General features: G+C 40.9%; 7 protein-coding genes, 1 long non-coding RNA gene, 3 other non-coding genes and 1 pseudogene across 26 annotated transcripts; 6 read left to right on the top strand and 6 right to left on the bottom strand.

Annotated features, from left to right (window-relative positions):
- Positions 1-5,051: 5,051 nt before the first annotated feature.
- On the top strand, positions 5,052-5,125 carry TRNAG-UCC. The gene has a single exon. It is a non-coding gene; the product is annotated as a tRNA-Gly (tRNA).
- A 78,427-nt stretch (positions 5,126-83,552) lies between these two features.
- On the bottom strand, positions 83,553-106,344 carry PPP1R36 (protein phosphatase 1 regulatory subunit 36). 5 transcript variants are annotated; one of them, XM_043472280.1, is made up of 11 exons: positions 106,245-106,344; positions 105,375-105,439; positions 97,693-97,779; positions 96,712-96,809; positions 96,546-96,612; positions 94,550-94,648; positions 89,505-89,639; positions 85,129-85,171; positions 84,622-84,800; positions 84,341-84,532; positions 83,553-83,795 (listed from the first exon to the last, which is right to left on the bottom strand). In XM_043472280.1, exons 1-11 carry the CDS (start codon positions 106,308-106,310, stop codon positions 83,612-83,614), a joined length of 1,215 nt encoding a protein of 404 aa, XP_043328215.1. In that variant the 5' UTR covers positions 106,311-106,344; the 3' UTR covers positions 83,553-83,611. The 5 variants fall into 5 exon arrangements, with proteins under 5 accessions (XP_043328215.1, XP_043328216.1, XP_043328217.1 ...); XM_043472281.1 differs by having other exon boundaries at positions 106,038-106,334; XM_043472282.1 differs by lacking the exon at positions 97,693-97,779.
- A 5,233-nt stretch (positions 106,345-111,577) lies between these two features.
- On the bottom strand, positions 111,578-114,177 carry HSPA2 (heat shock protein family A (Hsp70) member 2). Its single transcript, XM_043472272.1, has one exon. It carries the CDS (start codon positions 113,971-113,973, stop codon positions 112,060-112,062), a length of 1,914 nt encoding a protein of 637 aa, XP_043328207.1. The 5' UTR covers positions 113,974-114,177; the 3' UTR covers positions 111,578-112,059.
- A 219-nt stretch (positions 114,178-114,396) lies between these two features.
- LOC122443752 lies at positions 114,397-122,887 on the top strand. 4 transcript variants are annotated; one of them, XR_006270103.1, is made up of 5 exons: positions 114,397-114,567; positions 116,080-116,126; positions 117,316-117,406; positions 118,682-118,788; positions 121,687-122,887. It is a non-coding gene; the product is annotated as an uncharacterized LOC122443752 (long non-coding RNA). The 4 variants fall into 4 exon arrangements; XR_006270104.1 differs by lacking the exon at positions 114,397-114,567 and adding an exon at positions 114,786-114,859; XR_006270102.1 differs by lacking the exon at positions 114,397-114,567 and having other exon boundaries at positions 114,740-116,126.
- On the top strand, positions 118,654-118,722 carry LOC122444477. The gene has a single exon (XR_006270304.1). It is a non-coding gene; the product is annotated as a small nucleolar RNA SNORD2 (small nucleolar RNA).
- Positions 119,115-146,190, bottom strand: ZBTB1 (zinc finger and BTB domain containing 1). 5 transcript variants are annotated; one of them, XM_043472271.1, is made up of 3 exons: positions 143,985-144,271; positions 128,164-130,075; positions 119,115-121,012 (listed from the first exon to the last, which is right to left on the bottom strand). In XM_043472271.1, the coding sequence occupies exons 2-3, from the start codon at positions 130,059-130,061 to the stop codon at positions 120,976-120,978; spliced, it is 1,935 nt and encodes a 644-aa protein (XP_043328206.1). In that variant the 5' UTR covers positions 130,062-130,075; positions 143,985-144,271; the 3' UTR covers positions 119,115-120,975. The 5 variants fall into 5 exon arrangements, with proteins under 5 accessions (XP_043328206.1, XP_043328203.1, XP_043328204.1 ...); XM_043472268.1 differs by lacking the exon at positions 119,115-121,012 and adding an exon at positions 132,258-132,326 and having other exon boundaries at positions 126,868-130,075; XM_043472269.1 differs by lacking the exons at positions 119,115-121,012; positions 143,985-144,271 and adding exons at positions 132,258-132,326; positions 133,206-134,624 and having other exon boundaries at positions 126,868-130,075.
- ZBTB25 (zinc finger and BTB domain containing 25) lies at positions 144,920-167,522 on the top strand. 4 transcript variants are annotated; one of them, XM_043472275.1, is made up of 4 exons: positions 144,920-145,273; positions 157,056-157,235; positions 160,244-161,187; positions 166,112-167,522. In XM_043472275.1, exons 2-4 carry the CDS (start codon positions 157,063-157,065, stop codon positions 166,336-166,338), a joined length of 1,344 nt encoding a protein of 447 aa, XP_043328210.1. In that variant the 5' UTR covers positions 144,920-145,273; positions 157,056-157,062; the 3' UTR covers positions 166,339-167,522. The 4 variants fall into 4 exon arrangements, with proteins under 4 accessions (XP_043328210.1, XP_043328213.1, XP_043328212.1 ...); XM_043472277.1 differs by lacking the exon at positions 144,920-145,273 and adding an exon at positions 145,288-145,377; XM_043472276.1 differs by lacking the exon at positions 144,920-145,273 and adding an exon at positions 145,294-146,285.
- Positions 154,801-154,872, top strand: TRNAC-ACA. Its single transcript has one exon. It is a non-coding gene; the product is annotated as a tRNA-Cys (tRNA).
- Positions 167,523-172,394: 4,872 nt separating the features above from the next.
- Positions 172,395-181,401, bottom strand: AKAP5 (A-kinase anchoring protein 5). The gene is made up of 2 exons (XM_043472279.1): positions 181,140-181,401; positions 172,395-178,545 (listed from the first exon to the last, which is right to left on the bottom strand). Exon 2 carries the CDS (start codon positions 178,280-178,282, stop codon positions 176,996-176,998), a length of 1,287 nt encoding a protein of 428 aa, XP_043328214.1. The 5' UTR covers positions 178,283-178,545; positions 181,140-181,401; the 3' UTR covers positions 172,395-176,995.
- A 4,456-nt stretch (positions 181,402-185,857) lies between these two features.
- Positions 185,858-247,978, bottom strand: MTHFD1 (methylenetetrahydrofolate dehydrogenase, cyclohydrolase and formyltetrahydrofolate synthetase 1). 2 transcript variants are annotated; one of them, XM_043472265.1, is made up of 28 exons: positions 247,794-247,978; positions 232,778-232,862; positions 224,473-224,532; positions 223,990-224,043; positions 222,966-223,102; positions 222,744-222,844; positions 220,671-220,807; positions 219,715-219,826; positions 214,990-215,117; positions 214,389-214,486; positions 214,045-214,218; positions 213,267-213,403; positions 210,960-211,006; positions 210,236-210,343; positions 210,029-210,103; positions 205,235-205,337; positions 203,303-203,379; positions 202,548-202,688; positions 201,018-201,086; positions 200,655-200,766; positions 200,422-200,561; positions 197,902-197,943; positions 195,198-195,298; positions 194,152-194,329; positions 191,721-191,828; positions 191,024-191,176; positions 187,505-187,598; positions 185,858-186,131 (listed from the first exon to the last, which is right to left on the bottom strand). In XM_043472265.1, the coding sequence occupies exons 1-27, from the start codon at positions 247,832-247,834 to the stop codon at positions 187,509-187,511; spliced, it is 2,808 nt and encodes a 935-aa protein (XP_043328200.1). In that variant the 5' UTR covers positions 247,835-247,978; the 3' UTR covers positions 185,858-186,131; positions 187,505-187,508. The 2 variants fall into 2 exon arrangements, with proteins under 2 accessions (XP_043328200.1, XP_043328201.1); XM_043472266.1 differs by lacking the exons at positions 222,966-223,102; positions 223,990-224,043; positions 224,473-224,532; positions 232,778-232,862; positions 247,794-247,978 and adding an exon at positions 239,234-239,237 and having other exon boundaries at positions 222,744-222,869.
- On the bottom strand, positions 206,924-208,898 carry LOC122443748 (annotated as a pseudogene).
- A 36-nt stretch (positions 247,979-248,014) lies between the features above and the next one.
- LOC122443749 (coiled-coil domain-containing protein 170-like) lies at positions 248,015-287,884 on the top strand. The gene is made up of 9 exons (XM_043472274.1): positions 248,015-248,126; positions 263,478-263,606; positions 270,511-270,767; positions 275,455-275,590; positions 277,404-277,709; positions 279,471-279,671; positions 285,304-285,531; positions 286,159-286,374; positions 287,693-287,884. Exons 1-9 carry the CDS (start codon positions 248,076-248,078, stop codon positions 287,852-287,854), a joined length of 1,686 nt encoding a protein of 561 aa, XP_043328209.1. The 5' UTR covers positions 248,015-248,075; the 3' UTR covers positions 287,855-287,884.
- Positions 287,885-288,358: the final 474 nt, after the last annotated feature.

The raw sequence follows: 288,358 nt of genomic DNA, 5'->3' as shown, positions 1-288,358 counted from the left end.
CTGTGGTACATATACACAATGGAATATTACTCAGCCATTAAAAAGAATGCATTTGAATCAGTTCTAATGAGGTGGATGAAACCAGGGCCTGTTATACAGAGTGAAGTAAGTCAGGACGAAAAACACCAATACAGTATATTCATGCATATATATGGAATTTAGAAAGATGGTAATGATGACCCTATAGGCGAGACAGCAAAAGAGACACAGATGTAAAGAACAGACTTTTGAACTCTGTGGGAGAAGGCGAGGGTGGGATGATTTGAGAGAATAGCATTGAAACATGAATATTATCATATGTGAAACAGATCGCCAGTCCAGGTTCGATGCATGAGACAAGTGCTCAGGGCTGGTGCACTGGGATGACCCAGAGGGATGGGATGGGGAGGGAGGTGGGAGGGAGGGTCAGGATTGGGAACACATGTACCCCCATGGCTGATTCATGTGAAGGTATGGCAAAAACCACCACAATATTGTAAAGTAATTAGCCTCCAATTAAAATAAATTTAAAAAAAGAAAAAAAAAATAGCCAATACTCTTTATCTTAAAAAGAAAAAAAAAAGAGTTGGACAAGACTCAGGGACTAAACAATTGTGAACTCTAGTCACTGGACTGTACATTAGATCCATCAAATTTGAGGCTATTTGAATTCAGAGCCTGAGTTCCTACCAATATTCTCTCTTTTAGAGGATTCTAGATCACATTTTAATCAGTGAGAAAAGCATGTGTAAGATCTTTGGGTATTTCCTTTCTCCTTAAAGTTCTGGGACATCTCCAGGCTCAGCCCTTGTAGAACAAATGGCTCCTTTCTGCCGCCTAGAGGACACAGCCTACACCATGGAGAATTAAAGGCAAGAAGGTAGTGGGGAAAAAAGTGTGCTCAGATCCAGACAGGTCCAGGCCTGCAGAAAACAAATCTAAAAAACAAACACCATTTAGTCCATGCAAAGTGGGTGGTAATGGGTTGGGGACTTTCTGGATCAGCAGTGAGAACAGTGTATCAAGGGCAAGACCTGCAGTCAGATTGGAGTCATTTTTGACATTTGCCCAGATAATTCATATGCTTACAAAAATGCACATGATTCATTCATCCTAAAAGGGTTTGAAGATCACCTTCCATTCACAGTCCACTGTCATTTTAGCAGCTGGCAGACCCCAAGGGACTCAAGGCTGAGTTCCTTCCTGAGGGAGGAGATGAAGGAGCCCCAGGCTGAACAGATTCTCCGCTGTGGACAGAAACTCCATAAAAGCAGAAACTCATAAAAGCAAGTGGAGGAGGCTGAACCCTGCCCAGATAAGAGATAAAAGGCAATATATATTCCGCATTCTTGAAGTTAAGGAGAGCTTCCCAACTACACGTGTGCAGAAAGGCTACTTGGAGGTCAAAAGAGGGGGGGTGTCACTTCCTAGCAAGTGATGTCAGATACCCATAGACCTCTTCACTAGACTCCATCTTCACTAAGAGATGAACTCACACACATGGAAGGACTCTGAGGTAAATCAAATATGGATTCAGAATCAGGCAAAGCAAGATGATTGGTCCAAGGAAACCCAGCAGAAATGCCTCACATAAGTGATTCAAACTATCATGAGGGCACGACTCTCTCTGAGCCTGCCCATGTGTCTATCCACACATACTCTTTTCCTCCCAATAAACACCTTACTTGTTTCATGACTTTCCATCTCTATGTGGAAATTCATTTCTACACCACTGACAGGCTAGGGCCTTGCCACTAGCCACTGTCCCTGGTGGTCTAGTGACCAGGATTCAGCGCTCTCCCTGCCGCTACCTGACCTCAATCTTTGGCCAGGAAAACAAATACTGCTTCAAGCCGCTGCAGGCCGAGGCTACCTGAGATTGTTCCCATGGTCAATTGCATCACCTCTCAGGTTCTGGGCTTCCTAGTTGAGAGAATGGCTCATCTTCTAAATGGTGTAGGAGCCAGGAGACCCAGCTTGTGCTTGCAGACAGTAAAATTGTTCTCCTCCTAATCTCCCAGACCCGTTTCATTTTCAGAAACAGGAGAGGGTGAACGGTCAAGATTCCCTCCTGCTTCAAGATTTCCCGAGTCTCTTTCTGTCCCAGTTGAGAAGCTCCAGGGAAACCTTGGGTGACCTGCTCAGGAGGCTGGTCTCAACAGGGCGCAGACAGCTCCTCCTGCCTCCCTGTTCAAAACTCTCCTGTGGTCTGCCTCCTCCTGAGGTTCAGAGCTTTTCATGTCCTTGTTTGCATTCACAGCCATGCTGTAGGAGCCTCCCTTTCACTGCCCTGTGAGGTGGACAGTTGACTTTCTGTTCACAGAAAGACCCTGAATGTGAAGTTGGTTTGGAAAAGGAAAGTTCTCTACAAACCCAGAAATAGAGCTTCTGAGATCATGACCTCTGGAGTTACACCAGTCTTCAGATCCTGGCTCTCGCTACTCAGTAGTTGTGTGATTTGGGGCAAGTTGCTCAGCCATTCTACCCTTGGTTTCCTCATCTGTAAAATGGGCATGAGAATAATACCTATACCATTGGGTTGTGGTGAAGATGAAGTGAGAAGATACCATGACAATTGTTGGGTTCATACCTGGTACATGATAGTTATTCTGGAATGTGCCCTGACTGCTACAACTGGGCATGGCAAGGTAGTTCACAGCTGACACCTCACACAGAAATTTAGTATCCAAGCAACTCCTTGAGCTTGTCCTCTACAATGATCCAAAATGCTATTTGTCCCCCAACTCTTTTTTTTTTTTCATTTTGGCTGCACAGCTTGCAGGATCTTAGCTCCCCGACCAGGGATCAAACCCAGGCCCCAGCAGTAAAAGCACCAAGTCCTAACCACTAGACTGCCAGGGAATTCCACACCCTGCACTCTTGTTTAAAGATGTTCTTTTTTTTTTTTTTTAACTATTTATTTATTTTGGCTGCACTGGGTCAACATTGCTGTGAGCAAGCTTTCTCTAGTTGCGGTGCACAGATTTCTCATTGCAGTGGCTTCTCTTGTTTCAGAGCATGGGCTCTAGGCACGCAGGCTTCAGTAGTTGCTCCAGAGCCTGGGGGATCTTCCCCAACGGGAAATCGAACTGGTGTCCCCTGTGTTGCAAGGTGGATTCTTAATCACTGGACCACCAGGGAAGCCTTAAAGATCTTCTAATGAAGCTAAACTCCCTTTCCCAAATTCCTCCAGGTGAGTTCCCGTGGATCCTTGGACTCACAGTGCCACTACCAAGTCACTGGCTGGCATGGCCATCTGGGTTTGAGGCTTTGGGAAAAGTGATGCATGAGGGTCTAGAGTAGGCCAAGGCCTCAGAGGCGTCCTTCACAGGAGCCAGTTCAGCAAGCAAGAGCTAGGAGGGCTGAAGTGTGACCTTGCCTGACACTTGGTTGTTTGCAGTTGGAAAATGAATAATTACTGCCTTTGCCCTAGAAACAAGCTATGGCTTTTGACTAAAACAAAAATAAAATCCACAAAAACATCCAGCAAACAGGCATATGGAATTGACCAGAAAGAGTGCTAAGGTCTCAAGAACAAACTGCTTATTGACTGAAGCAAAAGGTCTTCATAAGAACTGGCTTCAGCAAAAACACAGCTTTTGAGTCTGCAGCATCTCACTCCAACCCAAGTGACCTGCAGTAGGTGGCGGGGCCCATGGGGCCTGTATAGAGATGATGGTCAGGTGTAGAAAGCACTGGGCTCTGGTCTTATGATTCACAAAGGGCCCCCTACTCTGGCTTTGCACATCATCTCTAGATGACAGGACTGAGAGATGTTGATGGCAGACGTTGATGGGTAGATCTCTAAGTCCAAGTTCCATCACTGCCTGTAGAGCACTTCATGTCATAGATTTAAAATGTCAGGGCATTATAGCACAAAAGCATAATTACCTTTACTCTATGTTTCTGTGGCAAAAGTATCAATCTGTCAAATATAAACTTTTAAAATATACCACAGTTCCCAGCAACCTTTTGAAGGGGGACATTTCTTCACATTTTAACATTTGTTGCTGTTCAGTCACTAAGTCCTGTCTGACTCTTTGCCACCCCATGGACTGCAACACTCTAGGCTTCCCTGTCCTTCACTATCTCTAGGGAGTTTGCTCAAACTCATGTCTGTTGAGTCAGTGATGCCATCCAACCATCTCATCCCCTGTTGTCCCCTTCTCCTCCTGCCCTCAATCTTTTCCAGCATCAGGGTCTTTGCCAATGAGTCGGCTACTAGGAACCTTAAAAAATGCACATAACTGCAGGTTACTCTCAACCTCTAAGTGGCCCTGGCCAAAACCTGCTGTTGAGAGCAAAGAATTCCTGCAAAAATGGTTTTTCCCTTTTACACATTGATTTTTCTCAGGACTTTTTTGCTTCTCGATAAGAGGAGACAACCTGGTAAAGTGTCCGTCTCCTCTTCTCATTTAGAGGAAATCCATCTGCAAGAACAAGCCCTGAAAATTCCCCTTGTTCAACCAAGCTGAAGGGCCTCTGAGCACATTCACACACGGAATGTCTGGCTCCCTCCCTACACCCACTCCACCAGGGTTTGAACTACAGACATAGCACATTTCTCTGTATTCCTGCCAGCTCTAAATCATGGCCTCACATAGTACCAACTGGTTTTCTTTACCTCTTATGTAAATCTCCAAAGCCTGCAATAAAACACATCCAAATTCTCACTGGAGTACTTGCCACCTGCCCCTGTCCCCCTAAGATGAAGCTGTGATACTTGGCCTTGAAGTCTGGGATGTTTTTGTTAATGTGACACACCTCAGAAATCAGTTTCAAGAAGAAAGGGTAGAAGCCTCCCTCTTGAAATTCCTCTCTTGAAGTTAATAAAAATGTCAGTGATGGACTATGTCCAGCAGGACTGCTGGCAACCAATACACAGTCACAGATAAACTGTAGCCACGCTGTTTTCTCACACAGAGTGCCAACGTCTCACCCTTTAGAGACCAGCTTTTCTTAGGAAACACAGCTAGCACTAAAATCTCAAAAATCTGAGAACTGATCCAGAGACCCCGGAGTTTCTGTTTCAGGGATGAACTGTTCACTCAATAAACGTGTATATCAGGAATTCCCTGGTGGTCCAGTGGTGAGGACTCCCACACTTCCAATACAGGAGGCCCAGGTTTGATCCCTGGTCAGGGAACTAAGGACACAAAAGTTTAGCATGCCCCCCAAAAGGAAAAAATATGTATATTTTAAGGCAGAAGTTTTAAAAGTTGGGGTACAATTCATATAATATAAACACCATCACCTTAAAGTTTACAGTTCAGTGTTTTTTAGTATATTTCCTGCATTGTGCAACTTCCATCTCTCTAATTCCAAAGGATTTCAATCATAACAGAAAGAAATCTCATATGAAGAGATTTTTTTCTTTTTTTATTATCTCCTCCCCCCACCAACCCCTAACAGCCACCAGGTATTTTATGGATTTGTCTATTCTGGACACTTAATATAAGTGGATTCATATAATACGCAGCCTTTCCCATCTGGCTTACTTCACTTAGCATGATGTTTTCAAGGTTGTAACAGTACGTCATTACTTTTTATGGTCGAATATTATTTCACTGTATGGATAGACCACATTCTACTCATGCATGCACAAGCTGATGGACTTTTGGGTATTTCTGCTTTTTGGTTATTATGAATATTGCTGCTATGAACGTTTGCATACAAGTTTCTGTGTGGACACACATCTGAAATTCTCTTGGGGTAAATACCTACAATAGAACTGCGCACACGATGGTGACTTTGTTTAACTTCCTGAGGAAGTGCCAGATTCTCTCACTTGCTGCGTGTTAACCAGCTCCCCTATCCTCTGTGCCAGGAACCAACAGCACAGTGGTGGACTGGCAGGCCTGGCCACGTGCCCTCTGGGGCATGCAACTCAGCAGAAGGAGACATTAAACAGATTATTAAAAATAATGATAAAAAACTTCACTAAAAAAAAGATCACTTGTACAAATTCCAAGAAGGGGAAGTTCATGCCACTATGAGACTATAATACAGGGAGGCCTGACCTGAGGATTGAACCAAGGTCACAGGACAAGAACACAGGCACTCTTGAAACAACAAATTTAGGACCTGTGATACCAGGAAAACATCCTTATTAACTAGAAATTGAAATGAACAAGTTCTTGTAATTAAGTGGGGTTTTGAAATTTCTCACCATTCAGAGGCAGAGAGGCTCCACCTGCCCCTGTGGAAGGTCTGAAGTGATTTATGGGAATATTTAGACATGGAAATGTGACAAGGGAACAGGCCAATAATATTTGAGGATAATGAATAAACTCCCAGGCTGCCTCCCTCCTCCTCTTTAAGGCCCAGGAGAATTTTCTCCCTTCATTTGTCCCTGCCTTCCTGACTCAGACCTTTGCAGGTTTCCCTTCCTGCAGATCTTCCCAACAGCCAATTACACAACATCAACCACCTATTGTTTAAAGTAGCAGTTCAAATTCAGCCTACACAGGAAGAAGGGAAGCTCTGGAAATGTCAGCAATTAATTCCCAGGAATGTGAAAGTTTAGTTTGACCTCAAGAGATTAATGTTGCCATATTTCAAGTGACAGAATTTTATGAAGTTTCGTTCCTGTTGAAAGAATCTAAACTATATGTACTGTGATCAAGGCACTGGGTTAGGTGCTCTAGGGAGATACAGAGAAACAGAGTTGTTGGCCTCAGTCCTGTCCTTAAGAAAGTGTCCAGTGAGAGGGAAGAGCCTGATGAAAGATATGCACTGCACATGTGAATCCCGCGAGGCTGATGGATCCATAAGAGACAGAGTTACATGGGGGAGGAAGAACAGTCTCCTTGGGTTGTGTTGGGAACCCCAGACTTCACAAAGGAAGTGAGGCTGAGGATAAACAAACAGACCTTACACAGGCACCCAGCAGGGGAGATGACTTTCCAACACAGCAGATGACAGGTGCAAAGGCCCAGCAGTAGGAATTTGAAAGATACGCTAGGTATAACATAGAGGTTCTTGAATGATGCTTTTTTAAAAAAAAAAAAAAAAATGAAGACACTTTGAAGTTTCTAGTTTTTATCGAATAGTCCCAGTAAGGTCTGAGGTTTCTCTTTCATCCCTAACCAAGGAGATCTCAAACTATCGGGGTGCAATGATCAGAAAGAGAACACTGCTGGCTATTCTGTTCCTTTTTCCCTTGTTTCACTCCAAGTGTAAGAAACATCCCATAAGCTTAGGGTCCCGTGATGCAGATGACAGTGAATATAAGCAAAAGGGCTCTCTTCTGGCTGATCCTGGCTGGTGATGGGTCATTGGAGGAGCAGGGTGGGATCTCTGGGATAGGTTGGGAACCCTCCACCCATCCACACATGCATAGGTCTTACCTATCAGATGTGGCATGGGGCTTTTTGCCTTCCATCCTCCATTTTGTCACTGGTTGGTTCATTTCTGTTATCGGACAGAGTGCCTGATGAACTACGGACAGAGGTTCATGACACTGTACGGGAGACAGGGATCAAGACCATCCCCAAGAAAAAGAAATGCAAAAAAGCAAAATGGTTGTCTGAGGAGGCCTTACAAATAGCTGTGAAAAGAAGAGAAGTGAAAAGCAAAGGAAAAAAGGAAAGATATATCCATTTGAATGCAGAGTTCCGAAGAATAGTGAGGCGAGATAAGAAAGCCTTCCTCAGTGATCAGTTCAGTTCAGTTCAGTTCAGTCACTCAGTCGTGTCCAACTCTTTGCAACCCCATGAACTGCAGCACGCCAGGCCTCCCTGTCCAACACCAACTCCCAGAATTTACCCAAACTCATGTCCATTGAGTCGGTGATGCCATCCAACCATCTCATTCTCTGTCGTCCCCTTCTCCTCCTGCCCTCAATCTTTCCTAGCATCAGGGTCTTTTCCAATGAGTCAGCTCTTCACATCGGGTGGCCAAAGTATTGGAGTTTCAGCTTCAACATCAGTCCTTCCAAAGAACACCCAGGACTGATCTCCTCTAGGATGGACTAGATGGATCTCCTTGCAGTCCAAAGGACTCTCAAGAGTCTTCTCCAACACCACAGTTCAAAAGCATCAATTCTTCAGTGCTCAGATTTCTTTATAGTCCAACTCTCACATCCATAATGACTACTGGAAAAACCATAGCCTTGACTAGACGGACCTTTGTTGACAAAGTAATGTCTCTGCTTTTTAATATGCTGTCTAGGTTGGTCATAACTTTCCTTCCAAGGAGTAAGCGTCTTTTAATTTCAAGGCTGCAATCACCATCTGCAATGATTTTGGAGCCCAAAAAAATAAAGTTAGCCCTCAGTGTAAAGAAATAGAGGGAAACAATAGAATGGGAAAGACTAGAGATCTCTTCAAGAAAATTAGAGATACCAGGGGAACATTTCATGCAAAGATGGGCTCAATAAAGGTCAGAAATGTTATGGACCTAACAGAAGCAGAAGATATTAAGAAGAGGTGGCAAGACTACACAGAAGAACTGTACAAAAAAGATCTTCACGACCCAGATAATCACGATAGTGTGATCACTCACCTAGAGTCAGACATCCTGGAATGTGATGTCAAGTGGGCCTTAGGAAGCATCACTATGAACAAAACTAGTGGAGGTGATGGAATTCCAGCTGAGCTATTTCAAGTCCTAAAAGATGATGCTGTGAAAGTGCTGCACTCAATATGCCAGCAAATTGGGAAAACTCAGCGGTGGCCACAGGACTGGAAAAGGTCAGTTTTCATCCCAATCCCAAAGAAAGGCAATGCCAAAGAATGCTCAAACAACTGCACAATTGCACTCACCTCACACACTAGCAAAATAATGCTCAAAATTTTCCAAGCCAAGCTTCAACATTACGTGAACCGTGAACTTCCAGATGTTCAAGCTGGTTTTAGAAAAGGCAAAGGAACCAGAGATCAAATAGCCAACATCTGCTGGATCATTGAAAAAGCAAGAGAGTTCCAGAAAAACATCTACTTCTGCTTTATTGACTATGCCAAAGCCTTTGACTGTGTGGATCACAATAAACTGTGGAAAATTCTGAAAGAGATGGGAATACCAGACCACCTGACCTGCCTCTTGAGAAATCTGTATGCAGGTCAGGAAGCAACAGTTAGAACTGGACACGGAACAACAGACTGGTTCCAAATAGGAAAAGGAGTACGTCAAGGCTGTATATTGTCACCCTGCTTATTTAACTTCTATGCAGAGTACATCATGAGAAACACTGGGCTGGATGAAGCACGAGCCGGGAGAAATATCAATAACCTCAGATATGCAGATGACACCACCCTTAGTGAAGAAGAACTAAAGAGCCTCTTGATGAAAGTGAAAGAGGAGAGTGAAAAAGTTGGCTTGAAGCTCAACATTCAGAAAACTAAGATCATGGCATCCAGTCCCATCACTTCATGGCAAGTAGATGGGGAAACAGTGGAAACAGTGGCAGACTTTATTTTTGGGGGCTCCAAAATCATGGCAGATGGTGACTGCAGCCATGAAATTAAAAGATGCTTACTTCTTGGAAGGAAAGTTATGACCAACCTATACAGCATATTAAAAAGCAGAGACATTACTTTACCAACAACAGTCCATCTAGTCAAAGCTATGGTTTTTCCAGTAGTCATGTATGGATTTGAGAGTTGGACTATAAAGAAAGCTGAGCACTGAAGAATTGATGCTTTAGAACTGTGATGTTGGAGAAGACTCTTGAGAGTCCTTTGGACTGCAAGGAGATCCAACTAGTCCATCCTAAAGGAGATCAGTCCTGAGTGGTCATTGGAAGGACTGATGTTGAAGCTGAAACTCCAATACTTTGGCCACCTGATGTGAAGAGCTGACTCATTTGAAAAGACCCTGATGCTGGGAAAGATTGAAGGCAGAAGAAGAAGGGGATGACAGAGGATGAGATGGTTGGATGGCATCACTGACTCAATGGACATGAGTTTGAGTAGACTCCGGGAGCTGGTGATGGACAGGGAGGCCTGGTGAGCTGTAGTCCATGGGGTCGCAAAGAGTCAGACACAACTGAGGGGCTGAACTGGACTGAACTGAACTGAATTGGTTCATTTCTATACTACCCCAGACTTCCTCCACAGGAATATTTGGAATTTCTCTGTTCCTTTCCTTTCCTTTATCTGGGGCTTCCCAGGGGGCACTAGCAGGAAAGAACCCACCTGCCAATGCAGGAGACATAAGAGATGCTGGTTTGATCCCAGGGGGTCGGGAAGATCCCCTGGAGAATGGCATGGTTTTTATTGAATAGTCCCAGTAAAGTCTAAGGTTTCTCTTCCATCCCTCCAGTATTCTTGCCTGGAAAATCCCATGGACAGAGGAACCTGGAAGACTACAGTCCATGGGGTTGCAAAGAGTTGGACATGACTGAAATGACTTAGCAGGTATGCACTTCCTCTACAGAACTGCTTCTCAATAGGGTTGCTGATGTCCTCCATAAGGAGTTTTAGAAAAGCATAGATGCTGTTTTTGGTGGTCTTAATGCTGGAGAGGGCACTATTGACTTTTTAAAAATATTTATTTATTTTTATTTACTTAATCTGGCTGTATCAGGTCTGAGTTGTGGCATGTGGAATCTAGTTCCTTGACCAGGGATTGAACCCAGGCTCCCTATATTGGGAGCACAGAGTTCTAGCCACTGGATCACCAGGGAAGTCCCCACTACTGTGTTTTAGTAGGGAGAGATCACAGAGGCCAGAAGTCCTTCTGTGATTGTTGGAAAGTTCTGTAGGAATTGCCTTATATCTCCCATGACATTCGAGTGTTCCCTGAGACATTCCTATTGGTAAAACAGCCTATTTATAGATTAACAATCTATAGGCTTCGAGCTTTGAAACCTATTAATAACTCCACTTTACACATAAACACAATGTGATTTTTGCAAACTTTTATATGCTCAGATTTCCCCCAAACCCCACCACCCTCCACCCCAACCCCAGGAATACAACTACCATGTAAACAGGGGAAATTGCGCTTTGTCTTGTGTAGAGTTTTACAGCATTCACCATTTTGGAAAATCACACTACCCACAGCATCTCCACTTGAGTTTTTGAGTTGTCCTTGGGACACACCTGTAGTAGTCTGCACCTGTGCTGCTCACATTCAAAGTGATGCTGTGAACAGATGCGGGAATCTGACTTCTCTACTGTCACTGTGGGAGCTGGAGAACTTGCTTTGAAAGACATAATATTTTATTATAAATTGGTTTCCTTTCCCCTTATATCACAGTTGGACATTTGTTACATCATATTTGCCAAAGATGCCACACCAATACATACCCCATGCCATAAGCATATGCTTCTTACAACATGGTATTTATATTACTCTATTGAATTGGCAGCAGCGGGCATTCTGTGGTCCCTTTGCTTGTATTTGACTAAACCTTTGTAACAGCCTTGACCAATAGAATGTGATGGAAGTACACTGTGTGAGTTCTGAAACTAGATGTAATGGTTAGTTTTATGTGTCAAATGGGCTGGGCCACAATGCCCAGATATTTGGTCAAACACTATTCTGGATGCTTCTGTGAGGATTTTTGGAGGATGAGATTAACATTTAAGTCTGCAGGCTTTGAGTTAAGCAGATTGCCCTCCATGATGTGGCTGAGCCTCATTCAATCAGTTGAAGGCTCGAATAGAACCAAAGACTGACCTCTCCCAACAAGACAGAATTCCATGGCAGACCGCTTTTGGCCTTGAACTGCAACATTGGCACCCCTCTCTGGATCTCCAGAATACTGGCCCACTTTGTAGATTTGGACTTGCAGCCTCCATAATCACATGAACCTATTCCTAACTATGTGTGTGTCTATATATTTATATATATATGTATGTATATGTATATTTATATACCCTGAACACTGCAGGGATTAGGGGTGATGATCCTCCACACAGTTGGAAATCTGCAGTTCCTCTGTACCCACAGTTCCACACCTAAGGACTCAATTAACTGAGGATGGTGTAGTACTATAATATTTACTCTTGAGAAAATATCCTTTTATAAATCCCTGGACCCATGCAGTTCAAATCCATATTGTTCAAGGGTCAGCTGTATGTATAGATAGATAGATATAGATATAGATATCTTCTAGTGTTTTCTCTATCTCAACTACTCTGACATACCAGGTCGTAAAAGGCAATGCAGCCTTCACCTTGCTCTCCCTGTTTCTCTGGGTACTTGCTTTTGGAAAGAAGCTGCCTTGTTGTGAGGAAGCCCAGACCATGTGTGGAAGCCACATGAGGATGTTCCCACCAGCAATGTCAATGAGGTTCCCAATTGAAAGCCAGGATCAATCACCAGACACATGAGTGAAGGCACATTTAAATGATTCCAACCCTTAGTCTTCGTCAACACCTGCCATCTGAAGCCCCAGATATCACAGGGCAGAGAATAGTCATTCTCACTGTGTTTAATCTGAATTCCTAACCAATAGAAATCTTGAGATAATAAATAATTTTGCTTCAAGACTGAGTTCAAAATTTTAATCTAAATGATTCAATACTTGAAAGACCAAGATGGATACGGTCTCTAAAGAGGGCGAAGATTAACTGCAAGGAAGGCTTTGCTCTCAAATCTGTGAAAACTAAATACTCCCTCCCTAATCTATGGACACCTCCACCCTCGGTGACTTCCTGAACAGGTGTTTTAAGTGATGAGGCCGAGTAGAGCCCAAACCACTCCCTCCAGTGTCCAGCTTAGAGAGATGCCACTTCCCCTCCCAGTGGCTACCCACCTGACCCTGAGGGTCTGGCCTCCCACATGTACTTTCAATCCCCACCTGCCTACATTTGAGACACTGATGGCCAGCCTTTAGGAATAAGCCACTGGCCAGGAATACCTGGCTGCCTTCCAGAACTTCTGAAATGAGGAGATTTAGATGGGCCCCCTCCGGATTCAGAGTGGAGCCCTCTGGACACCTAGAGGAAATTCAATCAAGCCCCAGGCTGTTCAGGAAGAGATAGATGCTTGCCCCAGCAAGGGACAGGAAACCTGGATTGTGAAGCAAGGGCTCCATCCCGGGGCTTTGCTTCAGACTTCAATGCTTTAGCCTGGGGATCTGAATTCAGGCCAAAGAAAATAATTCTGACTAGTGGCTGATCCTGAAGACAACAATGCCTATGATGACGGTGACACGGTCTCAAAGCAGAGCAGCCAGGAGGGAACCCAGGAGGGACCCAGCCACAAAGTTGGAAAGCTAATGTTTGTACAATGACAGTTCTTCATCCCTTTGAAACTTGTTCAGGCAATAAAGATAGCTTGAGGTTATGGAAGGCTTGCCATGTGCAAGTTATCAAGGTAAACTCTTTAGCAACATTGTCTTTTTTCTTTTTTTAATTTTTGGCCCTACCTGAATTTCTCTGGTGGCTCAGATGGTAAGAATCTTCCTGCAATGCAGGAGACCCGGGTTCCATCCCTGGGTCAGAAGACCTCCTGGAGAAGGGAGTGGCTACCCATTCCGGTATTCTTGCCTGGAGATTTCCACGGACAGTGGAGCCTGGCGGGCTACAGTCCATGGGGTTCCAAAAAGTCAGACATGACTAAGAGACTGACAGTCTCACTTCACTTCACTGTGGCATGGGGGACCTCAGTTCCCTGACCAGGGATAGACCCCGGGCTCCTTGCGTTGCAAGGTGGATTCTTAACCACTGGACTACTGGGAATTCCCTCATTGAATTCTTCAAATTCAATGAAGCAAGTAGAGTATTAGCTATACTTCATAGAAGAAGAACCTGAGACTTGGTTTGCAAAGGAAGTCAGGTGTGTTGAATTTTAAAGCCCATCTTCCCACCCACTTTTGCTGTTATCCTGCTTTTAAAGGCAGAGCAACTGTTCCCCACTTAATTACTTGAGTGTGTGTTTCCCAAGTTCAAGGACACGTGGCAACATAACCACAGTACAACCATGGCAATCAGGAAATTGACACAGATTCAAGGGTATCGTCTAATCCACAGACTCATTCAGATTCCACTGCTTGTCTCTGTCGCTGATTACAGGTCCAGCATTCAAACCTGGATCACAGGTGCATTCACTTGCCATGTCCCTTCAGTCTCTTTCAATCTAGGACAGTTCCTCAGTCTTTCCTCATCTTTCACGACCTTGATATTTTGAAGTGCACAGGCCAGTCCCACTATGGCGTGTTCCTCAGTTTGGGTTTGTCTGACGCTTCCTCATGATGTGTGTGTTTGAGGCAGGAATGCCACAGAAATATTGCTGTACTCTTTTCAGGGCATTGTATTAGGAGGCACATGACATCAATTTTTCCTGTTACTGATAAACACAGAGGGACTTTGAACCAAGAACTTGGAGTCCATATGAGAAGAAAGACTGCAAGAGCCTGGAATTCTGTCCCCCACAATGAACACTTCAATGTACTTTGACCAATGGGCCAACCAGACAGAGGCCAGACCTGGTCTATAAGGGGAGCAATAGAATCACTTTGAAGTTATTAGGAGAGAACAGGTTGTGTTGGCCAAGACTCCACTCCTCCTAGGGAGGGAACTTGAATGGTTGGGAAGGAATTCCCCAACAAGCCATTTGGAGAAGAGGGTAAGGCCCCACACGGTATTCTCACACAGCCGAAAGAGTCAAAAGCTACATGCTGGGTAAGAACAAGAATGAAGCTGATATAGGAAGGGAGGAGAAAACAAGAAGCAAGGGAGGAGAGTAATGGGAAGAAAACAACATCATCTAAAGGGCTCAGAGTGTTTGTTTCATGTACCTTCATGGGTGTTTAAAAAGCTGCAGGTACCTCAGAGTTTATGGCAGCCCTGTTTACAAAAACCAAAACATGGAAGCAACCAAAGTGTCCATCAATTGATGAATGGATAAAGAATGTATACACACAAACACCCAATGGAATACTACTCAGCCAAAAAGAACAAAATAATGCCATTTGCAGCAACATGAATGGATCTGGAGATTAGCATACTAAGTGAAGTAAGCTAGACAGGGAAGACAAATATCATATGATGTCACTTATATGTGGAATCTTAAAATAAATGATACAAATGAACTTATATATGAAACAGAAATAGACCTACAGACACAGAAAAAAACCTTATGGTTACCAAAAGGGGAAGCTGTGGGGAGGTATAAATCAGTCGTTTGAGATGAACAGACACAGACTACTATATATAAGATAGGTAACCAACAAGGACCTACCATTTGGTACAGGGAACTATACTCAGTGTTTTATAATAACTTGTAAGGGAAAAGAATTGGAGAAAAGATATATACATACAACTGAATCACTTTGCTATACACCTGAAACTAACACAGCATTGTAAAGCAAATATGCTTCAATTTAAAAAAGAAAAAGAAAAAAGAAGAACATACTTCATTTTGATGTACTTCTTATGCACTGGACATGAAGCCAAACAACCTGTGTTAATACAGATCATTGGGTCAATAACTCAGTCTGGCCGACTCAGTTTTCTCATTTGTAAAATGAAGAGAAAATACCTCCCAGGATCGCCCCGAAACCCCGCCTCGTCACATATTCAGGCACTATTGGTGGTGTGTCTGCTGTGTGACCCCATTGTTTCTTGGGCTGGGAATGCAACAGAGAACAAAACAGAAAAGAATGCTTTTTTTTTTTTTTGCCTCCACGGAGCTGACATTCTGGGGGCAGCCTTCAGAGTGTTCTCTAAACGGTCGGGCACTATGCACTGTTAAGGAATTCCTGCTCTTCAGGTTACAGTGAGTGTGACCTGTGTATTACAGATAGGAACTAAGTCACAGAGGCAGTGTGAGCAATGGCGGCCCTAAGAGGAGAGAGGTCTCCTCTCAATTCTGTTCAGACTGTGTCACCTGTGGAAGGAAATGTGCCCATCTGGAAATCTGACAGAGCCGTGAAGAGCAGAAGAGCTCTGGAAGAACAGTCACCAAATTTCCCTTTACTCAGCCATAGTCATTGAGTCAGGAGCAAACTGGGCCTGTATGTGATTTGGGGAGTCTGGAGCCAGCGATCCTGTTAGGGGAAATGTTCCTGCATTCAGTCTGTGGCTCCCTCTTGCCTTTCTCTCTCTGCTCCTTCCTTAAATCTGGGTCCTCGGGACTTCCCTGGTGTTCCAATGGTTAAACTTCACCTTCCTATGCAGGGGGTGCATGTTTGGTCCCTGGTCAGAGAGCTAAGATACCACATACGTCCTGGCCAAAAAAAACCAAACCGTAAAACAGAAACAATATTGTAACAAATTCAATAAAGATTTTTAAAATGGTCCATATTTTTAAGAATCTAAAAAAAATAAACTGGGTCCACCTTGTGTGAAAGTGAAAGTGTTAGTCACTCAGTCGTGACCAACTTTTTGTGATCCCCACGGACTATAGCCCGCTGGGGTCCTCTGTCCATGGGATTTCCCAGGCCAGAATACTGGAGTGGGTTGCCATTTCCTTCTCCAAAATATTTTTCTTCCAATTTTATTGAGATATAATTGACATGCTGTATTTAGTGGCTCAGTTGTGTCCGACTCTTTGTGACCCCATGGACTGTAGCCTGCCAGGTTCCTCTGTCCATGGGATTCTCCAGGCAAGAGTACTGGAGTGGGTTACCATGCCCTTCTCCAGTGGATATTTCTGGTGCAGGGATCGAGCCCCCGTCGTTTATGTCTCCTGCATTGGCAGACAGGTTCATTATCACTAGCTCCACCTAGCAAGCTGCCCTGTGCCACACCACCTCTCTTTTCCACAACTCTGCTTCCTTTTGCTTCAGCTGTGCAAACTCTCATCTGGGAAATCTTTATGTTCCCATCCTTTTTAAACTTCTCCAATAGTCATGTGGTTTCCAGTTCTGAAAGCTAAAAGTATTACATGGCACCAGAGGAGGCGGACATGAACCATGTAACATGGGAGAGGGAGAACACAAATCCCACGGCTGAAGCATAAACTTGTTTCTTATTTTATAAAACATTCCATTAGTTGGTTCCCCAAATAGGAGCGTTGCTTCCTGGTTTCTATGGTGATTTAAAAAATTTTCTCAAGCATTAATATCCATATGAGACTGAACACGAATTCAACAAACCAGAGCTCTGTGACAGCCAGAGCTATTACTGTTGGTGAGGGACACTGCATCAGCCAAATGCCCGCCCAGCTCTGGATCGCATCTGGCCAGGGGCACAGACCACAAGGCTCCTCTCCACCTGGGTTTCCGTTCTGATGTTAAATGAACCTAGCTACTTGGCTTTACTCATATTCACTGACTTTTTTCTGCTGAGGATGTTATTTTATTTTTAAGGGCAGTTTTAGATTCACAGCCAAATTCAAAGGAAGGTGCAGAGATGCCCCATATACCTTTGGCCCCACAAATGCATAGCCTCCTGTGTTATCCACATCTCCCACCAGAGTGGTATATTTATTACGACTGATGAACCCACATTGACACATCATAAGTACCCACAGTCCACTGCTGTTGCACATCCCATGGGTCTGGACAAATATATAATGACTTGTGTCCATCATCATAGTATCATGCAGAGTATCTTAGTTAGTTAAGTCGCTCAGTCGTGTCCAACTCTGCGACCCCGTGGACTGTAGCCCACCAGGCTCCTCCATCCATGGGATTCTCCAGGCAAGAATACTGGAGTGGGTTGCCATTTCCTTCTGCAGGGGATCTTCCCGACCCAGAGATCAAACCTAGGTCTCCTGCATTGCATGTAGACGCTTTAACCTCTGAGCCACCAGGGAAGCAGAGTATCTTAACCACCCTAAAAGTCCTCTTTGCATTCATTGATTTTTTTGGACATATTTCATCCTTCTCTAAACCAACCATCCTCAGAGGCATTGCAATTTCCCCTCTTCCATCCATGATCACCTTATAGTACACTAGTGGTTTCTAGAACTTTCTCAGAGTTTTTCTAGATGTGTCTGATGTAATGTACAGGCTTTTCTGGGGAAGATCTGACCAATCTCCTCACTGAACTTTAATTCAATTTTAAAAACTCTGAGGATGTGGTAGGGAGCATGGTCACAGATTCTAGAACAAGACAGCTCTGGTCCACATCCCAGCTCTTGCTTTTGTCCTCCAGCATGTTACCTAATTTCTTTGTATTTCATATTCCTCATCTGAAAAATGGGAATGATAATAATATAATCTATCTCAGTTACCCTGAGAATTAAGTGAGTTAATACATGTATTGGTTCTGGATAAATGTCTGGATATACATTGTAAGTGTTCAACAAGTAATTGGCAAAACTGCTTACCCCAAGTCAAGCATTACCAGGTTTGGGGGACATAAAAAGGAATAAAACAGATTCTGATTTCAACAGGATTTTTCAAGGGAGCACCCCAAAAATACATACATAGAAAAATAGTGACATTTTATTCCCTTATCATGAACATTTCTAAACAAGCTAATACTACATCATTTCTGTGTTCCATACGGAAATTTGTTGCTATAGCATTAGCTTTGAATACCACTAAATAAAATAATTTTTGTTTATAACTTTTAAATGCCACCATCCATTAATTCATCAACATACTGAGCATCTACTATGTTCTCAGCACTATAAAGCCACTTAGGATGTAAATGTGATAAAGACACAAAACGTTAACACATCGTTCTTCCCAGCCTCCCTCTTCATCTTCTCTCTGTGCCCCATCAAAAGTCCTTGTGGCTGATACCTGGTTCCTGGGGCTTCAGAGTAAAGGGGAGAGCTGAGAATTAAGAGAAGTTGACTTAATCTACATAGTTGAGATGGGGAGGGGGAGAGGTGTGAGGGTTTGAGTGAGTTTAGGAGAAGAGAGATTTTGGTGTGATGAGTGATAACTTTGAAGAAATATGTGAGTGAAGAGGAACTATAGAACTTTTGATGGACCCCGGGCAATATAATTCCTTCTACCTTGCCTCTCATTGAAATGTCAATAAACACTGCTTTTCAGTATTTTCAGAGCTTTTGAATGTGAAACTTGTGCCTCTTTTGAAAATGGCACCATGCCGAGACTGGCTGCACTAGCCAGCTTCCATGAAGGCCTCCAGTGAGCCTTGTCTCCTGGTATTCATGCTTTTGTGTCAATCCCTCCCACGTTGAGTAGAGATAAACTGTAACAACAGTGCATGCTTCCCATATGGCACTAGTGATAAAAAGACCGCCTGCCAATGTAGTAGACGTAAGAGTCATGGGTTCGATCCCTGGTTTGGGAATATCCCCTGGAGAAGAGTAGGGCAACCCACTCCAGTATTCTTGCCTTGAGAATCCCATGGACAAAGGAGACTGGTGGGCTACAGTCCATGGGGGTCTCAAAGAGTCAGACACAACAAAACGACTTAGCACACACATATAACAACAGGATATTGTAGAAAGGAAAGAGTGGATCACTTACAGTCAGGTAAGTCAGCTGCCATATTATGAGGATACTTAAGCACTACTATGGGGAAGTCCATGTGAGTAAGAACCACCTCCCACCCCCACCGAGAACCAACACTTGAGTGAGTCTTCCCACAGTGCATCCCCCAGCCACCATCAAGGAACGGATCTTCCAACCTTGGCCAACAGTTCGCTGCAAGCTCATGAGAGATCCACAAGTCAGAACCATTCAGCTAAGCCACTCCCAAATTTCTGACCTGTGCGAGATAATAAACATTTACTGTAAATTTTAAATTTCTAAGATCTGGGGTAATTTGCTCTGCAGCAACAGGTAACTTAGTGCTGATGGGGAGGTGGTCCAGCTTTATTAAGGTTACTCAAGTGTGCCTGCGTTTCCCAACTCAGTCCATGAGTAGACACAGAAAGAGCTATATCAGGATTTCACTGGTCTCTTGTCTCTTCTGCTGAGACCTGGACCTGCATTTCTCTAAATGAACCTTTCCCCTGCCCCTATAAAAAAATAAAGAGTATATTTGTGAATTGAGAGAAGAGGGATAATTCTCACAGGTGTTTATGAACCTTCTTGTAAAAGGTTGCTGCTATGAGAGCGTGAACAACGCTGGGATTCCTGGCCTCTGGAGGAGAGGAATTCAATCCAGGGCCAGAGATAAGGCTTGATCGCTCAACACTTTTGTGTGATAAATTTGAGAGTTGCACCAGGCCCCTCATCCACGATATGCATTTTGAGATAGCATTGGCACAGGGTGAGTCATCCTGGGCCATAAAACAATTGACATGAATCTTGAAGAAAGGCAAATTTCCAAGCAGATACATAGTTTCATTAACATAGCTTAAGAGAACATTTCCATGAGCAAAACATACTGGTTTGTTGAGCCATTATTGGTTCTGAGTCTTAGATGGAACCAACTTGAGGAAAGGAAGATTCTAAGGTAAGCACATAGTTCATTAACATAGCTTAAGAAAAATATTTCCATAAGAAAAACACACTGGTTAGCTTTGAGAAAAGTTAAGTTCAGGTGGAACCAGGTGTCATCATGGCAACACAGAATTTTAAAAGAAACCTTTTAATTTTGTATCAGTTCAGTTCAGTCGATCAATCATGTCCAACTCTTTGCGATCCCATGGACTGCAGCACGCCAGGCTTCCCTGTCCATCACCAACTCCCAGAGCCTACTCAAACTCAAGTCCCCAAGTATTGTTTCTGAAGAACTCACTGGACCAAGGCTGGGAGAAGCTCTGTGTTGAAGCAGCAGGAAGAACTCACTGGACCAAGGCTGGGAGAAGCTCTGTGTTGAAGAGCAGGAAGCTCTCCTCTTTGATGTTCTGCCCTTGCCCTGTAGTTTTATGAGGATTTTACTGACATAATTCCATTTTTACTCACAACCCTGTGTTCCCTTAGGTCTCAGCCATGTGCCATGCACTGGGTAGGGACATAATCAAGTGGCAGCTATTATTAGGATCTTCAGCATCCTTTAGTGATTCAAACTTTGTTACTCAGCTGGGCTAGGCAAGGCAGAGGAACCAGAGATCAAATTGCCAACATCCACTGGATAATAGAAAAAGCGAGAGAATTCCAGAAAAACATCTACTTCTGCTTCATTGACTACACTAAAGCCTTCATGTGGATCACAACAAACTGTGGAAAATTCTTAAAGAGATGAGAATACCAGATCCCCATACCTGCCTCCTGAGAAATATGTATGCAGGTCAAGAAGCAACAGTTAGAACTGGACATGGAAAAATGGACTGGTTCCAAATTGGGAAAGGAGTACGTCAAGGTTGTATATTGTCACCCTGCTTATTTAACATATGCAGAGCACATTTTTTTTTTTTTTTTTTTTGCAGAGCACATTTTGCGAAATGCCAGGCTGGATGAAGCACAAGCTGGAATCAAGATTGACAGGAGAAATAGCAATAATCTCAAATATGCAGATGACACCACCATTATGGCAGAAAGCAAAGAGGAACTAAAGAGCCTCTTGATGAAGGCTCTTTTCTTGGGCTCAGAAATCACAGCAGACAGTGACTGCAGCCATGAAGTTAAAAGACAGTTTCTCCTTGGAAGAAAAGCTATGACAAACCTAGACAGCATATTAAAAGGCAGAGATATTACTTTGCCAACAAAGATCCATATAGTCAAAGCTATGGCTTTTCCAGTAGTCATGTATGGATGTGAGAGCTAGACCATAAAGAAGGCTGAGCGCTGAAGAATTGATGCTTTTGAACTGTGGTGTTGGAGAAAACTCTTGAGAGCCCCTTGGACTGCAAGGAGATCAAACGAGTCGATCCTAAAGGAGATCAGTCCTGAGTGTTCTCTGGAAGGACGGATGCTGATGCTGAAGCTGAAGCTCCAATACTTGGCCACCTGAGGCAAAGAACTGACTCATTAGAAAAGACCATGATGCTGGGAAAGATTGAAGGCAGGAGAAGGGAATGACAGAGGACTAGATGGTTAGATGGCATCACCGACTCAATGGACATGAGGTTGAGCAAGCTCTGGGAGATGGTGAAGGACAGTGAAGCCCAGCATGCTGCAGTCCATGGGGTTGCAAAGAGTCAGACGCAACTGAGTGACTGAACAATAACAACAAAGGCATTGCTACGGGCTTCCCTGTAGCTCAGACTGAAGAATCTGCCTGCAATGCAGCAGACCCAGGTTCTATCCCTGGCTCAGGAAGATCCCCTGGAGAAGGGAATAGCTACACACTCCAATATTCTCGCCTGGAGAGTTCCATGGACAGAGGAGCCTAGCAGGCTGCGGTCCATGGGGTCCAAAAGAGTCAGACATAACTGAGTGACTAACACTTCAGTTTTCAGGCATGGCTACAGGCAGCTCTAGGTGAGATCATGCCAGTTTGGCAATGCTGTGGAAGAAAATAACTCCCCAGGGAAGAAGAGCTCTAATTAGTTGGGTGGGAGTCTCATGCTCACCTCTTGGGCTGTCATGAAGAGGAAGCCAGGGAGCTGTGATAGGCAGTGCTGTGATCTGAATGTTTGTGTCGCCTCAAAATTCATATGTTGCCATCCTAACCCCCAAAGATGACAGATTTAGGAGGTGGGGTCTTTGGGCGTGCTTCTACGGAGCTCTCAAGAAGGGGATTAGTGCCTTAGGAAAACTATCCCACTGGGAGCCCTTGCCTGCTTCCGCTAAGTGAGGGCACAGCTAGAAGGCAACACATGTGAACAAGGAAGTGGGCTCTCACCCAAACATAGCCGTGCTGGTGGCCTGATCTTGGACTTCTAACCTTCGGAAGTGTGAGAAACACATTTCTATTGCTTGTAATCCACCTTGTCTGTGATATTTTGTTATATAGCAACCCAAATGGATGGAAACAACAGCTTCACCAGGATCACAGGGAGTTCACCAAAGGAAGGAGGCATGCTCTCACCCTCAATGCAATGGGGCCACTGCTGGAGGTCACATGGCGCTGCCCAGGCAGGTCTGGAAACCTGGAGAAAGCCCAAAGCTCCACCACCTCATGTAGCCTGGCAGAAAAATGCACTGTGGTCATAGTACTGAGTCATAAAAAAGAATGAAATCATGCCATTTGCAGCAACATGGATGGACGTAGATATTATCTAACATACTGAAGTAAGTCAGATGGAGAAAGATAAATATCATACAATATCACTTAAAGGTGGAATCATAAAAAAATTATGCAAAGGAATTTATTTACAAAACAAAAACAGACTCACAGGCTTAGAAAACAAACATGGTTATCAAAGGGGGAAGGGTAGGGAGGGATAAATTAGGAGGCTGGGATTAATAGATACACACTGCCGCTAAGTCGCTTCAGTCGTGTGCGACCCCTGTGCGACCCCACAGAAGGCAGCCCACCAGGCTCCCCCGTCCCTGGGATTCTCCAGGCAAGAACACTGGAGTGGGTTGCCATTTCCTTCTCCAATGCATGAAAGTGAAAAGTGAAAGTGAAGTCGCTGAGTCGTGTCCAACTTTTAGCGACCCCATGGACTGCAGCCTACCAGGCTCCTCCGTCCATGGGATTTTCCAGGCAAGAGTACTGGAGTGGGGTGCCATTGCCTTCTCTGAGATACACACTACACACTACTAAATATAAAGCAGATAAACAATAAGGACTTACTATATAGCACAGGGAACCATATTCAATATCTTGAAAAAGTGTGTGTGTATATGTATATATATAACTGAAACACTTTGCTGTATACCCGAAACTAACACAACATCGTAATTCAACTGTACTCCAATTTTTTTTAAAAAAGGCCTACTCTAATTAAAAATAATGCATTGTGGTCATGTAAAATGATGCAATGAGGATATACCCAACTATATCCGAAATGTGGGGATTTTGTAGAACAAAGAGTCTGTTTTCTGCAACAAATAAATGTGAGTAAAAGAGACGGCTCAGACAGTAAAGAATCTGCCTGCAGTGCTGCAGACCTGGGTTTGATCCCTGGGTCGGAAAGGTCCCCTGGAGAAGGGCGTGCCCACCCACTCCAGTATCCTTGCCTAGAGAACCCACGGACAGAGAAATCTGTGGGCTACAGTCCCCGGGGCCACAGAGGGTAGGACACGACTGAGCAGCTTGCACATGCACAAGGTGGTGTGCATGTATAAATATTTTCCGTGAAAGACCAGACAACAAATATTTTAGGCATGTGGGTCACACGATTTCTGTCACAACTATTCACCTCTGCTGGTGTGATGTGAACACAGGTCTAGACAATAGAAACCACTGGGCATGGCTGTGTTCCAGTAAAACATTTTTTTTCCCCCACAAAAACAAGAGGCGGGTTGGTTTTGGTCATGGATTTGGCCAGTCCCAGCTCTAGTGCAAAAAAAGAAGAGGAGCAGGTAAGTGATAAAGATTGACAATGTTGATAATTGTTGAAGTGGGTTGAGGGGTACCCAGTGGTTCGTTCATTAGACAATTTTCTCTAGTTTTGAATGTTTTGAGTATTTCCATAATAAAAAATTCAAGCACTCTGAAGAGATCCTTTTAGAAGGAAAGAACTATTTGCCTTTGACCTCTCTCCTTATCTCCCCACTTTATTTTTGCCTGTCCTTTTTTCAAATATGTTTCACACGCCCACTCACACAAACACACTTCCACTCTGATATATTTTTAAATCAAAATGAACTTTCTAGACAGCCCTGTCCCACAGAGGAATGCAGCGAAATTCTACGGCAAATCCTCACTGTGGGGTCTCATATTCTTTCCCAGGAGACTCATAGGGCCTTTTCCTTTCAGAGGATTCATGCTCGTGGAAACATTTTTCCTAAAATGGAGATTGTGAGCTTCAGGGCTGAGGCACACTGCCCTTAGGGAAGCACTGTTGTTTTCTTACTTCTCGGCAGGAAATAGGAATGTCCCAGAGAGGATTAGAAAATTTACCCCGACAGCTCTGGTGAAGGGCTGGGAACAGGGACTAGAGGCTGGAATCTGGTCAGAACATCTGGGAGTTCAAAGAAAGAAACATTCAGCTATTCATCAGGCCCCATAAATTCTCTTTAAAAGCAGTTAATTATGAAACAGAGAGAACAGAGTGGAGCATGTTGTCAGAGCAAAGGAATTACATACATCTCACTTGAAACTGCCTTGAAAGTCTAGGGCTGAGCACATATGTCATTTCAAATCAGGGCCTGAAGAGCTACAGAGGATAGAGGAGGTCTTGACCCTTCTGTTCCCAAACCTTCAGCGAATGACAAAGTGAAAGTGAAAGTTAATGGCTCAGTCGTGTCCGACTCTTAGCGATCCCATGGACTGTAGCCTGTCAGGCTCCTCTGTCCATGGGATTCTCCAGGCAAGAATACTGGAGTGGGTAGTCATTCCCTTCTTCAGGGATCAGACCCGAGTTCCCAGCATTGCCGGCAGATTCTTTTTTTTTCTTGCAGGCAGATTCTTCATGGCCTGAGCCACCAGGGAAGCCCAATGGAGGTAACATAATCGTAGAATGAGATCATTTTGAAGGAGGAAACAGATAGAACAGGCTCCATCTTGAAAGCAGGACTCCATCTTGGGACGGACTGTGGACTTTGAGCTATATGCCCAGTATCGATGGAAACGATATACCAACTGGAAAACCAGGCCCCCTGGATGGAAGAGCCCCAGGGCTCATACCTAGACTGTCTGCTCTCTGTTGCCTAAAAGAATACCCTAATTATCTGTGTAACCGAATAGAATCATAAATTCTACTATGCTTATTGGGTATGACCATAGGCCTATTGATAATTGTCCACTGTTAACTACCTAGGCTTAAGGCATATGAATCACTTTGATTAACTTTGATTGTCTCTTTCTTTTCCTTTGTTCAGACTAGTTTCAGGGAATTTGGGGAGGTGGGTTTGGGCATGTACTCTTAGGGTATATAAGGTTTTCAGAAAAACTGGTCAGGGTCCTTGGCTAAGAGGAGTCTCAGTCTTGGGCCCGCTGGTGTAATAAACTGCGCTCCACTATCTGCATTGTCCTTCTGAGTGAGTTTGTTTCCCAGAACGCGTGGCTACAACAATTTCAGGAGGCAAGTACTGGAATTTAATACAGTCCTCTTAAAGGTTAAAAACAATGTCTAATTATGTCTATATTCTGGCCAGCCAACTAATCTCTCCCTCAAGCCACTGGCAGCCACAGGTCTTGGGTCCCGTGGACTCTGGTGGCTGAGTTGCTGACGCTGGCACCAACCAGTCAAGCTTGGGACTGGGTTTGAGGGGCAGGGCCTGCTGACATTCTCAAAGGGGCCAGCAGGTGGCAGTGTTTCCCACATCGCCACACCCGACCAGGGTCTCCACTGAGGGGCTCTGGAAGAGAACTGAAGGACAAATCCACCAACCTATATATATATATTTTTTAACTTACCATTTTTTACATTTTATTTTTGAAACATTTCATTAAAAATAAGCAAGGTAGGCTTTCATGAAGATGGTAGAAATAAGCAGATTGCCTCCCTTCTCATGTCATTGGATGTCCTTGCCCCCCCGAGCCCCTCACTGTGTTGTTCCCAGCGGATCTGTCCTTCTAGAGACATCCAGGAAGATGGTTTCCAACCCTTAACTTTCTCCACCTGTCCCACCGCCCCAGCACCTACCGTCAATCTGCTGCCCCACCTCTTTGAAAGCCAGGTCGGCACTATCCTTCTCAGCTGCAATTCTCCTGGGAGAACCAGGCACACTTCCTGGAGGAAGCTGTGAGGGAGACCGAGCCGTCCAAGAAGAATCCTGGGACCCCAAAGAGTAACGAATGGCCCACAGCTGTTAGCTGTAAGGAAAACCCATCAGGACCGATGGAGACTTGGCCAGGGCTGTGCCTGTGTGGCCCACTGGCAGCTACTGCAAGTTAAATTATTAGCAACAGTTGGGAAGTGTCTTCTCTCCCACCGACATCCTCCATATAAATATTTCTTTCTACCATTTGTCACACTGACTGAAGTCTCAGTACTTAGTACAGATTTTGACAATGGTCAGGTTTTCAAGAGCTTCCTATTAAAAATGTAAATGTGGCAGGGAGATCATCAAACTGGACTATGAATGGTATGGCCGTGGAGAGGGGCTGCTTCAGGGGGATTGGTAACTGACAAGCGTGTAGATAAATATGATAAGAAACTCCTTGGTAATTTTCCTAATGACAGTGGGAAACATCTTTTATATACAAAAGCAGAATTAACTTTAAAGTTAATTAGAAAGTTGAACAGCCCTAGAAATGCTTTTAAATAGCAGTCCACTTTAAATAATGCCCCAAAGGCCAAAGTTTTTTAAAAAATAATTGTACAAATTCTTGTTAAGTTAAACTATCTAAGCTTTGCTGTAATACTGATTTCTCTTCAATATGTGATGGTACAAGAACAAGGTTAAGTGAAGGGGTAGTATTAAAAAGCAGAGACATTACTTTGCCGACAAAGGTCCGTCTAGTCAAAGCTAAGATTTTGGCAGTAGTCATGTATGGATGTGAGAGTTGGACTATAAAGAAATCTGAGCACCAAAGAATTGATGCTTTTGAACTGTGGTGTTGGAGAAGACTGCAAGGAGAGCAAACCAGTCCATCCTAAAGGAGATCAGTCCTGAGTGTTCATTGGAAGGACTGATGCTGAAGCTGAAACTTCAATACTTTGGCCACCTGATGCAAGAACTGACTCATTGGAAAAGACCATGATGCTGGGAAAGATTGAAGGCAGGAAGAGAAGGGGACGACAGAGGATGAGATGGTTGGATGTCATCACTGACTCGATGGACATGAGTTTGAGCAAGCTCCGGGAGTTGATGATGGACAGGTAAACCTGACGTGCTGCAGTCCATGGGGTTGCAAAGAGTCAGACACTACTGAGCAACTGAACTGAACTGAGCTAATTGCTGGGGAGTATTTAAATCACAGAAGTAAAAATTAATATATTTATAATTATAGTAGGCTTAAGTTTATTTTTATGGGGAAGATTTTTCTTCCCAAAAATTGTTTCTGGAACAGCAAGCTGTTTCCATTATTAAAAATTGAAGTTGGCAAAGGAAAGAAGGCAACCTCAGAGATTTGGTTAGAGGGACAGACATCAGTGCTAGGAAATTTGGCAGAAGAAGCTAGGAAATTTGGGGGGGGACTTTTAATGTCTAGCCTTTACCTATTATCAGCTAACTTTTTTCTAGATTAATTTTTTCTAGACATTAATGTCTGCTGTATGCCATGTGGTATGATAGATACTTTGTATATATCATTTTGCTTAGTAATGGGTCATTTTATGGATAAGAATCTGAGGCTTCAAAGTTAAACTGTCCAAGGTCACCAAACTTAATGAGCACTGGCCAGGATTCACATCAGAATTCAAGCCCCAATTCAAGAGCATCCTGCCCTTTCTACTTGATCCCACTGCAGTCACACCAGAGTAACCCAACATCACAAACCATGGGAAAGTGACCGGTGACTAGAGATTTCCAAAGATTCCCATAATACTATTTGTCTCAGGTCTTTATTGAAATGCAAGGACATAATTCTTATAATCAATCCACTCTCCTAATTTCCTGGGCTATCAAATGCTCCCCTGTGAGAAATGCTATACTTGGAAGGATTCTATATTTCTGTCCCTACAATCAGGACTAGTATTCTGACTTGGAGAATTCCACACAATGCAACACATTATTTAAAAGCAGGATTGGGCCTCTAAGACACATGGTCATCACAGCTAAGCTCTGATTCAGATTCCACGCCCTGTTTTTGTTCTCAACACATAGAATTTAGTACTCCTGGCAGCTCCCACCACCTGACATACATATACAGGTTTGGGTGCCCACACACTTCTCTTGCTGACAGGCACCCTGGCTGTTCAGTAGCTCCAGGGAGGATAGGAGACATTAACCAGTCCATCTTCAAGTGATTACAAAGGGAATGTTGTTGTGTGCAACAAAGAGGCAGTTTGTTTTGCTCTCAGCCCTCAGTGATCAGGACCAGCCCACGGCATGGTTCCCATGTAATGGGGATGATATATATTAAACTGGTATGCTTTCTTTCCACTTAAGTCATGATGTTCTATGGCTCTCCACCCATTTAATCAACAGGTTTCTATGTTTCAGGGAGAGAGATCCAGTGAGAACATCCAGTTCATTGCTCAGCTTTGGCTGCCAAATTCTTGTTTGTTTTTTAAAGTAATTCCTCTGTCCATTTTAGGCAAGAATACTGGAGCAGGTTGCCATTTCCTACTCCAGGGGATCCTCTCAACCCAGAAATCCAGATTGCATCTCTTGCATCTCCTGCATTAACAGGCAGATTCTTTACCGCTGTGCCACCTGGGAAGGCCATGTAATATATTAGTACAGTATTACATATATATATTTCAAAGACATACACAAATGGTACACATGTATATCAGTGTATGATGACCTATGACCTCTGACCATCGACCTATGACTCGATTTATGAACTCTTACCTATGACCCTTGACATATGACTTCCAAACTTTGACTCCGACCCAAACCATCAACTCATGGCTTCTGACCCTTTGACCCTTTACCTATAACACCTGATCCCTTGACATATGCCTTCTGACTCTTGAACTATGACCCTTGACAATCATACCAAAAAAGTGAAATGACACAGCCATTGTGGAAGTCATTATAGCAGTTACTCAAAAACTTATGCATAGAATTAACATGATATGTTGATTCCTGACCTAAAACCTCTGAGGGTCAATCTATGACTTTTGACCTATGACCTTTTCATTCTCAACATGTGACCCCTGATCTCATGTGACCCTTGACCCATTTCATCTGCTCTGGCTCTATGTCAGACATCTCACCTGTGACCTGTAACCTAAGACTTCTGACCATTGAACTATGATCCTTGAAAGTGAAAGTGAAAGTGAAAGTTGCTCAGTTGTGTCCAACTCTTTGTGACCCCATGGAAGAGGAGAAGACCTCATAAATTGACCGTATACAGTCCATGGAATTCTCCAGGCCAGAATATTGGAGTGGGTAGCCTTTCCCTTCTCCAGGGGATTTTCCCAACCCAGGGATCGAACCCAGGTCTCCTGCACTGCAAGTGGATTCTTTACCAGCAGAGCCACAAGGGAAACCTTGACACCATACCAAAAAAAGTAAAATAGTCCACCCACTGTAGAAGTCATTATAGTCAGCTGATGAAAACTTACACATGGAATTACCATATGTCAATTCCTAACTTATGACCTCTGATCATTGAACATTGACCTATCACCCTTAAACTATGACCTATGGCCCTTGACCTATGACCTTGGTTCAAAGAAGGGCTACCACTCCTGAGGGCAGGGGTTCCTTGAAGTCTGTAGGCCCTAGTGCCCTGATGGGGTTCATCCCCAGAGGGGACAAAGGCTGAGCCTGCAGTGGTTCTGTTTTCCACCTAAGCCCCTTTAATGAAGCCACAGGAGTGCTGGGGTCAGAAGTCTCCTTCTGGGAGGCTTGTCTCAAACTCTGACACAGTGGTTTCACAAAGGAACAAGGGAATGAAGCTGAGCTCCTGACCGCCGCTCCCTTCTGGTTCTGTGTTGCTTCCAACAGCACCACCACCACCTGCACAGAGTCTGCTGTGACCCACCTGCCCCCACCTGGCCTTTCCTCTTCCTCCCTGCAATGATTCTGGTAATATTTCCAGCCTGGACCCCTCTCCCAGGCCAGATGCATCTGCCCAACCACTGCATCCCCATCTCCCTGTGGGGGCTAACAGGCCCCTCAGAGAACTGTGACCCTGCTGCTCCCCACACCCAGGAGGCAGCCAAACCTACCCTGGCTGTTGAAGCCGGACACCTGGTATAAGCAAGCAGGACTTTATGGGGCTTTCCCGGGACAGACCCTCTCCCCCATATCCTCTGCTGTAGCTCCTGTCTGAAGTATCTAGATAGTAGTAGCATCTGAAACACACTTCCTTAGTTGCTTTACAGATGCTAAGATCACCACTAAATGGAAGAAATTAACTACTTGATGATCATGAACACATGGCCCCAGAGCTACTAGTTCCTGAGAATCTGTAAGGTCAACTACCTGGGCCTTCCCTGGTGGCTCAGTGGTAAAAAAAATCCACCTGCCAATGCAGGAGATGCAAGAGATGTAGGTTGGATTCCCCGAGTCAGGTAGATCCCCTGGAGAAGTAAATGGCAACCCATTCCAGTATTCTTGCCCAGAAAATCCCATGGCCAGACGAGCCTGGCAGGCTATAGTCCATGGGGTTGCAAAGAGTTAGACACAACTTAGTGACTAAGCAACAACAAACTCCCTGTTACCTCACCACCAACCAGAGACTTGTGCACCAGCTGATCACATACCCTGTGACCCACATTCCTCATCTGGCCTTTAAAATTGCTTTGCTGAAACCCTTCAAGGATTTCAAGGTTTCAGAACACAAGCCACCTGTCCTCCTTGTATTGCTGCTTTTACAATTATTGCTTCAGTTTCCTTCACCACAACCTGGTATCATTAGGCTGGCTTTACCATGCATGGGCATGTGGACTCAATCCATATGTGACCTTGATATTCTCCTAAAATGAGGATTATTTTATGCACAGATAATGGATTGAATGGTGGCCCTAAAAGATGCTTCCCCCCAGAACACAACGGTGGCCCTAAATGATGCTTCCCCCCAGAACACATGAGCAGGACCATATTTGGGAAAAGGGTCTCTGTAGATGTAGTTAAGGATTTGGAGGTGAGGTTATCTTGGGTGAGAGTGGCCCTTGATCCAATTGGCAGGTTCCTTATAAGAGACAAAAAGGAGAGACACAGACACAGAGGGGAAGCCACGTGAAGATGAAAGCAGAGATGGCAGGAATGCAGCCGCAGGCCTGGGGGTGCCTGGACCCCCAGAAGCTGGAAAAGACAGGAAGAACCTTATTCTGGAGCCTCCAGAGGGACTTCAGCGCTGCAACAACTTGATCTCAAGCATCTGGTCTCCAGGACTGGGGGAGGATGAATTCCTGTTATTTTAAACCACCCAGCTTGTGGTCGATTGTTAGAAAAACCACAGAATAGTCACACAGACCCTGCTCTGTAGGATCCCAGAAGCATGGGTCTCACTAAGGACAGATAGAGGCCAGATTACAGAACCCTTAGAGTGAGCATTGGGTCCTTAGAAATGCTAAAGCAGTGGCTGGACACCAAAATGTTGAAGGGTCAAAGTCTGAAGCCTATCCTTAAGGGTGCCAGATATACATGGCCTCCCCAGATTCTTACAATGGTACATGTAGGGGGTAAAACAGATACAACACTGGAAATCAATTCTATCCCAATATAAAATAAAAATCAAATTGAAAGGCAAAAAAAGGGGGAATGAAGAAACACTGCTGCTTGTGGCTCTTTCCCCTAACAACAATTTTAAAACCTGACTTGATGGGCACTTAATATTCACAAGGCCTGTGGGGCTGTAAAAGACACCTGTCCTCAAGAAATGTCCTGGGGTAAATCATCGGGAAAAATTCAAAACAGGGCTGACTTTCAAGAAGCCAGTTTCAAGAAGTAAATTGTACTCACACTGTATAAGATTTTTTTAAAAAGCACATGGAAAGACACTCCACATTACTAATTATTAAATCAATGCAAATCAAAACTACAATGAGGTATCACTTCAAACAGGTTAAAATGGCCATCATCACAAAGATATACAAAGAATAAATTCTGAAGACAGCATAAGGAAAAGGGAATCTTCCTATGCTTCTGGTGGGGTTGTAAATGGAGTCTAGCCACTATGGAAAACAGTATGCAGGTTCCCTAATAAACTAAAGATAGAGGTATCATATGATCAGCAATCCCACTCCTGGGCTTAGATCTGGAGAAAATCGTAATTCAAAATGACACATGCATCCCTCTTTTCAGGGCAGCATCATTTATAAGAGCCGAGACAGAATCAACCAAAAATGAAAGTGAAAGTCTCTCAGTCAGTCATGTCCAACTCTGTGACCATGAATATACAGTCCATGGAATTCTCCAGGCCAGAATACTGGAGTGAATAGCCATTCCCTTCTCCAGGGGATCTTCCCAATCCAGGGATTGAACCCAGGTCTCCCACATTGCAGGATGATTCTTTACCAGCTGAGCCACAAGGGAAGCCCAAGAATACTGGAGTGGGTAGCCTATCCCTTCTCTAGTGGATCTTCCTGATCCAGGAATCAAACTGGGGTCTCCTGCATTGCAGGCGGATTTTTTTTTTTACCAACTAAGCTATTAGGGAAGCCCTAAAATGTCCTTCAACAGAAAAAGGAAATCCAAGTGGTACATATATACAGCGGAATACTACTCAGCCATAAAACAGAATGAAATAGTGCCATTGGCAGCAGCATGGATTGACCAAGATATTATTATACTAAGTCAGAGAGAGAACGATAAATATAAGATATCACTTACTGATGGAATCTATAAATTCATACAAGTGAACTAATTTACAAAACAGAAATAGACTCATGGACTTAGAAAATCAACTTGTGATTACCCAAAAAAAGTTAGTTGGGGGATGAATTAAGAGTTTGGGGTTGACATATACACTAATATATATCAAATAGATAATAAAAAAGAACTTACTGAATAGTGTAGGGAACTCTACTGAACACACTGTAATAGCCTATATGGGAAAAAAATCCTGAACAAGAATAAATAAATGTCTATGGATAACTGAATCAAGCTCCTGTACACCTAAAGCTAATACAACGTCAGAAATAAATAAAATAACAATTAAATTACCGGAAAAAGTGGGGGGGGGGGGGCATGAAGAAATGCTACCACCTTGTGGCCATTTTCCAAAACAACAACTTTAAAACCTGTGCTGATTGGGCACTTAACATTCACTAGGTCTGTCCGGCAGTAACTGAAAAACACCTACCCTCAGGAAATGTCCTAGAGATCTCATCGAAAAAGAGCTCATTGAAAGAGTTCAAAACAGGGCAGACGGTCAAGGAGCCAATTTCAAGAGGTAAGTTTAACTCACACCATTTTGAAAAAAATCACATGAAAAGATGTCAACATCGCTAAATATGAGAGAAATGAATATCAAAACTTCAACAAGGTATCACCTCACATGGGTCAGAATGGCCATAGACAGAAACTCTACAAGCAATAAATGCTGGAGAGGGTGTAGAGAAAAGGGAGCATTCCTATATGGATGCTGGGAATGAAAATTGGTAACAGCCACTGTGGAAGACAGTGTGGAGGTTCTTTGTACTATGAAAATGAGAATGAACTTAGAATACTTCCTGACAAAACACACAAAAACAACTCCAAATAGATTAAAGATATAAACAGAAAAACAAATCCCTCAAAACTCTTGAGGAAAATATAGGCAGAACACGCTTTGACAAAAATCACAGCAACTTCTTTTTTGATCCACCACTCAGAGGAATGAAAAATAAAACAAATATAAACAAATGGGACTTAATTAACCTTAAAAGCAGTTGTACAGCAAAGAAAACTATGAAATGAAAGAAAAAGGTAACCCTCAGAATGGGAAAAAATATATGCAAACAAAGATATCTACAAGAATTCATCTCCCAAACACACAAACAGCTAGTGCAGTTCATATATATACAAACTCAATTTTAAAAAATGAGTCTGAGGTATCAATGGACATGTCTCCAAAGAAGGCATACATATGACCATAAAACTTATGAAAAGATGCTAGGCATCACTAATTCTTGAAAGTGAAAGTGAAATTGAAGTTGCTCAGTCGTGTCCGACTCTTTGTGACCCTGTGGACTGTATGTAGCCTACTAGGCTCTTCTGTCCCTGGGATTTTCCAGGCAAGAGTACTGGAGTGGGTTGCTACTTCCTTCTCCAGAGGATCTTCCCGACCCAGGGATCGAACCTGGGTCTCCCGCATTGTAAGCAGATGCTTTACCGTCTGAGCCACCAGGGAAGTCCTAATTCTTAGAGGAAGGTAAATCAAACCTAGATGCCCATCAGCAGATAAATGGATAAGGAAGCTGTGGTACATATACACCATGGAATATTACTCAGCCGTTAAAAAGAATTCATTTGAACCAGTCCTAATGAGATGGATGAAACTGGAGCCCCTTATACAGAGTGAAGTAAGCCAGAAAGATAAAGAACATTACAGCATACTAACACATATATATGGAATTTAGAAAGATGGTAACGATAACCCTATACACAAAACAGAAAAAGAGACACAGAAATACAGAACAGACTTTTGAACTCTGTGGGAGAATGTGAGGGTGGGATATTTCAAAAGAATAGCATGTATACTATCTATGGTGAAACAGATCACCAGCCCAGGTGGGATGCATGAGACAAGTGCTCGGGCCTGGTGCACTGGGAAGACCCAGAGGAATCGGGTGGAGAGGGAGGTGGGAGGGGGGATCGGGATGGGGAATACGTGTAAATCTATGGCTGATTCATATCAATGTATGACAAAACCCACTGAAATGTTGTGAAGTAATTAGCCTCCAACTAATAAATAAATAAATAAATAAATAAAACAATGGGATAGGCTGGCTAGGTTCAGCTGTAGGAAGCAGGATATTTGCAAGTTTGTGTGTTTTGATAGTCGAGGGCACAGAAAAAAAAAGTCTATGCATAGTTACTGGAATTTTAAAGATCCAGTAATTTTACTTATTAAACTAATAAATTTCAAACCTTAAAAAAAAAAAAAGTACAATGAAATCTCATCTCACATTGGTCAGAAAGGCTATCTCAAAAAATCTACAACAATAAAAGCTGGAGAGGGTGTGGAGAGAAGGAAATCCTCTTGAACTGTTGCTAAGAATGAAAATCAGTACATCAATAAAGAGAACAGTATAGAACAAACATAAATAAATGGGACCTAATTCATCTTAAAAGCATTGGCACAGCAAAGGAAACCATAACTCAAAAAAAGAGAACCTTCAAAATGGAAACAAGTATTTATAAACAAATATACCAATGAGGAATTCATTTCCAAAACAGACAAACAGTTCATGCACCTCAGTATTACATAAATCATCAATCCAATAAAATAGGAATGAAAGATCTAAATGGACATTTCTCTAAAGAAATGATAGAGATGGCCATAAGGCACATGAAAAGATATTCAGTAAAGAACTGCAAATCAGAAGTACAATGAGTTATCATCTCACCCAGGTCAGGAAGACCATCACTAAAAAAATCTACAACAATAATTCTGGGGATGATGTGGAGAAAAGGGAACCCTCCTACACTGTAACTGGGAATAAAAATTGGTACATTTGCTAGGGAGAACAACACAGAGCTTTATTAAAAAAAAAAAAAAAAAAAACTAAACGGAGAAGTAACCTTGACCCAGAAACCTTGTATAACAGAAAAAATATTATATACTCCTACAACCCCTTCATGGATCACAGTCTTGTCATGGCATAGGGATTTGCAAAACTCAATGAAGTTATAAGCCATGCAGTGCAGGGTCACCCAAGATGGACGGGTCACAGTAAAGAACGTGCTCCACTGGAGGAGGGAATGGTGAACCACTCCAGTATTCTTGCCACAAGAATCCCATGGACAGTATGAAAAGGCAAAAAGATATGACACCAGATGAGCCCTCGAGGTTGGAAGGTATCCAATATGCTACTGGGGAAGAGTAGAGAAATAGCACAAGAAAGAGGGCTGGGCCAAAGTGGAAAGGACGCTTAGTTGTGGATGTGTCTGGTGGTGAAAGTAAAGTCTGATGCTGTAAAGAACACTATTGCATAGGAACCTGGGATGTTAGGTCCATGAATCAAGGTAAATCAGACGTGATCAAGCAGGAGATGACAAGATTGAACATCAACATCTTAGGAATCAGGGAACTAAAATGGATGAGAATGGGCCAATTAATTCAGATGACTATTATATCCACTACTCTGGGCAAGAAATGAAGTAGCCCTCATGGTCAACAAAACAATCCGAGATGTAGTACTCGGGTGCAACATGAAAACCAACAAAATGATCTTGGTTCATTTCCAAGGCAAACCATCTAACATCATAGTAATCCAAGACTATGCCCCAACCACTGATGCTGAAAAAGCTGAAGTTGACTGGTTCTATGAATACCTACAACACCTTCTAGAATGAACACCAAAAAAAGATGTCCTTTTCATCATAGGGGGTTGAAATGCAAAAGTAGAAAGTCAAGAGATACCTGGATTACCAGGCAAGTTTAACCTTGGAGTACAGAATAAAGCAGGGCAAAAGCTAATAGAGTTTTGTCAAGAGAGCACACTGGTCATAGCAAACACCCACTTCCAACAACATGAGACAACTCTAACAGGAACATCACTAGATGATCAATACTGAAGTCAGACTTACTACATTCTTTGCAGTCAAAGATGGAGAAGCTCTATATAGTCAACAAAAACAAGACCTGGAAATAACTGTAGCTCAGATCATGAGCTCCTTATTGCAAAATTCAGACTTGAACTGAAGAAAGTAGGGAAAACCACGAGGCCATTCAGGTATGACCTAAACTAAATCCCTTATGATTATACAGTGGTGGTGACAAATGGATTCAAGGGCTTAGATCTGGTAGACAGAGTGGCTGAAGAAGTACGGACAGAGGCATGTAACACTGTACAGGAGGCAGAGACCAAAACCATCCCAAAGAAAAAGAAATGCAAGTAGTCGAAGTGGCTGTCTCAGAAGGCCTTACAAATAGCTGAGGGAAGAAAAAAAAGCAAAAGACAAGAGAGAAAGAGAAAGATATACCCATCTGAATGCAGAGCTCCAGAAAATAGCAAGGAGAGATAAGAAGGTCTTCTTAAGTGAACAAAGCAAAGAAATAGAGGAAAACAATAGATTGGGAAAGACTAGAGATCTCTTCAAGAAAATTGGAGATATCAAGGGAACATTTCACGTGAGGATGGGCATGATAAAGGACAGAAACAGTAAGGATGTGACAGAAGCAGAAGAGATTAAGAAGAGGTGGCAAGAATACACAGAAGAACTATACAAAAAAGGTCTTAATGACCTGGATAATCACAATTGTGTGGTCACTCACCTAGAGCCAGACATCCAGGAGTGTGAAGTCAAGTGAGCTTTAGGAGGCATTACAATGAACAAAGCTAGTGGAGGAGATGGAATTCCAGCTAAGCTATTTAAAGTCCTAAAAGATGATGCTGTTAAAATGCTGCACTCAAAGTCAGCAAATTTGGAAAACTCAGCAGTGGCCACAGGACTAGAAAAAGTCAGTTTTCATTCCAATCCCAAAGAAGGGCAATGACAAAGAATATTCAAACTATTAATACCATACAGTTGTGTTCATTTCACATGCTAGCAAAGCTATGCTCAAAATCCTTCAAGCTAGGCTTCAGCAGTACATGAACCAAGAATTTTCAGATGTACAAGCTGGGTTTCAGAAAGGCAGAGGAACCAGAGACCAAATTGCCAGCATTCGTTAGATCATGAAGAAAGCAAGAGAGTTCCAGAAAAACATTTACTTCTGCTTCACTGACTAGGCTAAAGCCTTTGACTGTGTGGATCACAACAAACTGTGAAATTCTTAAAGAGATGGGAATACCAGACCACCTCACCTGTGTCATGAGAATCCTGTATGTGGATCAAGAGGCAATAATTAGAATTGGACATGGAACAATGCACTGGTTCAAAATTGGGAAAGGAGTATGTCAAGGCTATATATTGCCACCCTACTTACTTAATTTCTATGCAGAGTACATCATGCTAAATGCCAGACAGGATGAATCACAAACCGAAATCAAGATTGCCAGGAGAAATATCAATAGCCTCAGATATGCAGATGATATCACTCTAAATGGCAGAAAGTGAAGAGAAACTAAAAAGCCTCTTGAGGGTGAAAGAGGAGAGTGAAAAAGCTGGCTTGAAACTCAACATTCAAAAAACTAAGATCATAGCATCCAGTGCCAACACTTCAGGCAAATAGAAGGGGGAAAAGTGGAAACATTGACAGACCATATCGTCAAAGCTGTGGTTTTTCCAGTAGTCATGTATAGATGTGAGAGCTGAGTGCCAAAGAATTAATGCTTTTGAACTGTGGTGCTGGAGAAGACTCTTGAGAGTCCATTTGACTGCAAGAAAATCAAATCAGTCAATCCTAAAGGAAATCAACTCTGAATTCATTGGAAGGACTGATGCTGAAGTTGAAACCCCAATACTTTGGTCACCTGATGCGAAAAGCCGATTCATTGGAAAAGACTCTGATGGTGGGAAAGACTGAGAACAGGAGGAGAAGGGGGCGACAGAGGATGAGATGGTGAGATAGCATCACCAACTCAATGGACATAAATTTGAGCAAACTCTGGGAGATAGAGGACAGAGGAAGGAGCCTGGTGGGCTGCAGTCCATGGGTTCACAAAGAGTCGGACGCAACTTAGTGACTGAACAACAGCAACATCTACAACACATACAACATTGATTACCAATGTTACTCCAATAAAATAAAAAAATTATGGGGCTTCCCTGGTGGTCCAGTGGTTGAGTCTGCTTTGCAATGCAGGGGACACCAGTTCAATCCCTGGTATGGGAAGCTCCCACATGCCAAAACTTTCATTTTTGTATGTGTGTGGTTAAGTAGTATTGAATCTTCTTTATTAGTTCATCCTTTGATGAGCACTTTGGTTACTTCCATATTTTGGTAATTGTAAACAATGCTACTCTGAACATTGGCATGCATGTATATTTTTGTATTAGTGTTTCAGGCCTTTTTTAAAAAAATTTTTATATACACCCAGGAGTGGAGTAGCTGGGTCATATGGTAGCTCGATTTTTAGATTTTTTAATCTTTTATTTTTTTTCCTTTTTTCATTTATTTTTATTAGTTGGAGGCTAATTACTTTACAATATTGTAGTGGGTTTTGTCATACATTGACATGAATCAGCCATGGTTTTACATGTATTCCCCATCCCGATCCCCCCTCCCACCTCCTTCTCTACCCACTCCCTCTGGGTCTTCCCAGTGCACCAGGCCCGAGCACTTGTCTCATGCATCCCACCTGGGCTGGTGATCTGTTTCACCCTAAATAATATACATGTTTTGATGCTGTTCTCTGGAAACATCCCACCCTCGCCTTCTCCCACAGAGTCCAAAAGTCTGTTCTGTACATCTGTGTCTCTTTTTCTATTTTGCATATAGGGTTATCATTACCATCTTTCTAAATCCCATATATATGTGTTAGTATGCTGTAATGTTCTTTATCTTTCCGGCTTACTTCACTCTGTATAATGGGCTCCAGTTTCATGCATCTCATTAGAACTGATTCAAATGAATTCTTTTTAATGGCTGAGTAATATTCCATGGTGTATATGTACGTACCACAGCCTTCTTATCCATTCGCCTGCTGATGGGCATCTAGGTTGCTTCCATGTCCTGGCTATTATAAACAGTGCTGCGATGAACATTGGGGTGCACGTGTCTCTTTCAGATCTGGTTTCCTCGGTGTGCATGCCCAGAAGTGGGATTGCTGGGTCATATGGCAGTTCTCTTTCCAGTTTTTTAAGAAATCTCCACACTGTTCTCCATAGTGGCTGTACTAGTTTGCATTCCCACCAACAGTGTAAGAGTTCCCTTTTCTCCACACCCTTCCAGATATATTGCTTTAGACTTGGATAGCAGCATCTCTGACTGATCTAATGGTACCTCATTGTGGTTTTGATTTCATGTCTCTGATAATGAGTGAGTGAGCATCTTTTCATATGTTTTTAGCCATCTGTAATGTCTTCTTTGGAGAAATGTCTGTTTAGTTCTTTGGCCCATTTTGTTTGGTCATTTTATTTTTCTGGAATTGAGCGCAGGAGTTGCTGTATATTATTTGAGATTATATCCCTTGTCTGTTGCTTGTTTGCTTATGATATTTTCTCCCAATCTGAGGCTGTCTTTCACCTTGCTTATAGTTTCCTTTGTTGCAAAAGCTTTTAAGTTTCATTAGATCCCATTTGTTTATTTTTGCTTTTATTTCCATATTCTGGGAGGTGGGTCATAGAGGATCCTGCTGTGATTTATGTCGGAGAGTGTTTTGCCTATGTTCTCCTCTAGGAGTTTTATAGTTTCTGGTCTTACATTTAGATCTTTAATCCATTTTGAGTTTATTTTTGTGTATGGTGTTAGAAAGTGTTCTAGTTTCATTCTTTTACAAGTGGTTGACCAGTTTTCCCAGCACCACTTGTTAAAGAGGTTGTCTTTTTTCCAAATGGTATTTTTCACAGAACTAGACAAATAATTTCACAATTTGTATGAAAATACAAAAAACCTCGAATAGCCAATGTAATCTTGAGAAAGAAGAATGGAACTGGAGGAATCAACCTGCCTGACTTCAGACTATACTACAAAGCCACAGTCATCAAGACAGTATGGTACTGGCACAAAGACAGAAATATAGATCAATGGAACAGAATAGAAAGCCCAGAGATAAATCCACGAACCTATGGACACCTTATCTTCGACAAAGGAAGCAAGGATATACAATGGAAAAAAGATTTTTTAATCTTTTAATATATTCCATAAGCATTTTATGATCTAGTTACCAATGTATTTAATTTTTTTCAGTCATTTTTTAAAAAGCCATTGAGGTTCAGAGTGAAATATATAACAGTCAAAGTAAAAATATAATAGCAATTTCCCATATACTTCCTGCTCCCACACAGGCATAGTTCCCCTCATTCTCAACATCCCACAGAAGAGTGGTTCCTTTGTACCATTGGTGGATCTATATTGATATATCACACTAATTCAAAGACCATAGTTTGTTTACCTTATGGTTCATTCTTAATGATGTATATTCTGTGAGATTGACCAAATGTATAAGGACATGAACCCATCATTACAGTATTATACAGATTATTTTCATTATTCTGAGAGTTCTCTAGACTCAGACTATTCATTACCCCATCTCTGCCACCCTGGGTAACCACTGACCTTTTAGCAGTCTTATAATATGACTTTGATATATAAGATATATTTGGAATCATAATAATAATCCTGCCACTATGGAAAACAGTTTGGAGATTCCTTAAAAAACTAGAAGCTACAATATGATCTAGCAACTCCACTACTGGGTGTAAATCTGAAACAAAACAAAACAAAAGCAAAAACACTGATTTGAAAGGATACTTAAACCCCAATGTTAATAGCAGCACTATTCACAATAGCCAAGACATTGAAACAATCCAACTTACCATCATCAGTCAACGTATAAGAAATTGCGATATATATACCTATACAATGGACTATAACTCAGCCATAAAAAAAGAAAGAATGCTATTTAAGGCAACATAGATGGACCGAGAGAATATTATGCCTAGTGAAATAAGTCAGATAGAGGAAAACAAATGTTATATGATCATTTATATCTGGAATCTAAAAAATAATACAAATGAATTCATGTACAAAACAAAAACAGATACACAGACATAGAAAGCAAACATATGGTTTCAAAGGAGAAAAGGAGAGGAAGAAGGACAAGTTAGGAGTATAGTACAGACTACTATTGAAGAAGGAAATGGCAACCCACTGCAGTATTCTTGCCTAGGAAATCCCATGGACGGAGGAGCCTGCCGAGCTATAATCGTGGGTTTGCTAAGAGTCAGACACGACTGAGTGCCTGAGCATACAAACTACTATACGTAACATAGATGAGCAACAAGGATTTACTCTATGGCACAGGGAATTTTATTCAATATCTTATAACAACCTGTAATGGAATGTAATAAAGAGAAAATCCAGGGGGACTTCCCTGGTGGTCCAGTAGTTAAGACTTTGCCTTCCAATGCAGGGGGAGTGGGTTCAGTCCCTGGTTGGGAAGCTAAGATCCCACATGCCTGTGAACATGCCAAAAGAACAAAACATAAAACCAGAAGCATTGTTGCAATAAATTCAATAAAGACTTAAAAAAAAAATCCTTGTTACTCTCTCCGTTAGTTCCACCCTCTCCTTCCCACACTGTGTACACTAGCCTGTTCTCTATTTCTGCGTCTCTATTTCACTCAGTCGGTTGTGTCTGACTCTGTGAGACCCTATGGACTGCAACCTGCCAGGATCCTCTGTCCGTGGGATTTCCCAGGCAAGAATACTGGAGTGGGTTACCATTTCCTTCTCCAGGGGATCTTCCACACCCAGGGCTGAACTAGCATCTCTTGCACTGGCAGGAAGATTCTTCACTACTGAAACACCAGCGAAGCCCTAGCTTCTACGAAACCGTCCATATCTCCATAACATATCCTGGACTAACTCGTTTAATCCTGCTTCCCTGAAGTAAGAGAATGAGGGATCTCCAGGACTGACCCACAGAACGCAGCAATCTTCTCTATAAACACCCCTCCTCCACTAGCTAATAAAGTATTTTAATAGCTGAGGAGCTGAGTTCTTGGGGCTTCAGCTGTCTTTGCATAGTAATAGGTGAAAAAAATATCACATGACTCCACTTCACATGCACCATGACTGGTGCCGGACACAAATGTTTCTGGGACCATAGTCAGGCTTGGGGGCTGAGCTAGGCTTGTACCCACCCATGTGGCCTTGGGCAAGTGGTAATCCTCCCAAGCCTCCATTTTCTCATCTGTAAAATCCCGGAACAAGGGAGATGTCAGAAGTTGAATGAGCAAGAGATAGAGGTGGAAGTATATGGTTTTCAAAGTTACAACATTAACCAATGCAATATAGGGGAACTAGCAATTTAACTATTAAAGAAGTGGGAGGGGTGTGACAGAGGTGGTGACACAAGCTAAAAGCTTGCTTTGACAGCAGGACACCAGATGTCAAGCATATTATTTAGCGATCAAGAGGTAGCCTCCAGAGGCAGTAAAAACATGACAGGTAAAAGTACTTACCTTTAGGGATTGGGATTCAAGATAGGAAAAGACACAGCTGTAGCTTTTCATTGCTGGATTTTCCAAAGGTTTTGCTTTTTACTTTTATTTATTGATTAAAAAAATTTGGGGGCGGGGGGTTGTACCACTTGGCATGTGGTATCACAGTCCCCTAACCAGGGATCAAACACACACACCCTGCACTGGAAGCATGGAGTCTTAACCACTGGACCCCCAGGGAAATCTTCCAAAGGGTTTGCTTTTTAATCCTGGTCATGTATTACATTGATTTAATTTTTTAAAGAAGAAAATAGCTATAATTCTATTAGCTAGGTTTGTAACAGCTTGAAAAGTGAATTGATTTCATCTGTTCTTTTCTCTGGAGTTGAATTTACATGTCCTATGGGGACATTGGAAGGAGTTTATTTTTATAGCTCTGGAAACTGTAAGTTTCTGGAGTTCCTTAAAGTCTGTTTTGTATGTCTCAGTTTATAATATGTTGGTAAATCATTCCAAATAAAGTCTCTTTTCTTGTAAAAATATGTAAAGAAATAGCACCAGATGACTCAGAGTTTGAAGTGGGTGCTTTCATCCCCGAGGAACTTGAGCAGGGTGGCAGGCAGCCACGGCGGCCTGAGTAGCACCTGCTCTGCTCAGCTGAGCCTGGCCCTGACCTCAGAATCAGAACCTTGATCCCAGTCTGAAAACCCAGCCCCCACCCCAACCGCCACCTCCAGGCCAAACTGGAAACCTTTGACCCATTAACCTCAAGTCCACAGGCCTGAAGGGCCAATAGATAGGCTTCAGGGGACCCACCTCTGCATGTGTTGGTTGCTCAGTTGCGTCCAATGCTTTGCCACTCCTTGGGCTGTAGCCCACCAGGCTCCTCTGTCCATGCTCCAGGCAAGAGTGGAGTGGGTTGCCATTTTTCAGGGGATCTTCCCAACGCAGGGATCAAACTCAGATCTCCTGCATTGCAGGAAGATTCTCTCTCTTTTTTTAAATTAATTCATTTATTTTTGGCTGCCTCAGGTTTTAATTGTGGCGCATGGGCTCAGTTGCCCCTTAGTATGTGGGATCTTTAGTTCCCTGACCAGGGATCGAACACACATCCCCTGTGTTGGGAAGTGGCTTCTTAACCACTGGACCACCAGGGAAGTTCTGATGCAGGCCAATTCTTCTTCTGAGCCACCAGGGAAGCAGCAAGACCCCAGAATTATATTTGCAATTGCATGTTTTTCTGGGAAGGGTGTCCAGATAGTCTTTAGATTGTCAAAGTCTTTGGGACCCAGGAACTGAAAATGTCTTGCTGACTGTAACTCTCTACTACTCCTGAAGCAAACTTCAGGGGTTTTTACGCCATCATAAACAGTAAAGGGTGATTCTCTACCCTTCCTTATGTTTCAGAGTGGTAGCTAAGAGCTCCAACTCTAGGTCAGAATGTCTGGATTGGAAGCCTACATTGACCATTTCCTAGCTGTGTGATCTCAGGCAAATTACTTAACCTCTCTGTGCCCCTATTTTCTCAACTATAAAATGAAGCAAATAATGTTACCAACCTCATTGACTTGTTTTGAGGTTAAATTCCAGTGTCATTTTTGACCTTTATTTTGCTTAAAGTCTCCTGTGACCTTCTTGAAGACAGGGGTCATATCTGATTCATTTCTGTATCTCAAATATCTATCATTGTGCCTGGCATACAGTAGTGCTCAATAAATGAATGCATGGATCTGGAATTCAGGCTTTGCAAAATTTCTACCCAAGCTTGCCCCAATTACAACCTTTTTAAAAGCCTTCCATCCTTGATCGAGTGATTTTTAAGTGCCCAATTCATCCATTCACTCATTATCCATTCAATAAACGAGTGTTTATTTAGTCCCTACTTTGTGCACGGGGATATGGCAGTAAAAAAAACAGCCAAGCCTCTTTAACTCATGGAATTTATATTCTCCTTTCATTGATGAAATCTTTGTGGGGACCTCCGCCTGGCAGTGCCATTCTGATGCCACTTGTTGGGAAGATAGCAGTGAAGGGCACAGACAAGACCTTTTAGATTTACAATCCTGATGAATAAATACATGCATGCTAAGTCACTTCATCTGTGTCTGACTCTGTGACCCTACAGACCATAGCCCACCAGGCTCCTCTATCCATGGGATTCTCCAGGCAAGAATACTGGAGTGGGTTGCCATGCCTTCCTCCAGGAGATCTTCCTGACCCAGGGATCGAACCCACATCTCTTACATCTCCTATATTAGCAGGCAGGTTCTTCACTACCAGCGCCACCTGGGAAGCTCTGACTAAATACATGGATATCAATCAAAGCTAGTCCCACACTCAAATCAAAATATTCGCAGCTCCCAGGCAGTTTGATAGTCCTAGAGCCCCTGTCTCAAGTACAGGGGCCCTCCTGGCGTCCTCCTCTGGGTTCCCTGTTCCCATGTACTGGGCTGCCTTCCCTACCCCCTCCCCTTCCCTGGTTCTGACCCAGGGGCAGAGCCTGGGCTGGCTTGGGACACTCCAGTCTTGCCTGGGCTGTTGTTAGCATGGGAGTTAGGAGAGCCAGTACTGCTAGGGCGTGTGGGGTGGGGCAGGCAAGAGCTGGCTCTGGGTTGGCAGTAATTGGGAACCCCCCCCCCACCCCACCGCCCAGGCCAAGTGCAGGGAGATACTGCAGAGGTTCTGAGGCTAACCAGGGACACAGGGTCACAGAGCTCACCACACACATCCTTCCTGTTATTTTCTCTCCATGAACAGGTTTTTAACCATAACATCCTTTGTAGCTATGGAAGGGAGGGAAGATACAGTCTGTTACGTCAAATAAAATCTTGTTACTGGGTTATGAAGGCTCCACACAGAACCCAGAGGCTGGACAAATCAGCCCTTGACTCCTTTTTTCCAGTTGCCTCTGCCCACACCTACAAGACAAACAGCTGTCTAGTCATCCGACCTCCTCCCACGACACAGCGAGTCTCAGCACTGACCTTCAGCCTGCTTCAGCAGTTCCTCTGGGGTCTCCCCCACCCTCTCATCTTCCACCCTTCCTGACCTCGGGGCACCCAAAGCTATCTGCCTCAGTCTTCCCCTCCCCCCACCTCCTGCCTCAGGTTCTGTAATCAGCTATTTTTACTTCAGTGACTATATATGCATGCATTGTGTTCCTTGGGACTGGGGTGGGGGAGCTAGGATTTAGGGGCTACTTCACTTTCAGGAGGACTTCCCTGGTGGCTCAGAGGTAAAAAAAATCCATCTGCCAACGCAGCAGACGTGGGTTCAATACCTGGGACGGAAAGGTCCCCTGGAGATGGAAACAGAAACCCACTCCAGTATTCTTGCTTGGAAAGTCCTGTGGACAGAGGAGCCTGACGGGCTACAGTCCATGGGGTCGCAAAGAGTTGGACACAACTTGGCAACTAAATCACCACAACCATCACCTTCAGGGGTCTGAATCATCTCTTGCTTTAGGATTGGCCTTCTACTCAGGTAAAGCAGTTGAAGGAGAGAGTCTGGAAGAACTTCAGAGTGAAGAAAGAGACCACAGCATGGGTCCCTAGGAGTGCTGGGTTCACCCTCACTTTTATGCAGTGTGGAGCACCTTTAATTTCTTCCCTCCTTTTCCACCTAAATAATCCTTACTTAGTTCTTAAGATTCAGTTCAAACAGCTCCTTTTCCAGGTCACAGTCTCAGAGTCCTCCAGTCCACACCGACCTCAAGTTGCTCTGAGTCTGTAGAGCTGTCATTGTATACGCAACAAGTCCAGTCACAGTGCGGGGTGTCTTCTCCTGGGTCGGGAACTGGTCCTGCTGGTTATCGGCCATGTTCGTCTCTGTGGAGAAGATGCTTGAGGGCAGAGTCTACATGGCGAACTCTTCTGGGACAGAAGCCAGGCCTCTACCTCTGGGAACCTCTCTCACCCCTTGGCACCTTGATGGTGAGTGGGAGGTATGGACGACCTTGCTGATGGACGGCTGATTGAAGATGGGAACTTGCTGCGTCATTTGATTTCACCCCTGGTAAGACAGGGAGGTAGCTGGCACTTTGGGGAGGGGCCCAGACCTTGATCATTCTTTGCTTCATATGCTGCCTCAGCAAAAAACCGAGGCTGAATAGGAATCCAAAGGAGTGGAAATTACAGGGAACGTCATGCTTTTCTGGGCTCATGTTCCAAACCGATGATAAAACATTCAGGTACACGTCCATTCCTAGCTCAGAAACCACAACAGACGGGACCAAGTGTGGGCAGTAATTAGAGGCCAAGGTGAGAGAACAGAGTCATCCATCGGGCCCTGGAAAACCTCATCAAAGGAAAGCAACACTGAATAAAGGCTCCCTAGGCTTGTTTTGGAAGAAAGGCTGGGATTTCATGTCCTGGCTCCTACACGTACAAGAGGCCTGGCACTGGCTTGGACCGTCCGAATACGAAACCCGGTGATTATGTGCTGTGGGCAGGGCCGGTCTGGTTTCTCACTCTGCCACATCCATTTCCCGTGGTGGGTGGCAGGCTTAGAAGGCACAGCGGGGCCAAGTTTCCTCAGCTCTCTTCTCAGTCCGGGGAAGTTAGAATTAAGGCCAAAGAGCATAGTCCGGAAACACACAGTGAGCCACTGTGAAGATGGTTTGAACAAGATGGGCCAAGTTCCAACCAAAACTGCTAGTTCTTTATGAACAGAATCAAAGCCATGGAATATATATTCCAGTGGCAAAACCAGCCTGGGTGAAGAGGCACAGAAGGCAGGAAGAGAGTGACGAAGCACCTAGTCTGATCTGGGCCAGCAAAGGGTTTGGCTAACTTTACTATCTATCCCGAGGACTGCATGGAACCACCCAGGAATTTCTGAATCCTGTGAGAGGTTTAGGGTCATGGTCCCTGCTCTCTCCCTTGGCCCTAGCGTCGGCACCCTCTGTTAAGGGAGATGGCTCCTTTCCTTTGTCCCGCCAAACCAACTAAATACGAATGATCTAATTTGGTAAAAATAGTCATTGGATACCTTTACATATAGGAGCTATGGGAGTGGGAGGTCCCCCCAAAAGAGAACCTGTGGTCCCCACTATTTTGGGGCTCAAGGAAGGAGATGGTCACTGGGAAGGTCAGGGCTGGGAGGGTCCCACAGAAAAAAAAATTGCACCATTTTATAGTCCCACCAGTTGTGGATGAGTGTTCCAGTTCCTTCTCCATTAACACTTAGTTTGGTCAGAAGTTTTCGTTCTAGTCATTCTGTTATTAGTTAATTTCGGCTGGGCTGGGTCTTTGTTGCTGCGCAGGACTTTCTCTAATTGCAGCGAGCTGGGACTACTCTTCATTGTGGGCACGGGCTTAGCTTTGTGGTGACGGCTCTTATTGCAGAGCACCGGCTCTAGGCACGCAGGCTTCAATAGGGGCCCTGTAGGCTCAGTAGTTGTGGCCCACCCGCTTTATTTGCTCCTCGGCATGTGGGGCCTTCCCAGACCAGGGATCTAACCTGTGTTCCCTGCATTGGCAGGCGGATTCTTAACCACTGTACCACCAGGGAAGCCCTCTAGTCATTCTACTGAGTGTGTTATTATATACAGTGTTTTTTATTTAACATTACATCATGAGTATTCCCCATGATAATAAATATTCTTTGGAAACACCATTTTCTGTGGATGTATTATATATCACTATATGGGTGACCCATATTCAAGTTAAGTAATTCCCTCTTGGTGAACATTTATTTTATTTGTTGTTTTCTCCATAAATAAAGCTGTTAAAACATCTTTGTCAGAGTAAGTGGTTATTTCCTTAGGATAAATTACTCAAGTAATTCTTTCTTATGGTATAAAAATTAGTAAAATACAGAAGCAGAAGGAAAACCTCATCTACAATTTCACCACTGTGAGAAAACCATTTTCAACAATTTAGGGTAAAATTTTCCAACTAACTAGCTAACCAGCTAGTACCTACATTTTTGAGAGTCCATTCTTTTTGTTCACTGCACTAAACTGTATCTTGAAATAAGGTTAATTTTCTTCAAAGCTATGTCCATTTGAAAAAGTTTTAAAGGATCATAGTGGAGAATGAACATTTTTAGGACTCGATACATACTGATACATGCATAGCATTTTGGTGCAAGAAAAAGAGATTCTAGCATTTCATCTGTTCAGTGGGCAAATTTGGATGTTCTTAATTGAAAGGATTTGAACCTTAAGGATAATCACCTACCTTAAGGGCGTGCGTGTGTGCTAGGTCGCTTCAGACTTATCTGACTCTGAAACTCTATGGAACACAGCCCACCAGGCTCCTCTGACAACAGGATTCTCCAGGAAAGAATACTGGAGTGGGTTGCCGTGCCCTCCCCCACAGGATCTTCCCGACCCCGAGACTGAATCCTTGACTCTAGCATCTTCTGCATTGACAGGCAGATTCTTTATCACTAGAGCCACTTGGGAAGGCCCACCGCAAGGGCAATCCCCTACAAATCTCAGGGCAGACTCAGAGATATCATCTCTAAAAATCTCAGCTGAGACTTCGCTGGTAGTCCAGTAACTAAGACTCTGTGCTCCCAATGCAGGGGCCCGGGTTTGATCCCAAGTCAGGGAACTATTAATAGATCCCACATGCTGCAGCTAAGACCTGAGGCGGTAAAAAACAAAAATAAATATATTTTTAAAAAGGCAGAATGAACTGCTAGACACACCATCTCTGGACCCAGGGAGAATTTCCTAAATGCTGGGGGTGTACTAAAAGCAGAGAGGCCCTGCTGGACTATGGAGACAGGCCCTGACAGGCGAATGTCTCCAAGCCTTCAGGCTGGTGAGCACACAGGCAAAACCCACCACTCTCAAGAAGGGAAGAGGGAAGAGAAAAACTTTGTGTTTTTGTTTTTTTTTTTTTTCCATCCAGGGGTTATAGCTATAGGAGTATAGATACAAGCAAGTACTTAGAAGAAACTCTTAGAAAATGTTCCTGTGTTGCCTTTGTACTTCCTACGTGCAAGGCAGTGGATTCAATGCTTTATGTGCATTTACTCCTTCAATATTCACAGTGACTCTATGAAATCATTAATACTTTTACCCCAATTTTTTAGACAAGGAAATAGAGGCTCAGAGAAATTAAGCAAATTGCTTGAGATCACACAGCTCATATGTATGGCCTGAGCCTCTTGGACCAGAGCCCTAATTATATGGACCCACATAGTCCTGTAATTCCCAGTCCCTCCCCTGTCTCCCATACTTGGCAGTTCTCTGAACCGGGCCGCAGTCATCCCGCCTCTGCTCTGGTCATTGTATCTACACGTGAATCTACACCTGGTCACACTGGTACTTTGGAAAGTATAATAGCAGGATGGAAGAAATATGAGTGATTCTCCCAGGGCTCCCAGGTGAGGGAGGCAGCATTGTGTGGCACAAAGGGCATGGGCCTGGGGGTTAGAAGGACTGAGTACTAGCCTGAGACCTGCCGTAACAGCCTAATGACCACGGGTAAGCCATTTAACCTCTCCAGATCTCTGTCAGTTCCCCAGCATCACTTCCCCATTTGAATACAAGGCCTCCCTCGGGGTCCTTGTGGGGACTAGCTGAGACCATGTATTTCAGTATGAAACCCCTGGAGCCACTCAGCTGCCAGAGCAAACTGCTTGAATGGAATCCATGGGGACTCCTGTCCACTTGCTGGTTATGGAATTCTAAGTAATTTAACTTGCTGGGCTTCAGTCTCTCCTCTGCAGAATGGACCCACCTCATAGGGTTACTGTAAGGTCCAAAGAGATGATGCCTGGGACTGAGTGAGCAGTACATACATGCTGTGATTATATTAATAACACTGTAATCTATACCTCCCCCTACTTAGGTTGGTTTTTTCCCTGTCATGTAAGGCCCCATTCTGCCTGTGTCACCCATGATGATGGCATGAATTTCCCACAGGCCTCTGGTTCTCTTCAGAGGTTTGCCACAGGGCAAGACATGCTTGGTGTTGTGGTTGGAAAGTGTTTAAACACAGAGCCAGGAAGATAGCTGACTCCTGCTCATTTTTTTTTTTAATCAGGTGAACAATACATTTAAAAATCATCACTGCCATGACTCCTGCTCATTGAGGTGAAAGCCTCCTGTCTCTTTTTTCATTGTACAGTGATTTTATTATCATGGGCAAGATGTTGTCCCAGAAATACTTCACACCACAATAGTGTCTAGGGGGCTTTTCAGCTGGTGCCAGTGGTAAAGAACCTGCCTGCAATGCAGGAGACATAATGAGACGTGGGTTCAATCCCTAAGTTGGGAATATCCCCTGGAGGAGGGCTTGGCAACCCACTCTAGTCTTCTTGCCTGGAGAATCCCGTGGACAGAGGAGCCTGGAGGGCTATGGTCCATGGGGTCTCGAAGAGTCGGACACTACTGAAGTGACTTAGTACACACGCACAGTGTCTAAAGTGAAATTCTATTGTGTATGTGTTCCTTCCCTGAAACCAGGGAAGAGCCAGGGCTGCAGAAAGAGTGGGAGCAGGAGGGGAGGGCGCTGTACAGACATTACTCACATGCTCTTCATTTTAAAGACTGCTGAAGGCATGGTATCCTTGCCCCTGTGTTTTAATAAAGTAGCCTCAGTGGCACATTGCCTCAAAACCTGTAGGCAAATCACACTGATTCAGACCAGATGGACTTTGTAAAATGTCAGCATGTTTGACTTTGCATTCAATTCAAAATATTTCTAATTTCCCTTGTGATCTCTTCTTTGATCCATGGGGTACTTCCAGAAATCTTTCTTTTATTGATTTCTAGCTTAATTTCACTGTGGTTAGAGAACATACTTTGATGTCAATTCTTTTTAAATTGTGAAGGTTTGTTTTTTGGGTCCAGGTTATAGTGGGGTATTTTTCATGTGCACTTGAAAAGACTGGGGAACCACTCTTGGGTGGAGTATCTTATAAAGATTAATTAGGTGAAGTTGGCTAATAGTTTTGGTCTTCTCTATCTTTCCCACTTTTCTATCTGCTTATTCTTTCTTGCTACTAGAGAAGAGTCATGAAATCTCCAACTATAATTATAGATTTCTCTATTCTATCAGTTTTTCAAGCTCTATTATTAGGTGCTACACATTTAGAATTGTTATGTCTTCAATAAAATTATTTTTTATCTTTATGTAATGTACCTCCTATCCCTGGTAATATTTCTTATTTTTTAATCTATCCCGCATTCTTTTGATTTATCCTTCTTTATCCTTTTACTTTTAAACAACTTGCATCTTTATATGGAAAGTATGTTTCTTATAGGCAGCCTACAGTTTGATCCAGCTTTTTAATTTCTATCTGATAATCTCTGACTTTTACTAGCGGTGGCTTAGACTATTTATACTTGATGTAATTATTGCTATGTTGGATTTACAACCTTCATCTTGCTAGTTGTTTTCCATTTGTCACAACTTGTCTTCATTCCTTTTTTCTCTTTTTCTCTCTTCTTTTGAATTAATTTAGTATTTTAAATTATTTCATTTTACCTCCACTTAAACTACCTTAATTGAAAGCGTTCTCACACATACTGAAGTCTTTTGACATACTGATTCATTTAATGCATTATATATTTTTTTCAAGCACTATGTGTTTATTTATTTATAGCTGTGCTGGGTTTTCATTTGCTGAGCAGGCTTTTCTCTAGTTGTGGTGATTGAGGGCTCCTCTCTAGCTGCAGTGGCGTCTCTTGTCATACTCTTGTAGAGAACAGGCTCTCTAGTGCACAGGCTCAGTGGTTGTGGCACACAGGTTTAATTACTCTATGACTTGGGAGATCTTCCCGGATCAGGGATCGAACCCAAATCTCCTGCGTTGGCAGGCAGATTCTTTACCACTGAACCACCAAGGAAGCTCTATTTTTAATTTTTTTTTTTTTTTTTTTTGGCTGCTCTGGGTCTTTGTTGCTGCATGTGGGCTTTCACTAGTTGCAGCGGGGACTATTTTCTAGTTATTGTGTGTGGGTTTCTCACTGCCGTGGCTTCTCTTGTTGCGGAGCTTAGACTCTAGGTGAAATGGGATTCAGTAGTTAGAGTGCTTGGGTTCAGTAGTGGTGGTACACAGGCCCAGTTGCCCTGAGGCATGTGGGATCCTCCCAGACTAGGGATCAAACCTGTGTCCCTTGCACTGGCAGGCAGATTCCCAACCACTGAATCATCAGGGAAACCACCACCCCGCCTCCGCCTTTATATTTTAATTGAAATAACAGTGGACTTTGGAATCTACCAAACCTGAATTTGAAACCTGACTCTGCTAACCTGACTGGCCATCTGGCCTTTGTCAACTTAATCTCTATGGGATTCAATTTCCCCATTTGTAAAACTGGATGATCATTACTACTCTTCTGAGTACAGTAAAAATCAAATGAAAAAATTTTACAGTATCTAATGCTTACTTTTAAAAAATGCACAATTTGAGAGTTGTGAGTTAAGTTTTATTTGAGGCGAAATGAAGTAATGCTCAAAATTCTCCAAGCCAGCTTCAGCAATACGTGAACCATGAACGTCCAGATGTTCAAGCTGGTTTTAGAAAAGGCAGAGAAACCAAAGATCAAATTGCCAACATCTGCTGGATCATTGAAAAAGCAAGAGAATTCCAGAAAAACATCTATTTCTGCTTTATTGACCATGCCAAAGCTTTTCACTGTGTGGCTCACAATGAACTGAAAAATTCTGAAAGAGATGGGACTACCAGACCACCTGACCTGCCTCTTGAGAAATCTGTATGCAGGTCAGGAAGCAACAGTTTGAATCGGACATGGAACAACAGACTGGTTCCAAATAGGAAAAGGAGTACATCAAGGCTGTATATATTGTCACCCTGCTTATTTAACTTATATGCTGAGTACATCATGAGAAATGCTGGGCTGGATGAAGCACAAGCTGGAATCAAGATTGCTGGGAGAAATATCAATAACCTCAGATATGCAGATGATACCACCCTTATGGCAGAAAGTGAAGAAGAACTAAAGAGCCTCTTGATGAAAGTGAAAGAGGAGAGGGAAAAAGTTGGCTTAAAGCTCAACATTCAGAGAACTAAGATCATGGCATCCGGTCCCATCACTTCATGGCAAATAGATGGGGAAACAGTGGAAACAGTGGCAGACTTTATTTTGGGGGGCTCCAAAATCACTGCAGATGGTGATTGCAGCCATGAAATTAAAAGAGGCTTACTCCTTGGAAGGAAAGTTATGACCAACCTAGACAGCATATTAAAAGCAGAGACATTACTTTGCCAACAAAGGTCCATCTAGCCAAGGCTGCGGTTTTTCCAATAGTCATGTATGGATGTGAGAGTTGGACTCTAAAGAAAGCTGAGTACCAAAGAATTGGTGCTTTTGAACTGTGGTGTTGGAGAAGACTCTTGAGAGTCCCTTGGGCTGGAAGGAGATCCAACCAGTCCATCCTAAAGGAGATCAATCCTTCCAATGAAGGACTGATGTTGAAGCTGAAACTCCAATACTTTGGCCACCTGATGTGAAGAGGTGACTCATTTGAAAAGACCCTGATGCTGGTGTTATAGCCATGCTTTCTGGGAAACAAACTCACTCAGAAGGACAATGCAGATAGTGGAGTGCAGTTTACTACACTGGTGGGCCCAAGGCAGAGTCTCCTCTTAGCCAAGGACCCCGACCAGCATTTGTGAAAATCTTTTATACCCCATGTGTCCAAACCCACCAGCCCAAATCCCTTGAGGCTTACAAAGGAAGGGTAAATACAATCACAATAACCCCATCATTCATGTGTTATGTGTTCAAACAGTTAATAATCAATAAGCCTGTGGTTACATTCCGATAGATACTGTCCAGAGGCAGGGGTGATTAGTGTCTGTTTTCTCTTAGGCAATGAGTAACCTGGATGTGATCTTCAAGATTCCCCTGCCCAGAGGGGGTGTTATCCTTCCATTGTCATTCCCACAGGCGCTAAGCACAGAGTTCAGAGTCCACTGGAGAGGTGGCTGCGCACGACAAGCATGGACAGGCCTGAGATGGAATCCAGGCCCTATGAATTCCTTCTTCACTGGGAAAGATTGAGGACAGGAGGAGAAGGGGACGACAGAGGATGAGATGGTTGGATCGCATCACCGACTCAATGGACATGAGTTTGGGTAAACTACGGGAGTTGGTGAAGGAGGGAGACCTGGCGTGCTGCAGTCCATGGGGTCACAAAGAGTTGGAGACAACTGAGTGACTGAACTGAACTGAACTGAGGCCTATAGCCCAGGAGATAATATTTCAGATAACTGAGAAACTGCTCCAAACAATCAGGGGAAGATCAGTATATATGTGATCTTGGTGAGGGGGAAGTATATGAAATCAAGCACATAGTTTTGCAGAAGGTTTCTGCTCGTCACAAATGTCACCATGAAGGAATTCAGTGCTTTTCTAGATATGAGGAGATGCTAGAATTGGGCTCATAAAACCAGCTCCTGAAAATATCTAACTATCTTAAGACCTGTCCTGCCAGTTTTTCCAGAACACAGTGTGCCTCATTTCTGCTCTCCACCCTGAACTCCCTTCGAAGGGTGTTGAAAATCATCAGCTGCAGCAACACATGATTTAATCCTTGTAGAGGTAGATGACAAGTGCCCATGGCAGGTGACAATTTCCCATTGATTCTAGCATAGGTCTCGAACACAATAAAGGATTAACTAGTGCTATTTACTTTCACTGTATTTGTTTTCTACACAGCTCTGTTTCTAAAAGAGATTTGATCTCTATTAAGGAAGCAAATGCACAGATGTGTGTTCAGTTGCTCAGCTGTGTTCTTCTCTTCTCGACCCCATGGACTGTAGCCTTCCAGACTCCTCTGTCCATGGGATTCTCCAGTCAAGAATTCTGGAGTGGGTTGAGATTTCCTCCTCTAGGGAATCTTCCTGACTCAGGGATTAAACCTTGCATCTTCTGCATTGGCAGGGGAATTCTTTACCATTGAGCCACTTGAGAAACCCAAAGGAGTCTACGGCCATACTACCCTGAACGCGCCCGATCTCGTCTGATCTCGGAAGCTAAGCAAGGTCGGGCCTGGTTAGTACTTGGTTGGGAGAAACCCAAAGGAGCAAATACCTGGCTTATTTACCACCACTCCTGTGTCTTCTTCAAGCCCAGCAGAGACATTGCTAACAAATCACAGTGTTGTTTTAAATAAACAGCACTTCCTTCCTTTTTTCTTTTTAATGTATAATCTTCCTTATTCTGTCAATAAGTTAGCAATGAGCCAAAATATATAATCCATCCACCACCAAGGACTAATCAACCCTAAAGTCTTTTCAATACATTTATCATTTTAGTTGGGTTAAATCCCCTCTTCCTCTGATGACTTTTTATCTTTGTTTATTTATTAAACATTTTGCTAATGTATTGCAAGGGAAAACTTTAGTTAGTTCAGCTCCAATGATTTCAAATGCTGAATCAATGAGGTTTTTATTTGGCATCTGTGAAACCAGACACTGAAGAAGAGACTGAGGAGAAAGTAGAGTTGTTGGCCAGAGGTCAGGGGCAGGGCCTCAGGCCGGCTCATCAGGCTCCATTTAGAGCCTGACACGAGCATGTGATGAGGGCGTGGCGTCTCGTGATGGGCACCAACTATTCCTCCTGGGGCCTCGGGTGTCACTTGGCTACAGATGGACAAAGAACAATCTGTCATTTGCTTTGAAAAAAGCCTTGACCTTGCCCCATCGCAAAGCACCCAACAGTCCTCGTTCAGCTGCCTCTCCCCAACCCAGCCCTGAAAATAAAGCCTTCCTGTTAATGGTGCCAGGCTGTCTGCCATTCCAGGGACTTGCCAGTGCCCAGGGACAGACATGTAGCTCTGTCCCCTAAGGATCCTGAGTCTACTGGGTGGGGACCAGCCTGGTCAGTGGCGCCACCGCTGCCCTCCTTGTAACCCCAGGAAGGGCCTATCTTGTAACAGGATTCCGTTCTTATTATTGAGGAAAACATCAGCAAGAGAACAAGCTCACTGCCTGGAGGGAGATTAGGAGAGACCCCTGGAACTCCGGCTCAACCTGTGAGACCCTGTGGGGTTCCTGGGGCCTGAAAGCCTTTCCGTGTCCTGTTTTTTGTTTGTAGGTCAAGCAGTACATATAACAATACCTTTGAGCTCTTCTGCAGAACTAAAACCCACAACAAATGGAAGATGCTACCACTTGATGTCATTTTCAGAGAAAATCAAGAGACAATTTGCAGTCAGATTAAAGAAACCACAGAAGCTCACCAGAAGATCACCTAGCCAGATTAAAAAAGGAAAATAGGCCCTGCACACACCCTGATCCTTATCAGCAACCCCACCCTTGAACCATGGCTACTGATTCTTTGCAACCCCATGGACTGTAGCCTGCCAGGCTCCTCGGTCCGTGGAATTCTTCAGGCAAGAATACTGGAGTAGGTTGCCATTTCCTTCTGCAGGGAATTCTTCCCAACCCAGGGATCGAACCCAGGTCTCCTACATTGCAGGAGGATTCTTTATCATCTGAGCCACAAGATAAAACTCTTCACAAAATGCCCCCAGGTTAGGACACACAGGTTTTGAGGCTGTGCCTCCTGTGTCCCCCTTTGCCTGGCAAAGGAATAAAGCTATTCTTTTCTACTTCACCCAAAACTCTTTCTCCAAGATTTGATTCAGCATCGTTGTATAGAGGTCACTTTAAGCATCAGTAACAGCATGAGATGGTTGGATGGCATCACTGACTCAATGGACATGGGTTTGGGTGGGCTCCGGGAGTTGGTGATGGACAGGGAGGCCTGGCATGCTTAGGTTCATGGGATCGCAAAGAGTTGGACACGCCTGAGCAACTGAACTGAACTGAACTGAACAGCATGCAGGGGGGTGAGATTTCTGGACATTTCCCTTATTATGTGTAGAGTATTCTATGCTTTCACCAGTTTGGACCATAATGATAAAGGGGAAGAGTGTCTACTCTTCATACACTCCTATGATTGGGCAGATGTGACCAGAACCCTTACAAATAAATGAGAACCCAGAAAGAGTTCCTTCTCTTTTTATTTATCACAGACAGGACTTCTTTCTCTGGCATTTACTATGTACAAATTGTTTTGGTCCAAATGTATAAGAATGGCAAAAATAAATAAATAAGTGCATAGATGGATGCACACACACACCAAGATTCTTTTTTTCTTTTAGATTCTTTTTTAAAAATATTTATTTTGATTTATTTGGTTGCACTTCAACCCTATATTTCAAATCCTAAAAGATAATGCAGTGAAAGTGCTGCACTCAATATGCCAGCAAATTGGGAAAACTCAGCAGTGGCCACGGGACTGGAAAAGGTCAGTTTTCATTCCAATCCCAAAGAAAGGCAATGCCAAAGAATGCTCAAACAACCACACAATTGCACCTATCTCACACGCTAGCAAAGTAATGCTTAAAATTCTCCAAGTCAGTCTTCAGCAATACATGAACCGTGAACATCCAGATGTTCAAGCTGGTTTTAGAAAAGGCAGAGAAACCAGAGATCAAATTGCCAACGTCTGCTGGATCATTGAAAAATCAAGAGAGTTCCAGGAAAAACATCTATTTCTGCTTTATTGACTATGCCAAAGCCTTTGACTGTATGGATCACAATAAACTGTGGAAAATCCTGAAAGAGATGGGAATACCAGACCACCTGACCTGCCTCTTGAGAAACCTGTGTGCAGGTCAGGAAGCAACAGTTTGAACTGGACATAGACCAACAGACTGGTTCCAAATAGGGAAAGGAGTACATCAAGGCTGTATATTGTCACCTTGCTTATTTAACTTCTATGTAGAGTACATCATGAGAAACACTGGGCTGGAAGAAGCACAAGCTGGAATCAAGATTGCTGGGAGAAATATCAATAACCTCAGATATGCAGATGATACCACCCTTATGGCAGAAAGTGAAGAACTAAAGAGCCTCTTGATGAAAGTGAAAGAGGAGAGTGAAAAAGTTGGCTTAAAGCTCAACATTCAGAAAACTAAGATCATGGCATCCGGTCCCATCACTTCATGGCAAATAGATGGGGAAACAGTGGAAACAGTGGCAGACTTTATTTTGGGGGGCTCCAAAATCACTGCAGATGGTGACTGCAGCCATGAAATTAAAAGAGCCTTACTCCTTGGAAGGAAAGTTATGACCAACCTAGACAGCATATTAAAAGCAGAGACATTACTTTGCCAACAAAGGTCCATCTAGTCAAGGCTGCGGTTTTTCCAATAGTCATGTACGGATGTGAGAGTTGGACTCTAAAGAAAGCTGAGCACTGAAGAATTGATGCTTTTGAACTGTGATGTTGGAGAAGACTCTTGAGAGTCCCTTGGGCTGGAAGGAGATCCAACCAGTCCATCCTAAAGGAGATCAGTCCTGAGTGTTCATTGGAAGGACTGATGTTGAAGCTGAAACTCCAATACTTTGGCCACCTGATGTGAAGAGCTGACTCATTTGAAAAGACCCTGATGCTGGGAAAGATTGAGGACAGGAGGAGAAGGGGACGACAGAGGATGAGATGGTTGGATGGCATCACCAACTCAATGGACATGAATTTGGATAAACTCCAGGAGCTGGTGATGGACAGGGAGGCCTGGCATGTTGCAGTCCATGGGGTTGCAAAGAGTTGGACATGACTGAGTGACAGAACTGAACTGAACTGGGTCTTAATTGCAGCATATGGGATCTATTTCCCTGATCAGGGATCAAACCCCAGGCCCCCTGCATTGGGAGTGTGGAGCCTTAGCCACTGGACCACCAGAGAAGTCCCACACACCAAGATGATTACTCTGAGTTATCAGTTACTGGTGCTTTTGAAATCTTTCTTCAAAGCAGAGGTACAACTTAAACCCATGACCACTGAGTTCTTTTGCCTCAAGTACTGCATCATGTTCATGTCTATCTAGAACTGTCACCGATCTGTGCCAACTTGACTTAGGCAAAGTAATAATGGTAATGCATAATGACAATCCCCTTAGCCCCTGGATCCAATAGAAACTGTCGCTCTCTAGACCTCCTCTCAGCCTCACCTCAGAACTTCTCTCCCCTCCCTTCTTTCTTCAAAGTTCACTTAAGTGTCTGGGTTTCTGGGAGCCTTTGGTGATTCCTAGGAAAAAATCATCAATCAGGCTCTGTTCCATGGCAGTCTGCACCTGAAACGTGCCCTCTGTCACGTGATATTAAAGTGAACTAATCATCTTCTTTTTCTTGTTAGACTGTGAGATCTCTAAAGGCAGAGAAAAAGAGTAGTTTGTCATTCTAAAGGCCTAGCTACATCCTCAATAATGGTTACTTGAACTGAATGGAATTTATTTGAATTGAGTTAAAATGGTTCATTAACTCAAAATTCAGATAAGAATTTATCTGTGGCTCAGCTGGTAAAGAATCCACCTGAAATGTGGGAGACCTGGGTTCGATCCCTGGATTGCGAGGATCCCCTAGAGAAGAGAAAGACTACCCACTCCAGTATCCTGGCCTGGAGAATTTCATGGACTGTATAGTCCATGGGGTCGCAAAGAGTCAGACACGACTGAGCGATTTTCACTTTCATTTCACAGTATGACAGGAAGCCTATATGATAATATATCTGCAGTATCAAAAGAACAAGGAGCAAACATTCTCATGAGCCATGTCCAAGTTTGTCACTCATGTGATTGTACATGCGTACTGTGGGCAAGACAGCCACATTGAATGCACAAGATTTATAATTTTGAGATACAAGAATGTGATAGAGTGAGGCAGTTTTGAAATGATGGCAAAAATATTGTGTGAGAGTGTTTTGCATAGACACCATGTATTGTTCACAGAGTTGACTCAAACTAGAACCATACATTTAACTGCAAGTTTGAGACAGCCTCAGAAAAGACTCATGGATCCCCTCCAGGTACATGTTCTAGAAGTTTTACTATCCTTAGTGGTCAACCAGTAATCACACCCTTCTCAGGACTTTGCCTGCATCATCTCATACTGTCCTCCCCACAACCTCATGAGGCAGTCAGTACTGACCTCTCACTTCTTAGATGTGCAAATGGAGGCAGACTGAGGGTAAGTCAGGCTCATAGATATTAAGTGGCCAAGGTGGGATCTAAACCCAAGCCGGTTTCAGAGTCCACAGTCTCTACATTCCAGGTGTTAAACACAGCTACCCAGTACAACTAATCTACCTCTAGCAAACATGTCCTTGCTTGCATGCATGCTAAGTCGCTTCAGTCATGTCCAACTCTGTGCGACCCTATGGACTGTAGCCCACCAGGCTCCTCTGTCCATGGGATTCTCTAGGCAAGAATACTGGAGTGGGTTGCTATGCCCTCTTCCAGGGGAACTTCCCAACCCAGGGATTGAACCCACATCTCTTATGTCTCCTGTATTGGCAGGGCGAGTTCTTTACCACTAGTGCCACGTGGGAAGCCCAAACATGGCCTTAGATCCAAGTTAATCCAAATTACTGAATGTTTACCTCTTGATTCACCAACTCGATGGACATGAGTTTGAGCGAACTCCAGTAGTTGGTAAAGGACAGGGAAGCCTGGCATGCTGCAATCCATGGGGTCACAAAGAGTTGGACACAACTGAGCAACTAAACTGACTGACCTCTTCATCTCCAGTTGTGTCTTTTGTGCAAAAAAGATATTTGGCACTCTATAATCACACCATGAATATTTGAAGAGGGTTCTAAAGCTCTGAGTTTTATTTCTGCAATTTAAATTAGCTTAATTTTCCTCCCAGAGATTTCCCCTCTTTTCCTATTTTATAAGTCACCCACATTTTTCAGGGCACATTTTAATTTTTTAACTGACTTCCAAATTATGAAGGCCTAAACTGGATAGGAATATTTTCCAGTTAAGGCCTGATCAAGGCCATATGTGGGAAAAGTATTCAGTTTTGCTTATCTTTCCTCATTAACATTCCAGCATCGTGTTGTTTTATTTTCTCAATAGTTTCTCTACTGCTGACTAATTCTGTTGCTAGTGACATAGTTGCTAACTTTAAAAATCTCATCATAATTTTTTTTTCACTATAGCTCTTGTGAGCCATTTCTCATCTTGTATTTGCGGTATGGCTCATTTTTTTTTTAAATGTGTCAAGGCCAATTTAAAAGGGTCATGATGAGTTAAGTTCTCACTATTTAGGACGTTAGCAACTCCACCTAATTTGGTATCAGCCAACACAAGATGCTTATTCTCAGCTCTATCATGTGGGTCACTGATAAAGTATTCATATAAGTCTTTTCCCACAAGTATATTTTTCTGGTTTCCAGATTGCCTGGGAGTGTTGAACTAAGTTCACGTTTTAATGCTTTCCAAGAACTATACTTGATTATCTGAGCTTTTTGCTGACTTATGAAAAAAAAAACAATCACGATTTACTTCCAAATCTGAAGAAATACTGATGTTTGGCCACTGCCCAGTTTCTGGAAGACAACCAAGATTGAATTTATTCTAAATACAGGAGGGACAGCAATGTTCTTTGGAAGCAAAAGCTTGGCCTGTATATCTGGAACTTCTTGTGAGGGCTCTGCTCTCATTTTGTTTCTAGACTGGCATTCCTTTTAGTTATTGCTAAACAGAGAAAAATTACAATCTGGTAGCAAGCCAGGGCAACTATAAACTTAAGGATTGGAAGTCTTTAAAACACAGGTTTTTATATTGTTTATTTTATATATTGTATCCTATAAAGGAGAACACAGGCCTTCTTTTATAAAGGAAATTTTATGGCTGTTTCTTTGTTTTCATGTTTGCAGGGTCAACTGATGCATGGCTCATGCCAATAAATCCCAGACCTGGAGAACCACCTGGAGAGTTTGGAAAATTCACAGGGTCAACTTCTCCTTATATTTCCTGACTCACCATCTTGTAGGTGGTGTGTTTTTTTTTGATGTTTCTGTTTTTGTTTTCTTCTAGTTTTATTGAGATATAATAAACATACGGGTTTCCCTGGTAGCTCAGCTAGTAAAGAACCTGCCTGCAATGCAGGAGACCTGGGTTCCATCCCTGGGCTGGGACGATCCCCTGGAGAAGGGAATGGCCACCCACTCCAGTATTCTGGCCTGGAGAATTCCGTGGACTGTATAGTCCATGGGGTTGCAAAGAGTTGGACACAACTGAACAACTTTCACTTCACTTTCAAACATATGGCACTGCACAAGTTTAAGGTATACAGCATAATGACTTGACTTACATACAACCTGAAAGTGTTATCACAAGTTAAGCGACCATCCATCCTTTCATATAGCTACAAAATTCAAGAAATGGAAAAAAGTATTTTTCCCTAGTGATGAGAACTCCTAGGATTTACTCTTAACTTTTACATATAACATACAGCAGTGTTAATTACATTTATCAGGTCATACATTACATTCCTCGTACTTATTTATCTTGTAAACTGAAGTTTGTAACTTTTGACTACCTTCATCTAGCTCCCCGCTCCACCCACCCAACCCAGCCCTCTCTTCTGCCCTTGGTAACCACAAATCAGATCTTCTTTTTGATGAGTTTGTTTATTCATTTTTGAAGTACAATATACTTGACCTACAACACTATGTTAGTTCCTGGTGTACAACATATTGATTTGATATTTCTATATATTTCAAAATGATAAAATAAACAAAAAATAACCACCTAGAGCAGTCTAGTTACCATGAGTCATCATACAAAATCTCAGGGTCTCTGGTTGTGGGACTCAAGGTCCCAGAGCTACTGCTGGCCTGCTGGTAGGTGGGGTCAGATCTGGACGGCTGGCCGCAGGGCGGGGGTCCCAGGGCTAGTGCTAGCCCTCTAGTGGGTAGAGCTGGGTCCCAGGATCTCTGGGTGTGGGGCCTTGGGAATCCTAGAGCTGATGTCGGACTGCTGGTGGGCACGGCTGAGGCTTGGGGAGTCCCAGGGCTGGTACCCCCTGCCCTCTGCCCACTGATGGGTGAGCCTTTGTCCCAGTGCTCCTAAGCCCAGTGGCAGGCAGGGTGGGTCTCAGGGTGGCTGGGGGCTCAGAAGAGCCTGGGGCAGTTGACCTCCTATGGGTGGGGCTGTGTCCCAGTCCAGCTAGCTGCTTGGCTTGGGGCCTCCCAGGACTGGTACTGGGCAGGTCTAAGTCCTGGGCTCAAGAGGGAGGATTCCAAAATGTCAGTTGCCAGCACCAGCATCCTTGAGACAGATGAGCTCCCAAAATAGACTGCCACCAGTGCGTGTGTCCCCAGGGGGCGCCCCACTTGTCTCTTGTCTCTTTGGAAGGCTCTCCAAGGTCAGCAGGTGAGTTGACCCAGGCTCCTTTCAAATTCCCGCTTCTTCCCTGGGTCCCAGAGTGTGAGATTTTGTATGTGCCCTTTAAGAGTGGAGTCTGTTTCCCACAGTCCTAATGATCTCCTGAAAGTAAGCCCCACTGGCTTAAAGCTAAATGTTCTGAGTGCTCATTCGCCCAGGGCAGGGCCTTCTGGTGGGCACCCAAAGCAGGGCTTGGACCCTTTACCTCTTGGGAAGAACCTCCACAACTGTGATCATCCTCTCATTCGTGAGTCGCCTACCTGCGGATGTGGGTCTTGACTATACCCTGACTCCACCTCTCCTACCCATCTCCTTGTGTCTCCTTTATATTTTTAGCTGTAGAAGATCTTCTCTGATAATCTTCGGGTTGTTCTCATTGACAGTTGCTCTATAAAGAGCTATAATTTTGGTGTGAATGTGGAAATAAATGAGCTCCGGGTTCACTTACTCTGTCATCTTGTCCACACTTTTGCAGGTGGTATTGAGATATGGGGGAAGGACATCTCTATTTTTTAAAACCTCCCCAAACTGCTTAAATCATTTATAGTTAATGTAATGAAGCAGTCATTTGAAAAGGGAATAAATCTACATGTACATATGCAAAAAGATCTTACATTAGCCACACAGAATGTGAAGTAAGTTCCGATTTGACATGAATTTGTCCTAAATTTTTGATATTTATATATACTTATATACATACACTTACAATGTATACTGTGTACATTTAGATGCATCACCAGAGGTACCTGTTAATCAGAAATACGTGTAGTACCAGAGCACCTGTTCCCAGTGTAACCAGTGAGATGATGGATTGTAGGGAAGAAGAGAGGGTCCCAGGGGAGGGATCTGGAAGCCTGGCATCTCAGGGGGGCTGGGAGCAGTGCTTATTTATCAATACCAACTGTCACAGAAGTATTTCATCATTTTCACAACTGGATGAGGCTTGGTCTCACATTTTCATTCATAAAACAATCCTGGAGGGATTCCTAATAACCTGAAATAAGCAGTCTATCAATCAACACCCACTGATCTAAGTAGAAAGAGAACTTACTAGGAGCATATTAGGTAAAATCACCAAGAAGGCTCAGAAAATATCAAGAATTAAAGAATGGGCCACCTGCGATAACCACAGACAAGACTACACTGCTGAACCAGTCCAGTGAGCCCCTGCTGCCACCACCCCTGGTCACTGCTGCTGGCACCACACCACTTGCAGACTTTGGGATAGCACTTCACACATCATCTTTTGACATCACATTTCCCTCTCACTGGACTGTGATCCCCATGAGCATAGGAAGAGCATCTTATTAATCTCCCAATTTCCAGTCCCCACTTCAGTCCCTGACACAAAGTGAACAAAATGCTGAGTGAAATAAAAGAGCAAATAGAATTTAATTGCCAGGTATTAGACTAATATAGGCAGAGAGGGTAAGAACTGTACCTGGCTATCTGTGTCACCTTAGAGCCTCAGAAAACAATTTTTACCCTTCATTCCTCCATTATGGTTGGTTGAACATGGCTTCAACAAAAACACATGGCTTGGGTTTTGTGGTGGATTCATTTCTGCCTCTTTCTCTAAAGTGAGCATTCTTTTTAGCAGAGATTTGCATAAAACCATGGTGCCATGTAGTTGTTATCTTAATTTCAAATATAAGAGTCCAGATGAAGTGAATTTAGGAGTCAGTTGTACCTGCATCTTTTAGGACTTCTGTTTCAATTGCCTACACACATGAAGGAATATCCAGCCATACCTCTGAGCTTTTCCTAAGCAAGCAACTCAAAACCAAATACAGTTCATGTTGACCAGGATTCTGGAGAGAGGAAGAAGGAATAAACCCTACCTGAAGAACCACACAGTGGTTTTCATAGTAGCCACAAAAAGCCAGAAGTAGAGAACACATATCAGAATTCAGTCTCCACTGGACCTGCAAACACCCTATGTAATTCTTCCAAGTTTCATCTGCTTTTTTCCAGGCCAGGAGAAGAGTTGGAAGATGAAGGATAATAACATGATAACAACAATCATGATACAAAATTAGTGGATGGTCTTTTGTTTACTTATGATTGTATACTATCCACTCACAGAAAAAGATCTGATAAAATTAATTATAAAATATATAAGCTCAGAGAAATGAAAATTTATGTTCAAACAAAAACTTGTACATAAATGTTGATAGCAGCTTTATCTGTAATAACTCCAAGCTGGAAACAACTCATATGTCCTTAGAAGGGTAAACTAAACAAGTTGTGGTACATTCACATCACAGGATACAACTCAGCAATAAAAAGGAACAAACTAGTTTTCTTAATTTTTATTTTATATTGGAGTATAGTTGATTTCAATGTTGTGTTGGTTTTAGGTGTACAGCAAAGTGATTCAGTTATATATTTGCATATATCTAATTTTTTCAGATTCTTTCCCATATAGGTTATTACAGAACCTTGAGCTGAGTTCCCTGTGCTATACAGTGGGTTCTTATTATTTATTTTATATATAGTAATGTATATATGTTAATCCAAACTCCTAATTTATCCTTCTCTCCCACCTTTCCTCTTTGATAACCATAAATTTATTTTCTGTTTTGTAAATAGTGTGTTTTTTAAAAGCTCATCTGTATCATTTTTTTAGATTCCACATATAAGTGATATCATATGCTATTTGTCTTTGTCTGACTTACTTCACTTTGTATGATAAACTCTAGGTCCATCCATGTTGCTGCAAAAGGCATTATTCTTTTTATGTCCAAGTAATATTCTATTGTATATATCACATCTTCTTTATCCATTCATCTATCCATGCCTTGGATATTGTAAATAGTGCTTCAAAGAATGAATTATTGATACATGCAACATCCTGGATGAATTCCCAGAAATTATGTTGAGTGAAAAAAACCAATGCCCAAAAGTTAGCTACTGTATGATTCCATGTTTATAATATTCTTGAAATGACAGAATTATAGAACTGGAGGACAGATTAATGGTTGTCAGAGGCTGAGGGTGGAGACAGAAGAGGTATGTGGCGATAAATGGGCAATATGAGGAATGGAATGCTTTGTATCTTGTCTGGATCGATATCAATATCCTGGTTGTGAAACTGTACTGTAATTGTGCAAGATGTTACCACTGAGAAAACTGGGTAAAGGGTTCACAGGATCCCTCTGTACTATTTCTTACAAATTCATGTAAATCTGCCAAAAAATTTCAAAATTTTAAAATTTAATTTTAAAAAGGAACAACAACAAAAAAAGATATAAGCAACACAAAATCGGGAAGATAGAAAAAAAAATCTGAGAGACTGGGGCTCTAAGTTCTTATGATTAAGCAGTAAATTTATTTCTGTGCTTCCTTGAAGCAAAAGATAAAGAGGAAACCATGATAAGTTAAATAGTCTTGTTCTGTGATGAAAAAAATCACAGAAAAATTTTAGAAGAGACTGTCTTTTCCCTGGCAGTCAATTCTAGAAAAGAAATGAACTTAATCTTAAAATAGAACATACAGGGCACAAAAAAACATCTACAGAATTGAAGCTGACTCAGAGCTCAGGTGCCGTTAATTTTTTAATCCTTGATGGTCCATGACTTGGTTAATGAATCTTAGAGGAAAAAAATGATACAACTTTCCCAGCTGGTCTTACACAGAAGTGGAGTAGATGACCACCCAAAAAGTTTGGCTTCAGGGAAACCAAAAAGACACTTCCCAGCCCAGGGATGTATTTCCTTCCTGCAGTGTCTGAAAGTCCACCATTTAGAATGCACTTCTTTGGCTAAGTACTTTTGCTAAGTAAGTCTACTGAAAATTCAGAGACTGCACCTTGCTCAAGTAGTACACACAGAAGGGGCCTCTGGGCATCTAAGGTAATCAAAAGAACTTGGGGAAAGAGTGTCACACCCTCTGATTTCCGTCCTGTGACTCCAGGTGCCTTTCCTAGTTAGGGCAACCCCCAACCTGTGCTTCACATCCCAGCCCTCAAGGTCTCAGCTCCTACAAACATCCCCTTCCTCTACCGGATCATCTGTATCAGTGTACAGACACATTCCAGACTCCATTCTCCATCTCCCACCCCCAGCCCATCTCCTGTCTCTATAAAGCCAAAATCCAAGACAATCCAACAATAAAACTGCACCCCCTTGATCCTACCTCTCCCCAGGTATACTGCCGCATTTCTTTCCTCCCCTTCACAGCAAACCTTCCATTGTCCATGGTCTTAGTATCCACTATCCACTTTCTCACCTCAGCCCATTTCAAGGGGGCTCCACACCTTAAAGTTTGCACAGTTGTCCTCCACGCCCCCAAATCTGATGGTCACCTCTCTCTTGTCCTCTTACTAATTCCCTCCGCAGCATGTCACATTTTTTCCTCTGGTCTTCCATGACTTTTCCTCTTGCCTTACTGGCTGGTGGCACATTCTGAAGTTGAGTTTTGTTTTTGGAGCATGGAAGGGTTTACTGCATGTTGCTTCCTCCTCTTCCATCCCCTCTCAGCTGGAGAGTGATCTAAGCTGGTCCTTTGTCTTCTCCAGCTTCATTCTCCTTAGGTCATCTTACCCAGGCCCATGGCCAGTTACCTGCAAATCTGTATCCCCAGCTCTCCCCAGAACACCTGATCTCTACATCCAAAGGCCAACTCATCTCTGCATGGGTGGCTGGCTGACATCTCAAATTTAACATTCCCAAATAGAATTCAAGATTTTCGCCCTCAACCTATTCCTCACACACTGTCCCTTGTGGAAGCACCAATCACCCAATTCCTCAGGCCAAAGAGTTTAGAGGTTTCTTTGCTTTCACTTTTCTCATCCTCAACATCCAATCCACCAGCAAATCCTGTCAACCCTTCCTTATCCGGAACCCATCCCTAGTTCACTAGGCCATCTTCCCTCTCCTGGGCCACCTCTGTAGCCTCTAACAGGCCTCCCAGCCTTCACTCTCCATCCTCCACCCCAGCCCTGTTTTCCATACCGTGGCCACAGCAATCCTTTCAAATGAAATGGGATCATATTACTCTTTTGCCTAAAATTCTCCATCTGATCCCTATCCCAATTAGATAAAGTCCCAACATCTTGCCACAACCCACAGAGCACAAACTGTCTGCTCCCTGCTAACTCCTTCTCAATCCACCCCCTATCAGAAAGGGGCTCCAGCTATGTGGAAGGCCACAGGCTATGTCTGCCTTGTCATAGAAGTATCTTCAGGGCTTCATGCAGAGGTACACAACAAATATTTGTGAAATAATTAAGCAATGAGTTGGGCTTCCCTGATGGCTCAGATGGTAAAGAATCTGCCTGTGATGCAGGAGACGTGGGTTCGATCCCTGGGTCGGGAAGATCCCCTGGAGACGGGAATGTCAACCCACTCCATTATTCTTAACTGGGGAACCCCATGGACAGAGGAGCCTGGAGGGCTACAGGCAGACATGACTTGAGTGACTAACAATAAATAAATGCAACAAAATAAAAGCAAGGCTTTAGTAAGACAAATTGATGATTCTTAAAGGGTAACACCACCTCTGTAACTCAGGATCCTGGCTTGAAAAGGCAGCAGTGTAACCCCCATTCTTCCTGGTTCGCTGTGAGAAATAATGGAAAAATTTTCTCCAGCTCTAAAAACCCACCCACTATGTTCTTTAATGCGTGCATGTTAGTGGGTAGTGTGCAATGACATTTAGGGCTCCTCCTCGTTTCTTCTCTGTGCGCAGTGACACAAGACTCTTCAGTCCTCAAGCAAACGCTCCATTTGTGCCTTGTATGTCTGCATCAGCGTGTGATTATCAGCCACGGTGAGGCACGTGCGTGAAGGGAAAAGGCTGCGTGTGGGGGAGGAGATCATTACCCCCCAGTAAAGCAGCAGCGTGTGGGGAGGAAGCTGCACGTTCATCCAGAGTCAGTGGGCTCAGAGAAGTCACACGGAAGAACGCACGGCCCTGAAGGAGGAAGTATGCTCTAAACCCACTGCCCTGCTGCTGGCAGGGTCTCAGGTTGATCCTAGCTCTGCGAGCATGTCATCGATTCACTGCTTTTTGTTACTGCTTTCTTTTTCTGGAGGGTATGTTTTGCTTTAATGCACTGTGTTGGTTTAACACACTCACGCATGGTTTGGTCCGCACTCATTGTAAAGTAACAGGACTGGGGAAGATGGTATAAAAATCAACCTGCAATCACATACGGAGAGTTGATAGCTACTCATTTTTTTCTCATCTTCCTTTCCACTGCCTGCCTTTTTTTCCCCTTCTATAAATCTTTAAGTTCATGCCTCTAAAAATGGATGGAGTGTTAGAAAACAATAACACCAAAACAAATTTACCAAATATTCTTCAATAACAAATATTTCCTTAGTAGTAAATTTCCCTTGTACATATACATATGTACAACACATTATATAGTATTTATATCTTAAACTAATTAGCTTATTCAAATCAGGATCCAAGCAAGGACCTTAGATGTCTTCTAAGTCTCTTTTTTTAACCTAAAGTTTCTCTCTCCGTCCTTTATTCCCCTTTTCATTTATGAAGAAGAGGTTAAAAAAAACAAAAACAAAAACAAAAAAAAAAGAAGAGATTATTTTTCATGTATGTATGGCTGAGTCTCTTCGCTATTCACCAGAAACTATCACAATATTGTTTGTTAATTGGCTATGTGCTTGCATGCGTGCTAAGTCGCTTCATGTCCGACTCTGTGCGACCACATGGACTGCAGCCTGCCAGACTCCTCTGTCCATGGGATTCTCCAGGCAAGAATACTGGAGTAGGTTGCCATGCCCTCCTCCAGGGTACCTTTCCCACCCAGGAACTCGCACAATCGGCTACACCCCAATACAAAATAAAGATTAAAAAAAAGAAGGGTATTTTTTTTCTGTTGAGTTTCCTGCATTTTAAATTTTTCTGATGTAAACTCTGTCATATTATTTAGCATATTTCTCCTCCCTTGAATTTCCTATAAATCAAATGTTAGATTTAGAGGCTCAATCAGCTTTGGGTTTTGTTTTTTGGAAGGAACACCTCATAGGTGGTGTTGTATCTTCCCATCTGGGCATCTGAGGACCAGATGTCTCTCGTGATGTTAATCACTTGTGATAATCATTGCAGGGACTCGTTATTCCATTAAGGTTTTGCAAGATGGTAAAATTCTAACCATCAAATTAAAAGACACTTACTCCGTGGAAGGAAAGTTACGACCAACTTAGAGAGCATATTAAAAAGCAGACACATTACTTTGCCAACAAAGATCCATCTATTTTACAGTGGTCATGTATGGTTGTGAGAGTTGGACTGTGAAGAAAGCTGAGCACTGAAGAACTGATGCTTTTGAACTGTGGTGTTGGAGAAGACTCTTGAGAGTCCCTTGGACTGCAAGGAGATCCAACCAGTCCATCCTAAAGGAGATCAGTCCTGGGTGTTCACTGGAAGGACTGATGCTGAAGCTGAAACTCCAATACTTTGGCCACCTCATGCGAAGAGCTGACTCATTGGAAAAGACCCTGATGCTGGGAGGGATTGGGGGCAGGAGGAGAAGGAGTCGACAGAGGATAAGATGGCTGGATGGCATCACCGACTCAATGGACATGAGTTTGGATAAACTCCAGGAGTTGGTGATGGACAGGAAGGCCTGGCATGCTGCAATTCATGGGGGACCACATGGACTGTAGGCTTCCCTGTCCATCACCAACTCCCAGAGCTTGCTCAAACTCACGTCCATTGAGTCAATGATGCCATCCAATGATCTTATCTTCTGTCGTCCCCTTCTCCTCCTGCCTCCAATCTTTCCCAGCATCAGGGTCTTTTCTAAGGAGTCAATTCTTCACATCAGGTGGCCCAAGTATTGGAAAAGAGGCAAATTCAAATGCACTAGCCACGCTGCTTGCTAAGAATGTTCATAAAAGCGTTGGTGCAGGAGGAGGTAGAGAGACCAGTGGACGTGAGAAGTTTCCACACCTCTCCAGGATCCTCACTGTTTCTGCACAGATAATTCTTAGCTGACCCATTACTGAGCCTGTAGTCTCCAGGTCACAGTTTTGCCCTATCTGCACGTTCCCTGCGGCTGCTATTAAGCTTCATCCTGACTCTGTAGGTCAGCTCTGAGGACAAGAAGTTTACCCTATACTTGAGTCCCTGGTAAACCTTGCAAGGCATTGAGCCCTGAGAAGACTATTAGTAAATGACTGATGACTGTCTGTAAACTCAAGAAAAGTTCTTTATCACTATCATAAAGTGAAGTCGCTCAGTTGTGTCCGACTCTTTGCGACCCCATGACTGTAGCCTACCAGGCTCCTCCCTCCAATTGAATCCTCCTGGATTTTCCAGGCAAGAATACTGGAGTGGGTTGCCATTTCCTTCTCCAGGGGATCTTCCCAACTCAGGGATTGAACCCAGGTCTCCTGCATTCCAGGCAGACACTTTAACCTCTGAGCCATCCTCAAAAGCACTTCTGAAGTGTTTCTCTGGTCACAGGGCTGCATGGAAAGACAGTTTCACCCTTCAATAAGCTTTTATTTATTCATTTATTTATTGTTTGGAAGTGACTCTTTAAGTCTTTATTGAATTTGTTACAATATTGTTTCTCTTTAATTTTTGGGTTTTTTTTGCCAAGAAGCCTGTGGGATCTTAGCTCCCAAACCAGGGATCAAACCCTCACCTCCTTCACTGGAAGGCAAAATCTTAACCACTGGACCACTAGGGAAGTCCTCACACTTTAAATGAGTTTTAAATCAGTGATGGACAACACCATCACAAGTTGACATGAAGGAGCCAGATACCTGAACCAGCCGTAAATGCATACACAAAATACCCAAATATACTCAAAAGGTAATCTATTACTGCCAAATTTTCTTCCGAAGGCTCATACGAGAGTATACTCTCCCATCAGTGTATGAGAATGCCTACTTCCCCACCCACTTGCCAAGATTAAACATTATCACTTCTCGGACTCTTTGTCAATTCTAGAAGTGAAAACGGAATCATACGTTCTAATTTATACTTCCAATCAGTACTGAGAATGAATACCCCATCACACTGGTCATTTGTCTTCTCCTTTTGTGACTGATTACCTATTCATAACTTATGCTCTAGACACTCCAGAGCACTCTGCACTGTACTGTGCTGGATGGGGTAGATGTCAACACGCTGCAAGAAATCAGGGACACCTTTGGGGAAAAAAAAAATCTATTGTTAAAAAAACCCAGAAAATACATGTTTCAAGAAAAGTCATGCATAATCCTACTTCTCAGAGAGAATCGCTGTTAGTAATTTAGTTCTTTACTTCCAGACTTTCAACATATATAATGATATGCGGTTTTTACACACATGGGATTTTACTATCTTCAGCTTTTTGTGACCTGTTTTCCTCAAAGGAACTTTTGCAATTTCTTCAAGGAATGACAAATCAATCAAAGAAAGACAAAGTCCATTAATAGAAAAATAAGCAAAGGATATGAATGGGTTAACGATCAGGTTCTTGTGTTCATATTGTTTTTCTCCTATCACTACCAGACTGGGGAGCTTCCCAGGAGACTCAGTGGTAAAGAATCTGCCTGCCAACATAGGAGATGTGGGTTCCATCTTGGGTGGGATAGAGCCCCTGGAGAAGGAATTGGCAACCTGCTCCAGTGTTCTTGCCTGGGAAATCCCATGGACAGAGGGGCCTGGTAGGCTGCAGTCCATGGGGTCGCAGAGTTGGGCACGACTCAGCACGCACAGCATAGCAGCACACCAGGCTGGTGGGTCAGAAGTTACTGAGGCAGATGGAACTCCTATCATAAGTACCTTAGAAAGCGTTTTAACAGGTTTAACTGGGATCTGGAAAGCATTCTGAGATTCTGAGTTAAAAGACGGACAAATAGATTTTATCAACTAAGAACAAACACCTAGAGACCATTCGCTTTGATCTAGAATTTATGATAAGGTACTGTTATTTTTATTATCTGTGACACTAGAACATAGTTTCTTGGATTGGGCAATGCATCTACTCCAAGAAACTCATACATCAAATTATTTCTGCGGTAAATCAGAAAAGGGGAAGCACAAATGACCAGTATGAAGAACTATTCATCCTTACTGTTAATGAAAAATGTAAATTAGAACAAACATATGATTCCATTTTTCACTACCATAGAATTGGCAAGGATTCAAAGGAATGGTAATGCCCAGGTGAGGGGTGAGTATTCTCATACCAGACGGAGGTAGCATGCTTTTGGGATGGCCTTGGGGAGGGAGTTTGGCAATCATAAGTTCTCAAGAAGGTGTGTGATCTTTGATGCAGCAATGTCATTCACAGGCCTTTATCCTAAGGAAAAAAGCAGTATGTGTACAAGAAAGTAGGGGATTGGGCAAGGACATAGTGACCTATTCATACCATAGATCGTTGTTGTTTAGTCACTAAGTTGTGTCCAACTCTTTTTCCACCCCATGGACTGTAGCCCACCAGGCTCCGCTGTCCATGAGATTTTCCAGGCAAGAATACTGGAGTGGGTTGCCATTTCCTTCTCCAAGGGATCTTCCTAACCTAGGGATTGAACCCGCATCTTCTGCATTGGTAGGCAAATTCTTTACCACTGAGCCACCAGGGAAGCCCTAACATAGAATACCACAGGGTAATTAAAATCATGTTTTAAGGGGACTTCCCTGGTGGCCCAGTGGCTAAGACTCCATGCTCCCAGTGCAGGAGGCCCAGGTTCGATGCCTGCTCAGGGAACTAGGTTCCACATGAAATATTTTAAAAGTAAATAATTAAAATGTTTTAGATGGGTACTGGCTGACACAGGAGAATGTTTGAGATGTATCACTTTGTGTAGGAGGGAGGTTGCAGACAAGGGTACACAGCACGACCTCATTTTTGTTTGTACATACATGCACACAAATGATTGAAAGGAGATTTACCTAAACATTAACAATGAGTTATCCTGAGTGATGAGATTATGGGCATTTTTTTTCTTTGTGTTTTCTAAGGTTCTTTTTTTTTTTTTTGCATTGAACAAGGATTAATTATGTAAATTAGGCAGATGGTAGCATTAAAAATCATTCCTAGAAGTACAGGTTGATATGGGGCAACTACAAATAGACTTTGATTCTAAATAGCTCCAGTGTTCTGACACTGGCGAGTTGGGGTGGGACAGGTGTTCCCTGCAAAGGTACCAGGTGTGGGTGGCCATCTTCGTGCAGGGTTTCAGAGTGACCTGAGCTCTTGGGCCCCAGGGCTTTCTCCTATTGCTCTGCCCAGGCCTCTGGCTTAGAGACAGGAGAAGTAAGGGAAATGAGATCAAACACTTCTGTACAAAGAGGATGAGGGGGGCCAAGGTACAAAACCAGTGGTGCAGGACATCAAGCCACTTGGCATGGCTCCCCCACCTAGACTGCCTCAGGCCCTGCCCACAGACAGAAACTCCAGGCAGAGAACAGCAAACCCACTGCCAGACACAGACTGCTCTGGAGACATCCTGCAAAAACAAGGGCATAGTTCACCCTGTGCTCTTGGTGCCCTGAAACCGCTTGCTTTCTGCAACCTGAAACTTGCTCAGAGGGAGGAGAGCTGAAGGGCAATGGTCCTGGAGGAGGCACATTTATTTTTCTTTCTTGGTAAAAAAAAATTAGCTAGAGTTCTCTGATGGCATTAGTGATAAAGAACCCGCCTGCCAATGCAGGAGATATAAGAGACATGGGTTTGATCTTTGGGTCAGGAAGATTCCCTGGAGGAGGGCATGGCAACCCACTCCAGTATTCTTGCCAGGACAATCTATGGACAGAGAAGCCTGGCGGGCTACAATCCATGGGGTTGCAAAGAGTCGGACCTGACTGAGCAACTTAGCATGCACACTCTGGTGGCCTAGTGATTAGGATTCTGGGCCCAGGTTCAATCCCTGGTCAGGGAACTGAGATCCTCTAAGCCTTGTAGTGCAGCCAAAAAAAAAATTAGCTAGAGACCAGAATGCCATATGTCAAGTTCTAAGTGGGGTGATTTGTATCTATGATGGAACTGAAGCTCAAACAGAGGTAAGAATGGAAATGCTGACATGGTTGACCCGGCTGAATCCTAGAAGAGGGTGACAGTTCAAATGTTACAGGAGCCTGCAGGGGTCAGCCTGAGAACAAAGACAATAGAAAACATTTTGCAGCCCTTGGAAAAGGTTAAGAAATAACATGATCTTTGCTTCACGAAGTCTTCCCTGCTTCCCTAACCAAGCCCACAGCCCAGCTTAACTGCACAAGCCCCATTGCCACCTGGTTTTTGGGTCTGAACCCTATTAGAAACCCAGGAAATAGCCCCTGATACTCCCACCCCATCTCTGCCTCTCCAGACCTGTCATATCTTCCAGGGGTTTGGAAAATGTGCTGCAAGACCAATGCTCTATGCTCATCTCCCAATCTCCTGACCTGAGAGGCTCTCTCCTTTAAGACCTATTGCATTGTGTTTCTTGATTTCTGACTTCTAGACTCCTTTCTGTACATGTGCTTATCTTATCCTTCCACTTTTGTCCAGAAAGCAACCTGAATAAAGACCATATGTGGTCCAGCTCTATGCCCACACATCAGATTTGACATAAATATCTGCTGAACATTTTTTTTAAAGTTTTTTAATTTTAGAACAGTTTTAAAGAAAGTTGCAAAGATATATTGAAAATTCCTGTATCCCTACATCCAGTTTCTGATTATTAACATTTTATATTAGTATGGTACATTCGTTATTACCGTTGCTTGGTCGCTAAGTTGTGTCCAACTATTTTGCAACCCCATGGACTGTAGTGCACCAAACTCCTCTGTCCATGGGATTTCCCAGGCAAGAATACTGGATTGGATTGCCATTTCCTTCTCCAGGCGATCTTCTGACCCAGGGATGGAACCCACATCTCCTGCATTGGCAGGCAGATTCTTTACCACCAAGCCACCTGGAAAGTCCATGGTACACTAAGGAACCAATACTGCTACATTGTAATGAACTATAACCCATACTTCATTAGGATTTCCTTAGTTTCTGCATATCCTATCCAGGATACTAGATTAGACTTAGTCATCACATGGCAATTTCTCAGACTTCCCTTGTTTTAATTAGGATATAATTCACATACCATAAAATTCACTCTTTTATCAGGGATAATCTATTGACAAAGTTGTGTAAAATTAGCACTATCTAATTCCAAGGCATTTACATCACCCCAAAAAGAAATCCTGCTAGCAGTCAATCCCCATTTCCTCCTCTCCTTAGTGTCTGGCAACCACTAACGTACCTTGTCTTTATGGATTTCCCTATTCTGGACGTTTCATACAATTGTAATCACAGAATATGTTGCCTTTTCTGTCTGGCTTCTTTCACTTCTGGCTTCTTTCACTTCTTTCACTTTTCAAGTTTCATTCACCTTGTAGCAAGAATTAGTACACCATTCCTTTTTATGACGATATAATATTTCATTGCATGGATATACCATATTTTCGTTTATTCATTCATCAATTGCTGATCATTTGGTTTGTTCCACTTGTCTATTATGAATGATGTCTTTGTCTTTGAATATTTGTGGACCAGTTTTGATGTAAACATATGTTTTCGATTCTCTTGGGTATATACCTAAGAGTGGAATGCTAGGTCGTGTGGTATATGCTTAACTTTTTGAGGAACTGAAAGTTTTCTTAAATGGTTGCAACATTTTACATTCCCATCAGGAATGATGTGAAGGTTCTGATTCCTCCACATCCTTATCAACACTTGCTCTTCTCTAGCTTTTTGCTCATAGCTATCCTAGTGGGTGTGAAGTGAGATTTCACTGTGGGTTTGATTTAACAACTAAAAATGTTGAATGCTTTCTCATGTGCTTAGTAGCCATTTGTACATCTTCTCTGGAGTAATGTCTATTCAAACCTTTTGCCAAGTTTGTTTTTTTGTTTGTTTGTTTGCCAAGTTTTAAATTGGATTACTTTTTATTGTCAAATTGTAGGAGTTTATTATGTATTCTTAATACTAGACCCTTATCATATATAGGAGTTACAAATATCTCCTCCCATTCTGTGGATTGTGTTTTCACATTTTTCTCTATGACAGCTTTATTGATAAAAACAAACAATGTATATACTGAATTATATATCAATTGCTAACAGCTTTATTAAAATATAATTCATATGCCATGAATTCATCATTAAAGTGTACAATTCCATTTTCTTAGTATATTCACAAATTGTGGTACAATCATTACCCTAATTTTCTTTCTTTCTATTTTATTATTTTTATTTGGCTTCGCTGGGTCTTAGTAGGAGTGTGTGGGATCTAGTTTCCCAACCAGGGATTGAACTCAGGTCTTTTGCACTGAGAGTGCCGAGTCTCGGCCACCAGACCAACAGGTAACTCCCCCTAATTTTTTCTTTGAAGCACAAAAGTTATTAATTTTGATGACGTCCAATTGATCAATTTTTCTCTGGCTGCTTATGCTTTTGATATTATTCACATTTAAGAAACCATTACCTAGCCCAAGATCAGGAAAATTACTCCTACATTTTAAGAGTTCTCTAGTTTTAGCCCTTATATTTAGGCTTACGGTTTACTTGAGTCAAATTTTACATACAATATAAAGTAGGGACCCAACTTCACTCTTGCTTGCATATCCTGTCTCACTTGTTCACGATGATAAAGTCAGCTGGCATGTTGTAAGCTCTTTTTGGAGGGACTTTCGTGGAAAAGGACAGAGGAAGGCCTTGGGCCAACAGCATGCCAGGAACTCAGTCCTGCCAACAACCACTTGAGTCATGCTGGAAGCAGATGACCTCTCTTTTGCAGCATTCCCCACCACTGCAATCAGTTACCTGAATTCCTCCCCAAGACTGAGCTTCTTCCCCAAGACTGTCAAGTCAGAACTACCTGTATCTTTTCTATACTGAATTCCCCGCACCAAACATGGTACCTAGCACAGAGTTAATGAAAAAAATGAATAAAAAATTGAAGGAATTAATAAATAAAGGACAATAAAGCCTCACAGGTCAGAAAGAAGGCAGGAGGAAAAAAAAAAAGCCCAGTGCCTTAGTAAAGACAGTAATAAAAGTCTCAAAATTCCCAGAATTTACTTTTTTAAATATAAAAAAAAACCCCACAAAAATAAAACCATGTCAACATGTTCTAGATAAAAATTTGTTATGACAGAGTGCATTATAACCAAATTCCCTAAGCAAATAAAAAGTTCCACAGGGGTTAGTTCATAGTTCAAGATTTTTTCCTTTTCTCCCCGCCTTTTCCCCCCAGGATCTTTATTTGAGAAAAATGCTGCAATTTTAACATGAGTAACAGGAGTTGACCTGGAACATAAGGGATGACAGTGAAGCCAGGCTGTGTGTTGTACAGAAGATGCCCTGCATGATCAACAGGCTGGAGCTGCTATTCCTCTGTTCTTGATATTAAATCTGGGGAACCTTTAGCTAAATGCAAAAAGGAGGATTTTTGAAATTTGAGGATAAACCCATGGCCACAGGAAGGTAAATACACCAGTTGTTTTAGTTGGTGAAACTCCTACAAGACTTTTTAAAGGATAATACTGTATACAATCAGCAGTCAAAAAACAGCTTCCTCCAGCTGGCTCCCTGCAAGGGCATGCAGGGCTAGGCTCCCCTTTGCAGCCCGCTCTTCTTCCTCTCCGCCTCGCACGCCCTCCCCCTGTACACACAGGACTCTTGCCTTCCTCGGTCACAGGACATACCTTTTCATCTCTGTGCCTCTACACACTGTCTTTCTCGACTGGAGGCTCCTGTTTAGTGCCACCCAGTCCCCACAACACCAATTTCAAAATCTGAACGCTCCTGATTCCCCTGGAAAAGTGACAAGTGCGAGTGAAAGTCGCTCAGTTGTGTCCGACTCTTTGCCACCCCATGGACTATAGAGTCCATGGAATTCTCCAGGCTAGAATACCAGAGAGGGTAGCCTTTCCCTTCTCCAGGGGATCTTCCCAACCCAGGGATCAAACCCAGGTCTCCTGCATTGCAGGTGGATTCTTTACCGACTAAGCTATGAGGGAAGCCCGATTCCCCTGGAAGTGAGGGCTGTAGCGATCTATTGATCTGTCCTCAAAGGGCACTTGGATTTCTCTCTTTGAAGGTCTAACTCATTCAGTGTTGTATCACTAGCAGGCATATGTTTTACTGATCCTCTCTTGACTACTCAGACCAGAGGATATGGTCTCCGTTTTGATGATCTTTTTTCCTTACATAAACCAGCACAAGGCTGTGGATAGAGCAAGGGCTAGAAACATAAGTTTTTTTAAATAAACAAATGAAAAAAATGAATGAAATGTACATGCTAAAAGGCCTTTAAATGAGTCAGATGTACTTTATATCCCAATGCCAATAATAATACAGCCATAGAAAGAGATTTAATGTTAAAAAAATTTTATTTTGCCTTTTTATGATATTTTGTTTTCAGATGTACCAATTACTCTCTCTCATAAAACAAAAAGGAACTCAAAAATGAAGAAACAGAATGTTCTTCTGTTATGTCTTACTCTTTGAGACTGCAGCACACCAGGCCTCCCTGTCCCTCACCATCTCCCAGAGTTTACCCAAGTTCATGTCCATTGCATCGGTGATGCTATATAAGCATCTCATCCTCTGTCTCCCTCTTCTACTTTACCTTCAATCTTTCCCAGAATCAGGGACTTTTCCAGTGAATTGGCTCTTGACATCAGGTGGCCAAAGTATTGGAGTTTCTGCATCAGTCCTTCCAATGAATATTTGGGGTTGATTTTCTTCAGGATTCACTGGTTTGATCTCCTTGCTGTCCAAAGGACTCTCAAGAGTCTTCTCCAGCATCACAGTTCAAAAGCATCAATTCTCTTAAAGTGCTCAGCCTTCTTTATGATCCAACTCTTACATCCTTACATAACTACTACAAAGACCAAAGCTTTGACTATATGGACCTTTGTTGACAAAGTGATGTCTTTGCTTTTTTTCTTTTCCTTTGCTTTTTAATACACTATCTATGTTTGTCATAGCCTTCTTTCCAAGAAGCAAGGGTCTTTTAATTTCATGGCTGCAGTCACCAGCCTGTGATTTTGGAGCCCAAGAAGGAAAAAATCTGTCACTACTTCCACTCTTTTCCCTCTACTTGCCATGAAGTGATGGGACCAGATGCCATGATCTTTGTTTTTTTTATGTTGAGTTTTAAGCCAGCTTTTTCACTCTCCTCCTTTACCCTCATCAAAAGGCTCTTCAGTACCCTTTTCTGCCATTAGAGTGGTATCATCTGCATATCTGAGGTTGTTGACATTTCTCCCAGCAATCTTGATTCCAGCTTGTAACTCATCCAGCCCAATATTTTGCATGATGTACTCAGCATATAAGTTAAATAAACAGAGTGACAATATTCAGCCTTGTCTTACTCCTTTCCTAATTTTGCACCAGTCTGTTATCCCATGTAAGGTTCTAACTGTTGCTTCTTGACCTGCATACACATTTCTCAGGAGCCAGGTCAAAATGATCTGGTATTCCTACTCTTTAAAAACCTCCCACACTTTGCTGTGAACCATACAGTCAAAGGCTTTCGTGTAGTCAATGAAGCAGAAGTAAATGTTTTTGGGGAATTCCCTTGCTTTCTCTATGATCCAACGAATGTTGGCAATTTGATCTCTGGTTCCTCTGCCTTTTCTAAACCCAGCTTGTACATTTGGAAGTTCTCCATCCAAGTACTGCTGAAGCCTAGCTTGAAGGATGTTGAACATAAGCTTACCAGCATGGGGCTTCCCTGGTAGTTCAGTTGGTAAAGAATCCTCCTCCAATGCAGGAGACCCCAGTTCAATTCCTGGGTCAGGAAGATCCCCTGGAGAAGGGATAGGCTACCCACTCCAGTATTCTTGGACTTCCCTTGTTGGCTCAGCTGGTAAAGAATCCGCCTGCAATGCAGGAGACCTGCGTTTAATACCCGGGTTAGGAAGATTCCCTGGAGAAGGGAAAGGCTACCCACTCCAGTAATCTGGCCTGGAAAATTCCATGTACTGTACAGTTCACGGGGTGGCAAAGAGTTGGACATGACTGAGTGACTTTTACTTTCTTTCACTTTACTAGCATAGGAAGTGAGCCCAGTTGTCTGGTGGTGTGGTGGCTCAGATGGTAAAGAATCTGCCTCCAATGTAGAAGACCCAGGTTCGATCCCCAGGTTGGGAAGATCCCCTGAAAAAGGGAATGGCAAGTCACTCCAGCATTCTTGCCTGGAAAATTCCCTGGACGGGGAGCCTGGCGGGCTATAGTCCATGGGGTCACAAAGAGTTGGACATGACTAAGCAACTTTCACTTCTGAACATTTTTTAACACTGCCCTTCTTTGGAACTGGGAAGGAAACTGACATTTTCCAGTCCTGTGGCCACTGCTGAGTTTTCTAAATTTGCTGAAATATTGAGTGCAGCACTTTAACAGCATGTTTTAGGATTTTAAATAGCTCAGCTGGAATTCCATCACTTCCACTAGCTTTATTGGTAGTAATGCTTCCTAAGGCCCACTTGACTTCATACACCAGGATGTCTGGCTCTAGGTGAGTGACCACACCATCATGGTTATCTGGGTCATCAATACCTTTTTTGTACAGTTCTTCTGTGTATTCCTGCCACCTCTCCTTAACCTCTTCTACCTCTGTTAAGTCTTTACCATTTTTGTCCTTCATCATGCCCATCCTTGCATGAAATGTTCCTTTGATAGCTCCAATTTTCTTAGAGATCTCTAGTCTTTCCCATTTTATTGTTTTCTTCTACTTCTTTGCATTGTTCATTGAGCAGTATAAAAAGGCAAATGTCCTAATACATTACTCTAAATAGTCATGGTAAAGCCAAGAAAGTAAATAATTAACAAAACAAACTATTAAATATAGAAAAATGAGCTTTTCAAAAGCTTCCTAGAATTCTTTAGTCTACTGTTGAACTGTTAGCAAAATAATTTGGATAAGATTTAAAGTTTAATAATAAACATTAGTCTTATATAAGTGATTAAGTCAAAGTAGTTTACTTCAAATATAAGAATTAACTACAGAAGTGGAATGTATAGATTATTTAGGGAATGTTGTTTGAGAGGACAGTGTTCTCATGACTAAGTCCAGTGTATCCTGAATCCTCAAGTTATTTCTTTCTATCAGGGAAGACGATTTCCCAGACTTCATGCTTTCTTCTGGATCAAGGGGGATAAGGGTATGGGGGTTGAACTGACATCGAGGCTCCCCCAAGATGCCAACTCTGTGGAAAGAATTATTGGTATAGATGAATCTTTGCTGAGGTCAAAGACTAAGGCACAACTAAGGTGGTGCTTTGTATGTGTATAAAGCTAAGACTGATACACACACACACACACCCCCCCACACAGATTTATGCACCTATTACTTTTTTTAAGCTTTCCCTATTTCTATGAACCACCACTGTAGTCTTAAATATGGGTCCAAAAACTTGACACCGAGCAAGATTTTGTACCACATTTCCCAAAGATTACTCTTCTAATGGGAAAACCTCAGTCTTACAAAGTCTGCTACTCACTTCACCAAATTAAAACTGTTTGAAGTCTAGTATAACTTTCTAGTTTTTTCTAGCCTAGATGCGGATACCAAGAGCTGATCTGGAAAGAAAACAGGTGGACAGGAGCCAGGGATGGTGGGAAGACTGTGTTTCCACCTTTTTTCAACTTTCTGGCAGAAGCACTGTGTCTGAGCCCCTGCCCCTCCTGGGTCCCAACTAGGAAGCCACACACAACTCTCCGTCTCTCCTTCCTCTCCCCTGGGGCCACTTACATTGGCATGTGCAAAGAGTCCAGAGTTTCCCTGGGCTCTTGCATCTGGGCTGGGAATTTCGTGCCTATTTGACGGTACTTTTTCTCAGAGACATTCTGAGCTTTTTCTCTGAGAGAGGGCAGCAGAGTGGACATGACTGGAGAGCGCATGTGAATGGCTTTTTTAATCGCTGGGCGTTTTGCCATCATTCTCCTGGCAGGGAGAAGCAGGGATGACATTTAGGTCACATCATCCTGTTTTCTAGCAACGTCCTTGAACTTAGGAGAGTCAAAAGGTCATACCTGAATTGTACAAAAGTCATGCGCTTCTTTTCCCCTCCTGACTCTTCATCCTCGCGCTTCCTTCGAGGAATGTTGAACATGTTGGAACGAAAGAGCCTTCCTATTTCTTCCTCAATCTCTGTGAAGTGTTGACGTCGGAAGACAATCCAGGCTACATATGTACAGAATGTATAAAAGGACTACGACAGAAGACAGACAAGAATCACAGTCCACAGCAATGACATGAAAAATGACATGGGAAACTCCTGTCTATGGAACACCGCTAAGGAGACGCAAACCAAGATGACCCACTCTCTCCACATGCCTGAAGAGCTGTGGGAACTTATACACGTACTCACTTTTGCAGGAGGAAAATCAGACCAAAGATTTAAGGAATGGCACACAGCTTATTAGGATCCTTTTTAGAAGATATTTACTAAAAATATGTGCCTGAAAAGTAACTATTGGTTATTGCTATACTTCATGTTTCATGTCAAAGAGCAGAGTCCCCAAAGGTAAGTAACTCACCTCAAAGAATTTCCAGTCTTTTTGTGTATCTGATATTTTTCCCCTGAAATAAAACAAATCACAACTATAGGTTAAAAGGGAAGTTCAATATTTCAGTGATCTAGGCAATCCTTTATCTTCAAAAGGGCTCTTTGCAGATTATTACCAATGATCTCATAACTATTTACTCACATAAACGCTATCAAAAAGGCACTGTGAATGAGTGCCAATGTCGTCTTCTTCAACTTCCGAGGTTACCCAGCTCAAAACCCCTAGTGTTTGGTTAATCAATATATCCTGTGATAAACCATAATGGAAAAGAACATGAAAAATGATGTTTATGTGACTGAATCACTTTGTACAGCAGAAATTAACACAACATTGTAAATTAACTACACTTTATTAAAAAAAATAAAGTGGGACTCATAGAAAAAGCTAAAATAAATTAATAGAAATTCAAGATATACATAATGAGTATAAATTCAGGATAAACAAGCCAGCGAGGAAATGTATTCTTCCAAATATATCTGGTAAAGTGTATGTCCAGGAGGTGAGAAGAGGGAAACAGTGGTGAAGAGGTAACACAAGGTGTTAGCAGGAATGGAAATAAAGAACTAGAGACTGACTTTAAAATAAAGAAAAAAAAAATCTCAAACAGTGGTTATGGCTATTGGATACAAAAAGAGTCAGAAACAAAACAGACACAGGTTGATAAGAGCGTAATCCAGAAGAAATATAATACAACCCACAAATGTGACTTAAAACCTTCTAGGAGTCACAGTAAAAAGAAACAGGTGATATTAATTTTAATAATATACTTATTTTACCCCCAAATATTATCATTTCAATATATAATCAATATTTTAAGTTATCAGTGAGCTATTTTATTCACTTTTAAACTGTTTGTACAGTGCATATTTTATACTTATAGCACATATTAATGTGGATCAGCCACATCCCAAGCACTCAGTAGCCACAGGCGGTAAGTGGCTGCCATGCTGGTCAACAAAGAGGGCTTACATTTACCCGTGAGGGTGAAATCCAAAGGAAAGAGGGGGAAGCCAGGCTGTTGGTAAACTCAGAGACTGTCATGGTCTGTTATGTGGTTTCTTTTTCCTTCATGCTAAATGAGACTCTTAGCTCTAAACCAAATCATATTTTCAGTCATTCCTGAAGGTGTGTAAAGCCTAGAGCCATGGGGTTCTGGGCTAGGGAGAGAAAAAAAAACTGTGTTCCCACTAGGACCCCTGCAGCCTTAGGTTTAAAAGATGGTCAAGGCCTGCTCTGTACAAGGGAAGAGAAATTTCAAAGGCATGTGCTTGGGGGAGGGAAAAGAGGCCTTGGTGCAAGTGACTGAAGGTAAGGGTTGGGAAGAAGGACTTAAAGATGACTTAAGCACCTGAGCTTCAAAGAAACCTCTTTGTCCCCATTCCCATCCCCACCGCCAGTCAGATGACACGTGCCCTGAGCGCAGAGGAGGAGGGTATGTCTTCTAGTGTAGAGGTGGGGTTGGAGCCAGAATTGGCCATAACCAAAGATCAAATCCAGTTCCATGGGCTTGTGCCATTTGGAGGTTTTCTCATCTATCCCGGAAAACACAGCACTTTTACTCAACAAGTTCATCAAAATTTTGCTGAAGCTTTTGTAATATCAGGATTTCACAGATGTATTTAGAACAGAAAGACATGTCCTCCTACTTCTCAAAAATCATGAAAGCACTAAATTAACAGCCGCTAAATTACTGGTTCTACTGAAATCTTTATCTCCAGAGATAAACAGCATAAGGTCTTCTAGTCCAACATTAAGTATGCATACATTAGAAAAAAAAGTCAGAAAATACACAAAATAGAAGCTTGTTCACAACAGGAAGAAGTTAAATAATGTTAAAATCAGTTCATAACTCATAACTGGCAAAAACATTGTCCTTATCTTCTCTAAATAAAAACAACCAAAAAGAGCAATACAAACTTCATGCAAGGATATAATCAACACCCATGGCCGATTAACAACTTTTTCTGGTAAAGTCATGTTATAATCTGTTTTACTCAATATCCATTGTTCAGCAATTTGGCCTATATAAAATTTGTTACGTGAATGGGGGTAGTGAGCTAAAAAACTGATTATTCTCCAAAGCAGGTGACATGGCCCACAATGGCAGAAAGACCAACATCTCTAGGTAATGTACTGAGGCAATCACTTATAAACATGAGTTCTTTTAAAAGTTTGTATAAAAAAATACAATGTAATAAAAATGTACTTAAAAATGTTTTTTAGAGTGTTCTTTTAACCCTGTTATAGATGGAATGTGTCTTTCCCCCACCCTAATTCATATGTTGAAGCCCTTAAAACCTTTCCAAAGTGATGATAATTGGAATTGGGGCCTTTGGGGGATAACTGAGTTTAGATGAGGTCAAGAGGATGTGGCCCCATAATGGGATTAGTGTCCTTTAAAGAAGAGGAAAAGATACTAGGAAGCTGTCTAGATTTGTTATATTTTTCCTTTCAACTCCAATTCCAGTTCCTATGGAATATTGTTCTTTACAGCATTGGACTTTACTTTCACCACCAGACAGCCACAACTGAGTTTCTACTTTGGCCTAGCCACTTTATTCCTGATAAATCTAGACAGCATATTAAAAAGCAGAGAAATCACTTTGCTGACAAAGGTCCACATAGTCAAAGCTATGGTTTTTCCAGTAGTCATGCACCGATGTGAGAGTTGGACCATAAAAAAAGCTGAGTGCTGAAGAACTGATGTTTTTGAACTGTGGTGCTGGAGAACACTGTGGAGGGTCCCTTGGACAGCAAGGAGATCAAACCAGTCAATCCTAAAGAAAACCAACCCTGAATATTCATTGGAAGGACTTGCTGAAGCTGAAGCTAGAATACTTTGACCACCTGATGTGAAGAGCTGACTCACTGGAAAAAATCCTGATGCTGGGAAAGATTGAAGGCAAAAGGAGAAGGGGGCAGCAGAGAATGAGATGGTTAGATGGCATCACTGACTCAATGGACATGAATTTGACCAAACTCTGGGAGATAGTGGAGGGCAGAGAAACCTGGCGTGCTACAATCCATGAGATGGCAAAGAGTCAGACATGACTCAGTGACTGAATAACAACAACAAAAAAACAGCGCAAATGAACAAAGTTACTTATATAAAGATATTCAATGTTAAAACAGAAAGCATAAAAACTGAAACTACACAAGCGTACATAAGAGGAATGGTTAAGCAAACTGGTACATTATATGACAGAATAACCACAGCGCTATTCAAAGTAGTAGGTGAAATTATATAAGCAGAATACTAGAATAAGGCTCACAGAAAAAATGTGGAACACAAAAAAGTATATACAATACAAATATTTGTATTTTGAAAAATGTGGGGGAATGTGGAGACAAGAGAAATTATGTATTGGGTTCTTTGCCAATAAAGTTTAAAAAAAAATTTAAAAGTTTGACCATGACCAGAGACGGGTCTTGAGCCTATTGTGAAATTAGTACTCAGAGAGGGAGATTTTGGGTTAAGGATTGGAATTTTCTCTCCTGTGATCCCCAACTTTCCTGTGATATGACAGTTTAAAATTTTAATTATATTAGTTATTATAAACTGTCATTCCTAAGGTAAAAAATATCCTTCCACAAATGGGGTCATTTTACTACTCCTACCTTACTCATACCCACAACTGTTTCTAAAAAACAAGCAGCAGAAGGGCAGAGGACACACCCAATACCCACTTCAACACTGGCCCATCACTCGGCTTCTTACCCAAGGCAGCCAAGTAGCCCTTGTCTGGCAACAGGAAAGCAAGATTTCATTGAGCTGATATAATTTGAGAGAATTTTTTTACTTTTACTGTTCTTACTCTTTTATTTGGAAGATAATTGCTTGATAATATTGTGTTGGTTTCTGCCATACAACAACGTGAATCAGAAGTAAGTAAACATATGTCCCCTCTCTCTTGAACGTCCCTCCTCATCCCACCCCTCTAGGTCATCAGAGCACCAGGCTGAGCTCCCTGTGTATACTGCAACTTCCTACTAGCTATCTATTTTACATATGGTAATGTATATGTTTCAATCCTATTCAATCTGAAAGAAACTTAAACCCAAGTGGTAGCAGGTTGTTAAAATACCTGTCACACTAGAAACTAACACAGCATTGTAAATCAACTTTAATTGAAAGAAAGAAAAAAAAAATCAGCTGAGATTCTGGGGTTCTTCCTGGACTCACTTCTCTCCCCAACACTACATTACGTGAGTTTGGGACAGTCTCAGTTGAGCCCACTTATTCTGTACAACAAAGAATAAGCCTTTCTCAAGGGCACCAAAAGTCAAAGTTAAGGGTCGTAAGGATGTGGATATACACACAAGTGAAGATCTAAATGGGTGCTTACTTTCCGCAGCTCATGTGATGCTTATCAGGCATTCCCAAGCCCAGGACGAGGACACAGTATTTCTGTGCCAAGTATTTCTGTGCTGCTTCTAACTTACTGATAATCATTTCCATTTCTTTTTTCTCTACAAGGCCTCTGAAAAGAAAAACAAAAATCTGGATTAATTTCTTTTTTCTCTACAAGGCCCCCTGAAAAGAAAAACAATAATCTGGATTAATTTGGTAAATGTCTTTATCAACTAGTGAAAAGTCAGAAGTATAAACTAGTTTGAAAGAAACAGAAGTGAGTCAACACATTTCACTTATCGTTTCTTTTTTTTTATTTGAGCTGGGGCAGAGGAAGGTCCTCCAAGTCCTTGACATTTATCATTGTAATCAGCATCTCCAGTTTATGCCGAATATTATTAATTTATTTATTTTTGGTTGTGCTGAGTTTTCGGTCCTGAACACGGGCTTTCCCTAGTCGCAAAGGGTTACTCTTCCATTGCAGTGTGAGGGCTTCTCATTACATTGGGTTCTCTTGTTGCGGGGCACAGGCTCTATAGCGTCGGCTCAGTAGTTGTGGCTCATGGGCTTAGTTGCTCTGCAGCCTGAGCGATCTTCCCAGATGAGGGATCAAACCTGTGTCCTCTGCAGTGACAGGGGGGTTCCTATCCAGTGTACCACCAGGGAAGTCCTGAGTATTCATTTTTTAAAGATTCTTTATATACTGTGCTATGTACTCTTGAGAGTCCTGAGTGTTCGTTGGAAGGATTGAACTCCAATACTTTGGCCACCTGATGCAAAGAGCTGACTAATTTGAAAAGATTCTGATGCTATGAAAGATTGAGGGCGGGAGGAAAAGGGGCTGAGGATGAGATGATTGGATGGCATCACGGACTCAATAGATATGAGTTTGAGTAAACTCCAGGAGTTGGTGATGGACAGGGAGGCCTGGTGTGCTTCAGTCCATGGGGTCTCAAAGAGTCGGACACGGCTGAGAGACTGAACTGAACTGATGTACCCTTAATTTTATACACAGACAGTCCTAATTGAGAACAGCTCAAGTAACAAATTCCCTATCCTAGTTTCTGAGGCAGTGAGTAGCCCACTTTCCTGCTGTTTCGCTATAACAGCCATGGAGACTTTCCCACCTTAGCTGCCTATGGGTTTTCTGACGTTCCTACTACGTTTGGGGGCTCAATGTTTGAACTACTCAACATTTGTCCACCCTCAGTTCTTTATTTGCTAAAAAGGCACTAGTGAGGAACTACTCTGGGAACTCTGGCATCAATTACAATCACCTTCCTGCTTCCCAGTAAAACACAGCCCCATCCAATTGAATTGCAAATGTACTTTCTAAAAGACAATCTGTTTTTAGGTTATAGCATGTCTGAAGCCTAATTTTAGAAGCTTTGCAGTACAATACAGTAGGAAACAATATTGCCGACAATATATTCCAGTGGTTGCTATTGAAAAATGAAGTGTCACTATCTTGTTTCCTGCCCTTTTGTTTTCAGAAAGATTTAAACCAGATGAAATGCACTTTAAACAACAGGAACAGCATACTGGCCCTTCTGTTGTTAACCACTAGACTAACCACAGGAGGATAAGCTGTGGGGAAAGGGAGTGGGTTTAAGGAGAACATAGAGGTTTCTAAGCACAAAACTTTATCACACATGGTGAGAAGGCCTGTGAGTCATAAGAATAACATGAGCTTCTGCAAAAGATAAAAGTGGGTTCCAACTTTAAATGCCCAAATATCATATAACCCAACACACACGCTCCCACGAGCACCCCAGTGACCATCACTGTTTCCTGCCTCCCTGTTTCCTTCAGAAGCACCACCTTCAGCCTTTACCTCTACTTTGCCAGATCTGCCAATAGTTAAGCTCTCCTTTCGCTGCTGAAAACAAAGCAAACCAAACAACAATGAAGAAATGGTTTGAAATGTTTGGGCAAATGGTTCTCAAGTCTTAATAGTGTAAAAAATTTCACCTGGGGTATTTGCTAGAAGTCCAAATTTCCAATGTCAACTCCTCTTTCAGATTTTGGTTCCATTAAGTCTGGGTAGAGCCTAGCATTTAAAACAAACCCAGGTATAATCCTCTGGAAAAAAATTTTGGTAATAATTTCAAGTGCCACACAATTAGTCATAAGTTTTGATCCAACAATCTCTCCTGGAAATTTCTTTTTAAAAAATCATCCAAAGTTAGGGGAGAAATGTAACATATGAAGATATCAATGCAATTATTTATGTCTATCAGAAAAACTGGAGACTCCAAAAATATATAAAATGGAGGGATAATAGGAATAGTAATACAGGCTGGAGTAACACAGCCAGTTACTGTTTAAGGACTTGACAAGGATCTAACATATGAGTCCCTGTGGGATTTAAGCCAGGCACCAAAGTCTGTGCCGTTATCACTACACTACATTGCTTCTTAACAGGCAGCTCTATAAGTCACTAACATACAGTGGCTTGATGGAACGTTATGCCAACATTAAAAATTATAATTCTGAAGCTTGTAACAACTTGAAAATACTTATGATGTTTAAAACTGCATACATAATTGAGCCTTTGTTCGGAAGCTGTAAGTCCTAATTCTAATTACAAATGGATAGCCTTAGCGACAGAAAGCCAATCTGACTAGTGAGGGACAGACAGACTGCGGAGTCAGAGGCGTGCGTTCCGGTCTCAGCTCCACCACTAACTTGGCAGGTAACCTCCAGCCAGCTATTTAAACTCTCTGAGCCTTAGCCTCATCATCGGTAAAATGGGGATAAGGCTTCTTCTTCTGGAATGAGGTCTTTTAGTCATCTAAGATCATCAAAGTGTATCTTTGACATCTTAAGTGTATCTTTGACATCTTTCTATATCTCTTCCCACTCACCTCTCACAGGTTATAGGCTTTCCTTCCAAGTGCCAACCACTAGGTTAGGATAAAATGTATTATCTTATCTAATCTGGACAATAACTGAAAGTGAGTGCTTGTGAAGTAATTAGCCTCCAACTAATTAAAAAATAAATAAATAAATAAAAAAAAGAAAGTGAGTGCTAACTATTATCTCTCTGTTAGACCTCATTATTTTGACTGAAATTAATTTTTAAATTATGCCCAGATATCTCAATGTAATTTAATTTGTTTCTATTTTAATAAATAAACCAATCAACTAATGGAAACTTGAAAATGAAGTTATGCTTTTTTAGAATCACACCACAGAACCATTACTTTTAAGGCTTGAATTTTTCAGTCATTCTGTAACTGATTCATTCTATGAAAATATACAAATATCACTGAAAAAAAAGGTGAGTGTTAGTCGCTCAGTTGTGTCTGACTCTTTGCAACCCCATGGACTGTAGCCCCCAGACTACTCTGTCCATGGAATTCTTCAGGCAACAATACTAGAGTGTGTAGCCATTCCCTTCTCCAGGGGATCTTCCCAACCCAGGGATTGAACCCAGGTCTCCTGCACTGCAGGCAGATTCTTTATCATCTGAGCCACCAAGGAACCCCCAACCAAATATTACTGGGTTCTATAATTTTAGTACATTTCAAAAATAACTAAGAAACCTTTCTTTTATCTATTCTTATAGCTTAAGAACCAAAACAATGTCTCTGACTTGAGTAGCAATAATCTACAGAATTTGAAAACACCATACAAAATAAAAGCTAATATGCTATCAAAGTCTAATAAATTTCATCTTTGGAAACAGTAAGACTCCTCAAAGTTTCTGAGCCCACGGCTAGCTTGAGCCCCTCTGCTACCATAGAAACACTTCATAATCTCTGGCTGCTCTGCTGGATGTTGCATATTATAATGGCTTTACTGGAGCAGCAATGTTTGAATTATTTATTTGGTTCCTTAGAAAACTGCTATCCCAATACATTCATCTGTCCACAAAATGTTTCTCAGGCTGCTTGTTTTTTTTTGTTTTTTTTTTTTTTTAGGCTGCTTGTTTATGTGCAAGGATTTTGCATTTTGAAAACATTCCACAGCAACAAACTGATGACTCCTATCCAACATTTCTAAGAGCTAAATCATTGGGTTGGTTCCACATGTACTGGGGAGGGCACTGGGAAAGTTTCATGGCTTGCAAAGGTCACCATGCCTGAGAGGCATTGTTCCGCTTGGGACGCTGAGTTCCCAGATTCTTGCCCTGTATAGCTCTGAGCCACCTCCACCTAAAGTGATTAAATTCTTCATATGTAGCCTAAGAAATCTTGTTTTCTTCTGTAATGCAGAAAATCATTTGGGTCAAACCCGTTAATTTTTTTTAATTCTTAGTTTTTTTTAATTAGATGCTTACAAATGCTTTAGCAAGAACTTTGTAAGCATGAAAAACAGAAATAATATCTATATCCACATTGTTCAATTCCTCTGAATTGAGGAATATTATAAAATAGACCTCATTTCAAAAACTTGCTAAATAAAAGCAAAGTATTTTATTAATAACTTCCTAACATTGACTACAAGTTGGAATGATTATATTTTTGAGTCACTGGATTAAATAAAATACCTTGTTAAAATTAATTTCACCTGTATCTTTTTACAATTTGAAAATATAGCTATCAGAAAAGTTTCAATTACATACATAGCTCTCAAAAGTTGAGCATACTCTTCTATTGGGCAGTGCTGGTCTATATTATTTGGAATATTTAGTTAACAGAATACCCATCTGAATTATTCAGTGAGCATTAAAACTGGAGAACTCAAAAAAAAAAAAAAAACTGGAGAACTCCTCCCTATAAAATGTTTAATAATAATAAACATTTTATTTTTTATTTTAGAAATACTAAATAACATTTTATCTTAATAATCCAAGATTTCTCAATTTCCATCATCTCTGTAGCCTACACAAAAGTTAGTTTTAATACTGGCAGTGATAAAGCTTTGAAGTGCACTATGGGGAATTTCCTGGTGGTCCAGTGGTTAGGACTGGTGCTTTCACTGCCAGGGCCCTGGGTTCAGTCCCTGGTGGGGAACTAACATCCTGGAAGCCCCGAGGCTCAGCCAGAAATAAATAAATCAATTTTTTTTAATGCACTATAAAATTCTACTTACATCATATAGCTTTTGGGTTTCTTTTCCTGTGAGATTTTTTCCAAGTAATAATATAAGTAGTACAACAATGCCATAAGGAAATTGTCAAGATTCTTATTCCTATGAGGAGATTAAAAGAAAATAATGACAATGTATTTCAATCATGAAGCTAGTCATAAAAAAATACATAGGCACACAACACAAGAAGAAGTAGAAACACATGTCAGCATACCCATCACACAATTAATTTACATTTAAAATTCTATCTACTATAACTGTTGAAGATATAAGAAATCTGACTTTTATAAACAAAACTTTTTAGGAGGTCACAATTGAATTACAATTTTGCTTATCAATTAGTTTTCATTTTTTAAAAGTTTTTATACTATAGGTAACTTTATTGCTTAAAAAATGTACACAAATGTATGAGGTAAAAAGGCTCTCCCCTCACTCTTTAGGTCACCATCTTACTCCTTAGAGGAATCCACTGTTAAGAGTTTGGCATGAATCCATCCTAACCTTTCTAGAGCACAGACAATCACATATAAGGTCCTTCCCTACCAACACACATACATATGCATGAATATATGCCTTAAATTTTTTTCTAACAAATGGGACAATGCTGTATACACAAGTCTTTGAAACTTGCTTCTGTCACTTATCTGTGTAGGATGGACCTCTTTTCCATGATACCATGTACAGATTTTTCTCATTTTTTTCAACAGCTGGATAAAGTATTCTGTAGCTCATAATTTAATCCTATACTGATGGATATTTGGGTTTTTAAAAAATATTATAGACATTGCTGCAGTAATCATTCTCATAGCCACATTTTTTAGTAACTTCCTAGAAGTGAAAAGGCTAGGACACAGAATATCTGTACATTAAAGTTTCATATAAGTTTTGCTCTCCAAAAAGATTGCATTGATTTACAGTCCTACATCATGTGCTTTAAAACCAAAAGCCTTTGTTTTCTTTCCAAATATTCTTACAAAATTTTTGCTGCTTCCTTTCTAGCCCCAGATGGAAACGTTTACTGTGGCATGCTTTCCTTAACCATACCTTGAGAGCAAGATGAAGATGAGCAGTGCAGACTTTTTTTTCCACGATATTAATAATTACCTGTCCTAGGCTGGGTTCTCTCAGAAACGTGCATGAAACAGATATGAGAGTAAGTAGTTTACTTGGAAGTGACCAGAGTAAACATCAGTAAGGCAGCGGAGAGGTGAGACAGAAAAGGGGTGCTAACAAGTTCATTATCACTGTGGAGTTCAGTCCCATGGGGGACTCTGGGAGACAGTGCAGAAAACTCAAGAGTTATCCTGACAGGGGGAAGGTGGGCTATTTATCTGCCAACTTTCCCTCCAGCACATCACTGACTGGAGGCTGTTTCTGGGACGCTGACTCCCTAGTGCCCCAAGCTTGCCCTGAGGGGCAAGGGTGCTCCTGCCATAGAATAAAGAAAGCATCAGGCAGAGACTCTCAGATGTTTGCCATGAATGGTCTTCACTGAATGCTGAGGTAATCTGAGGGCACTCCCACAGTTCAGGACACCCATTTTCCACTGAGCAGTCGCAAGTGCAGCTGTCACGTGGAGCACCTTCCACGCACAGCTACCTGCGACACCAGGACTTCCAAACTTGTATCTGAGGAAACTGACACTTAGGAAGGACAAGAAGCTCTGCCAGAGTCACACACCTAGCACTTGGGGCTGCCAGACTTAACTAGTGGAGAACACTGATCTTCAGTAAGTGAGCATACCCTTTAACTAACATACACACAGTGCATACTTGCTGGAACTCTGACAATATGCTCTCCATACTCCTTGACTTTATTTTGGGCTCCTGTGACCTGACTTTTTCTCCCTTTGGTCTCAGTCTTTGAAACAGAATCCTGAGAGGATGGCTAGCATAGAGCCAGCTCTTTCTCCTAAACTCAGATTTTTCATCATTTATCAGATGGAATGACTTCAAAATAAAAGATAAAAGATCTAAAATGTCTCACAAGCATTACATACCTCATAAATGTTGTAAAGGAACAGATACGCGGCATCTCAGTATCTTGTAGTAAAAGCAAAGCCACAACTGAAGGGAGAGAAGATGGACAGTTGAAAGAGGAACAAACTGCTGCCTTAGAGGCTGACACCAGGGAACACATGTAAGGGTGATGACACAGTTACTCACATTTAGCATCGTGGAGTGTAACGTTGCCCTGCTGACTCCGTTTCTCCAAGCCTCTGGGTGACTTATCATCTCTTAGAGCAAACCGTTTATCTGTCAACCTGTTAGGGGACATGACAGTCTCTAGTAGTGCTTTAAAAAAATTTTTTTTTTTTTAAATTTTTGGCTATGCTGGGTCCTTGTTGCTGCAAGGGGTTTTCTGGTTGCACAAGCAGGGGCTACTCTTTAGTTGTGGTGAGCAGGTTTCCCATTGCCAGGGCTTCTTTTGTTGGGGACCACAGGCTCTAGGGCACCTGGACTTCCGCAGTTGCAGCACATGGGCTCAGCAGATATGGCTCCCAGGCTCTAGAACACAGGCTCAACAGCTGTGGGACATGGGCCTAGCTGCTCCACAGCATGTGGGATCTCCCCGGATCAGGGATGATGGAACTCGAATCTCCTGCACAGCAGGTGGAGTCTTTACCACTGAATCCCCAGGGAAGCCCTTTAGTAGTCCTTTGAAAGGTTTTAGTTGTATTTAATCTATCCTGAGGCACAGAAAGTATTTACTATAAAGTAAGAAGACCCTGAGTGTTATGCGTGGGTTTCATTTAATGTAGGATCATTTTGGAATATATTTTATTAAACATTGCATATACTATGCTAGGGATAGGAGGAATGCATACTGCCTGACATAAAATGAAAATATCAATTTCACCCAAAATAGAACATTTAGCTCATCTATTTTTGGCACATCTATCCTTTTCAATTCTTTTTAGAAGTATAAGAAGCTGAAAATTCATTTGTAGCCAAATTATCACAAGGATACACTGGGATGACTAACTCCCATCATAATTCTGAAATAGGGCATGTTCTTTCCTTGATGCGTATTTACATTTCAACTTAAGATGATGGGAGTGATATTTTCTTAAGAGTTTGTAGAGGCTTAAGCCATTCTGCTAAGAGGCACTATTAGCAACACTGCCATGGTGGTAGTTAAGCTACCTGTCTGAAGCTGGACCATCAATTTCAACAAAGTGAACTGCTTTGCCTTTCTTTCCTCTTTCCTTGAGTTCTACTGCAGGTGTAAAACTGTAATAGAAATGAGAAAATTAGGAACTTCATCTTTTCTTGGGAGAAACTAATCAGAGCATTGCCATGGCTCATGGAACCTTAGGACTGATACGTATTGTGTGTCCTGGAGAGAATCGGAGGCACATCCACACTTAATCCATGTATTCACATGTGGAACAACCACCGAGGAAAAAATGAAAAAATCAGACTTTGTATTCAGCATCTACATATCACTAGACCCCAGAATATCACCATAAACAAAACATTTCATCTGAAAATCCAGCTGTAACTTCACAAGAAATAGAAGGCTTGTGATCAATTTGGAAGGATTTTTTTTTATTTACTGAGTACTTGTTATGTGCAAAGTGCTTCGAAGTATGATATCATTCAATCCTCACAGCAACTCTATGAGGAAAATATTACTACTGTCACAATTTGTCCATTATGAGAAAGACTGAATTTTAGAAAGAGATCAGGTAAACTGACCAAGATCACTTAGCAAGTGCCAGAGCCAGAACTGGAGCCAGTTCTCTAGCTACAGAGCCATGTGCTTACTCACCAGGCAGTCCTGCCTCCCGAGCAGGACTCAGTTGTCATCGCTGTGGACTCTTCTAAAAGCTTGATTATCTCTAAGAAGGTTTCAGGACCTTTACGTAACTCAGGGTTTCTTAGACTCTTTAGTTTTTGTACAACCATTATTGAGCAGTAATGGGCCTAACTAACAATGGACCACAATTAAGCAACAATAAATATATACTGAGGCCATACTCTGTGTCAGGCATTGCTGTAATATCAAAAGTAAGTGTTGTCTGACAAGGGTGTCCACTTTCACTACTATTATTCAACATAGTTTTGGGAGTCCTAGCTACAGCAATCAGAGAAGAAAAAGAGATAAAAGGAATCCAGATTGGAAAAGAAGAAGTAAAGCTCTGTTTGCAGGTGACATGATACTGTACATAGAAAACCCTAAAGATAGTATCAGAAAATTACTTGAGCTAATCAGTGATTTTAGCAAAGTTGCAGGATACAAAATCAATACACAGAAATCATTTGCATTTTCTATATACTAACAATGAAAAATCAGAAAGAGAAATTAGGAAATCAATCCTATTCAACATTGCAACAGAAAGAATTAAATATCTAGGAATAAACTTACCTAAGGAGACAAAAGAATTGTACATAGAAAATTATAAGACACTGATGAAAGAAATCAAAGATGACATAAACAGATGGAGAGATATTCCATGTTCCTGGGTAGGAAGAATCAATATTGTGAAAATGACTATACTACCAAATGCAATCTATAGATTCAATGTGATCCCTATCAAATTACTAATGGTATTTCTCACAAAACTAGAACAAAAAGTTTCACAATTCATATGGAAACACAAAAGACCCCAAATAGCCAAAGCAGTCTTGAGAAAGAAGAATGGAGCTGGAAGAATCAACTTTCCTGACTTCACGTTACACCACAAAGCTACGGTCATCAAGACAGTATGGTACTGGCACACAAACAGAAATACAGACCAAAGGAACAAGATAGAAAGCCCAGAAATAAACCTATGCACCTATGGGTACCTTATTTTTGACAAAGGAGGCAAGAATATACAATGGGGTAAAGACAGCCTCTTCAATAAATGGTGCTGGGAAAACTGAACACACATGTAAAAGAATGAAATTAGAACACTTCCTAACACCATACACAAAGATGAACTCAAAATGGATTAAAGATCTACAGGTAAGACTAGAAACTATAAAACTCTTAGAGGAACACATAGGCAGAACACTCGATGACATAAATCAAAGCAAGATTCTCTATGACCAACCTCCTAGAATAATGACCCACCCCCTAGAATAGAAATACGACCCACCCCCTAGAATAATGGAAATAAAAGCAAAAATAAACAAGTGGGACCTGATTAAACTTATAAGCTTTTGCACAGCAAAGGAAACTATAAGCAAGGTGAAAAGACAACCCTCAGAATGGGAGAAAATAATAGCAAATGAAACAACTGACAAAGGATTAATTTCCAAAATATACAAGCAGCTCATACAACTCAATGCCAGAAAAACAACCCAATCAAAAAGTGGGGGAAAGACCTAAACAGACATTTCTCCAAAGACATACAGATGGCTAACAAAGACATGAAAAAATGCTCAACACTGCTCATAATCAGAGAAATGCAAATCAAAACCACAATGAGATATCACCTCACACTGGTCAGAATGGCCATCATCTGGACAGGGTGTGGAGAAAAAGGAATACTCTTGCACTGTTGGGGGGAATGTAAATTGATACAGCCACTATGGAAGACAGTATGGAGATTCCTTAAAAAACTAGGAATAAAATCACCATATGACTCAGCAATCCCACTCCTAAGTATATACCCTGAGGAAACCAAAATTGAAAAAGACACATGTATCCCATTGTTCATTGCAGCACTATTTACAATAGTTAGAACATGGAAGCAACCTAGATGTCCATCGACAGATGAATGGATAAAGAAGTTGTGGTACATATACACAATGGAATATTACTCAGCCATAAAACAGAACACGTTTGAGTCAGTTCTGATAAGGTGGATGAACCTAGAACCTATTATACAGAGTGAAGTGAGTCAGAAAGAGAAAGATAACTATCATATTCTAACACACATACACGGAATCTAGAAAAATGGTACTGAAGAATTTATTTACAGGGCAGTAGTGGAGAAACAGACACAGAGAATAGACTTATGGACATGGGGAGAGGGGAGGAGAGGGTGAGATGAATGGAAAGAGTAACATGGAAACTTACATTACCATGTGTAAAATAGATAGCCAAAGGGAATTTGCTGTGTGGCTCAGGAAACTCAAACAGGGGCTCTGTATCAACCAAGAGGGGTGGGATGCGGTGGGAGATGGGAGGGAGGTTCAAAAGGTGGGGGGGTGTATATGTATACCTATGACTGATTCATGTTGAGGTTTGACAGAAAACAACAAAATTCTGTAAAGCAATTATCCTTCAATAAAAAAATAAATTAAAAAAAAAAACCATTGTCTGATTACAGTCAATGCACAGACTCTTAGGATTATTAGGAAATGCTTAATAGGAAAACAGAAAAAAGTGTTTTAAAGATCAGCAGGATGCAGTTTCTGCCTTATAAAGAATGCACTTTCTAAGAGAATTGTGGTGTCTACCAAATACATTAGTTTGGCAGCCATTGTGGATTATGATGTTTATTTTTCTGCCTGAAATAATGCCACACTGATAACATGACTTAGAAGCTTAATCTCTGCCCACAGTTACAGGTCTCTTTGTTAAGTTTAAGTGTAGATACAGTACATAGCAGCACTTTTCCCCAGACTAATCATTCTCTAAGCATGAACATACACTCTTATCATCTCCTTGTCAACGTTAAGTTTTGAAACAACTTCCTTTACATTTTTTCTGGCATTGGTTGCCCACAGTCATAATTTTAGAGAAATACCTCCCATGGGAATAATAAAGTTAATCAGTTTGGTACTTTCTTCTTCCAGGAGTTTTTGCCAACATCCTGGCAATATTCAGAGTGAAAACTAGGTTAGAATGTAAAAGCATGTATATACTTTTAGATATGTCACCTCAAGGGAATGACTTTTTTCTTTTTTTTCAGAACATTGGCACCAAGTTGGTTAGTGGATGATTCCTGAACTTTTCATTCTTTCTTGTCCTCTTCTTATCACTGGTCTCCATGGATTGGGTATTTAGGGGGAGGGTGTGCTGAAATACTGAGGGAATGGTGAGAAAAAAAGAAGTGAAAGGATACAAAATGGTGATAGTGGCTATCTCCAGAGAGAGATGGGGATTGGATAGGACAGAGAGGTGGTGTGGTGATGAAGAGAGCTGTATACTTTTGTATTATTTGAGGTTTGTTTTTTTTTTTTGTAATAACAAGAATTTGTGTCGCGTGCATGCTGTCATGTCTGACTCTTTGTGACCTTTGGACTGTAGCCTTCTTTTAGGCTCCTCTGTCCATGGGATTTCCCAGGCAAGAATACTGGAGTAGACTGCCATTTCCTCCGCCAAGAATAAAAAGAATGTACTGATATATAACCCACATACCTTAAAAAATGTTGATAGAGGTATAGAGGAAGTGGTGTGGTCAATACATTCTATTGACAGACCATTTAGTCTTTAACAAGATGGTCAATTCCCCTAAACATTCAGACATTTTCTAACAGCTCTGTGAAGTCCATTCTGCTTGCTGGATATCTAATGTGCAGCATTAATATTAATATAACCACCCTGTATAAGAACACAAAGCTGTTTTCAGTTTTCCCTTGGACCATCAAAGTGTTTTGGGCACTTATAAGCCATTGGCTGTTAACTCTCCCCCCAGGCTAAAGAAATTTCAGGTCACCAGCTCTTCCCATGGTTTCTCTTCTCTAGAAGATGAGAGAATATAGAAACACCCAATCTCAGTTAATATCAAATGAAACTGCTTCCCTCCTAACCTTGTTTCAGATCCATCTCTACAATTCAACATTTCTTCCCCTATTAGTTTGCCTGAGTTAAACTGGAGATGAGAGAACCTTATGATAAGGAAAAGGACACATTTGGGATCTTACAGTTCAGGTCTGTGAACTAAGTCAAGTGAACTTAGAATTATAAAGTCATAAGACCATAGAATTTGGGGTTAGAGGACATCAAAAAAATCATCCAGTACATGGATGTCATTTTACTGATGGAGAACTAAGGCTCAGAGAGACTGACCATGTCTCAGCATCTGGAACTTGTGGCAGTGCACGCCCTTAGCCAACAGTCTGACATTTACTGCTAAACCTTCATCTTTATTTTTATGACCTCTGGACACACAACACCTTCCCACACTTGTCTGAGTGGTTTTTAACTTGACTAAAGTCATCCTCTGGTTCAGATGGTGAGATGGATTCCTCCTTGTGAGTGTCCTGCCATAGCTCTGAAAGCAGACTATGCTCACAGTGCTTTTGGAATCACTAAGCAGCAGCACTAGTAATAATTGAAAACTGTCCCTTAAATTGCACCTCTGATTGGCTCCCAAACCACAGTCTGACCTAGATCCATACTTTCTTCCAATCTTCATAGTCCCCCCTTCAATCTGGCAACCTATTTAGACCATGTTGTCTTGATGTGCTTTCCTGATATTTATAGAACAATCATGCCATTTTCCTTTGCCCTGAAACAAATGAGAAAAAAGTCATATTTTCTCCTAGAACTCATCACTAAGATGCAGAGGGTTGGACCACTCTTGGCTTCCACACCAGTTAGAGCTCTTCAGGGGTTACTAGAGTCTTTTCTTAGGCTATGGTGAAAAATAAGTCCAAGGCTTCTGAAGGTATAGTTTCCTGTGCATCCTCAGGGGAGTCCATGACCTTAGCAAAGACTCAGACAGGGGCTGATTCTCTCTCAGCTGGAAGTAGAAGGCACCTGAAACATGAAACGATAGAACTACAGACACTCTGTCAGAGAGATGCATGTCTTGTGGGCCAACTCACCTGTGAATAAAGGTATTCCTTTTTGTAAAAGATACTCTGATGGTGACCATTTTAAAAGTCTTTATTGAATTTGTTACAATATTGCTTCTGTTTTATGTTTGGATTTTTGGCCCCAAGGCATGTGGTATCTTAGCTCCCTGACCAAGGATTGAACCCATGCTCCTGCATTGGAAGATGAAGTCTTAACCACTGGACAGCCAGGGAAGTCTCCAAGGTATTCCCTCTTTAACAAATAAGAAAGAAATGGGCATGCAAGCTGATGAACTATGCAATGCCCTCATTTACTCCTCAGAAGGCATTATTATTTAATTTTCTGAATAAGGGAACTTATAATTAACAAGGCTAAGTAACTTGACAAATTATGACCACCAAATTAGTAGCAGAACCAGGATTTGAACCCAGGTCTCCCTCCAAACTGCTTTCCATGGTCTTTTTCTTGAGAAATAATGACTACCCTTTCCCTGCCCATTACTGTGTCATTTCATGCATGGAGATAATGGGTATACTGCTATATTCTGATACAGTTATCCTCCTCAGGGTATAATCTGCAAAGGTCAGACAAACTCTGCCTGTGAATAGGGCACTACTTCTCTGAAGGGTAAGAGTCCCAGTGTCATTCATCCAGGAAAGATGCCAGGAACTGCAAGGTGGGGGAGAGGAAAAGGGGTCATCTTCTCTTGACCTGAATCTGAGAGTACCTAGATGTCTGTGAACTCCTGTTGGCTAGTGGGTGTAAAAGGTGGTCTACCTACCCTAGGTGGAGGGAGAGCAAAACCATGGAAGAAATTTCCAAGGTCTTAAATTGATGTGATAGAACTTGAATACTCCTGAGATCAAGTTGTTACTTTGCAAAGCAGATTATTTGGGTATATGACACTCCAAATTCCCTCCCACAGCCCCCATGTCCTCAGTACAGTATGCACTTGTTCAGTAGACATTTGGTGAGTGCCTACTCTGTGAAATTCTGGAGATGGCTTCAGGGATGTGAAGATGACTAAGACAGCTCCTGCCACTGAGGGCTTACAGTCTATTGGAGGGAGATACTGTTTAAAGTGGAAAGGACTTTGGCATCAGATAAATCTTGGTTCGAAATGTCATTTCTGCTGTTCTGGCTATGTAACTTTGGCTTAATTGCTTAATCTCCCTGAGCCATGTTTCTTTATCTATGAAGTGGAGAGGAAACATTAGCACTCACTTTTCAAGGCTGTTTTATGAATCAGAAAAATATGCAAATGCCTGGGACATAACAGGTGCATAGCAGATGGTGGCTAGTCTTGTTAGTTTAGCAAAAACACTTTTAATAGAGTCAATATTTTCCCAGTGGAGAATTAAAACTAGTTCTAATCTTCCCTAGTAGCTCAGTTGGTAAAGAATCCGCCTGCAATGCAGGAGAACCTGGTTCGATTCCTGGGTAGGGAAGATCCACTGGAGAAGGGATAGGCTACCCATTCCAGTATTCTTGGGCTTCCCTTGTGGCTCAGCTGGTAAAGAATCCACCTGCAATGCGGGAAACCTGGGTTTGATTCTTGGGTTGGGAAGATAGGATCCCCTGGAGAAGGGAAAGGCTACCCACTCCAGTATCCTGGCCTGGGTCACAAAGAGTCGGACGTGACTTTCACTTTCTTTCTTCTAATCTAATAATTTTACCTTGTAAAATTTACTGTCTATTGCAGCAGGTATAACATGGTCTCATTAATGTAAAACTCTATTTCTATAACTCAAAAAGCAATTTTATAAAGTAGTTAATAATATAGAGTGTTAACCAAGTAGACCTAGATTTAAAACATCTTAGTCACCTCTGAGTTGTGTGATCTGGCCAAGTCAGTTAGCTTTCCTCAAACTTCTTAGCCCTTTGACATCAGTTTCTTCATATATAAAAGTGGATTAACATGCAGCTGTTTCAAAGGGTTAATAAACTGATTAGCACAGTTTCTGGTACATAGGAAGCAGCTGATAAACGTCATCAGAAAGTGATATCTGGAAGGCTGCCAAAATAGTTATCTCTAGGAGATATTCATTTTATTCTTTGTACTCTTCTGTATTGCTTGAATTTTTTTTTACACAAACACATGTAATTTTCATAAAAGCTATAATATAATAAAATTGTTAAAATTTACCTTCTGAATTCAAGTGTTTTGGCTTCATCTTTCCAGTACCACATACCTAATCGCAATCCCAATTGCTGTAAAACGAAATGATTGCAGCAAAAATAATTAAAGGTTCAATTTAAAAGCAACACGTCATAATGAACTTTTAACAATAATTCTATTTGCTCTTTAACGCTATAGAGCCTTAAACTTTTTTTTTAACTTGATGCCAGGATTTTATCTTATTATTTCGGGGTGTAGTTTCAGTAAACAGTAAGGAAGGGAGGAAAGTAGGGGAGAAAGGAAGGAAGGGAAGGAACAGCGGAAGGCTAAGAGCCTGCATCACCTCAAGGCTCACCATACCTATTTACCGATTAATTGGGACTTAGACCACAATAAACTGGTGCCCAAGGCGGCCCCAATCTTTCAGAGAAGTTAAGCACCTGTTGTAACCCTGACCCAGGCCTTCAAAAGCAAGCGAGCGTACTACAGGTTCGCGCTCTCCAAGGCTGCGTAGCTACCAGCCCGGAGCCTTTCCTCTCCGGGGGTCCCAGCCGGACCGAGCAGGACTGCTTCCTCCGAGGGTTTCTTATTTCGCAGACAACCCATCAGAGGTGGTGAGGTGGAACTTCCCTACATCTGGATATCAGCGTGGGGAGCCGGAATTCAATTCTGACCGTTTGCTGAACACACCTCCATCATCTGGTTTTCGTAGACCACTTTGCCCAGGTCTCTTCGAGTGCGGCTCGCCCCAGGCTACGGCGGCGCCCGGCCGGGGGAGCGCGGAAGGCAAGGCCGCTGCCCAGCCACCGAGCCCCTTCGGGCGCCGGAGGTTGGCGGGGGCCGCGGGGTTGTCCTTCTACCCGCCGTGGGGTGGGGGTCGGCCGAAGCTGCACTTACATCCGACTGGGCAGAGTGCGAGTCCCACCGCCGCCGCCTCGAATAAAACTCCGGGACAGTGCTCATGGTCTCCAGCGGGCCGCTTCAGAGCGTCGCCTGGAAACCGTGGCTGGGGGCGGGGCCGGGGCTGGGGGCGGGACCCTGCTTCCTACGCCGCGGTGGCTGGTGGGCGTAGCTCCCGCCTCTGCCAACACCCTGGGCTGCGGTGGCGCACTGGTGTCTCATTGCGAAGCTGCCCGAGGGTTTCTTCCTTAGGGGTCAGTTCTTGCCTTCCCACCGAGAAGCCAACCACGTCACTGGCTTTGTTTTTAATTAGAAAAACTAGATTCAGTTCCATAGGGAAGCTCCCTTTGTTCCCAAGTTTGCTAGCACTAAATGAAGTTTAAATCCAGGTTGGAGAAACAAAAAAAATAATCCAGACTGGGACTAAATTAAGTGGGGTGGGGTGGGGGGTGGGGTGGCGAGTGGGGTGGCGTGGCGTGAGCGGCGCAACCGTGGAAATCAAGGTTTTTGAAACTGGGTTCTGCAGCATAACTAGATGTGGAAGTCTGAAGTCGTCTGAAGATACCCAAATGATCGGTGTTTGAGGATTCTTAAGGAGCAATGTATGTAAAGCATCACCCTGAAGTAAAGTACTGAGAATTAGTGTGGCTGAAAGCAAAGAACCTTGGTTTGTGTCAATGGGTATTCAACAGTGTCTCTCAATTGTGTACAACTCTTTTGCAGCCCCCCATGGACTGTAACCCATTATGCTCCTCCGTCCATGGGATTTCCCAGGCAAGAATACTGGCGTAGGGAGCCATTTCCTTCTCCAGGGGATGGAACCCCCTCTCTCCTGCTTTTACAAGTGGATTCTTAACCACTGAGCAACCTGGGGAAGTCCACGTTCAACTTCATTTCTGCATTTACTTTTCAAACCATGTGTCTCGTAATTTCTTCTTGCAACTGAGTTGATATGCAGATTGTTTGGTATTTTCCCCCTCCTAACACTGATGGTAAGCAATGCTAAATAACACTATATGACTGGGAATGCCACATATATTCTGCTTTTGTTTTAGCCCCACAACTTAATTAGCATTAAATAGATGGTCAGTAAATACCTGATTTTATTTTCATATAAACTTTACATTGGTGGGATGATGGGTAACACCCATTTACTAGTTGGTTTCTTTTATTTTTTTCAGCTGCACTCTGCACACATGTGAGATCTTAGTGCCCCAACCAGACATTGAATTTGGCACCCCCTACATCAGAAGGTGGAGTTTTAACCACTGGGGAAGTTCCTCGCATAAACTTTACAAACAAGAGCAATAGACACTCCACTGCTTCCCCTTAACCCCACCATCCTAGTCTACTTGGTAACACACAATCACTGTTCACAGTAGTATAAAATTGTAAACACCAAGATTCATGATCCACTCTCGAGTCCACTGCTGGTAACTGCTCCAATTGGCTCAGATATAAGGAAACCCACCAGTACACTGGCAATGTTGCTTTTGAGGCTATGGCCTTAGAGGCTGGCTTATTATAAGATGACTCATTTGAAAATAATTCACCAAAATATCCCAGTCATCAAATGCTTGTCTCCAACCTGGGTATTTAACTTTGGGTGGGAACAAGGAGAAATAATGAGTTGAAGCTCCAAAAAGGACCAAGGAAGAACAAGGACTCTGGGTGGTACCAATTTACCACACTTCCAGGCAACCTCTTCAGTTTAGCTAAATGAGTGAAGAAATGCTAACAGAAAACCAAAGATCTTTTATACCTTACCATGTTTAACTTTAGACTGTCTAATATACAAAACTAAAGGTAAAAATAAAGGAATTGAGAACCCAAAATAATGACCTACATAAAAGTTACATGACAAGTTACCACAGCTTTGCCAGAGGGACATGTTAATACTTAGAGGAAACCCTGGATAACTCTGAAGGTACCATCTTATATTTCTGTGTCACTAGACCCTAAGGAAAGAGGGAGTAAAAATTGTTTTTATGACTCTAAATCATTATTTTTAAAGTGACCCATTCATCAATTAGATTTTCCCCCAGTTAGTTTTTTTTAATGACATTAGAAACTCATAACCTAATATGGAAATATAATTTTCTCTTAAAAAACAAAGTCATAATGCAATGAAGTAGGGGAAAGGTGCTGTCTAAATATTTAATAATTTCAAATGCCCTGTAAGGGAAATTTTTTTTTTTTGGCCTAATTAAGTTCTCAAGATCAAAGAACTAAGAGCATATGACATAAAACTAAGTTGACTGTCTCAAATTTTAGGCCCAAGATATTAACTGTTTATTATGCATATTTATACTATGAAAAAATCAGTGGACAGATTTTCAAAATGTTATAATTCTACTTTTAAAACTAATATAAGAAACAGCAATACCAGTATTTGAATTAGCAACTCCATTTCTGGTGCTTATTTCTCCAATCTTCAATTCAAACATCCTAATCTGTACTTAAAGGGATGGAGGAAGAGGCTGACTTTTTCACTTGTTTAAGGGAAAAACATTTCAACATTAAGTAGCACACTATTAAATTTTAGAAATACATATATCCTAAAATATCTCCATCCCAAAAGCTGTAAATACTTGTAAAAAGCTGTAAAAAGAATAAATACTGAGCTCTTCTTCTAAAGATCCATAATTTTTCTTGAAGGATTTAAATTTTATATCTAATTTTAATGCTTAAGGATAGTCCTTCAAAACAGTTGCCTCATACATTAAATATACAGAAACAATTGAATATTAGTTGTTATATATATATGTGTGTGTGTATATATATATACATATATATATATACCTTTAGCAGTTGTCTTGTGATCATATGGATTTGAGAATCTTTAAAACTTCAGTTCCAGTGTTCAAAAGCAAGACAAATATGCCTCACAACTTTTAAAAACTACATCCAATTGAAATACCTTATCATGAGCCCAGTATTTGATCTTCATAAGAGAGACCTTTTGATTTCATCTAGTCAGATTATATTCATGTTTAAGATTATACACAGAATATTTTTAGTTCTCCTTGACATGCAGAATATATTATGTATTTTAATATGCATGCTAAATTTAAAGATGTAAAGAGCACTCGTATCTCCTAATGCACAAGTCAGGTACATTAACTTCCATTATACATATAAATTAATATGATAACAAATTTAGAGTAATCTTGTTTTGAAATTTCATACAACTGAAATACTCTGAACAATTTTGACAGGTGTCTAGATTCATTGCCTCAAAACAGGGACAGTTATGTTAATTAGACATTCAAGAAAGAAGAAATTAAGTCCCTGTTATGAGAAAGGTACTTTTTCAATCCCTAAGCATTCTATACATATTTCATTAGCTGTAGTCATGACCACTAGTCCCTAGCATAGTATTACTTTCAAGGGCAAGTGATGTTAATTATTCCTTAAACTGTAATTTAGCCTCATCCTGAACTCAAGTATTTTTTCCATTGTCATTTGACTATGGCTGATCTAACATCTGCTAAAGGGTTCCCATGAGTTATTGGGTTACCAACTTCAACTGACCCTGGAAACATGAATGGCTACTTTAGTGGCTTTTTATCTTAAGCAATGTTTAGATCTAGGTAAATTTGAGAAGACAAAATTAAAAGTACTCAAGAGTTTTACAAATTATTTTTCAAAATAACAGAAAATGAAGTATCTATGTAGATTGATGTTAGTGTTACAGCAAGTTACCAGAGGTCAGGCTATAGGATCAAAGAGATGACCATTTGGCATTTTTTTGACCCTTTAGAAACTAGTATCTTCTAAAAATGAGGTCTAGTCAAACTAATACCAAACTGCACTTAAAGACCCCACTATACTTTGTATACTTTGAAGTTAGAGCAAGGGGTAAACACTCAATAAAGAACAAAAGGTTAACAGAATGAGTATTATCTTGGTAAAAACTCAGGTGAAACGTCACTCTAAGGCTACTAATTACCTGACTCTCTTAATACCAAGGTAACTTGTCAAATATTTATGCGATGCTATCTGCAATGAAATATCCTTAATGCTTCTTTGCTGAAAACTTTCCACTCTGGCAACAGCAATGAAAAACTCAAGTTGTGTTCACCTTTCAGAATGTAAGGAACAACTACCTTTTAAAAAAATGTCTATTTTGAAGCAATTTTACAACTGCCTTTTTATCTTCCTCCCCCTACCCAAATGAGACTTGTTAAAAGAAAAAAAAAATCGTAGGTACAAAGAGTCAGCGCTTACATGAGAGGACTGTGACCGAAGCTCAATACTTTTAGGCTATTTTGTTCTCTAGTTTTTATATTTCAAAAATTCCTCTCTCTGCTTGATATGGAAGAGTCCACTAGTAAGTTTAAAATTAGCTTCTATATGTCACTGTTATCTTATGAACAACAGGAAGTAAATCTACATCACTTGGAAGGAGATATTAAATTGTCTGTATGGTGAAAACATTAGATTAACTATGCATTTTCCAATCAGCTTTACTCAATTTCTTCCAAATTCTCCTTAAAGAGAATAAATCAGTACAAAGCAGATGAGTCAGTCCACTAAAATATAAACATGAACCCCCTTCTTCCAAGGATATGGATTTTTAAAGCTTAAGCCCAGGATAGTGGATTTCAAAGGGTTATATTTCTATCTGTAACAATCTCAAATTGGAAATATTGGAAAATGAACAAGTTGCATATTGACAAAATACAGGACTATCTTGCAGTTTATCTTTTAAAAAAAGAAATATATTCTAGTGATTTAAGGCAGGTATTGAAAAAGCACTATGATCGTCAAATCAGAACAACAACAAAAAACTATTATCTTCCTTTACCATCCAAGTAATTTAAGTGCTGAAAACATATTCTTCTTGAATTTGTCATATGCCCAGAATTTGAACTGTTTTACTAGAAGTTGACAAAAGTTTGACTGAATTTGAACTCAATATTAAGTGGCTTTAACCTTTGTCTGTTGGATCTTGTTTCAGACACCTGTATGCAGCAGAAAGCAAACCTGTTTCATATTATGTTAGGCTATTTTCAGAAGACAACTCCTTTTGTTTACAGAAAGAATCTTTGTACTTAACCCTGGAATACAGCTTGTATTTTGCTGGAATATTCAGGTGGATTTTCACTTGAACATTTATGCCAACTCTGGTTTCTGTATTAAAAGGAGGGTAAAGTTTACCCAGATCTTCTCCCCTTAAGTTGCTGGTAATTCAAAGCAGGAAACTCATCTGAGAATTAGATAAGATTGAGTTAGACAAATTTCACCTTATACTAATACCTTATTTAGTTAAAGACCCACATGGGTAAAACAGTAAGAATACAAAATTGAAAACTCCAAGACAGTAATTTTTAGATCAATTTCAGCTTTTTACTTTTAAATCTGTATTTATGCGTTTGCAAAAAGTATGCCTTTCTTTAACATTACTGCAATGTTCACTTTTCTCTTCAAGTAGTACATACAAATAAGCAATTCAAGCTTCTATGTATTTTATTGTTACCAAACTTCTACAGAACCTGTGTGAAAACTTCAGTTTTCCCGTCTCAAATCTCCATGCACAAACTAAGCTAACCAAAAAACGTTCAAGTCAGCAAACAAGCAAAATGCATTAAAGAGATATCTCAATGTTTCTAAAAAATCAAACTTTAGAACTAATCTTGTATCATTAAACTAAGTTGTTACACCTTTCCTTTCATATGCATACACCGGTTAAACACTTCCAATAATAGATCTCGTATTTGGCACAAGGACATTTCAAAGAAGAAACAGAAACAAAAGGAAAAAGAAAATAGAAAGGAAAAGAGGTTTTTACGCTGTCTTGAGTGCAGGTTTAGTCCACTTCCTCGATGGTCGGTCCGCCGGATGCTCCTGAACCGCCGCCGCCGCCGCCAGGGCCGCCTTGGTATAGTTTGCTGATGATGGGGTTGCACACTCTTTCGAGCTCTTTCTGCTTGTGTTCATACTCATCTTTTTCCGCCATCTGGTTCCGGTCGAGCCAGTTGATCACCTCCTGACACTTGTCGAGAATCTTGTTTTTGTCCTGATCGCTAATCTTGCCCCTCAGTTTCTCGTCTTCCACCGTCTGCTTGATGTTGTAGGTATAGGACTCCACAGCGTTTTTGGCGGCTACTCGGTCGCGATTGGCCTCATCTTCCGACTTGTACCGCTCCGCCTCCTGCACCATCCGGTCAATGTCATCCTTGCTCAGACGACCCTTGTCGTTGGTAATGGTGATTTTGTTTTCTTTACCGGTGCTCTTGTCGGCGGCGGTGACGTTGAGGATGCCATTGGCGTCGATGTCGAAGGTGACCTCGATCTGGGGGACCCCGCGGGGCGCTGGGGGGATCCCGGTCAGGTCGAACTTGCCCAACAGGTTATTGTCCTTGGTCATGGCCCGTTCGCCCTCGTACACCTGCACCAGCACGCTGCTCTGGTTGTCTGAGTAGGTGGTGAAGGTCTGCGTCTGCTTGGTGGGGATCGTGGTGTTCCTTTTGATGAGAGGAGTCATGACGCCGCCAGCCGTCTCGATTCCCAGGGACAACGGGGTCACGTCGAGTAGCAGCAGGTCCTGTACGTTCTCTGACTTGTCCCCGATGAGAATGGCCGCCTGCACCGCGGCTCCGTAGGCCACTGCCTCGTCGGGGTTGATGCTCTTGTTCAGCTCCTTACCATTGAAGAAATCTTGCAGCAGCTTCTGGATCTTAGGGATGCGAGTGGAGCCGCCCACCAGCACGATCTCCTGGATCTGGCCCTTGTCCAGCTTGGCATCGCGCAGAGCCTTCTCCACCGGCTCCAGGGTCCCGCGGAAAAGGTCTGCGTTGAGCTCCTCGAAGCGGGCGCGGGTGATGGACGTGTAGAAATCCACGCCCTCGTAGAGCGAGTCGATCTCGATGCTGGCCTGCGTGGACGAGCTCAGGGTGCGCTTGGCGCGCTCGCAGGCGGTGCGGAGTCGCCGCACCGCACGCTTGTTGGGTGCAATGTCCTTCTTGTGCTTGCGTTTGAACTCCTCCGCCAGGTGGCTCACCATGCGGTTATCGAAGTCCTCCCCGCCCAGATGAGTGTCGCCAGCCGTGGACTTCACTTCGAAGATGCCGTCCTCGATGGTCAGGATGGACACGTCGAAGGTGCCGCCGCCCAGGTCGAAGATGAGCACGTTCTTCTCGCCTCCCGCGCAGCCCTTCTTGTCCAGGCCGTAGGCAATGGCCGCCGCCGTGGGCTCGTTGATGATGCGCAGCACGTTGAGGCCCGTAATGGTGCCCGCGTCCTTGGTGGCCTGGCGCTGCGAGTCATTGAAATAGGCCGGGACGGTGATGACCGCGCTCTGCACCTTGCCCCCCAGGTAGGCTTCGGCAATCTCCTTCATTTTAGTGAGGACCATGGAGGAGATCTCCTCGGGGAAGAAGGTCTTGATCTCTCCTTTGTACTCCACCTGCACTTTGGGCTTCCCTCCCTCGCTCACCACCCGGAACGGCCAGTGCTTCATGTCTGACTGCACTGTGGCGTCCTCGAACTTCCGACCGATCAGCCTCTTGGCGTCGAAGATGGTGTTGGTGGGGTTCATGGCCACCTGGTTCTTGGCTGCATCGCCGATGAGGCGCTCGGTGTCGGTGAAGGCCACGTAGCTGGGGGTGGTACGGTTGCCCTGGTCGTTGGCGATGATCTCCACCTTGCCATGTTGGAAGACCCCCACGCACGAGTAGGTGGTGCCCAGGTCGATGCCAATAGCCGGGCCGCGGGCAGACATCCTGACTGAAAGACAGGCAAGCGACGTTAGACGAGAACACCTGGGGCAGAAAAATCTGCGGCCTCAACTAACGGTCACCTAGCCCCAGACTCCGCGAACGCAACCAGCGTTTCTCACTCCCCTCCCTCGGCTCCCCACTCTTATAGTCGCCTCCCAGCCGCCTTTTGGAAACTCTCAGAGCCAATCCGCTCTCGGGACCGCCCGCCACAGGCTTGCCGGGATCGGAGTGACCGGCCTGAGGCCCAACAGACTTCTAGATGGATGAGGGGCGGGACTCCGGGCCGCGCTAGGACGCGAGGGGCGGCCGTTATGCAAATGAGACCCCTCCCACGTGTCCAAGGCGGCCCGCAGTCTCCGCGGCCCCAGAGCGGCCTGCAGCTTGGGGGCGTTAGGCTCGCGCCTCAGGCCAGGTGTACGCGCTTTTTCTCGATCTTCACCTTCCCTGAGGCGGGATTCGTCGAAGTCAGTTGGATTGGCAGGGCACGCAGCCAATGAGTAGCGCGGACCCCCAAGTAGGGCGGGGAAGAAAGGATTGGGGCGTGGCGCTGGGAGGAGTCGCGGAAGCAGAACCGGGAGCAGGGAACCATCTAGACGGTTCGCTCAGTTCTTAAATCCTAAAGTGTCGATCAGTTACTAGTGTCTCGGCCAACCTAGCTCGCTGGGGCGGGGCAATTCGTTCTGAGTTGGTGGCACCGAAGAACTAGAGCCAGAGCTGGCTTTTTTCTTCTGCCCGCTTGTGGGCGTTGGCTTGGCGTGGCCTGGGCGTGAGGGCGGCTACGGCCCCGGGAGGAGGAGCTGGGTGGGGTGGAGGAGTGAGAAATGAAGTTTCTAGGATGGGCAGTCGGCGTCCTGTAATTTAATTTTGCGTGCTTCGCAGCGTCTTGGTGTGAGCTCTGGGTATCTTATCTGGCGGGCGGGGGCAGCAGGAGACCGGGAGAGCTACCGGGGAGGCTGACCATTTTTCCCTGCGCGCAGCGGCCTACAGTGTGGGAGGGAGGCATGGGCGTGGTTGCAACTCGTCCCCTTTCTTGACCTCACTTTGCGTTTCCCCTGCTTGTCCTACCACTTTAAGCTTCCTAGTTTCATCTCCCTGTTCTCTCGCCACTGCTTTTGTTATTTTCCGTTTCAAGTGCTTTATCCGCCGCTTCGAGTTCTCCGGGACGTCTGTGGTCAAACCCCACACGTTGAAGTATAAAATAACCCGGTCTCACGCCTCTCACGATTCTCTTAACCCAGGCGAGCGTAAACTCAGTTGAGGGAGAACTCTCAGAGGAGGTAGATAGAAAGGAGCGCAATTCATTCTGTCGTGTTTAAGAGTAATATGGGATAGGTGATAGAAGCAGGCGCCTATAAATGGGCTCCGGAAGGAAGACAGTAAAAAAAAAAGCGATAACACTTCACCTTCTGTGGGGAAGCTGGAGACATTCATTCAGCTTTACCAAGTCCCAGGATGTGAGAGTAAGACTACGAGTGCAATAGTGTGTCTTTATGAGGTTGACAGTTCAATAAAGAGCTAAAAATAGGTCAAGAGAAGTGCTATGGGGAACACAAAGGAGGCAGCGCATCCAGTAGGGGAAACTAATGTTCCCGAGGGCTTCCTGTAAGAGGTGACATGCCAGCCTCTGACCTTTGTCATTCTTTGCATGGGTTGTAGCATGGGCAAAGATGAGAGCAGTCTGTGCTGGGGGCAACTACAAGTTGAAGGTTGGTGTCAGTACATGAGGGGGGATACAAATAAGAAACAGTCTTTTCAGGTGGACGGGATATGCCATGATCTTTTCCCAGAGGCTATGGGGTCGCGGAGAGAAGCATCTTTTGAAGGAAGTTAATGTATGGTTCATATCCAAGTTCTTTGAGACAGTGCTGGAGAAAAGTTTTTGAGAGAAACAAAAGTTATCTATAATTTAAAAAATAACGTTGACAGAATCCTATAAAGTTAACCAATGGATGTTTAAGTTTCTTTTATCTAGTTGTGCATGTAATTTCCAATTTTTAAAAGTACATTTGCTATTACTTTGTTAATCTCATTTCACAGTTGCCATCTCTTTTTCCATTAAAGAAGTTAAGGAAAAAATTTTAACTAGGAAAACTTTTTTTAAAAATTAGGAATACGAGGATCAAACCAAAAATTTCTATTGAAGTTGCCTTAAATGGTAAGTACAGATTTCTTGATTTTATTCTTAGAAATTTTTGTCTTTTGTGCAGTTAAAAAGGGGAGTTCAGGGAGTTAGTGGGCTGGAGAGCAATACACAGTTTTTATAAAACTAATGATATGTGATTTAGAGATAGGGCCCAACTACAACTGAAAGCAAAAGAGAACTGTGAGAAACACTGACTCTTCAGATCTGTTGTATTCAGTCCTCACAAACTTACCTTAAGCAAAGCAAGATTGTGAAAAAGCAGACATGCCAATTCTTACACACAAAAACCAAAATTAGAGCTTCAGAAGGGAGAGGTTCTTTTGTATAGTAACTATCTGTCTGCACAGTTATTACATTTTGCCATCTAACTACCACATTCCTTAGTACAGCTTTCTGAAACCACAGTAGCAATTTTGTCTGTATTTTCATTAGCTGTATTTTTTCTGCTCTCACTTTTCACTCAGCAAATTGATGTTTCATAAGTTTCATACTTTAAATGGCATCCTGAGCTTGTCCCAAAAAGACACAGTGTTTGCACTTTTATTTTATATGAAATAAATTTTTGCAGTTCTGGAACACTATCATATACTGACCTTTCTTGGATTTTTTTAATATTTTTCCTCATTTGTATTGATTAAAAAAATTTTTTTCCTATTTTATGATTGTGGCTCATAATTCCTTAAACTTGTGGCACATTAAAAATGATCAAACTTAGCAAACTTAAGATGAAATGATATTCATCAACTTCAGTAATGGTGCGGCAAAACAGGTAAAGCCCTGCCTACCGGTGGGAATGTAAAATAGTACAGTCTTTCTGGAGGACTATGTGACAATATTTTTTCTTTACCTTAAATATGACCGTACCCTTCATTTAGCATTACTATGTGGGATTTATCTTAGGGAGATAATGGAGCATGCAGGTATATTATTTATGATAACAGTGATAAAGGGGAAATGGCTTAAATATCTGACAATAAGAAATAATTATTTGACCTACAGTCATGAATTAAAAATTGTTTACAGGATTTTTAATGACACAGGAAAATGTTCTTGGTATAATTAAGTGGAAAAATTAGATACAACAATTTTGTATCATCTTATCCTATATGTAGGATAATCATATATATGAGAATTGCATCAAAAATGGTTATCTCTAGAGGGTGGGATTATCAGTAATTTTTCTAAATTTTCTCTTTAACAGATGATTTTTAAAGCTTGGCTATCAGCATTCAACTGAAATACAATTCACAAATCCTACTATTTACATAGAAATTACTACTGATTTTCAACAGGTGAGATCTGTTTGGCAGATTATAAATACTAGGGTGTTTCACAATATTTTTAAAATCCAAAGACTGAGATTTTACACAGTCTGGATGAAACAAAAACTATATGTGTGTCAAATTTTCTCTGATGAACTCCCCAAACCCAGAAGAGTACTTGGAACACAGTAGTAATTCACTTGCTCAGTGTTTATGAAAAGTGATCTGAGACATGTTAAAAACTGGAAATAGTAACTTCACTTTTTCCCTGTATAACAGGAAGATTCTTTGCTTGCCTCTTACATTTCTGTACTAAATAATACTGCAGAGACCAAAAATTGAAACAAATTCACATCTGAAAATACTTGTACCTAGAGATACAAAGATGAATGAGATGAGGTCTAAAACTGTGTGCTGGTGGTAGTAAGGCCTACCCTAAGGAGATTACCTGAGCAAGAATACATTTTTTCCAGAATTACTAGTAAAGAAATTTACGGATATTCTGAAACCCTCTCATTCCCTACCCAGGTACAAGCTTCATAAAGATTGTGGATTGAAGAGGTAATGTTGCCCTGAAGAGAGGAGTGGAGTCAGTAGCAGCCTGTAATTTGAGAACCTATCAGCAAACTGGAGTTCAATTTCTTATTATATTTAAGATCTCTATGAATACTGCCATTTTATAATTCTTAGGATGTACCCAGTCCCAAAACATTTCTCCAATCACCTGTTACTAAAATTTCACCATCTGTTTCTTTGAATCTTAAAACACTCAGTCTTTAAAAGTTCTATTTGAATTGTAGATACACAATAATTGGAATAGGACACTACCTTGCCTTGTATGGAAGGCTAACGGTCCCAAACCTGGAAGAGAGACTTTTCTAGAAAAGTGAATCTGTGTAATAGCAGACAAACTGTACCTTCTTCAGTTTTGTAGAGTGCTAACCTCAAAGACAAGCCTCTTGTAGAATACTCCGAAATAATTTAAAAGAAGTAAAAGTAAAAGTTGCTCAGTTGTGTCCGGCTCTTTGCGACCCCATGGACTATACAGACCATAGAATTCTCTAGGCCAGAATACTAGAGTGCATAGCCTTTCCCTTCTCCAGGCGATCTTCCTAACCCAGGGATTGAACCCAGGTCTCCTGCATTGCAGGCGAATGTATAGTCCATCGGGTCGCAGTCAGACTCAACTGAGCAACTTTCACAAAAGAAGTGAAGGTGTTGTCTTATATATGGAGAATCAAATTCAATACACCATCATTGCTAATACTTATTAACTTCTGTGAAATTATGGCACTTATCTTTCAGAACTTACCTGAAATGAAGAGAAAACTCATTGCTGATCACTTGAAAAAAGAAAAACAATTTTTTAAACTCTCAAACGGAAATTTAACAAAATGAACTACATTGATAAGGTAGCTATTTCTCTGAATAAATTGTTATTTTGAGAAATAGATTAAGCCTCTAAAAGAACTAAATACTATGTCAGTGAATTTTTATAAATAATTACCTATTTTTATATTATGAGGAAACCTAATTTGTTACCATCTGTCTGCCATGAGATAGTACTTTTCTAGTCATTCTGTATTGAAAGAAACCAGGATTTGGAAATTAGAATTTTAGTTAATTCTTTGTGCACTTCTTAAGGTGCTCAGGAATACTATAATTAGCTATATCAGATACTTTATTATTCTGGTATTATAGAATGAAAGGAACAGATAACTTTTCAGCCAAATAATTTTTTAAAAAGAGCAAGGTTAGAAAAGTACAGTATAAAAAAAGTAATATAAAGACATTTTAAATTCTGAACATAGAGGAGGAAATTTTATTAGATAAAGCATGGATTAAAAAGTATAACAAAAATTCTCTATGTAACCCAATACTCCATTTTATACTAATATACAGAAAGTAGTCACATTATAGAATGCATTTATATCATTTATAATTATTATGATTTATTACATTTGTAGTTTAGTACAGTCAAAATTTAAGCCATGTTTCTCTTGTAAATCTAATTCCACCAGTAATCAAAAATTGTTGAGTTTCTACTACATTGATCTGGCACTACTATCTTGAATTATTGATAGTATTCTTTTATCTTTACTGTTTTCTGTTTACTTGTTGGAAGTCTGCAGTTCTATATGCTTGTTCATATTTCTAGAAGAAACTGGCTATAGTTTTTGTTTTTTAGACTGTAACACTTCTCTAAGTTTATTTGTTTTATTTCTCTTAAAGCAGATGAATTCTTATGAATTTGAAATCTTTAGTGGATTTCTTATCTCCCTTCTCACCCCTGTACCCAGTATCACATTTTAATTAACTTTTTCTGATTTTTTGTTAGTCTAATTATGAGAATATTCATGTTATTATCCTGCTTTATATCTAGAGATGTTAAATGACTTAAATTCTGCATCTGCTCTTAAGTATGCTCTTAAGTTAGATCTCTTTGTGCAACTCCCTATTAAAACATTTGATGGCATGGGCATAAAAACAAAATAACCATTTCTGAATATATACATCTTGATATTGCAGATGAAACAATAATGATTATGATGATGATATTGAGTTGACTACACAGTTAACCAAAACTACAAATATATTCACAATATGCAAATAATATGGCTGTCAGATTAGTATGGTTGATAAATGTATGTATATCTATCATCAGGTTAAAATATCATCAAACATTTCTTTTTCCCATGAAAGCTTTTTTTAAACATGTTAACAGTTGTTTCATTCAATACTTAGTTGAATTTTGTCTTGAAATTTGAAAACTGAGAAGCATGGTATTATGTATTAATACCAAGAATAAAGGTTTAACAGAAGCTTATTCTGCCTATTAGGTTACATTGCTAAGTTGAAAAGAAAATGTGACTTGATACATTCTTCTTGGTTGTCTGTGATCTGTGAATATATACCACTGTGGAAGTAATACCACTTCTGTTTTTTCTTAAAGCAACAGACTTAAAAGGGAGCCTCATTAATATTAATAATCAAGATTTGTGACTGGTATATACAGTGAAAAAAAAAAGGCAAATGTCACATTACAGTAAGCAATAACTAGATTTTCTTGTTAAAATATTGGTCTTACACGTCTTCTTCTTTGTACCCACATCTTTTTATTTATAACCTAAACTACAGATTTGGGATGTAATTTTTGAAACTAACTACATTTCATGATATATAAACTTTAATTCCATTTAAGTTTAGAATTATATGTGTTTACACAGGTAGGTGATTATCTTACTTTATAATGTATTTCTAGTAGCCTAACAAGCCCTTTTATTTTAGGAGGGACTCTTGAAGATAATTAGCATATAAAGTTTCATTTCAGTGTAGCTTTAATCACTGATGTTGTTGTTTTCTTTAGCAGATTTTTCACAAATAATAGAGTCACTGTGAATCGATTTTGTCACAAAAAAGTGATTCCAAAGTGATCTTTACTGAGTTTTCTTGGATCCTTGCAACTGGAACTTTTGGGGTTGATGAGGTTTGTCAGAAGACAGAAAAGATGGTGTCACTTCAGATCTGATATTCCTGGGTCTGGACTTAAAGATTATCTGTTGATTGATTCTTCCCCATGTCCTCTCCAAATTCAGATCTCACTTCTCCAGAGGTTTAGAAGGCCCTATTTGACCACTGCCACACAGAAAAAGACAAAACTCAAGAAAAATAATATTACAAGTTGACTGCTCTACAAGATACAACATAAATCTTAGTTAGGTCAGAATTTCATGACTTTTGGCACCAGGCCAGCACACAGTTAATTGAACCAAAAATGGGAACAAAAGCACAGATCCTAAAACTTAATTTCTTCCCCAATATAATTCACTGTGCCCTTTAAATATAAGGTATTCTTTTCACCAATATAATTTTTCAGCATTGGGGCAACTTTTTCTTACAAGGGCTAGCATAGAATGGGTAGGACTCATAAATATGAAACAAGAGGAGGACAGTCAGGTAAAGTAGGGAGGAAGGAAGCAGTTAAAAAGTATTTTCCTTCAAATAAAATAATTTTACAATGTACTTGTTAATAGCAAATCTCTGAATGAAACATATATCTAACAAGTTCATGTTCTTTTTATGAGTGCCTTCAGCCATCAGGCTAACATTGTTCTCTTCAAATATTGTTTTACACTCTGCAAATGGAAATAAAGTACACCCACACACAAAAAGGAGTGTTCCTTCAAATTCCTAAGTTCATAGCGCTCCTAACCTGCCCCGATGATTCTGGGTAGAATTTTATTTTTTGCAGCAATGATTTGCCCTAATTTTGTAATAAAAGAAATTCTTTTTATTTTTTCCACATCAAGGAACACATAAGCATTTGAAAGAAACAGTGACTTTCATAATCAAGACGTTTATATTTCTGTCATCTAAAAATGAGTTCTGCTGATTCTGCTATAAGCAATTGGTTTAAGTAGAATAAAAACAACGTAGTAACTTTCAAAACAAAGCTTAACTGGGATTTCATGAAATGTCTACCGATTCTTTTCTCAGATAGGTAAGTACAAAGTTATTCAAATGTTCGCACATAAAATTATTACTATTCCTGACTCATGAAGTCATGTTTTTTACATTTTTGTCATCCTTCAGCCCTAGAGTTTCCTGTTTTTACTTATTACAGTGGTGATTAGTACATTGATACATTTAATTCAGAGGCAAATACTGAATTATAATCTTCATACAATCTTTTTCTTGCAAGTAAGATGATAAAAAAAATATATAAATGGCTTCCTGCCCACTAGTGGTCTGTGGTGGAATTTGACAGAAAGGATGAAAAATTTTGTCACTAATAATGGACCTTAGTGATTTGGTTCCCCTAAATATAGTAAGGGAGCAACTTAAATGGATTTAACTTCTTAATGCTAAGTTTACTAAGCATATGCATATAAATATGTAAATGCTATTAAACTGGTTTAAAATTAGCATAAATTTATAAGCTGCTATTGTCATTTAGTTTATATTTACCAGTATTTAGAGACAAACATTCTAAATCCTTGCACTTTCACCTTTTGCCAGCATATAAATTTATAAGTAGCTAAATTTCACTTGGTCTAGACTTGACCCATATGTTGGGGCTTTCCTGGTGGCTCAGTAGTAAAGAATCCGCCTGCCAATGCAAGAGACACAGGCTCAATCCCTGGTTCAGGAAGATCCCCTGGAGAAGGAAATGGCAACCCACTCCAGTATTCTTGCCTGGGAAATCCCATGGACAGAGGAGCCGCGAGGGCTAGTCCATGGGGTCACTTAGGGACTAAAGTGACTAAAGTGACTAAAGTGACTCTTAGTCATGACTAAGAGTCATGACCTAGGGACTAAACAGCAACAATCCCTATGTTACCATGGAGTATGTCCTTGAGTTTGATAGAAGGCAATGAGAGCGGGCCACCTAAAAGACTGTTAGATCTTTTGTACGGAATCTTCACCTTCTCCTTCTTCTAGTCTCACTGTTTAAGAAAATAGCATTTGGCAGATGGTAGAGAGATCATTGAAGTAGTAGGCTTTGTTAAGGAACAGAAAACCTATTGCATAGGTTTTAGAAATCAGGCAGTAGATGCATGAAATTAAAATCTGATTAGATGGGGAGGGATGTTGTTTCACTTAAACCAGTAGACTATTCCATTTCCTAAAAGTTTGCTGCTAGGTTAGGGTGGATATACAATTGTTGTTTCCTGAAATTATCTTTCATTTCTTTTACAAGTAAGATTGTAAGTTTACATTAGAAATACATAGATATTTTTGGTAAATTGAATTATAAATAGCTAGAATAACTTATTTTTAGACAGACTTAGATTGCTCTGTAAACTTGAATCCTTACAAAATGATAATTAGGGATTTTGTCTTTAGCCAAATAAATGAAGAATTTCTTATCCACATCACCTGCTAAGGCAAAAAGAGGAAAACATTCTGGGGTCCTGATTTGAGGGGGGCACAATGGAGATTTTCAAATGATTTATCATATAACCAATAAAAGGAAATGGTGGCTGGTCAGAGAGGTTAAAACATATCAATCAGGAATAGGGAAAACAGAGGCAAAACATCACAGAGGTAGAAATATAAAGGAAAATTAAAACATAGAGTATTTAATATTTCTAAAACATCATTCTGAATTATCAAATAAAAATGTTTTGCTTCTGACTGATATATTTTCACATTATTCAACATGTTCATTTAGGTACCACTATTACCAACTATCTTACCAGGCACAGTAGATGACAGATGATGAACAAGGAGCAAAGAATCTCATAGGAGCTTTGTCATACGTGTTCCCTGAACTGAAAAGGCTTTTCTTTGTAGTTCTTGGTTGGTAAAGTATGTTGCTTAATGGTTAAGTACAGGAATGTAGGAATCAAATAGGTCTAGTTTCAAGTTTCAGTGCTAGTATTTAGTTTCTGTATGATCTTAGGAAAAAGATTCAGTCTCACTGAACCTCAGTCCCCCATCTGGAAAGTTATTGATAGAATACTTACCTCATAAGGCCATGAGGATTCATTAAAATTACATCTCTATCAAGTGTTTAGCAGAGTAAAAGAGTGTTAATGAAATGGATGATGGGATTACTGAGAGCCCTGGGATGGATAGTTCATAGATTTCCAAATCTGGGACACAAGTTCTTAACACCAAATCTAACTTTACTTGCCAGTTCCCTGGCATTCATTCTATCACTTTGTTTACTGCACCTCAGGTATCAGGAGATAGGAGACATTCCACAAAGGTATGTTCCCACAGAGCCTTTTGGTACCCTGGAATCTTAGGCATTGTCAAAGCCTTCAGAGCACTTCTATCACCGAGAAGCAAATGTCACAAAGGAGGTTGGGGTGGTGATGAATGATGAGGAGCTAATCAAAGTAGATTAATGGCGAAAAAAAAATGTGTAACTCATAAAACCCATTTAGAATTAAATATACCAAACTGCTTTATTCTCAACTATGTATGCATATACATGTTCAGGTTTTTCTCTTCTGGTTGATACTAATTTAGCATTTTGTTAACAAGTTTTATGTTTAACTTACTGTTAACTCTGGTTCTTTGGGGAATTTTCCACAGATCTATTAAATACAGTTCTTTTTAACTAGTGATATATAGGAACATGTATTATTTAACCAGAGAAAGTTACAAACCACCACCAGCTTCTCTTCCCACTTTTTATAAACATTGGAATATTATCTCACATGTTTATGTTTGGCATGTTCATAAAAGCTGTTTCATTAGGCATTCTGTAGCTCTAATGGAATTAATCAGATTATTTTAGCCTATCAAATTCTATATTTACTCACCTCATTTGTTTTAACTCAATGTTTCCACCTGTCTCATATTTTTGTTAACTACAATACTTGTGATTTTTACTTAGTCTATTATTTTTCCTTTTAATTGGTGCTGACTACTCTAGAAAACTCTGTCCTTATTTTAATTATTTAATTTTTGTATCTAGCCCTTGGAGTGCTTCTTTTTGTTTATACCCAAACTTTAAACATTAGCCATTTTACTCATGTAAGTCATTTCTCTGAATATTCTTACTTTAAAAATACAGGATTAAGACAAATTTCTGAGTCCTAATCCACTAATCTCTGAGATTCTTAGTCCTGTTTACTAAAAATTATAAACATCTGAGCTGCACTGGAATTGGTGGCAAGCTTGCTAAGTACTGAATCCATTCCCCCAAGATTTTTGCTGGAGAACAAAAGGCCCTTTAAGAAAGACCGTATTTGTAAGAAAAAACAAGATTCCACATATACCTATCTAGATTTCCCCTTCATTTGCACATTTGGAGCCTAATCATGTAAATGACAAAGACAGTAGGAGGAGGCAACATCCACAACCTTGATTCACTGTCTTCATAGCACTGGAGGGCAAGAAGCGGTATTAAGTAGGCACAGCTCTGTAGCTCCACTCCGTGAGAGGGAAGAAGTGAGAGAAAACTGGGCTAGAGAGGTGTTGGATAGTTTTCACTCCCCCTAGTTTTAAAAGGAGGCATGTAGTCATTAAATGAACTCTTTCTTAATGAGGAAAATTATACATATACTCAAAGAAACTTGTACTGCTGTAGCTAGCTGCAAAACAAAAGACGTGTGTCCTGTGTAACACACGGGGAAAACACATCCTGCGGTGTGGCTTTGTGAAACTATAAACATCTCAGTTATGTAAAATTAGAGATTATGTTTAATGTTTATATATTTGCTTGCTAATTGGCTGTTAGTATGTGTCTAAAACTAAACCCCTTTCCCAATGGGTTAGAAATCATTTTTTACAGAGTGGTAGTATTTAGAAAGGCTTCTGTTCTTTAAAGGCTTCCCAGGTGGCTCAGTGGTAAAGAATTCACCTGCCAATGCAAGAGCCATGGGTTCAATCCCTGGGTCAGGAAGATCCCCTGGAAAAGGAAATGGCAACCCACTCTGGTATTCTTGCCTGGAAAATCCCATGGACATAGGAACCTGGCCGGCTACAGTCCATGGGGTCGCAAAAGGAGTCGAACACAACCTAGGGACTAAGCAACAAACTTGTTCTTTAATGGTGGGAAAGCCATTGCAATAGAGGCTTTGAAGAGGGTCATGGAAAAAGTGCGTCCAAAGAAAGTGATGTCTACTAAGATGCTATATACTTTGGAAATTTGGTTTGAGAGCTTCTCTCTATTCTCTGATGGTCTCTGGGTTTGTTACAGAACTTTTATCAGGTTTCTATCAGTAATGTATATACATTTTTCATTTTAAGTTGCATTTCAGATTTAATAACTTGATAAACTATTGTATCCAAGAACTAAGATGAATCATTTTTCTTGCTTTTTCTGCTATATGGCTTTTTTAAAAAAAATCCTGATTTCTCATTTGTCTTTTTTGTGTATTTCCCCTATCTCTACTTCCCATTATTTTGTTCTAATACTGTATGGCTCCTGTACTATTTCAGTTCTTACTTAACACCTCAACATGTCCTCACAAATCTCTGAGCACACACTCTGGTCTTCTCTTTCAACTAAATCTATGCTAGTCAATATGTCTCTCAGTTCTCTTGGCAAACTTGTTCTTTTATGCAAATTGTATACAAAAATATGACTTGCATATCTTTAAAATGTGATGTAAACAAAAAGAACAATACTGTTAAATTACTGTTCATAATCACAAAATTATACTTTTAAATATAGGAGTTATTTAAAATCCCTTTCATTATGAGACGGGTATTACTATGCAAGTAATTTACATTAAAACGCATTCTATCCAACAGATGTGTTGATTTGTGGGCCAGTTTTAATTCACATGTAATTCATGTAGACCTCGTGTCAGCAACAACTAACAGTAATACTACTTTATCTAAAAAATGATAAACTGTCTCCATTTATATATTCTGTTATTATTTTATAGTCCTCAAATTTTATAGTCCTTTACAGAAAAAAAAAAGCATGTTGATAAACTAATTTTCCATAACACACTTTCTCCAAATCTTAGTATAAAACACAAGACATGTTTTTTTGCACACTCTACTTTTATAGAACAACCAGATTTGTGATTGATTTCTTTATTTTATTAGATTTATCAATATACATGGCAGCTTTCTCAAATCTCAAAGTAAGTTCCAAAAGTATGTCATTTTAAAGGTGAAAAGTCATTTTCCTTTAGATGTCATCTTCCTAGAAAGCTATTAAAGTCTATTTATAAACAAAAATAATTGATAAACTAACACACTTTAGAAATCAAAATATTTTAAATTATTTTAAATGAATACAAGATATGCTTTTTTAATTAACTATCATAGTTAAATTTAATATCACAAAACAAAATGACTTGTCCCCACTAATTTGTCAAGTGGAGTAAAGTCATTGGGTTTTTACACTTAATATAAGTTTTAAATGTGATTATTAAATGATAATATTTTATCAATTATAGGAAATATTCATTTATAGGAATTTCCTTAGGTCCATCAATCTTTTTAGGCCAAGTTTGAGCCCATGTCAACCTTCAAGGTTAGATTCAGCGCACCTAACCTGCCTACTAAGTTTTCAATTTAAGAATATGAATTTCACTGGTAAGACAGGGAAATAAACAGTGGCTAAATCATTGTTCAACTTACAAAAAAAAAAAAAGCTAAAGTAAATGGGATAGTTTTAAATAACTACTTAAAAAAAATTTTTTTTTAATTTAAACAGGAATGGCCAATGATATTGGGTTTAAAATTTCACAAGGTAGCCTTAAAAAACAAAATAAAAAATAAAAATTGTGACATCATCACATTATTGATTAAAAAAAAAACAACCTAAGCTTCAATAGTCACTGAAGGGGTAACAACCACTTGTAATCTACATTTAAAAGTAATTTTAATCATAGCTAAAACAAACTAAAAACAAAGAATTCTATTAAGAAATAACAAAAATGATAAACATTTAATAACACCTAAAATGTAGATACTTAAGATCCTAAACAAAAATATTAAAGGTAAAAGGGCCTTGAAAATTTTTTTCAGCAAGTCATCTTATAAAATCATTTTCTAAACAGGTCATATCCTTTGCTTTGGTGTTTTGTCTCCTATCAGCTAAACATTATACAGTAGAAAATCCTTATGTTCTTTTCAAATGCTTGGCATTATAATGTGATCTCATATCTTTCCTCAAGTTAAATTTTGCTCCACATATTCCACATGTATACAGATGAATATCCATGTGCTGTTCCAACTGTTCATTATTTGGAAATATCTGAAAGCAGACCTGGCATATAGTCTCACCAGCAGATAAATGAGAAATCATATGCCGTACATGGTCATGTTTTCTGAAGTTGCCTTGATCACAAATGGAACAGACATACCTGGCCATGCCTTTGTGCATGTCATTGTGCAGACGCAACTGACGTTCTCTTAAAAATTGCTTCCCACATGTCTGACAAACAAACTGTTTTTCCTTGGTATGAACAGTATAGTGTTCTCTTAAGTGACACCGCTGATAAAATCCTTTCCCACACAGGTTACAAAAATGCTTTCGTCTGTGATCTCTTTCATTCTCTTCCATGATGGCACTCTTAAACATTTCTTGGTCTAGGCAGCTAGACATATGTTCAACCACTAGATTTTCAGTTTCAAATCGCTGGCCACAATTAGGACATCGAAAAGGACAGGCAGAATGTTTAAATAACTGCTTTTTTTGGATACTGTTTATCTGGAAATGATTGTCTCTAAAGTCATCCAACATTTCAACAAACATATCCCTTATTTCTGACTGTTCATCAGGATTCTCTTCCATGTCCATCTTCTCCTCGGCATTTCCTAACCCATTCATGGTCAGATCTTGGGGCTCTCCACATCTCTGGGCATGCTCCTGAAGCTGTCTACCCTTCACAAGTATTTGTCCACATTTGCCACATGCGCAGATATTTTCGATGTGTTTGGCTAAGTAATGAGATGACAGGTCCTCCTCAGTTATTGTGAGCCCACACAGCTCACAAGAAGCATTTTCAGTGTCTTCTTGTACAGGACTGTTGTTGTTCGGTGGCCTCATGTTTTCTAAACCACCTCTTTCATCAGCATTTATTGACATCCGAGGTTTTAGAGTTTTCCTCCCACTTTTTTTAATACTGACATCTTCTTCAACGTAGTATCTATAAAATGGCTCTTCAGCTTCGTCTTCTAACTCATCATTGTCAGTGGACTCATTACAGTCTTTATCAGTAACTTTAATAATGTTAAAGTCTTTCAGTTCATCTGTAGGAATATCCTCTGGTTCCATCTTAATGATGATTCTTTTCCTCTCAGCGGCTCTGCTCTTTTCTTCACTGGCTAGTTCAGACTCCACTGTGCTACTTTTTCTGCTTCCAGTGGTTGAAGCTGAATCATCAGCAGCCTGGCTTGTGTCTCCTCTGTATTTGTCTGTCTGTGCAGAAAAGGTTTTAGAAGAATCCTTTTCACTAAATTCAGCTTTGATATTACTGTCTTTTCCATCTCTAATATCCACTAATCTATGATAGGATCTTGTGTTTTGGTATGAATGTCTGTTAGTACAGGTTAGTACATGCTCATCTAATAATTTTTCACAGCTAAAGCCAAATCCACAACTATCACAGGTAAAACTCCGTCCAAAGCGTCGTGATACACGTTCTTTTGGAGTAGATAATTTGGACACAGAACTCTTTTTACATACATCAAATAATGGCTCAGGAAAATTACCTAATTGCAACGACTCTTCATCAGGCTCTCTATTATGTGGTGTATTCACTGTTGAACTTGGCTCTGCACACCACCTATTAGCTTCACTGCCATTTCTAGCCACAGTGTCTTCATACATTCTCACCCCAAATATCATTTTGCTGTTCTGTTTGCTAGAAGCAGAAGATGAACATTTTGAACTAGAACAGTCTGCATCCTGTATGTCTTCTAAGCAGTCAGGAACATTGTACAGCTGTAGGTAGTTCATTGCCACTTTAAACTGTTCAAAACTGGAAGGAGCTGTCATAATTTTTCCTAAATACATGAACTGCAAGATGAGATCAAAACACTCAGCACTAATTTTCATGTTGCTGAGATTCAGTTGTGCAGTACTATGTTGATGGTTCATGAAAAACATTCTAAAATAGGAGCTACAAGCAGCTAGAACTGCTTTGTGTGCTTGAAAGTAAATGTCATCAATTGCAATACAACAGTCACAAAGAAAACCCCATTCCCTTTGGTTGTTTAGCTGCTGAAGGACATAGCTGCTGTGGCTGGGCTTTGCCATCTTCTAGTAGAGACCTATGTAAAACAAAAACATTAAAGTCAGACAAGAAATCAGAAAAGCACTTAAAAAAAAAAAAGCTGTCCATTCTAATGTAGTAAAACTCAATTAATATATACCTGAATCATTTTTAAAACTTAAAGGTGAAGATACCCAGCCATTTATTCAAGCTTCTCATTTTTATTTTAAGAAATACAAAATACAAGCAAAGGTATCAAAAGCAAAACCCATCATTTTGGTTTCCTTACAACTCAAGGAGGAAACATGCAATTTCAAACTAAATTTGAAAGGAAAAAAGACACTAGTTTTAAAGTACTTGAAGAATATAAACAGTGAAAACAAATAAAATAGCAATTTGAATTTAAAGATAGTAATTCAATTGCAGAATATTAAAAACTCTTCAGGTGATTGATATAAAGGAATTATTGCTCATCCTTAAGTGTGATACAGGTATTTTGGTTGTGTTAAAAGCATCCTATCTTTTAGATACACATACTGCTGTGTTTACTGATGAAATGATACATCTAGGATATGCTTGAAAATAATCTAGTGGGTGGGTATGGGGCTATAAATGATATAAGACTGGTCCTGTGGTGATAACTATCGAAGCTAGGAGGTAGATTTATTTCTATTTTTGTATGTTTGAAAGTTTCCTTAGAAAAATTCTACTCGCTAAAGCTTATTAGATTACATGCAAATGGCACCAAGCAAATAGGTTTGGTCAATGCCTGTCTCTTAATTTATTGGAGAAGGAATAATTCTGTATAAAGAAACAGGGGACCTATTTGGGAAGGAGGTATCTGTCCTTAGATTGTAAATTTTTCTTCATTTTTCAATCATTAAAAAAAGATATACAAAAGTAACACATGGTTATTGAAAAGAATTAAAACATAAAAGTACATAGAATAAAAACGCACCTTAGGTCACATACCTCTTTCCAGAGATAACCTCTCCAATTATTTATCTTCAGATCTGTTTATATGTATGCATACAGAGTCAACAGCTATTGAGTACCCACTACATACCATACAAATAGTTTTACTTCGGGTTTTTTTTTTTTTAACCTAAATGATATTGTACTGTATATACCTTTCTGCAACTAGTTTTCTTCACTTATCAACATATAAATATTTTTAAGGTACAGAGCTGATGCTGAATAAAGAGAGGAGCACTGTAAGTCCAATTATATTACAAAGCTAAAGGAAGAGCCAATTTTAGCCTTAATTTTTAACCTGTATAAATAAAACTTCAGAATCTATCTTCTACTTGAAAACAAGTTCCTACGCAATTTGACTGAACATAAAAAGAACAACTGAACAAGCTGTTCAGAAAAATAAAACATCCATGTCTCCAAACCTTTTAATCTCTGCAGTGATAATTAGAAATTATCTAAATTTGCTTACTTCTACTTGCTTTTTATCTGTCACAAATCACATGTGGGTCACATACCCCTGTCCCCCACTGCCTAAAGATCACCCTGCTTGTTTTTTTCCTGCCTGAAATCAGAGTTACACAGTAGGGATGTGCCCCTGGTGAAATGAAAATGGCTTATGAGACCTACTGCCATCTTTAAATTGAAACGTCTGGGCCTCTTCTAGAAGCCAGATCATGTAGTATTACAAGTAGGTATAATATTTCAACCTTGTGTAACTTAGGTATCTATACCAGAATTGAGTCATGTTCAGTATGTAAATATATACAAAATGCAACGTATGCTCAGATATTTATCAATGTGTTATTTATAACTCAAAATGCCTGGTAATAAGGGAGTTGTAAGTAAACCAAGGTAAATCCACTTCCTAAAATTCACTGTCATGTGGCCTTTATGAAAATTATATTTATGAATGAAGGCTATAAAAGAAAATGAGAAAAGTTTTCAGGATGGAAAGTCAAGTAAATAACCACAAGCTATGAAGTTATATAAAAATTACAAGAACATAAAACAACAGCAACAAAACCTTATTTAAAGAGTTAAAACACACATTCACACACAAGTATTGACCTCAAGCCCATTTTATGTAGGATGAGATTTCTAGATCTGTAGACATTTTACAGCAAGGGTCCCCAACCTCCAGGATCTAATGCTTAATGATGTGAGGTGGAGCTGATGAAGTGCATAATAATAAAGTGCATAATAAATGTAATGCACTTGACTCATCTCAAAACTACCCCCCTGGCCCCAGACCTTGGAAAACTTGCCTTCCACGAAACCGGTCCCTGGTGCCAAAAAGACTGGGGACACCACTGTTCTACAGGATTCAGAGAGACCTTTAATGAATAAAGAGGTAGAAGGATAGATATTATCTCAAATTTTCTTCTAATAATAAGAGTTGTTAAAAAATGAAACAAACTCATCTAGAGGATAATGACTGTCCCATCTAGAAGCAGGGAAGAAACTTTGTTGAGGACAGTACAGTGAAAAGGGCACAGGCTTTGGGTCAGATAGGCCTGAGTTCCAACTTAGCTTTGCCACCTTAGATAACCTGTTTGTCCTCATTGACCCCAAATTTTCTGAACTGTCAAAGTGGGGATAATTACACCTCAAAAATCGTATCAACATGAGACTTCACAGGAGCCATGTGTGAAATGTTTAGTGCTTGGCATGTGATAACTAATGGAAGTAATAGTGGCAGTTGTGATGGTGGTGATGCTTCCTTAAGCACAGGAGGGAAGTCTGACTAGACAGTCTTAAAATTTCCTTCCAAATAAGAGCCCATCTGTATGAAAGCCAGCAGTTTATCTGTTAAAAGTTTCAGGTTTAAATGTCTTATGATTGAAATAATGACATTAAGAGCCTAAAAGCTCCAAAGACCTTTCTAATCTAAAGGAAAAGCAGTTTTATGGTCAGCAACCAAAATGAATGCAGCCACATAGACCAATATGATAGGCGCATCTGTAGCTACAGTTATAATTCACTTAAATTATTGAACATACATTCTGTGTCAAACAAAACACTAAGACAAGTAAAAGAATCAAGAGCATTTTTAACACACATTAACTAAAAAATCTGTTGAGTATTTTGGTGTACCAGGCACTGTATAAAGTACTGAGAATCAGCAACAACATAGGTATCCTATAATCTCAAAGATACATCACTGAGGGCAACTTATTTTTCTAGATGAGTTACTTCACTCAACACATACTCACCTACTATGCACGAAGGCAATGTGCCGCGATGGACAGAACAAGGGCTCAGGGTCCAACAGACCTGAGTATGAATCCCACCACCACATCTCTGTATTTCTATTTTCCCCTCATAAATTAATGCTAACACTACAGCTCTTAGGCTGATCTAAAACTGTAGTTTCCACAACATTACAACCAAGTTCTGAGTAAAGCTGATTTTAGGGAGAGTAACCTTTAATAGCAATCATTCACACATTAGCATGAACAACTCTCTTCTTGTTACGCCTCATTCAGAAAAGCTTTAAGGCGGCTTAATGACACCAAAACAAAAACAAACAGAAAGGCAGGAGGTGAAAGATCTAAATTCCTGTGAGACTTTTAGCTTGTTATGTCTTGAGAATAATTTTGCATTAAAATCTTTATTTTCACTCACTTTTATTAAACAATAGTTTCACTTGGACATGCGGCGGGGGTGGGGGAAGGAAAAAACAAGTTTCACTCAAATTCCAAAAGAAGTTTGCTTTTTTTTTTTTTATATCTTTAATAATGCTACCCCAAAAACACAGTGAACTTTGTTACAGTAAAGCTTGTTACCTGTTTTTAACAAATGTTTAGATTTCAAGTCTTGTTTTTATAATGACATTCTGTGATTGCTTTTGTTTGTATATTACTAGCCGCATCACTGGTAGAGCAAGTTTGTACAGCTACACGTCAAGGGCTGGGGTTGAGAGCAGAAACCAAAGTTGATCCAAAGCCGAGGGTTCTCCCAAGGCTAAAAGGAAACCCAGTGTGGATGTAGTTCTCTAGAGCAGTAAGGAGTTAGGTGATGCACTGGATTTTTAAAATTTTAGTTTGAAAAAGTTTAACCAGCTTTCTCAAATTCAAAACCAGCTACCAAGCACATTAAGAATATTCAGTAATTTAGATACTCAGAGGCTTTTAGAGTTTAGAGATATAATCTGGTCCAACAGGCATATTTCCTAGGACAGTGATGTAGCGCTGTTAAAACAATGTATCAAGGAGGGCTAACTGTGATAAAGTAGGAACTGGTATTCCTGACCATCCAGATGGTACTAACCACTAAACAGTCTTGTTACTACATACTCCTTGCAGCGTGCCCTTCTGCAAAGAACAGTCAGCAAGGATTGGGCATGAGTCCTCAACACGAGATTTATTAAGATCCTTGCACAAGAAACTATACAATATCTGAACTCCATCTATAATGTGGTTGTGTCTGTATATGTGCATCTAGTCTTATTCAGTAGATGTGTTCCCTAAATTATACTTTAAGCTCTTTCAGTAAATTTCTCACTGACATAGTAAGGTTTCAGAAATACTTTTCCTTCATTGCTAAAGCTCTTAAATGGAAAAAAACATTTTTGCTGGATGTTTTCTGTTGCCCTGCTGCTGCTAAGTCGCTTCAGTCGTGTCTGACTCTATGCGACCCCATAGACAGAAGCCCACCAGGCTCCCCCCTCCCTGGGATTCTCCAGGCAAGAACACTGGAGTGGGTTGCCATTTCCTTCTCCAATGCATGAAAGTGAAAAGTGAAAGGGAAGTTGCTCAGTCATGTCCGACCCCATGGACTGCAGCCTACCAGGCTCCTCTGTCCATGGGATTTTCCAGGCAAGAGTACTGCCATAGCTTTAGTCAAATGATAAGGTAAGGGTCTATAAATAAGCCTATAAAGTAAATGAAAAAGTAACTTAAAGGAATTTTGGAGTGACTCCTTCCATAAGGCGAATAACCACCCTCTAATCTGTGTCACTGACTTGCATTACTAAGAACACTCCTCTGAGAACCATTTGCATAGCTCAGGGCTTCCCAGGTGGCTCAGTAGTAAAGAATCTTCCTGCCAATGCAGGAGAGCTGAGTTCAATCCCTGGGTTGGGAAGATCCCTGGAAAAGGAAATGACAACCCACTCCAGTCTTCTTGCCTGGAAAAATCCCATGGACAGAGGAGCCTGGGAGGGCTACAGTCCACAGGGTCACAAAGAGTCAGACACGACTGAGCACACACACGCAGTTGAGTTTACAGTTCAGCATCCGAATCTCTGAACTACTAACAATTACCTCTGGGTCTCAAAGGTAATTGTAAGTACATACGTTCATTTCCTCATATCTATTTCTATGTCTTATATGATAAATGTATGTCTATGGACTTAACTTGAGGGCTATAGACTAGATTCTTAAGAAGCCTGAAATATAGTGAAAGGATTCTCTTCTGCTTATAAACCAGAATATCAGAATGTATTAAACACCCACCATGTTCCTAACACAGCATAAAGCACTGAGGTGGAGGGTAGAGAAGGATGGGATATGGTAGAGCTAATTCCATATGAGGGATTACATTTTATTTTTTTATTTTGCTGAGTGGTGCAGCTTGTGGGATCTTAGTTCCTCGACCACAGATTGAACCCGTGCCCCGGCAGTGAATGTGCTGGGTCCTAATCACTAGAAGACCACCAGGGAATTCCCTGAGGGATTACATTTTAAACCAGGAAACAATTTGAGAAAAATTAAATACTAAATTATATTCAATAAAGTTCAGTAAGAGAAAAGCATGAATTGTACTAGAACAGTGGCTTTTAGGAAGGATTTGACTAAAGTCTCCATAAATGAGGATAAGAAAGAAAAGTAGAAAGCAAGGGGAAAGACATTTCAGATATCTGCATTGGTGTGTACGTAAAACAACTGGGGAGAGGTACACATCAGCAAAAATAAAAGCTTGAAAATGTAATGGGAGGGAAGATAAATTTGTTTCACTGGCCTTACTATCAAGCAGATGTGTGTGTGTGTAACATCTGCTTAAACTGGAGCCTGGCATGTCAATAGTAAGATATATAGTATTATATATAAAACATGTATATGTGCATGTAAATATGTATATCATTTGATCATTTAATCCTCATAACAATCCTACAAAGTATGTTCTAAGACCCATTTTCAGATAAAACAGAACACAATGTTCTATAACCTTCCTAGGACCATAGAGAACTTGGTGAGATTAGAACACAAGCAATATGACTCTTGAGCCTGAGATCATAGCCTTAATGACTTTGCTGCCTATAAAAATAAGGTCACCTTGGCAAAATTCTTCCTAGAATACCGTTTTCCAGGGTATACAGTGCTCCAATCTCTAAATTTAACCTAAGTAAAATTCTTTTGGTTTTTTCCTTGAGATTTCCAGGAAGAACTGGTTATACAGGTTTGTTTCCTAAAGAGAACAGATTTTTATTCAAGGTACTGAAATTGGACAGTCATGATAAAGTTTAGAGTATTTTATTCACTTTTTAGAATAGGCATCCTGACTGATTATTAGACTGCAAATTCAGTAGTTAGTACAGGAAGTTCTGAAATTATACTGGGTTATGTTCCAAAACTTTTATTTGGAACTTAAAACATATTCCCATAGAAACAAAGCTATAAATGGTGGCTCCATTCTGTCCTCACACCATAAAGTCTTTTAAGAACCCCAATGAGGCTGTGTATTAATTCGTCCTAACTGTGCTGTGCTGTGCAGAGCATGCCATGCTAAGTCAATTCAGTTGTGATTGACTCTGTGTGACCCTATGGACTGTAGTCCACCAGGCTCCTCTGTCCATGGGATTCTCTAGGCAAGAACACTGGAGTGGGTTGCCGTGCCCGGCTCCAATGGATCTTCCTCACCCAGAAATCAAACCCATGTCTCTTAAGTCTCCTGCATTAGTAGGCAGGTTCCTTACCACTAGCACCAACCGTTCTGTAGTAGTATTAATACTTGCACCTTTAGCACTAACAGAGGGACTATACAGCAATGCCTACTACACTCAGCTCTCTAGGACGGGGACAAGCTTAATGGCCTTTGTGTTCCCTGTGCCTAGCACAATTCCCATGGAGTTGGTACTTAATGCATGCTTGTTAAATGAAAATATTAAATAAGAACCCAGGGAGCAGACATTGATAGATTTGAATACCAGCTCTCCTACTTACCCAACTACAAATTTTCACCTCTCTGAGCCTGCTTTCTCAACTATAAAATAGAGATAACCATACTCCTCATGGAACTCGTATATAAACTAGAGATGAAAACTGTCTTTCTAATCCAAGAGCAATAGAATTTTTCTTAAACATTAATGTCATCCTTGTGAACAAAATTCACAGAATTTTACCAAGTGATCAAGTTCAACCTGCTGCTTTATAGATGAGAAAATGAACTGAGGCCCTGAGATATTAAGTCATATACTCAAAGTCATATCTAATTTTTGTAGATGACAGGATAGGACCTTGGCCTCTTTAATTCTGGTCTGGGGCTCCTCCTAAAATTCTAACAGCTGCCCCCCACATACAGCAACATCTGGCTGTCTACTAGCTCCTCTGCATCAGTTTTGTTTTTCTGAAAAATAGGAACTGTTCAAATTTGCAAGGTTTGTTTGCACCTACACAAAACGGCCTGAGGCTATTATACTTTTGGAGAGTGTAGTTTGTGGGTGGTTAGTATTTTTCTGTCTCCTTACTTGTCCAGGCCAACTGCTGTCACCTCTAAAAGGTCTGCTGATCTCCTGTAGCCCAGCACTTCTGTTATGGGTTATGAAATTCAACAAAAACTCATTGAAACTGAGTCTACATAAATAATTTAATTTTCTGTGAGGACTAGGGAAGTGTTCTATGAGTATGATAAGGTTTTAATTCATGCACTTTGTTTAACCTATCTTAATTTTTGATAGGCAACAAACTGCCTTACTCTTTGCTGAGGTTGTCAACCAAATAACTTCTGAATAACTGAGGTGTTACTGTAGGCAAGGTACTAGGTCTAGGAAATGAATTTATTCACACAGAATGCAAAGGAAACAGTGACTTCTGAAATATTTTCTCTCTCCAGGAGGGGAAAAGGAAAAGCATTTAATTCAGTCTACATTTTGATCTGTTCATCCTGAGAAGGCAACATGGCATCTTCTGACCACCAGAGGGCACTGGGTGAACAGCAGGCTTATCTCAGCAAAAGGCAGCTTCACCAGGAAGTCCCTTTTTGCACGTGGCATTCATATTCTTAGGGTTCATTTTGTGGAACCCTATTCTTCAACATGCTCACTCTGTGATTTTGTCTGAGACCCACCTAAAACTGCTCTTCCCCCGCTTCCATCATGCACTAACCATCCAGATACTTGTGAGTCACCTAGGACTTCTGCCTCAGTTTACTAAGTTTTACCAATTTTCTCACTAAATATTTCTCAAATTTGCCCCTCTATTCCATCCTTACCTTTCCTGTCCTAAATTATTACAATAGGCTCCTTAACTGGTTCCTCAAATCTATCGTTCACCCTCAGATGATCATAAAGAACAAAAATCAGACCTTGTCATTCTGCTTCTCTGAGTCCTTTCACATACCCTCAGACTGAAATGCAAACTCCTTAAGGAAAGCATACAAAAGCCCTTCCTGTCCACCCATCTAGTCTCCTATGTGGTTACTTACTGCTTCAAACTTCAGACAAGCAGCATCAAACTGCTTGCCACCTCCCCTATCCTCCAACTCCATATACTTCATGTATTTCTTACCTCCATTTTTATTCATGCTAACTGGTTTTTAGCTGTCTGTTTTCAGCTAACTGTCTGAACCCACCACATATCTCTTAAGAATCAGTTAATCACCTTCTCCAGAAAGTCCTCTGTAAGACCTCCCTCTCCCGGTGTTTTAGGTTTTGATATTACTGTGTATTATTTCTTTATTTTGCATTAACTATGCTATTTTTTAAATCATCAGAACAGCAACATAAAGCAGACGTTAATGCACAGACTAACCAGACTGCCTGGATTCAAATTCTGGCTCTGTCACTTAGTAGATGTATGAACTCGAGCAGGTTACATCTGTGCCTCAATTCTCTCATCTGAGAACGGGGATGATAATCCTCCCTGGGGCTTCCCTGGTGGCTCTGGGAGTAAAGAATCTGCCTGCAATGCAGGAGACCTGCGTTTGATCCCTAGGTCGGGAAGATCCCCTGGAGAAGGGAATGACAACCCACTCCAGTATTCTTGGCTGGAGAATTCCATGGACAAAGGCACAAGGAGGGCCACAGTCCATGGGGTTACGAAGAATTGGACACAACTGAACAACTAACACACAATCTTCCCTAGGGTTTAGGGTTACTGTAAGGAGGTGTGTCATGGAGCAACTGCTAAATAAGAATAAGTTACCACAACTATCCATATGTTGGTCTCCCAGCTAGACTCTGAGCAACTTGAAGGCCAGGACTTTAGCTTGTTCGATTCTCTGCAGCACAGTGTGTACTCAGTAAATGTTGCTGAATGAAAACTGGTGAGGCAGCTCTAAGATGATGGGAGGGACTATCCAGCTTCCTTTTTCAGCAAGTCCACATATATTTTTAATTGTATTGTTTTCAATTGTGTAGCTCCAAGTGTTAAATTTTTAATTTTAACCAAAATCCTGAAAACTTCACACACCTTGAAACCAATAAAAAAGAGTATCATAAAAAGTATATTCAGGGGCTTCCCTGGTGGCTCAGTAGTAAAGAATCTGCCTGCCAGTGCAGGAGACTGGTTCAGTCCCTGATCTGGGAAGATCCCACATGCTGCAGAGCAACTAAGACCATGTGCCACAACTATTGAGCCCGTGCTTCAGAGCCCAGGAGCTGCAACTACTGAGCCCACGTGTCCTAGAGCCTGTGCTCCACAACATGAGAAACCACCCAATGAGAAGCCCGTGCACCACTACTAGACAGTAGCCTCTGCTTGCCACAACTAGAAAAAAGCCTGTGCAGCAATGAAGACCCAACACGGCCAAAAATAAATAAATCATTAAAAACAACAACAAAAAGTACCTGGCCTCCAGAATTTTGAAAAAATTAAAAAAAAAAAAAGTATGTTTATTCTAAGAAGCTTAACTCCATTTTTAAATCTTAACTCTATTTAATATTTCCCCTCATCCCAAACTAACACAGCAAACACCTTTTTGCTTTCATACAAATAATGTATCATCCAAACTGGGATGCTCTATCACCACACTCAACAGCAGGGATTATTATGATGTGGTTCCCCTGCTTCACTGTAAGCTCCCTGAGATCAGGGCACTGTCTTAGTCATCTCTGTGTCCCAAGCCTCTAACAGTTGCCTGACATTTAGTTGGTATTTGATCAGTTTTTGAATGAATAAGTGTTGAAGAAGGCAAGTTTTATTTTGCTTATCAACTTTTTGCATTATTTCAATGATGGCTACTTTTATATAATAGTCAAAAATTACAATGTGATTTTCCATACATTATACAACTGATTTTTACAACAACCCTGAGGTAGGTATTTTTACCATCCTCATTTTGTGAATGAAGAAACAGATTCAGTAGTTGATGCTCAAGTGCTCATCTTATAAGATGGGACTCAAACTCTGACTCTTTTGATTCAGAGCCCTAAGTTTCAGTGTTTTCAGCCAGAAAACACTCTTCCTGGCAAATGACTATTAAATGAAGTGTCCCTTTGGACATTCTAAGCCTCCCAGAATCATCCCATTCTTCTAAAACCCCACACTGCAGGTAGAATACCCTGCCCTCCCCATTTCCTCTTCCATCTGCTGATTCCCACTGCCCATCAAAGGAAGCCCTCCTCTAATACAAAAGATTTAAAGTGAGGGTGGAGCTCTTCAATTATCTCTAAAAATGATCACATCTCAAACAACAGAAAATCTGGTTGGATATTTAATTCTTTTAATTTTCTAATTTTATTTTGAAAGTGATTTTAAATTCAAATCACAGAAAAAGAAAAAAAAAAAACTCATGTCCTCAACACTCTCAACCAATGTTGTAATTTAACTTCTATGTACTATTTCAGCAATTTGTTTTCAGAATATCAACTACTTCACAGCTTACTCTACTTGAAAATACCAGGCTAAGAAATAAGTGATTCTGTACTCTTAAGACTTCTTATATGTGCCACAATATGATTATACTTAGAAATCTAACTTAAATATGTACTGTCTCCTTCTAGGCCACATCTGAAACCCACAGTCGTTAATCTTCTTTCCTCTAATTTCCTTTCCTTGATGTTTGGCATGTTACCTCTGGATACAGATCCAGAGGGACCTCTCACCTCATATCAGCACAGTGATAACTTGGCAGTGGTCTTAGATAAGTATATCTACTCCTCCCCAACTATAAATTATGAAACTCTTTACAAATGTGAGGGTTTGGTTTTGCTTTAGTGAGTTTGGCCAGTATAAATCAACCCATCAAAGGCTTGACACCAACATTAACATTAAAAGTGTGAGAACTAGCCTGCCAAGCTACAGTAAGTACTTCATAAGGACAAACCCAAAATAGCAGCCCTGTTATATTTAAACTCTCATGTCTGTTACTTAATCATAGAATTTTAAATCACTCTAATGCAAAACTTTCCCTTTTTCTCTACCTCCCCAATTCTCACCAATCAGAATAGTGAACAGAGAGCATGAGTTCATGAGCCCATGAATCATCACGGCTGTCCCTAGCCAGGGTGGGTACACACAGCAGCACAGTATGACCAAATGTTGCCCTCTCTCATTTTAAACAAGGAATTGACTGTTAACAGTGATTATCTCTAAGGAGTGGGAGTCAAAATTACTTTCATTTTTGTTTTTTATGTACTTCGGTATAGGTTGAATTTTTATAAAGAAAATGAATTTTATATTTAAAAAAGCATTTCTATTCTGAGGGGGAAAAAAAAGACATGAATCACTTTTAATTTGGTTCCCATAAGAGTATTAGAATAATTTCAATTTTTACGGTAAGAGATAACAGCACAAGAAAATGTCAGGAGACAAGATCCTACAGGGACCAAAGTGACCTCTCAAGCAAATTTTTTTGTTTGTTTTCAAATGTATCTCAAATTTTTGGGGCAGAGGGGAAGACAACAGATTGTAGCTTAAAAATAAAATTTATGGAAAATTTTTTGTATTCTTATCTCAAATGGTTTTCTCCCCTTTGGACCAGAGCTTAATAGCAAAGGCTTAGCACTTCTCTTGGATGGAGGAGAGGCCTGAAAGCAGACACTTCTTTTCTCTTGCACATTAGAATGGTTCTTCTGCAAGGAACAAAGAGATACCCTTAAAAAGCTCCATGAACTGTATCTTCCCCAGAGCCTGGCAAGAGAGGGGAACGAGGAAATAGTACAAAAATTTAGCTGCAGTAAAGCGAAATCAAACACGAGGTCAAGAGCAAGTGTCTGAGACTGCCCTGCCCCGCTCGGGTCCTGGTTAAATACGGTTTCTCTTTACTCTGACAACGATGCATCAGGGCTACCCCCTGCCTCCAATTTAGGCCACACGGGGGTACAAAGAACAGAAAGGCTTCGGGTAAGATTGCTTAACTCGAGCAGTTATTATTCGATACCATGAACATTTGGTTGTAATGGAGAAACCTGCTTTTAAAATGAATGTAAGATGTTGACTGAGGGTTCTACTTGCAGACTATCATTATTTTATCAATCTCTGGGAAAGTATTTCACCATCACTACCGTTCAATTTTTTCTGTTTAAGATAAGGAAGCCCCATCTAGCTTCTCCCAAATCAATTCAGTTATTACTGAGACTTTATTAGATATCTAGCAAATGACTCAAAAGTTTTGAGGTTCTGATGGCCAGCCAGCATTCAAGCTTCATCGTTTTGTATTCCAAATTTCATCATATCCATTTACAATGACAAAATTTCCTGATTTCAAAGGAAAATGTGGTGATTGCTTAGTAGTTATGAGAACGGCATCCTTCACCAAATCTGCTCTGGAGTGCCTTGAACTTGAGCTCAAACGACTGATTCTAAGTCTCAAAGTGCCTGGGACCACATCTTGGGATCGAGTGTCAAAGGGGAAATATTTCGTTCCTGGCATAGTTTTCCTGACGTGATAGATATTGCATAGGAATATACGCGCCAGTAAAGAACCTGCGCGTGCCTACCAGTTTGATTTAGAAATATTATTACATACAAACGCCGTACTGTTCCCAGAAAACATCAAGGACTTTCATCAACATCTCCCTGACGCTCCCAGCTTGGAAAATGTCATGTCAGCCTTTCAGATCACGCAGATGCGCTGCTTAGGTACGAAAGGAGACGGAGTGAGTGGCTGAGCTCAGACCCAAATCTACATATTTTAGTGGTAACTGCTCCCGATCTACATCCAACATATTTACCGAACACTAACAGAACTCTAGTAAGCGCCCACCACTGGAAAGGAAAGCACTTTCTTCCCAGGAAACAGATCTTTCCACTAAAAATCCCCAAACCCGAGACCTACCACTTTTTACTGAACAAAAAAGCGAGTGTGCCGGCAAGAGGGGGTGGGAAAAAGCGTGGCAAGAATTTGCACGGCTCTTACGCCTCCTCCCTCGGAGCGCGCCCAAGTCTGCGGCCTCGGGCTCCGGGACACTTCCCCTCCCACACGCCAAGGAGCCGCGGCTGTAAGTTGAGAGAAGCGGGCTCTGGGCACGTCAATCAACCGGCTCCTCCCGCCTCCCGTCTACACCTCCCCTCCCCTCCCCCCTCAAAAAAATAAAGGCAGAGAAAGAAAGGGAAAAGAAGGTAACTAATTTGGGAACTAGTCTCTGTGGGGGCTTCGCCTCCGACCCGGGGAGGCCGCACGTCCCCGACTGGGCGCGCTGGCGGGCGGCGGGATCAAGCAGGCGGCCCGGCAGTCACCCGTCACCGGGTCCTCGCCGCGCGCCCGCCGCGCTCCGGCTCCCCGCACTGGTCGGCGCCGCTCGGGTCCCGCACTCCGCCGAGCCCGCCGCCCCTCGCCCTGCGGCCCGGGCCAAAGTTGCGCAAATAGCCCCATAACTGGCACATACTCACCGGCCGCAGCAGGAACCGGGGCTGCGGAGATTTTAGGGAGTTTAAGGCAAATCGGCAGCGGGAAAGGCGGGCGGAGGCGAAGGGGCCGAGAGCTGCAGTGGCGGCGGCGCGCGGCGCTCGGGCTGGGCTGCGCGGAGAGGCTCTGGCTCTGCCAGGGACTGCGCTGCAACAAAGGACTTCCGCTGCCGCACAGCCGCGCCTGCTGCACCGCACTGAGCCGGCCCCGCTTACGCGGCGACTCCGGGTCTGCCCACCAGTTCGCTGCGGCGTCCGCCAGCCTTCCCCTCCCTCTCGACCGCCCACCCACTCCGCCGCTGGCTGCTAGGGGCACCCGCGGTCGCCTGTTTGTTGCAACAAGTTTCTGCGTCGGGCTCCGAGGAGGCTGGCGCAACCCGCACCGCGGGGGCCGGCGCGGCGGCGGCCTGACCACCCCTCTCGCCCCTTTCCCAAGGGTAGGCTTGGGACCTCCTCCTCCTCCTGTTTGCACAGCTGGATGGGACTGGGCTTCTCCCGGCTCCCCAAGGGCAGGCTGCTGCTTTCCCACTCGTCCAGATGTCAGAGCCCGGCCCCAGAGGGCCCAGCAGCTGGGACCCTCCCTCACAGTACGTTCCTAGCGTTCGGGGGCGCCGGAACCCTCGTCCCGTCCCGTGCGCTACCAGTCGCTTCAGGGTCGCCCATTCCCCGCACCTCCCCCACGCTTGCCTTCCGTGGGCCTGTCCGCCTCTGGCCTTGAGTCACTTCCCCCGCCATGCCCCACCCCGCCCAGCCCGCCTCCCCTCCTAGGCTCCCAGGGCTTAAGCTTCCCTGGCCCCGCGCCCTCACTCTTCCCGCGAAGACGCGGGTGCACCCTTTCCCGCCCCCATCTCTGAATTGAGGTGGTGCCTGTGTTTTTTGCACACCCTGGGGAAAGTCCCCGGGTCACGCGGTTGTGTGTGGGGGGGAGCCTGTGACGCTCAGGCTGGTCTCCACGCTTCCGCCTACAGAGTCACGACTAGCAACCGTGGCGAAGGCACCCGGAACGCGGGCCGACCCCCGCCAGGCCAGTTGAGCTGGCGGGCCGGCGCGCACGTATGCACGCACGCACGCACACTTCGGCCCCCACGCCTCTGGTTCTTCAGCTACGAGGCGCGCGGTCACGTGGGGCCCTTCGCGGGGCGGCTGGCGCGGGAAGCCGCGCGAGAGCGGGCCGCGGGGTGCGTGAGCCGGCGCCGCCGCGTAACGTACGCGGCGCGGGAGGCGCCCCTCCCGCACAGAGAACTCGGCCGCCTGCCTGCCGCGGCGGCCTCTGGGTAAGCGACGCGGCCCGGCCCCTATGGGCTGCCCCGGGCTCAGTCCCTCCCGCCTCGAGCCGCCTGGGGCGGCGGCCTGCAGCTGCGCCGGTCGCGGGACAGATGCAAGTAGCTGGGGAGATGGGTGTTTCTGGTCCGTTTGAGATGTCAATCAGGGCACTGGAGGAAAATGGCAACCGTCAGTGAGAGCTGGGCGGAGGATATCCAGAGCGGCCTTTCTCTGCCCACACCAGGCGGCCGCCGGGCCCGACGCAGGCCGGGACTGGGCTCCGGGGCGCTTCAAAGGGACAGAGACCTTCCGGCTCGGGGTCCCGGGGCGACCCGGTGTGGGTAGCCCCCACGGGCCTGAGGCATTCTCCAGGCTGCTGCACCCCCGACCCCTCTCGCCAGTGGGCGGGTCTCCAGATGCCACTTGCGGGATGCTGCAGGCACTGTCCTCAGTCTCCCCTCCACAGCCCCGTTTGTGATTACCCGTGTCTAGGGCCGGAATTCCCCCTCATCTCCATAGTTCTTTTTTCAGATTATGTTCATCTCATTCTAAGTCAGTTTTTCTTTTTAAAGCCTGCTCCATCTATCGCTGCCTTCTTTAGCACTCTTTATTTGGAGAAATCAAGCTGTTGTCAAATTGCTTAGGCAGCGCCTAGCGCCGTACCTGGAAATTGACAGCAGCTGACGTGTTTCATAAATTAACGCCCCGGTTCCCCCCAGTGGCATGCATTCTCTTGAGACTCCTCTTTGGCAAAGCTGCTATTCTCACAGGATTTTGTGAAGTATGTAAAGTACACCTTAGAATCACAAGTCTTAAAGCCAAAGGGGCCTAATAGAAAATGCAGTTCATCCCTCTCATTTTACAGGTGAGGACACCAGGCCAAAAGACTAGCTTGATCGAAATCCCATACCTCTTCAGTAACTAGACTCCAGGGCTCTAGATGTCTTGGTCTTCACAGTCCTCACCACACCAGGAATGCGATGCCAGTTTAACCCACTCACTGTAGAGACTTATCTGCTAGAGGTGATTATACTTGATTCCGGTTATTGAGAAATCAGACTTGGCTAGTGTGATGACTCTGGCTCTTAAGGAATGTGGTTGGCACTATTTCTAGGTGGAATAGACTGCTTATTAATGTACTTTGAGCTCAAAGCTTGTCCCCCTCCCCCGCACAAAAACATTCAGCTCTATTTTCTGCAAGAATAACCAAGATGTGCAGCATTAGTTGCTTCCTTGGGTAAAGGCACCAGAGATCACTTTGGCAATCTGAATATGGTTTAATTAAGAGTAAAGTATTAATCCGTTATCAGACATCAGCTCTTTAATAGAGAACAAAACACTGATGGGATAGGAAGCAGAATGGATGAGTCCTGATGGTTGGGAGGTTTTCAGGAACCAGTAGAACATCACAGGGATAATCAGCAAGAAGACAGGAGGGGACCTCATATAACTTGCTATACCTTTTCTCCCAGCGCAGCTCTGAATGTCTTATTTGGAGGTGGTAGAGATGGATTTGGTCCTTGTTTATTGAGTAAACAGCCCAACAGCAACCTGCAGTGGCCCGCTGCTCTTTCATAGATGAATTATGAATACTTACCAAAATGGAGGTAGTATTGTCTCCCATCTTAAAAGCAAGGGAACAGGCTCAGAAAGATTTACCTGGCTTCGATGATGCTGTCATTTGCAGTAGAATTCAAGGCTAAATCACTTTATCTCCCAAGTTTGGTCAGTGCTCTTTTGCATTAGATCTTGCTACCACTTCAAGCCAGGAAGGGGATGAGTGAATCGCCTGTGGCTGATTTATTGGCGCCTGTGGTTGCCCAGAGAGGCTGAGCAGGACTTTCAGCTGCCCTCTATGCCTTAGAAAGTAGAGCTGTGTGCTTCCACCCTATCTCCTGAGGGGAGTGCGGAGGAGCCAGGCTGTCTAGCTGGGGAGGAGGGGCCCAAGAGCCTTGGCCATAAATTATCCTGGTCAGGGCTGTGCTGGGAAGTGTTGCATAATGCCCTCCCCAACATTGAACCAAAGTGATTTATTTACTATGGTCCGTAGATGGTGCTTGACCATCTTGTTAAAGAAAAACCTGTACATTTTAGTAATAAAGGCCAGAAAAGAGTTGGGGGTTTTATATTATTGCAGGTTTTTTCCTTGTCTTAAAGAGCAGTGCAGGTGCTCTTATCTTGATAAATTATAAAGTACTTCTACACCACTTCCTGTGCCCCCTTTCTGCTTATTTATTCCAAATTGCATGTGAACTTCAGTCTCTTGAGAGAAGAATGCTAAGAAAAATACTGTTCCAGTTTATAGTTACCAGCACAGGCTGTGGAGTCAAATATAGCTTTTGATCCCCACTTTGTACTATTTGCTTGTTGTATGTCCTAAGCCTAGGTTTTTTCTTATCTGTGAAGTGGAAATAGAAATAATACATATAAAAAAAAGAATACATATAGTCATGGTGAGGATTAAAAGAGATACTGTACATAGAGCATTTAGCACAAGGCCTTACACATACTATTTACTCTATAATAATAGCTGTTGATAACTAACAATATTTCCTCTAGAAAAGATATTGCTGCTTGAACTTGCTTAGGGAGAGTGGAGGAAGAGGAAAGAAAGTGTTTGAAGTAAACAGTAGTTTCAGGATTATTGGTTGAATTTATTAACACATCTGCTTTTTCTAGCAGGAATTTTTTTTTTTCTTTTTTAAAAAAGTCTTACCTGGAGAAAAAGTGTTTATAGTGTTAAGTTAGTTATTTTTGAATATTTTTCTAATTCATTATTTCCCTGGTTACAAATCAATCATACAACGGCTCTTTAATTCCTCCTGAGAAATCCTAGGCACTTTAAGCAAAGGGTTTCATTAATGCATGTGGATAATGTGTTTGTGGAACATTCCATGGCAAAGGAAACCTTGGTTCATCTATATTCAGAAGTTATAATCATTCTTGTTTGTACTGTATTCCAGGTCTGTACCAGCATTGTTGTTTTCCAGTTTTCTCCTGCCCTGTCAGTGGTTTGCTTTTTCTTTCAGAAATGCAGACTTAATTTTCTTTAGTGGACTGAGAGGAAACTTTTCCTTTCCTTTACAGGGTTCTGATATTTTTAAGATCCAGCAGCAATTTGCACTCACCGGTGTTAGCTTTCTTGTTTGCCTGGCATTGCGGCTTTATTAGGCATCCCACGTGTTGGTTAGATGGGGGTAGAGATGTAGTAGGCTGGCTGTGTCTACCAACAGGCAGCAGGCCCCAAACTAACGTTTCCCCTGTTCCGTTAAAGGTTTCTAGAGCTTAACTGCTCTTCCTGTATCATCTACCACGTCTGCTCCTTACCCTCTTCTCTTACATTCTCAGAGATATTTTCAGTAGCAAATGCCTAGAATTACTGCAGGTTTTACCTCACACAATACTTTTCAGATTTTGAATTTCCATGTGATTTTCAGATATTATAAAAATAGATATAATGGTGTCTGAGTGAATATACCTCTTTTTCCTAAGTACTTTTAAAAAAGAAGTTTGAAAATGGTATGTGCTTCATCTGCCCCCAAGACCCATACTACTTTTGGAGTATTTCTGTTTCTTGATCTGGCAAGTTTTTAGTTTAAAATTAAAATTAGAATGACAGTGGTTGATTTTGGTTCATTTAATGTAATTCATATAATTCCCACATTTTAAGCCCTTCTTGTGAAATAGCTTTTCTCTGTAATTTTAGTGTGTGAAATAGTCTCTTGGATTTCCTGGGTCCCTTGTTCTTCTAATGCAGTGGTTCTTAATTGAGGCGTTATATTAGAATCACCTGTATGTTATTCGCTCAGTCCTGTCCAGCTCTTTGTTACCCCACAGGCTGTAGCCTGCCAGGCTCCCCGGTCCATGAAATTCTCCAGGCAAGAGATACTGGAGTGGATTGCTGTTAACTTCTCCAGGAATCACCTGAGGATGTTAAAAAAGGCTCTGTGCCTCACCCTCAGCAGTTCTGTTTGGGTTAATCTGGAGTAGGACTCAGACATCAGTACAGCTCTGCATGGAAGGTTTTACAAGGCAGTTAGAGCCACTATTCTGGTCTAAAATGATTTCTGCAAACATTCTTTCTCTTGGTTATAAAACATTACACTGCCACAATCATGTGAAGGTAAATTAAAAAGTTAAAATCATTATATAAATTCTTAGTAAGTAGCACTTTGGATATTTCTGCTTTTACCTTTGTATTTATAGCCATGAGTAAGTATCTCAAAAAAGCTATACACGTTCCTAGGCCAACTTTCCTGTCTCCATGTCCTAATAATTAATAATAAAGTAACAGTGGTAGAAACCACAAAGAAAATAAGTGTTTTCCAGAGAAACGGATGTCTTACTTCTTTTGTTTATTCTTTTATTGAAGTCTTATAGCCTGCCTGAATGAAAAGTTGCATGTTGTAGGACATTATTCTGGCTGTCATAGATCTGAGAGTCCAGATCTGAGAGTCCAGTCTGTCTATTATAAGATTTTTTTTAAATAAACTCAAAGATGTTGGATATCAAGGTAACGTTGAAACTATTCTAGCTTACTTAGATTGAGCTAATCCAGAGTTATTACAGTCTAGTAAGTAAACAATTTTTTGTAGTCTCTTAAATATCAGTGCTATTATTATAAATATCACTTTGATAACAGACAAACCGTTTTAAGATGTAGCACCATTACATTTGGCTATAGCATTTGTAAATACAATGGTAAGTTATTTTATTGCAACCTCTCTTACATTTTAAATCTCCACCAAAATTTCTCACATGTAACTTCTGTTTCTGTACACATAGGAAACTTTGACTGTTCCACATACTAAAGAAAATAAAATGAGTAGACAAAAAATGATGAGCAAAGGCTATATTAAAAGCCTCTCTAATAATTTGTAAAGTAAGTTGTATTAGAAAACGTTCTGAATTAACTATGTGATGTTTTGGTTCTAGTAACATAAGGTAAAGTCTGGTTGTGCTGCCTTAAGACATGTCTATAATGCAAAAAAGTTTGAATGAACTTATATATATGACTTTTTATTTAACAGATTTGAGTTTATTTCATTTTATAAACTTGAAACATTTTATCCCCTTATTTGGTTCAATATACTTGCAAAATCTGCCATCAGTATATATGTTGATAGTTCTAGATGGGGATTTTTGAAGAAAGGGTACTGAGTTTAAGATCAGACTTGAAGTTCTGCCAGTACCATTTAATGGGTAGTTATCTGATTTTGGGTACCTTTCCTGCCTTCTCTGAGCTTATGGTTTCTTAACCTGAAAATGGAAATAATACAGGATCTGCTTTAGTACCTCATAGGATCAAAAAAAGATAGTGTCGGAGAGAGGTTCTCAAAGTGTGGTCCATGGACACCTTGAAGTTTCCTGAATTTCTTTCAGTGGGTTTACAAGTATCTCCCTTTTGCCAGGCAGTTTCTCTTAATACATTTGAACCAAAACAACATGTGGCAATAGATTGATTGAAAAGGCAGAGAAAAGAACCCAGCTATAGTTTTTAAAGCCAGGTATTAAAGAAGATTGCAGACTATAAGTGCCACCCTTCAAAGTGGATAAGAATCCACCTACCCGGTACAGGGGACACAGGTTCAATCCCTGGTGTTGGAAGATTCCATGTGCTGCGGAGCATCTAAGCCCACACGCCACAGCTACTAAACGCATGCTCTAGAGCCCTTAAGCCGCAACTACTGAGACTGTGTGCCGCAACTACTGAAGCCCACATGCCCCAGAGCCCACGAGCCGCAACTTCTGAGCCCACGTGCTGCAGATACTGAAGCCTAAGTGCCTAGAGTCTGTGTTCCGCAACAAGGAGAGCTACCGCTGTGAGAAGCTCACGCACCGCAACGAAGAGTAGCCCCAGCTTGCTGCAACTAGGGAAAGCCCACACACATACACAAAAAGCAGTGAAGACCCAGTGCAGCCAAAAATAAATATTTTTAAAAACCGATGCCACCCATCTCACTTTAAGAAGTTATGTTTTGGAATATATGTGTTATTTATATTAATATGTAATGGGTTTTTTGTTAAACATTAAAATTTTTAAAATTTCTCACTCTAATTCTGAATATGATAAATGGTGATGAACATAACCCACATAACAGCCCTTAGTACTTTTCTTAAGAGTGTAAATAAATCTGGAGAACAAAACTTTAGAACAACTGATAAAGGGTAATGACTGAGTAGTTCTATCAGGAAAATTATGCAAGTGAAAATTGTAAACTTGAAAAAAAGTTTGAAAACGACCATATGGCATTAGAGAGTGATAAAAAGCAAGCAGAAACTAGAATGAGGTCTACACTTGGAAGAACAGAACAGTTGTGAATAGTTTTCCATTTTTATGGCTTTTAACCAGAGAAAGGCCCGAGTTGGGAACTCTGAGGGCATGCCTAAAACTGTGATAGTAATCTGTAGTCTTGCTTGAAGAAAAGAGGACAGAGTTCAAAGTGACCATATAGGTAGAAAGTAGGAAAATCCAGAAAGGTTGTTGCAGGGACCCCCAAATACTGAATATAAACTCAGCTTAAATCTCTTGCCAACCCTGAAATGTATATGTGTGTTGAGCAGCCTCCAAACAGCACACCTAACAAAAAAAAAAAGACCCCAAACCATAGTGGAGGCAGAACTTGGGAGTTTAATTTGCAAATTTGCAAATTTTGTTTAATTTGCTTAAAATTTAAATTTTAAATTTTAATTTGCTTAAAAATTTGTTTAATTTGCAAAAACAAAACAAAAAGACTTTTTTTTAATTTAATTTTTTAAATTTTAATTTGCTTAAAAATTTGTTTAATTTGCAAAAACAAAGCAAAAAAACATCAGTGCTGTTTGGAAGAATATTATAGTACCTAGAATCTTTAGTAATGACAGTGTCTAAGATATTATCCAAAATGATGAGACACATGAAGAAACAGGAAACTATCATCCTAATTGAGATTGACCCCAAGATGACCCAGAGGTTGGGTTTAACTGAGAAGATTTAAAGCAACTACTGTAACTGCTGAAGGGTGTAAAGGAAAATAAGGTCATAATATGTGAATAAACTGGAAATCTCAGCAGAGAAATAGAAAAAGTGAGATGAAAATTTTAGTCCTGAAACTATATCTGAGATAAAAAATGGGTTAAGGAATGATGGTGAACTTGAAGATAGGTAAATGGAAATGATCTGTATCTGAAGCAGAAAGAGAAATTACTGTGTGTGAAAGTTCTCTATAAACGTCAACACTTTGTATTAACATCAGGGATTAATGGGTTTCTTTCAAGGCCTAAACTCACCTCTTTCCTCTGCATGTAGACTGACTTCATAGTTTGTAAACCAGTGCCATCTAAGAGTACTCTGAGATTCTCTCTCCTTACCTCAACCATGTGCTTCCCACTATCAAAAAAAAAAAAAAAGATCCTTTTTTTTCTCCATGGCTCACTGCTGCACTTATACTTTTGATTCTATCCGCAGCTTCTAGAGATTCTACCACTCTTCAGCCTGAAAGTCTTTGATCTGTAGTTCCCTCAATATCCTGTTCTATCTGTACCTATCCTCAGTGGCCTCTGCTTTCTAACATTCTAACATCCCACTGGAATCAGATACTTTGCTCTTTCCCAGTTGAGAGAAACCTCTTGGTCAGCACACTTGGGGGGGTGTTTGTAATAGGCCTCATCCCCATGTCTCTCAGCCACCCCTCCCATCAAGGTTCTTGCCTTTTCTTTCTTTTTTTTTTTTTAAAAGGTTCTTACCTTTTCTCGTGTTATGTGAGTCGCTGTGTCGTGTCCGACTGTTTGCGACCCCGTGGACTGTAGCCTGCCAGGCTCCTCTGTCCATGAGGTTCTCCAGGCAAGAAGACTGGCGTGGGTTGCCATTCCCTTCAGAGGATCCACCTTTTCTTTACCTCCCTCAGTAACAATATATTTTCTTATTTCTCTTTGTCTGTCTAGTTGTATCCGTGTTTCTCAAGGATTCATTTTTAGCTTTTTTTCCTACTCTTTTCTTATTTTACTTGGCAATCCCATCCATTCCTGGTGACTTCAGCCCAGTGATTTCGGAGGACCTCCTCTCCAGTGCTGCCTGTTGTCTCCACTGGTAACTGAACATTTCTACTTAGATGTCCTAGGGTGGACACCTCAAACTCACTGTATCCAAAGTGAAGCTTCTCTCTTACCAAGTCAGTTTCTGTGCCTCTCCTCTGGCATTCTGCTATACCACCTGTATATCAACACTGCACATGGCAGTCACTCTGCAAATAGGACCCCGAGGAATGAATGAATGCTTCCAGTTGCCCAAGCTGGAATTCTGAAACTCACTTTTGACTTGATCTTCCCTGTGACTGACAACATCCAGTTCTCTGCCAATGCTTGTCAGTTCTCCATCTGGTATATCTTCTTGTATTCTTTTCTTCATTCCCACTGCCATTATCTGGATGTTACGAAAGACTACTTGCTGGTCTTTATTGCTCCATGCCTTTTCCTTGTTAATCTTTTATATTTGTTGCTACTAGAGCAGTCTTGATTCTCAGGCCTAATGATGATTTTACTCATTCTGGCTTTTTATTTTTTCCTGCCTGGAATGCTATGTTCACCTTCTCCATTTTCATCTAAATCCAGTTCTAATGGCTTATTTCTCATTGGGTTTCCTGTCATTTATCTCCCCCTCATGCTGTCCAATTGCTCTTACGGCACTTAATCACTTTTGCTTCATGTCATAGTTACTCTGTTTTATGTTTTGTCTCCCCTATTAGCTTATTGACTGCAACATCACTGTGATTTTTCTCTGTCCCTGTGCCTTGTACGGTGCATGCTTTCAAATACTTTCCTTTATTAAATTTCTCTTCACAAAGTATTTGTTTGATAAGTGAATTTAACTGTTACTCATAGACCATTAACCACAGATTTTTATATATGTGACTTTTTAGTGTGTGCTATTTTCATTTCTACATGGTTCAATAGTTCACTATACTAATGCACTATTTATATACACCATGTGTGTATATATATATATATATATAGAGAGAGAGAGAGAGAGAACTGTTGAAAATGTTTATGATCCAAGGGGGGTTTTTTGGAGACAATTTGTAAGACTGGTTTAAGGTACTTCAAGCTTAACTATTTTATTGAATCTAAGACCTGTTTTTCACATACTGAAATATCCAATATAAAGTTTTTATTTGGTTTTTTAATCTCCTTATAAATTGGTGGTATTTTAGAATCAGGGAAATTTGGTAGATACAATAAATAATGACTTTTGATTAAATGGCCTTTTGGAACAATACCCACAACTTGGATTTTTTATTATGTTCTTAGAGGATAGGCTCAGGTCGCTGTTGTTTCTGTTATTTTAATTTCTTATTTTATTTCTGCTTAAAAGCTTTTAAAATGAGATAAAAAGGGATATGGGTTTTGTTTCGTTACTTGAGGGAGGACCAGGGGAAACTATTATGTCTGAATTAGGAGAATTTTTTAAAGTAGTGTGTGAATATAGAGTTAAAAGCAGTTTTAGGATTCTTAAAGTATAATATTATTCATATAAAAACCTTCTTAAGGGATATATGGGACTTCCCTGGTGGCTCAGATGGTAAAGCATCTGCCTACAATGCAGGAGACCCGGGTTCAATCCCTGGGTTGGGAAGATCTCCTGGAGAAGAAAATGGCAACCCGCTCCAGTATTCTTGCCTGGAAAATCCCATGGACGGAGGAACCTGGTAGGGTACAGTCCATGCGGTCCCAAAGAGTCGGACATGACTGAACTACTTCACTTTCACTTTCAAGGGATATATACATATGGAGTAGAAATATGATAATGTACAGTAGAGTCATAAACACTAAATCAAGATGGTGGTTGCCTTTGGAGGCAAGGAGTAGGGGGTGGGTAGGGGATAGAATGAGGGAGAAATGCAGTGGTTTTCTACCCTATTTGTAATTGTTTACTTTCTGTGCCCAGGGCCAGGTGCATGGGAGGTGGGTGCTTGTTACACTGTTCTCTTTATCTACTTATCTGAAATACTTCAGCATATTCAAACAGGATAGTTCCCCACCCCCCTCCCCCCCCGCCCCCTTAAGTCCCTGCTCTCTAGTTTCCCTGGCAGAAAGGAAAGTGGTTTCTTTGAACCTTTCCAGACATGTTTACATAAACAAGAATATATTTATGCATAAATTCTTACCCCACCTTTAAAAATAAAATAACCACTCTACCACTTTTTCATAAATAGTAGTCTTCTCTACACAATTTTACATTTTGCTCTTTTTTTACTTAGTATGTATTGGAGATTATTCCATATTAGTACATTAAATACATGGTTTTAACAAAAATAGCTTTAACCTTTTATCAGTAATAATTGCTTTAGTTTTTACCAGTTTTAAATGTTTATTTTGCTGTGTCACATTTGCTTAAGTAGCAGGAATATGGGTTTCTCCCTGGTTCTTCTTTCCAGGTATTCCTCTGAGACTTCCCAGGGTGCTTGCTGACTGTTCCCTCTGCTCCTTGAGTTGGTGGGTGGTGTCTTTTTCTGGGAGGTGGAGAGGAGGACCCTGGGGGACTGGAGTCCAGTGCCCAGGTTTGAATCCCCAGCTCTGCATCTCACTAGCAGCATGATCTTGGGTCAGTTAACTCTCTGTGCTGATTGTTTCCTCACCTGTAAAATGGATTGATTATTTCCTTTCTCGTAGAATTGTATTGAAAAGTAAATGAGTGAAAAATTCCTGACACACAGGAAACATTATAAACAGTTGACGATTTTTATTACCCATCACTCAGCATTTTGCATCCCAAGCTACTGCCAGTCTCGACAGCTAACCCCCCACTCTCATCACTGACCTCCTTAAGACTTTGATCTGTCTGGTTAGTGAGAAAGCTTCATTCTTTTTTTAGGACCTGCTCTTTTAGAGGAGGTTCTCCCAGACCCTAGTGATGCCCTTTATGCCACAGCTGCCTTCTCTTTGAAGCACCAGGGCTCTCTGCACAGTTGAGGTGGAGAAGGTGGATGGAGAGGACGGCACACCCTCCCGCTTTCAGGGCGCCCTCAAATGTTCTTGCTGCTCTGCTCACACTAGGCTTCTCCACCAGAATTCTTTTGCACGTTCTTCAGGAGGCATGATTCCCCACCAACCCCCACCCCCACCCCCAGACCAGTGGTCCCATCCAGCATTCTACTTCTTCGGGAACCTCCATGCTTGTCTGTGTCTGAGTCCAGTTAAGATCAGGGCTTAGGTTCTTTCCCACTGGGCTCCAAGCCCCATGTGGCGTGACATCTATTTTAAGGGCTTCTGTGACTGATAAGTTTCCCAAACTTTATATGATAGGCGACCAGTGTCCCCTGAGTATGCAGAGGATCCCTAAGGAGCAGGGAGAGCTCTTGCCTAGCCAGGACACACTGTAATGTTATTAACATTTATAGTTGACATTTGAACAGTAGTTTCCATTGCAAGGTGCTTTTCATGTAACTTATCTCATCTGGCCCTGAGGCAAAGATCAGTACCTCATTGGCATTTTTGCCAGTGAGGAAACTGAGGACTAGAAACATTGTGGTCACATAGATAAAAAAGGACAGACTTCCTCTTTCACATCTTTGGCACCCAGGGCAAGTCACTTTCTTACCAGATTTTAAAAATGCCATGTGTTAACATTTTCAGTAGGGTTGATATCAGTTATTCATAATGGGGTATTTAATGTTAGCTAAGTTTAGGGTTAGATTAACAGTATTGAAAACTGTTGAGTAATTTCATTTAGATTTAGGTCTCCCAGTCCTCTGTAGGTTTGTGTGAACTATAGCCAATTTGGTAAATAAAATATATATATATTGTCCTTTTTCTCAGAGCCACAATGGACACAGCTAGCCATAGCCTTGTCCTTCTGCAGCAGCTGAACATGCAGCGAGAATTTGGTTTTCTGTGTGATTGCACCGTTGCTATTGGAGACGTCTACTTCAAAGCCCACAGAGCAGTGCTTGCTGCTTTTTCTAACTATTTCAAGATGATATTTATTCACCAAACAAGGTAAGGAGGTGCTTTTGTAAATCAGAAGAATTTTTAATACCGTGATATAGCTAAGCTTTATTATAACATCATTTTGGGTATTCTTTTTTTATGGGATCACCTTAGTAAATAATAAAAAAAATTATCATTTTTTTACACATCTGTAATTAAGCTCTGTATAGAATCCATGGTGGAAGATAAGAATTAAAACAATAATAAGTAAAGTTTATTTATTTGTTTAATCCCATAACCAACCACTAAGCATGTATCTAATGTAAATTCTACCGTTATCCATACTTTCTTAGGGAAAAAGAAACTGTGCTTGAGTTATTAAGTAACTTGTCCATCTAGGATTACACGCACAGCTAATAAGTGAAACTCAAATGCAAATCTGTGCTCTTAGTCACTAAGTTGTTGATTTCTTTCCTTAACATTTTCATAGCAAGATTTCAATGTCATAACTCCACCCACCTCGTGGTGGTGGCGAGGAGCCCCGCCGATGGGCGGGGCAGTCGGTTCCACCCTTCTTTCCTCTGCGGGCTCCGCCTCTCAGCGGGCAGCGGTGTCCTCAGCCCCAGTTTCTGGCCGCGCCGCTGAATTCGACCCTGGGTCGAGTGGCGCCGTCCCCACGGAGGGTGGGCCGATATTCCATATTGTAATTCAAAGGTCATTTGTTTCGAATATTTCTTCAAAAAAATTTTTTTAATTTAGGTTAACTCAACATGGATAGGGAGAGGGGTATAAAATGGTATCCAGATTCTGAGTTCTTGGTAAAGAATAGCTTTAATGCATCTTAGGTTAAAAGTGATGGAACACTATGCTTTTTTAGAAGACCTTACTTTTGGCATTTCTTTGGCAGTCCAGTGGTTAAGACTCTGTACTTCCCCTGCAGGGGGCGCAGGTTCGATCTCTGGTCAGGGAACTAAGATCACAGGCCAGGTGGCTTGGCCAAAAATAGAAAAAAGACATTTATAGTCTAAGAGAGAGGTAATGCATGTAAGGAAAATAATTGCAGTGTAATTGATCTCTTTGTGCCTCAGTTTCCTTCTCTGTAAAACACTAGTATATCCACTCCATGGTGTTGAGATGATTAAATGGATTAATAATATTAAAGTGTTTGCATCAGAGCTTTGCACTGTTAGCTGCTGCTATTAATAATTTCTGTGATGTCTATAGTCGAAGTGTTGCACAAAGTAGACTGGAGTGTCAGCAGACTTATTTTGAGAGGGTTAGAAAGGTTTTACAGAGACTCTGAATCTTAAAGGATCAGGAGGAGTTTTTCAGATGTTACAGAGGAATGCCAATAATTGCAATTATAGGTGGAGGAAATAAATGCACGAAAACATATGCAGATATGAACCAGGCTAGCACATTCAAAAAATGGAGTAAATCAGAATGATTGGCATGTATGATAAAAAGGGGAGAGGAGATTAGAGTCCGGGACAGGTCATGGGTAGCCTTTTCCAGCACACACAAGTTTCCTCTCCAATTTAAGTGTCAATGTAGAAACTAGATTAGGAACGCTACCTTCACATCAGCCTCATTTGAGAGCAGTGAGTTGGTTTAGCTCTTAAAACACCTGTTTTTTACCAGGCGCCATGCTAGGCTAAATTCAGGAGATGCATAGGTAACAGGCCTGCTCTGTGATATTTCTGCTGAGTAAAATTCCTCACTTAAAAAGACCTCTGTGCTGATACTAAAAAAAAAAACCCTGCCACAGACCATGGCAGTGAGTGGGTCAGAGGTAAGAGTGAAACCTAAGAGGGAATCCTAAAATATCAGGACTAAAGAAATGGATTGCTGGCATCCAGACTGCTTTCTGATGTGTTGAGGCAAACTTTCGTTTCAGGGAAGGTATGTCCATCGACTGATTCCATTGTTCCTTGTTATCTAACCTCTCCCTCAGGTTCTCTTTATCTTAATTTTAACAGTGTTTCCTGATTTCTTGTTACACGATTATTTCCATCTATCTTCTGAATTCTAGATTCATATGTGAAAAACTGGGCTTGAGACTAATTTAAAGCTTTTCAAAATTACACTTGTATTCATTTGTGATCTAAAGAGTAGATATATTAATATACTTGGAAGCCAAAATAAGGTGAGTATGATTTAAATTCTATATGATACCAATTCCAATAAGCCCTTTGAAAATTTTAAATTATTTTTTATTGTGGCAAAATATATATAAACATAAAATTTACCATTTTAACCATTAATTGTACAGTTCAAGGGCATGAATCATATCCACAGTGTTGTGTAACTATCACCATTACCTATTTCTAAAACTTTTCATCACCCCAGAAAGAAACTGTAACCATTACATAATAAACCCCCATCCTCTCCACTCTCAAGTTCCCGGTAACCTCTAATCTATTTTCTGTCTCTGAATTTTCCAAATCTAGATGTTTCTTACAAGTGGCATCATATAAAATTTGTCCTGTTGTGTCTGGCTTATTTCATTTAGCATGTTTTCAGGATTCATCCATGTTGTAGTATATATCAGAACCTGATTGCTTTTTATGGCTGAGTAACGTTCCACTGTACGTATATACTGCATTTTGTTTCTCCATTCATCTATTGATGGATAGTTGGGTGGTTTTCTGCTTTTGGTTAATGTAAAATGCCATTGGTTTGTGGATTTCTGTTTGACTCCTTGAATTCAGTTCTTTTGGTTATATTCCCAATAGACTGTTAAGTTCCTTAAGGGCAGGGTATCTGTTTTATCCATTTTTCTACCCCCTGCATGCAGTTTAAGTGCATATCACTTGGGAGTCACTAAATGTTGAACTAATCAGAATATCTGTGTTTCTTAACTTTAGGCAGTAGATTGAATACCTGAAGACTTGGTGCTGGGCCATAAAACTGGTATACAATGAAAATCTGAGCTTTTGTTACTGTGTTTCATCAAGGCAGATTGTTAAATTAGAAGTTAGGAAGAAACTGCTTTAGCCTAAGACTGTATGCTGTTAACTAAAAAGGCCAACTGGGTTGTTTCATTCTGTGTGGGTCTGTTTTTTTGTTTTTAACAGTGAATGCATAAAAATACAACCAACTGACATCCAGCCTGACATATTCAGCTATTTGTTGCACATTATGTACACGGGGAAAGGGCCAAAACAGATTGTGGACCATAGTCGTTTGGAGGAAGGGATTCGATTTCTTCACGCTGACTACCTTTCTCACATTGCAACTGAAATGAATCAAGTGTTCTCACCAGAGACTGTGCAGTCCTCAAATTTATATGGCATTCAGATCTCAACGACCCAAAAAACAGCTGTCAAACCAGGGCTGGAGGTCAAGGAAGCTCCTTCCAATAACAGTGGAAACAGAGCTGCTGTCCAGGGTGACCACGCCCAGTTGCAGCTCTCTCTTGCTATTGGGCTGGATGATGGCACTGCAGACCAGCAGAGGGCCCATCCTGCCTCCCAGGCCTTGGAGGAGCACCAGAAGCCCCCAGTGTCCATCAAGCAGGAGAGATGTGACCCAGAATCTGTGATCTCCCAGAGCCGCCCCTCACCTTCATCAGAGGTGACAGGCCCCACTTTCACCGAAAGCGGTATCAAAATACACTTATGCCATTACTGTGGGGAACGTTTTGATTCCCGTAGTAATCTAAGACAACATCTCCACACCCACGTGTCTGGATCCCTCCCATTTGGTGTCCCTGCTTCCATTCTGGAGAGTAATGACCTTGGTGAAGTGCATCCACTTAATGAAAATAGCGAGGCTCTTGACTGCCGCGGGCTCAGCTCCTTTATTGTCAAGGAGAATGAGCAGCAGCCTGACCTCTCAAACCGGGGTGCCACAGAGCCTTTGCAGATCAGTCAGGTGTCTTTGATCTCCAAAGACACCGAGCCAGTAGAATTAAACTGTAATTTTTCTTTTTCAAGGAAAAGAAAAATCAGCTGTACCATCTGTGGTCATAAGTTTCTCCGAAAGAGCCAATTGCTGGAGCACATGTACACACACAAAGGTAAATCTTACAGGTATAACCGGTGCCAAAGGTTCGGTAATGCATTAGCCCAGAGATTTCCGCCATATTGTGACAGCTGGTCTGACATCCCCCTGAAAAGTTCTCGTTTGTCGCAAGAACAGTTAGATTCATCTTGTGCCTTAGAGTCAGAACTCACACAAGAAAATGTGGACACGATCCTGGTTGAGTAGCAGTTTTTCCTTCAGAATTTTTATATCAATTCTGAAAAAGGAATTCCACATGTGTTTTTTTATTCATAAATTATTTTCCTCCTCAAGTTCTTTACCATTTGTCCATAGTTCTAAGGTTGTATATACTACATCTTTTTATTGTAAAGATCTATCAATACATTGCTGCCAAAATGTAACCTTCCACTGGGGCTGCCTTTTCCTCAGTTAAATGACAACTTAGAAATGAGAAATCAATGTGGAAGTATGGAAATTTTTTCAGGTTGTAGAATCTGTAAAGGCAAATTGAATATGAAATAAGTGTAATCTTTTTTAAAGAATGTTCTAAACTATCACTTTTGGTTAATGTTCCACATGAATCAAGCCCCTATGAGGATTATTTTAAAATATTTTCTGCCATATAGGAAATTAATAGTTATATTAGTATATAAATATATGTTATAATGTATAAAACATTTGTTTGAGGGCATAACTATACCAAATCATGAGTAGTTTTAAATTACTGTTTATTTGCTAGTTGGGCAACATCTTGCATGCATGCTCAGTCATTCAGACAGATTCTGGGGTATGATTCTTTGTGACCCCACAAAGTGTCTGACTGTGACCCCATGAACTGTAGCCTGCCAGGCTCCTCTGTCCATTGGATTATCCAGGCAAGAAAACTGAAGTGGGTTGCCATTATGTGACTTTATTTATTTAACATTGAGCATACCTCATTTTCAATAAATATTTTATTTAAAAGAGAGAAAAAGAGAAGAGTCGGAAACATACAAAAACTTAGAGAGTCAGTAAGATACACATACGTAGGTAAGCGTAGATGCCTCCAGAGTTAGAGACAGCAGTTCAGACACATCTGTGTGGACTGATACCCTGGTGTTGTTACCTTAATCTAGTGTTTTCTTAAAGAACTTAAGAGCAGTTTGAGATTTTTTATGACAAGAGGTTTATATGAGCTTAAGAGGAAAATGATAGAATACAAATTATCTTTCTATCCATAGTATCAGAAGATTTTATAGGCTGCTTGAGTTGACATTAATTTTCTAACAAAAACCTGAAAAGGTACTTTTTCAGTGGCACAGTTTTCACTTTTTTTCTGGTACATAAAACCAGCAGAGTAGATATAGTCAGTGTACTAGAACTATGTTTAAAAATCATGACCAGCCTTCCCTCTGTGAGTCAACTTAACTCCCCTTTCTAATAGTGAAATTTACAAAGCTAAAACTCCAGAAAAATTAAAATTAATGGACCGAATGGCAGATTCTCCTGCTGTGTGTAGCTGGGAAAAAGTTGGTCAAACTTCACCATAGAGGATAGATCTAAATTGTTTCTGATATGTTTAAATTTTAAATACTAGATAGTCAAGAATAACCAAAGAGAGAGGCTTTAGAACACCCTCGTCTTTTTTGTATGTTGCCCTGTTAAATTCTAACTCTCAAAAGTATTTTAGTAAATTTAATAAATTTGGTTTCTACAACTTAGAATTTAACTGCATACAAAAACTCTAATCTCCCTGATGACTACACACTTTACAGTTCCTGACATCAGAGTTCCTTAAGTATCTGAGTTTAGTCAGGAGGGAGCTCAGAGAGAAATCCATCTCGTTTTAAGGGTGCAAGGAATTTCTCTGAGTTATCAGTGAGTTTAGGTAGATTATGAAATGGTAAGTTTTTCTTAAGAAGTGGATGAGGAAAACGAATGGGCATTATCTAAGGTGGTTGAACTGTCCTAGACAAGGATGTGAAGCCTTGTGGGGTCAGGATTAACATGCTAAGAGCAAAATCTAAGTAGCTATTGATGCAAAGTCAGTTGTATCAGTCAGTAGTTAAAACAAATGTATTGCTCTTTAGTATCAGAACTTCATCTAATCATATTCTTAAATCATTTCAGCAATTATTCAAACTTACACTGTCCTCAATGATTTCATCACATAAGGTGAACACAAATATTAACGTTGATTTCATGTATCTTAGGCTATTCTGGATATATTCCCTAGCCTCCTTCAAGTAAAATTTTATTTTTTCTTGTTTAGATAAAAATTTTCTTGATTTTTCTGTTCTGTTTTCTTTCCTACTTGCTCAGTCATTAGTCCTTGACCCAAAAAGTGTGTGTAGCTTAAAGGGTGGGATTTAGTGTGCATATGAGTTGTGGGTAGGACAGCAGTTCAAGGCAGAGTCTGGATGAGGCAGGAGTTTGCTTTTGACTGACTGTCCATAATAGACGTTAACTTAAAGCAGACATTTATCTACTTTGTTGAGTGTTAAGAAAGGAGTGATTAACTGTATTTTTATTCTTATTCATAAGGTTCCTTTTAATATTAGGAATTCAAAGCAAGTGTTCTTTCCTTCATCTTCATAGTATTCTGTCTGTATTAGGAAGTGGGAAAATGAATACTCCACTTTATAGAAAAAATCCCCAAATCTTGGTTCCAGAGAGCCAGTGAGTAGTGGTGTGGGGAATGATTCCAGTTTTATCTTTTTCATTTGTTCAACAGGAATATTTTAAAAATTATTTTGTAACTAATATTGTGCCCTGAGTATTTTTAAAGACATGATTCCTAAGAAAATCTACCTTGTATAAAAAAGTACCTCCAGCTAAAGGCTTTAATTTTGACTACATCATTTATAAAATGGAGCTGTTATGTTAGCCATATAGTATTGTCTGCATAATGATTGTCACACTCTTAAAACTGGAAATGCTGCGTGCACCTTAGTGTATCAGGCAAGTACTAAACAGACATTTCCCCTTTGGATCAGCTTAGAATTTTCTCTTTTTTCTAGATCCCACATATAGTTGTTTTCTGGAGGAAAACAGACTGTTGCAGTATTTGTTCTTGTTAGCGTATTGTTAAACTCAGTATCTGATAAGTGTAGTCTGCCTTATAAGAAAACCAACATTTCTGGATTTAACTCTTGAAATTATTATTTCTTTCTCTGCATTATTATTCACTTTCCCATCTGTAAAGTGTGTGAAAGCAATCCCTACCTCACAGGGGTGTTGTGAGGATTTGTTTTAAAATTGTGGTAAGTTATATCAGTATTATTGATAAAAACCAACCATATAGGGACTTCTCCAGTGGTCCAGTGGTTAAGACTTCACTTCCCAACACAGGGGGTGCCGGTTCAGTCCTTGGTCAGGGAGTTAAGATCCCACATACCTCATGGGTCAAGAAACCAAAACATAAAAACAGAAGCTGTATTGTAACGAATTCAATAAAGACTTAAAAAAAAACCCAACCATATAAAGAAAACTACATTCTGCATTTTTTATGTAGCTAAACCTTTAACTTTAGTATTCCAACTGATAAATTCTAGAATGTCTTCAGAGGCAGTCATGTGCTATTTAATACTCAATAATTAATTGGCAAAATTTTTACTTTTTACAAATATTCTAGAAACAGCAGAGTTGCTAGAATTCCTATGCTACCTTAGTTTAATCACAAGTATTTCTCTTTAGCCTTTAACAAGAAAGATAGTAATTCTTTGGCATTATTGGGAATGAAAACTTTCCAAGTTCAGTGTTATTGAAAGTTCCCCCAAACATTGTTTACATATAGGAAAAGGAACAAAAGCAGTGGAGAAAATACCATTTTCATTTCTTTGATGTAGATCATCTAAAAAGTAGATAGAGACAAGAAATAGAGTAGGGTTAATAACATAGTAATTTATTATGTTCTATCAAAATAGTATTGGAAAAGGTTTCACTTAAAACTGAAGGAAATACTTATTAATCATGGAAAAAGATAGTCTGGAAAATGTATAATTCCATTGACGTTTATTTGCACAGGTGAATTCTTGACGTTGTAACTCAGATCCTTGACAAGTATCCATTTTTTGTCTAATTGAGGTAAAAAATAGGCCGTGTGAAGAAATTTCATAAGGTAACTTGTATCTTTGTATGTTTTAAACTAAATGTAGCTCTGTGGTATTTTATTATAATTAACTTTTAAATTCCTGAGAATGAAATCTGTAAATTATTATTCTTTGCTGTACTTCTGTTTTTGTATGCTTGAACTTTCTGAAGACTGGTGAGATTATACAGTCCTTAGCCTGTCTGTCTTAAATGTAAGGAGTTACAGACTGTGATTTTTGTCTTCAAGACCTGCAGAACCCTTTTTGCTTCAGTGTGTATCTGTCCACACTTGATTACTTAGCAGATATTGTTCCAGTGCGATTGGTGGACTGTCATCAACTCTTCTATTTTGTGCCAAATAGTCATTTAGTCAGATTAAATCAAATATCAACTTAAAATGCTTTCAAAGAAACTTGGATTTCAAAAACTTAAACCAAAAAAAAAAAAGGAAAAGGGAAATTTCCTGGTTGTCCAGTAGTTAGGACTCCGCTTTCACTGCTGAGGGCCTGGGCTTGATCCCTGGTTGGGGAACTAAGATCCCACAAGCTATGTGGCACAGGCAAAAAAACCCCAAAACCAAAAAAAAAAAAACCCCAAAACCTGTACAATGAAAAAGGCCCCCTGAAGAAATCTTCAAAGTACTACTAACACATAGTAACATATAATACAAGAGACTGAAATCAATAATATATTGTATGCTTAAACTCTTCCACCTAATGTACTGTGAGTTTGCTTCAGAAATATTCTTTCAGAAAGTTTTGTATTCTCCATTTGGAATGAAAACAGTGAATTTCATGTATTTTATCATGACAAATAAATTAATGTGGCTTGATCATAAACAAAACTTTTTATTAGCTCAGCTTATAGAATGTGTTCTTATTTTACAGCAGTGTCTGCCAAATGTTGTCTTCCTAGTGTTGAGGTAAGTAGTCTCTACCAGGTAATATTTTGGATGTGTGATGCAAAAATGCATCAGTGGGTCCAGTTCTTATCAACCATAGTCTGTAGTGCTTCCCAGCTGCCATCTCTGGAAAGAAAGGTAGTATCTAGTACTTTCCTGGAAGTTTCTTGCTTTGCTCCTTTCTCTCTTCCCTTTTTACTATCCCTCCAGTAGCGGAATCTGCAACAGCGATTCTTAGCCAGGATGTATTAATCGGGGTTCTCCAGAGAAACAGAACCACACTGTGTGTGTATGTGTCTGTGTTTGTGAGAGAGGGAGAAAGGGAGAGAAAGAGACTGATTGACTGATTATAAAGAATTGGCTTATGCAAATATGGAGGCCAAGTCCCAAGATCTGCAGGTGGCAAGCTGGAGACCCAGGGGAGCGGTGAGGTAGTTCCAGTCCAAACTTTGCAGCTTGAGACTCATAAAGGCAGGAAAAGACCACTGTCCCAGCTTAATAGGCAGAAGCTCCATTATTCTCAGAAGGGTCAGCCTTGTTCAGTTCAGGCCTTCAGTTGATTGTAGGAGAGCTATTCACTTGAGAGAGGAAGTCTTCACTCAGTCTACTGAGTCAAATGTTAACTCATTCAGAAACAGGGACACGCCCATATTAATGGTTGACCACATTCTGGGTGCCCTGCGGCCCTGTCAGGCTGACACACACAGTTCCTAATCACACTGGCTGGTCCCCCTCACCACGGTGGCCTTTAGCAGTGTGGAGGTGCTTGTCACAGCTGGGTGGGGCTTGGAGAAGCTTGCTGCTGGTTTCTAGTGGGTAGGTAAATCAGGGGTGTTCTGAACAGCCTACAGCACAGAGTGTAGCCCCCACAACAAAGAATCGTCCAGCCAAAATGTCAGTGGTGCCAAGAATTAAATTTCTATTTGTATTAACTTTATCCCATCTTTTCAAAGATAAAAATGTGATTATTAAAAATTATAGATAAATTAAGCAACAGGACAGCCTAAAATCTACTCATATAATCTTTGAACTAAACAATTGTGTCCCTAATAAGTTCTCTGGGAAATTAAAATGTGATCATAAGTTGTAATTTGTATAAATATTTAATTTGGCCATAAGGTGGCACCAGTGTACCTTTTAAAAGTCTTTCACATAGCTTTGACTAGGCTGATAAAGGTCCGTCTAGTCAAAGCTATGGTTTTTCCAGTAGTCATGTATGGATGTGAGAGTTGGACTATAAAGAAAGCTGAGTGCTGAAAAATTGATGCTTTTGAACTGTGGTGTTGGAGAAGACTCTTGAGAGTCCCTTGGGCTGCAGGGAGATCCAACCAGTCCATCCTAAAGGAAATGAGTCCTGAATATTCATTGGGAGGACTGATGCTGAAGCTGAAACTCCAATACTTTGGCCATCTGATAAAAAGAGCTGACTCATTGGAAAAGACCTTGATGTTGGGAAAGACAGAAAGCAGGAGGAGACGAGGACAACAGAGGATGAGATGGTTGAACGGCATTGCCGACTCAATGGACATGAGTTTCAGCAAACTCCAGGAAATGGTGAAGGACAGGGAAGCCTGGCGTGCTGCATTCCACGGGGTCGCAAAGAGTCGGACATGACTGAGCCACTGAACTGAACTTTATGCTCAAATTTGGCATCACTGTTTGTTTAATTCACATTTATTTAGTACTTAGCTTCTTTGGGATTTTGTCTCACTTTATAGAGTTATGATTAATGAGAAGCTTCCTAGCATTCCATAATACATTAGGTACTGAAATATATTCACATCCCGCTTTGATCAAGATGCTCCCAATTTACTTGTATAGCAGCAGATAACTTGAAAAATATCATTTAGTATGCTGCTTTTATCAAGAACTTCTGAGGATTCTTGTAAGTCTTTAACATTAAGTGAAAGTGTTAGTCACTAAGTCATGTATGCCTGTTTGCGATCCTATGGACTGTAGCCTACCAGGCTCCTCTGTCCATAGAATCCTCTAGGCAAGAAGACAGGAGTGGGTTGCCATTTCCTTCTCCAGGGGATCTTCCCAACCCAGGGATCGAACCCGGGTCTCCTGCATAGCAAGCAGATTCTTTACCATTAAGGCTTAGGCATTTTAGTCTCAATCACATTTGTTCCTCTAATCAGGCATCAAACTCAGTTTTTAGTGTTCTGCCGGGTTAGTAGATAAATCCAGGGACATATGAGTAAATACTCCCTAGTTTCTTAACTTTTGTTTCTTTCCTTCATATGCATAGCCAGTGAGGTTAGCCTGTATATTATTTTCTGGAACTTTTTCTTTCAACTGTGATTTAACAACTGACTTTTTAAGTTGGTGTTCTTTTTCCATCTTCCTTCACTTTGTTACAGCCAGTTTCATTCTCTGAGTAGGCTGAGACGTTCTCTCTTAGAGTTCTTGTGCCTTCCAATGCTGAGTGAATGCAGGCTACCCTTTCCTCTCCACCGTTTCTGCTTGCAGTAGTACTATGAAGATTATCCTCGGGCTTTGTGCCTCATCACTAAATACTTCTCTTAAATTTATTTTACAACTGATTAACCAGCTTGGACAATAAACCTGCTTTCTCCCAGATAAATTCTCTTCCGTGTTTATATAATGTTGAAACTTTTCTGTTGAAACAACTTGGTGATACTGTATCAAAATAATGGAAATAAAAGATCTTCCTTTAAGCTGCTAGAAATCCTTGGTGTCCTTTCATGTCAGAAATCTGAAGGAATAGCAGTGCTGTAGGAGGGCTGCTCTGCACAGCTGGTCCTTGCTCTCTCGGGAAGTGGAGAAGAGGAGAGGAGTGTGCAAGAGAGGCCTTCATCATCGAAGTCACCTGTTGTATGATCCATGTTATTACTCAGTTTCGAAAAGGTTAATGTTAGATTCTTGTGGACCAAACAGGCCCTTGAAGAATGAGATCTTATGCATTTAGCTCTGCCACATTTTTCTGTAAGGGAAGCCATATGGTACTTAGTCCAAACCATATGTAGGTAAGTATCTAATTTTAAAAAAATAGTTTTTTTTGATAACTGGCATTTGTACCAAGTGCCTTGTAGGGAGGAAAATCTAAAGAACCTATGGTGTGGTTCTTTAGGAAACGGATGCAACATTTTCAGAGAGAAGAGAAAAGGTTTTGAAATGCAGACCAAAGATTCCAGTGGAGTGCATCTCAAAAAGATTTTTTTACTGGACCAGTTCTCATTTCCCACATTGCCCTTCTTCTACATATGTGCACAGCCCATGCTGTGAGCTCAGTGGTACCTGTCCTCTATCACAGCATTTTAAAATTTGGGAGGAAAGGCATATAAATGGAGAACTTTTTAAAATGTTGAACGTCTCCTGTTTCACTGTTAACATAACCACAGTTTTTCACATTTCTCCAGTTGGTGGTGAGCTTCAGACCCACCATGTAGAGCCATGCAAATTATGCACAATAACACCAGGGGGCACCACTCACCAAATGCATGCTTCTGGCTTTAGGCTTGCAGTTTGCCCGGCTGTGCAGGGCAACCCTTTCTTTCCTTGAAAGTGAAAGTGAAGTCACTCGTCGTGTCCGACTCTCTGCGACCGCGTGAACTATAGCCCACCAGGCTCCTCCGTCCATGGGATTCTCCAGGCAAGAATACTGGAGTGGGTTGCCAGTTCCTTCTCCAGGGGATCTTCCCGACCCAGGGATCAAAACCCAGGTCTCCCGCGTTGTGGGCAGATGCTTTAACCTCTGAGCCACCTCTCCTTATCCTGGTTTAAATGTTGAATTTAAGAAGCCCTTATTTTGAATTTCTGCAGCAAGTGGCAGTTTTCACTTGTGTATCCAAGAAATTATATTAAACTAAAATACACAGGTGGTATAAAGAACAATGAAGAAAAAATGAATACTCCCTAGGTGACTCAACCATGTGTGTTTGTTAAAATTTGTAGAACTATGCACTAAACAGGGTGGATTTTACTGTATGTAAATTACACCGTAATGAAGAAAAGATTAAGACCACCCAGATAAATATAGAAAAGTCTTAAAGTTTAATGAGCCATAATGATTATCATTCACTATTAATCCTCCCATGGGTCAGAAAAAACAAAAACAAAAAAACACCACCACCGTCTAGACATTAAGAGTACAGAGAAAAAAAGAGGAAAAAAAAGAGTACAGAGAAAAACTCATGAAACTAAAAAGGTAATTCTGAAATTCACTCTGAAATCAGACAAATTACTGATGAGGCTCTGGCACATCTGGATAAAAGATTAAAAACTCACGTTGAGTTTTTCACCTGAATTGAATTATGAGTGACCAGTTACTTTGGCATTTGGTACATCTCAGCTTTACACAGAGGACAAGGACAATTCCAACTAGTCATTCTGATCAGGGAGATAGAAGCTTTCAGTTGACCTGTTTAAAGGAGAGGTGACAAAAAATAAAGGAGAGGTGACACTCTATGTTTTTATACTACAAATGGTTTTTCCACGTGGAACCTCTGCATTGTAATTTATATATGAAGATAGCTGATTGACTTGAGCATACACGCTGGTAGCTGCATTAATCATGACTGTGACTGATCACAGATGTGGTCCAGAGGCCCACTTGTCACTGTACTGACCAGACCTTCCTGTGACCTACAGATACAGTATGGATTTGGGATTCAAAGGTTTGAGTACAAGTATACAATGGCTGCACCTGCTTTTGTCACTCCTAGGAGGAAGAAATGGCTATCCACTCCAGTATTCTTGCCAGGAAAATGCTATGGATAGAAGAACCTGGTGGGCTATAGTCCGTGGAGTTGCCAAGAATGGGACATGACTGAGCATGCACAAACATCTCCTGGGAGTACAAAATTGGAAGACCTATTTTTTTGGCCACAGTTATAGCTGAGAAAAATATAGGAAAGGTTTAATCCCTGCCCCTTGCACTGTCATAAAGATCAAGATAGAGTTTCCCAGGTGATGCTAGTGGTAAAGAACCCTCCTACCAATGCAGGAGACGTAAGAGACGTGGGTTCGATCCTTGGGTTGGGAAGATCCCCTGGAGGAGGACTCAGCAACCCACTCCAGTATTCTTGCCTAGAGAATCCCCATGGACAGAGGAGCCTGGCAGGCTACAGTCCATAGGGTTGCAAAGAGTTGGACACAACTGAAGTGACTTAGCATGCATGCGAAGATCAAGATAAGGCCAAAAATCCTATTTGAGTCTAGCCATGAAACAAATTGTGAAGAAAGTGCATCTGGTCTTGTAAAATGCAGAAACTGCTAGACACTGCTACCATTGCAATTACAGTAAGTTAGAGACAGTTTTAAGTTTAGGAGTTTTCCACCCTAGGAGGCATCCTCCCCTCACCTACGTTTTTCTTAACTGTTTGTGGTATCTGTGCCCAGCTTTGCTGAGGATTTTCTGTGAATGTATAGTGTGCTCATGTACAGATACATATTTACTCACTCTTTTTCCTAAGTTCAGAAACTTAGCCTCCAATGATCTCAAGCTTCAGGGAAATAAAGAAAGGTATGTACCTCACAAAGTGATTGGGGGCTCTAGACTTAGCATAAAGGGCAGAATCGCCTGTGAGGAGAAGTGTTGGAAAAGGTTATGTACTTTTCTCTTAAATTAGAAAGATGTGACTTAATAAAAAAATTTAATTCCACAAAGTGTGAAATATTAAATACCCTATGTACAGTGTACATTAACAAGACATTTTACTTCAGAACAAAGTTTAGTTTTAGGACTTTTAAGATGTTATCAACTTTAAATTGATCCCAAGGTTTGGAAAGCACATTCTTTTCTAGAGCCTAATCATTGTCATTGGTCTGTGCTTCAGAAAAACACGGTTGTCAATGCTTAGGGAAGAAAACTGGTGTCTTAGTAAACACAGAAGTTTTGAAACATCCAGCTTTAGCAGGCACCATCTGAAAAAGCATTTTTTGCATTAAGGTTGCTTAGTTATTTGGTAACCATATAGATTATTAACAATGTGTCAGTTAAGCAGAGAAAACAACTTGAGAACAGCAAGAGATGATGAAAACACTTCTGTCAGGTTCATAGATGGCATCAAAATCAGAATTGCCCTTTAGGTGGAATTATTTCAGTGAAATTGAATTCAAGTTCAAGGTGTTTTCTTTCTCTTTCCTGGAGGTGGGCTCTTTTAGGCATGTCATCATAAAATCTGGCCAACACTCAGCAGAGCAAAACTTTTGGTGGTGCTAACTCAGTTTCTATCTGTGATCTTTATGGTTTTAGGAAATTCACATATTATACCATGCTTCTCTTAAAAGAGCTGGGTAAATAAACATGAACCAATATAACATTTATTTTATATTAATATTCAGTACATATATTAATTCAGATTAAAACTTTTTTTTACAGAGTATTATTTCTTTAATATTTGCATCTGATCCACAGTAATATAGTACTAATTTTAATGAGAAATACAAATTAGAACTTTTGCTTTCATAATAGCTCATCCAATTAACATTTTTACAAAGAACTACTATAAATATGTAACATTATGCAGGCTTTTTTTCTGCACCTGTTCACAAATCAGAAGGAATATACTTTGAAACTACTTAGAAACCAAATGCTATCAAGCTGCCCCTGCATTTATCTGACCAGCTGCCCCTGTGTTTATATGACCATCTCCCCACACCTGACAAAATGAATTCCTCCCTCTCTCATCTCCCCCGCAGTGCATCGCAGCGCTGCGTCCCTGTGGCTCTTTCTTAACCCCCGTCCCAGTTTCAGTTGCTGCTGTTTCCCAGGCTGGGCTTTTCAAGGCAGAGAGAGCCTGTCCCCTTTATCAGTGTTTGGGATGTGTCATACCCAAAACATTGAATAAATTGAATTCAACCTAAATTTAAGTAGTTGCTTTCTATTAAATTTTTTGTAACTAAGGATCTTTTCAAAAAAATCTTTTCAAAAATGTACCATAAAATGTACTATATACTGAAAATTTGAATTCTGTATAATAAGAAACTGTAAGTTACACAATAAAACATCACAGGAATTTGAACCTAAAGAACTCTAAACCTTAAATAAAGATCTTTAAAATTGCAGAAGGGGCAGGCAGAGAAGTCCACCCCTAAAGTATTGAGTATCAGGTGAAATTAAAAAGCAGACTTCACGCATCTGAATAAAGTTGACATTAAAAGGATCTCTTCAAACAATGGGATTCTAAAACCTAACAATTATGTTAAAAATTCTGCTGTAAACTGTCCCCCCACCCAAATTAATTTTTAACTATAAAAAAATAAGGCAACTTGAAGTTAGAAACTTATGGATGAAGTTAACTCTGGATTTTTTGCAGAAGCCAGATTGGACTGGTACCCTCACAATCTGTATTTCTAAAAGCCTTTAGCAGGAAGGTGAGTCACACATACTGGTGAAATAACGTATTCTCTCAGAAATACATCAATCGAGTGTCTAAGACTTCACTAAATAGTAGACCAATTAAGATCACAAACTTCATGCTGTCAAATAGATTATCTTCAAAGAAAATTATGCAGTTTTTCTGAAGAACTCCATCTGTGCCACATGCTTATTGTTCTTTGAGGTGGAGGAGGTGGCAGGGAACCTAATTTCTAGTTGAATGTTCTTTTGTTTCCTGCTGCCATTTACTTAAATGTTACCAGGGACTATTTTTATACCCTATAAAGTACTTTGAGAAAATGTTAAGTGACTAGTGCTACACAAAATAGAGGAGGATTTTCTTATTCTTGTTGTAAAGCAAACTGAATAACACGACTCTCAAAAGGGGGAATATAATGTGCTGAAAAATCATCTGATAAACCAGCTAGCCTTGTAAAATTCTGAGTTCAAGAGGAACTGAATCCTAGCTACTTGATGAATGTTCATTAAAAGCAGCATTCATACCACAGCAAATTTAAAGGAAAACTAATGTGATGTTATTAAATTGCCTTTTAAGTGATATTTTAATATTGTCAAGTGGATGTGAATTGATAAGAACTTATTTACATTCACTTGATGTCTTACATATAAGGTCAAATTGCTTAAAATAAAAAATGTTTTATGACAGACTCCTAAGTCATCTGATTCTTGATTATTTCTATAAGAGCAAAACAATTTAGATCATCTTAGAATTCACAGTAGTAGAATTTGGCCATGTAGCAGAAATAATCAGATTGAGACCAGTGCATTTCTGGATTTCTTTTTCAAACTGCAATCCTACTTACTTAATTCACCAGATATTCTCAATAGAAAAGACTGAGGAGAAACCATTTAAGAATGAATGCAAATAGAGTACACATTTCATCACAAAAACACTCAATTATAATACATTCTAACCAAATATGTACCACACCACAAAGGGAAAAAAAAACAGTAGAAAGCTAGGACTACTTAGTCTTAAAAAATATTCATTACACATATTTATCTCACATGTTTTTAAAACTCCCAAATAAATATATCTAAACATTTGAAAATATTTTCAATACTGGTAAGCGCTATACTTTTTGCTCATTCATGAGAAATTACTAAAAACTTACAATCAAGTATATTGGCTTGAGCCATCCTTTCAATAAATGAAGGCAGGATTCTTCAAAACTCTGTAAAATGCACCAACTTTAGTCAGTTTTTTAAAAAATTGCTCACTTTTAAATATGTAGTTGCTGGTAGCTATCCAAGTCCGTTAGCACCACATATAGTGAATTAAAAAGTATTTTTAGGGAGGATGACTTAGCAGTCTTTTGTTTAAGAATTATATAATTAAAAGAAATTGATTTCTTGGGTCATGTTTTGAAAGATCCACTTTTCATCTTGCTAAATTGAAGGATTGGTAGTTTCCTTCCTTGCGCTCCCCTCCCCGCAAGGTTATAAGCATGAAGGGAGGAAAATCTGGGGAAATACTTTTACACTTCAACAAAGAATCTTACTAATAATATCCATTATCTGGTTCAGTTCCAAAGTCACGTTCTTCTGCCAGAGGTCTCAATATACACTTAGAGGAAGAAACAAGATTCTAAGGGACAAATTAGCACATACTTTCTGTATGCAATCCATAAATAATGCAGGAAGTCACCAGATCGTTTGAAATCATCTAACATACATTCTTTTCTTTAAGAACATATGAATACCTTTAACAAGTACCTTACAACTCAAGCGAAAGTTCTTTGCTATTTCATCTACTTTCAGAGTGACACTGTCCCTCAATAGGGGACTATACAATGTGAACCCTGACCTGTGAGGTAGGGAAGTGTATTGCAGTCTTATGGCCATTTCACACAAGGAAAGGTTGAAACAATTAGTTTTTCAAAAAATATGGCAATCACTGAGATCGGTGATTTAAATAACTAAATAAAACACTAGCCCTTCTTGTTATATTAAGTTCATTTTTTTTGTGTAAGGGATTAGCTGGACTAGAAGTACTGATGAAAAAGTAAATTTTCAATATCCATGTAAAATGTTTACTGCTGTCTCTTAACACATAGGCACAATGAAAGAATACTAGCATTTAAAATATAATGTACTTTAATAGTAACTTTTCACTTTCTATTCAGCTATGTATTTGGCTTATTCTTGAGCAAGAATGAATAATATTTTCATTAAATTATTGTGATTTCCTAATAAATCACAATCCAACCAGTCCACCCTAGAGGAAATCAGTCCTGAATATTCATTGGAAGGACTGATGTTGAAGCTGAAACTCCAATACTTTGGCCACCTGATGCGAAGAGCTGACTCATTTGAAAAGACCCTGATGCTGGGAAAGATTGAGGGCGGGAGGAGAAGGGGATGACAGAGGATGAGGTGGTTGGATGACATCACCGACTCAATGGACAAGAGTTTGAGTAAGCTCTAGGAGTTGGTGATGGACAGGGAGGCCTGGAGTGCTGCAGTCCATGGGGTTGCAAAGAGTCGGACACGAATGAGCGACTGAACTGAACTGATTGTGGTTTTCTAGGACTTTTACTGCCAGGTTGGCTTTGAATCCACTCTCCCCTCTTTGAGGAGAGATTGATGAATACAGTCTCCAGAGATTTAATCTTGCAAGATGAATCCTGTGTTACCTGTGATCACTTGTTACTTGGAAGTTTGTCTTTCCATCTTTCTGGATGGAAAATAATATTCCACTTTTTGTTTTTGTTGTTGCCTTTTTTTTTTTTTTTTAGGTTTTCAGTAGGTGATGTTGCACAAGTGGATTTACACAGGTCTATCTGGGGTAGAAGAAAGATGGAGAGGGAAAATGCACTCCCTGTTTCCACACCTTTGCACTTGGTAATTATTTGCCTGTTTGAAGTAATTGTGAATGGCTTTTGTAAGGAACTTGAGCAAGACTAGGAAACCACTCATGTTTAAGCAAACTATATATATATATATATATTTTGGTTTGCAGTATTATTTTCAGGTAAGGCTACTGTCTAGGAGTGTGCAGTAGTCTTACTACTATAAATCACACATTCACAAAAACAGTTCACCATATTCATCATTTCAAATAACATAAAAGTGCACTGTAAAAAAAAAAGTTGTTGAAAACAGAATGCGATGTTAACCTATACACAGTGTTGAACTATCAAAAGGAAACCAGGCTTTGTGACATCAGAGGACATGAAAGAGCTTATGGCATACTGCAAGTACTCATTAAATGTATCTTCTCCCAAGCAATCTAATCTTCAGAAACCATTTTAGCAACTCCCCTGATGTCACTTTTCATTGCAATTTGTACTGACTTCCTCCAATCCAGAAGTGGCTGCATTTCAGTGGTAGGGAGGGTTTTATAACTTGATTAATTCTTTAGCACTTCTGGGTTGCAATTGTGTTGGGTTAAATTCCACAGATGCTAAATCTCTCATTTGTTGCTGAAAAAAGAAATGCCACAAATATGTAAAATAATTAACCATTAAGCTTTTGTTTTTCCCTCCCATGATCTAGAAATTGTCACTGTAGACGATTGTTTATTGTATTATCATCAGAGGCCATTTCATTAACAAGCTGTTCTATAGACAACTGGATAGCATTCTTGACAAGAGAAGAAGCTGTTTCTATTAAGAGTGTTTCATATTGTTCTGAAGTTCTACCCTCAAAACCACTGTCATTAGCAAAAACCCCTACTTGCTCATTTTCAATTGAAATTAAGAATGGCTTAGGGACATTTTTAGATTTCTTAACATCAAATTCACTGATTTCAGTGTCTGTGATAATAATAGCAATTGGCTCCATTCTTTTGCTTTCTTCTGGTTTGGGTTTTTCTGCAGTGATCTCATTTTCTTGAAAATCTGATTCCTGGCTCAATTCAGTATCTTTTGGCTTACTCTCCTCAACAACAATCTCTCTACTTTCATGCTCCTTCCAATCTGGTCCACTTTCTAGGACACCATGTCTGGCTTCTTCCAGAATTTGTCGATCTGGAACTGCAGGCGAGGAAGGAACCTCAGAACCCACTGGGAGCTCCTGTTCTGTATCTGAAGCTTCCAATGGGCTCACTTGCTGAGGTTGAATGCTTTGTTTTTCTTCAAGCATTTCAGTATCTTTTTCAAGGATTAGCGTTCCTGTTTGAATAGCAGAATGACCCATATCTAACTCAAGTTCTACTGAAATCACTTTCTCTCCAGGAGAAGTTATGCTGTCATTCACATTTGATTCACAGACCTCATCATCCCCTTTCTGTGAGACATCTTCCCTTACATCCTGGGGCGACTTGCTCTCTGTTGCCTGGTCATCTGATTGGGTCAGAGTTTTTGTAACCAGATTTTCAGCCTCTTGGACTTTGACACTGCGGTCTGAGTCTTCTATGATTTTGGAGTGATTACTTCTTTTCTCTCCTTTTGAGAATTTTATGCAGGGAATCTTGAATCTGGATTTTGCCTTTTTCTTAGAAGGATTAGCATCCTCAGCATTGATTTCAGATTGCAGTTTAGCCTCAAAGGGCTTTTGCTGCTTTGAAGACTCTGACCTTTTCCTGCGTGTTACAAGGCGTTTGATTGAGGCCCAGGCCCCCCCGGGGTGCTGTGGCTGATCAGAAGCTCCTGCTTCTGGGGGACACTTCCTTGCTGCATCAGCAGCTTTAGAGCTGGCTTCAGCCTTCACTGCTTTGGCTGCTTTTTTTCTTCTCTTGAAGCAGAGCATCGATGCTTTTTCCTCCTGCCTCTCATCCTGAGGTCTAACTTCTGCTGATCTCGTCTCTTCCTTACTTTCTACTTGTATTTCAGAAACTGTGATCTCCATTTTCACATTACACTCTTTCTTCCTCTAGAAAACTGTATCGTCTCTTCCTTAGCAGTCTATTGTGACAAAAAAGTGGGCAAAAATATCACACTGAGTAAAATTTCTTCCAGATGTAATCATTCCTTTCGTCTTACTCCATACAGTCATTTTAGGTGGTTTCTCCAGTTATACAAATGCCTACATTCTCTATTACTTGTAATTTCGCTAATTTCTTCATGACAGCCCTTTTACTGGGTAGATTTTTGTTTTATTTAAGGAGAAACCTGATAAGAGAAAAGAGGGATATTTTATTTCACCATCAGTCTATTGTTTTCTATAGAGACTATTTCAGTTGAATGCATATGATTCTACCTGGCATATTTCCCATATACTAATTTACTGAAATGACTGGAGAATAAAAATTGGGGTTTATTTTTGCCCTATCCATAAGACTTCAGTGTGAATTTATTTTACTCCCTTTTCTTTGTTAAAACTTCATTTTGGATTACTCTGCAGATCTGTTATTATTTTATCAATTCTGGAGTTGTGCTGTTTCTATGAATTGTTTATGTAATTCTCCGAATTGCAAATTAACAAACAAAAATCACCACCACCACCAAAAACAACAAAAAACAATGAAGAGCAGAGTGATATGCAAGTTAATGTAATTTTTTATTCCATGCAATAAAGAGCTCTGAAGTTGCAAAGATCTTAGAGATTATTTGAGATTTATTCAAGTCGAGCCAGGTGAAAAAACTGAACTCCAGCGTGGGTAGCTGGCCTGCTGAAGGTCTCACAGTTAGATGAAGTCAGAGCCAGAGTTAGAACTGAAGACTTTGACTCTCTAATGTTCTTTCCAGTAGACCATAAGGTTTCTGTTCTAAAAATGTATGTTCCATGAAGGAGGTGCTACTTTTCATACATGCTCGTGGGAAATTTAACATTACTGTCATTCTCTACTTGTAAATTTGTTTGTATAATTTTAACATTTTTTTCTAAGTATCTGCTGTTCAAACATTTTCTATAATGAGCACATAGTGGAAGGTCAGAGTGAATGATAATGATAGTTGACATTTATTGAGCAGCTCCTATGTATTAGGAAGTGCTAAGCACTTTTATATACATCTCTAATCCTCCCACAACATTACAGAGGAGGTGGTGCTATCACCATCTGCAGATGAAGAAATTGAGGCCTAGATAGGTTAAGTAACTTGCTCTAGATTATATAGCTAGTTGATAACAGAGCTCAGGTTCAACCCAAGATTGCCTATTTCCAAAGCTTGTCCTCTGAAACTGGGCTGTAAGAGTTTCATCAGAAAAATGAATTGTTTGGAGATACTAATCTGCACTAGACTCACTCGTCAAAAAATTTCATAACTGCTTAATGGTCATGTAACCATAATGTAACCCATCAACTCATAACTGAACCAAGACTCAGGATGAGTTCTTGCTATTTTAAAATCAAGCTTTTGAAATTCTTTGTATTTTATTATCTTGGCTCTGGAACTAATTTGAAAGCCAAACATAAGTTGATAAGATATGCAATTGGCAAACTAATTAGTGCCATAAATATAAAGTATATTTTAAAATCAATCCACAAAGTGGTATGAGGGTACCAATGAAGAGATGAGAGGTGGTCACCTAACAAAAATCCTATGAATTTTAGATGGATGTCCTTAAATAAACATAGGGACTCTTTCTTTGTACTGTTTTTTGTTTTTTAATGTAAATCCTTCACTGTTGAAGGTTTATTTGGGTAGCCCCTGATTCCATGAACCACAGAAGGAACTGGAACTCTGAAAATCAGTTCATCATCTAAGTAAATATCCCCTTAGGTTGAGTCTTACATACTCCATTCCTCTGACAGAAAGACAAAGTCATCCTAGAACAATGATGAAACTAAAATATGAACATTTTTACAATGTCCCTCCTCATATGCTTCCATTACACAAGCACCACAGCTGATTATAGCTCTTTAAGTCTCCTCCCTTCTTGTGAGTTCTCAGCGCCTGGGAGTTTTTATTAACCAGAGGATGTAGAGCCAATAGAAATATTGAAATTAGACCATGTTTAGAAACGTATCATTTGAAATTATCCTAGATTGCCCAAAGACAACTGCTTGAGAAGCGCACTTGAATGTATATCAGATGAAGAAATACAACAAATATCCAAATAAAACCTAACCGAAATGGGGAAGGTGCAGGGCAGCGACACTAAAACTTCGCATAACACTAACCTGCAAATGATTCGTCCTTAACCTGCGCAGAGAGTTTTTATCGCCTCGGCAATCTTAAAGTCCCCGTTCTAATTTCCTGATAGAACCGCAAGTTTACTGCCACAGAAAATACCCCTCTCCATATTCCCGTGAGCAGAGAAGCACGGAGGCAAAGAGCAGTCGCTCTCTGGGGAAAGTAGTGAATCTCTCCCATCTCCCGGGGCGGACCGCGAAGCTTCCTCCAGGAGGAAGGCTTCTCTCCGGCTTGATGCGCGTTTGGCAGGAGCCAGAGCGCAGGAGAAAGTACTCAAAAAGGAAAATGCTGGGGCGTGGAACAGGTAACCCAGCTTCAAGTTCTCTGCACAAAGATAATGGCCAGGAACCCCACACCATATTTCCCCCCAAATGGGCAAGGAATGAAAAAAAGCTATCAGCAACACCTGCTCCTAGGAGGAGATGTAACACGATGAGGTGGGTGGACAGAGCCGATGAGGGTCGCTCTGGCTGGAGATGCCTGCGGACAAACGACCTTCCTGATTCTCACCCCGGCCACCTTGGGTGGTCCAGCGGGCACCTCCCGCCTACTCTGCCGCACAGGCGATCAGCGGACCGGACACCTGCCCGCACCCTCTCCCCCGCAACCTCCTCGCCCTCCTCACTTACCACCGGGTCCCTGACCGACGCAGGGCCGGACGCCGGGGCACTCGGGAAGCCACGGTCGCACCGGCAGCGAGCAGCCCTCTGCAGAGGGACCGCAGCCCCGCGGCGCCCCCTCCCCAGAGCGCGGGGGACCGACAGGCGGCGGCACCAATGCGCGCGGAGGGGGCGGGCGCGGGGCGGGGCCGGGCTGGGGGCGGCGGGCGGTGGGGGTGGAGATCCAGAGGTCTCTCCACCTAGCAGTTCGCCCGGCCGCTGAGACGCCGACCGTCGCGCTTCCAGCCTGGCGGCAATCCTCGCCGTGCGACCTCATCGGGAGCCAACGAGAGCGAGCCGGCAGATGGGGAAGGGACCGGGGTCGAAAACCTCCTCTATTTTTTTCTCAGGCGCAGAGTAGTTAAATCCAATTTTAAATGACAGGCATCCCATTATAAATCCCCCCACTGAATATTTAAGTCATAGCATTCAGCATATTTTAAAAGTAGGATTCAGAACTTTGCAGTGAGCCTTGTTTGGAGAGAAAAGGACATTATATGAATTGAGAGAGAAAGGGGGGGGGGGACCTCATTACACCGAAACCCACTCCTGGGAAAGTTTTGTATATATCAAGGTTCACAGCCAAAGGGTTTCAGAACCCCAAGACAGAGTAGGCTCTTCTCTCCCTAAGTGTCTAGAAGACGGGTAGAAATGATGCAATCGAGTTCAGAACACAGGAACCCAGCTCCAACCCATCCTTTATACCTTGTATAGACTTCCAAGATTAAGCGGCTTACTAGTTACCCATGTTTCCCCTTCAGGATGTTCCTAGGTGCCTGCTTAACCTCGTCCCTCTCAGTTAAGTTGAGGGGTCGGGGTGGGGGTGCTGGTGGAGAACTGGAGACGTGTTCCTCTTCCTCACAACTCCAGTCCTGATCAGAGCAAGGGTACTGGCATTATCTATTCTGCCTGACTGGAGGGTAGATTCAGCTTAGCTATCGTGTATTTTCACACATTTTGAGTATTTACAGATTCTTAAGCTTTAGTGAAAGGCACCATAAGCATTTATTTGTCCATGTAATCCATTGTGTGCAATACATTAACACATGAAAGGTGTTGCAGTGAGTGACTTGCTTTGAGTTTAACATGACCTACAAGGGCACTCCTGGGAGCTCCAGAGGTGAGGTCCTCCAGGATGCTCGGCTCCTCTCTCCTCCTCTGGCCCCTCCCATGCACACCACCCAGATGAACTTATTAAGATGGAGGGAAGAACTTCTGAAAAGTAGTTGTACTTATCTCTTTTCTTTTATAGGATCATGATACTTTACAGGTAAACCTCAGTTACCCATTTGGGGATGTTTTTCCAGGAATATATTTTACCTTTGTTAAGATTCTATAGCTTTATCTAAGACTTATTAAGCAAAGAACTATTAGCACACAAAAGTAAAGCTGAATCTAATCTGTCAAGATCTTAGACAAAAGCTGTAAAACAGGAAAATCCATAAGCATCCAGTTTATAGTATTTATAATTAAGAATTCAATTTATCTTTGTTTATTCAGCAAATCTTTGTGAAGATGTCTCAGATGGGTTACTGACCCTGCTGTTAGTTTTAAACTTTAAACAAATCAAAAGAAATCCATGCCATTCATAACCAACTGAGATGCTATTATTGAGATACAAATTTTCTCAAATCTAGCAGATCTGGGAGTTTGCAGCAATTTCAAGCAAAAATGAGATTATCTAGATGAAGACGGGGTAGAATAGCTGTCTTATTAGGAAGTAATTGGAAATGGAAGAAGCAACAGATAAACACAATAAAGGCCATCTTAATGACATAGATCTCATTCCATCTGCTTTTCTTTAAAAAAAAAAAAAAGACTACTGAAAGGTGGTTTGGGGTAAGAGGTGAGTTGATTTTGTATTTGGAGGGCAGATTTCTTTAAGGTATATTACATATAACTCATCTCCAACCTCCAAGACACACATAGTATAGAATCATAAATAAAATACTGTAGTGTGGTTTTTCTTTAGGATGTAACTAGAACCCAATGCTTAAATCAGAGTTTCAAAGAAATATATCCAGTACCTCATACATGAAAGAAATCTGTCATCCTTGAACTCATTTAAGTGACAGTTAGTAAGCTATTACCCATATCATTGTCTGCTATTCCATTAGTAGCTTTTTATTATATAATGAGAAACAGGCTCTAAATTTATCTTCAATCTGATGAGAAATTACCCTACCTACAGCTTATCTTGTTAATATCACCAGATACAGTGTGCCAATAAAATCGCTTATTTATCTGATCTCTACAGATGATACCATTTCTCCCATTCTAGTCCCTATCCACCCACAGCCTGGGTCTGCAGTTACCAAAAATGGTTTTTAATTCCTTGCTAATAATTCTTACATGTTATGAGACCTCCTGGGAATAAGCCCTCCACTTCCCTTCCCTGGTACACCATTAAATGAACGTGGCTCCAGCTCTCTGCTGATTTGATCTGTTTCCGGGCACCACCAGGGTTGCCCCAGCCAACGTAAACTTGACACTAATTCTGCTGCAATCTGCTTTACTTGACAGCACATAAACATTTTCTTCCTTGAATTGAGAGCGTATATACATCTTCATTGCACAGCAAGCCTCTGAGGTGCAGATCTGAGGAGATGCAGTCTGTTTATCAGTTTAACATTACGAATATAGGGAGGGAAGCCATTAACCACTCAGGGTCAGAGCAGGAACAGGAAGGCCGTTGATCTTGAAGGATGCCTAGGCCCAAAGGAAAGACACTAGTCCTTCTCTGGCCACACACACTACTCCAAAGCCACTAATGCTTGGCAGTATTGTTCTTTATCTTTTGTTCTTTATTCCAAGCTCTTGAGCTTGGAATACCAGGTAAAAACTATTTATTTATTGTATTGAAAGTGAGTCGCTCAGTCATGTGTGTCCGACTCTTTGTGACCCCATGGACTATACAGTCAGTGGAATTCTCCAGGCCAGAATACTGGGGTGGGTAACCATTCCCTTCTCCAGGGGATCTTCCCAACCCAGGGATAGAACCCAGTTCTCCCACATTGCAGGAGGATTCTTTACCAGCTGAGCCACCAGAGAAGCCCATTTATGTATTAGGGCTTTGTTTATAATCTTTGTCTTCCCACCAGTTGTGTTCAGTATTTCTAGAAATATTAAAGATTAAGCCCACATAGCTGGGACTTCCCTGGAGGTCCAGTGGTTAGGACTCTGTGGCTTCCACTGCAGGGGGCACGAGTTTGATCCCTGGTCTGGGAACTAAGATCCCACAAGCTGTGTAGCACAGCCAAAACATATATACGACAAACAAAACCCACATGGCTTTTGATGATATAAGAAAGCCTTAATTTTTTAAGATGGTCTTCAGGTTACCTAGACTAACAATACACTGCTTTACTCTCCTGTTTACAAACTGAATTCCCAGCAGGTCCCCTTCCAGGTGAGGTTTTATAGGACATTAAAAAAAACAACAAACACTGGAAATAGTGAACTCTGTGCAGATGGCCCCAGTGATGCTTCCGAACAGGAACTGACAACATCACTGAGTGTGTACGATGTGCCAGGAAGCGTACAAAGCATGATGGAGCTGGGGCTCTGTGCTTTGACCCCCTCTGCCATATGCCCACTGTTGTCATTTCTTTCGACTGTGAAACTGACAGTATTACAACACTGATATGAACTTAGGGGATTAAAAATAGTAAAACCAAGGACACCAGGAAAAAACGCTGCTCTGCAATGCTAACTGCAGCACTGGCACCCGTGTGGATGTGACATCTTCTGGAAGGGCCCAATGCAGGAAGAGAAGGGGGAAAGGGAAGGAAAAATGCAGAGGAAGAACAGAGATGGATGATAAACAAAAAGAGAAGGGAAAACATTTGAGGGGAAGAAAACATCCTGTAGGGAGGGCTAGAGAGCTCAGGCACAGGGTAGAAGCTAAATAATCATTTGCTGAGCCAACAGAGCCAAAAGAGCCGTCCTTCGCTTAATACTGTGTAACCATCCTTCCTGAGGACTTTTAAAAATGAATGGTGCTGGGGACTTCCCTGGTGGTCCAGTGGCTAAGACTCTCAGCTCCCAATGCCGGGGGCCCAGGTTTGATCCCTGGTAGGGGAACTAGATCCCACATGCTGCAACTAAGACCTGGCACAGCCAAATAAATAAATAAAATATTAAAAAAAAAAAAAAAAAGGAATGGTGCTGAAGCTGTGACAGCAATGGGAATTCTAAGGAAGTTCAGGATAAAAACCTATATAAGCGATATTTTCTCAGAGTAAAAAAAAAAAAAAAAGCAGTATTTTGGGCTTCCCTGGTGGTCCAATGGTTAGGACTCCAAGCTTCCAAAGCAGAGGGCATGGGTTCAATGCCTGATTGGGGAAGTTTCACATGCATGCAGTGTGGCAAAGAAAAAAAAAAGTAGCTCCCAAAAAACTAGACTGACTTACTACTGCATTAAAACTATATATATATATGTACATGACAAAAAGGCATGTTCTCCAAATTCCATTTCTCCCTCAGCCCTCTAAGGAGGTCTCCTTTTTACATGTCCTCCCAGAAACACACAAGCACACACTCATCATTCCCCCTTGAAACACAACATATCATAAAGTACACATTAGGACTTGCTGCTTCTGTTGTGGCAGAGGTCTCCCAGATCACACGGGAAAGCAGAGCTAAGGCAACACAGACTGTTAATGCTACAATTTATATTTGAACGCAGAGACTGAAAAATTATTTACTTTTATTCTATGGATTTCAGTAAAGTAATTAGACGTGTACATGACTCAGGTTAATTTTTTTTTTTTGATTCAGGTTAATTTATACACAATGATGCGAATTAAGACTGAAGAAAGGCTTCTGGGGAAACTCCCACTACTCATTTCAGAAGACCTTTGGGGCAGGGACTGACTTCTCTTGATTTCCCCACATTTCCTGACAGGAGGCCTGAATAAACACCGGCCAAACTTTCAAAACAGCTTCTTGAAGATGGACAATCTAGAAAGACAGAGAGACAAGAAACACAGAGTTTTCTCTAAGCACTGAAATATCTCCTCTTCCTGCCCACACCACACCATCACCTTCTACCGCTGCTGAGGTTGTGAACGTTTACCTCCTTCCTCACCATCAACACTTCTGTCCACAGACTTGAAAACAACACACAGGATTTACACCATGGCTGTGCGAATACCGAGGATGTGTGAGTCCAGACCAAGCACGTGCCATGATGACATTTCCAAGGTCACATATGCTCCTGAAGAACAGTGCTTCCCCAGCACCAAGGACAGGTGTCTCTGCTGTGCAAGCAGACGTGCTTCTGTGACAGCCATCCGTACGGCTGCCTAGGTGACAGCCACGGTTGGCTTCCACCTGGACCCTGACTTTCTTAGATAACGTGAGAGCCTTTCTTTTGCATAATTACCCTTTGACACCCTTGTCTTAGCACTCTCCGGTCTTTCCTCCCTTCTATTCCATGTGGGACTTGTAACTCTGGGTCACTTGCAGTCCTCAGGACTCCATTACAGTCCAGATTAAGATTTGATCTTCTGGAAAGCATGTCTTCCTTTTCCCTGGTTTGATCCTCATTTTGCTGGAGTAAACTGCTAAATCCCTTCTGGGGAAGAGACGTGGAGCAGCAGACCTGTACGTGTCTGAAAACATCTGGACAGTTTTGGTGGAGTGTAAATACAGGTGGAAAGTCATCTTTCCCTGTGAGTGTAGAGGGCTTTCCTCCACTGTCTAAAAGCCTCTTACTACTGGGAAGACAGGGGTTCAGTCTAATTCTCAGTTCTTTCACAGGCCAGCCATTTTTTCTTCTCTGGAGAAGGGTTTTTAGGATTTTCATCTTTAATGTTTTTAAGATTTCACCTGGTATGTCCAGGGGTTGCTCACTCATTGTGAGGAGTACTCAGGGGCCCTTCACTTAAGACCCCAAGGACTGCTCCTGCTTCCTTCTCTCATCTACTTTCTAGGGCATTTACTCACTCCTGCCTGCCATCCATTCAGAGTATACAGACCTTCAGCTGCTCCTAACCTCCTATGTGCCATCAGCTCCAAGCCCAGAGTGTCCTGGGGCTCCACAGAGGTCTAACCTTCACCAGAGTCCCTCCACGATTCATCAGATGGTGCCTCTCCCCTTGATGCTGCCAATTTGTGATGAACCCTGCTCTTCTTCCAAAAATGTATGGAAGTATAAATATTTCACTTACTGGGTACTGCCAATGCTCACTACTACCGCCTCTCCTCTCACTGATGTCTGGAAAGGAATCTTAAATGATGAAATCTGCGTTTTCATAGCTTTAGATGGAATCCGATAATTCATAAATATGCCTCATAAGGAAAAAGGAAAACTTCTGCCGGTAATGACTTACCTGTTTAGAACAGCCCATTCACCTGCTCAGTTTCAGGGTCCAAATCAATATCATAGAAACAGGGCCGGGTAGGGAGTCCAGGCATGGTGCTCATCTAGGAGATGTGAAATAGCATTAAAAACAAACTAAGCCAGGTCTTTTCCTTCATGTTCCTTTCAGTTAGAAAGCCCAAGACACAATATTATTTTACAGTTGTCCATAAAGTGGCACTCTTCATGTTACAAATTAAAAACCAAGTTATGATCTCAAGAGAAAACCCTCAAGTCCTCCAGCAAACCAATCACCAGTCTTCCCTCTGGGCTCCCACATAGACAGCTGCAACAGGAGGCTGAGGGGGTGTTTGCACCTTCGTCCCACAGTGGCAGGTGCTGGCAGGCTAAGCCAGTTATGCATCCCCTTGATTCTCACACTGAAAGACCAAAAGGAGGTGCAGGGCTTGTCTGCTATCTAATTTTGCTTTAATGAGTCTTGAGATGATACTCGTATTATTTTTGCTTCAGTAACAAAAGATTAGCAATCAGTATCCTTTAACTTGGGCCAAGATGTTGCTGGACACAATCTAGATGGTTTTACAATCACTGTTACTACTGGTCCAATCTGGCTTTCTAAAACTGAACTTGCAATGCTTATGGATTTTATTTATACTTGTTTCTTCTAAAGAGTTGGCTTTGACAAATACCTACTTAGCTATAAATTTGTAAAGTCTTGTCAGTGAAAACTCAGTATATTTTAACCTGTAACAACATCCTTTATAAAGAATACATACATACAAGTTTCAAGTCAGATCCAGACAGGAGGTGAGACTAAATGAAACTTCTACAACTTTACTATAAAAGTGTCATAGAAAAGGATGAGTCACCTTCCATAACACAAAATACATATACTTTGGAAAACCTGATTCTGACATCTGAGTGTCAGTCAACACTCCTGTGAACACACTATATGGAGCTCATGTTGGTCTTTAGTCTCAAATTTTGTAAGAGAAGCAATTGCTGAGTGTGGGGACGAGGAAGAAAAAGGGAGCCTGAAGATGACATTATAAAGCTGAAGGACAAAAAAAAAAAAAAGCTGAAGGACAAGTGCCCACTGATGTAGACACATGCATGTGCAAATTGGCAAAAAATTCTGAAGATGTTCCCCCAAATAGTAATTATCAGGACTTTCAGTACTTTTATTCTTTTCCAAGTAGGACTTTTTTCCCCTTGGACACTTGGTCATATTGATAATCAGAAAACATTTTAAAATAAGATTATATATATACATATAGGAACTTAGATAAAAAAAAAAAAAAAACCTCCAAAAAGAAGCCACCACCCTGTGAATTAGTACATAAACTGCTCAAATCCTCTGAGCCTCATTCAGGCCCCAACAGCAATTAGAAAACAGGAAGAACAGCAATCATTAAGCCATCTAGATTGTGTGGAAATGCGTTGGTCCAAGTGGGCTTCTAATGTGAGTTTGTTCTAGATGAGACTGCCTTGGAGCTGGGCAGGCTGTGTTTCTCTCCGAACAGCAGGCCTGACACTTTCAGTTTTGCTTTTGTCTCTGCAGCCACCCCTCTGCACGCACACATCAAAAGTGACAATACTGTTCTGCTTCTTCAGCTGCCAGCTGCTGACAATGTCTCCAGAATCAACGTGCGTTCTACAATATCCAAGGTGCTGGATAAATGGTTTAGAGTCCTTACTAAAAGGGGATTTCAACAAACCCTGAGCACTGATGAACGCTGTCACCAGTGGGGCCTCCTGCCTCTGGAGGGGCTGAGGGACACTGGCCTGCAGGCCCGTCTGGCCACCACTGTGACAGGATGAGCCCCAGAGCGCTGCAAGGAGCAGGGCTCACACCTCTTGTTGTTGTTCAGTCGCTCAGTCGTGTCCAACTCTTTGTGACCCCATGGACTGTGGCCTCACAGGCTCCTTTGCCCATGGAATTTCCCAGGCAAGAATATTGGAGTGGGCTGCCATTTCCTCCTCCAGGGGATCTTCCCAATCCAGTGATCCAGCCAGTGTCTCCTGCTTGGCAGGCAGATTCTTTATCACTGAGACACCTGAACTTTCCTGAGGCCAAAACCAGCACAGCTGAAAGTGGATTTGGCTTTAACATTCTGTACTTCCGACTGTAATATTGCCTCCTACCGCTTTCTTACTAAACTGAAAGAAGCTCCGAAAGGAGATGTATTGATTTCTTTTACTTGTGTACCAACTTAGTTCACTATTTCAATCCTGTTATTGCAGGTAAGAAAAAGCTGCAGATAAACTGGTTGGCCAGAAAGTTCATTTGGGTTTTTCTGTACATCTCGAATGAATGTTCTGGCCAACCAAATAGGCTACTGGGCAGATCTGTGGGGGAAACCTGGGCAATGATCAATGCAGACTCTGGGACAGAGTCCAAACTAACTGAGTCAGTCCAAATCATGCCCGAAAGCTTTCCTCTACTTCCCAATTAGCAATTTTCCTCCTAAAACATGTATGAAACCTGTAAGACAAGGAAGGATTTGAAAATTAATTCATCTCAAAGCGTAAATAATCAGCCATAAAAAGGAATGCATTTGAATCAGTTCTAATAAGGTGGATGAACCTAGAACCCATTATACAGAGTGAAGTCAGTCAGAAAGAGAAAGATAAATACCGTATTCTAACACACATGTATGGAATCTAGAAAAATGGTACCGAAGAATTTATTTACAGGGCAGCAATGGAGAAACAGACATAGAGAACAGACTTACGGACGTGGGGAGAGGGGAGGAGAGGGTGAGATGTGAGGAAAGAGTAACATGGAAACTCACATTACCATATGTAAAATAGATAGCCAATGGGAATTTGCTGTGTGGCTCAGAAAATTCAAACAGGGGCTCTGTAACAACCAAGAGGGGTGGGATGGGGCAGGAGATGAGAGGGAGGTTCAAAAGGGAGGGGATATATGTATACCTATGGCTGATTCATGCTGAGGTTTGACAGAAAACAGAAATTCTGTAAAGCAATTATCCTTCAATAAAAAAATAAATTAATTAGAAAAAGAAAAAAAAAAGCATAAATAAACCAGCTTATCTTTCTTATCTACAGGCGTCATTTACACTTTAAGGGGCAAATTGTTTACTCAAGCATGGTTAATTCTCTGAATTTCAGGCATAAGCTCCAGGCCTGTTGATAAAACCCAGGAAGTGCAGAGCCTCAAATAGGCTATTGGCAGGACTAAGTCTGTAAAAGGTGCCCAATAAAAGTCAGCCGTGATTACGTACAACAGTACTGTACACAGCCTATGAATTAGGCCCATGCGGGATTCAGACAAGGTCACACTGCCACTGGGAAACAATTATTATTCAGTACAAGCAGTCATGGCATCATCCTTGAACTGAGACCAAGATGGTCCACAGCAAGACAATTTATCGTAATGGGTCCGACTCCAGCTTTCTCCTTAGCAATGAACTCTGCTAATTAGGCATTTGTGTAATGTTTGCAGTAATCGATTCAAGAAGCACTGATGAACAAATGGTCCTCTCTGCTTGCAGCACTCACTCACCGTTCCCACCAGAGGGTACAGAAAGCCGGCCCCGACGCTGGCGCGGATGTCGCGAATGGGCAGGATGAAGCCAGTGGGCACGCCTTTTAGCTCCGGGTTGTGAGACAAGGACAAGTGTGTCTTGGCCATGCAGATGGGCAGATTCCCAAAGCCCTGGGGAAAGACGGGAACAGAAGTGGGAGAAGTGAAAGGCTGGCAATGCAACGAAGAACATCTGGGCACTGTGCTTCTGCAATTTACTTGAAACACCCAACTCCCTTTATGTCCATGTCTACATCACCGCTCTCCTCCAGCTTAGTCATTATAAAATTTAAAAAAAAAAAAAAAAGTCCTTGTTGGGTGAAGGAGTGGAGCCCTCACAACTATATCCCACAAGTGAATATTTCACTTTCATTTATATAACTGATTAAAATGATAGTCTGGAGCAGATGTGAAGATAACGACTCAAGGCAAGCTCTCAGTGCTTTAGTAAGACATTTCATATTTCCTCATGATTTTTCCACACTCACATACCACCTCTGGGAAGATAAAGAACTTGGGACTGGACCACCTAATCCATGCTCAGTATTTAAGAGGGGAGACGGCTGCCACCCAGAGGAGGACAGCAGTGCCTTGGCGGGGCTAGGAGAACGCGGGCATTCTGCCTCCGAGACTTGGTGTGTAAAGAGCTGAAAGAACACGCCAACCACACACCTACCTGCTTGGTGTAGACTTCCGCTTTGTGCTGGGCTTCGGGGAGCAATTCAATGTCGTCAGCTCCATATATCTTCTGCGCAATAATCCTGATTTTGTCCTCAACTGGGAGCTAACAGAGAGAGAGGGGAGACCATGACTAGACACCCGTGAGGACGTGAACCTTTACTTACAGTGGTATTCCAGGTCAGAGTCCCCAAAATGGCCACAGGTGTTTATACATATACAAGGATGGGCAGATAGTTTGAGGTTTATTGGATTAGAAACATTTTTTTACTATAAGGTCCCAGATTTTATAAGCAGAAAATGTCCTACAGGTGTCAAGTTACTGTATGTTTGTGTGTGCATGTGTAAGATTTTACTAGGCACATCGTAAACAATACTGCTGACTACTCAAGAGTAACTATTTCTTCATAAATAAAAATAATGCTCTAATACCGACGATCAGTCTCCCATCAAAGCAGACTTGGGATACTGTTTATGAAGTAAGACAACCGATACTCATTCACAGAACCCCCAGCATGTACAGATGCTACCTTTAATACAAATGACTGTCAACTGCTATTACTTTGGAAATAGTTATAAAAACAAAATCATCCACATATTTAAACAACAATCTAATGACTTATATGATCAACATACAACAAGGATGGTGGGAAAGGATCTGTTTTTCATGGCCCTTGTGCAGCGGACAGAGGCCAGCAGTCCAACCAGTGACCTCCAGGTCTAACAAGGAAGCCCAGGGCTGCTTCCTCCAGGGCAAAACCTTCAGAAGTGGTGTCTGGCCTCTGAAATATTTTTGCAGCCCAGCTCAAAGCACTAAAATTCAAGAGCAAACAGCACAAGGAGAAACTGCCCAAACGAAATGGGAAAGACAGCTACTCTCACAGGTAACCTGGGTAAGCAAATCACTTAAATGAGGCAGTATGTGACTCCATGCCCCCTAGCAACTAAGGCTAACATTGGGCAAGTTTTGCTTTCTGAAAAGAATAATTACCTACAAAAACAAGTATTTCCTTTTGAACTAAATCTGTGATCATTTACGAGGGGGCTTTGCATAATGGACATGAATAAAGTGAAGCTATTCAATTGCAGCTTTACAAAGATCCAATAGAGATTACTTTCATATGCGTCTTATAACTGGAGCTCTATAAATGCCAAGGCACATTCAGAACTTCTGATGCAAAAGTACTTTCGTTGAGGAGTGATTTAAGACCAACAGAAGCTGAATAAGACAAAATGCGACAGCTTCCCGTCTGTCAGATAAGAGTTCCAAGTAGAAACAGGTTATGAAGTCCTCATTATCCCACTTCTTCCAGGCCTCCTTCTCATCTCCAAGGACTGGGGTTCCTCACTCAGGCACTGTGGATGCGGGCTTAGAGAGGGTATCTATAAATGCTCTGTATTTGTGTGCAAATTTCTGTTTATGGCATTTCCCCAGAAGACGGTTGGTTGAGCAGGTTTTCAAACCAGTCTATAAAACTAAAGCTCAACAGGAAAATGTCCATGTCAATAGAATGTTAATTAACTGTAATTAAGATATAAGCAGATTAGATCTTCGAGGGGCAAAGAAAACAAGAGACTGTTAAAATTCATGAGTAATAGGGCTTGCTTCCTTCTACCTTTTTATGGCTATTTTTGAAAGTCTATCATTATCTTCTAAAAACCAGGCCAAAAAGCGGCCTAGATAACACAAGCAGAACTGGCTGCAACGTCCATGCCATGTTCCTAACGAAGTTGGCAGTTGTTGCTGTGGGCAGACTGCTTAATGTCTAATCACCTTCTGATGTAAACGGACAGAGAACTGACAGCAAAGTACAACCCTATAATAAGAACAACCATTTTGTGAACTAACTTTATTGTACCCCAGAATAAGCAGTGCTTCTGCCTACGCCAGACGTATCATAATTTACTCAGTGACAGAAAGGACGCGGAAGCCTGCCAGGGAGCTCTGGTTTCGTGCCTGAGTGCTTCTCTGAACCCGAGGCAGCCCCGTACCAGGAAGTGTGTGCAGAACCACACTGTTTTCCCCGATGCTGGGAAGCAGTCAGACGACACTTCTGAGCTTGACGTAGCCCAGTGCCAGTTTGCAGTAACATGGCTGGTGCCCTGGTTTAAAGGCTGTGGTTCTCCAGGTAAGCCTTTCTCCTGCCAAAAAAGGGGCTGTACTGTGAGCCTTTTCAAAAGTTAGGACGTGAGCCAACCTCCTGGGGTGTTCTTGTCTGGATGCCCTCCTCGGTCAGAAAGCAGCAATGTACGTTGTTAAGAAAGCTGTCTGGAATTGGCAGTCCAGGCTGTGGTCGTGTAACTCACCTCCATGAGACTCAAACCCACAGGTTGAAGCTGCTAAACATGGGCTCTAAACAGAAACCTCGTTGCGCTTTTTTGGTTTTCTTTTTTGGTTTTCTTTTTTTTGCATACAGCAGTTAACCCACCTTGAGGTCGTAGAGGAGCTGGAAGCTGCTGGGGGCCGCAGCTGCCCTCTGGACAGCCTCAGCCAGCGCCAGGGCACCCTTGCCCCCTTCTGCCCAGTGAGTGCACTTCACGGCGTCAAAAGCGCCATGTTCTTTGGCAAGGCGGCTGACGAGGTCCAGCTCAGCCTCCGTATCTGTCCTGTAAAGGCAGAACTTCATGTTAAAGCACTGAGGATGGGGGAGAGGACAGAATTTGTCGTGTTTTTGCCATAATAATCCATGTGCATTACCCACTGATAAATGGACACTAACAGTAACACTGCTTGGGTTCGAACCCTGATGCCACGATTTACCAGCTGGATGACTTGCAATGTCTTGGTGTCCATGTGGGTAGAATGGGCATAACCACTGCATTTCACTGGGACATCATAAGAGGCTTAGATGGCAGTACTTAGAACATTCCAGGCACGTCATAAGGAATCAATTAACACCAGCCTCTCAAAATTTTTGTTTCCTATTTTGCTGTGGCTAGACCATCAGAACAAGGTCAAAACCAGCATCAGAATAACTAAACAACCCATGCAAGTTCTCTTACAGGAACATTTCCAGGTCACTATGCTTAGCACACTGTCAAGACACTATCCCACCAGACCTGGAGAAATAATGGAACTGTAGGCCTATGACCTTATCTTAGCACAAAAGGCCTTTAGAGACTGGAAAGAACATTTAAGTTCTGGCCTGTGTGTTACCCACTTCACCTGGTGAGGATGGGCACCCACAGGAGCCAAATCTGACTCCACACCCTCAGCGGGGAGGGTGACAAGTCCCCTGTGACATACGCAGGCGCTCGCCAACGGCTCCCAAAGCAAACGCTTGATAACTGACAGCAGCTGAAGAAAAGAACACAGCTAAGAGCTGGGCTGCACATCCGCTCCAGGAGATGTCTGCTGGCCATTTGCCACAGTCTCCTTCTTTTTTTTTTTATTTTTTAATTGAAGGATAATTGCTTTGCAGAATTTTGTTGTTTTCTGTCAAATCCTGCCTCAACTCTTACACCCCATACTTACTTGAAGGCGTTCACGGCCACTACCACTGGAACGCCAAACATCCTGGCATTTTCAATTTGTTTCTTCAAGTTACTGAAGCCTTTTTCAACCAGCTCCAGGTCCTGCAGAAGCAACAGAGGAAGGTCTGGAAGCTTAGAGAGCAGAACTTAAAACAGCTGCAGGTTCTTCTTAAAAGAGAAACTGTCTCCTTGAGCCAGCAGCCACTTGCCGTCAGGACGAGCCGACATCGTGCAGGGGCGGTGATGCGTTCCCCGGGCCGTGCCGAGTGACCTGCGACCCTGCAGCGAGCTGTGCTCATGGCCTGGCTGCCCTGGAAGCTGAGATCTGCCTGTGCATCTGCCTCACCACGCCATATCTTAAGAGCTTATTTGCTGTTTGAAGGGACTCAGACGCCCTTAAATAAACTATATTTACAACCCGTTTTATAATAGATTGTATGTACTTCTGCGGCACAGTGGTGCAGACTGACTGTTCAGGGTGGCACAGACCTGCCATCAGAAGACAGGGCCTAGCACACAGTGCACAAAAAAGTCAGTGTCAGTCACTCAGTTGTGTCCGGCCTCTTGCGACCCCATGGACTACAGCCCCCCAGGGTCCTCTGTCCAAGGGATTTCTTAGGCAAGAATACTGGAGTGGGTTGCCATTTTCTCCTCCAGGGGATCTTCCCAACCCAGGGGTCGAACCTGGGTCTCCCATACTGCAGGCAGATTCTTTTTTTTTTCAATTATTTTTATTAGTTGGAGGCTAATTACTTCACAACAATGTATGCAGGCAGATTCTTTACCGTCTGAGCCACCAGGGAAGCCCTGTGTATGGCATTTGTCAGAAAATGTGGAGTCATCAGTAAGGCTTCAAAAGGTTTAAATGAACTCAACCATAATAAACCTTGTATCAGAAATAAGATAAATATAATCTTTAAGAACCAAATACTATGAAATTAAGAGAAAAGTAATTAAGGAAACATTTTAAAATATGCTTCCTGGAGCACTGCTTGCAGCATGAGAAGACTGCAAACAACACAAACCTCCTCCAACAGGGGACTGAATCAGTGAATTAGGATATGCACACTCAATAAATATGTATCATGCACATGTCATGAAAAGTGAGATAATCTGTATTAGCACAGAACCTCTCAAAGATGTACTAAAACTGTGAAACTATGAGGAGCTTAATTAATGCTATTTTTGGATAAATACAAAAATACATGTGCATATGCATGAAATTTTAAATGTTGAGAGATATACACTAGACTGGGGACTCATATCATATATATTATAATCTTAATTTTAATTTTTTTTACAAAATGTATATTATTATATAAGCTTAAAATACATTTAAGTATTTTAACAATGAAAGTATCATGGTCTCATATACAAATATGTACCCAAGATCATGGGTAAAGCCCAGCAGTAGTAGTGCTTGGTTTATGGACTCCATAAAACCATGAGAGAAAGGTAAGATACAAGCACAAAACAACTGAGATCATTATAAACATGATTTATGTTTTTTTTTCCCTTTAATCATTGAAAACTGAGATTAAAATTTAGTTGACATTCTAAAAAGCATAGCTAATTCCTTACCTCTAGTCACATGAAAACCAATTAATATGTAAGACTGATTGAAAACAGTTTTAAATAAGGCAAATTTCTTAAATGAAGACACCAGCTGGGCCAGTGAGGGGCAGTCACTCTAATTAGACACAGGAAAGGCTGCGGGGTGGCAGGAGGGCCAGAACTGTGAATTCCCCTCCCACGCGTGAATCACACAAATGACCATAAAAGGCAAATCATAACTCAGAAGACAGGCAGGCTGAAGGCACCAGCAATGCTTTGCTAGCTGCTTTTGAATTACTTCATTTGGGGGCTGAAAAGTGACCCTGTACTGCCTGAAAATTTAAAAGCCTCCAAAAAAGGCAGAGAACTTGAATCAACGGTGATAGCCGCTGACCTTACCATCTCATATGGTGCCCTCATCTCTCTCAAGACCACCCCAAACTGGCGCCAGAGATGCTTCTTGATGGTAAATGATAGGAACATGAGAAGCTTTACGCTCATAATTCTGTGAGCTCCTGCTTACTGCTATAAACCATATCAGTTTATGAAAACCTTGCCTAGAAAAATAACCAGGGTGCTGACCCTATCTTGGCCCTTGACTATGAATTTAAATCTGCAGAGAAAAAAGCATTTCAGAAAATCTCTCTACTTGACTCTGATTTGAATGGTATTTGTGAATCAAGTGGCCAATGCAGGGAAGACAAGGAAACCTCCATGAGATTAGTGCATGGTTTCTTATTTCTTTGTAGTGAGGGGTATCCTACCAATCATAGCATCCCTCTTTAGCAGCATCCCAGGCCTCTATGCTCTGAATGCCAGTAGCGCTCCCCACCTCCAGTTGTAACAATCAAAAATAAATGTCTCCAGACATTCCCAAATATCCTAGGATGGGGGGAAATGCTTCTGGTTGAGAATCAACCACTGGTCTAGGAGAGTGGTTTTACTGATATCCTATGTGGGCAACTGTTTTATGAGGCATTTCTTCCCTGTTTCATTTAGTACAGTTGTTCAGCACACTATGGGCCCCTTGCTCCCAGGAACAGCCCGGGGTCATATGACAGCCCATTCATTTCCAGAAATGCCAGGCTGAGAAATGCTGATTCAGAATGTGGTGCATCCTAGGGCAAGCAATGAGAAGTGACTGAAGTTACCTCCTCTATGTAGGCCTTGGGAAGCGGAAGTCCAGCAGTAACCTGGAAGATAAAGAAGCAAAGTCAGAGGCATTTTTACTTACAGTAAGATTTTAGCTTCTAACGGTGCTTTGCCATCTGTTCAAAGCCAGAAGCTGCATCCTTGGGGCAGGGGGCTGGGGGGTGGGGTGGAGGACATACAGCAGTAGAAAGCTATTTCCTGCCTTAAGGATTTAGAGCAAATGACCAAAACTATGGCACAGAACAAAAGTCACTGCTTTGATCAGGGTCGGAGACCCTCGTGAACTGAATTAGAGAGAGGAGAAGGGACGAATCTATGAAGGCGGGCGGGGGAAGCGATGTGTTCCCCTGTGAGTGAAGCACACAGCAGCGGGGGTGGAAATAGAGCTGAGTATAGAGAAAAAGGCAGCTGTCAGCCCTGCAAGAGCCACCCTGAGACGTCCGCTGTGGAGTCTGAGACGCGCCCGGCAATGTATTCATCAGCTGGTCCACCAAGCCAGCCCACACCTTGTGGAGCTGAACTGGGTGCGTGGGAGCTGAACTGGGGCGTGTGAGCAGCACAAACAAGAGGGAAACAACACCCAAGGATTTTCTTCCTCTGTGGTTACAGAGGTACCTGGTGGGACCCACTGTATTCACAGGGAAGTGCGTGAGGGTGAAGGCGCTGATTCCAGGGACCCCACTGGGCAATGGACTAAGAAACCTGTTCCAGTGTTCTGCTGCCTTTCCTCAGACACCATGGTGCACTCCAGCTCTAAAAGGGGCCTCAGAGAGGCGGGGCAGGAAACCGAAACCTGAGCCCACGCTCCGGGCCTCACACGGCTCCAGGAGGTACAGGAGCCGTGGGCCAGGCTCCCGACAGAGCTGTGGGCAAAGCTCTTCTCTCAGGGCTACCTGGTGACACGCCCACATGATTCCTCAGATCATGAGGTCAGGAGGAAAAGAGGCGCAATGGCGTGAGGATGAGTGAGGGGATGGAAGAGGAGGAACGCTGGTTATGAGGAGGAAGAGAAAGGGAGTCCGTCCTGCAGCCCAGCAGAAAGGGGTATCCTGGGTTAGGAGGGCCACAGGACGAGGAGGACCCGAGAGGTGTGCTGGGCTGCGACGGCGGTAGTTCTCCCCCTAATGGGGACCTAAACCTTTCCTGGGGTCCAAGAGGTCAGGACTACTTCCATAACCCTAAGATATTATGGCTCTTTTCACTCTCATTCCCTCAGGAAGTCTACAATGGATTTGCCCATAGATTATGTGACATGTGACATCACAACAGATCAAATGCTGAAGATGAGAATCCAGCAGTCTTTGATTAAACCGGATACTGAAGAGATTTAAAAAAAGTACAATGTCCAAATGTTTTGGAAAATATAGTCACTTTTCACTTAAAAAAAAAAAGGTATTTATGTTAGCATTTAATTATGTTAATATTTATGCTAAAATTTCATTCCTAATGTGGTAAATGTCAATAGACACAACTCACCTAAACAAAAGCTCTTTTAGGCCTTTAATAACTTTGTGTCAGGAAGATCTGAGGCCAACATTCTTGAGAACTGGTCTATCAGGAAAAGCCCTGATCACTATACTAAGAAACAGTGATTTTCTTCCGCAGATGAGGGAGGTCTTACTGCTCAAGCTACAAGACCAGCTCCCAGAGGATAGGAATTTAATATTTCATCAACTAATTCCTGAAAAAGAGAACCATATCTTCACATGTATGCGCTGAAGAAAAGGTTATAATAGTGAAAGTGTTAGTCATTCAGTCATGTCTGACTCTGCGACCCCACAGACTGGAGCCCACCAGGCTCCTCTGTCCATGGGATTCTCCAAGCAAGAATACTGGAGTGGACTGCCGTTCCCTTCTCCAGGGGTTCTTCCTGATCCAGGGATCAAACTGGGTCTCCTGTATTGCAGGTGGATTCTTTACCGTCTGAGCCAACTGGGAAGCCCGATAAAAGAGCAAAAAGTACAATTTCTAAGCAGTGTGAATAGAGGAAAACACAGTTTCAGGATAGAGCTGAAGGAAAACCATGCTCGCCTATTTTCCCCATCACCGGAGGCAGTCCCAGCATACCTGCCCTTCTCCTCCTCCTCTCCCCAGCCCAGGCTGTTATCAGTCCTGCCTGGCTCACTGACCTCTATCTCAGCTAAATAGTTTGGTTGGCTGGCTGCCAGCGGCACCATTAGTGGGAATGGGACTCAGATGTAAAAAGAACAGTCTGAACATACAGGAGTTTTTCGGTAATTACAGCCAAGCACATGTCCTTGGAGGGGTTGGGATGTTATCAAGTGTTTTCCTCAGAAAGGCAGACCATGAGGCCAACCTCGGCCCTCCCCAAGAGCTGGGACTACCTCTGAGTGATGAGATGGCCAGCACAAGAGCCATCTGGACGTGCCCTGCTCTTGGTACCCTAATAATCATAGCGGTAAGAGCAGCTTAATGAAGAAACAGGCAGGAGTCATCAGCTTCCCTTTAGCCGTCAGAACATGTCTGAGCATCAGGCCCTTCTGATCCCCGATTCTCACCGTGGGGCCACCTCCGTGCATTTTCAGAGCCCTGACAGTGGCGACAAGTGCCACCACATGTGGGCGGAGACCAGAATACCGGCATTTGATGTTAAAGAACTTCTCCATTCCAATGTCTGCTCCGAATCCTGCTTCAGTCACTGTAAGGACAAAAGCAACTGTAAAAATGCTACCCCAACTCCCTTGATGCTGAAAGAAAAATGGTCTATCACTGCTTTTGCAAAAGTACTTGCCTACAAATCCTTCGGGACCAACAAGCTTGAGTGCAATCCTGTCTGCGATGATGGAGGAATTCCCGTGTGCAATGTTGGCAAACGGCCCAGCGTGAACAAATACTGGAGTGCCCTGTGGAAATCAAGACATCGTGAGCGACGCTGCCAACCCTGCTTCAAAAGGGACCATTCGGTCAAGGGGAACCAAAATTAGTTGGCATCCAAAAGAAAAAGGGCAAGTATGAAGCCCCCTCTTTTATATTTCAGTGAAGTCCCAGTCCTATGAGAAGAATGGGAATAAAGAGATGATCAGGGAGAGAAGTGTCTCCTAGGGACACTGTGCTTTCCAACCAGTTCCAGGACGGCAGGAGTCACTCTGCTCACCTCTAATGTCTGCATGAGATTGGGCTTGATGGCGTCCTTCATAAGAACTGTCAATGCTCCACTCACTCCCTACAAAACAAAGGCATGAACGGTTGATTCCCACCAGCAAAAAAACCTACCTTTTGAAGCCAAAATTCAACATTCTTAGGTCTTCCATTTTTGGCCATCTTGGACTAATGATTATTTTTACCTAAACTAGACCAGCCATTCATGTACTTATAAGCTACCAATTACCTTAAAAGGAGAATAGAGAATGAAAATGACATTCATATGTAAATTCTGGAAAAATATGTAATCCTGGAAACAAGGATCTCAGTGAAGCTCTGGTTACTGATCCATGTGGGGAATCCATTTTAGACAGCATGAAAACGCTAGTTCCTAGAATACTGAAGTATAGGCAACTCTGGTGTCTGGACCGAAATGGCTGTAAACCAAATTTAACATGTGTGTCTTGTACCATGCAGCTTCTTCTGTGGCTCAGCAGTAAAAAAAAAAAAATCTACCTGCAATGCTGGAGCTGCAGGAGACATGGGTTTGATCCCTGGGTTGGGAAGGTACCCTGGAGAAGGGTATGGTAAGCTACTCCAGTATTCTTGCCTGAAGAATCCCATGGACAGAGGAGTGTGATGGGCTATAGGCCATAGGGCTGCAAAGAGTTGGACTAAAGTGACTTAGCATGCATGCGTGTCCTGTACCTTAAACTGAAAATTTACCCAGGAGTTCAACATCAATTCTCATATATCAGGACCCTCTTTTAAGCCATCCAACCATGGATGGACAAACTGGTATCAATGTAAGATAAAGCTATAGATTTCAATTTCCATGAGTTTCTAGGTTTCTGGTTTGGGGTAAAAATATAAAGCAATTTTTGTTCTTACAAACAGAAACTGTGAAAACAAAAAATTAGTATTTCCCCCCTTTTTGAATTCATCTGACATACCACTAATTGTAGGCCAACCATTTTGGTGTGTGTCAACACAAATAGGCTTTTTAAAAATTAATCTACAGATTATCTCATTTCAAACTTCGTTTTACCATGTAGACAGTTCAGAAATAATCCTGACGTGGACAGCTAGCCAAGTAGGATCATCAGAAGTCCAGGTTGAGCTCTTTCCAATATGGTCATCAGTGTGGCTATGGGGCCAATGAGCCTCATGATGAGAGGTCTCTGTGCAAGGAGGCCTGTTGTGGGGAGGGGCCGGGGTGGGACTCTAAGCTTATCTCTAAGGGACTTAGACTTGGGACTCGATGCTCTCTGAAACTGAAGTCAGACATCCTCTCTTGCAAATAGTCACAGGTTGAATATAAATGCTCAAACCACCTGAAAACTGTGGTCTGGAGCATACTGCCTGTCACTCTCTGTGGAAGTGTTTTTTTTTTTTTATAAATTTCATATTTATTTACTAAGTAAAAAGACCATATAACTTCATTAGTTAATTGCAGTATCTTAACTACACCATAGTTTGTGTTATTGGTAGCTGCTGAGAGAGGCTGGGAATACAGACACAGAGGAATCACCCTGGGACCCACCAGATCCTCAGTACTGATGGGTTCCCCTTTCTTGCTGGACGCCACCACCATTTTGCCCAGTCTGTCTCTCATGTCTTCTAGAGAACTGGTAAGAGCCAGGACAGCCATGATTTCACTGGCCACGGAGATATCAAACTGGGCCTGTTGGCAGGGAAAAGACACAACAGGGAAAACTGTGTTAAACCCAGAAGCGTGGATTCTCTTTACATCCTAGGCTTAAACAAATAACTTAAAAGGACAGAATAAAAGAACAGCACACGAAGAACTTAATGAAAATAAATAATCCCCTAAGAGCAAAAAAGTTTGTAATTAAATATTCCAAGACTTTGAATAGGCAGTTTTTAGAAATAAAAGTCCTAGAAGGACCAACAATCCCTCTGGAGGCAGCTTGTGCTTATGTGATTATGGTTTCCCTAATATACAGGGAGAGACATGGAAGCTCTCACACCAAAGAGACGTACTGCAAGACGGCCACAAAAAAGAAGCAACTTTAATCAATTTGTGTGCAAGGATATTCACTAGGGGCTCTGCACCTCTAGGAGAAAATGCTGGGGGAAAATATACAGGTGACACACAGGATTTACTGCAAAAGCTGTCAAGAGCGCTCAATGCCACACACCTACTCGCTCCCACTTTAAAAGGAAGAAGGCGGAACAACACCCGGCAGAATCAATCGATCGGGAAAGGACGGAGGAGGAGAAAAGCAGCAAGGATCCGGTCCCCATGAACTAATCTACTTAGAAAGGAACAGTTACCGTCCGTGAGTGCCCCTTCTCCGTTGGAGACTGTCCGATTGTGATCTTCCTCAGGAATCTATCATTGGTATCCAGCACTACAGGAGAAAGGGAAGATGCAGAAGAAAGATACAGTAGACACAGCAGAAAGGAAAAAGGACTATAGAGTTAAAGGAACTTGCAGAATTTTAAAGCAACAAATCTAATTTAATGACCATCTGGTTTCAAATCTTATGGTAAAGCTAGAATATGGGTTCAAGTTTAGAAATGATGGTCACATACGGTTAATGTGCAGGAGTCAAAGACAGGATTGTAGAGTGGCTTTGTTTATGCTTTTTAGAGAATTCAAACAATTATTAATAACTAGAAATCTGAAATTTGTTTCAAAGCATATTCCGAATTCCACAGAAATCAGAGCAGGTCACTGTTTCAAAAGGCCAAGGTTTGTGCTGTTCCATGGGATGACTCACTGATTTTACACAACCCTGAGAACCACAAGGGCCAAAAACACAGGGCACGGGCAAGGCCTTTTGAAGCAGGCTGGGTGATAGACCTGCTCTTTCCTTAGTGTGTAGATGAAATAGTTTCCATTCTGATGACACATTGATCCAACTGCATACCCTTGGAAAACATGGCTTAGATCAACCTACTACCTACTCTTAATCCCACCTCCTAGGTCTAACTCTGGTGAACATTTTAATGTATTCCCAATTTTGTTTTTTGTACGACATGCCAAAAATAGCAACAAAATACAAATTGAACAACAGTGGCAAACCAGTTCATACTTTTAGGGTGGGCCAAAGAGGAGAGGCATTTTTAAGGTACTTGATAACATGCTAAATTTTTCCCCATAATACCATATTTAAATACTAAAAGCAGTGTCATGTACAGCACTTGGAGATACACACACAACCCCATTTTGACAGTGAAGGATGTAATGAGTTCCTTTTTTTTTTTTTAAATAGTGTCAAGTTCCTTGTATCTTATTTCTGTGTATAAAACAGCCAACAGGTATGATCTACTTTTTCCCTTGTCTGCTTCTACCTTCTCAGAAAGCATGAAATTACATATAAAGCAAAGGAAAAGTGGAGGAGATACCAAATTTTCAAACTGAATCTTTATTCCTCACAAAGTACCATACCATAGGGTTAAAGTTACTGAAACAAAGGAAGATAAATACCAGTGTAGTTTTAGATGTTAAAAGAGTTACCTTAAAAATGCCATTAGCTAGCACAGTTATTGAGCCAATGACAATCACAAGAACAGTCAATAAATTACTTGTTAGCTGCATTCTGTGCACCTGGATAAAAAATCCCTTCTCAGCAGTGACAGAGTTTGGATGGAGGCACTGCTGGTACAAAATAAAAAACTAAGCCATGCTGGCTGACATAAAGAAAGGCAACACACGGCAGGGAAACCAGGCATCTCACTCACCAACTTGCTAAATGTTTAGACCTTCAAGGCTACTTACTTTGTTAAAAGACAGTTTAACAAAATGAGGTAAAAATCAGTAGGCAAGCTCCAGAGCTACAAGAAAAATCACGTCACTTATGCCAGACAAGAATTCTAAGAATAAAGGGCAACATGATTCAAGAAGTGATTAAACATTACTTCTCTACTTCATGACACCAAAACTTGCTGCATAAAATGAAACTTGCAAAATGTTACTTCTGGTTTATGCATGAACTTCCTTAAAACCATCCTCACACCAATGAACACTGAAAAGCCAGCAAAATGTCCAACTGACCAAACAAAAGGAGGTTTGATTATAGCTAATAAGGAGAGAGACTGGTAGAGGTGGCCAGAAAAAGGAGTAAGTTGCCATCTTGGTTAGCCCTTAACCATGAACACAAGAACACCCAAGCTCTGGACCTCCCATTTTACCACCTTTTAGGAACGGCATGGGGTGTGCAGCATAGCTGAACCAACGGGGCATACGCCCTGCTCTGGTACCTCTTTGCCAAGTTATAGTTTCTGGATCAATGTCCAGTCTTGCAAATCTGTTTATCTCTTCATCTGTCAGTGTGGCAGGGTCAGTCTTTTCAATGCCTAGTCTCTGAAGAGATAAAAAAATTAAAACAAAAATAAGACAAAACAAAGCAAATAAAATTTAAAAAAAATTTTTATCCCTATCTCCAGATAGGGTCCACTCTAAGAAATATAAACCATGTTAAATTCAGAAGGGCAAATTATGATTCCTTTAGCTAAATCTTTATTAATACCACTCACACATGTACCAAGGCATTAGTAACACATTTGTCTCTATTACTGAACACCAGAGGCATTTCCCTAAACCAAAGCCTTATGTAAGCACAGTGACCAAAACATGTCATACTAATTCACCATATGCAAACATATTCAAAGGAAAAGAAGTGCAAAGCTTTTTCAATCAAACAACTGAGAAGCCCAAGTCAAATGCAAAATCAGAAATGGCCAAAACAAGTAACAATCAATAAAAATCAATGGAAATCACTTTTAATGTTTTTTAAAAAAAATAATGTGCTAATCTTTTGAAATATATAAAGGGATAAATAGTCTTTTCAACGCAGAGGAAAAGAAAAGACATCGCTCTAGCACAGTACATGCTTTTGAAGTAGCCCTATTGTTAACTGCCTTCTACTGTTTCAAAAAGCACAAGAAAGCTTTGTCTCTTCCTCCTCATGGAACTTGGAAATTTGTTTATTTACAATGTGTACCGTGGTCACATCCTGAAATGGAAAATTCCTTTAAAACATACTCTCCTTTTCTCATAACTCTTGGTCGAGCTTAGTGGCCCAGCAAGCCCTACTCTTCCCATAGTTTCCTTCCTATGCCAACAGGACTTTGTTTTCAAACTTCAGGTGTGTTTTCAGAGTTGGTGCTCACTGGCTTATCAAACAGCCCCACAAGCCTGGAACATGACATTGTTTGCAGAGGTCAGCAAAACCTTAAGTCACTAAGTTGAGAATCTGCTATTGATAATCCACTCTTATTTATTTATTTGGTTGCACTGGGTCTTAGCTGTAGCATGCGGGATCTTTGATCTTCATTGCAGCATCTTTAGTTGCAGTATGCGAACTCTTGGTTGCAGCATGTGGGATCTAGTTCCCTGACCAGGCAATGAATCCAGGCCCCCTGCATTGGAAGTATGGAGTCTTAGCCACTGGACAACCAGGGAAGTCCTGACAACCCACTCTTGACTAAGCTAGGGGGTTAGACTGAGGTAACAAAGTGCAAGAGAGAAAGTTTGGGAGGAAACAGAGGACCAATGTTCTAGTTCTAACCTGTCAAGGGGTTCTGTGGCCATGGACAAATTCCTCGTTTTCAAAAAAGGATCATTTAAACACTGAGTCCAGCCCATCCCCACACATTGACAGAAAGTTCCACCGACCAAAGGTTAAGATCAGTTGCCTGCTTTTTCCACCATACTTGTAGAACACAATTCTTTGACAAAACAAGGTAGTAGCTGACTTACTTTCTGCACAGTATTTTTTGGGAGTTGTGAAAACAAGAGAAGCTAAGCAATATCAAACTGTGTAAAAGTCACTTTTTCTCCTCTCTAGAGAAAAATGCGTATGTATAAATGGGACAGCATTGTGAAGCAAGTAGGGCAAAATGTAAACAATTACTGCATCTGGGTACAGGGGAGCTTGTGTACTATTCTTTTTTTTTTTTTTTATGTCAAGATCCTTTATTCCTTTTTGTTAAAACCGGTCACAACACTAAGCTTCTGGCCCATCCTGCTGATACACAAGCCACAAACGCTTGCTCAGCAGTTGAAGCCTTTAGTAGCATGTTTGAAAAGTGAATAAAAATCCATATAAAGCAAATATTCAAATAGTTTCCATAGGAACACAGATAAGTGTGACCCCATCTCCCAGTCTTCCACATTGGTGCACCTGTGCCAACCCTACTCACATAGACATCTCAGAACTAGCAGTAATTAAGTTAAATGGTCCCCCCCAAACCCTTGAATCAAGCTAAACTCGCAGTTAACAGCTATAAGAGTGGTATCTACACGTTAATACGCGTGGAAGCGCAGGCTGCCGAGTGCCTCTTCATGCCGCTCTCCTGGGCACAGGACACGGGCAGGGGACCGACGTCTGGCTCCTCCACTCCGGGCGGGAAGTCCTGGGTCCGGATCTGCTGCATCAGTTGCCACGTTGGCCCTGACATCACGTAGTAGATGGTGGGTCTCTGGAATCCATTGAAAGTAGAAGCAGCAGCGACAGTGTAAGCACCCATGTTCTCAAAGAGCATCCAATCGCCCACATGCATCTCGGGCAGGTTACAGAGCTCAACAATGCGGTCCAGGCCGTCACAGGTGGGTCCCCAGATGCTGGATGAATAATACTTCTCGTCTGGTTTGGGTCTCTTCTGCAGAAGAGGCTTCACGTGTGCGTGATCGTAAAGGATGCAGTTGAATGATCCATATACTCCATCGTTCACGTAATACATAAATGTCCGTTCACTTGACTCCTCTTCATCATCAGAGCCCATCTGTTCCTTTAATACAAGTTTTTTGGCAATAATATTAACTGCGAGTGTGAAAGCTGATGCAACATAGTATCTGCCTGGCTCAGCTGATTCTCACTCCAGAGTCTGATGGAAAATACTTGTCCAATGCTGGGTTGATTACACTGATGATCTCTTCAAATTTAAGCTTTACATCCTCGGATCCAGGAAAACCACCACCAATATCAAGCAGATACATGTTGAAACCAACCTCAGCGCCCATGTCAAAGACACAGCGGGCATCAGAGATGGCCTGCACAAAGGTCTCAGGATCAGTACAGCCACTTCCCACGTGGAAGCTGACACCAATGACATCAATATCTAGCTCTTTCGCCCGTTCCAAAAGAAGCCTGCTGGTTTTAAGTGTGGCACCAAATTTGACACTGAGGCGACAGACTGCTTTGGAATCATCAGTGGCGATACGCAAAACCAACTTGGCCTTTGGATGTGCCCTGGCAACTTTCATCAGCTCGACTTCACTATCAAAAGTCATCATCTGGACTCCGTTATTGGCAGCGTACTTAATCTGAGACACTTGTTTACACGGATTTGCATAGATAATCCTCTCTGGGGGCACCCCAAGACTCTGCACCAATTGTATTTCAGTCTTGCTGGCACAGTCAAATCCTGTCCCAATGGCAGCGAGTGTCTTCACTATGGTTCTGCTATCATTGCATTTGACTGCATAAAAGGGGGTGACCCGAGGAAGAGCTTTCAACCATCTCAGATGTTTCTTCAGAATGTCTCCCAGGTCCTCAACATAGAAGGCATCCTTATCATCAGAAGAAGAAACTTCATTAATTTTTTGGTCCAGAATGTCCTTGGCAGTAAAGCCTTCATCCAAGAAATGGCAGTCAAACTCTTCATTACTAAAGCTGTTCATGGTTTCTTGATGTCTTTTTGAGACACAACAAAATAGAAAACTTAAGAGATGGAATTTAAAGGGATTATGCCCACTTTTCACAAAGGCAATTTTCCAGGAATTCCAAGTCCACTGAAGATGTGTGTGCTCTCTGTGCAGCAGTGGAAATGTTTGATAAACACACAATCTGCTGTCCACCTCAGAGCGCAGGGGCGCGGGGGGCCGACCCCATGGAGACAACACGCCACCGCCGAGCGCTGCAGGACCCGCCGGCCGCCCCGCCGCCCCCATCAGCCGCCCGCCGCCTCGCTCCCTCCCGCGGAGGACCGCCAGCCCGAGGTGGCGCCGGAGCGCTGGCAGAGGGGCGGCGGCGGCGGAGGCTGAGGGGGAACTGACCTTGTGTACTATTCTTACAGCATCAAAATATAAGTTGCAAAAAATTAAAAATAAGGTGAGTATAACTACTATTGATAACAAGGAAGCACATACCATTTACTGAATGCTTACATGTGCCAGGCAGTCTGATATTTATATAGGTACAATATTTCTTTCATATGTGAAAGTAACACAGGAATATACTTTCAAATTTTATTTTTAAAATTCCCTTGTGCTACCCGTTTATAGTCACACTGTTCCCTGACCCATAACTGCTGGCACCCACTGACCTATTCTCCATCACTATAGCTTTGTCTTTTGAGAATGTCATATAAAGAAATGCAAGCATATAGTATGCAACCATTTGAGACAGCCTTCTTTCACAAAACATAATGCCCTTGAGATCCATTCAAGTTGCTGTTGATACATTCATTCATTCATTCATTCATGGTACGAATGTACCAGTTTGTTTATCCATTCATTCACTGAAGGCCATCTGGGTCGTTTCTAGATTTTGCAGATTATTAATAGAGTTGCTAAAAAAAAATCCATGTTTTTATATGAATACACATAAAAGTTTGCATTTCTCTTGGGTAAATACCTAGAAGGAGAATTTCTGGGTCATACAGTATAGTGTATGTTTAATAACTATATATTTGCATTAGAGAGTCAAATAAAATACAGAAGTAACAATCTTGCTAAGCTCCCAATGCTGGGATGAGCAGGTATTGAAACTCCAGAAGCTGCCATGCTGGCTTCCTGACTCCTACAACCCATGCCATAAAGGAAGTGTCATTCTTTTTCTCAGCTGAGGGCAGGCTGTCAGATCTCTGCTTTTTTCACTAAAAACTCACAGACGAGAAACAACCTCTGCCACCAATCTCCGCTGTGTATATCATGACCTTATGATTACTATAAGTGAACCTGTCCAAATAGGCTACTCTAAGGAGATTATAATCTCCTTATCAATCACCTAATTTCACATAATAACAAAAAAGAACAATGAAAAGGCTTACCCGCAACCTTCGGACTTGGATATCGGAGAACTTTCTCACTCCATTTACTGATGGCACCAAACGATTAAACAGAGCCTTAAAGAAAAGGAGCACAAGAGTTTTTAAGTGAAAAGAACCCCACTGCCTTGCTACCTGCATTATCAGCACCCACCGGCCCAATATTAAGTCAAACCTTCTGAAAGTGTCTGTGGGGTCTGAGCAGCCTACCTTGTCTGTCTGGGTCTCTTCATGGAACATACGGGCATCAATGGCTGCGGCCACAAGGTTATTAGCTGCAGTGATGGCATGGATGTCACCAGTGAGGTGGAGATTAAACTGCAATAGGGTGGAAGCCACATCAGTCTTAAAACTTCTTTGTACCTTTCCAACAGTCAATCTATCACGACCAAACCTGTCTCTATGGGAAAGCCAATGGAAAACTGATGGCAGCACAGCTAGTGGACAGACACCCAATAGCCCTTGAGAACAAATGACTGTCTGTCCTCAGAAGGAACTGTGACGTTCCCCAAGAGACCTGGCCAATAACCACAAAAGCCACACCACTGGGATCAATAGCGACACCGGATTAGAAAGGACACACTCGTGTTCTTTCAACAGTGAGCAAGGAGCACACTGGAGCCCCATTCCTGTATGCTGCTCCCACTTCTGTGGTTATTACTTTATTCACTGCATGTTGGCTTTCCCCTCTCTCGTGCCACATCTGATCACTTGCTTAACGTTACTTCCACTGAAAGCCAGGCTTTGAAGTCCTTGTCATATCAGAAAAGTAAGCTGTTTAGAAGTTTACAAATTAAGATGTTTTTCTTCTAAGTATTGCTTCTGCTGAGCAAACGAGTTATTTGTCTACTAAGATCTCTGCGAGAGACTTTAATTCCAGGAAGGAAGAACTATAATACAAGATCTGATTCAGCCAAATCCTGGACTGCGTTACCTCTTCCATAGGAATGACCTGAGAGTAGCCACCACCTGCAGCGCCACCTAGAGGACAGGTCAAGGGTGAGGACTCATGTTAAGCATACTTCTTTACAACTTGGAAATCAAATGAAAGCAAATCGGTTTTTGTAACTGCCTCGCGTATTATTTATTTACTTTTTACAAACATTTGGACAGATTTTAACAAGTGCTTCTTAATTTTCTTTACCAAGTATTATTTACTTTTTACAAACATTTGGACAGATCTGAACAAGTGCTTCTTAATTTTCTTTACCGTATTATCTATTTACTTTTTACAATCATTTGGACAGATTTGATCAAGTGCTTCTCAATTTTCTTTACCAAACTGAACCACTCGCTCTTGTTCATGCTGAATAGTCTCTCAACTGAAATGTGACTCTAACTGACAAAACCATGAACACATACATACCTACTCATTATCTTTAAAAACAGGTTCCCCGTGATTCCTAACGTTTGTTAAAAAAAACCCCAGCTGACGGTTACATAAAGACAAACCTGTTCAATTCCCTACCCTCATAACTGCTATTCTGGCATTTTAAAAAAAGGAATATTTAAAATACACACACCAACATAAACACAGAGGCTGCAATTCTTCCTAAATAGGACACATATGGTGGAAAACAGCTTAAGTGCTAGATTTTTGCTGGCCCATTTGGATTACTAACCAAAAGCTAGTCAAACAAGTCCAGGTTATCTGTGAGATAAGTGTCAATTTGAGATAAAAGGTTCTGTGTGTGTGGGTTTTTTGTTTTTGTTTTTTGTAAGGTAAGATCATGCAATAAAAATTGGGCCATTTGTGATGAGAGTAAAGGGAGCATACTGGGTTCAATAAACAGGAAAAGGCTCATTCTGAGCTAAAAGGGAGTTGTTAAACTCAAAAGCAGAACTAAGTCAGCGGACTTATAGCTAAACAACAGGCTGAAGAAGGGCAAAGGTGTACCCATCTCAACATTTAAGTAAGGAGAATATATGATACCCTGCTGCTGCTGCTACTGCTAAGTCGCTTCAGTCGTGTCCGACTCTGTGCGACCCCATAGACGGCAGCCCACCAGGCTCCCCTGTCCCTGGGATTCTCCAGGCAAGAACACTGGAGTGGGTTGCCATTTCCTTCTCCAATGCATGAAAGTGAAAAGTGAAAGTGAAGTCGCTCAGCCGTGTCCGACTCTTAGCGACCCCATGGACTGCAGCCTACCAGGCTCCTCCATCCATGGGATTTTCCAGGCAAGAGTACTGGAGTGGGGTGCCATTGCCTTCTCTGATATGATACCCTATCACCAAGCAAATGATGAAGCTAACTCTGAGAACCCATTATAACTAATAAAAATATAATTTTAATTAAAAGAACATGTTTGGAGTATTGCTGCTATCAAAAACTGAAAGTGAAATACAGTTACTGATGTTGTGTTTTCATCTCATCAGAAGAAACACTGCGTTGATGGTATTATCTTAGAGCTTGAGATAGATGTGGGGACTCTCCCTGGTACTTGATGATAGTGCCTTGACCAAGCTCCTCTGAATTCCAGCTGTTACTGTTTTAGTGGTGATAAAACTATCTTAGAAGATAATAGGCATAAACTGCTTAGCAAAAAACTTGGCATGAAGCCTAATACTCAATAAGTGTAGGCTTTTCTTATTCCCTCAGCGTGAAATACCAGTAGGGTTTGTCTTTGTCTCTAGAAAAGGCAGCATGGTGATCAGCAGTTGTGACTGTGTGCTCAGTGGCTCAGTTGTGTCTGACTCTTTGTGGCCCCATGGACGTTAGCCAGCCAGACTTCTCTGCCCATGGAATTTTCCAGGCAAGAATACTGGAGTGGGTTGTCACTTCCTCCTCCAGGAGATCTTGCTGATCCAGAGATTGAACCTGCATCTCCTGCGTCTCCTAAATTGGCAGGTGGATTCTTTACCATTAGTGACACCTGGGAAGCTCCTGGGACGCAGTTGTGATTATCTTTACTTGTTACTATGACAATCGACTATCAGTCATATAAAAGCACTCCTGGCTATGTATCACCCAATCCAGGAATCCCTGTGCAGTGTCAGACAGTGACAGTAGGAATTGGGGTGAAGTGATGAAAGCTTTCAGCAGAAGTACCATGATGAAGGAGTTATGAAGCCCCATCTAGTGTCTCAATGAGTTGAAGACCACCACCCCCCCAGGATGTTCATGGGCCAAGTGAGCCAGAGGACTAAAGGAGCGGCAGGTGTCCTCTGGCCACCCAAGTCTGGTCCCACTTATACATTTCATTCCTCCTCCAATTGAAAATAAATAATTTTTTAAAAATACCTTTAATTCCAAAGGTGGGCCCCTGAGAAGGCTGTCGCACACACGCAAAGACATTCTGATGGAGATGGGCGCCGAGGGCCTGCACCAGCCCAATCGTGGTTGTGCTCTTCCCCTCCCCCAGGGGTGTTGGAGTTATTCTTCAAGATGAAAGCAGAAAAGGAAAATTAAGTTTATAGAAATTAAATTCATGTGTATCAGTAAGTCAGATCTAACAGATCCTAGAGAATGACTCTTAGTTTGAATAATCAGAAAGATGAAAGACATGAAAGGGATCTGTTCCAAGAATCTTAGTTGTAACTTCCCTCGTTTCAATAAAGAAAAAAAAAACCAAAAAACTCCTGCATTTTAGCTCGACTGTGAGGGGCAAATATACTTTACCTTGTAAGAGACACTGCTATAATCTTACATAATTTCTCAATTTTAGTCTCAAAAACTAGCTTTTAACTCAGTAAACAAAAATATAGATCAATGCTCAACAGATCTACGGAATTAATGATTTGGGGTTAAAAAGAAAGGCACTTTCATCTGAAGATCAGGTTTTAAGACTCAAACTCTTCCACCTACTAGATGAATGACTTTGACAAATTTTCTCATCTCTGCAGGGTTATAATCTACTCTTACCTCACAAGGTTGCTATAAGGATCAAATCAGTAAAGACATATGAAAATGCCAAAACCAAATTAAAAGAACCTCCATAAATACATGCTAAGTGCAAATGCAACCTCTGGTAATAATAATCAGTATTAAGATTCGATTGGCAAATGGACAAAAGTCATACCCAGTTACCACCACGTATTTCCCGTCAGGCTGGTGCTTCAGCCGTTCCAGCGCTGACAGCAGAACTTTAGCCTTGGTTTCACCATACAATTCTACCTCTTCAGCGCGCAGACCAATTTCTCGAGCCAGGTTACCAATGGGCTTTGGCTTGTAAGACCGTGATATATCAATGTCACTTAGAAGAAATACAGAAAATACGAATTAACCTTTATTAATCCCATCGTAGTAACGACTCACTCCAACCCCCTTCAGAAGGGGCATACACATTAACCATCAGTTAAAAACCTACAATCCACGTAGTTTTAAAACAGTAATTTCTTTTTTTTAAACAGTAAAATATTTTACCTTGGCACGGGTGTCTTCAGGTTAAGTTTGTTATACTGAATGATCCACTTTCCTGGCTTAAATTTCTCCAAGAAACGCTTTGCACTCTCTACTGTGCTCTAAACAAAATGACACAAATGGAACTTGAGAAGACGTGATGGTTTTTTAACCTCCACCTCCATTCTTAATCCTGGTCACTCAAGTTCAATTACAAAGTGAATAGTTTCACGATCCGATTATTAACACGCTTCAATTGTAGGCCAAGAGTCTACGAGCAGCCAGGATGCCCTGGGCTGTGTGCCTTGCCCCCATCAGCTGGTGTGTGTTACGAAGGGCAACAAGCCAAAACAGATCGAGCAAAGCCAGGGTGTTTATACAGGTTTTTTTCCCCCTGAAGTTATCACATTCCGGAAGAAATTAGAATCGTGCTACCCCTGATTCCCTTGTTTAATATGCCTGATTCTACTTCTCTGGTCTTTCATTTCCTTTTTTTCTTCAAAATAGTCACATCCTCATTCAGATTTTGAGTAGGTTCTATGACATTTCTACTTGAAGAGAAATGCACTACCTCGAATTCTATCAGTTTTGTAAAACTATTAGAGAAACTTGCACCCACACGCACCTGCATCAGCATCGCCACTGTCATGGGTCCGACGCCACCAGGAACGGGGGTGATGAAGCTTGCCCTCTCCTTGGCCTCCCTGTATTCTACATCACCCACAATTTTCTTCCCATTTGGTTTTGTATCATCTGGTCAAGGAGGTTAAAAAAAAAAAAAAAAAAATCAAAGCCCAGCCTCAGAATCGCAATCTTGGTGTTTATTTCCAAGTTATGTGAGCAATTATTACAATAGCTTGTTCCAAAAGCTTAGTCAAGTTTAGGGGGTGCTGTCCCATCTGGTTCAAGTGCCTACTTTACTTTTAAAAAGCTGTGGGGTGACAGGTGTTTGCTATTTCCTAGGGAGAGACTTACTCTACCTGCAAAATTCCCCAAGATGCTTAAGTGGTTTTTCAGAACCAGGAGAATCCTTTTGTCATCTGTCAGGTGGCAAATAAAATACCAACTGTTTTGTATTCTTTCAGCCAACCACCAGTATATAATGAGCACCTTTTAAAATGTTAATTTGCCAAGGCCTTCAAAGGAATTTTTTGGGTGCACAAAGCTCCAACTATATCACAGCTGCTAGATACGGTTTCTACAGCAACTGTCAGCATTTGGTAAGCTCCAGGCATGAGCTGGAGAAACAATTCAACATCCAATTCCAAAGACGAGCAGCTACTTAAATGTATGCAGAAGGCAAAGAATATAATTACACTCCCCTTAAAAGGATACAAGAACAACTACGAATCTCAGCAGCAAAGAATAGCTATTCAAGAGAACAAAAATCCCACGATGCATCACTGCTCACACACGAAGCACATCCTACACTTGGCTTCAGAGCACTTCTGGGAGGGGCTGGGGACAGGGCTAGACCTTGAGGCTCTAAGGCTTCCAGGCAGGACCTGGTAGGATCTTAGCCATTTCATCTTTTTGAGCAGATCACCAGAAATAAGAAAGAAAGCCTTAGGTTTAGCCAAAAACCCAGAATTAAGTGACTTCGGCTCTAGGATCAGCTCTTCTACTAACTTCGAGTCCTCAGCCCCTATAGGCTCCTTACTCATGAAAAGTCCAAAGGGGCAAAGGAGGATGAACACTACCTATTTCAGAGGCTTGTGAAGACTCAAGAGAGAAATTGTGTTTCTTGAAACTGAAAAAAAAAAAAAAAATCCTCCAAACATAAGGGTTTCTCTTCCCATTCTAGATGTGGTGGTTGGTTTAGTCGCTAAGTTGTGTACGACTCTTGTGACCCCATGGTCTGTAGCCCACCAGGTTCCTCTGTCCATGGGATTCTCTAGGCAAGCATACTGGAGTGGGTTGCCATTTCCTTCCCCACCCATTCTAGATACATATTTTCTACACATACTCTAAGGAGGCAGGGGACAGAAATCCTTGTGATGGTTTCAGGTTTCGAGATTATAAGGCAACAAGTTATGGCAACAGGAGAACATTTCCTACCATAACCACAAAGGTCGTTTCAAGATGCCAAGGAAATACAATTCAGTGCTGCCTTTTGTATAGGTTTCAACTTTCTAACACCAAAGTCAGCTAAAAATACCCTGCACCTCCTTCTATCTATGAATGTTAGTCACTTTCTCCCTGGGTTTCTCCACACACAGAGGAGATGTATCAATGAGTACACAACTTAATGCTGAACTCAGTGAGCTCAGCTCTGCTCCTTCTTCACTATCAGGGCAGGCTTGAGTGCCCCTCTGATGTATGTATGAGCTTCCCTAGTGGCTCAGATGGTAAAGAATCTGCCTGCAATGCAGGACACCAGGGTTCTACCCCTGGGTCGGGAAGATGGACAGGGTTTCATGGAAGGTGTAATGTGGTCAGTGGAAAAGTGGCCACGTCTCAATCTAAGCGTACGGCTTCAGTAACCAACACACATTTTGGTTACTTATCCCAGCCCCTGAATTTCTGTTTCATCAGGAACTACTAACACAAAACTACTTAAGATCAGCTGAGGGAATTCCCTGGAGGCCCGGTGATTAGGACTCTTGTGCTTCCACTGTAGGGGCACAGGTTCAGTCCCTGGTTGGGGAACTAAGATCCCACAAGCCTGACAGGATGGAAAAAAAATAAAGATCCAGCTGAACCTTAAGTTCTTCATGTGTAATCTGGGGATCCTAGTAACAGGGTTCAGCATAGAAGCCACTACACCAAATAGATTGAGATTGGATGGGGTGGGGACAGTGAGGAATCTGTTCCCACTTTTATAACCCTGCCAAATAAAGCACTATTAATCCAGCCCTTCTCAAACGATCTTTAGTAAGCCAAGCAGAAAGAACACTTTCACATGTTTCTCTGGCCAACACTCTCTGCTCTGCACTTGAATCTTAAAATATTCCTTAAAACAATAACAACAACAACAAAAAACCACATACCTTAATTCATCCTGAATTTGGAAAATGACTTAAGACATTATCCCTGAATGGACCATGCAAATGATTTAGATAATCAAAATATGAGCTACAAAGTGGCCTAGCTGTGGAACATGGTGCTTTAAGAATGAACATTTGCAAAAAAAGAAAAAAAAAAAAGAATGAACATTTGCAAAGAGCAGTCTTTAGGTCCCCCTGCTCATCCATGGATCGGTAACAGCGATCCTGCCCTCCTTGGGGAACAGTAACATCCAGGCTTGTTGATGTTTATTCACCTAAGTGCCCAGGACCAGAAAAAGTACAGCTGACCAGGAGGAAAGATACTGCTTTGACTATTCATATTTCACCTTCTATGTGAGGAATAAATGTGCACAGGAGGTAAGCTTCATGTGTAAGTCAACATTTCATGCCAAACTGTGAGACTCAAGAACCCTACCCGGGTTTTTCTTCTTTCATCTCTCAAATTCAGTCCAAAACAGAAAAAAACCAACAGCAGATCTATGATACAGAAAATGCAAGGTTTTAAGCACAATGAGCCTGAATGTCACATTGCAAGTACTGAAAGTGAGGAGTTATAGGAGAGCAATTTCTTTATCACCCGTCAGATAATTACACTACAAGACAATGAGTGATCAATTGTGAGCTACTGTCTTAAAATCATGGTACCGAGAGTGGGAGGGAGGTTAAAAACGGAAGGCTTGACAGTGACTAATGTTCCTGGCAGCTTGGTGTCAATATTTCAAACTTGAGCTGGGAAGGGAGAAAAAAAGAATATTCTTGCTATAACCCTCTTCAACAATCTAACAGATGAGGGCCTGCTGTCAGAAGGCACAAGCTGGACATGACACCACAGAGACCACCACCCCGAGGCACCCATGGGCAGACGAGTGGAGAAAAAGTAAGAGACACATACGATGAGAGAAACACCAAGTTCTGTGGGATGGGAGGCAGGAGAAAAGGACTTTCAAACGAGAGATCCTCTTTTGATGAAGGGAAATAAGACAAGGTTTAGAAGGAAGAATGGACATTTCAGACAGAGAAGAGGTGGGCAGGAAGTTGCTGAAAATGAAGATGACAGGTGAGTTTTATTCAACTGTGTAGTCCAAGGCCCGGAGTGGTGCCCAATGCACAGAAATGATCGCTTGATTAAAAACTGTTCCTTTTTTAAACTCACAAAGTATGTACACAAGTATCACTGAACTGTCCTTTCAGCTTTTATGTTTGAAAACTTCATGAGAGAACAGCCTGTCCCACTAAAGACGCAGAGGAGCTGCAAAGGAAAACAAGCATGTGCGGGGGTTGGGGGGGGCACATGGTTCACTTTACAATAGTGAAGACAGGTATTCACAGAGTGCATGTGAGAAAAAAGGCCACAGAGGTGGCCGAAACTAGTATGGGGCTGAGGAGTCTGACAGGTGACATGGGGGACAGAGGCTCACAAGTCCACATCAAGCCCCAAAAACCTGGCAAGAGCATGCAGATGGACCTGAGTGGGAGGCAGCTGGCAGTAGGGAAGCCAGGGAGACATTTATGGCTGTGCATCCAGTGGAGAGGGGGACACTCAGTGGTGACACTGAGCCCATAGAAGGGGCCAAAATTTAATAATATTTAAAAATGGATCCATATGTGGAATGATTGGGAGGGAGACTGAAAGGTTTCAGATCCATGGGGAGGAAGAACGGTGATGATATTACTAACCAAAACAGGGCCATGAGGAGTAACTCAGGGATGAGGATTCAAGTACAGTTACAGACATGACTATGATGTTGGTGTTATCCTTGGTCTAGAAAAGGCACAGGTCAAACAGCTCTGCGAAGCCCTAACTGGAGGTCTCTTGGCACAATGGATCCCTCTCCTGGAGTCTCAGAGCAGTCTATAAAGATCACACTATGCTTTAACTGTACTCTGCTAAAATCCACTCAAGGTGAGGCTTCTCTGGTGGTTCCAGTCTATACAGAATCCGTCTGCAATGCAGAAGACCTGGGTTTGATCCCTGGGTCAGTAAGATACCCTGGAGAAAGAAATGGCAACCACTCCACTATTCTTGCCTGGGAAATCCTATGGACAAAGGAGCCTGGTGGGCTACAGTCCATGGGGTCGCAAGAGTTGGACACGACTTAATGAGTAAACACCACCCCATCTCTAAGTCATCTTGGGACTGCATGGCACAGTGGCTAAAATCACAGCTTCTTCCTGCCAAGGGGCAACTATGCCATCTACTAACTTCACACACCCAAGGGCAGGCTGATCGCTCTGAACCTTAACACTTCAAGCCTAAAACGGGACAAGGGGTTCTTGCTTAGGCTTCATCTTCCTTTTCCCAGCCTGCTTCCAGAAACCACCTTCCTCCCGGCAACACTTACCTGTAACGTAATTGATTCCACAGTCGATGACTATCGCCCCAGGTTTGATCCACTCCCCTTTCACCATTTCAGGTTGACCAGTTGCAACCACCAGGATGTCACCTTTACTTATCTAGGAAAAGATCGTTCTGACTTCAGAAACTTAACAGTGACACATAAAAAAAAATGTAGAAGCGGAAAGGACACCCCTAAAGTTTTACACGACGTTCTTCGTCATCTGCTATTTTATGCAGGCCGCACACAGTCTCTGACAGCTCTTTGTATACTGTGCTCATTCCTACACATGTCAAAACTCCCCTTTCACTAGACATTTTACTGAATGGGGAACCTGATGAGAACTTGCAAGGTAGGGAGGAGTATAGGCTTGGAGCCACAGGCCTGAAACAATGTCCCTGAATTACATGCCTCTTCCCTGGGATGTGGGAACTACCACCTTCCACAGAGCATTGCTTGGGGAGGATTAAAGAGATGCTGGGCCTCTCCTGGTCTCCCCGCATGTTTACGAGACTGCACTGTCAGCAGGATGTGTCTGTATGAGAATTCCTGAGCCCAGGTGTCAAGAACAAGCTGTGACTGAGGTCACAAGACCACTGTCCATATCCTCCTCTAGACACCTCCACCTCCGTCACGTATCTGGGGTCTGGCAGCGAGGGGTCAGTCTCAGTTCCTGTCCTGCTAACCCCTATCTACCGCAGGATGGATGGGTGGACAAAAATATAGTCAGGACAAAATCTGTATAAATCTGGGCACGTTTTAAACTTGAATTTGTTTCTTCATCTTGTAAAATAGACAAGAATCATAGAATTGTTAGAGGGGTTAAATGAGATAATGAGGTAAAGTACACGGCAATTTTTGGCACTGAAATGTTAGCTATTCCCATTATGCAAGAACCTCCACCACACGTGGGAGTGCGTGTGCACACACACCCCCCTTCCACTCCACTCCGGACCCCTTACCTCCTCGTTCAGATTGGCAGTCTTGGAGTGGCACGTGGTCACTGTGGCATGGTTCCACAGGAGCAAGTCATGCATTGGGGCACCGACGATTTTACTGCGCCCGACCACCACAGCGTGCCTTCCGGCAATCTGCACCCCTGAAAAAAAAGCCAGCGAGCATCAGAGAACTGGGGAAGCTGCCTTCCTTTGCAAGCCACCAAAATGGAAAAATTCAGAACAAGTGCACCAAAACAGGTTCTTAGCGTCAAAAGCAAATCTTCCTAAAACCATCCCTTCTTTGGCAACTCAGGGTTTCAGCTATAAAATTGGGACTTGTCCATGTGGCCTTCTTGCAAGTGGGTTTTTGAGCAGAGCTTAAGCCAAGATCCATTTACTGAGTCATAGCAGAGTGGGAAGAAAACCTACACTCAAAGCAGAAAGAAACCCTGACATACAGCTAAACAGTCATATGGAAGCAGTGAGCAGATTACATTACCTGGGAAAAAGTTATAAGAAATAGGGTGCATGTTAATGGAGTGGAGGAGAGAAGTGAGGGAAATTAGATTAGTATCAGTAATTCTTTAGTTCCTCATCCAAATTTCTCTTTTGGCTTAGGGCATGAGCCACAGGGTTATTTGCAGGGAAGTAATAAAGGGGAACCTGACTGTAATATATAAGGTTTTCTTTTTGTTTACTGAGCACCCACTCTTCTGGCACATCCCTCAGGACTGACATATTGTCCTCGGTAGAGATGGTGTGGGTGAGGACCCAAGTGTGGACAAATGACTGTTATTTCATCCCCTGGCCAACAAGATCCGCCCCATCACTCTTAGGCACAAGGGTGGAACAGGCTGGAGCTGCTCTGGGAGACCAAGCAGAGCTGAGAATGAGCTGCCACGCAAAGGGGAGTAGAAACGAGGTCTCTGCTGAGTCCCTACACCCAGTCCTACTGAAGCCAACTCAAGGCAGTTTGTGTTCAAATTATGCTTCTTGTGTAACATTAACTCTACCCCGAAATAGGGACGTTTCTATAAAATGCTCCTAACTGCTCCTAACGTTATGAACATCTAGAAGTAAAGCCCCCAAATTGTGAAGTGTTTATAAGGTAACTTTCTATACTTTTGAGGGTTCAGCAAAGGACTTGAAGCTACACTAGGGCAAATGGTTGCCTCCATATCAACAAGAGGGAATATCCCTGGTGATCCAGCAGCTAAGACTCCTCACTCCCATGCATGGGGATCTGGGTTCGATCCCTTGGTCAGGGAACTAGATCCTACACGCTAAAACTAAAGATCCTACATGTTGCAACTAAGACCCAGTGCAGCTTAAATAGATAAAAATTAATTAATTAATTAAAACCAACAAGAGGAGGTGGAGGCCCTAGAGCTGCTGCAGCCTAAGGGACTGATTTCCATCGAGTTGTAATACACTGTAGGCTAAACAAGCCATAGAGGATAAATGTAGTTGTAGGACTGATCAGCAATAGCTGTCCCAAGGGTTATACCTTGACCTTTCCTTGCCAGCCACAGAAAATTTTCACTTACGTTAGCCAACACTTTCCACTTGAAATTTCTGATCCCACTTCCTCTAAAAAGGGCACACTTCCTTATAAAAAAAAATAACCTTTGCTAAAAAGTATTCATGATGAAATTGAAATATCAACATGTTGACCAGGTAATGAGGGGTTGGTTATTCAAGGGATCCATTTGCCAGAAATACAATGGCTTGGTGGCCCATTTTGAGGTGGGGACTTTTCACCCTACAGACAATATGAATTTGTATTACCATATCGGTTATTTTTCCACACAAAATAATCTGCTTTGAACTCAAATAACTCTGAGTTCAAATCCTGGCCTTGCTGCCTCTTGGACAAACGACTCGATCACTCTGAGAATGTCTTCTCAGCTGTTAAACAGTAAGAGTACCTACTTCATAGGGCTGTTGAGAACATTGAGAATTTAGGTCAAGAAGCCCCTAGCAGACAGGTCCTTGTGCCAGTCAAGCTCACTTCTTTAGGGCCCGCAGTGTATCTCCCCTAAACCTCCAAAGGTATAGACCACGGCCCCCAAAAGGGTGCTTCGTTTCTGTTTTTACCTGTCTCCTTGATGAGTTCCAAGCATCCTTTGGGTGTACAAGGGATGAAACAGTTATTAAGGTCCCCTCTAGCAAGTTTTCCAGCACTGATGCTATTCAATCTAAAACAAGGGAAGTGACAGGTGTCTTTACTCTTTAGAAACAAAATAACATGTTCCTGAAGTAGGAATATATTATAATCGGAATCAAGCAACGTGGTGCAGAAAGCCAAGCCAAACTCACCCGTCCACATCTTTTTCGGGGGAAATAGCATTGACCAATGTTTCAGTGTTAATGGGATTCTCAGAATCTAAAGGTAGCTGCACTATGAACCCATGCACAGTGAGGTCTTCGTTCAATGATGTGATGCACTTTAACACCTAAAAATCACACCACATACCAATTTATATACCAGGGAGAAATCAGGAGGGTAGAGAAACACTTCCCAAGTCAAAAGCCAGGTTACCTCATCCCCGCCCCACTCCACACACTGAAGAGTTTAACTGCAGTTTTCTCACCTTGCATTCTAGAGCAACTCTACCTTAACACAGAATGTCATCTTCAGGTGTCTGGTAAGAATTCCATCAAATAAAAGAGCTAAGAACTTTAATAATCTATTGCTACACAGTAAAATTCATGTTATCATTCATCTAAACCAAGACTTCTGTGATGACAGAAATGCTCTATAATCTGTACCTTACCAATAGTGGCTCCTGATGTACTTGAAATGTGGCTAGTTCAACTGAGGAGTGGGATTTCAAATTTTATCTCATTTTAGTCAAATGAGCACATGGGGTTAGTGGCTCCGCTGCTGGACCGTGTGGAGGTAGACCATATCCAGGACCTCAGAAAGTCCCCTTTCCCTCCTGTCACGTCACAGCCAATCCCCCACCTACCGGCAACCACAGTTGCCACTTGACTCACCCAAGGTTTGTTCTGCCTATTCTTGAAGAGCATGTAAATGAAATGATACATTTTCATTTTTAAAGTACACAACACGAGAGGTCAACGATCAGTTTTTAATGAACATCGCACGTGATTTGGAAGCAAAATATGGGCAATCACACTGCAAGGACCCAACATTCGCAGCTGGCGCTGCCCCATTTACTGATTTTCAAAGATTTTCTGGAGGCTGAGTCTGTGGAGAAAGAATTATCTGGAGGTCTCTCGTGTGCTGAATGTATCAGCCCCTAAAGTTCTCCGAAACTAAAACCAGTGAGAAAAGCACGTCAGCTGCCCTCTTAATAGCTGACTCCTAACTGCTCACCTCAGATTCCGTGGCCGTTCGGGGTAACTTAATGTGCATGGCTTTGATCCCGATCTGCAAGAATGAGCATTAAAAACGGGTACATGGCAGAAGGACTTGAGACATGGGCCTGTTTCCTCTGCAGATGTGACTAAAGCAAAGCAAGCGTGGCAGGCACCTTTTCACCCTCACATGTCCTGAAGAATGAGTCTCTCGCTTTGACCCACCCATCCTTCCCTTGTTAACTGTCACCACCGAACTGAAGCGCGTTTACGGTCTCTACTCCTGCTCTTCAGAAGCAGATCACTGACTAGAAAACACCGCAGGGCAAACTACAGGCCGAAGCTCTGTCACCCATTTCTAACTTACAAAACAGATAAACCGAAGTCTGCTGTGGGTGATGAAAGTTTTTGTGGGAGGAGCTCAGGGGTGACAGATAGGACCTGGGGAGGGGGAGGGGTGGGAGCCGAGTTGGGGGCGTTGGCACCGTTTTTCTGGCTTTACCTCCTCAGCAGCTTTCAACTTCACGTTTATATAAAGATTAGAGTCATCTCTGTTGCCAACCTGGAATAATAAAGACATGCAAATCGGGTGATTAGGGAAAGGCAAACTGTATGGCAAAGCTTCTAAAATTTCAGTTTGGATAAAAGCAATGTTTAATTATGAGACTCCTGCTACCGAGACCTTTTACCGGAGAATAAGGAGGATGTCGGGACAGCATGGAGACGTGAACACAGCAGGCGGTACCAAACAGAGCAAAGCACACCTGATCCCCAAAAGAAAAGAAACGTCAGCACCTGTTTTGGAAACTAAGCAAGGGTGCAATGGCCTGCCTAAAACATGGGGAATTTCTGCTTGCCAGCAAGCTGATGAACCAGAATAACAGGGCAGGGGGGCTGAGGAATTGTCAACAGGAAAGAAAACACCGTAGCTCTGAGAAGACATCTGCACCCTCTCCCCACCCCTGGGGGCAGGGGAAAGCTCTCAGGCTCAGCCATGGAGAAGAGGAACCAGTGAGGGTGAACCTAACTACTTCCAGCTCACACAGAACCCTCACCTACGCCAGGCAAAGGGCAGTCTGCTGCCCTCAAGACAGAGAGGAAAAAGTACACAGAGGCCAACTTCTCTGACCCACCATGCTAAGTCTCAACATGTTCCCTGCTTCTTTAATCATGGACATACATAGGTTTTCACTGTAATCATTTACCTAAAAATTTTCCTTTACAACTATTTTTCCACGTTTCAGTGCTGACATTTGTTTTTTTCAATAATGAAATGTCCTCTCAGGGAGATTTATCACAATAAGTTTGGTTTCTCCCCAAACTGCAGAGGGAAAACTGTAGGTCCCTTGACACCAGAGATAAGTGATGCGTGGCTGCTTTACCCAGGACAACTCTGGAGAAAGCAGCTGGCCCTAGGAACAGAGCAGTTCCAGGCTTAGTCACTTGATGCTGCTCCTGGAGGCTCTCCTTAGGTTCACGGAACACAGGTTCATGGAACATGGCCTCACTCTTAGCTGCAGGTGTCCTTCTAGAGAAATCTCAGTTTTGCCAGTGCTAACCTGAATTTCAAGAGAGACAGGAGTCCAGTGAGGGGTACTTGGTTTTCTGCACCTAAATGCATTAGCTGCTTACTGGGAGGATTTCCCTAGGATTTTAGTGCAGCTCATGTTTCTTATCCTTTTCACATGTATGACCTTTGCCCCTATCATCCAACCTTCATTGATTTGGTTACCAAATTGAAAACCTTCCAGGATTTTTAGATCAAATAAGAAAGGTCAGAGTACTTTGCTTTTACTTATATTGTAAACAAAGAATGTCTCCTGCCATTCCAGTTCTGTAAGGATCACGTCATTAGCCACCGCAGTCACTGACCTGCAAGTCCACCCTGAAAGGAAGTCATGTTGCAGCATTCCATGTTTTGGATATGTGGGCCCCTTAGACAGTTCAAATGTGTATCTTAGGAAGAATGTCCATGACCCCAGATTCATGCATCTTCTCACACACAGAAAAGCACTAAAATCATTGAGATATCTGATCCTGGCGCCCGCAGTTAACCTTTCACTGAGATCCTGACTGCCTGTATCCCCAGTCCACATTCACAGATATATACTGGCTCCTCCCCGACCTCTTTGGAACAGTTTCTCCGAGCAACTGGAGAGACTACTGCTATCTCCTGGGGTACAGCCCTCAGTTAGACACTGAATAAACAACTCACAGCTCTTAGGCTGTATGTTTTTCAAGTAGGCCATATTCATAACTATAATTAGTTATTTCGACTTAACTCTGAGATTAAATGGTTTTTATCACTCCCTGCTGGTGTTTTTTTTTTTAATAAATTACAACTGTTCTATACTTTATCTTCATCTCTGATGTAGCTGAGATACAACTGTAAGTCACTTTTCCAGGAAAGGTGTGGGCAATTCTCCCAAGTCTGTGTGTACCTGAAAATATCTCTCTGCCGTCTTTGCACTCGAAGGACATATTTGGCCAAGTTTGGAGTCACGATATTTTCCTTCAAGGTTGCTGTTTTTGGCATTTAGTATTACAAAAGTCTGAAGTCTTTTGTTGTTGTTGCTGTTTCTGTCTGGATGTTTCTGAAGGAATTTTTCTAAAACTCCAAAATGACCACCAGTTTTTTTTTTAAAAAAAAAAAAACCTTAAGAGTTATGAGCATACATCAAAGTCTGATTGTAATCCTAAGGCAAAGGAAAAGACCTCTTAGGATCCAGTTGAAACACTCAGTATAGGCATCTTATAGGGAAAATGGTTACACAATCATTCTCAAACTGGACGCAAAAAGAATGTTTAGTTGAAGAACAGTAGATTTTTGACTGACAGTCAAGTGGGTGGATGGCAGACTGGCTTCCCAGAACAAATCTTAATCCCATTATAGTTTATAAAAAAAAAAGAAATCACTTAAGCATTTTATCAGAAATACCAATTTCTTCTTTGAAGGAGGTCAATTACATCACCCAAAAAAGGTCCAATTGAGACAGAAGGGAAGGGGGCAGGGCACAACAATTAAAAGAACGACACAACCGTTAAAGAACAGGATACCACAAACATCGGTTAGAATCCATTAGGTACAGGATGGCCGTAGAGCCGTCTACTTCCAGTAGAGCCTGATTATATGCTCACTGTAATACATTAGCAAGCTAAATGACACTCACAGGCACCAGGACAGTTCCCAGGGTGACCATAAAAGCCCAGAGAGTGGGCAGTGGCCCAATTCCTGGAAATCCCCGCCACTTCTCCAAAGTAACTGGAATGGTTTTCCCACTTGTTAGCCTAGGAAATTACCCAGCCCTGAGTACTGAACAATTGATGTTTCGAACTGTGGTGTTGGAGAAGATTCTTGAAAGTCCCCTGGAGTAAGAAGATCAAACCAGTCAATTCTAAAGGAAATCAACCTTGAATATTCATTGGAAGGACTGATGCTGCAGTTGAAGCTCTGATACTTTGGCCACCTGATGCAAAGGGTTGACTAACTGGAAAAGACCCTGGTGGTGGGAAAGATTGAAAGCAGGAGGAGAACGGGATGATAGAGGACGAGATGGATGGATGGCATTAACGACTCAATGAACATGAGTTTGAGCAAACTCCAGGAGATGGTGAAGGACAGGGAAGCCTGGCGTGCTGCAGTCCATGGGGCTGCAAAGAGTCAGACACAACTGAGCGACTGAACAAATCAAATCAAATCATAACAACTACAACAGCACATGAACTGAGATGTACAAGGTGGATTTAAAAAAGGCAGAGGAACCAGAGATCAAATTGGCAATATTTGCTGGGTCATAGAAAAAGCAAGAGAATTCCAGAAAAACATCTGCTTCTGCTTCATTGACTATGCTAAAGCCTTTGATTGTGTGGATCACAACAAACTGTTGCAAATTCTTAAAAAGATGGGAATACCAGACCATCCTACCTGCCTCCTGAGAAACCTGTATGCAGGTTAAGAAACAATAGTAGAACCAGACATGGAACAATGGGTTGGTTCAAAATTGGGAAAGGAATACATCAAGGCTGTATGTTGCTACCCTGCTTATTTAATTTACATGCAGAGTATATCACACAAAATGCCAGGCTGGATGAAGCATAAGCTGGGATCAAGATTGCTGGGAGAAATATCAATAATCTTAGATATCAGATGACACCACCCTAATGGCAGAAAGCAAAGAGAAACTAAAGAGCCTCTTGATGAAGGTGAAAGAGGAAACTGAAAAAAGCTGGCTCAAAACTCAACATTCAAAAAACGAAGATCACAGCATCCAGTTCCATCATTTCATGGCAAATAAATGAGGAAAAAATGGAAACAGTGACAGACTTTATTTCCTTGGGCTCCAAAATCACTGAGGATGGTGACTGCAGCCATGAAATTAAAAGACCCTTGCTCCTTGGAAGAAAAGCTATGACAAAACTAGACAGCATATTAAAAAGCAGACATCACTTTGCCAACAAAGGCCAACATGCTGACAAACAGTCAAAGCTGTGGTTTTTCCAGTGGTCATATACTGCTGTGAGAGCCGGACAGTAAAAAAGCTGAGCACTGGAGAATTGGTACCTTCAAACTGCGGTGTTGGAGAAGACTCTTGAGAGTCTCCTGGACACCAAGGAGATCAAACCAGTCAGTCCTAAAGGAAATCAGCCCTGAACATTCACTGGAAGGACTGATGCTGAAGCTGAAGATCCAATACTTCGGCCACCTTATGTGAAGAGCTGACTTACTGGAAAAGACCCTGATGCTGGGAAAGATTGAAGGCAGGAAGAGAAGGGGACGACAGAGAATGAGATGGTTGGATGGCATCACTGAGTCAATGGACTTGAGTTTGAGCAAGCTCCAGGAGATGGTTAAGGACAGGGAAGCCTGGCGTGCTGCAGTCCATGGGGTCACAAAGAGTCAGACATGACTGAGCAACTGAACAAGAACAAAATGGTCTTCCGATTCCTGTTTTACAACATAAAGTATCCTGGGTACTGGTTTATTCATTAGTTTTTCTTCTGCTCCAGGGAAAAGATTTTATAGGCAGGACTTGGGTTGAGAGCTACAGTGTGTGACTTTCTTCAGATTGGTTGGTGGTGAGGAAACAGGGAAGTGCTCTAGGAATCTTGTGCTCAGCTTGAAATTACCATCCTTCACTTGTGTGGGGGGCCTTAGTTCTGAAGAATAACTCAAAGATACTTTTATGTATATTCCCTGAGAAGGAACCAGGACCCTGCCCCAAGGCTGTGCTGTACTATTATTTCCAGACAGTCCCTTTCCTGTGTTTCTACATCCCCTCTCTTCCCTGATAAGCAACTGTTTGAATCTGCCCTATGGGAGGCTGAATGAAGCCTATTTCCTACAAATGAGAAATGGGGGACACAGGAAGGATTTACCACATGGGACCCCACCGGCTCCTGCTTGGTTTCATTACTGTGTTTATAAGAAGACAGCTCCCATCCTGTAGGGGGGTAAGATAAAAATTCGAACAACCAGAAATATATACAGATCACTTGAACTGCAGAGACACTACATAAACAGTACTGTCATTCCTTTTGCAAAGAATGGGCAGTGTGTGTGGCTGGATTGATCGTGATCAGATCTGCATTTTGACAAGGGTGGCCTCTGCAGTTAAAAGGACAGGCTGGAAGCATTCCAGATCAGAAGTTTGTAAGCATGTGACTAGTGACCCAGTGGGGTGGAAGCAGTAGAAATCAAGAGGAAGGAAAATGGACTTCCCTGGGGATACAGTGGATAAGACCCCGCCTGCTGAGAGAGGGGACATGGGCGTGATCTTCGGTCCGGAGAGATTCCACATGCTGTGGAGTGACCAAAGCCACAACTATTGAGCCTGTGTGCTGCAGCCACTGAAGCCTGTGTCCCCTAGAGCCTGTGATCCGCAACAAGAGAAGTCACTGCAATGAGAAGCCTGTGCACCACAACTAGAGAAAGCCCAGGCACAACAACAGAGACCCAGCACAACCCATAATAATAATGGTGATGATAGTAAATTAAACCAAATGATTTTTAAAATAAATAAATACACAAAAGGAGGGAAGAGATCTCAAGAGCTTATGATGTGGAGAGCAGACAGCACAAGACACAGCTCAGGTTTCTGGTTTGAGTATGTGGGGAGATGGTGGTGCCAGTCACCAGGATGGAAAAAAAAAAAAAACAAGAGGTCTGAGGCGGCATAGATGTGATTACAACATAATCTGTGAGCATTGCATCATAGAATGACATTGCTTCTGGTGCTAAAGTGCAAGATTAAAATATTCTACCACTGTTTTATTGGCAAGAACACAGGAGACAAGTTGCAGAACAGCATTTATGTAACAAAAACACTTTGCAATCAATAAGTTTAAAATAGGAGCTTGGAAGTCAATTTTAAAAACAGGAAAAAAAAAAAACCTTCGATATTGCTACAAAAAGGGTTTTACAGAGACAGATTTCTTGTCTACAACATTTACTCTTCATACAACAAACAATTCAAAAGAATAAGCCAAGAAATAACTGGTCCCACAAATGTACCAAGTGTACACCCACAACATATACCTTTGATTCTTAGCAATTTGTAAAAATAAAAAAGGAAAATCGACCAAAGCACAGAACACAGCAGGCAGAACGACAAGCCTTCTGTGCTCTTCTCCACTAAGGCCTCTCAGATAACGTGTAGCAATGGGGGGAATATTATTCACTCTGAAATTCTTGGTGAACATGGAACAGAACTTAGCAAGGAATTAAAGGATATACATGGAAACACACACACACAGAGAATTGAGATGTGAGGGACCAGGTGCTTCTGAACGGAATTTCAAATGCAAGCTATCAGTTTCTTGTCGTCCCAATAAACCCTTTAGACATTCACTTGTACCTCTGTCCACATGACACGTATTTATGAAATACCTTCTGCCCTTTTACTGAAGACCTCTTACTGGATGACCTGGAGCTCTTGGAAGAAATCCTGGCTAGGAAGTATTCTCCCAAGCAGCCATGGGCCTGGGTGCTCACTTACAGAAAGAATAAGGTAGAAAAGAGGTCTGAGGGCTGAGCGTTGGCATTCAAATGGTCAAGGTAACAGGAACAGCAAGGAAAAAGGTTAGAGAAGGGAGTGATGTCCTGGAAGCCAAGGGTCTGGAACTCAGAAGAAATCCAGGTTTACAAGATCCTGACCTACAGTTGATATCTGGGGGTCAGATGAAATTGTGCAGGGCAGTGGTTCCCAAAGTGTGGATCATACACTCGTGGGGAACCCCAACACCCTTTTAGAAGACCTGCTAGTGTCATCATAATACTATGATGTCATTTGCCATTTTCACTGTATTGACACGTGTATCGAGGCTGCAAAAGTTATGGTGGGTAAGACTGCTGATGACTTAGTAAGAATCAAGACAATGGCACCAAACTGTACTAGTCATAAGGATATCCTTCACTGTCACACACACTCAGTAAAAAAAAAGGAAAAAAAAAACCAACAACACACATACCAATTTCACTTAGAAGTGCTCTTGATGCAGTAAAAATTGTTTTTATTAAACCTCGATCCTTGAGTACACGTCTTTTAAATATTCTGCATAAAGAATGGGGAAGCAATCATAAAGCTCTTTGGCCATAAACAGAAGTGGTTGTCACCAGGAAAAGCACTGTGCTTTCTTGCCATGCAAGCAGAACTGGCCAGTTTTTTAATGAAACACCAAATTTACTCGAAAGAACAACTGACAAACAATGAATACTTGGGCTTGAACATTTGGCAAATATTTTCTCAAAATTGGATAAAGCGAGCCTGCTACTTCAAGGAAAATAACTAATGACAAAATTGGAGCTTTCAAGAAAAAATTGGTATTTATGTACTCCTGTGAGCTTGACAACTTCTCAACACTTACAGGCTTTTCAGATGAGCTTGTTGGTGATAGTAATAATTACGATTTTTAAAAATATCACGTAATAATAATGTATTAACATTTGGGAGATCTGTATAATTCAGTGAACCATTTTTTAGATGAGGAATGAAGAACATAACAAAACGACACACAGGTAAATATCCATTCAAACTGTAACATAAAATAAGATTCTGACTTAACAAAATATGAAAGTTCACTGATAACAGTTTCAGATTTCACACTGCAACTACCTTTTAAAAACTTTACTTACTGAGTCCTTCTAGTACTAAAGAAAAACATCCACAATTATCTGAGAAGAATATTAAAAGAATGCTGCCTTTTACAACCATATGTCTGTATAAGGTCATATAGATGTGAAGGTTCTTCATATATTTCAATCAAACCAGCAAGAGACTGAAAAGTGGATAGGAATCCAGCTGTTCTCTATTAAGCCAGACAGTAAAGGATTTTGCAAAAATGTAAAACAATGCCCCTCTTCTCACTCCATTGTTTCTAAGAGTTACTAAGTCATAAAAATATTACTTAATGCTAATATATAGTGAGCTTACTATTGGTATTTTAAAATATACAAGTATCTTTAAACTTCTTAGCTTTCATTTCTAATATAGCAAAATATCAATGGATAAACTCATACAAACAAAAGTTCCCTAAGGTCTTAAATTTTTGAGTGTAAAGGGGTCCTAAGACCAATGATCCAGAGATGCTGGATTAGGGAAAAGTACCCACAAAGAACAGCAGAGAGCCAGGGCTGGTCCACATGCAGAAGTTGAGCTGAAGAGGAGTTGCCTGCACAGAGAAACTGAAAAGGTCTGAGGTTTCAGAGGAGCCAAAAAAGAGGGAGAGCTTCAGTGTGCCTGTTGTCTTAAGTGCTCCTGAGAGACTGAGAAAGGAAGAAAGATACTAGTGGAAACACACTATCATAATACCTGTAAAATTGCCAGGCCTGGAGTGAAACCAGGTACTTCCTCCTTCATCTGAATGACTTGGTTCTTCAGTCTCTCCCTTATTTGCCTAGAGAAAAAGGAAAAGACTGGAGTTAAAACTTAATGTTTCAAGTCACAAATAAGCGATATGTATTATTAGACGTATTTCTCTTTGAAACTGAAAAAACACTGTCACTAAACAGACATTATCTGATGTCGTAAGTACTCCATACCACCCATCAGTTTTCCAGGGCTCAAGCCAACATGGATCTTTTCTAATTCTCACTGACACTAACTGGGCCATGGGTTATGGGACAACTAGTTTAAAACACACTAGTTGAATATATAAAACAGATCACCAACAAGGACCTATTATATAACACAGAGAACTCTTCATTATTCGGTAATAACCTAAATAGGAAAAGAATCTGAAGACTAGATATATATAACTGAATCACTCTGTTGTGCACCTGAAACTGAAACATTGTAAATCAACTATACTCCAGCATAAAATTAAAAATTGTTTAAAAACATACACGTTTACAGCATTCAAAATCATACAGGGAACAAACAGAAACTTGGACCAACACTTTTGGAAGGCTGCTAATCCTCATCTTTTTCAGTATTTCCACTCTCTGAGTGCTATAGGAAAAAAAGTTTACAGGAAAGAACTCAAGCTCACACCTTCTGCTCAACCTACCCTACCTAGTAAGATGATCACAGGGTATCCACAGAAGCTTGAATGATAAGTCAATGAACCCCACTCTGAATTCAGTATGAATTTACAAATTATATCCTGGTTCACAAAAGAATTTCCCTTACTAAGTTGAAAGCATAACCTCTTGTGAAACAAAGTATACATCAATATACTAACATACAACTTCTCTACAATAGGACATTAAGTAAATGCCATTACATCCATAAGTAAACATTCAAATTAGTCCAAACTGTCCAGTTATGATGTAGTTATTAACTTGAACAGGATCTGTCTCTCCTGAAGGACCAGTTTTGTCATTTGTCTTCATCTTAACCGCAGCTGACAAACAAATAATGCTGATATTCACAGCATCACTTCCCTCATTCTAATTTGGTTACTCCCTCCCCCAGCTCTCCACACTTAACACATATCTGGCATAAAAAGGCACAGGAGGACTTCTCTGGTGGGAGAGTGGATATGAATCCACCTGCCAACACAGGGGACACAGGTTCAATCTCTGGTCTGGGAAGATTCCACATTCTGCAGAGCAACTAAGCCTGTGGGCCATGACTACTAAGCCTGCACTCTAGAGCCCACAGGCCACAACCACTGAACCCATGTGCTACAACTGCTGAAGCTTGCACGCCCTAGGGCCTGTGCACCATGACAAGACAAGCCACTGCAAGAAGCCCATGCACCACAGTGAAGAGTAGCCCCCACTCCCTGCAACTAGAGAAAGCCTGAGTGCAGTGACAAAGACCCAGCGCAACCAAAAACAAAGTAACTAAGAAAAAAAAGCACAGGAGTAGCAAAGAATAGATTATTTGGGTTAGCCTAGTAAATGGTAAGAATGTTTAGCGATACAAGAAGTTAGAACTAGCACTGCAAAATCTTGTAGCTAGTAGCTTTGTTTTTTCAAATCCAATATTCCACAAATCATACAGTTCTGACACAAGCATTAACTGGCTATTGGATTTCTTTTCCTGGGATTTTAATGAACAGAGGCACAATTCTGCTCTGACACAAAACAACAGGAAACACTAGAGGAGCCAAATCTTCCCTGGGCTGCCACTGAAACTCCCCAGCAGCTCCAGCCAGAGTGGTTTCTCCTGCAGGAGGATCAGAAGTGCTGCCCAGGTTGCTGCAGAGAACAAGTCTCCACTCCCTCCTCTCCCCTTCCTTCCCGCCAACCACTGTCATAACTAACACCAAGTGCCAGGCAGAGGCTTCTACTGGTTCTCCTTACCCCTCCCCACCCAAACAAAACCCACAGTGGGGAAGGGAGTCCTAGGAGGGGTAGGTATTTTTTTTTTAAAAAGCAATTCCTAGCACAATGTGAGACAGTAAGGTGAACCAACAGTGAAAAGACACATCTGAGACTCTCAATAACCCCCTGCGGTAGGCAAGGGAGAAAAAGTGTTCTTATTCCTGCTCACAGATGCAGACACAGGCGCTAAGCAGTCAGGACAGGTGCCTTTCCCAGGGCCAATTTACAGAAAGAACAACAGGTGCAAAAGGCCCCCAGTGGGTAAATGAGGTCCAAGAGGAAGCAGTAATCAAATCAGGTAGACAGTTGTTTATTCTGAATGTGATGGGAAGCCATTCGAGGGTTTTCAATGGGGCTGACGTGATGGAACTCACTTTAAAAACAAAACAAAACTTTTTGGCTGTTCCCTGCAACATGTGGGATCCCAGTTCCCCAACCTGGGATGGAACCCTCACTCTCACTGGAACTGAAGCATCTAGACCACCAGGGAAGTCCTCAGCCTTACATTTTTAAAGGATTATTCTGGCTGCTGAATTGGGAATACGCCCAAGGGGGAAAGGTGAGAATCAAGGACATCAGCAAGAAGTTACAGCAACTGTAAAATCCAGGCCAGAGGTGGTGGTAGCTTGGATTGTGGTATCAATGGTAAGCTGGCAAGAAGTACATATTCCAGATATACAAAACATGAAACACAGAGGAAATACTAGGAATACAGATGACTCTGAGGCTTGGGGCGGGGCGGCGGTTGTGAGATGGAGCTGGAAAGACTACTGACTACAAATATTTTAAGGACAGGGCAGATTTCACACTGATACAGTGAATTTATTTACCAAATCTTATAAGGATTCTAGAACAAGTAAGCATTTGAAACCCAAGGAAAGAATCTAGGGACAAATAAAAATAATACTTAAACTCAGCAGGTAGTAAGCTGTAGCAACCCAGTACTACAAGGCAGTTTAGGTGGAAAATGTTGTTTCAGCCCAGGAAGTTAAGAGCAAAGAATAAAATGTTCTTTATTTTCTATGCTATAATTTAAATGGGTCTAAGTGTGCAATTTTTTTCCCCAAAAAGAAATTATAGCTTGAGATCACTTATACTGCCTCCCTTAAACTTTTTCTAAGAAGCAGGATCATTTTAAAATTTGCAGGGATATTCTTCCAACTACAAAGCTCTGTTGAAAAGCTAACACTTAGGCCTCTTTATGAGACATGACCAGAATACCAATGAGACAGTCTAACATGTACATAAACCACAGTCAGCAAGAACTAGATAGCACAGAACACTAAAGCATCAGGTGGAAAATCTTCTGCCCTGGGTGTGGGGGGCGGGGAGGAGCGGGGAGAAATTAAGATAGCTGTAATTAGGTCTCCATAAGTCCCTTAAAAATTTTTTTTCCTGCCTGGATTTCTTGTTTGGCCAGAAACTGAAGTACCTTAAAATGAAAAGTGGAAAAACAAACCCAAGTGCCAGGTATGTCTGAAGTTGAGACTATAAAAGAAAAAGATGGAGAGAAAAATTAACACTCCTTCCCTTGTCTACCTTTATTTTAGGGTCATAAAGCTGTGATGAATTAAACAGGGGGAAGCCCTTTACTTTTTATAGCTCATTTTTAGAAAGTTTAAATGTATAATGGAATAACGTTCGAATCACTGAAGCTTCCTACATCAACAGAAACTTCCTTGATTGCAGATACCTCTCATTTCTATCCATGGCCCTGCAAGTTACATCACCCTGGTAAAAATTTTGAGAGCAAAGCGAGGCAAAAGTGGGCATATGGAGAAACATCCCTGATCCCTGAATAGAACTACACTTGCTGGTCACACCATCTTCCAGCAACATACCTTAAAATCTAAGGGAAGACATATCTCAATCTTGATGTAGGAAAAGTCAGAACTGGAGTGCCACTGACTCTAGCAGGACAAAGGAGCAGTAAACCATTGAAGTCTTTCTGGCCCTGAAGGACAGTATCTAGTCCTGAGCCAAGAGTCAGAGCCAATTAAACACGAACAGACACAGATGCAGTTTAACCAAGTTACTAGTGGCATCTAGTGGGTAGATGCAATTACATAGCCTACAACGCCCAGGACAAAGCGTAGCAAAGAATTACCCAGCCCCCACGGCTGAGAAACTCTGCTGCTGGCCAGTAAAATGCAATGTTCGGGGTTACCTTTTCTTTCTAAGCTGCAAAAATCAAGATGGAATCATTTACAGCTCAACCTGTCAAAATCTGTTTGAATCTCTATGGATCTGCATGACTTATCAGTTTTTTTCCAAGTTGACTTCTCCCACATCCAGGTGTCAAAGAGCCTAGTTAATAAAAGTCAAAGGTGTACATCCCTACAGAATCCTATTACCCTTGAACAGTCCTAGGCAGAGTCTAACATCCCTAAACAGTCATCTAGATCTCTTGCCTCAAGTCTTGTACAATTACTCTTGAAAAAATCCATTACAAACTCCAACTCATTCTGTCTCACAGGAGGGCCCATTTTTAAATTTTGGACACTTTATGCCTGAGGAAAAAAAGTACTGCCAAAATATAACCCTAACAAAGACATTTCAACAGAAGCTATAGGTAGGAAAAGGAGGCAGAAAAGGCCATTTAGCTACATGGCTAAGAAATCTACATGATGGAAAAAAAAGCTGCCTAGTGAACAAACACTGAAATGTAATACAGGCTTAGAGGAATCTACAAGTAATCCTTAAAAGGTCCATAGAATAGGCCTTCAGTAGCTGATCAGAGAAAAAGCAAGAACATTCATCAACATGCAGGGCTATTCTAAACAAGGACACACAATTCTCTTGTGTGTAAATTACTCTTGTGCATTAAAACACAAATGTCTGATTTTATTTGCTTTATTTTCATTTTGTTCATTTGTGGTTTTATTTTTCACTGGAGCTCTCATATTGCTAAAAAAAGTCTTCAAATTTTTTGGAAAAACTTAACATGTAGTTCCTTGTAAAAACAATTGAGGCCACCTAGTGTTCCAAGAAAGGAATACACTTCAAATTCCAAGTTAGTTTAATTGAATTAAATTAAATATTTTCCTTGTTAAAGAACATATTTGCAAACGATGTGACTGACAAGGGCCTAACTTCCAAAATATACAAACAACTCATACAACTCAGTAACAACAACAAAAAACAATGCAATTAAAAAAGGGGAAGAAGACCTAGACATTTCTGTAAAGAAGACACACAGATGATCAATAGGCACATGAAAAGATGCTCAACGTTGCTAATTACAGAGACGAAAATCAAAACTACACTGAGATATCACATCATGCTAGTCAGAAGGGCCATCATCAAAAAGTATAATAAATGCTGGAAAGGGTGTGGAGAAAAGGGAACCCTCCTCCATTGTTGGTGGGAATGTAATAAACTGGTGCAGCCACTATGGAAAACAGGGTGGAGGTTCCTCTAAAAACTAAAAATAGAGTTGCCATGTGATGAAGCAATCCCATTCCTGGGTAGATATCCAATGTGTGTGTTAGTCGCTCAGTCGTGTCCGACTCTGCGACCCCATGGATGGTAGCCCACCATGCTCCTCTGTCCCTGGGGATTCTCTAGACAAGAATACTGGAGTGGGTTGCCATTTCCTTCTCCAGGAAGATATCCAGAAGAAACTATAATTTAAAAAGATATACATGCACCCAGAATCTGCCTGCAATGTGAGAAACCCAGGTTTGATCCCTGGGTCAGGAAGATCCCCTGGAGAGGGGAATGGCAACCCCGCCCCACCCCCCCCACCCCACCCAGTGTTCTTGCCTGGAGAATCCCACAGACAGAGGAGCTTGGTGGGCTACAGTCCATGGGGTCGCAAAGAGTCAGACACAACTGAGCAACTACACTTTCATTGTTCATAGCAACGCTATTCACACTAGCCAAGATATGAAAACAGCCTAAATGCCCATCAGCAAGTGTAGAGATAAAGAAGATGTGATACATACACACAATGGAATACTGCCCAGCCGTAAAAAAGAATGAAATAACGCCGTTTGCAACAACATGGATGGACCTAGAGATTATACTAAATCAGAAAGAGAAAGACAAATGTCATGATATCACTTATATGTGGCATCTAAAACATGATACAAATGAACTTATCTACAAAACAGAAACACACTCACAGACATAGAGAAGAGACTTGTGGGTGCCAAGGCAGGGCAGGTGGGGCAGGGATGGACTGGGAGTTTGGGAGTAGCAGATGCAAACTATTATATATATAGAATGGATAAACAAGATCCTACTGTACAGCACAGGGAACTATAATCAGTACCCTGTGATAAACCATTATGGGAAAGAATATGAAGAAGGATGAGTATGTGTATGTATATATATATACACATACATAACTGAATCACTTTGCTATACAGCAGAAACTAACATAACACTGTAAATCAACTATACTTCAATAAAATAAGTGTAAAAAAAATTACCTTCTTGTTGATACATCATTTTTAGTGATAAATAATATCAAGCACTACATTTTATCAACGAACACCAGTACTCTTTTATTATGTTTAAGAACAAAATATTTACAATGATTATAATTTTACGCAAATATTTACTAAACTTGACAGGTACCTCAAACATATATTTGAAAACTTAATATGAATCTATTTTATGCTCCAATGAAAATTTATGATGTAAAATTCTTCCATCCAATTCTCTCAAACTCTTTCAAAGACCCAAGGGAACGGTGACTTGCCTGATACTTATGACATGAAAACAGCTAACTGGTGTAAAGTTCTAATAAACCTCCAAATTCTCAGTGAGCATAAAGGTCATCATTAATCCATATACACAGTGACAAAATAAATGCTTTTGAGGTCTCCAGATCAGGGTTTATGGATCTCAACATGACTGACATTTGGGCCAGATAATTCTATGTTGTGGGGACACCCTGTGCATTGCAGGATGCTCAGCAGCATCCCTTGCTTCTCCCTCTAGATGCCACCAGGACACAGCCACTCGCCATATGACAAGCAAAAATGTCTCCACACATGTCCAAATGTGGCCATGGAAGGAGGGACAAAACTGCCACCGTTTAAGAACCACTGATCTAGAGGAAACAAATGGAGCTGCAACCTAGACTGAATTGGTGGAGAAAGGCTTCATGAAGGGCTTCCCTGGCGGCTCAGTCAGTAAAGAATTCACCTGCAATGCAGGAGACCTGGGTTCAATCCCTGGGTTGGGAAGATCCCCTGAAGGGCATGGCAACCCACTCCAGTAGTCTGGCCTGGAGAATTCCATGGACAGAGGAGCCTGGCAGGCTGCAGTCCATGGGGTTGCAAAGAGGCGGACACAACTGAGTTTCATGAAAGACAGAATTTTAGAAGCAGACTAAAAGTACATTAGCATTAGAGAAAGGTCACACAGAGAAGCACTGTCAGAGAGGGTGCACACCACCAGACACAGTCCCACCTTTCCCCCTGCCTCACACAGGAGTGGGGGCAGCTTCTTCTCAGACCCACCCAACAAACTGGTGATGCTGGATCAGAGAGTACAGTATTGCTGGACTTTACATGTCCTTTCAAAATGTCAAGTGTCCAGATTCTTATGTGTATTTACACACTAATGTGTTGGGAAGTAATCCGATTTTTAAAAATAAATCTGTAAGCCCAACGAAACACAACTACATTTGGCCTCCAGGGTATCATTCTGTAATCCTCAGCCGGCAGCAAGAGTTATGAGACGTGATGGAGTGGCCACAAGTCTCAGGATCTGCAAGCAAGGGCCCAACACCCAGAATTAGTACTATTTCAGGACTATCTAACCACAAATCTGAATGTCAGAGCAGATGACATTCAGCAGGCCTCTGGGTCAGCATCCGAGGGGAATGTGGAAAGAGTGTAGAAAATACTGGGGTCTCCACCTGGAGAAGAGGAGAGGCCAACAGCTCTTAGCTGAGAAAAGGCTCACAGAGACCTGGCCTTTCTGCTTTTAGAGACGAAAGGACAGTCTTAGGTAGGAACGGCTTAGGTCCAAAAGGCTTCTTAACTTACTAAGCAGGGGTCAACACCCAAAGGAAAAATCATTTATCTTAAATCATGCAAGGCGGTGAACCCTCCTCTCCATAACACCGGCAGGATCCTGGCCCCACCTCCTTCAAATCTTTGCCTAGAAGTCCCTTTTACAATGAATCTGAGGTTAATTTCCATATTCAAAATTATAATCCCTGTGAATCAGAAGTCTGCCCCCTTCCCTGCTTTGGTTTTGAAAGGCTTTGGCAAAACCTTTAACAAAAACACTCCCTGTTTCCTGAGGCACATCAAGCATCAGCAACCCAAAGTTGTACCTCTCCTGCCCAGGCTTGAAGGCAAGAACTTTTCAGCAAGGGAGAAAAAAAAAAGTTTAGCTAACAAAGGACGGTGGTTTGACTTGTCTTCAAACTGTCAAAAATGACTGTGACTTTGAAAATGATTCTCTGAGGTGACTGTTTGATTCATTCATCTCTTAAAAGGGAGACCCAAATCTAGCCAGTAAAAGATTGCAATTCCTTTTAACAAGCAAATAAAAAGTCCTTGGAGAGGAAGGAAAATACACTGATGAGGGTCTGCCACTAGCTTTAGAACTCTTGGTCAAACAAGTCACTTCTGGCTGGAGTTTCATAAACTGCAACATGGAGGGAGTGGTGACCTGGGTGGCGGAGAAACCCTGACTGTGGCATGGTTAGCTGCCCTCTCCCTCAAGGTCAAAGGCTTACAGGGTGCCAGGAGCCACCTTATGGGAAATCATCGAGGGCACTGCACAAAGCAGAGATGCGATGGCCTCTGCCCTGCGGATCAGATGTCAGAGGGTACAGCTGTAACCAGAGAAACACAAAGGACTTCTTCAGAGAACCTCACATACTCGTTTAATCCTCTCGGCAACCTCAGGAGATAAACACCATCATCATCGCCCCCACTACGCAGAAGTGGAAAGTGAGGCTGACTGACTTGCCCAAAGCCACACAAGGCTGTTACCTTTACCCTATCCAGCCTCTCCAGGAGTCAGCTGGAGAAGGGAGCCTGTTCCCTCCACTCCAGGGACCCTCCTCTGTGCCAGGCCAGCCTGATAGCCCTTCTTCCAGAGGCTTCTTCATGCAAATGGGGATATAAACAGGGACTAGTACCTCTACTCAAAGCCCCTTGTCCAAATTCCAATCTGCCTTATCACCACCCTCCTGGTGGGTGAGGACAGACATGTATTCTTGGATGATAAGCCCTAGTCAAGATTTTGGCTGGTGCCATGGCCACATAAATGACTGCCAGTCCAGACTGCCACAGTCCGCCTACAACACACCCAACAGCCTGACTGGGTGGCCTAGTGAAGACCCAGTGGAAGGTCCCACTTTCAGGAACTCCTGCTTGCTCTCCTGCACAGGCTCTCAGACTCAAGGCAAGGTTAAGGTTGATAGTCATGGTTCCATGGAACTTCCAAAAGGCCCACACTCTGGAACTCATTACAGGTAAATCTTTTCAAGCACAAAAAGGCCTACGGGTACTTTATCTGCAGGACAAAATGAAAAGTTTATCAATTTCACTGTGGTGAACTCTTTTTACAGAAAATAGTTCTTCTAGCCCTGTAGCTAAACATATAATCAAGGTTCCATTTTATCTTTGAATATTAGCATACATTCTAATTTTAAGGCTCAAGATGATAAAGCAGTGGCCACAGATACAGCTTGGATAAATACAAACCACCATCTGTTTATTCAACATGTACTAAGTACCAATTTATTGTAACTTAACTATGTGTCAAGGACTGCTCTAAATGCTCTACAAGTAATGACCCATTTAACAATCCTATGAATTAGGTGACCAACATACAGATGAGGGGGCTTCCCAGGTGGCATTAGTGGCATTTGAAAAGAACCCACCTGCCAATGCAGGAGACATGAGATGCACGTTCAATCCCTGGGTTGGGAGGATCCCCTGGAGGAGGGCATGGCAACCCACTCCAGTATTCTTGCCTGGAGAATCCCGTGGACAGAGGAGCCTGGTGGGCTACAGTCCATAGGGTCGCAAAGAGTCAGAACTGAAGTGACTTAGGCACACACGCATATAGATGAGGATGCTAAGGCAGTAGGTAAACTAAGTCACCCAGTGATCCTGGAGGGAGCACACCGTGACCAGCTCTGTGGATACCTCCCACAGGAATCTGTGTTACCGACACATCAACAGGCTCGGCTCCACCCACAACTCAGAGCACCTTCTCTTGATGGCCTGACCAGCGGCAAACCATCTGTCTCTTCACAACCAGCCTTTCTAGAAAGGCGGCTTAATCAAGAGACTTAATCAATCCTTCCAGGGAAGTAACAGGCTCAACTGCAGAAGGAAAAGTCAAACAAATTGTATAACACTCCATCAGCCCCCTTTGAAAAGCGAATGGTGGTTCACCTCTGGTCTAACAGCTGTTATCAGGGTAGTCTGACACCATTTTCCACCCTCTGTATCATTTCTTTAGGAGCTCCTCCCTAAAGCCAGGGGGCGCTCTCACCACCAAGGTCAGTGCGCTTTCACTCAGCCTCCCCACTCACCTTCAGCTTCTCTGAGGCCATCACGGCTGACCCCAGGACAGTCATTTCATAATAACTGGCGAGGTCAAAGGCCCATGGCACAGGCTGTGTTTCTGGTGAAGAATCCTCTTCTCCGTAACACTGGCAGGCTCATGGCCCCGCCTCATTCGAACCTTTGCCCATAGGTTCCTCTTAGACTTTCATGTTCAAAATTACAAATCCCATACCCCCACGCCTCAGAAATCTCCATCCCCTTCCCTGCACCGGTTTTCTCTTTGGCACTTCTTGCTACCTCACACCCTGCTTTAACGACTTTTACCATCTCCATCTCCCCATCAGGACACAAATTCTATCGGGATAGGGATGCGGGCTGTCTTCATGACTGTTATATTCTTGTGGCTTTGAAGAGTGTCTGGCAGATAGGAGGCACACAGATATTTATTGAATGAATAAATATCCCCAAAGACACCTTTGTCCCTAACCCTCAGATCTCCCCTAGTGTTCAAATCCAGGCTACAACCTTGGAAACTCCCCTAAGGAAGAAATGGAAGTGTTCCTTCCAAAGAGACACAACTCGCCAACAGATCCAGGTTTCCCACAAGCAGAGAAGACATCTGGAATGATGAACTCTGCCCAGTCCTGGCTACCAGAAAGATAGAAAGGGAGAAGTAAAAGTAGACAAAAGTTTAGGATGGCCTTCTCAGCAGAATGGGAGGCACGGCAATGAGAGGAAGAAAAAAAAAAGAAATAAAAAAAAGCTTATGAAATTCCTTTTAGGAAAAGTAATAAGCACTTGACGGTGAGAAACAGCATGTACTGGGTGAAGACCCTGATTCTAAATCAGCCTCGCCATTAACCAGTCGAGCAACCTTTGGCCAAACCACATCACTTTTCTTGCCTCAACTATTTCCTCAGCTGCAGGATAGGATGGGTGTGAACTCTATTTTAGAGAATGTCTCACCATGGGATTCTTGGTCTGCCCCATTCTTCCTCCCCCTTCAAAGAAGAAAGAAAAGTGTTATAATTCAAACACTACATCAGGGCAGAATCTGCCCAGGGAACTTGACGTTTTGCAAGTTTGTCCTCAGAGAGACTCAACAGTTGGTGGCAACCAAGAAATCTGACCTGCAAATTTGGGGAATGAGGAACCCTTCTCCTGGACCCCAGGAACCCTGGCTGCACTTACCTTTCCTCTGAAGAGTGGCCCTGGCCCAGGAAAAGAGGAAAGGTAGGGACACCCTGCAGCCCAACCAGCTCAAGCTCTAAGACCCACCACCTTCTTGTTCAGGACGCCCCCCTGGGCCATAGCCATGAGTCCAAGGCCTGCTACAACCTCAGCGGGAGGTTGTGGAGCTGAGGGACTGCACTACTGCATGAACCAAGCAGGCTGTCCCCCCTCTACAGCTTCTCCTCTCTGAGGAACTGTGAGCTCTACCTGCTCCTGGATTCAAGCTCTCCATGAAAGTCAAGGTGCCATGGCTGCATCTGAAAGAGCCATTTTATGAGTGCATTAAAGAAAAATCCTCTGTAAGCAGAGTCCTTAGTCTTAGTGCTTGTTTATGAATTGTATTAGTCAGAACGATCAGATTGCTCAACCATGGGGCATTGTAAAAGGTCAGCAATGTGACTTCTGAGCAGATGAGGGAAAGGAATCCTTCCAGTACCTGGAACAGTCATTTCCAGATCACTGCCATACTCCTCTTCAACTATGAAACTTGGACTTAAGAGTTAAAGCGAAGTCACTCCGTCGTGTCCAACTCTTTGTGACCCCAGGGACTGTAGCCTACAAGGTTCCTCCATCCATGGGATTCTCCAGGCCAAGAATACTGGAGTGGGTTGCCATTTCCTTCTCCAGGAGATCTTCCCGACCCAGGGATTGAACCTGGGTCTCCTACATTGCAAGCAGACGATTTTACCATCTGAGCCACCAGGGAAGCTCAACTTAAGAGTTAAGGGTTTAGATAAGTGGTTTTCAACTTTCAAGATGCATTAGAATCACAGGATGAGCTTTTAAAAGATTTTTAAAATATTGAGTCCAGTGGTTTATTGCTAGCAACTACAATTAAATCAGTCTAGTGTCGGTACCAAGCATGGAATGCATATGTGCACGTACTCAGTTGCTCAGTCATGTCCTACTCTTGTGACCTCATAGATTGCAGCCCACCACCTCCTCTGTCCATGGAACTTCCCAGGCAAAAATACTGGAGTGGGTTGCCATTTTCTCCTCCAGGGGAGCTTACTGACCCAGGGATTGAACCCACTCACATACCTGCATGTGCACAAAACTATCTTGGAAAAGATTGACAATTTCTACTAAAACTGTTCATATATGTGTCCTATTACTCCGCAATTCTACTCTTAGGGATCTAACCAACAGAAATGTATATATGTTCCACCAAAAGACATGTAAAAGAATGCTCATATTCAGTATTCATAATCAACCAAAACGAGAAACCAAAATGTATGCAAATAAGTAAATAGTGGCATATTTACATAGAATACAAAACAGCTATGAGAGTTAATGAACTACAGCTACAGGTAACGAAATAATTTCAGAAATACAAGGTTGACTGAAAGAAACCAGAAGACTTTATACTACATGATGTCATTTATATAAAGATCAAAAACAAGCAACACTAACCTGCAGTGTTGGAAGTCAGACAGCGATTACCTTTATTGGAGGGTGTTGATGAGATGGGAGGGAGAGAGGAGTTTCTGGAGTGCCAACAATGTTATTTCTCGCTGAGTGCTACTGAAGTTTAGCAGTGAAAAACTCAATGAGCTATATACCTATGACAGGTGCACTTTTTTGTACATGTTCTTATGTAAATTAAAAGAAATAACAAAAACAAAAAGCTCCCCAAGTGATTTTACTGTGCAGTTTATGTTGAGAACCACTGAAATAGGTCTCAAGGCAACTACCACTGTCAAAAAGATAATGAATCAATCACTTCTGTATACATTAACTAATTACCAATTGTTAACAGCTAACATGTATTGAACTCTTACTCTGTACCAGGAACAGTTCTAAATTCTCTTCAGTTAGAAACTCATTCAATTCTCTTAATAATTCAACAGCCTAGATATTATCTTTATTTTACATTTGAGAAAGTTTTGGCACAGAGAGGTTAGTCAATTCGCTTAATGCTAAAAAACTAGTAAGGAGTGAAAGAAGGTTCCCAGGTGTTTTGGATATAGACAGAAATAAGACGATGCACATATCTTCCCTTATGGAGCTTACAAACATAATTAATTTGCTCTCTACTCAAACCAAAACATATCCAGTGAGTACCTATTCTCAGTAGCCTGCCTAAATTCTCTCTTCAGTCTCTCTAAAATGAAGATTTTATCAAGAAAAGCCTCTGATTAAGGGAGTGGGTTTGAATATAAGCAACCAAACAAAAAAGATCAAGCACAAGCAATGCAATTTAGAAGCAATGCAGAAAAGAGCTCAAATGTTAAGTATTGTGATATCTAATCCAGAAGTTCGGGGTTCCTCCTCATCACTGTGAAAGACTCACCATCATCTAAATTACATCTCACCTTCTTTGTTCACCTCTATCTTCCAGGAAACAATCATTATGGCCAAAGGTGGGTTTCACCATCAGTGATTGTATAATTTGCTCAAAAACCTGTACACACAAAATTAGGGCTTCATGGGGCAATTATTGCTGCCAGCTGCAGCTGTTACTAAATAACTGGTGAAGTTCAAGGTCCCAAGAAAAACCTGCAGGTGTATCACACAAAATGTATCCTTCCCTCTTCTACTTTCATCTCTCCCCCTCACTCCACTCAGGTCAACTCTCAAAACAAAAAGCTGCCAGGTGTTACTCCTAGGGAATTAAGGCTGGCAATCATATCCACTAATTAAGCATCCAGATTTCCCCACAGAGTAGAAATGGCAGAGGTCAAAAGGAATGTAAAATATCGTCAGGACTCAAGAGCCAAAGCAGAAAGTAACTCTAGGGTCAGGACACAGGAGATAGCTGTTAGAGGAGCATGAAATTGAGGGGAAGAGAAATGTTTATTAGATTTTACTTAGCAAATGATGACTCTGGTGTAGTAGGAAAAAGCTATGATCCTGGATGGAGACCCTCTGACACTAATCAGCCTGGTAAACTTGTAAAGTCTTGCTACCTCATTAATCTCAGTCTCCTCCCCTCCAAATTACCGGGGAAGGGAAGTAACTGGATTTCTGAGTGGGATGCTGCAGGCAACCTAAACTACTCCTCTGGCAGCTGCACTTCTGGGAGAATAATTCCCGGGCTGAGGAAGAGAACTTGTCCCAGAAGCATAGGAGCCAGCAGGCACGGCCAGCAGGTACCCAATCTACAAACGCAGATCATGTCCGGGGCGCCTTTTTTTGGTTGCAGAGACCCAGTCTTCAGGTTTGAGGGGTTCAAGACAACGTCCTCGCTACCCACTCCGCTGGCCTGACTCTTGCGCTACAAGTCTCCCTCCCGCAAAAAAAAAAAAAGTCCTATGAACTTGCACACCCCGCTCACAGTCCTCGCCTGCAACCCAACACGTCCTAACAACAATGACAGGTGCTTACGCGGAGACCACCTTCCCGTTCAGGATTTCCGCCGGCGCCATGACCTTTAAAAGTCCGCCGCCCACAATGGACACCAACAAAATCGAGGTTCGACTCTCTCCACTGCAGCGCGGGACAGCCCAACACACGTGCTTAGCGACCGCCCAGGCCGACCCTTCTACTGCGCCTGCGCCCCTCCACCCACCCCCAACGGATGAGGACGCGCGTGCGCAGTCCAGACGGACAGAGGCCCCTTAGGCAGCTTAGAGCTGAGGAGTAGCGGGTCTGAAGTGCCGCGGGAATATGAGGGAACGCTGTGTAGACTGGATGGAGGACATGATTGGCTGCTGGAAGGTGTTTGTTTTTTTTTTTCCAGAATGCGCCATCGTGTGGGCGGGGATCCAGCTGAATTGGGAATCAGCCTAGAATCCAGACCGTAGGTGGCGGGGCAGGGGGCGGAGTCGAGGCCCTGGCTAGCGGGAGACCAGTTTGGCGGGCGCGGGAGGGAAGCGCCGGCTGAGGGCGTGGAACCTCTGCTGGAGGATTCTGACCCGGTTCCCGCGTAGGGAGCTTGGAGGCGCCGGTCTGGCTCGCAGCGGGTAGACCTGCGGAGTGTGGGGCGGCGTCCGGCGTTCTCGCACCCCCCGGCATTTCCCCCCCACCCCCACCCCGGCGTGATCAGACTGGGGTCGCGGTCCCTACCCTGATACTGAATTGGAGTGTCTGGGTGGCGCTCCTGACTGCCTTTCAAGTCTTCTCAGGCGAATCTGATGCTTGGCCAAGGTTGAAGCCTAGCCCACGGTTTCAGACCCGCGTAGCTGGAGCGCCGTGTTGGCTCCCTCAGGGTCCGGGTAACCCCCCAGGACAGCCATTGCAGGGAGGGTGGTCAGCTTTGCAAGTCTAGGTTTTATCAGATGCCCCCCCCACAGATCTGGGGTTGGAGAACGGACATGGGCCTTGCAAAACTGGATGGCCTTGTGACCTCAAGGGCGGACACTCCTCCCTCTTGGAAGGCAACTGGGATGTTTATAAGGACGAGTCCTGCAAATTTCTGATTGGTTCCAGAATTGTCCCACACACTAAAGTCCGCAAATGCTGAAGTCCGTTATAAAATAACAGAGTAGTATTTATGTATAACCTAAGCATATACTCCTGGCCAAATTACATCATCTGTAGATTACTGATACCGTGTAAATGCTATATAAATAGGTGCTGGTATGCTGCAAATTCAGATTTTGCTTTTGGGAACTTTATGGAACTTTTAAAATTTTTGACCAGGATTGACTGACTGAGCAAGTGGAACCCAAAGATACTAGAGGGCCAACTATATAATAACCTAAAAAATGTCAGGACCTCTGAAGGCGTACCGTTACGTTTATGTTCCATGTGAACAAGAGATTAAGAGAAAAATATGTTCCCTGTAAATTACAGGTAGTAAAAGTTTTGTGTTTATAATGCCAAATAGATATTGACTGCAACTGTCTGGTTTGCTGAGAAAGATGACATAAACCCCAAATTGCAGATTGAGGAATAGACTTTGAAGGATAACTTTTTCAAAACTGCATAGCTGTTGCTGGAATAGGGACCAAACCTGATTGTTGAAAATATGTTGCCTTTGCCACTTTAACAGCCTGGTTTTCAACTATGATATCTCTGTGTGACCTGTACAATTCATTCACTGAGCAAATAGTTATTGAGTGGCTACTGTGTCAACAACAAAGACACACTGCTCTAGGTGCTAGGGATACCACGGTGAACCAATTAATCCCCCCCCCCATCCCCACTTCCCAGCTAATATTCTGGGAGTCAGTGGTCAGTTAAAGAAATATGTACTCTAATTCTAGGTATTGAGACATACCATGTTTTACGGATAGGCAAGCTAAGAGGATAGGGAATGGTGGTGGGAGGCAGGAGAGTGTTGTTTTAGAAATGTGTTAAGAGGAAATTCCCTCTGGGGAACCTGAGGTGCGGAAACCTGAATGAAGAGAGGGAGTTAGAGTATAAGAGAAAAAAGCAAGGATTTGGTTTGAGCAACTGAAAAGGTGAAGTTCCATTACTGAGCTAAAATAAGTTTTTAGATGCATCTTAAATGTCTGATATTTATATAAATGAGATCTGCGATATTTAAATCCATGAAATTGGAAGTGTGCCCAATACATGAATGAGTGTAGGTAGAGAGATGACTGAAGGCTGATACCTAGGACACTTCAGTGTTTAGAATTCAAGGAGATATGAGGAAAAACCAGAAAGTAATACTGAAAAGAGTCCAGCGTGTTATGAGAAAAACTTTGAGAGCATGCAGCCTTAGAAGACAAGAAAGTGTTTCACAGGAAAAGAGGTAACTAATTCTTCCAAATATATTGCAGGTTGGTCAAATGAGATAAAGACTGAGAATGGATCATTTCACAGAGAATAAAAAGATAAAATATTTTTATTCAAATGCTGTTAATGGCAGTTGCTTGAAAAAATGTGTGTCCTTTCTGCAGAAGTTTCATTTTTACAAAATACTGAGGGTTATTTGAGAATATCTATCAAAACTTTAATGTTTGCTTTCTTTGATCTTGTAAGTCCACTTCTAGAAATTTATCCTAGAGTAATAAGTACATGTATACACAAAGATATATGTGTAAGAGTGTTCCTCACAGCATCAATTTCAATAGCAAAAAGCAAATCTCATCAGGATGGATGAAGTTGTTAAACAATAGGTATACATCTATAGATGCTGTGTAAGATAGCTTTCACAAATTATTAAATCATCAAGGCAGATTATCCAGTAAAATGTGTAATATGATTTATATTAATATATTCAAAGCAGACTGTCTTTGATTACATTATCAAAAATGACCCTTCACTTAGCTACTTGTTACTATCACGATAGCCTATTTTATTCACAGCATTTATCACTATCTAAAATGATTTCATTTATTTATTTAGTTGTTTGCTATCTTTTTTTTTTCCACCAGAATTTCAGCTTTATTAGAAATTTCCTGTCTTGTTCATGGTTGTTTCTGCTGCTTCATGATGTAATTTTTAAAATCTAGTTTTAGAGGAAAAAAAGGATATTTCTAATTTTCCTGGTTTAGTTATTAACTATTACTCATACTTATTAATACTACCTATTTTAGCCCTCAGTTCAGTTCAGTTCAGTGGCTCAGTCGTGTCCGACTCTTTGCAACCCCGTGAACTGCAGCACGCCAGGCCTCCCTGTCCATCTCCTCATTTTTATTCACACTAGGATTACCTGTGTAGATTTTTTAAAATATTTATGCTTAGACCCCACTGTAAACCAATTAAGTCAGAACTTGGGGTAGTGTCAGAGTATCAGTATTTTTTGAAGTTGTCTTTGAGATTTTAATGGGTGGACAGGACTGAGAACCACTAGATTAGATGACATTTGAAGAATAATTGTAGTGATTCTAGTATCAAGAATACGTAATAGGGATATGCTTTCTTAGAATACCAGTTTTTCAAACAAATCATATTTTGCTTTTACTACGTTCCATAGTAGATGGAATCATCATTTTTCTCCTCCTTTCAAAGTACTTCTTTCTTGATGAGGTATAGGTGTTTGACCTATTCCAAGAATTTCACAAAATAAAGACCCAAAATATGAATTTCCCCTTTGCTGGAATGTTTACTTTTGGTGGAATCACTTTCCTAAGAGTTTGTTAAGTTCTCTCATGCTTGATGAAGCCACTTTATGTTTTTCACTTCATTAATAAGGGAAATAAAGACTCAGAGGCCTTACTTTATCACTTTAGGAGGTCCCTTTACTATTCCCTTGACCTCTGTGATGCGTTGACCTAGCAACAGCTCCTTTGATGTACAAACATTCTTTTGGCAAATAGTGCAGGGCAGCCCCTCATATTGAACAATTCAGATTTCTTCTGGAAACTCAACTTGGAGTTGGAATTTTCTCTTGTGCCTGATATGGTAAACATTTATGGTTTTTACTTTCCACTAAATGAAGCATAGCCTACTGTATTTTTCTAATGTGAGTATTGATAAATCTTATGAATGTTGTAAAAGAATTCAGTAGTTATGTACAGACCTAAAATCATAGAATAATTGTGTCATATGGCTGTATTTTATTTTTCACTTCAGACTTCTATTGTATTTTTATTATATTTTTGTAAGGTAAATTTGGAAGAACAGTATCATCACTTATATGAGTTAACTTTGTATTTAAGAGTGGTGTTTTTTTTTTTTTTTTTCCCTGTTGGGTTCTTTAGTTGTTCAATCTGTATTTTTGGGGGCCTAGTATGGAATGATAGAGATAAACCAGAAATAGATTCTGCTCTTAACGTATCTTTAATATAGTAGGAGAGATCAGATTTTTACCTCATACAATACTGAATGAGATAACAATCAAAGGAAACATATAGATCATATACTCTTAAGAATTAGGAAGAGAGATTATCCTCACCTTGCATGAATCAAGGAAGGAGATGGTACTTGAGATACTATAAGATCAGTTCATGCTTCTGGGAATATATTTTGGCTCACATAGTAGCTTGTTTCTTAGAAGCAATATAAATGAAACACGTAAGTTGTTTTTAATAGAGCATAAAATTCATAAAATGGTAAATAAAAATAAAAGCAGAGGATAGATTCTTAAGAAGATCTTTGTCTCCAGTATGATCCTTGTTCCAGGACTGAGGAGCAGTTTATTCTTCCTTTTCAGTTCACCAAAACTTAAGTCAGTTCAGTTCAGTTCAGTCGCTCAGTTGTGTCCAACTCTTTGCAATACCATGGACTGCAGCACGCCAGGCCTCCCTGTCCATCACAACTCTTAGGGTTTACTCAAACTCACGTCCATTGAGTCACTGATACCATCCAGCCATCTCATCCTCTGTCGTCTCCTTCTCCTCCCGCCTTCAATCTTTCCCAGCATCAGGGTCTTTTCCAATGAGTCAGTTCTTTGCATCAGGTGGCCAAAGTATTGGAGTTTCAGCTTCAACATCAGTCCTTCCAATGAATATTCAGGACTCATTTCCTTTAGGATGGACTGGTTGGATCTCCTTGCAGTCCAAGAGACTCTCAAGAGTCTTCTCCAACACCACAGTTCAAAAGCATCAATTCTTTGGTGCTCAACTTTCTTTATAGTCCAACTCTCACATCCATACATGACTACTGGAAAAACCATAGCTTTGACTAGACGGACCTTTGTTGGCAAAGTAATTTCTCTGCTTTTTAATATGCTATCTAGGTTGGTCATAATTTTTCTTCCAAGGAGCAAGCATCTTTTAATTTCATGGCTGCAGTCACCGTTTGCGATGATTTTGGAGCCCAGAAAAATAAAGTCTGTCACTGTTTCCCCAGGTATTTGCCATGAAATGATGTGACTGGATGCCATGATCTGGGTTTTCTGAATGTTGAGCTTTAAGCCAACTTTTTCACTCTCCTCTTTCACTTTCATCAAGAGGCTCTTTAGTTCTTCTTCACTTTCTGCCATGAGGGTGGTGTCATCTGCTGTCAGACAACGTTTCACAAGAGGATTCCTGTGTGCTGTTTTCTGTCTCTCATAAATCCTCTGTTCCTTATCAGTTCCTGGTAACAGGAACAAGTGGAACGGCACGCTGCTCCCAGGACTGAGGTCATAGGATGAGACACATGCATGGATTTCCTTCAGTAAACATTCTCCTTATGACAAAACTGCTTAGTCACGACCCTCTTTCTTGAAATATGGATTTTCTGACCTTATGACCTTATGTTAATTCCTTGTTCCCTTGATAACGGTTGCTGTACATTTGGCTTTCTTATCTTTATCATTGTTGAAAGAACTTCCTTGTACAACAGCCTATATATACTTACAGAAAGATCATTAAAACACCCTTGCTCCACCAGAGACTTGGGTCCCCATGTCTTTCTTTCTCTCTCTCTCCCTCCGGCTAATTCTCTGGAGCATGGAAACCTGCCGAGCTCACTCTCCTGCCCGGGCTTTCAAGACCTCTTCGAGAGGGTGCCCTGTGCCTCCATGGGTACAAGCCCTCTCCTAGGGCTTTATTGGTTCTCTGCGTAACCCAGGGAATATTAGCTTCTTTCTCTTTCACTTTCTTATCATCGACTCTGGACCACCAGGTTCCAGTTTATGAAAGGACCCCAACAATCTGCATATCTGAGGTTACTGATATTTCTCCCGGCAATCTTGATTCGAGCTTGTGCTTCCTCCAGCCCAGCGTTTCTCATGATGTATTCTGCGTATAAGTTAAATAAGCAGCATGACAATATATAGCCTTGATGTACTTCTTTCCCTATTTGGAACTCGTCTGTTGTTTCATGTCCAGTTCTAACTGTTGCTTCCTGACCTGAATACAGATTTCTCAAAAGGCAGGTCAGGTGGTCTGGTATTCCCATAGAAGAATTTTCCAGAGTTTGTTGTGGTCCACACAGTCAAAGGCTTTGACATAGTCAAAGCAGAAGTAGATGTTTTTCTGGAACTCTCTTGCTTTTTGATGATCCAACAGATGTTGGCAATTTGATCTCTGGTTCCTCTGCCTTTTCTAAATCCATTTTGAACATCTGGAAGTTCATGGTTCACATATTGTTGAAGCCTGGCTTGGAGAATTTTGAACATTACTTTGCTAGTATGTGAGATGAGTGCAATTGTGTGGTCGTTTGAGCATCCTTTGGCATTGCCTTTCTTTGGGATTGGAATGAAAACTGACTTTTTCCAGTTCTGTGGTCACTGCTGAGTTTTCCAAATTTGCTGGCATGTTGAGTGCAGCACTTTCACAGCATCATCTTTTGGGATTTGAAATAGTTCTACTGGAATTCCATCACCTCCATTAGCTTTGTTCGTAGTGATGCTTCCTAAGGCCCACTTGACTTCACATGCCAGGATGTCTGGCTGTAGGTTGATGATCACACCATCATGATTATCTGGGTCTTGAAGGTCTTTTTTGTATAGTTCTGTGTATTCTTGCCACCTCTTCTTAATATCTTCTGCTTCTGTTAGGTCTATACCATTTCTGTCCTTTATTGTGCCCATCTTGCATGAAATGTTCCCTTGGTATCTCTAATTTTCTTGAAGAAATCTCTAGACTTTCCAGTTCTATTGTTTGCCTCTGTTTCTTTGCACTGATCACTGAGGAAGGCGTTCTTTAAGTCTATTCTTTGGTTCTTAGAAAAGGAATTGATATAGTAATGATTTTAAGTATCAAATAATTAAAATGAGGAAGAGACTAAAGTTTCATTAGAGATATTTGTTCTTTAATAATTGTCTTCAGTATTAATAAATCTAGAATAGATTAATAGAGGAGTTTCAAAATAGATTTCCAGGGTTAGTAAAGAAAACCAGGGCTTTATACTTTCAGCTCAATGTTCTTCAGCTCACACCCTCCTGATTTTTTTTGTTCTTATAAACATTCCTCTCATTCTGGAACTGTTCCATTTTCTGGGCGATACCACCAGCAAAGGAAACTCGTACCCTATTTGCATGCAGCCCTTCCAGTGCACAGTTTCTAAATGCCACATTTCCTCCACTAGAGTTCATTCTCTGATCTTAAAAAAGAAATCTCCATCTTATTGCTTAATAAAATATATGGATAATAATTTGGAAGATGTCTTTCTTCTATTTCTCTTATTGAGAAGAAAGATAATACATGAATTGAACTGGGTAGGGAAAATGGATTTAAGGCAGTATTGAGTTCTTAGGAAATTGAATTTATAAAATTCATAATGTGAGGTTACATTTTATGTTCCTCTGGGAGAGAAAGCACTATGAGCTATCACATGTTACATTAACTCATTTTAGATGTTAGCTTTTGACTGAATCTTGAGGGATATAGTTATATTTCCTACAGATTCAGAAATTGAAAATGAAGGAAATTTGCAAGTCAGTTATCTAAAGATATGATTTTCAAGTAGTGTTTAAATATGATATTATAACTGCATATGTGTATATCAGCAGGTTATTTTCAACCAGTTATAATTTAAGCACTGTTTTGATACTGCCGTTAGAAACTAGATATGTCTTATCTCCAAGCTACAGGTTCAGTGGGCAGCTTCTTCTGTTTTCTGGCTAAACTGTAAGGATCTGACGTGGAACCTTTGCAGAGACATTGTTGTGGACGCTGGCCAGACCTCAGCATCTTTTCCTGACCACTCTATGAAAACTCTTCTTGGAAGCACCTTGGTTCACCATTAGTAGATCTGGTTCATGCTTCTTTTATCTCCAGCATGTCAAGCCCTGTCCAGTTTTTAAGCCACTCAAATCCAGGGAAGCTGGCTACTGCCCAAAGCAAAGGGCCCCACAAGGCTAAGCCGTTGGAAGTAAAAAAAAATTTATCAGCTTACACATCTCGGAAAAATAGCTCAGGGGTGAGTTGTACTCTGGCATTTATTTAATTTTTTCCATCCTCAGGAGGAAGAGGTAAAACAGCCTCTTGCATAAGCAAGAGCTAGCAGAAAGGAAAATTCGGTTCTGTTTGCCCCCTTGCCTGTGGAGCACCTTTCCAATGCATGATGCAAGACATGAGTCAAAGATCTCACTTCTAGTTCCTGACTTAACTCTAGAACAAGCAGCAGTGAAACTTCTGAATCTAATGGAACCTCAAAGTGAATTTTACCTTATTTTTGCCTTTTTGGTGATTCTGATATTTCACCAAGACCCACAATCCCAAAACAATATACAAAATAGACTATAAAGGGCCTCTGAGTTAATTTGATCCAACCCTATCATTTTGCAGATTAGCAAACTGAACACTGGAAAGAGGCCACAGTGATTTAAGGGCAGAACTGAGGAGTCTGACTCATTACCTTTCTGTTGTCCCATATTACCCCCTTGATATACAGTCTTGTTTTATTAGGGCTGGACCCTGATGAGACTGTTTCTGGAAATTAAATACCCTCTTGGGTCAGATGATATTTTTAAGACCATTAGACAGATCCATCTATTCTTTAGCTTGTAACTCCTAGGAGGTGAAGTCTGAGCTGTGGGGTAAGGATGGGGGCTTAGGGGATTGGTTTATTTCCATCCACTATTGTCTTTAAATGAGAATAATTAGCCTAGTTTCTTCCCTAGGAAAGGAAATGTATTACATTAAAAGTAAATAAGTCAACAGATGAATGGATAAAGAAAATGTGATATATGTATTCTTTAAAAAGAATATTCTTCAGCCTTTAAAAAAAAGGAAATCCTGCCATCTTCAACAACATAGATGAACCTGCAGGACATTATACTTAGTGAAATAAGCCGAACAAAGACTAATACTACATGATCTCACTTATATGTAAAATCTAAAACAAACTTATAGAAGCAGAGAGTGGAATGGTGATTTCCTGAGGTGGTGGGAAGAGGGAAATGAGGAGATGTTGGTCAAAGGGTACATTAGTTATGCAAGATGAATAAGTTCTGGAGATCTAATGTTCAGCAATGTGACTATAGTTAACAATACTGAATTGTATACTTGAAACTGCCAAAAGTTTAGATCTTAAATGTTCTCATCACAAAAAAAAAGAAAAAATGATAACTGTATTAGGTGATGGATATGTTAATTAGCTTGATTGTAAAGATTATTTCCCAATGTATATAAATATCAAAACATTGTTTTAATTTTCAACTATACGTCTATGAAGATGGGGGAAAAAAGTAACTGATACAATGAAGAAGGACATTGTTCTACAATCTCTAACTCCTTTCAAGTGCATAAATGCTCATAAATCCCTCTAGGAATATAAAAACTTGTTTTACCATTTTTAACAAATTTTAACACCATAAAATATATATTTAAATATTGGTACATTATGAAGTTTATATTAATAAAATTGTCTTATTAGCATGTCCTCATTGAACTATGAACTTTATTTTAAATCAATTATAAAAAACAAAATGCTTGAGTTTGTAACAAGTTTAAAAATAGCATGTTTTAAAAAAAAAAAAGTATGTTTTCTTTGGGACTGTGTGTATGTTAGTTGCTCAGTAGTGTATGACTCTTTGCGATCCCATGGACTGTAGCCCGCCATGCTCTTCTGTCCATGGGATTCTCCCAGCATGGATACTGGAGTAGCATGCCATTTCCTACTCCAGGGGCTCTTCCCTACCCAGGTATCAAACCCATCTATTACAGCTCCTTCATTGACAGGTGGAGACAGATTCTTTATCACTAGCGCCACCTGGGAGTGAAGTGAAGTGAAAGTCGCTCAGCAATGTCGAACTGTTTGCGACCCCAGGGACTATACAGTTCATGGAGTTCTCCAGGCCAGAATACTGGAGTGGGTAGCCTTTTCCCTCTCCAGGGGATCATCCCAACCCAGGGATTGAACCCAGGTCTCCCGCATTGCGGGCAGGTTCCTTACCTGCTGAGCTACGTGGGAAACCAGTGCCACCTGGGAAGCCCTATGGAAAAGTATAGAGACTAATACACCAGGTACCTACATTGCGTACTTAAATTTGACATTTCCCTCCAAATTTGCTTTAGTTGTTCTTTTAAGAAAATAAAACTTCACTGATAAAATTGAAGACCACTTTGTAACCTCTCATTCTTCTCCAGTCTTGGGTTGCATGCATGCGTGCATGCTGAGTCACTTCAGTTGTGTCCAATTCTTTGCCACCCTATGGACTGTAGCATGCCAGGCTCCTCTGTCCATGGGATTCTCCAGGCAAGAATACTGGAGTGGGTTGCCATGCCCTTCTCCAAGGGATCTTCCCAACCCAGGGATCGAACCTGCATCTCTTACGTCTTGTGCATTGGCAAGCGCGTTCTACTCTAGCACCACATGGGAAGCCCTTCTTGGGGTGGGTAATATAAATAAATTTAACAGTACAATCAGACATCAGCCAGTAAGAATCTTTGCCACTCTTAGCTCTAGGGCAGGTCCTGGGGCCTCTGGCATTAGTCATCTTGGTAAGGGAAGTGAGTGGATTCAGGGTCTGGGGTGGTGAGAGATGAGGGCATTAGGGTAGCTACTATTACAAGTCTGTGTGAAAGTACTGCTGGACCATCCTGGACCTTTTTTTTTTTCTTTTCAGAGATAATTTCTGAAGTAAGTATATAGCCTTTGTGTCCATGTTTTTAATGTTTCAGTTCAATTCAGTCACTCAGTCGTGTCTGACTTTTTGCGACGCCATGAATCGCAGCAAGCCAGGCCTCCCTGTCAGTCACCAACTCCTGGAGTCTACCCAAACTCATGTCCATTTAGTCGGTGATGCCATCCAGCCATCTCATGCTCTGTTGTCCCCTTCCCCTCCTGCCCCCAATCCCTCCCAGCATCAGGGTCTTTCCCAATGAGTCAGCTCTTTGCATGAGGTGGCCAAAGTATTGGAGTTTCAGTTTCAGCATCAGTCCTCCCAGTGAACACCCAGAACTGATCTCCTTTAGGATGGACTGGTTGGATCTCCTTGCAGTTCAAGGGACTCTCAAGAGTCTTCTCCAACACCACAGCTCAAAAGCATCAATTCTTCGGTGCTCAGCTTTCTTCACAGTCCATCTCTCACATCTATACATGACCACTGGAAAAATGTTTAGATATATGTGAATGCTTATATTGTTTTGGCCATTTTAAAAATTACATTAATGATATTCTACTAAACCTAACTTTCTATCTTGCTATTTGCACTCAGTCTTTTTGTTGTTCAGTTGCTCAGTCATGTCCAACTCTTTGCAACCCCATGGACTGTAGCACGCTAGGCTTCCCTGTCCTTCATTATCTCCCAGAGCTTGCTCAAACTCATGTCCATTGAGTCAGTGATGCCATCCAACCATCTCATCGTCTGTCGTCCTTTTGTCCTCCTGCCTTCAATCTTTCCCAGCATTAGGGTCTTTTCCAGTGAGTCAGCTCTTTGCATCAGGTGACTGAAGTATTGGAGCTTCAGCTTACATCAGTCCTTCCAATGAACACCCAGGACTGATCTCCTTTAGGATTGACTGGTTGGATCTCCTTGCAGTCCAAGGGACTCTCAAGAGTCTTCTGCAACACCGCAGTTCAAAAGCATCAATTCTTCAGCTCTTAGCCTTATGTGGGTATTTTCTGTTTGTTTGTTTTTTGGTGGTCTTTTTTTGTTTTATTTAATGGACTTTTTTTTTTAATGGAGTATAGCTGCTTTATGATGCTGTGTTAGTTTCTTTGTATAGTGAAGTGAATCAGCTATATGTATGCATATATCCACTCCCTCTTGGACCTTCCTCGTACCCTCTGCTCCTGCCATCCCATTCATCTAAGTCACCACACAGAGCACCCAAGCTTAGCTCACTGCTATACAGTAGGTTCCCACTAATATCTACTTTATACATGGCTATGCACACATGTCAATCCCAATCTCTCAATTCATCCCCTGCCCTGCCAATGTTCATGTATCTGTTTTCTATGTCTGTGTCTATTCCTGCCCTGAAAAGAGGTTATGTTTTTGAGAGTAGTTTTTTTTATTCATATAAATTTAGTCTGCGCATGAAAATTCCTGCATAGAATTCCATTACAAATTATGTTACTATATCAATTTTTATGCAGTTTAGTTTTTTATTGTATAAGCAAGCTTCAGTGAGCTTCATACACAGCTTCATATACAGCATGCCTCTTTGTTCATTTCTTCTAAACTATGAAATAAAAGAATTTGAAAGAACTTGGCTATAAAAATTAATTGCAGGTTGAATGTTTCTTATTTTTATAAATAAAAGCCTAATTGAACATAATGGTTACTGTTTTTTCTTTTTATTATTGGTGTTTGAAATCTTAGCGATATTGTGATGTATTAAATAAGAATTTAGCACATTTTAATCAGTTTGCTCTTTTGTTTTATATCTCAGGTACATTGTCAAGTTAATCATGCTTAGTTTGTGGTGCAATATCATCTTTCTATTCAGGGCTACTCTCGCTTTACTTTTTCTCCATCTCCATTTCTGTCTCATCTAATATATTTGATGTATGTCTTTGGATATATATGCATCTTTTAAAAATATGTAGTTTTGTTTTGTGAATGAATTTTTAAAAATATGTCATATGTAGAAAAGAGCTATTAAATGTATATGCACAGGTTAGGTAATAAAACAAATATCTATAAACCCACCACCCAATATCTTAAAGCACTCCAGTACCTTAGAAGCTTCCTCTTTGCCCCTTACTAACTGAATCCCTTTATTCCTACCTACACTTAAAAATAGTGGGTATTTTGAGTTTTATATCAATCATTCTCTTGCTTTTCTTCCTAGTTCTGGCACTTATGTAAGAATCCCTAATAAATATTAATTTATGTTTAAAAGTTTGTTTAATGTAATTACACTGTTTTTGTCTTTCTGTTACTTCTTTCACTTCATGAGATTTGTGTCATTCTGTGTGCAGTTATTCAGTAATGACTCTATTGTATACCATATATATATATATATATAGTATACCAATATACCATAAATTTTCCATTAAACTCTTACTTGAAATGTGGTTTGTTTTCAGTTTTTGCTTTTTCAGGTAACATTGATAATCTTTGCTTTTTTTTTTTTTTTAAGAGAAGTAAGCTAATCTTTGCTTTTAACTGGAAAGTTTAGTCCATTTACATTTATTGATATTATTGATTATGTTGGTGTGTTTCTATTATCGTATGTTTAATCTATTTGTCCCGTTATATTTGTTTCCTTTTCTCTCCTTCTATCATATCCAAAACTGATTGTTTTTGTTTTGTTGTATTGCATTTCTTTCTTTTTTTCTCGTTCTGTTTTTTTCTTCTACAAGTTTAGGAGTTATATGTTGTATGACTTGTTTTAATAGTATTTTAGTTATTTTAAAATATATACTCAGCAAAGTTAACTGAAATTTTTACAGTTACTTTTGAGAAATCTGAATATTTTATAATGCTTTAAACTATTTTTCTCTTCTCAGTCCAAATGCTTTTATTTTGTCCTGCACTGGTTCTGTTCTTTATTTTCAACTCCATAAGCCACAATTTTAAAATTAATGTTTATGTAATTGTGTTCACATAATATTTACTGTTATTTTTTATTAATTTTTCTTTCTTGTATCTCAGACTTTGAGAGTTCATTTTCTCTCTTTAGAATTCTCTTAAGTAAGGGCCTGTTGGTGGTAAATTCAATTTTTGTTTGTCTAAAATGTGTTTATTTTACTCTTAATCTTGGAACATAATTTAAGTAGAAATTCTGGTTGGCACTTACTTTATATCTTTGATTTGAACAAGTAGTCCTGTCTTAGCCACTATTTTGAAATTTGAAAGTGTGCTTTTGGCTAACCAAGCCACACATGAGTTAGCAGCAATTCTAAGACGCAGCCCAGATGCAGAGATGTGAAAATTTGTGGCTCTTACACTCAGTGAAAGATGATATATTTTTCTTAGTACCTTACAGATGTCATTTTGCTGATTCTCAGCTTCTGTTACTATTGAGAAGTTGCTCACCTGTCTAATTGCTATTTCTTTGTAATTATGTCCTTTCTATTATCTGCTTTTTAGATCTCTTTCTTTGATGTTCTGTAGTTTCATTATGAGTGTGTTGGTAAAGAAATTTTTTAAATTTACTTTTCTTGGGACTTGCTGAACCACTTAGATTAGTATCTTTCAACAATTCTGTAAAATTATCAAGGCATTATTTCTTCAAATGTTGCCTCGTCCATCATTCTATAGAATATAGCCTTCTTGGCCTCCAAACAGACATATGATAGACCTTTTCATTTTAATCTCTCTGCCTTAAACTCTCTTTCACCATTTATTTGTTCCTGTATGCTCAAAAATTTCCTTCATATTTGAGTTCATTTGTTCCTCAGCTGTGTCTAATTTGCTTTTTAATGTGTTCATTTAGTTTCAAATTAAAGTTATTATATTTTTTATTTCAAAAAGTTGTTTTTCCAAAATGTTTTCCAATGTTAATTCTTTGTGGTCTCTTGTGACTTAGTCATATTTTCAAAAGTTCTCTTTATTTTTTTTAAACATTCAAATATAGTCATTTTGTATTCTCTTGCAGATCTGCATTCCTAGTATCTTGGTAAGAATAAAATTTTAAAAGCTGATAACTTTAGAAAAATGCATTTTATTTTTTTAATACAATAAGTACCATGTGATACATTTATACACTTTTTAGAGATTTAGATGAATATATTTTTCTTGGTTTCATTTGAATAATATAAACCTTGTTCTTAACCAGTTATGCTAATTAAATTTAGAACATTATATAGTCTCTTTTGGTAAGAGGAGGAGATATTGTAGTACAGATAAATCTCCCTAAGTTTTACTCTCAGTAAAGTGTGAAAGAAACACAAAATTGATGTTGATTTACTGAAATCAGATTTTTTTAAAAAATAAGTTTGTATAAGATATAAGCATAGGAATTTACTTATAATAAAAATAAAACAAATACTGGTAAATCTTTTGCCAGTGACCTTATAATAGTTTAAGTTTCTGTAAAGGCTTTATTAGGTGTGAATTAAGATTTTCTGACATTTTATGTGTGCTTTCTTTCTTATGCTCTCAGAAATTATATTTATTAGATGTGCTGCATTTACTTATGGCTGGTATTATAAATTGCTGGGTAAGAATTTTTAGAGAAATGTACAGTAGACTTTTAGGTTATCATGTTACTTGCTACTTTTTGAGACCTATTTCATTTGTTAGGATACTACCTCAAAATGAATATTTTATTTTATTTTATTTTTTCAAAACGAATATTTAAAGTTGTATTTTAGAGTTACTTATTTGAGTTTGTGGGTTAAAACAGTGCAGTTTTTATTATAGGGTACATGTTTAGCTAATTAATTTGAAATTTCTTTTTGTAGGCTTGTCTTAACCCACCTCTTGAAGTGGTTCCCACCAGGAACCCAGTCAAGTGCACCAAAAGGGCAACTGACTCAGTCCATCCTGACCTTGCTGGTTTGTTGGTGAAAAACAAGAATCTTTTAGCTGAGGTATATGGATTACTTGAAAATAAAACACCACGGGAAATTATATCCTCTGTAGGGAGAGAAACATTCTGATAAAAGTCTCCAAGTTTTATCTAAACTCAGTTTTGCGTTTTTTCCCTCAATACTGAACCCTTTTATCACTGAGGGGCACTAATGTAGATCCAAATCTATCTTTTGCCAGAGAAATCCCTTTGGAGATGGTACATGTTGCTGCTTTTGAGTGATTACTGAATGACATAGGAACTGCCATTCTCAAAATGTACATAATAATAATCTGCCTGTGCATGTTCACTTGTGTCCGACTCTTTGTGACCCCAGGGGCTGTAGACCACTAGGCTTCTCTGTCCATGGAATTTTCTAGACAAGAATAGTGGAGTGGGGTGCCATTTTCTACTCCAGGGGATCTTCCCAACCCAGGGATTGAACCTGTGTCTCTCATGTCTCCTGCACTGGCAGGCAGATTCTTTACCACTGCGCCACCTGGGAAGACAATAGTTACATGTATTAAGCATTTTTCCGATGGAAAGGATGAGTTCTCACTTTCAGTAAAGTGCCAAATGGCAAATATCTACTAATCTTATTAAATACTTGATGAAACATCTGAGTAGTATCAACAGATGAAAAAGAAACCACATTTGTAAGAAGTGCCCTGACTTTGCCTTTGATACCCTGCAATGAACTAAAGGATACTTGCAGGAATTTTTTAGCTGAACTCTAGTACCCTAAAATATTTGTTGCAGGAGATTGATAATCAAGATTGGAATCCCAAGGCCATTGTCATTGTTAAAGGTAACATAATGTGGATGCGAGTCTGTATTGCTTCTATGGTTATCTTTAAGTAAAATGTTCTGAGTGCTTTTATTGTGGGACATTGAATAATGCCTTCTGAATAAGTAGCTATCTGTTGCTTCTATATTGGTTTGCTTGGGCTGCTGTACTAAAGTGCCATGGACTGGCTGGCTTAGATAACCGAAATTTACTTTTTCACAATTCTGGAGGTGAGAAGTCCAATATAAGGTGTCAACAGGGCTAGTTTCTTCTTCTTTTTAATGTGTTCCCCAGCTTTATTGCCATATAACTGACATAACATTGTGTAAATTTAAGATGTATAGTGTGGTGATTTGATGTACATATGTGTTGTGAAATGATTACCACAATAAGGTTGATTAATAACATCCATCACCTCACATAATTACTTTTTTTTTTTACATGATGAGATGGTTAGTTTCTTCTGAGGCCTCTCTCCTGGGCTTGTAGATGGTCATCTGTTTTCTGTGTCCTCACTTGGTCACTGTGTCCAGGGTTTTATGTCTATCTCTAATTCATAAAAAACCTTTAAACAGATTTAAAGAAAATATGTAAGCTATTCATATAGAATGAATTCTATTCATATAGAATTTCCAAGTACTTCTTAAAAGCAATTTTTTACATGTACACAAAGCATTTGGTACCTACACATATTTTTTGTTTGTCAAAATAGATATCTAAAAGGTTCTACAAGGTCTCGTTGTGAATTGATTTTAGAGGCTATATACTTGAAAAAGTTTCACAACTCACATTGCTATTTTCTAAATTTAATAAAAATCAGTGACAATTTAACTCCAAGCTTTTAAAAAAAAACAAAAACAAAAACAAAACGATTCCCTGGTGGTCCAGTAGTTAGTACTCCATACTCTCCTGCCAAGGGTCTGAGTTCAGTCCCTGGTCAGGAACTAAAATCCTACAAGCTGTGCTGCCAAAAGAAAATGAAAAAAAAAAAAAAAAAAAAAACTTCAATAAATAAAATAAAAACCAAATTTTAAAGAAGTCTGTTAGTTACAATAGAATACCTTCAGCTTGAGTCATCTTTCCCTTTCCCAAAAACCTATTATTTAATCCTATAGTAACACAATTGTCTTGATGAGACAATTTTTCTCTTCATGCATACATTTAAGTCTTTTGTTATAATTGTCTCTTTGTGGGACATACAAAAATAATTACCATGTGTTTCTGTCCAATAATGGAGAAACAGGTGCAAAAAACTATATTTAGGAAAAGTCAGATACAGATGAGATAAATATTAAAGAATTCAGTTGGTGATTGGATCGTCTAATTTAGGCAATATGATATTGAGCTAAAACTCTTGCATAGTGCTAGGAAGGCTGCTGTAGTCATAAAAGTTAAACAGGGAATTCCCTGGTGGTCCAGTGGTTAGGACTTGGCACTTCCACTGCAGGAGGACTGGGTTAGATCCCTGGTCTCGGAACTAAGATCGCAAGAGCCGTGAGGCTCATTGAAGCGAGCTAACAACTTGTTTAAAAAAATTACTGACAATATGTATAATAAGGCCTACTGTCTTAAATTTAAGATAAATTTAATGTGTTTTGCCAGTATTTTTAATTTGATTTTCAAGGAAACTTCTGTTTATGAGGGCAATATGACTGTTTTTGCAGATTTTTTTTCCCTTAGTGTAGTAACAAGGCAGATAATAGAAACCTGGTGAATGCACCAGTTCTGGAGGGGGTGAATGGAGGCAACATAAATTTTGCAGCTAAAGAAAAAAATCATGAGAACCAGTTATTGTTAATTTTAGTTGAACTTTTTATTGAGATAATTATAGATTCATTTGCAGTTTTAAGAAATAATACAGAGATATTCATTGTAAACTTTGCACAGTTTCTCCCAAATTTTGCAAAACTGTAAATGTAACAGCCTAAATATTGACATTGATGCAATACAATCCACCAGTATTATTCAGGTTTCCCCAGTTTTACTTGTACTCATTTGTGTGTATTATGTTCTAAATAATCAGTCAAAATACTGAACAATTAGTTTTAACAGCACAAAGATCCTTCATATTGCCATTTGATATGCACATCCACTTCCTTCCCATCCCAACTCCTGGCAACCACTAATCTCTTCACCATTTCTAAAATGCTGTCATTTGAAAAACACTATATACTGGGGAAAAAAAAGTTATATGCTAAAAAGCTAAACATAGAGTTACCATATGACTCAACTGTCACACTCCTAGGTAGAAACACAGAGAATTAGAAATATTTTCACATAAAAACTTGTAAATGAATGTTCATTATAGCATTTTCTGTAAAACCAAAAAGTAGACATAATACAAATATCCATTGATGAGTAAATGTGCAAAATGTGGTATATCCACATAGTAGAATATTATTTAGCCATGAAAAGGAATGAAGTACTAATTGATGCTTACATGGATGAACCTTGAAAACACTATGGTAAGTGAAAAAAAGCCAGTCACAAGAGACAGCATATTCTGTGATTCCCTTTATATAAAATCTCCAGAATAGGCAAATCCATAGAAACAGAGAACAGATTAGTGGTTGCCAGGGGCTGAGTTGGAGGTAACTACTAATGGGTATGGGATTTCTTTAAGGGATAATGAAAATGTTTTGGAATTAGATCACAGTGATGGTTGCACAACTGTGAATATACTAAAAACTGAATGGTATACTATAAAGGGTGAATTTTACAGTGTGTAGGTTATATCTCAATTTAAAAAGTAAAAAAAAAAAAAAGTTCAGTATGGCTACACAACTCTATGAATATACCAAAAACCATTCAGCTGTGTGCTTTAGATGGATAAATCTATGAATTATACCCCAATAAAGCTGTTTTTTAAAATGTTTTGCAAATAGAATCACGCATATCCAACCTTTTTAGATTGGCTTGTTTCACTCGGCATAATTTCCTGGAGATTTATTCAAGCTGTTGTATCAATAGTTTGGTCCTTTTTATTGCTGAGATTGTGGTATGTATATGCCACAGTTTGTTTAACCATTCACTTGTTGACAAATACCTGGATAACTTCCAGTTTTTTAGCTATCAAAAGTAAAGTTGCTATGAACATTCATGTACAGATTTTTGTGTGAACATAATTTTTCATTTCTCTGGGATAAGTGCTCCAAAATACAATAGCTGGGTCATATGGTATTTGCATATTTAGTTTTATAAGAAACTGCCAAACAATTTTCTAGAGTATCTGGACTGTTCTATTTTCCTACCAGCAACATATGAGTGATCCAGTTTCTTTGCATCCTCACCAGGTTCTGGTGTTGTCCCTGTTTTGTATTTTATATATTTTAATATTAATACATAGGGAGTGTTATCCCACTGTGGCTTTAGTTTGCATATCCTTAATGACTGGTGATGTTAAATCTATTTTTATGTGCTTGTTTGCCATCCATATATCCTTTCTGGTAAAATTTCTGTTCAAGTCTTTTGCCCAGTTTTTTAATCAGATCGTTTTCTGAGAATTTAGAGTTCTTTATATTAATATATTCTATTCTAAATATCTAATATATTTATATTCTATATAAATCCTTTGTTGACAGTTTTTATGAACAAGCTGTATCTGAGGTTTGGGGTACCTAAATTTTGTTGAGTTCTGAATATATTTCAGGTTTCATTATGTCCAAATCCAGCATCAAGCTATTAAGAAATTTGGATTCTTTAACATAAATGATAACAGGCAGACCTCTTTTATTGTGTTCCACTTTATTTCACCTCACAGATTCTGTGTTTTTTATAAATTGAAGGTCTGTGGCAGCCTTGCATTGAGCAGGTCTGTCAGCGTTCTTTTTCCACTAGCATCTGCTCACTCTGTGCCTCTGTGTCACATATTCATAACTCTTGCAATATTTCAGACTTTTTCATTGTTATATTTGTTGTGGTGATCTGTGATCAGTGATTTTTGATGTTACTATTGTAATTATTTTGGGGCACCATGAACTGTACCCATATAAGATAGTGAGCTTAGTTGGTAAATATTGGGAGTTTTGACTGCTCCATTTACCTGCCATTCCCTCTCTCTCCCTCTCCTCCAGCCTCCCTATTCCCTGAGATACAACAATTTTAAAATTAGGCCAATTTATAACCTTACAATGACATATAAGTGTTAAAGTGGTAGGAAGAGTTGCACATCTCTCACTTTAAATCAAAAGCTGGAAATGATTAAGCTCAGTGAGGAAAGCAAGTCAAAACCCGAGACAGGTTGAAAGCTAGGCCTCTTGCCCCAAACTGTCAGCTTAGCTGTGAATGCAAAGGAAGAGTTCTTGAAAGAAATTAAAAGTGCTATTCCGGTGAACACACAAACGATAAGAAAGTGAAACAGCTTTATTGATTATATGGATAAAGTCCTTGTGATCTGGAGAGAGATCAAACCAGCCCCAGCATTCCCTTAAGCCAGAGCCTAATCCAGAGCAAGGTCCCAACTCTCTTCAGTTCTAGGAAGGCTAAGAGAAGTAAGGAAGCTGCAGAAGAAAAGTTTAAAGCTAGCAGAGGTTGGTTTATAAGGTTTAAGGAAAAAGCTCTTTCCATTACATAAAAGTACAAGGTGAGGCAGCAAGTGCTGACATAGTAGCTGCAATAAGATCCAGACGATCTGGCTAAGATCAAGATGAAGGTGGACACACTAAACAACAAATTTTCAATGTAGACAAAACAGCCTCCTGTTGGAAGAAGACGCCATCTAGGGCTTTCATAGTTTGAGAGAAGTCGATGCCTGGCTTCAAAGCTTCAAAGGGCAGGCTGACTCTCTCATTAGAGGCTAATGCAGCTGGTGACTTTCACTTGAAGCCAATGATCATTCCCAGTCTTAGAACCCTTGAGAATTATTCTAAATCTACTTTGCTTGTGCTCTGTAAATTGAACAACAAAACCTGGATGACAGCACATTTGTTTACAACATGGGGTAACTGAGTATTTTAAACCTGCTGTTGAGTTTTACTGTTGAGAAAAAAAGTCATTTCAAAATATTATTGCTCTTGGTCACCCAAGAGCTCTGATGGAGATGTACAATGAGGTTAAATTTGTTTTCATGCCTGCTAATACAATTTTCATGCATCAGTGGTCTGCAGTATCTCTGAGGTATGCCTGTAATGCAAGAGTGGTGTTTTTGATTTCTTTTGTAGTTCATAAAGTTATGACTTTTTAATCAAAATATTTCTCAATCACAGTTTTTCATTATACAAGCTGTAATTTTTTCAGACTTTCATGAATATTCCACTACATGTATCAAACTATTTTTTTTTTAAATTTTTATTATTTTTGCCCTACATTGACATGAATCAGCCATGTATTTACATGTGTTCCCCATCCCAATTCCCCCTCCCGCCTCCCTCCCCATCCCATCCCTCTGGGTCTTCCCAGTGCACCACAGTATTGTAAAGTAATTAGCCTCCAACTAATAAAAATAAATGAAAAAAAAAATTAAACAGATGAAAGAAAAAAATTTTATTATAGTTAATTTACAATGTTGGGTTAATTTCAGGTGTACAGCAAAGTGGATCAGTTATATATGTATCTACTCTGTTTTAGGTTATTTTCCTATATAGGTCATTATAGAATATTGATTAGAGGTCCCTGTGCTATACAGTAGGTCCTTATTATCTATTTTATATATAGTAGTATGTATATGTAAAATTCAGTCTCCCAATTTATCCCTCTCCTCCTTACCCCTAGGGAGCCATAAGTTTAATGCTGATGAGAATAAAATTACTTATTCCAAATCTTTTGTATCAATTTGATATGATTTTTTAAAAATTTATATATTTTTGGCAGTACTGGGTCTTTTGTTGCTGCACATAGGCTTTCTCTAGTTGTGGCTCACAGGCTTTGTTGCCTCACAGCATTTTGGGGATCTTCTCAGACCAGGGATCAAACCCATGTCCCCTGCATTGCAAGACAGATTCTTAACCACTGGACCACCAGGGAGGCCCTGATAAGATTTTTTAAGCATATTTAATATTGGAATCTACTGTTAGGAGATTCAGAAATCCTCATTTTATTGTGTAATGTATAATTTAAATGCTGATAATGATTTTAAAATCATGGATTTTCTAAAGCCAAAATTATAAATGACTTTAAAATAACACTTGTCTTTTCTCATTAGCTAAGAAATCTTCGAAACAAACTTTTCATAAAAGAAACTTCATTGCAAGAGATGAAGAGTGAGCTAGAAACTTACAAAGAAAATAATGTGCAACAGTCATTCCGGATAATGTCCCTGAAAGACGATATCAAGGACTTAGAGGAACTTACTGCTTCTCTAACCAGAATTAAATCTTTGAAAAACACCAGTATTCAGAGTCTTGAAAGAGGCAACTGGGATCTAACTGAAAGAATTACAGAACTAGAAAATCTTCTAAGGTAGGGAATTTTCTAGTTTGTTTTCAAAAATGTCATTCATTTTTCATAAGCTTACAAATATTATATGAACTTCATACTCCTGACTGATCACAGAATTTAAATCTAACAAAATTAACATACCTGACTCAAAATTAAATTTTTAATTGAGATATAATTTCCATTCCATTAAAATTCACCCTTTTGCAGCATACAGTTTAGTAGTTTTTAGTATATTCACAGGGTTGTACAAACATCACCACGCTCTAATTCTAGAACACTTTCATCAACCCCTAAAAATACCATGTCTCCTAATAGTTACTCCCCAGTCCACTCTCTCTAGTTTCTGACAACCAGCAGTCTACTGTCTTTCTCTATGGGCTTGCCTTTTCTTGACATTTCATATGAATGAAATGTTACAATATATGGCCTCTGTGTCTGACTTCTTTAATTTAGCACAGTGTTTCTAAGATACATCAATGTTTAGCCTGAATCAGTACTTAATTTTTTTATGGCTGAATAATATTCCATTATAAGGTTATACCACATTTTGTTTGTCCATTCATCAGTTGATGAACATTGGGTTGCTTCCTTTGCAAGGGACTTTATGAATGAGCTGTTATGTACATTGTTGTGTGAACTCTTACATGACTGTAAGTTTTATTTCTCTTAGTTAAATGCCTTAGGAGTAGAATTGCTGGGTTGTAAAGTAACTCTGTGTTTAACTGAGCAACTTCCAGGCTGTTTTCTAAAAATTTTTGATGAAGCTTACCTTTTTTTTCTTTTGTCATTTTGTGTCTTTGGTGTTATAGCAAAGAAACCTAATCTAGTATCACAAAGGTTTACACATATGTTTTATTTTAATAGTTACTGTTTTAATACTTAAAATTTTATCTTTGATCCATTTTGACTAATTTATTTATTCATTTATTTTTGGCTGGCTGGTTCTTCATTGCTGTGTGCAGGCTTACTCTAGTTGCAGTGAGAAGAGGCTACTCTCTAGCTGCGATGTGTAGGCTTCTCATTGTGGTGGCTTTTCTTGTTGTTGTAGGTGTGTGGGCTTTAGTAGTTGTGGCTTATGGGTTCAATTGTTAGCTGCCCCATGGCAAATGTAATCTTCTCAGACCGGAGGTCAAACCTGTGTCCCCTGAATTGGCAGGTGGATTCTTTTTTTTTTCCATTTATTTTTATTAGTTGGAGGCTAATTACTTTACAATATTATAGTGGGTTTTGTCATACATTGACATGAATCAGCCATGGAGTTACAGGTATTCTGCATCCCGATCCCCCCTCCCACCTCCCTCTCCACCCGATTCCTCTGGGTCTTCCCAGTGCACCAGGCCTGAGCACTTGTCTCATGCATCCAACCTGGGCTGGTGATCTGTTTCACTATAAATAATATACATGTTTCAATGCTGTTCTCTCAGATCATCCCACCCTCGTCTTCTCCCACAGAGTCCAAAATTCTGTTCTGTACATGTGTGTCTCTTTTTCTGTTTTGCATATAGGGTTATCATTACCATCTTTCTAAATTCCATATATATGTGTTAGTATGCTGTAATATTCTTTATCTTTCTGGCTTAACTTCACTCTGTATAATGGGCTCCAGTTTCATCCATCTCATTAGAACTGATTCAAATATATTCTTTTTAATTGCTGAGTAATATTCCATGGTGTATATGTACCACAGCTTCCTTATCCATTCGTCTGCTGATGGGCATCTAGGTTGCTTCCATGTCCTGGCTATTATAAACAGTGCTGCGATGAACATTGGGGTGCATGTGTCTCTTTCAGATCTGGTTTCCTCAGTGTGTATGCCCAGAAGTGGGATTGCTGGGCCATATGGCAGTTCTATTTCCAGTTTTTTAAGAAATCTCCACACTGTTCTCCGTAGTGGCTGTACTAGTTTGCATTCCCACCAACAGTGTAAGAGGGCCCCTTTTCTCCACACCCTCTCAGCATTTATTGCTTGTAGACTTTTGGATAGCAGCCATCCTGACTGGTGTAATGGTACCTCATTGTGGTTTTGATTTGCATTTCTCTGATAATGAGTGATGTTGAGCATCTTTTCATGTGTTTGTTAGCCATCTGTATGTCTTCTTTGGAGAAATGTCTGTTTAGTTCTTTGGCCCATTTTTTGATTGGGTCATTTATTTTTCTGGAATCGAGCTTCAGAAGTTGCTTGTATATTTTAGATTAATTCCTTGTCTGTTGCTTCATTTGCTATTTATTTCTCCCAATCTGGCGGCGCTGTCTTTTCACCTTGCTGAAGAATCAATATTTGTCAAAATGGCTATACTACCCAAAGCAATCTATAGATTCAATGCAATCCCTATCAAGCTACCAACGGTATTTTTCACAGAACTAGAACAAATAATTTCACAATTTGTATGGAAATACAAAAAACCTCAAATAGCCAAAGTAATCTTGAGAAAGAAGAATGGAACTGGAGGAATCAACCTGCCTGACTTCAGACTCTACTACAAAGCCACAGTCATCAAGACAGTATGGTACTGGCACAAAGACAGAAATATAGATCAATGGAACAGAATAGAAAGCCCAGAGATTAATCCACGAACCTATGGACACCTTATCTTTGACAAAGGAGGCAAGGATATACAATGGAAAAAAGACAACCTCTTTAACAAGTGGTGCTGGGAAAACTGGTCAACCACTTGTAAAAGAATGAAACTAGAACACTTTCTAACACCATACACAAAAATAAACTCAAAATGGATTAAAGATCTAAATGTAAGAACAGAAACTATAAAACTCCTAGAGGAGAACATAGGCAAAACACTCTCCGACATGAATCACAGCAGGATCCTCTATGACCCACCTCCCAGAATATTGGAAATAAAAGCAAAAATAAACAAATGGGGCCTAATAAAACTTAAAAGCTTTTGCACAACAAAAGGAAACTGTAAGCAAGGTTAAATATCTTTTAAATCATCATTAACTTTTTACCTTAGACCTTGTGATTACAATTAAAGTCTAGATTAGTACTGTTATGTTATCTGAAAATAGAAATCTTATAACAACGTAACTCTACTTTACCCATCTTATGCTCCTGTACTATTGTTATGATACATTTTACTTTTCCAAATGTTATAAATCTCATAAGATATTAATTTTCAGTATTAATTTTTATTGACCCACACACTCACTCCTGGTGCTTTTCATTCCTTTCTACAGTTCTGTGTAGCCACCAGGGATGGTTTTCCTGTATTTTGAAAAATTGCCTGTAATTTTTCTGCAATTTAATGCAGTTCTTCTAAGGATGAATTTTTCCATTTTTCCTTCTGAAAGGGTTTTTTTTTTTTTTTAATGAGTATAAAGCTCTAGGTTGCCAGTATTTTTTCTTTCTGCACTCTAAAGTATTCTTCAGTTATCTTCTGAATTACATAGTTTCTCTTTGAAAAGCCAGTGTTCAGTCTTATAGCTATATGTTAGAAGGTAATATATGCTTTTTCTCTGACTTTTAATTGGTAGAAATTTGATGATGATATGTCTTTGTGTGGTGCCTTTGTATCTATCCTACTTTGGATTTGCAGAATTTACTTAATCTATCAATTGATGTTTTTCATCAGGTTTCAAAATTTCCTGGGAGGTATTTTTTAAAGTATTGTTTCTATCTCATTCCGTGTCTACTCTCATTCTAAGGCTATAATTACAAGGAATGACCTTTTGAGTGTGACCTACATGTCTCCAATATAATTTTATTGAATTATATTTTCTCTGAGATAATTCAGATATTTTCTTTGACCTGACCCATATTCACTAATTCTGTAGGATGGAAATCCTCTATAGAAAAGAATATAACAAACATGGAAAGTGGACTGAAACTTTAATTTAACTTCAAGGTAGAAAATATTATCAAACCTATCAATTGTTAATCAAAACAAGAACCAAATAATTAGTTGTTTGTATTTAATAATAAAACAAATTTTTACATATGCTGTTTTCTATTGTACCATTTCTAATTCCTTCACCTTTCTTGAAACTCTATTCAGGGATTCAGTTGGAGAGCCCATGAGGGTGTTACTAAAATGGGAATACAGTTGTCCTTCATCCCTTGTGCCTCAGTGTCTGCAGGGGATGGTTCTAGGACCCCTGAGACTACCAAAATCTGCACATGCTAAATCCTTTATATAAAATAGTACAGTATTTGCATATAACCTATGCACATCTCTTGTGTACTTTAAATCAACTCTAGATTACATGTAATAGCTAATCCTATGTAAATGGTTGCTGGTTTAAGACAAATTTAAGTTTCACTTTTTGGAACTTTCTGAAAAAAAAATTTTTTGAATAGTTTCAATCCATGGCTGCTTGAATCCATGGATGTGGAACTTGCAAATACAGGCCCATGGTACTTGTACCCATGTGGAACCTCCTGATCATCACAATATTATCATAGTAGCAGAGACATATTCATACTCAAATTTCCTCTTGAAAAAGAGTGGTTTCAAAATTGACCTCTCCCAGGGGAACTACTACAGACTTAACATTGAATCATTCTCTCCATTTCTCTGCCATTTCTCATCTCTTCCTAGAAATAATTTGGGAACTTGCACAGCTCTTTTCATAAGGCATACATTTTTACTTGATACACATATTTAATTTGTTTTACATGGGGATATTTCTTGTTATTATTTGAAGTTTGAAAAATTAGTTTCATGATATTGTTACCTGCCAATATCTTACACAGAGTACATCTGATTGAAAGAAAAAGAGCAGAGCAAAAAGCAGACCTTTTGGAGAAAAAGTTAGCAGGTGCTAACAGATTCACCCCTTATATGAGTATGAAAGAACAAGAAGATTCCTTGGATAGTTTCATGACAAAGGTGAGAACAAATTTTGATTGATTTTTGAAGAAAAAGGATTTTTGTTACTTTATGTTATTCCAAGAGATAATTGGCAAATGTTGAGTGGTCTGTTGGTCCTCTTCTTGTGGAGGATAAAAGGAAGCCATACAGCACGGTGAACTGAAAGCATTTCTGAAGTATGGAGAGAAAGTGCAAGGCAGATCTGAAGGTCTCTGTGATACTAAAGAGGAGGTTAGAGAGAATGGAGCTGTGAGAGAACTGGGAGGAGGTGGTGGTTAGAGAGTGAAATATTGAAGTTTTAAATTTCTGGTATGGGGTAGTTCCTGCTGCTGACAAAATCTGGGTTTTTGGATTTGGGTATAAGGATTGAATAGGGGTGTAGAAGAAAGTCATTGAAACTGAGGAATAAGGGTCACAAAACTAAACTGGTGGATCATCTACACTGGATACTGAAATCTAGATGTATGCATGCATGAGTTGGGTTTAGAAGGAAGAAGTTAGCCTGGTCCCTAGTAGATAGCAATTCACAGGATGAATAGAAGTTTTATGGAGGAATGTTGAAGGAGGATGGGAGATGAATTGCTGTCAAGGAAGTGGTAAAAGTTTATTCTGAAATCATAGACTTTAATTGTTTACTATATGCATGCTTAGTTGCTTCAGTCATGTCTGACTCTTTGCAACCCCGTGGGCAGTAGCCCGCCAGGCTCCTCTGTCTGTGTAATTTTCGAGGCAAGAATACTGGAGTCGGTTGCCATGCCCTTCTCCAGGTTTATAATATTCTGAATGTAAAATAAGGTCCATCATGATCCAATTAATATGAGGGGTTCCACTTAAAAAATTCAGCAACTACTTTCAGTTTAAAGTAATTCCAATTTTTAATTACCTCTTTCAAGTAATTCACAGTAACACTTTCTATGTTTTTCACTTCTCTGTCATATCTCTGAAAAACTCTCCCACACCAGTCTGTGTAGCTCTGACCTTTTCATCCACTGCTCTTTTATTCTACCTCTTTTTTTACCCCTAGGCTTTTAGTGAGACAAACCCATCATTACTTTAACAACTCTAGCTCCCCTTCTGTCTCCCAGTTTCACAAGACAAAAAGTCCAGAAAGTAAACTTATTTACTCAGTTTTCATAATTGAAGGTGAAAAGAATTTATAAAGGCAGAATCTTCCTGGGAGAAGTAGGGTGAAGGAGTAGTATTGCATTATCTTTTATTTTTTCCTGTTTATAGTGAAAGCAGGGTGCTTACAAGGGAAAGGTTGGGGGAAAGAAATGTGACTTATTTATGATTTTACATTATCAAAACTGTTACTATTAAATGATGTTCTATAATCATAGTTAAGTCTTTATGAAAATATACACTTCCCTGCCAACTTTTCACTTAGTCTTAGCATTCATTGATGATCCTTGCCTGAATCAGTTATTTTGTTAGGAGAACCAAAATGCTGAGCTGTGAAATTCTATCATTCCTTCTACATTTATTACCTCAAAATATTCTGTAAACAGTTCCTTCATAAACTGGAGCAGTTGGTTAGCCACTTCTCTAAGTTAAACTTCCTGTGTTCTCAAAATACTTTCTCCATAACATCACTTTTTTTGCCCTTCCCATATGCCCCCCAAGAGGTATTTTAATACCTCTTGATGTTCTAGTTTACTCTTATGAGTATGTTCTTCTCTCTCTTATAACTCTGTAACTCTTTGTTTCTATAGAGAGCCTTTTCTCCTCAAGTTCTGTATTTGACTATACTTATATTTCAAAAGGACAGAAATAGATAGTCTCGATATTAAATTCCAAATGAGAAGTTTAACACGTGTGTTCGTATATTTAGGATAAGGATGAAGCTATCCTGTTTGAGAGAGACAACACTTTTCGCTCTGAAGGACCAAAAGATGGACAGAAAATTTGGGATAAGTGTCAACAAGATTTGACCCATAAGGAAAAACAAATACCTGAGTTAGATAGACCTACACATTCATACAACTGGGAAACTAAAACAGCGCGATCCAACTATCAGAAATTCCTCAGTCAGCTGTCTGCTCTTCCCAGCAACAGTGTTGAACCCACACCAGCCATAGAGGAAGCTGTGAAAGAGAGCATTCTGGAGACTGGTGCAAATGAGCAATCTTGGAAGTCTGTAAGTGTATCAACAGATGAGTTTTCAAATTAGTTTTAAGATGTGGATTTTGATGTTAATTCGGTAAACCCTGTGGCTCTGATTTGATTACTATAGTGATAAGAGGGACGAAGATGTCCGTCACAATAGAGGTAATATAGTGTGTTTAAGAGCAGAGAGGCCGGGTATGAATTCCAGCTCTGCGATTACCAAATGTGTGCTCTTGGGCAGGTTATTTATGCTCTCTGTGCCTTAGTTTTGTAAATTTTGGCAGGAGTGGGAGTGGGTTTGGGGGGGATATAGTTCGTGTACCACAGAATGGTTGTAAGAATTAAATGGATTAATACATAATAAATGCTTAGTACAGGTCAGTGTAAGCTCAATGAATGTTAGTTTAAAAATAGTGGTGTGATGAGGATGATGTTTCTGTCATGACCAAACACTGGTCAGTTTAGTCAGCGCAGTGAAGTAAATTATCAAGTCAGTCATTTGTGTGAATATACTGGTCAAGTCTATCAAAAGATTGATCCAGCAAGTTCAAGTGGATATATCTCCTGTTATGTTCAAATTATTGTAGTAAAATTTCATCACTGTTCATCCTAACATTCAAATGAAAATAGGTATTGCTTAAATTCAGTGTGTTAGTGGAGAAGGCAATGGCACCCTACTCCAGTGCTCTTGCCTGGAAAATCCCATGGACGGAGGAGCCTGGTAGGCTGCGGTCCATGGGGTCGTGAAGAGTCAGACACGACTGAGTGACTTCACTTTCATGCATTGGAGAAGGAAATGGCAACCCACTCCACTGTTCTTGCCAGAAAATCCCAGGGACGGGGGAGCCTGGTGGGCTGCCGTCTATGGGGTTGCACAGAGTCGGACACGACTGAAGCGACTTAGCAGCAGCAACAGCAGCAGCAGTGTGTTAGTAAAACCTGCTACACGGTAGTATGCTTATTGTACAGTTATAATTTTTTTACACTCTCTCTTTTAAAATTCATTATACTATTTTATTTCTCAGTACTCACTAAAATGTCTTATTTTTGTATATCAAACCTTTGTTTCTTTTTTTTTTAAACCAGCTTATACATGTTGAGTCTTCTTAAACATCTTCCCCATTCATCTATTTAGTAACAGTGTTCAGTTCAGTTCAGTCACTCAGTCGTGTCCAACTCTTTGCGACACCATGGACTGCAGCATGCCAGGCCTCCCTGTCCATCACCAACTCCTGGAGTTTACTCAAACTCATGTTCATTGAGTTGGTGATGCCATCCAGCCATCTCATCCTCTGTCGTCCCTTTCTCCTCCTGCCTTCAATCTTTCCCAGCATTAGGGTCTTTTCCAATGAGTCAGCTCTTCGCATCAGGTGGCCAAAGTATTGGAGTTTCAGCTTCAACATCATTCCTTCCAATGAACACCCAGGACTGATTTCCTTTAGGATGGATTGGTTGGATCTCCTTGCAGTCCAAGGGACTCTCAAGAGTCTTCTCCAACACCACAGTTCAAAAGCATCAATTCTTCGGCGCTCAGCTTTCTTTATAGTCCAACTCTAACATCCATAAACGACTACTGGAAAAACCATAGCCTTGACTAGACGGACCTTTGTTGGCAAACGAATGTCTCTGCTTTTTAATATGCTGTCTAGGTTGGTCATAACTTTCCTTCCAAGGAGTAAGAGTCTTTCAATTTCATTACTACAATGTTGATATAAGTAAAACTTGCACATAGTTTTGAAAATAGAAATCATGGACCATTGGGATGTTTTATCTATTTTTTTTTCCCCTACAGAGAGCTGAAGTCCTCCAGCAGGAAATTCAGATGCTCACTAAGCGACTGGAGAAGCAATCTCATCACTCTGAAGAAACTGCTAGAGAACTATCCAACACTGAGAAAAAGTATATGGGACAAAAAAGACCCTTGAAATGTCTGGAAGGAAAAATTGCTATTAATGACCTTTTTCAAGGGAAATTAGATTTGGACATGAGCAAAGTAAGAATTTCCTGAAGTATAAGACATTTTTTTGACAATGAAAACGATCATCTTATATCATCTAATGTTCAAAGCTATTTATGCTATTTGTACTTTTTTAATAGTGGGAAAGGGAGGAAATTTTGCTACAAATTTTGAACCTTCTGATTTTATCAAAAACCTCTCCTTATTCCATATCTCTCATTTTTCTACTGTACACATTTGATGTTTATTGTAAGGGAATTTGTTGATATATGTATTTTTAAATTGGAGGATAATTGCTTTACAATGTTGTAGTGGTTTCTGCCATACATCAGCGCGAATCAGTAATAATAATACAGATATTCCCTTCCTCTTGAGCCTCTCTCCCGCCCGTTCCACCCCTCTAGATCATCACAGAGCGCCAGGCTGGGCTCCTTGTGTTACACAGCAGCTTCCTGCTAGTTACCTGTTTTACACACGGTAGTGTATATATGTCAGTGCTACTTTCTCAATTTGTCCTACCCTCTCCTTCCTCCACTGTGTCCACCAGTCCACTCTCCACATCTGCCTCTCCATTTCTTCTCTGTAAATAGGTGCATCAGTACTATTTTTCTAGATGCCATATACATTAATAAACAATGTACTTCTTAATATACTTTTAAAACAAGATTAGAGGGAAATGAATTCAAAGGAATGACTCTCTAAAGATGGAATTTTAGCTACCGTGTCAGATATGGTGGGCATTGGGAAGGTGCTGTTGGTGAAATTCCTCAATAATTACTTTATAGACCATTTCCTTTTCTATTTTTTGCTACTCAGCATCTATAAAGTCAATCCTAAAAGTGGAATGGGAATAGGTAGGATGTTTTTCAGGAGATTTTGATTCTATTTCACTACCTCTTCACAGAATTGCTTGTCATACCCATACCCATGCTATACTATTTCTATACTTGCTGTGCCCCAGAGTATAAACTCACTCACTCACTACTGAGTCTTGTCATTCCATTCATTCATTCATTCATTGACCCCATATAGTTTGATCACTCAGTTTTTAAAAACTTCCAGCGCTTGGTACAGTGGTATTGGCAATGCACTCCAGAGCACAAAGATGAATCCAGCATCTACCTCTGCTCTTGAAAATGTAGTTGACAATGATTCATTTCCACATACAAATTTTAAAATATGTTGTTAAAATTTAAGAATATATAAACAGCACCTGCTTTCCACAACCCTTGAAACCATGCTAAAAGATTTGCTGAAAACAATAAAAATCTTCTCTAACCCTCTTTCTGCCTATTTCACCTCAGTAACCAATGTATCTGTATCTTCTATAACTATTGCAGTGATTATGGAAATATATGAGTATATACATATATGTAAATGTTGACATTTTTACAAAATTGGGACTGTACTAGTCAAAATACTCATCTTACTTGATAAGTAAGTACTTCATGGTCTTTCCTTAGATCCAAAGATACAGGTTTAACTCATTCCTTTACAGTTGCATAATATTCCATACTATATATATAACTTATTTAACCAGTTCCCTATTAAGAACTATTGATGGTCATTCTCTTACTCCTACTTTTTATGCCACTACAAATAATGCTGAAATAAGTATGTTCATACATATGTATTTCCACGCTTGTGCTTTCTCCCTCTATGGGTGTGTGTGTGTGTGCTCAGTCACTTAGTTGTGTTCTGCTTGGCTACCCCATGGACTGTAGCCCATCAGGACCCTCTGTCCATGGAGTTTTCCAGCAAGAATCCTGGAGTGGGTTGCCATTTCCTAGTCCGGGGGATCTTCTCGACCCGGGAATTGAACCGTCATCTCTTTGCATCTACTGCATTGGCAGGCAGATCCTTTACCGCTAGCGCCACCTGGGAAGCCCCCTCTCTCTATGAGATTGAGTTCTAAATGTGTTCAGTTAGTGTATGAGTTCAATACAGTGTATGAGTATTTTTTTTTCTTTTGGTTGCACCACATAGCTTGCAGGATTTTTGTTCCCTGACCAGCAATCAAATCCAGGGCCCTGGCAGTGAGAGTGCTGAGTCCTATCCACTGGACCACCAGGAAGTCTCCTCAGTATTTAAAAGTTTAATGGCTTCCCTGGTGACTCAGATGTAAAGAATCCACCTGCAATGCGGGAGACCTGGGTTCAATCCCTGGGTCAGGAAGATCCCCTGGAGAAGGGAATGGCAACCCACTCCAGTATTCTTGCCTGGAGAATCCCATGGACTGAGAAGCCTGGCAGGCTACAGTCTATGGGTCGCAAAGAGTTGGACACGACTGTGCAACTGAGCTCACGCACGTGTATGCATGCACCACCTTACTGAATTTACTTATTAAGTTCAGTAATTTACTAGAGTTCTAGGGATTTCTTGATACAGTTGAATATTATATTGTTTTATAGGAAACAATGTATTTCTTTTAGGTTTTCAACTTATTGCCACTGAGTTACAAAGTAGTGTTTAGAATTATTTTCATGTTTTCTGTATCTGTGTGTTCTGTATGTTTCTCCTTTCTAATATTGTGTGTTTTCACTTTCTCTCTTTCCTCCTTAACCAGACTTGCCTGGGACATCTATTTTATCTTTCCAAAGAACTAATGATTCTTTTTTACATGCATTTTACCAGTTTAGTTTTGATGTATACATAATGAAAATATATGGTATCTTTATTAAATCTATACCCCTTGTTTCTCTTTTTCCTTATGTGAATATGCTCTTTGGGGGGGAGGTTTCCCTTGTTTTAATTCATAAAAACAGCAAAGGCTGTAAATATTCCTCTGTAAGTTTTTCAGTATATTTTTATATGAAGTTCTTTCACTGCATTTTATAAATGTGTATAATTTTTCTATTAATTTTCATTTCTTCTTTGAGCTGCAGTTATTTAGGAGAATTTTTTTATCTTTTACACTTATATGTATATATTATACATACATATATTTTTTAAAAATTAAATATACCACATATCTTCTATTGAAAAGCAGCAGCCCATTTCTGTACTTTCACCTATCCTATTTCCCAGAGGGAACTACTTTTAACCATTTTAGCTATTCTTTCTGGTAGTAAACTCCATTTTCTTAAATAATTTGCTTATATTGCTGTGTGCTGTGCTGTGCTTACTCGGTGCTCAGTCATGTCCAACTCTTTGCAACTCCAAGGACTGTAGCCTGCCAGGTTCCTCAATACATGAGGATTCTCCAGGCAAGAATACTGGAGTGGGCTGTCATGCCCTCCTCCAGGGTATCTTCCAAACCCAGGAATTGAACCAGGATCTCCTGCCTTGCAGGTGGATTCTTACCAGCTAAGTTACCAGGGAAGCCCTTATATTGCTATGTCTTGAGTTATTTGTTTTAGACATTATCTGTTGACTTCCTATTATATGATAGATGAAGCCTTATCTCTTTCCCCCTCCACCTTCTATCGTCCCAGTATATCTATGTCAGTATTTTTAGCTAAACCCCTAATCAGCATTTACTTCACTATGACACTAAATAATGTTTACAAAATGCCCAGTATTATACTCTTGTGACATTTCCTTTCTTGTAGTAGTGTGTGTTATTTTTCCTAGAGTTAATAGTTTTCTTGTATTTTCGTATGTATAATTTTCAACATTCACTTATTAGTTTTTCCCCAGTACTATGTCAGATGATCTTATAATCTATAAAAATCTCCCATTCTTTCTCATCCAGACTCCTTAATTCTCTTGCATCAGTCTGGACTGTTTGCTCTGTGGGCCTGGGCACAGCTATAATCCTGTGACTTTTCTTCTCCAGTCTCTTGGTTAGGTTGCACTGTTTCCTGAATCTTTTGTCTTCCTTTCTTTTGATTAACTTTCTTATTTTAGAAGTTGGGGTACATCTTCTAATAGATTTCTAAGAAATGGTATCTTGGAGGGAAAAAATTCTGTGAATAACTTACAAGGTCTTTTTGTTGTTGTTTACCTTCAGGATCAGTTGATAGTTGGGTTTAGACTTTATTTTCACACAGAGATTTGAAGGCATTACTCCATTGTCTTCTGATTTCCAGTGTGTTTTTAAGAAAAATGGTGCCATTCTCATTCTTATTCCTTAATATGTTACTTGTTTTATTTTTTTAATGGATTAAGACATTTGTAATAATATTTTAAGTAACTTTTTTCTCATTATAAAACTAATTTATGTACATTAGTTCTGTATGTTTCTCTTTCTTAATAGTATTTTCATTTTCTCTTCCTTTTTTTAAAATTTAAAAAATGTATTTAATTATTTATTATTTTTGGCTGCGCTGGGTGTTCATTGCTGGGTGCAGGCTTTCTCTAGTTGCAGCAGGCAGGGGATATTCTCTAGTTGTGCTGCACAAGCCTCTTGTTCAGGTGGCTTCTCTTGTATATCATGCCTCCAGAGCAAGTGGGCTTTAGCAATTGTGGCAAGTGGGCTCAGTAGTTTCAGCACACTGGCTCAGTAGTTGCGGCTTGTGGGCTTAGTACTTGTGGGACATGGCTTAGTTGCTCCCTGGCATGTGGAAATATTCCAGGACCAAGGATCGAACCTGTGTACCCTGTACTGGCAGGCAGATTCTCAACCACTGCACCACCAGGGCAGTCCTCTCTTCCTTCTTCAACCGGTCTCGCCTGGAGTATCTGCTTTCTTATTGGAAGAACTAGTGATTCTTTTAAATATATTTTATTAATTTTAACTTAATTTTTAGTTTATGTATAATGAAAATATGTGGTATCTTTATTAAATTTGCACCTCTTCTCTTTCTCTCTCTTTTCTGGTAGTAACTTTACAAAGTACAAAATAGTAGAAAGGATACAATGAAAATAGCCAGTAATTCTACCACTTTGAGATAACCAGTGTTAACATATAGGTATATTTTACTATGACTATTTTGCATGAATATTTTAACATAACTGAGACAGGCATAATTTTTCTTCATCCTGCTTCTTTCATTTAACTATATCATTAGCATTTTCTCTTAGTAAGTATTTTCGAAAACTTGATTTATAAGAAATTATTAATCAGAATGGAATGCTAGATTTATAATTTTAAAAAAAGGATACGTAACAAGCAATGAAGGTTTACTGTATAGCACAGGAAACAATAGTCAATATCTTATAATAACCTATAATGGAAAATAATCTGAAAAATAATATATGTGTATACGTATAACCGAATCACCTTACTGTGTACCTGAAATACTGTAAGTCAACTATAATTTCAATAAAATGTATATATTAAGGGAAAAAAACCCCAAAAAGAAATATATTAATTCTTAATACATGAAATGTATTATTAATCACATGTAATTTAATTATTTTTTGACATTTGTATTTCTTCATGTTATAAATAATGTTGTAGAGGATATCTTTCTGCTTGAATCTTTATCTAAATATTTTATTATTTCCTAATCATACCTTATTAGAAAAGTTAAACTAATACATGCTATCATGTGGTGTTTATAAATTGTCTGCTTAAATGTACCCTTGTTAGCATTAAGCCATCACTTTTACCGTCATATTTTATTTTCTGAATTATTATAATGCGTATTTATGGTGAAAACTATCCTATTTATATAAGAATTAAGTCTATAATTTATCAGTCTAGAGTAGATCTGGTATGCTAATGTGGAACACCATCTTAAAGCATAGCTTCTTTATTTCAATACTGTTGATTTCTGTAAAGGAAAACTCTCAATCTAAGATTTCCCAGGTGGATAAGCATGGCAAAGCATTCAAGCAGCTAGAGAAAGACAACAAGCAAGAAACATTACTGAATATTCAGCAGAATTTTCAGACTGTTACAACTCAAAGATTAGAGGAGAAAATTCAGAAACTTCAGAAACAGCTCAGTGACTTGAAATTGTCAAATAAAAATATGAAAACTCAACTGACAAGAGTAAATATCCTTAAAGTAAGTAAAGGACGTGAGACTTTCAAAAATTCACTTTTGTTCTGTTACTGTTTTTGCTATATGTTTCTATTGAAGTTTAAAATTATTTTACACCCATAAAAATAATATATATAGCTAAACATATAGAATAATAAAGTTAGATGTTGTAAATCCACCACTCATCTTAAGAATCAGAGTATCTTTGGATCTTCGCTACATCAAGCTTCAGTTGTAGTATTTCGAAAGTACATTTTATGTCTGAAACCAAAGACACTTATTGATCAACTTTTTTTGCCAGTTTATCAAGAATATTTAATCTTACTGTATCCAGTTATTCTCTATTTCTGTGTTTGATTACCACAGACTAAGACTCTTGAGAACATGGAACATGTGTTAAACCTCTTTAAATCCCAACTGCCTAGTTAATAAAAGTTCTCATTAACTATTGGTTATTGATGAACATAGTGGAGAAATGTCCTCTTAATTCATAAATTGTGGGATTTTCTTTTTCTACATTATCTAGCTCGTAAAAGAAAAAGAGAGAGGAAGAAAGTATAAAAGCATGAGTTATCATGCATCATGCCTGTCTGTTACTTAGAAGAAATCTAATCGTAGTCTTCTCCTTTCCCACAACCTCTACCTTCACAGGACAAAACAATTGAGAAGCTCAGGGAATCTCTAACAAAAGTTGAAGCAATGAAAGGGAAGGCAGCTATGGAAACAGACCTGAACACTACAGTAGACTCTGATGAGCAAGAAGCAAGATGGGGTAAAAAGAAGGTCCATCAAATGTTAGAAACTGCCACTCCTGAGCTCAGCACAGCAAAGAGCACACTTGAAGAAGTACCGGGAAAACAAGAAGAGGTTTGTTTTCTTTTAATACTATATTAAAATTCTCTAAGTTGAAGTGATAAACACCCACCTCAATTTAGACTACCCTAACTTAGACAAAAGAGAATTGATTGCCTTGTGGAATCAGAGTTAAACAACCAGAGCTCCAAGAAGGCAGAGAGATGCACCTGGGCTATGGGTCAGCACCTGGAATCTTCAATATAAGGCCTTTGTCACCATTTCTTCTTGGTATCTCTCAGTCAACTTCTGTCTGACTGACAGCCAAAGGGTTAGAGTTTCTGTGACAGGAGAGAGAATCTCAAGAAAGGGTCTTATGAGCCCTGAACAGTTCGGATGTTTGTGCTTTTCTGTTTTCTTCTCATCACAATTTTGAATGCGTATTTGCCAACTATTCACTTTAAAATCCCTTTAATTGCCTTGCCCTCTCAATTTCAGGTATTTCTATTTTAGTACTAGGGGGCAGGGCAGGGTTTACATACTAGGTTTCTTAACTCAATACCACCCTCTTCCGTTGACATGATGAGTGCAGCTTCTTAAAGTTTACTTAGGAAGTCAAGCCTTTTATTTTGGGGTGGGGTTTATGTGATGTCTGTTTCTGCAGTACTCTCTTGTTTATATAAGTCCCTAATTTCCAGTGCTTGCTTTTTCCTTTTCCTTCCTTTCCTTCCTCCTCAGAAACCTTGCCCTCTAGATCTGCCTTTTCTGCTGTCACATACTTTTATGCACCTTTCTTTTCCTTCCACAGACACCAGTGTTCTGATCTACCAGTTCTGACTTGTTCTTAGTATTTCCTCCTTTGTGAACTGTCCTGAATCTGGGACACCGGAGGAATCTAGCTGCATACTCCAGCTTGGGTTCTGAACTAGCCTTTGCTGGTTTAGAATATTTATTTCCCCACTTATATGCAGAATGAAGTCTGTGGTAGTCTCTACTTGTGCTTTAGGCATGATTTATGGATGATTTTATCTACTCCTGTTGATCACTATAGTGTTTAGAGAATGGGTGGAGAGAGATGTACTTCAGGGACTCTTATTACCTACAGCAAATCAGAATCCCCCAAAATAATTACCTCATGGATGAAAAACAAGCAGCAATAAAATTAAGTTTATCCTATAAAATTGTAAAACTAAAAACAAATCTTAAAATACAAAAGTAAGTTTAGATTTCTTATAATAGATTTTTTTTTAGCTTAAAAATACATCTGAATGTAGAATATGTTATACTTCATAAAGAAATGTTTAATAAAACTAAATTTCTTAATATTTCATTGTACATAGTAAGGTGATCAACTCATGACATATCTTGATTTTTGGGGGGTGGTTCTTTGTAGCTTGTTGACTTTCGAGAAACTATTATGAAGATGTTGGGCTTTAACATGAAAACAGCAGACAAGAAAATCATCAATCACCTAAGGCTTATTATACAAGTATATGAAGCATCTGACAAATCAAAGATGGCTTCTGAGCGTGAGACTGGACAGGATAATGAATAAAGAATTTCTGCCAACAAGAACTCACAAATATGGACATTTCCTCTAGCATCTTGAATATGGTTACATTATGAATAAAATGCATTTGAAACTTTTCCGGTAAATCTGTTCTCTCCTTTGATATTTGGCAATTCACTTTGTTGCAATCATGTTCTGTACATTTATTTGTGGTCTAGTCTGGATTGTTATTATAATGTATAGTATCTAATTATATTTATTGCCTGTATTTTAAGCAGAACTAGCCCTTAGTTGGAATATTCGTATCTACGTTAATGGCTTTTGAATCTATTTTATCTATTTGGGTAACTGAGAGTTTGAAAATCAGATATGAAATGTTGAAAGGTAGGAAACTCATTAAGAATTATTAATAATGTGCAAGACTATAGTTTATTTTTCTTAGTTAATATTGTCTGCCAGTGTTTTCCTAATTGTAGATAGATCTGTAAGTTAATGATGTTTTAAAATATATTATTTCTAAATTTTACTTAGAACAGGAAACTGTTCATC

Source organism: Cervus canadensis, chromosome 6 (assembly GCF_019320065.1).
Source record: "Cervus canadensis isolate Bull #8, Minnesota chromosome 6, ASM1932006v1, whole genome shotgun sequence".
NCBI classification, from domain to species: domain Eukaryota; kingdom Metazoa; phylum Chordata; class Mammalia; order Artiodactyla; family Cervidae; genus Cervus; species Cervus canadensis.
The sequence above is the reverse complement of the archived record's forward strand: the minus strand, read 5'-3'. Positions and strand labels throughout refer to the sequence as shown.

Excerpts from the sequence above, each read along its gene's own strand:
- PPP1R36 (XM_043472280.1), bottom strand. The coding sequence starts at position 106,310 with ATGAGCACTGTCCCGGAGTTTTATTCGAGGCGGCGGCGGTGGGACTCG. Across the intron at positions 105,440-106,244 it reads CGCACTCTGCCCAGTCGGAT|CAATTGGGATTGCGATTAGG; the intron begins GTAAGTGCAGCT and ends TTCGTTTTACAG. Across the intron at positions 84,533-84,621 it reads ATGACTTTTGTACAATTCAG|GAGAATGATGGCAAAACGCC; the intron begins GTATGACCTTTT and ends TCTCCCTGCCAG.
- HSPA2 (XM_043472272.1), bottom strand. The coding sequence starts at position 113,973 with ATGTCTGCCCGCGGCCCGGCTATTGGCATCGACCTGGGCACCACCTAC.
- ZBTB1 (XM_043472270.1), bottom strand. The coding sequence starts at position 130,061 with ATGGCAAAGCCCAGCCACAGCAGCTATGTCCTTCAGCAGCTAAACAAC.
- ZBTB25 (XM_043472275.1), top strand. The coding sequence starts at position 157,063 with ATGGACACAGCTAGCCATAGCCTTGTCCTTCTGCAGCAGCTGAACATG. Across the intron at positions 157,236-160,243 it reads ATATTTATTCACCAAACAAG|TGAATGCATAAAAATACAAC; the intron begins GTAAGGAGGTGC and ends TGTTTTTAACAG. Across the intron at positions 161,188-166,111 it reads GCACATGTACACACACAAAG|CAGTGTCTGCCAAATGTTGT; the intron begins GTAAATCTTACA and ends CTTATTTTACAG.
- AKAP5 (XM_043472279.1), bottom strand. The coding sequence starts at position 178,282 with ATGGAGATCACAGTTTCTGAAATACAAGTAGAAAGTAAGGAAGAGACG.
- MTHFD1 (XM_043472265.1), bottom strand. The coding sequence starts at position 247,834 with ATGGCGCCGGCGGAAATCCTGAACGGGAAGGTGGTCTCCGC. Across the intron at positions 220,808-222,743 it reads GGAACTCATCAAGGAGACAG|GGGTGCAGATTGCCGGAAGG; the intron begins GTAAAAACAGAA and ends CTTTTTTTTCAG. Across the intron at positions 205,338-210,028 it reads TCCAAGTCCGAAGGTTGCGG|AGACTAGGCATTGAAAAGAC; the intron begins GTAAGCCTTTTC and ends TTATCTCTTCAG.
- LOC122443749 (XM_043472274.1), top strand. The coding sequence starts at position 248,076 with ATGAGGGAACGCTGTGTAGACTGGATGGAGGACATGATTGGCTGCTGG. Across the intron at positions 248,127-263,477 it reads ACATGATTGGCTGCTGGAAG|GCTTGTCTTAACCCACCTCT; the intron begins GTGTTTGTTTTT and ends TTCTTTTTGTAG. Across the intron at positions 285,532-286,158 it reads CAAGAGTAAATATCCTTAAA|GACAAAACAATTGAGAAGCT; the intron begins GTAAGTAAAGGA and ends CTACCTTCACAG.